The following is a 283,058-nucleotide window of genomic DNA, read 5'->3' on the forward strand; positions in this document are numbered from 1 at the left end:
TCTGGGCCATTCCCATTGGGACATTACAGAGCTGCTACGGGAGCAAGATGGGCCACTCAAGGGCGCTGCGTGCCGGGAAGGGCGGCGCAGGGACAGCGCACCAGCACCCCGGCCAGAGGCCCCGCTGCCTTCAGGACTGGGGAGGCAGGCGCCGCACAGCTCCACTCAAGATGACGCTGCTTAAACGCTGAAAAAAGACAGACACGAAACGGTTTATCCAGCATAAACCTATCTGTGTTTAATAAAAGAAGGGAAGAGAAAGGCCACACATACACTTTCATAAGCACAGAAAACTTCTGGAAGGCTTTGCGAAAAAGAGCCGACTGGCAGCTTGCGGGAGGCCTTTACCCTTCAACGGACTCCAGACTCCTGTACTCTTTTTTAACCATAAGCATGGGTTGCTTTTATGTATTTTTTGAAATTAATGTTGTTTTAAACAACTTTGATTTAAAGATGGTGGGAAAAAGACCTTTGGTCGTTGTCCCTCAAACACTCACAAAACTATAAGGCGAAAAACAGGAACTCAAACCTTGGATACTATGAGGGATCCATGGCCTCCAGCCCCAGCAGGTGAGGCTGGCAAGCAGCGAGGCAGGGCCTCCAGCCTGGGCGCAGGATGTCCCCCGGGCACGGCAGTGGCAGACTGGAGGGGGCTGGCACAGCCTGCAGAAAGGGCCGGGAAACCCCTGGACCCCAGCCCTCTCCCCGCATGAGGAGCCTCGTCAGGAGAGGTTTAGCCACTCCAGGAAAGGCATTTGGGGGCCAAGAAGAAAGCCATGGCCCCAGGCCCCGTGAGCCCCGCAGTCAGAGCCCGCCGAGGCCAGCAGCAGATGTGAGGCCCGGAGCAGCCGCGGGCCCAGGAGAGCTGCTTGGTGATCTGCAGGACCGAGGGGACGGGGGCGGGGGCGCGGGGGTGGGGGCGGAGAGGCTGGAGGGCGGCACACCCGCCAGCATCTGTGGAGGCGCCTAAGTGGTGGACAGCGTGGGCGGGCGGGCGGGGGCGGCGCGGGTCACCTGCAGGGAGAGAAGGGGCTGGGCCACCGCGGCAGGCAGGACGATGGGCGCCGCCCCTAAGGGACACGGGCGAGGGCCTCGAGCCCTCCATCCACGCAGACGGCGGCGGTGGGGCTGGCTGGGGCTGCTCCCTGTTGCACGCTCATGAGGGGAGGGACATCTGGTCCCGGGGTCACCTGCGACCCGCGATCAGTCCAGCCTAATCCTCCTCCCCGACCCTGTGTGCCCTCGCAGCCAGACGTGCTCTTCCGTCCCGTCCTTGCTCGTCCTCTCCTCACCTCCTCACCACCTTTTTTCCTTTCTTCTGGGAAGCATCTGCAGAGACACCAGGTGTCGGGTTGCAGAGGAGCAGAGGGCGCACCACACACCACACTCAAGACATAAACCACACTCATGACACATACCACACATACACATCACACACATGCATATCTTACATGCACACACCACACACATACACATCACACATACACATTACACACATGCACATCATACAGACATGCACAAATCACACACAGCACACAATACACATCACACACATGCACATCATAGACACATGCACACACACCACATACATACACATCACAGAGCACACATACACATCACACACCTCACACACATGCACCCATATCACACACATATACACATCCCATAGCACACACACATCACACACACGCACATCATACACACATGCACACACACATCACACACATGTACACACCACACACATACACATTACACAGAGCACACACTATACACACATTCACACACAGCACACACCAATCACACACATACACATCATACAAACATGCACACACGACACATACCACACACATATACACATCACATACACAGAGCACACACACACCACACATATACACATCACACAGCACACATATCACACACACTCCACATACCACACACATATACACATCACACACACCCCACACACGCACATCACACACAGCATACACACCACACACACACACCACATATACACACACAGCACACACACAACATACAGCACACACAGCACACAAACATGCAACACATCACAGACAGCACATGCACACCATACACGCTGCACACACACACCACACACACATATATACATACCACGCACAGCACACACTCCACACACACCGCACTCACCACACACACATAGATACTCACCACACAGCACACACCACACACCACACAGATACAGGATGCCAGGCAAGGGAGCTCCTTACAGGCACTGAACTCAGGGTGCGGCCATGAAAGAGGCGAGGCCCATGGCCACCCCTGGCTTGGGTTCAAGGAGAGCAAAGTGTGGCTTCAGTGACTCAGGCAAAATCAGCACGAAGTTCTTAAGGATCCCCGAACCCACACACACGGGGGACAGATGGGGACGAGCAGCCCAGAGCAGCGCAGCACAGCCTCTGGTGGGAGGCGCGTCCTCCCCGGGGATCAGGCCCTGGTGGCCGCTGGCCGTCGGGGCAGGGCCACTAGAAGTCCAGCTGCTGATGGCACAAGAAGCCAGGGAATGTTCGTGAAGCTCAAGGAAACGCCAGAAAGGCTTCCACTGCTAAAAGGAAATGGCCGGCTGCAGCCGTGTGGCCATGTACTGGCTTGGGGCAAGTGAAGAGGTAGGCACAGGACCTCGCTCACAGCAGCAGGTGCAGATGCACCCAAAGGACAGCGCCCTGTCAGGACAGGCCTGGCTACTCGCGCCAACTCTGCACAGTCACCGGGGTCACCTCAGCAACCCAGCCCGAGGGTGGCTTGCTGGAGAGGCCGAGCTGCCACCATGCGACCCAGAGGGCCGCAGCTCAAGCTTCCTCGGAATCTAAATCCTGCCACGAAGCAAGGAATGAAATAGAAAGAGGATGAACCCAGTGATTCTGTGTCACCGTGGAAAACTAAGGAGCTCCGGGCTGGAGAGCCACCAGCAGCTGCGTACTTCTGGCGTCCCCTCACCATGTGCACCATGCACACGGGTCACAAGAGGCTGCAAGTACCCCCCCCAGGTGAGTGAATACTGTACTCACCACCATTTATGACAAGCACAGGCACAGGCCTCCTTAGCTCACAGCACTTTCAGAGTGTTCAATTATCCACTCGATAGCAGCCCACCCCTGCAACACAGAAAGATTTCAGCACTGAGTGGGTCGTCCCGCCTCCCGCTGCAGACAGCAAGCGACAAGTCCACAGGCTAAACTGCAGAAGGCAAGCGCTGCAGTTACAAGGAGACACAGCAGTGACCTTTCCGAGTGATCTTCACACAGGCAGGCAGTTCCTCCAGCTCAGAAGGGGGAAGGAAAACAGTGCCTAAGAGTCACTGCTGTGTTAGCAAACCAGCGCCCGGCTTAGCTCAATACAGCAAGTCCTGTCCCTCACCTCCCAAATCCCAGCGCTGAGGCTGCCCCAGGAGGCCAGGAAAGCCCAGGGTGACACCTCCACGCACCCCCAACCCCATCCCCTGCACCTGCCCTCAGGCCGCTCCCCTGTTTCCAGGCACAACACCTCTCCCCACCTTAGTGATTCTCTCCTAAGCCTTCAACACAACCTCTAATAAAGTGAAATAAAGGAAAGCCAATTTGCCCTCACTGAGTTTACCCCAAATTTTTCACATAAAAGGTCTAAGGTAGCTGTGGCCTCACTGAATATTCCCTTCCTCTTATAATATTTTGTTTGGCAAACATTTAGGGCTTCTGCCCTAAGCCAAGCATCGGAAACAACGATGGGTGAGATTCGGTCTCCTTCCTCCAGCATGGACAAAGCTCTCCCCCTTTGGCCTTCGCTGCCCTACCTCCTCTGAACTGAGCTAAGCTGCTCAAATCTCTATTTCTCAAATCAGGATTCTACAAAATTAGATAGACAGGCTCTTCTATTGGTGATGAGACTAAATGCAAGCCATAAATGGTTTTCCACTAGTTGGAGAGTTAAGCATGGAAGGACATTGGAAAGGGAAGTACAGCCTTAGGAATCACCCACTGATCTCAAAAATGAAGACTCATTTCTGACCCCCAAAAAGGAGGGAAGAGAAAGAGGGAGGAAAGGGAAGAGTGAGGGGTATGAGGGACAGACAAAGAGAAGACATGAGCCTGTGAGGCGGGCCCAGGTGAAAAGCCAAGGCCCTCCTCTGGCAAGTGGCATCTTTTAAATGTGAGGAACATCTTCCTACCAAACATTCAAGCTCTTTCCATCAACTCTGCTGGAGGGGAGGGCAACCCGGACTCCTAGAACAATCTCTTCCTCTGTTCCAGTGCCCTGGACACAAAGGGAGTGCCATGGATGGCCTCCTGGGATCTATCCTTTCTCCTCTCACCTCCACAAAGCTTACTGCCAAATCCTGCCAGAGAGGAGCTGTGAAGACGGCAGCAGGCTCCATGGAAGCGTCACTGCTGGAGAGGTTCAGCCAAAGCCACTTAATGCCCATTAAATAGGAAACTACTATAAGTCCTGAATAGCCTACCTGACACTGTTAACACCTTGTATTTCTGATGTTGTGGGTTAGTTTGCTTTGGTAACTGAGCTTATGACATTTGGGCTCTTTGAAGTGGTAGTTGCCTTGGCTGGGTTTATGCTCCAGGTTTACCCCATACTTTCTCTACTGAGAAGAGTAACTTTGGCTCCCTTGGCTTTCACGCACACACTTCCCTCAGACCTGGGTCAGCCTTTCCCTACCCTAGTTTTGAAATACTGTGGCATTATGAGCTCAGCATAAATGGAGAGCCCCAGCACTCAGGATTTTATTTATTTATTTTTTATTTTTATTTTTATTTTTATTTTTTAAGACAGAGTCTCATTCTCTTACCCAGGCTGGAGTGCAGTGGTGGTTCAGCTCACTGCAACCTCCGCCTCATGGGTCCAAGCAATTCTCATGTCTCAGACTCTCGAGTAGCTGGGACTACAGAGGTGTGCCACTATGCCCAGCTAATTTTTGTATTTTTAGTAGATGGGGTTTCAGCATGTTGGCCAGGCTGGTCTTGAATTCCTGGCCTCAAGCGGTCCACCTGCGTTGGCCTCCCAAAGTGCTAGGATTACAGACATGAGCCACCATGCCCAGCCAGGAAGACTGATGAGACTAAAAATGTCATATTCTTAATCTGGCACTTAACAACTAGAGCACACACAGGACTCCTAGGATTGAGATACATACCTTCTTTGCATTGGATGATATCGTATTGGCCATTAAACTTTCCAAATAACTACCGAGGCTAATCCCCTTCACAGTGATGATGGCTTCTTGTGTGAGCACGGTCCTGTAAAAGAGCAAGAAGAAAAGGGGCTGACCAGCCCTGAGAGAGAGGAGGGTCTGCCCTGCCCTCATCCGTGGCATTCAATGTGTCAATCCCACAGGAGATGACTCACATTTCTGGGTTCTCTGGATGAGGTGTGTACACCAACCTCTCATTAACTGACACCAAATTTGTGAGTGTGATCTTAAAAAGAAAAAAAAGGTTTAGATTGTATTTCTCTTGCATTTCTTCTGAAGTCAACTGCCCATACTCTTCCATCCCAAAATTAGCACTTAGTGGGGCCAGAACAGAAGAAACTTTTAGGCATAGGAGATACGACCACATTAAGTCCTAGGAAACCATGGTTTTGCTGTTCCTTCTGGCAACTGTCATCTGTCTTCTTCCCATGTCCCACTCCACATGTGAGCAGGGCTCTGGCCTTCAAGGTACAGTCAAGCTGCCAAAACTATCAGCAGTTGTACCACAGAAAAGGACAAATAGGCCTGTGTGTCCATATAAGTGAGAGAAAGCTTTTCACCTACCCATGGCAGCCCACAGAGCACTGTCTCCTAGGACTGGATGGGACAGACTCTGAATCTACATGGAGACTGCAGGGTTCTTGTCTCCTCCAGTACCACTTCCTATAAACAGACTAACTCCTTATGTACATTTATACTTTCTTTTTTTTTTTTTTTTTTTTTTGAGATGGAGTCTTACTGTGTAGCCCAGGCTGGAGTGCAGTGGCGCGATCTCGGCTCACTGAAAGCTCTGCCTCCTGGGTTCACACCATTGTCCTGCCTCAGCCTCCCGAGTAGCTGGGACTACAGGCACCTGCCACCATGCCCGGCTAATTTTTTGTATTTTTAGTAGAGACGGAGTTTCACCATGTTAGCTAGGATGGTCTTGATCTCCTGACCTCGTGATCCGCCTGCCTCGGCCTCCCAAAGTGCTGGGATTACAGGCGTGAGCCACTCCACCCGGCCTATATTTTCTTTTTCTTTTTTTCTCTTATTTTTTTGAGACGGAGTCTCGCTCTGTTACCAGGCTGGACTGCAGGGGCATGATCTTGGCTCACTGCAACCTCTGCCTCCCGGATTGAAGTGATTCCCCTGCCTCAGCCTCCCGAGTAGCTGGGATTACAGGCATGTGCCACCATGACTGGCTAAGTTTTTTTTTGTACTTTAGTAGAGACAGGGTTTCAGCATGTTGGCCAGGATGGTCTCAATCTCCTGACCTCGTGATCTGTCTGCATTACCCTCCCAAAGTGTTGGGATTACAGGCATGAGCCACCACACCTGGCCTCTTTTTTATTTTTTGAGACAGAGTCTTGTTCTGTTGCCCAGGCTGGAGTGCAGTGGTGTGATCAAGGCTCACTGCATCCTCAACTTCCAAGTCTCAAGTGATCCTCCCACTTCAGCCTCCTGAGTAGCTGGGACTACAGGTGCACACCACCACATCCGGCTAATTTTTAAATTTTTTGTAGAGATGGGATTTTGCAATGCTGCCCGGGCTGGTCTCAAACTCCTGAGCTCAAGCGATCCTCCCACCTTGGCCTCCCAAAGTGCTGGGATTACAGGTGTCAGCCACTGGGCCCGGCCTATATTTTCTACTTTTTTTTTTTTGAGATGGAGTCTCGCGCTGTCGCCCAGGCTGGAGTGCAGTGGCATGATCTTGGCTCACTGCAAGCTCCGCCTTCTGGGTTCACACCATTCTCCTGCCTCAGCCTCCCCAGTAGCTGGGACTACAGGCGCCCGCCACCATGCCTGGCTAATTTTTTTTTTTTTTTTGTATTTTTAGTAGAGACGGGGTTTCACCATGTTAGCCAGGATGGTCTTGATCTCCTGACCTCATGATCCACCCGCCTTGGCCTCCCAAAGTGCTGGGATTACAGGCATGAGCCACTGCGCCCAGCCTATATTTTCTGTCAAAACCAATTTAAACACTCGAGCTCTAGAGCCACACTAACAGAATTTTCTGTGCTAACAGTAATGTCCTATGCATGCTGTCTGATATGGTAGCCACACACACATGCAGCTAATGCACACCTGAAATGTGGCTCATGTGACTGAGGAATGGAATTTTTAATTTTATTTTATCCTAATTAGTTTAATTTTTTTTTTTTTTTCAGATGGAGTTTCACTCTTGAGTGCAATGGCGCGATCTCGGCTCACTGAAACCTCCACCTCCCAGATTCAAGCGATTCTCCTGCCTCAGCCTCCCCAGTAGCTGGGACTACAGGCACCCGCAACCATGCCCGGCTAATTTTTGTATTTTTAGTAGAGATGGGGTTTTGCCATGTTGGCCAAGCCGGTCTGGAAATCCTGTCCTCAGAGAAGTCAGGTGACCTGCCTGCCTCAGCCTCCCAAAGTGCTGGGATTACAGGCGTGGGCTACCGCGCTGGCCATAAATAGCTTAAAATTAAATAGCCACATGTTGCTGGTGGCTGCCACACTGGACAACAGAGCTCTAGAATTGCTTCATTGTTTAACTCAGTTCACCCTCTTCTCAAAGTGCCAATTCTGATAAAAGACCATGTTTTAAAAAGTTTAAACAGTGAAAAGCAAATTAACCTTTCTGTAGTGATAAATACTCATTTTTTCAGTAATCTCTCACTGAATCCCTCCCCCAGCGTCACTGTCCCAATGCAAATGGTTAGTAGGAAATCTCTCTCCTCCTACAGAGTGCCAGGTTATCAAGAGTCTCACGTGTATGGGCGTTACATTCAACAGAACTATCTAACAGTATCAATTACAAATTAAACTCTGATTAGCTGTTGTCATTTTATGTGCAATATTTTATGCAAGTCACTGTGTTTCATAAACCTTACTCCTCTGAGGTTTGTTCTTTTCTTTTTTATACAAGAAATGTGAGACTCAGAAAATGTAAATAGCATCCCCAAGTCATCGGGCCATCCAGCGATGGCTTCAGGATGCAAGCACATTTCTGTCTTGCTCCAAACCCCGTTTCCTTCCCATCAGACTTCACTGGAGCATAAACTGCTCCTTTTTACATACAACTGAGTTTTCTGGAAGGATAAAGTGGAATTTCATAAGTAAATATTGGTTTTGGGGGCAGAAAGAACATAATACGTAAGCTGTCAGGAATAGCCAGTGGGGACCTGACAGGCTCCTGTGACTTTGTGCAGCCTGGGACAAGGAGCCAATAGGACCAGGGGACATTGGCAGAAGTCCGGGTAGTACACTAAGGAGCTAGGCTCTATCCTGCAGGTGGCTCACAGCCTCATCTCAGCACACAGGGATGCACCCACTGCCTTCTACGGAAGGTGCTCCCAGCTGGGCAGAGTGTGGCTGGCCGACAGCACTGAGCATCCTGGGGGACTGTTCCCATGGCCACCTGAGAAGCTCATAGGAGCTCCCGAGGCCCTCTGGTTGGGGCAGGGGAGCCGCAGGACCCAGAGCAGCTCCACTTTCTTTCAAACACTGGGCCTCCCACAAGATGCTGAGAAGATGGGGAGCTGCCCAGGTACCGGTTCCGGTACTTGCGCATGGCCGCCTGGATGACCTGCTCCTCAGCCCTGTCCCCACCCACTGCACCCACCAGCCCTGCCTGCCCCTGGGCCCAGGTCGCCCTTCCCTCACTGCAGCACTGCTGGCCGCACCTTCAACTTCAGGCTGGACACTCCACAGCCTGCTGTGCAGGGGCTGCATACTCAAGATGTGCAAAGCAAGCTTACCTCTCTCTTCTCACACCTGCCCCTCATGGGCCACCATTCAACCTGGCGCCCTAACCAGAGAGCAGAGCTGCGTCGTGAGCCTCCTGTTCCTTACTCCCCATGTCTCACCCCAGGTGGCCTCTGCTACCTCTCACCTGGACAATTACCTGCCCGGACTACTGGTCTCCCTGGCTCAGGTCCCAACATCCCCCCGGCCCTCTCTCCACAGGGCTGCCAAGGTATTCTTCCCAACACACAACCCGGCTACCTCACCTTCCTGCAACAAACTCTCAGTGGCTCCCTCTTACCACGAAAACGACCTCCGGCTCCTCTGCCTCTTCTGTGGTCTTGTGCCTGCCCCTCTCCAGCCTCCTCCCTCCCACACCACCTTCCCCTCTTAGTCTCTAACGCCATCTGTTTGTGGCTCTCTAAGGCTCAAGGGCGCCCACTGCCAGTGTGTATGGAGAAGTCCTGCCAGGCTCCCTGTCACCTACCTTCACATGGCCACTTAGGGGAGCTCCTGCTCGCTGCCACCTACGTGGGTTGTCTAGATGCCCACCGTGCGATGACAGAGCCAGTCAGGAGGAAATATCTTAATCCTTGCATTCCCCATCCCTAGCACTGTGCTGGGTACCTAGCAGGCACTTGATACTGTTGGCAGAACCAGTAAATAGCGGTGGCTAGAGCCAACCGTGGCACTGGGGACAGAAAAGGGAGGCCAGATGAGGGCACCGCTGACTTCACCCACCATAGCCCATTTCTATATTTGCTGAAAATTAGGATTATTTTTTGAAATAAATAATTTTCCTAGCCCATGCATATTTCCCAACATGTTCTTGCATTTGCATTAGGCCAATATACATTTTTTAATTGAGAGAAGTGAGAGAGGAGTGAACGGGGGAAGTAGCTTTAAAAATACCTGTTGGGGCCAGGTGCGGTGGCTCACACCCGTAATCCCAGTACTTTGGGAGGCCGAGGCGGGCGGATCATGAGGTCAGGAGTTTGAGACCAGCCTGATCAACATGGTGAAACCTCCTCTCTACTAAAAATACAAAAATTAGCCAGGTGTGGTGGCACGCGGCTGTAATCCTAGCTACTCAGGAGGCTGAGGCAGGAGAATGGCTTGAAACCAGGGGGCGGAGGTTGCAGTGAGCCGAGATCACGCCACTGCACTCCAGCCTGGGCGACAGGGCGAGACTCCATCTCAAAAAAAAAAAAAAAAAAATGCCTGTTGGTGGTACACACCTGTAGTCCCAGCTACTTGGGAGGGTGAGACAGGAGAATCGCTTGAACCCATGAAGTGGAGGTTGCAGGGTGCTGAGATCCACTGCACTCCAGCCTAGGTGAGAGAGAGAGACTGTCTCAAAAATTAAAAAAAAAAAAAAAAAAGCACGTTGAGAGGCATCACTTGAGACCAGGAGTTTGAGATCAGCCTTGGTAACAGCGAGATCCTATCTCTATGAAAAATAAAAATAAAAAAACAGCCAGGGATGGTGGCACGTGCCTGTGGTCCCAGCTATTTGGGAAGCTGAGGCAGGAGGATCACTTGAGCCCAGGAGTGCGAGGCTGCACTGAGCTATGACCACACTGCACTCCAGCCTGGGTGACAGGGCAAGACCCCATCTTTAAAAAAACAAAAACGTCTGCTGGTTGTCAGGACAGTGGTTATCCTGTGGGGGGTGCCCAAGGGGTCTCAGGGGCTGGTCAAATTCTGTTGCTTGAACTGCCTGCTAGTTAAGAGGTGCGTTCTTTGTGACAATTCATCATTATGTGCATTTTTCTATATACTTATTATACTTGAATAAAAAGATAAACTGCTAAATGAATTCAGCCTTTCTGTTAAAAATAAGCAACACCTAGACCAAAGGTGGGCTGGAAATAGAATTAAACGAAGGCCTTACGCACCACCACCCAGACACACTGAGCCCGTTTCTCATCTGAGGCCATTGCTTACATTGGTAGAACAAAGTTCCATTTTCTTTTCCACTGGATCCACCACAGAATGTTCTCGGATGTATGTCAATGTCCTACTGGTTCCCAAAATCTAGAAAACAAAGCAAAACTAGCATAGTGGAACGTTAAAAATTCTACTTCATATCACCACCGAATACCATTGCATTTACTAATTAGTTCACTATTCAAGAAATGATATCATGGGATGCAGCAAGGGACAGAGACAAAACCCCTGTGTCCAGGGCGCTTCCGCTCCAGCAGGTGAGCCACTGAGCAAAGAAATGAATTCCAACAGAGTGGAGCGTGCAGCAGCACTATGCTCCCGGCAAAATAAAACAGGCTGCGGGCAGTGGAGCTAGGAGGCCCCTCTGCCGGGCGGAGTCTGGGCAGAGCCCCAAAGAGGAAGGTACCACCATAGTGCTGGGGTGGGGGTGTCGGGCTGGGGGCAGCAGGTGCAGGCCCCTGCAGCAGGAGCTGGGCTGACTGAGAGGCCTGCGCCAGGCCAGGGCGTGGACTGCAGGTGGAGGCGAGATCCAGGGGCCGGGTTGGGGTGAGCCGTGCTCAGATTTGCATTTCCAGCGACCTCCCTGGCTCTGAGGAAGAGGCCACTGGGGGCTGAACCATGGTGAAGCCTAATCCCGGTGCCCTAGGATGCGGCTGGCTGCGGACGCTGGGCTTTAGAGGCGGTTAAACCAGGAGGAGGGGCGCCTGGCAGTGCTAATCCAGCAGGCCCGGGCCCTTTGGGAGGACAGATGGGGATGCCAGACGCCACGCGCCAGGCAGAGCCTCCCGCGACCCCCGATCTCGAGGAAGACCCCCCCCACCGTCCCCCCACCCCGTGACCCCCGATCTCGAGGAAGATCTCCCCCACCGACCCCCCACCCCACGCCCCCCGATCTCGAGGAAAACCCTCCCACCAGCCCCCCAGCCCGTGCCCCCTGATCTCGGGGAAGTTCCCCCCACCGCCACCCCCACCCCGCGCCCCCTGATCTCAGGAAAGGCCCCCCGCCGCCCTCCAACCCCGATGGCAGCCAAAGCAGCAGAGGGACTGACGAGGGGAGGAGGGACGCGGGAGAGGGCGGGGGCGGGAGTGGGGGGGTCGGGCGCGTTCGGAGCCGCAGCCCCCGCCCCGCTCACCGCTCTCACGAGGCTGGGCAGCCCCCACTCGGTGCTGAGCAGGCGCAAGCTGTGCAGGCGGCCGCGGCCGTCCACGCGGCGCTGTAGCACATCCACGCCCAGCACGCTCGGGTTCATCGGGTTCGGGTACTTGCGCATGGCCGCCTGGATGACCGTGTCCCACGGGTGGCTGCGGGGAGAGCATAGGCGGCGGTGAGCAAGCGCCGGGGCCGGGGCCGCAAGGGTGAAGGGGAGGAAAAGCCGCCGCCAGGCCTGGGCAACGCGCTAGTCTCTTCACTTTAATGAAAGGCTGGTCCGACAAATCTGAGGAGTCCCGCGAGCCCTCCCCGGCCGCCGGCTCAGCACCTGCACGCCTCGGCACCTGGCAGCCCCTTGGTTTTTGTTTGTCTGAGACAGGGTCTCACTCTGTCGCCCAGCAGGCAGGAATGCAGTGGTGCCATCAGGGTCACTGCAGACTCAAACCTCCCAGGCTCAAGTGAACATCCTGCCTCAGCCTCCTCTTGCCCCACCTCCAGTAGCTGGGACTACAGGCGTGTGCCACCAAACCTGAATAACTTTTTTGTTTGAGACGGAGTCTTGCTCTGTCACCCAGGCTGGAGTGCAGTGGCGCGATCTCAGCTCACTGCAAGCTCCGCCTCCCGGGTTCACGCCATTCTCCTGCCCCAGCCTCCGGAGCAGCTGGGGCTACAGGCGCCCCCCACCATGCCTGGCTAATTTTTTTCTATTTTTTAGTAGAGAGGGGGTTTCACCGTGCTCTTGATCTCCTGACCTCGTGATCTGCCCGCCTCGGCCTCCCAAAGTGCTGAGATTACAGGCGTGAGCCACCATGCCCGGCCTAACTTTTTTAATTAATTAATTTTTTTTTGAGATGGGGTCTCACTCTATCACCCAGGCTGGAGTGCCGTGGCACGATCTCAGCTCACTGCAACCTCCGCCTCCTGGGTTCAAGTGATTCTTCTGCCTCAGCCTCTCTAGTAGCTGGGATTACAGGCACCCACCACCACACCTGGCTAATTTTTATATTTTTAGTAGAGACAGGATTTCCCCATGTTGGCCAGGCTGGTCTGGAACTCCTGACCTCAAGTGATCCGCCTGCCTCAGCCTCCCAAAGTGCTGGGATTACAGGCATAAGCCACCATGCCTGGCCAATTTTTTTTTTTTTTTTATGGAGTCTCGCTCTGTCACCCAGGCTGGAGTGCAATGGCTCTGTCTCGGCTCACTGCAACCTCCACCACCCGGGTACAAGCGATTCTCCTGCCTCAGCCTCCCTAGTAGCTGGGACTACAGGTGCCCACCACCACACCCAGCTAAATTTTTTGTATCTTTAGTAGAGACGGGATTTCACCATGTTGGCCAGGCTTGTCTCAAACTGCTGACCTCGTGATCCGCCTGCCTCAGCCTCCCAAAGTGCTAGGATTACAGGCGTGAGCCACCGTGCCCAGCCCAACTTTTTATTTTAACAATTTTTTTAGGTCTCATTATGTTGCCAGGTTGATGTCGAACTCATGGCCTCAAGCAATCCTCCTGCCTTGGCCTCCCAAAGTGCTGGAATTACGGGCATGAGCCACCGCACTCAGCCTCCCCTTGTTTTATTTCCTCCCATCAGAGTGGTTGTAAGTCACCCATTGCTTTCCAGAGCTCTGCACTTGTTTAGGCCTGAAACCTGCAGGGGTCAGACACACGTCTGAAGGGAGCCAAGTGAGGGGCCACCACACCTGTCCAGCATGGACCTTCCCCCGGACTGCTGAGGGGTTGCTAGCAAGTCACTTTATTGCCCTAATTGTCCTAATCCACCCTTCCTTCAAGGTGTGCTCTCTCCCAGGAAGCCTCTGAGCCTCCTGCAAGGACAAACATTCTCTGACAAGATCATCATTTCTTCAGAAGTGCCCAGAGAGTTTTGTCCAGCATATGTATAGACACAGCCCAGAGGCAAGCCCGGATGTGTGCACACACCTATGCACCATCACATTCACATGTGTGCACATATGCATGCAGACACACATATATGCACATGCACACACATCTTGAAAAATTAAACTGGGATTACACTCAATATATGGGTTTACCATCCATTTTTTATAACTGCTGATAAACATTTTCCTATATCATGAAGCCATTTTCAGGAATATGATTATAAACAGCTGTACACTAGGTCATCTTGTGGCTGTGTATATTTCACCAGTCCTCTATGGTGGGTTATGTTATGTAGATTGCTTCCACTTTTACACGATAAATTATAACAGTAGTGAACATTTGTGTACATTAGTCTTTCAACATATCTAATTCTTCCTTAGGATAAAGTTGTAGAAATGAAATTTCCAAATAAAATATGAAAGATTATGAGGATACTGAAGTTTTTTCTTCCATATTTGAGGTCAATTTTCAATATAACAGAGTGATCAGTAATTTACTTTACCCTCATCAAACACTTGTCCTAGGTGAAAGTTAGCAGCAGGGCCCAGATGAGAACCAGGTCTCGCAGCTCCCTAACCTGTTCTATTACATTCGGTGGCCTCTAAATTGTCAGGGCCTGGCCTGGAATCCTCTCTTAACAATAGAACACTTATGTTCAGTTTTTCGAACCATGCAATTGTGTCACTAAGCTGACGCATTCCACTGGCTAACATAAAGAGAAGAGAGGGATGAAGAAGCCAAGACTGGGTGGTCCTGATCACTCTAGGAATTCAGTCAGAGTGGAGCCCTTTCGTCTCTCTGAGGTTTAGGAAAGAACTGTCAGGGACATGGCAGACCCCAGATCTAGGTAAGGAAGGTGAATCTAGAGATACATGTGAAGCAGAAAGGGTGCCAGTCACCCAGGAGAGCCTCCTCAATGAATAGTCTGATGGCTTTTCAGTTAAGTTCCTTAGACTTATTCCCACAGAAATCATTACTTTAAGCAGAACAGGGTATGCCTTCTAACATTAAGCTTAAAATAATCTAAACATTGAGAGATTTTTGCATTAAGCTTATCTCAAATAATGTTTCTTTCATATAAAATTATTGCATCTTAGGGCTGGATGCAGTGGCTCATGCCTGTAATCCCAGCACTGTGGGAGGCTGAGGCGGGCAGATCACTTGAGGTCAGGAGTTCAACACCAGCCTGGCCAACATAGTGAAACCCCATCTCTAAGAAAAATACAAAAATTAGCCGGGCATGGTGGCAGGCACCTGTAATCCCAGCTACTCGGGAGACTGAGGCAGAAGAATTGCTCAAACCCGGGAGATGGAGGTTGCAGTGAGCCGAGATCGCGCCACTGCACTCCAGTCTGAGCAACGAAGCAAGGCTCCATCTCAAAAATAAAAATAAAAATAAAAAAATTTGCATCTTTCTGGCTGATGATTTAAACTAAATACAATCTGCTTAAAATATGCACATAATAAATAATTTTACTAATTACAGCAGGATGACCACACATATAGCAACAGAACAATGGAGGAAAATGATAAACATAATAATAATATCTCAACATCTCTAAAATGATAAAGTCTAAGCACAGCAAGTCAATAGCACACACTTGGTTAAAGAAAATAGTCTTGTCTGGCTGGGTACCGTAGTTTGTGCCTGTAATCCCAGTACTTTGGGAGGCCGAGGCTGGTGGATTGCGAGGTCAGGAGATCGAGACCATCCTGGCTAACACGGTGAAACCCCATCTCTACTAAAAATACAAAAAATTAGCCGGGCACGGTGGCAGGCGTCTGTAGTCCCAGCTACTCGGGAGGCTGAGGCAGGAGAATGGCATGAACCCAGGAGGCGGAGCTTGCAGTGAGCCCAGATCATGCCACTGCACTCCACCCTGGGCAACAGAGTGAGACTCCGTCTAAAAAAAAAAAAAAAAGAAAGAAAAGAAAAGAAAATAGCCTTGTCTGGGCACAGTGGCTCATGCCTGTAAATCCCAGCACTTGGGGAGGCTGAGGCAGGAAGACTGCTTGATGCTAGGAGCTCAAGCCCAGCCTGGGCAATATAGCAAGACCCCTCATCTCTACAAAAACATAAAACATTAACCAGGCATGGTGGCACACCCCTGTGGTACTAGCTATTTGGGAGGCTGAGGTTGAGGCAGGAGGATCACCTAAGACCGGAGGTCGAGGCTGCAGCAAGCCATGATTGTACCACTGCACTCCAGCCTGCGTGACAGAGCAAATGCCTGTCTAAAAAAACAAACAACAACAACAACAACAAAAAAACCCAGAAAGAACAAAAATAGCCTGACACGCTTTCAATGGGCAAAAATAGACAAGTCTGGCAATATTGAGTACTGGAAAGGGTATAGGAAATAGGACAACAGGAAGTGCTGCTGGTGGACACAAACTGGCACAGGCACTAATGGGAGCAGTTTACCCAGAGAAGCTGAAAATGGACACCCCGCCCCTGCCGAAATCAGTCAGGGTTCTCAGCTGCCTGGTTGAGGCAGAAGAGGAATGTGCTGAAGTTTATTTTCAAGAGGAGCAGAGAACTGCCTACTCAGAGATCCCCAACCAGGCGGCAGGAGCCTCCTCTGCTGCTGTTCGTGGAGACCTCTGGGGAATCCTATCCCCCAAGGGCAAGAGGCCTCTGCTGCCACCCAGCATGGATGGCTCCCCACATACACGTGTCCTAAGTGCTCTGACACCATGTGTGTGGTGGGTCTGCCTGGCGGGCTAAAGGAAGCTGGTTTCTGTGCTGGGGAATGAAAAGGAATAACAAAGGACTCTCTAAGCACCAACAGTGTCGGGAAGATGAAGAAGGAGGAAATTACATGATGTCTGGGATTTGCCTAAAATAACCCAGGGGAAGGAGCAGTGGGTGGGGACACAGAGGACCCTGGACTGGCTGCCAGAGGGTAACTGTTAAGCTGGGGGTGGCACCGGCTCTCAGTATTCTAGTCTCTCCATGTTTGCATAGTTGTGAAATTTCCATAGCAAAAATCTGTCTTAAAAAGATTTAAGGCCAGGCACAGTGGCTCATGCCTGTAATCCCAGCACTTTGGGAGGCCGAGGCGGGCGGATCACTTGACAGGAGTTCTAGAACAGCCTGCCCAACATGGTGAAACCCAGTCTCTACTAAAAATACAAAAATTAGCTGGGCACGGTGGCGCACACCTGTAGTCCCAGCTACTTAGGAGCCTGAGGCAGGAGAATTGCTTGAACCTGGGAGGCAGAGGTTGCTGTGAGCCAAGATCGCACCACTGCACTTCTGCCTGGGTGACAGAGTGAGACCCTGTCTCAAAACAAAACAAAAAAATAAAAATTAAAAAAAAAAAAGATGTAGGCAGACCAGGTGTGTTGGCTTATGCCTGTAACCCCAGCATTTTGGGAGGCCAAGGCAGGAAGCTCACTTGAGACCAGGAGTTCAAGACCAGCCTGCGCAATAGAGCAAGATCCCTATGTCAACAAAAAATACGAAAATTAGCCAGGTGTGGTAGCTCACAACCATAGTCCCAGCTACTGCAGAGCCTGAGATGGGAGGATCACTTAAGCCAAACAGTTTGAGGCTGCAGTAAGTCGTGATTGCACTACTGCACTCCAGCCCGGGCAACAGAGCAAGACCGTCTCTAAAAAAAAGAAAGAAAAAAAGATGTAGGCAGCCAAAAACAAGATAGTAGGCCTGCTACACCCCACCACCGAGTGACCCAAGGCCTCCATCAGCTGCTCCTTAGCATTTGGGCCACACACCCTGGTGGCTCCAAGACCTTTTCCAGACATAACTGTTGTCACAGTGCTACTGAGACAGGACTGACCTTTTCTTTTGGCGGGGGTGGAGGGGTGGGGGGAGGACCAAGTCTCACTCTGTTGCAGAGTGAGACTGGAATGCAGTGGGTGTGATCTCAACTCACTGCAACCTCCACCCCCCAGGTTCAAGCAATTCTCGTGCCTCAGCTTCCCGAGTAGCTAGGACTACAGGCATGAGCCACCACACCCAGCTAATTTTTGTATTTTTAGTAGAGATGGGGGTTCACCATGTTGACTAGGCTGGTCTCAAACTCCTGACCTCAGGTGATCCACCCACCTTGGCCTCCCAAAGTGCTGGGATTACAGGCATGAGCCATGGCGCCCGGCCAATGACTGGCCTTTTTTGCTGTATTGACATTTGCGCTGATTCTGCAAAAGCAATAAAAGGACAGAGCCAGTATCTTCCCAGCATCAAGGCAGGGCTCCAAATTGCATGTGGTCACCGCAGTCCTCACTGCTGTGCACTTGGGAAATAATGCCAGTTTCTCTTAGGGACATCTATGAGTAAATGGCCAAGTGATTAGTTTTATGACTGCTTGACCCCTGAGTACTCTTCTCTTTGATATTCTGTGTGAGGGAACAGAAGTGCACCAGAAGCCCCTCTGCTGCTGCGGCCCAAGTCCCTCGACTCTGGGGTGTCTGGGGGGCGCCGGCACTTGTTCACTCTGAGTGGGAGCCCCTGTCTCTCTGCTGCTTTCCACTGCCTGCCTCTTGTACTTGAAAGAGCAATAAACAGAAAGAACAATAAACAGATAAACTTTGCTTATTCAGACTTGGGGATCTGGCAGATGATTTCTTGAAAATTAACAAAGTAAGCCTGTGCTTCAAGGAAAACAACTGATAGCATTTGCTGCCAAAGATAAAATTTGAGCTTTAAAGTGATAATTTGGCCAGGCACGGTGACTCACGCCTGTAATCCCAGCACTTTGGGAGGCCAAGGCAGGCGGATCACCTGAGGTTAGGAGTTCAAGACCAGCCTGGCCAACATGGCGAAACCCCGTCTCTACTAAGAATACAAAAATTAGTAGGCCGTGGTGAGACTCACCTGCAATCCCAGCTATTTGGGAGGCTGAGGCAGGAGAATTGCTTGAATCTGGGAGGCAGAGGTTGCAGTTAACTGAGATCACGCCACTGCACTCCAGCCTGGGCGACAGAGTGAGACTCTGTCTTGGAAAAAAAATAAATAAATAAAGTGATAATTGAAATTTCAGAAAACTTGTATCTGCTACCAGGAGCTGGATGACTGCCTCATGCTGCACGCTCAGTGGAGGCCTATATTCCAAATGCTTCCAAGTCATACTTGGGTTAAAGACTCATTCATACACAGGACAGGCCAATGGGTTTGTTGTTGTGGTGGCTGTTTTAAGAGATGGTGTGGCTCTGTCACTGTAGCCTCAAGCTCCTGGGGTCAAGCAATCCTCCTGCCTCAGCCTCCTGAACAGCTAGGACTACAGGCACAAGCCACCACACCTGGCTAATTTTTGTATTTATTTTTTGTAGAGACATATTCTACTATGTTGCCCAGGCTGGTCTCAAACTCCTGAGCTCAAGCGATTACCCCCGCTAGGCCTCAGAGCTCAATACTCTATTCATTATAGTTTCAGGTTTTGTATTCCAACTAAGTGTTAAGAAGCTACCGTTTCTTTTGTCATAGCAGGAAAGAATAGCCATAATTACTTAAAAAGACTACTAAGATGCTCCCACCTTTTCCAGCTGCATGTCTGTGTGAGGCTGGGGTTTATCCATACACTTCAACCAAAACTATATATTGCCAAACACAGACTGCAGAAGCAGATATGAGAATCAAGTTATCTCCTATTAAGCCAGATATTGTAGATATTAGTAAAAACAGAAACAGCACCACTCCTTTCACTAATTTTTGGAAAATACAGTTTTTTATTCAGAAACATTATAACAGGTTTATTATTGTTAAATTTAATGAATTAACTTTTTCAATTTATCATTTTTAATTTCTAATATGGTAAATATTGACAGACATAACCCACATAAGCAAAACTGTTCAGGGTTTTGCTAAATCAAGAGGTCCTGAGGCTGAAGAGCTTGAAATCCATTGGCCTAAGTGGGCCCTTGATTGAGTGGGAAATAGACACAGGGCTGGTCACAGCAGTTCGATTTGTAATAAGAGGAAAACTTAATGCCCTTCAATAAGAAAAAGAATAAATGGTGGCACATTCATACAGCTATTAATATCTATCTATATCTACATATATTTATGTAGACATCTATAGACATCTCATATAGATGGATTTTCGAAAAACAATAGGGCTAGGCGCAGTGGCTCACGCCTGTAAACCCAGCACTTTGGGAGGCCCAGGTGGGCTGATCACTTGAGGTCAGGAGTTGGAGACCAGCCTGGCCAACATGGCGAAACCCCGTCTCTACTAAAAATACAAAAATTAGCTGGGCGTGGTAGCAGGTGCTTGTAATCCCAGCTACTCAGGAGGCTGAGGCAGGAGAACTGCTTGAACCTGGGAGGCAGAGGTTGCTGTGAACTGAGATCCTGCCACTGCCCTCCAGCCTGGGTAACAGAGTGAGACTCCACCTGGAAAAAAAAAAAAAAAGGCCGGGTGCCGTGGCTCATGCCTGTAATCCCAGCACTTTGGGAGGCCACGGCGGGCGGATCACGAGGTCAGGAGATGGAGACCATCCTGGCTAAACTAAAAATACAAAAAAGTAGTCGGGCGTGGCGGCGGGCGCCTGTGGTTCCAGCTACTCTGGAGGCTGAGGCAGGAGAATGGCGTGAACCCGGGAGGCGGAGCTTGCAGTGAGCCGAGACTGCGCCCCTGCACTCCAGCCTGGGCGACAGAGTGAGACTCCGTCTCAAAAAAAAAAAAAAAAAAAGAAAGAAAAGAAGACAATATGACACATGCGTATACACAGATGCGGTAAAGTGAACCTCTGGAATATAGACCCCCTCAGAAGGATGCCCACCAAACTCATCCTCACGGCTGCCTGCAGGGAGGGAGACACAGTGGAACACCAGTGGGGAGGGGAAGAGCAGGCTTCAACTCATCTGTAATGTTCAATTTCTCTTCCCTGCTACTAGCTGTAAGGCAAGCCTGCTTTAGGCATGACTCCCCATGCCCCAAAGCCCGTCCTGCCCTGAGACGGGCATGGCCAGACATTCCTGGCAGCTGTCAGAATCAAAGGTGTGTGCAGCCTTGAACCCTGCAGGAAATCTATTTGTGATGGGCTTTGTTATTGATGATTTTGTCATAGGTCTGCCTGAAACCTCAATGCTGGGAAGAAGACATTTTAAACCCTGTCCTTTTTTTTTTTTTTTTTTTTTGAGACGGAGTCTCGCTCTGTCGCCCAGGCTGCAGTGCAGTGGCGCGATCTCGGCTCACTGCAAGTTCTGCCTCCCAGGTTCATGCCATTCTCCTGCCTCAGCCTCCCGAGTAGCTGTGACTACAGGCACCCGCCACCACGCCCAGCTAATTTTTTTTTTTTTTTTTTTGTATTTTTTAGTAGAGACAGGGTTTCATTGTGTTAGCCAGGATGGTCTCAATCTCCTGACCTTGTGAAACGCCTGCCTTGGCCTCCCAAAGTGCTGGGATTACAGGCGTAAGCCACCGCACCCAGCCACCCTGTCCATTTTTAAATGCCCCTTTCTATATTTTGGCCATATACTTTTAATTTTATTTAAACTACTTTCACCCCTGTCTAGGTAACACACACGTTAATTCAGTGGCCTTTCCCTGGGCTCTCTGTTTTTGTCTGAGTGTTTACACTGCTGTCTGCTATGATGATCTCAGGGGTGGAGTTTCTTCTCAATGTGGACACAGGAAGAAAACTTGATAAGATCAAACTGTTTGTGCCTAATTATTTCTTCATTTCAAAAGTACTGTAATCCCAGCACTTCAGGAGGCCGAGGTGGGTGGATCACTTGAGGTCAGGAGTTTGAGACCAGCCTGGCCAACGTGGTGAAATCCTGTCTCTACTAAAAATACAAAAAAATTCACCAGGCGTGGTGGCACACGCCTGTGGTCCCAGCTATTCGGGAGGCTGAAGCACAAGAATTGCTTGAACCGGAGAGGCAGAGGTTGTGGTGAGCCAAGATCGTGCCACTGCACTCCAGCCTGGGTGATAGAGCAAGATTCTGCGTCAAAAAAAAGGAAAAAAAAAAAAAGTAAATTTATTATTTCCAATCAAATGTTCACCTAACAGTACAACAAACTTTTTTTAAGTATAGAAAGAAAAAGAAAGGTCTATAATCCTCAAAGGAAAAAAATCAGGGGTTTCAATGGACGAAACAAGGGGAAAACTACACAGTAAGTCCAGCCAGGAAGCCAGACTTCCAATTTGTACTGTCATTTGGATGCTATGACACCTCATGGTACCACCTCATGGTACCACATCATTCATAACCCGTCCAGCCACAGGCCAATCATTGGCCAGCCACATTCCACATTTGTCAGGCTTCATTACGGCCCTTTGCTTTCAAGTTCAAAAGTCTATGGCAGAGAATCAGCACCTAGTCCACAGCAGCTCCAGGGATGACTGGGATTCCTTTGGTGGATAGCTGCCCCTGTCCTGGAAGGACATCTGATCTCCATGTAAGATTCCTCACCCCTTCTGAGCACCTGCTAGGCGCCGGGCCCTGGCGGGGTGCCAGGAATACAAAATGAATGACGGGAGAAATGAAATACTGACACTCTACCACATGGTGAGCCTCAAGAAAATCATGCTAAGTGAAAGCAGACAGACACAAAACACCCCATATTGCAGGATGACATTTACATGCAATGTCCCAACAAGGCAAATTCATAGAAACAGAAAAGATTCCTGGTTGCCTGGGGCAGGGGTGAAAATGGGGTAAAATGTGAAGCTAATGAGCATGGGGCACCTCTGCAGGAGGATAGAAGTGTTCTAAGACTGGACTGTGTGTGTGATGGTCATACTTAGCAAAACTTAATGAATTATACACTTAAAATGTGTATAATTTTATGGTATGTAAAGTATACTTCGGTAAAGCTTAAAAAAAATAAATGGGAGTTAGCAGCTGCAACAATTTTCAAAAGCATCAACTGTGATTTTTCACAGCTAGCTATTCATTTGTGCTTGTCCACAGACATTTCACAAACCTCTAGGGCAGACCTCGGCCATTCCATGAGAAAACTGAGCCCCAACCGCCTGGCACTCCTGGTATGCAATGACTTAACTGTCCACAGCATCCAGACGGCTCAGTGATGCCCCCATCCTTGTTGCTGATGGAAACCCACTTGAGAAACACTGCAAGCCATACAAAAAATTAGATCCCATCAAGTCTAAAGACTTCATGAAAAATAATTTCAGAGGTTTTGAAACCACTTGATATACTTTTATTATAATTTTACATGTTTAAAGTCAGGCCAGTCACGGTGGCTCACACCTATAATCCCAGCACTTTGGGAGGCCGAGGCGGGTGGATCACCTGAGGTCAGGAGCTTGAGACCAGCCTGGCCAACATGGCGAAACCCTGTCTCTACTAAAAATACAAAAATTAGCCGGGCGTGATGGCCCACACCTGTAGTCCCAGCTACTCAGGAGGCTGAGGCACGAGAATCACTTGAACCCAGGAGGGGGAGGTTACAGTGAGCCAAGATTGCGCCATTGCACTCCAACCTGGGTGACCCAGCGAGCCTATGTCTCAAAAAAAAAAACAAAAAACAAAAAACAAAAAAAACCCAGCCTGGGTGACAGAATGAGACTCTGTCTCGAAAAAAATAAATAAAAAGAGTCAAAGGATGACAATTTCCTTCCACGCAGTACTTTTTTTCCCCCAAAAATAAAACATTTAATGCTTAAGTGAGGTCAGATAATTAAAAAATCTTTGTTGCTGTAAATAAACATTAAAGAATAATTTCAGTGTGTCATAGATCACTGACTTAAGGAAAAGATACCACTTAGGTTAGGAGGGCACTTTTTTCTTCTTTTTATTTGCACAATTTTATGGAGTATATGTGCAATTTCGTTACATGCATAAATTTCGTAGTGGTCAAGTCAGGACTTCTAGGGTATGCATTACCCGGGAAGGTGTCTTGCATCCATTAACCAATTCTCATTATCCTCCCTGCACCCACCCCCTCACCCTTCAGAGTCTCCATCATCTGACGTTCCACTCTCTACATCCATGTGAACACATTTTAAGCACCCACTTAGGAGTGGGAACATGCGATACTTGTCTTTCTGGGCCTGGCTTCACTTAAGATAATGACCTCCACTTCCATCCGTGTGCCGGGGGAGCATTTTTAAACAGTTCGAGGTTTTCCACGCTAGCTTGGGGGCCTTCCATGCCTACAAGTGAGTTCAGGGCCAGGGCCCCCGAAATGCCTTCTGCCCCTTTAGCTTCCTCCAGAGCTCACAGCCTGCCGTGGGCCCTCCGTGAAACGCGCGGAAGGTTTATGACAATCTCAGCAAAGGCGCCAGCTTGCAGGCCTCTCCCCTGCCCGGCTCCCGACCCCAAGGAGAGCAGCGAGCGCCAGGCCCCCGGCCGCCCCCCCGGCTCCGGCCGCCCCCGCCCCGGCCGCCCCCACTCCGGCTGCCCCCGCCCTGGCTGTCGACCACCAGCGGGGCCTCTGTGCCTGCAGCCAGGCCCCTGCGCACGCCGGGGGAGAGGCCGTACCCGGCGCAGAGCCTCGCCCAGACCGCGGTCCCGGGGAAGCGCGCGTGCCCTCTCCGGGACGCCGAAGTTGCGGTCTGGGAACGGCCGGCGCGGGGCGGGGATCTCCGCGAGGCCCGCTGTGAGGTCCGGCCTTTCCTGGACCGCTCCAGCCGGGCTCGGGAGCAGGAGCCGGCGTCTGGACGGCCCCACCGCGGCCCTCAGCCCGGCCTCACCCAAACACGTGCTCCGAGCTCCAGATCTTCATTGCCGCCGGCGCAGGGCACGGGCTCTGCGATCCGGGCCGGGTGCTTCGGGGCCGCGCGGCTCCGGGCGCGGCGTGGGCGGGGCCTCGATGGGCGGGGCGCCCTTGGATGCCGCCCACCCCGTCTGGTGGCTAGGCTGGCTGCAGCGGCTAAAAATAGCTCTGCGGGCGCGGCTGTGGCGCAGCCCCAGACCTGCGCTGCTACCCTGGGGTGCGCGATGCGCGCTTGCTGCAGATGCCGCGGGCGTAGGAGGCGACGCTCGTCCTTACTCCCACTGTCCAAATTCTCCCAAGGCCCTGTCCAGCTACGCCGGTTTATACTGTCGGGGACGTGTGATGAAAAACAAACCTGCCAACCCTCAAAACTCCACTGCAGTTTGGGTCTTGAACAAACATTAAACCAGCATGTGAGGCCGGGCGCGGCTCCCGCCTGTAATCCCAGCACTTTGGGAGGCCGAGGCGGGCGGATCACGAGGTCAGGAGATCAAGACCATCCTGGCTAACACGGTGAAACCCCGTCTCTACTAAAAATACAAAAAATTAGCCGGGCCTGGTGGCGGGCGCCTGTAGTACCAGCTGCTCGGGAGGCTGAGGCAGGAGAATGGCGTGAACCCCGGAGGCGGAGCTTGCAGTGAGCCGAGATCGCGCCACTGCACTCCAGCCTGGGCAACAGAGCGAGACTCCGTCTCAAAAAAAACAAAACAAAATAAAACAAAACCAGCATGTGATGTGCATCACAAGCAATCCGCCAAATAGGCTGCAAAGACAGAAATCTCAGCCTGTATCAAACAGCCGGGAGGATGCAACCTACCCCACGCATGCTCCCGAGGTAAACGAGACAGCCCTTCGGGGAGGGGACTCCACTACACCATTTGTCGCAGAGTTCATCCTAAATTCGCCTGATGATGGAGTGGCCATTGGTAAATGCAGTGGCCGTTTGCGTTTGCTAATTGCCTTTATCCAAAGGAAAAATGAATTTTCATACCTTTATGACAGGAGGTAGGTTTACAATTTGAAGCCAGGTGCTCTCTGGTAGCTGGGCTCCTACCCTCCCACAAAACTGGGAGACGGGGATGACATTTCAAAGAGATGACTCCCAAGTCCTTGAGAAAATACATTCTTGAGTTATAAAACTGGGGGGAAATCTTATTTAGCTTTAAAAAAATGTACGTGTATCTCAAAAAGAATTTGTAATTACAACTTGGCAAATCCTCTAAGGAAAAAGAGTCTCCCTTTCGCATAAACTACTTTTTAGCTTTGCAAAGTACCCTGCACTGCCACAAACGAAGTTGAAGTGCACGGAAGTGAGATGCTTGTTCTAAGAAGAGGGTACTCTTCTCCAGGATGAGATAGGGCGAGAGGGCAGGGCCCTTGTCTGAGTCGGCTGAGTCTCAGCCTAGAGCAGCGCCTGGCGCCCCTGGGGCGTCCGTGGGCGTGGGGAGCGCATTTGTGCAGTGAGGCAGGGAAGTGGAAGAGCACACAGCATGACCCGAAAGACCTGGGCTACAGTCCTGGCTCCACCGTCCACTCACATTGACCTCTACCTCCTACAGCGTTAAGCTCAGGATGATCTTCCAAAGTTGGTGCTATTCTTCCCGTTTTACAAATGAGTAAACTGAAGTTCAAGCAGGTTTCAAAGCTCTCTACCCCATGATCACACGCTGAGGTGAGAACCCAGGTTACAAGATTCCCCCTCCCCACTGTGCTGCAGTGATTCTAGATTATCACTGGGCCAGCTGTTGAACACTTCTTGTATGCCAAGCACTATTGAAAAAACATGAGGCAACACGCTTGTTCCAGGTAACATATCTAGGAGTTAGCCTACCCAGAATTCAAAGCCACATCCTGATTTCAAAGTCCAGTCTTGCCATTTGTTATCCTCTAGGAGTAGGAACAGATCTAGCTGTGGAACATTCATTCATCAAGTGCGTCTTGTTACCTGTCAAATGAGGATCATACTGCCCACCCCACTGGTGTGTGGTAAGGATTAGATGCATCCATGTGTGGACATTACGGTTTACTAGTATCTTTAGAACATCCGTTCCTTCTATCACTAGCTAAGGCTAGCCAGATAACTATCCCTTAGCATCTTTTTTTCTTTTTTCTTTTCTCTTTCTTTCTTTCTTTCTTTCTTTCTTTCTTTCTTTCTTTCTTTCTTCTTTCTTTCTTTTTCTTTTTCTTTCTCTCTTTTTCTTTCTTTCCTTCCTTCCTTCTCTCTCTTTCTTTCTCCCTCCCTCCCTCTCTTCCTTTTCTTTCCTTTCTTTCTTTCTTTTTCTTGTTCTTACTCTGTCACCCGAGCTGGAGTGCTCACTACAACCTCTGCCTTCCAGGCTCAAGCAATCTTCCCATATCAGCCTCCCAGGTAGCTGGAACTACAGTCACGCACCACCATCCTGGGTTAATTTTTGTATTTTTAGTAGAGACAAGGTTTCACCACGTTGGCCAGGCTGGTCTCAAATTCCTGGGCTCAAGTGATCCACACTCCTCAGCCTCCCAAAGTGCGGAGATTGCAGGCATGAGCCACCCCGTCCAGCCTCTTAGCCTTTTCTTTTCTAAAATATTCTAGAGAGGAGACACTGCAACCACCCTCATCAACGGATTCCAGGATCTCTGAAAACTTTGTCAGGAATCATTTCCTAGATAGATCCTAACCCCAAACCTGGATGCTTAACACCAGCATGATCACAATTATAATATTGAGCACTGATGGAGCATTTGCCTTGGGCTGTGGAGTGACTCATTTAGTCATGGACAGATACTATTACCATCATCTTCATTTTACTGTCAAGGGGACTGAGGCACAGGAGGATCAAGTAACTTCTCCAAGAACACACAGCTAGGAAGTAACAGCTGCAATCAGAAACCAGGCATTCTGGCTGGAAGACCACAGCTCTTACAATATGCCGAATTTGGTTCTGCCTACTAGATTGCTTAAACTGGGGGAGCTTTCGTGATTAATATTCATCGCTTTGCCTAAAGGCAGAGGCTATCCATTGACTTGCTACAATGTATCACAGAGCCACTATTTTAGCAGATCCCAAATTTAAGGCAGATCTGATTTCTTCTTACCAGTTCTGTCTTTCACTGTTGTTTGTTTGTTTGTTTTTTTGTTTTGAGACAGAGTCTTGCTTTGCCACCCAGGCTGCAGTGCAGTGGTGTGATCTCGGCTCACTGCAACCTCTGCCTCCCAGGTTCAAGCAATTCTTGTGCCTCAGCCTCCCTTGTAGCTGGGACTACAGGCACACGCCACCACGCCTGGCTAATTTTTTGTATATTTAGTAGAGACGGGGTTTCACCATGTTGGCCAAGCTGGTCTCAAACTCCTGACCTCAAGTGATCTACCTCCTTCAGCCTCCCAAAGTGCTGGGATTACAGGTGTGAGCCACCATGCCCAGCCTTTCACTGGTTTTAAATTACATTATTCCTATAATTGTATATTTCATCACAGATTTTAAATGCAATGACTAAGTAAAATAGAGTACATAAGTGATTCCCATTATTTTATTATGAATCTTAGTACCATATTGTCTACTTCAACCTGTAACTTTTGTGGGTTTTTTGTTTTGTTCTGTTTTTTTCCAGACAAGGTCTTGTTCTGTTGCCCAGGCTGGAGTGCAGTGGCATGATCATGGCTCACTGCAGCCTTGACCTCCTCAGCTCAAGTGATCCTCCTGCCCCAGTCTCCCAAGTAGCTGGAACTACAGTTACGTGCCACCGTTCCAGCTAATTAAAAAAAATGTTTTTAGAGACGGGCTCTTGCTATGTTGTTCAGGCTGGTCTCAAACTCCTGAACTCAACCATCCATCCCACTGAAGCCTTCTGAGTCACTGTGATTACAGACATGAGTCATCACACCCAGCCAACCCTGAGACACTTACATTGCATTTTTTCCTAAATAGCAAACTCCAAATAAACTGGAGACTTATTTTTTCAACCTATCTTTTCATATCTCTGTAGAAGATTGTCTGAGCTACCTAACTCTCAATAATAGGAGAATGTACTGCATTTGATACTCTCAAAATCCGTAACATTTCCAAAACCAAAGGCATGGATGCGTTTAAAGTTTTGTCCTTTCCTTTCTGGGATATGTGTGCAAGAGGCTATGTGTGGATTTTATATGATCATTCTCAGCTGTTTCTATTTATGTCTCCCACAGATTATGAGGTCCTCAGGGGTAGGAATGGATCTTTGTAAACCAGGAACTTAAATGAAGCATGTGCCCAATAAATATGTATTGAATTTAATTGAATTTTGGTTTTAAAAAAGTGTCATCATTTACAATAAGCATTTCCAATGAAAGCACATTGAGCAGGAGGCTGAGGAGACTGTGCGGTGTGGTGAGAGCTCGGTTTACTTGCTCCATGTCTGGACCACGTGGAGCATCCAGGTCTTCTCTTTTTGCCTTGTAGGAAGACTGAGTCCCAAATCAAGTAGCTCCTCGGAATAAAGACACTATTTAGTGGTGGAGCTGGACAGATGGAAAACTGTAATGAAATGAGAACAGACTTCAATCCCTGGACTATTACAACACAGTCTCAATGTTCTCTGCCTCATCCCCTGCCACCCTCACCTTCAAATCTTTTTTTTTTTTTTGAGATAGAGTCTCGCTCTTGTTGCCCAGGCTGGAGTGTAGTGATGCGATCTCAACTCACTGCAACCTCCGCCTCCCAGGTTCAAGAAATTCTCCTGCCTCAGCCTCCCAAGTAGATGGGATTACAGGCACCCACCACCAGCCACCATGCCCGGCTAATTTTTGTATTTTTAGTATTTCATGTTGGCCAGGCTGGTCTTGAACTCCTGACCTCAGGTGATCCACCAGCGTTGGCCTCCCAAAGTGCTGGGATTACAGGCGTGAGCCACAGCATCCAGCCTCACCCTCAAATCTACTTCACACCCTGCTATCGGAATTCCACTGGGCATCCAAGCCCTGGGGCAGATGTGGTCACTCCTCTGCAGCTTCCCCTCTGCAGTTACACATCCACCCGGATGCACCTCCCTCAGACTCACCACAGTGTGTTAAAATCATCTGCGTATTTCTCTGCTTCTCCCACTGGGCTAAAAAAATTTCTCTTTTTTTAAAAAATTATGTCTCTCTCTGTGGTCCAGGCAGGCCAGAAGTGAAGTGGTGTGATCATAGCTCACCGCAGCCTTGAACTCCTGGGCTCAAAGGATCCTCCCCGCTTCAGCCTCTTGTCCTGAGTAGCTGGGACTACAGGGGTGTGCCACCACGCCTGACTCTTTTTTCTTTCTTCTTTCTTTTTCTTCTTCTTTCTTCTTTTTCTCCTCCTCCTCTTCCTCCTCCTGCTCCTCCTCTTCCTCCTCCTCCTTCTTTTTTTGTAGAGACAGGGTCTTGCTTAGTTGCTCAGGCTGGTCTCAAATTCCTGGCTTCAAACAATCCTCCTACCTCAGCCTCCAAAAGTGCTGTCATTATATGGAATTACAGTTATGAGCCACGGCACCAGACCTAAAATTATTCTGAGATCAAGAACTATGTTATTTTTCTTCTTGCTGTTTCCAGAGTCAGAAGCATAGTAGGTACACGACAAATAAATAAAGTTCATCTTAAAGTCCTATGCTGACAGATACATCTTTTTTTAAGTCCACATTCTATTCTTGTCTCTCCCTGTTCCTCACTCCGTGTCACCTCCCATGGTCCAGAGCCAGCTGCATCACGCAGGAGTGTGTTGGAAAGGTAAACTCTCAGGCCCTGCCTCACACCCAGGATGCAGCATCTCTGGGGTGGGGCCCGGGAACTCGTGGTTTGACCAGCTCTCCGGGAGACGCTGACACTAAAGGAGACCCCTCCCCGTCCTAGGGGCACTGGCCTCAGCCTACCTGAGCTATGGTGATTCCTGCACATGCCCTCACCTTCTTCATGCCAGGAACTGGTTCAGTTTCCTCCACCCAGAGAGCCCTGCTCTGTGCTGGTCCTGGAGGCATCCTCCTGGGAGGAGAGCAGAATACACAAGGCCCAGAAGCCGGAGGCTGGACTGTAGGGTCCCATGGCAAATGGCAAGAATTGAGTCCAGTAAGGGAGACGGGAGGCACAGCTCATGGCACAAGTTGTCACATGAATTACAAAAGGCTTTATAATTCATGGTGAGCTCAGATAGGTTTTAGAATTTGAGATTTGTGAGGCAAAACCGTTTAACTCAAGCTAGGTCCAGGAGGTAGGCTTGGCCGTCTCTGGGAGGCCAAAGTCAAGTGGAGATGAAGACGGCGAAGCCGGAAAGGGCCTCCTTTCTGGGAAGGCTTCTAGCCCCCTCCCCACCTTGGGTTTAGAGGTGACTACTGGATGCCGTGGAGCTGTCCTCTGCCATAGCACCTATCACAGTGCTGTGTATACTTATGTCCCCTGAGGAAGTGTCTTTGTTTGACTTTGTTGTGGGGGACCCTCATGTATTTATTATCTTTGTATTCCCAGTACCTGGAAAATATTAGGGACTTGACAACTTTTTTTTTCTTTTTTCTTTCTTTCTTTTTTTTTTTTTTTAAGATGGAGTCTCACTCTGTTGCCCAGGCTGGAGTGCAATGGCGTGATCTCGTGTCACTGCAACCTCCGCCTCCAGGGTTCAAGCGATTCTCTTGCCTCAGCCTCCCGAGTAGCTGGGATTACAGGCACACACCACCACACCAGGCTCATTTTTGTATTTTTAGTAGAGATGGGTTTCACCATATTGGCTAGGCTGGTCTTGAACTCCTGACCTCGTGATCCGCCCTCCTCGGCCTGGCATTACAGGCGTGAGCCACCGTGCCTGGCCTTTTTTCTCTCTTTAAGAGGCAGGGTCAGCCGGGTGTGGTGGCTCATGCCTATAATCCCAGCACTTTGGGAGGCCTAGGAGGGGGGAATCACTTGAGGTCAGGAGTTCGAGACCAGCCTGGCCAACATGGTGAAACCCCGTCTCCTACTAAAAATACAAAAATTAGTTGGGTGTGGTGGTGCGTGCCTGTAATCTCAGCTACTTGGGAGACTGAGGCACGAGAATTGCTTGAACCCAGGAGGCGGAGGTTGCAGTGAGCCGAGATTATGCCACTGCACTCCAGCCTGGGCGACAGAGCAAGACTCTGTCTCAAAAAAAAAAAAAAAAAAAAGAGACAGGGTCTCACTCACTCTGTCACCCAGGCTGGAGTGCAGTGGTGTGATCATAGCTCACTGCAGCCTCAACCTCCAGGCCTCAAGTGATCCTCCCTTCTCAGCCTCCCAAGTAGCTGGGACCACAGGCACTATGCCCAGCTAATAAAAACAAAATATAGTGTAGAGACAGGGTCTCGCTATGTTGCCCAGGCTGGTCTTGAACTCCTGGGCTCAAGCAGTTCTCCTGCCTTGGCCTCCCAAAGTGCTGGGACTACAGGTGAGAGCCACGGTGCTAGCCAGACAACTGTTTTTTGAATGAATGGGAATGACCTGCTCCTACTGCCTTTTTATTGTTTTTTCCTTTGGAGGATTTTCCAGTAAAAACAAGAAGACCTGCTAGACAAATTCTAAAAGAACTGTACCACTTCCACCTGGCTTTTGAGAAGAGAATGGGCAGTGTGGGGACAGGCAGCGGTGTCGTTCCAACCTGGGCTGCATGATAATGGATAACTCGAGGAGTTCTGGCAAGCGCTGAAGCTTGGAAGCAGCCGTAGGGACTTTCCTTCAACTGGACTACAGTGTGGCCTGGGCATTAGGTTTTGAGAAGCTCCCTGAGGATTCCGGAATGCAGTGAAGTTTGGAAACCAGGGAGTGGAGGGAGCATGGGTAGGCAGGGAGGCCAGGCAAGAAGCTGTTGCTCTAGATAGGAAAGACATGGGCACCTGCCCAGAGCAGTAGGACGAAGCAGTAGGTGCTTATAGTCAACGGGGTTCAGGGAGAAGGAAAAGAAGCACACCCCACCCCCCTTTCCTCTTTGTCTGTCACCTGCTCCTCTCCAGCACCCCTCCACTTATGGGGTCTGGCAGGTTGGCTTGCTGTGTCCCTCTCCATGCCCCAGCCACCTTGTGCCATAATTCTGGGTGATGTCAATATCCCCATGGATGACCCACCCAGAGGCCTGTGGTCCCTGGGCCTTCCTGTCTTTTTTTTTTTTTTTTTTTTTTTGAGGTGGAGCCTCATTCTGTCACCCAGGCTGGAGTGCAGTGGCAAGATCTTGGCTCACTGCAACCTCCACCTCCCAGGTTCAAGTGATTCTCTGCCTCAGCCTCCCGAGTAGCCGGGATTATAGGTGCCCACCACCACGCACAGCTAATTTTTATATTTTTAGTAGAGATGGAGTTTCACCATGTTGGCCAGGATGGTCTTGAACTCCTGACCTCAGGTGATCTGCTCGCCTTGGCCTCCCAAAGTGCTGGAATTACAGGCGTGAGCCACTGTGCCTGGCCTCTTGCTCACATTTTGAACTCTTTCACCTCAAAAATCTCAAACGCCAGTATCCCACTATAAGGACCTTCTTCCTCCCTAACAGAACCTTGACTTTGTGGTGTACCTACCTCAAACTCAGTGCCTCAGGGAAGCCGCCCCGCTTGCTGCAAGGCTGCCTAGTGGTCTGAGGGTCTGAGGTTCACTTAGGTGCCTTCATGTGACCCAGCACAGGCCTGGGAGACATGAGGGTGACTGCTGAGAGGCTGCCAGGAAAAAGACCCTTGGTCCAAAGAGCAAGTCTTCTCCATTGTTTAGCTTCTGGAACTGGTGTGGCCATCTCAATGCCAGCAGGAGGGTAAAAATCACCAGCAAGAAAGAAAACGTAAAGCCAGGCATGATGGCTTATGCCTGTAATCCCAGCACTTTGGGAGGCTGAGGTGGGCGGATTACCTGGGGCCGGGAGTTTGAGACCAACCTGGGCAACATGGTGAAACCCCATCTCTACTAAAAATACAAAAATTTAGCCAGGAGTGGTGGCAGGCACCTGTAATCCCAGCTACTTGGGAGGCTGAGGCAGGAGAATCACTTGAACCCAAGAGTCAGAGGTTGCAGTGAGCCAAGATCGCCCTAGTGCACTCCAATCTGGGTGACAGAGTGAGAGTCCATCAAAAACAAAAAAAAAGAAAGAAAGAAAGAAAGAAGAAAGAAGGAGAGAAAGAAATTTTAAAAAAGCAAGAAAGAAAGAAAAAAAGAAAGAAGAAAGAGAAAAGAGAAGAAAGAAAGGAAGGAAGGAAGAAAGAAAGAGAGAGTAAAGAAACAGTTCTCAAGGACATAGCCACTCCCTCATAGGCTGCCCTGGCTGCCACAACAAAATCCCGCAAACTGGGCAGCTTAAACCCATTTATGCCTAGTGTTCCATTATCGGAACGCTAAGCATGTGGGAGCTATTTATATCCTACTGCTCAAAGTTATTGCCAAGGTCTGATAGCAAAAATTCAAAAAATTGCAACTTCAGGCATAAATGTGTTTAAACATCAATCATTTCTCAGAGTGCTGGAGGTGGGGGAGATCAAGTCCCTGGTGGATTTGGTGTTTGGTGAGGGCCGGCTTCCTGGTTCTTAGATGGTGTTTTCTTGCTGCGTTCTCACGTGGCAGAAGGGGTTAGGGAGCTCCCTGGGGTCCCTTTTATAAGGGCAGTCATCCTGTTCATAAGGCTCCACCCTCACGACCTGATCCCCTCCTAAATGCCCCACCTCCCAATACCACCACACTGGGAATTAGGCTTCGACATATGAAATTGGGGAACACAAACATTCAGTCTAGAGCAACTCAGCCCACCAGCGACCCTCCTTAGCCTCGGTCGTGGTTTTTTATTATAAATGGCTGCATTGTTGAATCCCATCTGAATGTATATGTATCTTTAAGCCCTCACTGGTCCCCCATCCTCTGAGCACAGTCTCCAGTCCTTCCCTCTTTGCCACCTCACTCAGGTGGCACCTGCTCTTCAACCTCATAGCCACCCCCAGCCCCCAAACACTCCATTAGCTCCTACTCCCGGCCCTCCTGTCCTGCCCGTCCTACCTGTCCTGCACCTCATCAGGGCTAATCTGAGCTGCTCCCGCCTCCGGTCCCTCCATTCTGTCCCTCCGTGCTGCAGTCGGCCCTCTCTGGTAGGAGCCCAAATGACTCTGTGCTACTGGAGAAAGGGCAGGATCTTACCGATTGTCAAAGAAGACATTCCAGGTATCTTGTTTTATCCAGGTCCCTAAGGGTAATACATTCATCCTTGGTCATCACCCTCCCCCAACCCGGACCATGCTCCCCGCACCTCCTTGTCAGTTCGCGTTCCCTCTCTCTCTGGGTTGATGACTTTGCTGCTTGCCACGTAGAGAAAATTAATCCAAGAAGTGTGATCTCTATTGTCTTTGGGCCCTTTGGTTAGATACGGTGGAGCTGTATGTTGGTTTGTGCTGGTTAAGGGCACAGGCTCTGGAGTGCGGCTGCTGGGGCCCACACTGGATCACCCCTCATTGATGGCCTTGGACGGCCCACAGGTGGTAGTGAGTACTGACACAGTGTCAGACACAGGGCAAATATCCCATCTGCAGGAGATGCTGTCACGATCTGGACCCAGACCAAGCTCCCCACACTGCCCTCTGTCCTCAGATGACGCCTACCTCCCCAACTCTCCGCGGGGCCCGGGGTGGCGGGGGAATCTGCTCTGCAAGTCTTCTCTACTCAAATTTCGGTTTCTTCCACCCTGCATCCCACCCTTGATTATAAATATGGCCAAGTCTTTTTGACTTAAAAAAAATAAAATAAATAATAAAGAGGCTGGGCGCGGTGGCTCACGCCTGTAATCCCAGCACTTTGGGAGGCCGAGGCAGGTGGATCACGAGGTCAGGAGATCGAGACCATCCTGGCTAACATGGAGAAACCCCATCTCTACTAAAAATACAAAAAATTAGCCGGGCGTGGTGGTGGGCGCCTGTAGTCCCAGCTACTCGGGAGGCTGAGGCAGGAGAATGGCGTGAACCCGGGAGGCGGAGCTTGCAGTGAGCAGAGATCACGCCACTGCACTGCAGCCTGGGCAGCAGAGCGAGACTCCGTCTCAAAAAAAAAAAAAAAAAGAAAAAAGAAAGAGAACTCCCCCTCTCGGCCCTTGCTTCTGTTTGTGGGAAACAAAGGAGCAATCCCCAATCGCCCACCACTCCAACAGAAAAAGATGCATTGTTTTTAAGTAAATAGTAAGTGGAGCCATGCCCTTTTTTAGAAGAGCGCTCCAGCAGAGACGCACCTGGCCCACCCTGCAGCCCTTGCGGAGAGGTCGCAGCAGGGCGGCACATGCGCTCTGGACAGCAGCCCAGAAAGGCCCTCGCAGGCAGGCATGGGGGTGCGGGCGGCCAGGTGACACACGGGTCTGACTCAGCGACGCCCAGCAGTCCCTTTGTTGTTGTTGCAGTTTTATAGTTTCTGTAGAACTGGAAAGATGCCACCCAGAAGGGCAGGTGGCCACCTGTTGGCTGGCGGAAGGACACCAGGATGCAGCTGTTCCTGAGGTCCTCGGCTGAGCCTCTCAGGCAGGGACATCAGGACTGTGTCTTGTCACCAGCAGGTGTGGGAATTAGGAATGAAGACTTCCAGGAAATGGAGAATTCTGAAGAAAAATTCGTCCCTTGCTGCGATGCCTCTTCTCCATTTCTTTGGCTTGAGAACCACAGTCATCTGCCTGGTTGCAAAAGCCCATTTTCACAAGGCAAAGGATGGATTACTCTCGCCATCCTAGCAGTTTATGGTGGCAAATGCCAACCCGTGCAGAGAAGCACTGGGAGTCTGTCTTCCAGGCTGCTCCACTCCCTGTCATGTCCTGCAATTTTTGCCCTCACTTCTCATTCAAGCCATTCAAAAGAATGGTCCATGCTTGCTCTCTCCAGCTTGCTGTTGTTCCTACTTAGTTCTTCTGCGACGTGCTGTAATGGGCTCCTGAAACTTGTCTCCTTAAGGTCGTCAACCATCAAATGTGCCAATCCAGTGGATACTGTTCAGCCCTCATCTTTCTGGACCTCTCTACGTCAGTTGAACTCAGGTGACTCTTGCTGAAACTCCACTCCCTTGGCTTCCATGACACTCCCTTTCGCTGCCTCCTTTGCACACTCTACTTCTCCTCCATTCTTCTGTTCTTCTCACTCAAGGCCTCTCTCTGTGAGTGAACTCATTGAGTTTCACAGTTTCCACTGATTCCCAAACCAACATCTCTATATCAGATTTCTACCCAACCTTCATTCCCACACATCCAGCTACCTGCAGGCCATTCCCTAGGCAGCTACCAGAGCCTTCCTTCCTCAGCACGCTCCTCTTCCAGGAGGCACTGTTCAGGTCAGTGGCATCACTCAGGCACCCCAGGCTGGAGAATAGGGAATGACTGCTCACTCCTTACAGCCAACCAATCATCAAGTCCTCTGGAATTTACCTCTTACAGATTGTTTTGGTCCATTCCCTTGTCTACATCCTTTAAGAGGCAATAGGGGCTGGGCTCAGTGGCTCATGCCTGTAATCCCAGCACTTTTGGAGGCCAAGGAGGGTGGATTGCCTGAGGTCAGGAATTCAAGACCAGCCTGGCCAATATGGCAAAACCCTGTCTCTACTAAAAATACAAAAATTAGCTGGGCATGGTGGGGCATGTCTGCAGTCCCAGCCACTTGGGAGGCTGAGGCAGGAGAATTGCTTGAACCTGGGAGGCTGAGACTGCAGTGAGCTGAGATCATGCCATTGCACTCCAGCCTGGGTGACAGAGCAAGACTCAGTCTCAAAAAAAAAAAAAAAAAAAAAAAAAAGTCTGGCACTGTGGCTCACGCCTATAATCCCAGCACTTTGGGAAGCCGAGGCAGGCAGATCACGAGGTCAGGAGTTCAAGACCAGCCTGACCAACATGGTGAAACCCCATCTCTACTAAAAATACAAAAAAATTAGCCGGGTGTGGTGGCACGTGCCTGTAATCCCAGCTACTTGGGAGGCTGAGGCAGGAGAATCGCTTGAACCCAGGAGGCAGAGGTTGCAGTGAGCTGAGACCACGGCACTGCACTCCAGCCTGGCAACAGAGCGAGACTCCGTCTCAAAAAAAAAAAAAAAAAAAAAAAAAAGATGAAATAGGATTTAATAGTTGAAGACATGGGTTTGGAAAGGAACAAACCTGGGTTCCAGTCCTCGTTCCCCTTCTGCAAGTCACTTAATCTCGCTAAATGTCAACATCATTCATGAAGTGGGAATATTAGTAGCACTATGTGGTGGGACTTGTGAGAATGAAATGAGAATAAGTGTGAAGTCCTTAGCACAGTGATGCGAGGCAGTGCACGATATGAGCGAGCTCCTCTCAGGTTGCTGTTGTATGACCAGCCCTACTGTGCGGCCCCTTCAGCCCTGGCTGTGGCTCACTCCTCTGGAAGACTTTAACAGCTAGGCAGTTGGGACTTGCCCCTTGGGACTCCCTCTGCTGGCATGCCCTCCAGGCCTCCTAATGCCCGCCTGGGTGCCTCTCACGCCCCTCCGTCATCCTGCAATCCTCCCGCTGCCTCCGTTCACACCCAGCACATTGGTTCTTCATTACTGCACTTGTTTATGTTTGTGTTTCTCCCACTAGGTTAATGCATATTAAAGATGCAACTTTCTAGGCTCCACCCCTTACCTTTTGAATGGGCATTTCTGGGGTGAAAACCAGAAATAATACATATTAATGAGCAGCCCAGGCAATTACAATGCTCCCTAAAGTTTAGAAAGTAGTTCTGCATGGACTCTGAGCTCCTCAAGGATGAGACCTGAGCCTCCTTCATCTCTGTGTACCCAGGGTCTAACCCAGGTGGTGGCAAACAGTAGTCACTTGAACATTGCTTGTTCAGTGAGTCAAGGGTGACTCCTAGGGGGTTGTAAACTGGGAGTGGCTTGGCCATGGGGCAGCGGGGGCTCTGTCTAGTGTAATTACTGACAGAGCCGTCTAGTCTAGTGTGTTTCAAGCCGTGTCCGGGAAGCCCTATGACCTTATTGACCAGCTCGGGGGTAAACCGAGGAGTTTTTCAAGCAGTGGTCCTACTTTTTGTTTGTATATATTCAGATTCTATACATTGAAAGTCCATGTCAAATTTTCATTTTTACAAAAGACTGCTGCTAAAAATAAATAAGTTTGAAAATTACTGTATCAGAAAGTTTGTTTTAACTTAGAGAGAAAACCATTCTCCCAATAGGTAAGAAGATTCTGAGGGGATGTTTCTTTCCCATTTGTCATGGATATTTGCCTCATCTATTACCCCAGGACTATAACAAAACTAAGGCTGTAATGTTTCGCTGATCCTCAAATACAATGGTAGTAAAGATCTTATTTACAGAGACTTCCACCTGCCACGTTGTCAGAGCAAGTTGCAGAAGTAGCTACCTACTAGTGCCTAGCTACCTGCCAGCACCTAGCTATTCTAAGAACTTATAGAATATTGCTGGAATCCAAGGACATGTTCTCTTACTAAATTCACAACCATCTTGAGACTCAAATGGACAAGATGTACCAGTATATTATTAAAACAGAGCAGGACAGGCATGGCGGCTCATCCCTATAATCATAGTGCTTCAGGAAGCTGAGGGAAGAGAATAGCTTGAGGCCAGGAGTTTGAGACCAGCTTGGACAGCATAGCCAGACCTCATTTCTAAAAAAAAAAAAAAAAAAAAATATTATTATTTTTTTTTTGAGACGAAGTCTCACTCTGTCACCAGGCTGGAGTGCAGAGGTGTGATCTCAGCTCACTGCAACCTCTGCCTCCTGGGTTCAAGCAATTCTCCTGCCTCAGCCTCCTGAGTAGATGGGACTATAGGTGCCTGTTACCACGCCCAGCTAATTCTTGTATTTTTTAAGTAGAGACAGGGTTTCACCATGTTGGCCAGGATGGTCTCAATCTCTTGACCTCAGGCGATCCTCCCACCTCGGCCTCCCGAAGTGCTGGGGTTACAGGTGTGAGCCACTGTGCCTGGCCAAAAAAAAAAAAAAATTGTTTTAAATAGAACAATTAGCTCGGTGTGGTGCTGTGAGCATGTTGTCCCAGATGCTCAGGAGTCTGAGGTGGGAGGATCACTTGAGCCCAGGAGTTCCAGGTTATGGTGAGCTATGATCACACCACTGCACTGCAGCCTGGCCAACAAGTGAGACTCTGTCTCTGAAAAAACGGGAGCACATCCCTTTTACTTTCTGTGGTATGTTTCCTCTTTTCAACACCTACATAGAATTGCTGAAGTAAGGCCAGATGTGGTGGCTCACGCCTGTAATCCCAGCACTTTGGGAGGCTGAGGCGTGTGGATCACCTGAGGTCAGGAGTTCGAGAGCAGCCTGGCCAACATGGTGAAACCCCGTCTCTAATAAAAATACAAAAAATTAGCCGAGCGTGGTGGTGGGTGCCTGTAATCCCAGCTACTTGGGAGGCTGAGGCAGGAGAATCATTTGAACCCAGGAGGCGGAGGTTGCAGTGAGCCGAGACCGAAACTCTGTCTCAAAAAACTCCGTCTCAAAAAAAAAAAAAAAAAAAAATTGCTGAAGTAAGTCTTTTCAATACACATCTTATGTTCTCCTCCTTACTTCTATTTCTGGGTACTTTAATTCTATCCAATCTAGCTTACAGAGCTTCTCACTAGGTTCCTAACAAACCATTTCCTTCTCAGCTTTCAAATGCCTTCTCACATAATGCCTTCTGGGATTGTGGTACTGTACTCAAAAGATGGCTTATGACAAGGAGTTTGGTGTACCAAAGCAATCATCACATTTTTTTACAAGAAGATACAATTGGGAAAAATCTAGAAACTTTATGATTTGAGTATACTATTGTGGTCAACTCTTTTAGAAAAATATTTGATCACTACCTAGTAAAAGGGTGATAAAGAATCTTCTAAATGTTCTGCAGTTGTCATTCATGAAACGTGCATTGGTAGCACCCTGGCATCAGTGACATCATTCATGGTTTTACTCATTATCATCTGGAAAATAGCAACTGGGCATTGTGTCTTTTCTATTCCTTTACCTGAGGCCCATTGCCAGGAACAGTAGCACAAACCAAGACCACCACTGGAAAAGATTATGTCAGCTTCACTTTATAGAAAACACAGCATTAGGTTGTTCGTGGAGATGAACTATGAACAATAGAAAAATTATTTTTTGAAAAATCCAGACCAGCCTTGTGAACACATTTGAAGGTTTTCTGGAAATGCACGGCGTTGTCTAGAGATTTATAGGGCTCTCCTGACGCCTAGTGGGGAACCGTATGCAGCACAACTCTGGGTGAGTGAGCCCAAGCCCTAGCCACAAAACACAAATTATTTTCTAAAAAATAATGTTTACCAGGCAATCTCTCTACTAGGAAACCATCCTCTGAATGGACGCTGGCACATGTGTATATATGCATGTACCAATAAGAATAATTGGCTGGGTGCGTGGGCTCATGTCTGTAATCCCAGCACTTTAGGAGGCCAAGATGGGAGGATCACTTGAAGCCAGGAGTTCAAGACCAGCCTCAGCAGTATAGTGAAACTCCAACGTTACAAAAAATTTAAAAATTAGCCAGCTGTGGTGGCGCAGGCCTGTAGTCACAGCTATTTGGAAAGTTGAGGCTTGAGCCTGGGCGTTCAAGGCTATAGTGAGCTATGATCATGCCACTGCACTCCAGTCTGGGTGACAGAGCAAGACCCTGTCTCAAAAAAAAAAAGCTCACGGTGGCTTCTGAAATAAAAAGAAATGAGAAGTAGTCTAAATGACGCTTGGTGAGAAAACTATTAAAGCTTTACTAGAGAATACAATAGAGTTTATTAATGCCTTGGGGGAACTATATGTTATTAACATACAAAAATATATGTTAAACAAAAGAAAAAATCAAGATGCATAAAGTACACGTTCATTCATGTAAAAATAAGTTTTTTTGTTTGTTTGTTTGTTTTGAGACAGAGTCTTACTCTGTCACCCAGGCTGGAGTGCAGTGGCACCATCTCGGCTAACTGCAACCTCTGCTTCCCGGGTTGAAGCGGTTCTCAGGCCTCAGCTTCCCTTGTAGCTGGGACTACAAGCGCATGCTACCACGCCCGGCTAATTTTTTGTATTTTTAGTAGAGGCTGGGTTTTACCATGTTGGCCAGGCTGGTCTCAAACTCCTGGCCTCAAGCAATTCACCAGCCTTGGATTTCCAAAGTGCTGGGATTGCAGGCATCAGCCACCACACCTGGCCTAAAAATTAGTTCTATATGCTTGCAAATACATATAAAATGTATGGACACACACACACAGAAAAAACTACCTAGAAATTTACCTTTAAAGGCCAGGCACCGTGGCTCATGCCTATAATCACAGCACTTTGGGAGGCCAAGGCAGGTGGATCACCTGAGGTCAGGAGTTAGAGACCAGCCTGGTCAACATAGTGAAACACTAAAAATACAAAAATTAGCCGAGCATGGTGGCAGGTGCCTGTAATCCCAGCTACTCGGGAGGCCAAGGCAGGAGAATAGCTTGAAATCTGGGAGGCAAAGCTTGCAGTAAGCCGAGATCAGCCACTGCACTCCAGCCTGGGCGACAGAGTGAGACTGTGTCAAAAAAAAAAAAAAAAGTCCGGGCGCGGTGGCTCGCGCCTGTAATCCCAGCACTTTGGGAGGCTGAGGTGGGTGGATCACGAGGTCAGGAGATCGAAACCATCCTGGCTAACAGTGAAACCCCGTCTCTACTAAAAATACAAAAAAATTAGCCAGGCATGGTGGTGAGCACCTGTAATTCCAGCTACTTGGGAGGCCGAGGCAGGAGAATAGCTTGAAATCTGTGAGGCAAAGCTTGCAGTAAGCCGAGATCAGGCCACTGCACTCCAGCCTGGGCAACAGAGTGAGACTCCGTCTCAAAAAAAAAGAAAGAAAGAAAGAAAGAAAGTTACCTTTAAGATGTGAACATGAGAAATGAAGATACTTTTACTTTTCATTTTGTAACTTTGTTTCTGTCCACACTGATGAAAAAAAAAATTATACTGAACTTTTTTTTATTTTGAAAGACAGAGTCTTGTTCTGTCACCTCGGCTGGAGTGCAGTGGTGTGATCATAGGTCACTGCAGCCTTGAATTCTGGGCTCAGGCAATCCTCCTGCCTCAGCCTCCTGAGTAGCTTGAACTACAGGCCTGTACCAGCACACCGAGCTAATTTTTAATGTTTAATTTTTTTTTTTTTTTGAGATGGAGTCTCGCTCTGTCACCCAGGCTGGAGTGCAGTGGCGTGATCTCGGCTCACTGCAAGCTCCGCCTCCCGAGTTCATGCCATTCTCCTGCCTCAGCCTCCAGAGTGGCTGGGACTACAGGCACCCGCCACCACGCCCGGCTAATTTTTTGTATTTTTAGTAGAGACAGGGTTTCACTGTGTCAGCCAGGATGGTCTCGATCTCCTGACCTCGTGATCCACCCGCCTTGGCCTCTCAAAGTGCTGGGATTACAGGCGTGAGCCACCGCGCCTGGCCATGCGTGGCTAATTTTTGTATTTTTAGTAGAGGCCGGATTTCATCATCTTGGCCAGGCTGGTCTTGAACTCCTGACCTTGTGATCCACCCGCCTCAGCCTCCCAAAGTGTTGGGATTACAGGCATGGGCCACCGTGCCTGGCGGTTTTTTTTTTTTTCTTTTTTTTAGACAGAGTCTCACTGTGTCTCCCAGGCTGGAGTGCAGTAGCTTGATCTTGGCTTACTGCAAACCACCCCCTCCCGGGTTCAAGCGATTCTCCTGCCTCAGCCTCCAGAGTAGCTGGGATTACAGGTGCGTGCCACCATGCCTGGCTAATTTTTGTATTTTTAGTAGGGATGGGGTTTCCTCATGTTGGCCAGGCTGGTCTTGAACTCCTGACCTCAAGTGATCCGCCCACCTCAGCTTCCCAAAGTGCTGGGATTACAGGCATGAGCCACTGCACCTGGCCTAATTTTTAAATTTTTTTGTACAGACGGGGATCTCACTGTGTTGCCCAGGCTGGTCTCAAACTCCTGGCCTCAGGCCATCCTCCCCACTTGGCTTCTCAAAGTGCTAGGATTCTATAATCCACTGCACCTGGCCCCATCCTTATACTGAACCTTTTATATTTCAACGTTTTACATTTTCTTGCTCGTAAAACTATTATACATTTATTATAGGATATTTGGAAAATATACATAGTCATAAAATTATTTTTTCAAAAGTACTTGTAATCTCACTCAGCACTGAAAAAAATAACATCCTTTAATAGTCTTAGATTGTATTATATTTTATTTGAATAGGTAATATTTTCACATGGTTCAATAAGGTAAACACTGTGAAAAAGCACACACCGAGAAGCTCAGACAGTCCACACCATCCTGCCTGCTGTAGGCAGCCACCTTCATTAGTCTTGCACACTCTATCAACCATCCCCCCAGCCCCTGGCAATCCCTAATCACCGTCTTCCGTCTCCATGGATTTGCCTGTTCAGCATATTTCATATGTATAAATGCAATCTTATAATATGTGGTCTTTCATGTCTGATTTCTTTGTTTCCAAGGTTTATCCATGCTATAGCATGTATCAGGTCTTCATTTTATGGCTGAATAATAATCCATTGTAATAATACACCACATTTCATTTTATCCATTCAGTTGATACATATTTAGGCCCTTTCTGGTTTTTGGCTATCATGAATAATGCTGCTATGAACACAGCATATGTACCTTTGTTATGAACACATGTACAGGTTTCTGTGTGGATATATCCTTTCAATTATCTTGGGAAGATGCCCAGGAGTGGACATGCTGAGTCATATGACTATGTTTAACCTATGAAAATTGACAGTTTTCCATAGACCTACTAGCGTGAGGGTTCCAATTTCTCCACACTCTTGATAATACTTGTTATCTTTATTATGTATACATCTATATTATTTTGTACTATCTATAGTATTTTTTATTGCAGCCCTCCTAGAGTGTGAAGTGGAATCTCATGGTTTTGATTTGTCTTTCATTGACAGCTAATGATGTTGAGCCTCTCTCTATGTGCTGGTTGGCCATTTGTATATCTTCTTCGAGGACATGTCTATTCAAGTCCTTTGCCCATTAAAAAAATAGCTTCAATGAGATATCATTTATATACCTATAGTTCATCTATTTAAAATGTTGAAATTAATGGTTTTAGGTCATTCAAAGAGCGGTACAACCATCACCACAATTGATCTTAGGACATTTTGATCACCTTGGAAAGAAACCTGAAACCCTTAGCTAGCACCCTTCCCAATCCCTCCCCTCCCTCCATCAACCCTATATAGCCACTATCTGCTTCCGTCTCTATAGATCTGCCTATTTGGACATTTTATGTAAATTGATTCACACACTATGTGGCCTTTTTGTGTAGCATACTATTTTCAAGATTCATTCATCTTTTCTTTTCTTTTCTTTTTTTTTTTTTTTTGAGACGGAGTCTTGCTCTGTCGCTGGAGTGCAGTGGCACGATCTCGGCTCACTGCAAGCTCCGTCTTCCGAGTTCATGCCATTCTCCTGCCTCAGCCTCCCGAGTAGCTGGGACTACAGGCGCCTGCCACTGTGCCTGGCTAATTTTTTGTATTTTTAGTAGAGACGGGGTTTCACCGTGGTCTCCATCTCCTGACCTCGTGATCCGCCCACCTCGGCCTCCCAAAGTGCTGGGATTACAGGCGTTTTTTTTGAGACAGAGTCTCACTCCGTGGCCGAGGCTAGAGTGTAGTGGCGTGATCTTGGCTCACTTCAACCTCTGTCTCCCAGGTTCAAGTGATTCTTGTGCCTCAGCCTCCCAAGTAGCTGGGACTACAGATGTGCGCCACCATGCCTGGCTAATTTTTGTATTTTTAGTAGAGATGGAGTTTTGCCATGTTGACCAGGTTGGTCTTGAACTCCTGGCCTCAAGCAATCCACTCGCCTTGGTCTCCTAAAATGCTGGGACTATAGGCATGAGCCACCGCACCTGACCTCTTTTCCTTTTTTTTAATTGAAGCATTTTTTTCTTTTTTATTGTGCTAAAAATTTACAATATAAATTTGTCATTTAAACCATCTAAATATACAATTTGGCTGGGTGTAGGGGCTCATACCTATAATCCCAGCTCTTTGAGAGAATGAGGTAGGAGGGTTGCTTGAGGCCAGGAGTTTGAGACCAGTGTAAGCAACATAGTGACACCCTATTTCTGCAAAAAATTTAAAAAACTAGCCAGGTATAGTGGTGTGCACCTGTAGTCCCAGCTACTTTGGAGGATGAGGTGGGAGGATCACTTCAGCCCAAAGGTTGAGGCTGCAGTGAGCTATGATCACACTACTACATTCCAGTCTGGGTGACAGAGTAAGACTTTGTCTCTAAATAAATAAGCAAATAAATCAATCTAATTTCGTATATGGTGTGAGGGGTAGGGCTCCAACTCATTCTTTTGCATCCAGTTCTCCCAGAACCATTTGTTGAAAAGACTATTCTTTCTCTATTAGATGAACTTTGCATCGTTGTCAAAAATTAGTTGACATGTATGAGTTTACTTCTGGATTCTTAATTACATTCTGTACGTCTATATGTCTGTCCTTATGCCAATACCTACAGTTTTGATTGTATGAAGTTTTGTAAATGAGAAGTATGAATCCTACAACTGTATTCTTTTTCAAGGTTGTATTTGGGGCCCTTTGCAATTCCATATGAATTTGAAGATTGCATTTTCATGTCTGCAAAAAGAAAAAGAAAGGAAGGAAGGAAGGAAGGATGGATGGAAGGAAGGAAGGAAGGAAGGAAGAAAGAAAGAAAAGAAAGAAAGAAAGAAAGATAAAGAAAACAAGCAAGCAGGCAGGCACTTAGAGTTGTGACTGCACTGAATCTGTAGATGGCTTTGGGCAGTTTTGCTATCTTAACAATATTGTTTTCCAATCCACTAACATGGAATACCCTTTCACTTATTTAAGTCTTCCTAAATTTCTTTTTTTAAGATGAAGTCTCACTCTGTTGCCCAGGCTAGAGTGTGCAGTGGCATGATCTCTGTTCACGGCAACCTCCACCTCCCAGGTTCAAGAGATTCTCCTGTTTCAGCCTCCCAAGTAGCTGGGACTACAGGTGTGCACCACCATGCCCAACTAATTTTTATATTTTTTTAGTAGAGACGGGGTTTCACCATATTGGCCAGGCCGGTCTCGAACTCCTGACCTCGTGATCAGCCCGCCTCGGATTCCCAAAGTGCTGGGATTACAGGCTGAGTCAGGAGAATGGCTTGAACCCAGGAGGCAGAGGTTGCAGTGAGCTGAGATTGTGCCACTGCACTCCAGCCTGGGTGACAGAGCAGCAAGACTCCATCTCAAAAAAAAAAGATAAATAAAATTGACAAAACTTATTTATTTATTTATTTATTTATTTATTTATTGAGATGGAGTCTCGTTCTGTCGTCCAGGCTGGAGTGAGGTGGCGCGATCTCAGCTCACTGTGAGCTCCGCCTCCCGGGTTCACACCATTCTCCTGCCTCAGCCTCCCAAATAGCTGGGACTACAGGTGCCCGCCACCACGCCTGGCTAATTTTTTTGTATTTTTAGTAGATACAGGGTTTCACTGTGTTAGCCAGGGTGGTCTCAATTTCCTGACCTCGTGATCCACCTGCCTCGGCCTCCCAAAATGCTGGGATTACAGGCATGAGCCACCGCACTCGGCCAAAGTTGACAAATCTTTAACTAGACTGACAAAGAAAACAGGGAGAAGTTGCAAATATCTAAAATCAGAAATAAAAGCGGGGTAACTACTATTGACCTTTTACAGGAAAAGGATTAGAGCTGGGCATGGTGGCAAATGCCTATAGTCCCAGCTACTTGGGAGGCTGAGGCAGGAGGATCACTGGAACCTGGGAGTTTAAGGCTTGTGTAAGCTATGGTCATATCACTGCACTCTGGCCTGGGCAATATAGCTAGACATGATCTCTTTTTTTTTTTTAGATGGAGTCTTGCTCTGTCACCCAGGCTGGAGTGCAATAGCGAGATCTCGGCTCATTGCAACCTCCACCTACCGGGTTCAAGAGATTCTCCTGCCTCAGCCTCCTGAGTAGCTCGGATTACAGGTGCGTGTCACCATGCCTGGCTAATTTTTGTATTTTTAGTAGAGACAGGGTTTCATCACATTGGTCAGGCTGGTCTCGAACTCCTGACCTCATGATCTGCCTGCCTCGGCTTCCCAAAGTGCTGGCATTACAGATGTGAGCCACCGGGCCCGGCCTATTTATCTTTTTAAGAACCAACTCCTGTTTTTGTTAATTTTCTCGATTGCTTTTCCTCTTTTCTATTTTATTCATCTCTGCTCTAATCTTTATTATTTTTTTCCTTTATCTAGCTTTGAGTTTAGTTCGTTCTTTTTCTATTCCCTCAAGGTGTCAAGTTATTGATTTGAGATCTTTCTTCTTTTTAAAATGTAGCTATTTACAGCTATAAATTTCTGTTTGAGAACTGCCTTCACTGCATCCATAAGTTTCAGCATATTGTGTTTTTATTCTCCTTTGTCTCGCAGTATTCTCTAATTTTCCTTGTGATTTCTTCTTTCAGTCATTGGCTATTTGAGGGTGTGTTGTTTCACAGCCACATATTTGTGAGTTTTCCAGTTTTCCTCTTGTTATTGATTTTTAACTTCATTCCAGTGTGGTCAGAGAAGATAGTTTGCACGATTTCAGTCTTTTTAAATCTATTGAGACTTGTTTTGTGGCCTATCACATGGTCTATCCCGGAGAATGTTTCCTGTGCACTTGAGAAGAATGTGTATTCTGTTGTTGGGAGGAGCTCTGCATGTACGTCTTGTAGGTCTAGTTGGTTTATGGTTTATTTTATTTTATTTTATTTGAGACAGGGTTTCACTCCCTTTGCTCAGGCTGGAGTGCAGTTGCATGCTCTCTGCTCACTACAAGCTCTTCCTCCTGGGCTCAAGCAATCCTTCTGCCTCAGCCTCTCAAGTAACTGGGACTACAGGCATGCGCCACCATGCCTGGCTAATTTTTTTATTTTTAGTAGAGACAAAGTTTCACCATGTTGGCCAGGCTGGTTTTGAACTCCTGAACTCAAGTGATCTGCCTGCCTCAGCCTCTGAAAGTGCTGGGGTTACAGGTGTGAGCTATAGTATTGTTTAGCTGGGTGTGGTGGCTCACATCTATAATCTCAGCACTTTGGGAGGCTGAGGCAGGAGGATTACTTGAGCCCAGGAGGTCAAGGTTGCAGTGAGCTGTGATTGTGCCACTGCATTCCAGTCTGGAGGACAGAGCAAGATCCTGACTTAAAAACACAACATGGCCGGTTGCAGTGGCTCACGCCTGTAATCCCAGCACTTTGGGAGGCTGAGGCAGGTGGATCGCCTGAGGTCGGGAGTTCAAGACCAGCCTGACTAACATGGAGAAACCCCGTCTCTACTAAAAATACAAAATTAGCTGGGCCTGGTGGTACATGCCTGTAATCCCAGCTACTCGGGAGGCTGAGGCAGGAGAATCACTTGAACCCGGGAGGCGGAGGTTGCGGTGAGCCGAGATCACGCCATTGCCCTCCAGCCTGGGCAACAAGAGCAAAACTCCATCTCAAAAAAACAAAAACAAAAACAAAAAAACCACAATACACACACACACACACACACACACAGAGTATTGTTCGAGTCCTCCATTTCCCAATGATCTTCTGTGTAAATGTTATATCCATTATTAAAAGTAGTGTATTGAAGTTTCCAGCTATTATTGTAGAACCATCTATTTCTACCTTCAATTCTATCAATATTTGCTTCATATATTTGGGGGGCTCTGTTGAATGGTGTGCATATGTTTATAATTGTTATATCTACTTGATGAATTGATCCTTTTGTCAGTATATTATGTCCTTCCTTGTCTCTTATAAGAGTTTTTATCTTTTTTTTTTTTTTTTTTGAGACCGAGTCTCTCTCTGTCACCCAGGCTGGAGTGCAGTGGCGCGATCCGGGCTCACTGCAACCTCTGCCTCCTGGGTTCAAGCAATTCTCCTGCCTCAGCCTCATGAGTAGCTGGGATTACAGGTGTGCGCCATCATGCCCAATTAATTTTTGTATTTTTAGTAGAGACGAGGTTTCACCATGTTGGTCAAGCTGGTCTCGAACTCCTGACCTCAGGTGATCCGCCTGCCTTGGCCTCCCAAAGTGCTGAGATTACAGGCGTGAGCCACTGCACCCAGCCAAGAGTTTTTATCTTGATGTGTTTTTATTTGATATTAGTATAGCCATCTTATCTCTCTCTTTTTTTTTGAGAAGGAGTCTCACTCTGTCACCCAGGCTGGAGGGCAGTGGTGTGATCTCTGCTCACTGCAAGCTCCGCCTCCCGGGTTCACACCATTCTCCTGCCTCAGCCTCCCAAGTAGCTGGGGCTACAGGCGCCCGCCACCACACCCAGCTAGTTTTTTGTATTTTTTAGTAGAGACAGGGTTTCACCGTGTTAGCCAAGATGGTTTTGATCTCCTGACCTTGTGATCCGCCGGCCTTGGCCTCCCAGGGATTACAGCCGTGAGCCACTGCACCCCGCCTCTTATCTCTCTTTTAATTACTATTTGCATAGAATATCTTTTTCCATCCTTTATTTTTAACCCATTTGTGTCTTTGGATATAAACTGGGTCTCCTGTAGACAGCATACAGCTGAATCATGTTTTTTTTTTTTAATCATTTTGCCAGTCTCTACCTTTTGAATGGAGAGTTTAATCCACTTACACTTAAAGTAATTACTTATTTATTTATTTATTTATTCTTTTGAGACAGGGCTTCACTCTGTTGCCCAGGCTGGAGTGCAGTGGTGTGATCTCAGTTCACTGCAACCTCCTCATCCTGGGCTCAAATGATCCTTCTGCCTTAGTCTCCCAAGTAGCTGGGACTATAGGCATGTGCCACCATGCCTGCCTTATTTTTGTATTTTTTGTAAAGATAGGGTTTTGCCATGTTGCCCAGCCTGGTCTTTAACTCCTGGACCCAAGTGATCCACCTTCCTCAGCCTCCCAAAGTGCTGGGATTATAGGCATGAGCCATTGGGCCCAGCCCTAAAGTAATTGAAGATAAGAAGGAAGGACTTCTAACATTTGCTACTTGTTTTTTGTATGTCTTTGTATTAGTCATGGTTTTCTGGAGAACAGAAGTAATGTGATGCATATATATGATATATATTTATAAACATGAATATATGTTAAATATATAAATATACAGAATATGTACAAAAATATGTTTATACTTATAAACATATATGTACAATTTATGTTTATATTTATAAACTATACATGTAAAATATATAAAATGTATATGCTTATATAATTTTATATATCCATATAAACATAATATATGTAAACTATATTTATATTTATTTACATATAAAATTATATATAAACCTATATTTTCAATAAATACATAAAAAGAAATATATAAATATATTTACATCTCTATATATAGTATATATCTTTATATATAGGCTGGGTGCTGTGGTTCATACCTGTAATTCCAGTGCTTTGGAAGGCTGAAGCAGTAGGCTGCTTGAGACCAGGAGTTTGAGACCAGCCTAGGCAACATAGTGAGACCCTGACTCTACAAAAAATTTAAAAATTAGCTGAGTGTGGTGGCATGGACCTATAGTCTTAGCTACTTGGGAGGCTCAGGGAGGAGGACTGCTTGAGCCCAGGAGTTTAAGGCTGCAGTGAGCTGTGATTGTGCCGCTGTACTACAGCCTGGGTAACAGAGGGAGACCCTGTCTCTAAAAAAAAGTATATATATGAATGCGTGTGTGTGTGTGTATATATATATATATATATGTATATATAATTTTTTTTTTTTTTTTTTTTTTTAGAGATGGAGTTTCACTCTTATTGCTTCGGCTGGAGTGCAATGGTGCAATCTCAGCTCACTGCAACCTTCGGCTCCCAGGTTCAAGTGATTCTGCTGCCTCAGCCTCCCGAGTAGCTGGGATTATAGGCATGCGCCACCATGCCCAGCTAATTTTGTATTTTTAGTAGAGATGGGGTTTCTCCATGTTGGTCAGGCTGGTCTTGAACTCCTGACCTCAGGTGATCTGCCAGCTCGGCCCCCTGAAGTGCTGGGATTACAGGCGTTCTTCTACTTTCTTATCCCTAAGTACGATCTTACCTGTGGGTTTTTTGGTAAAAATTATTTATCCAGTTGAGTAAGTTCCCCCCTATTCGTTAGTTTACAGAGAGTTTTAATCATGCATGGGTGTTGGAGTTTGTTAAATGCTTTTTTTTGTTGCATCTATTGATCATGCGATTTTTCTTCTTTAGCCTATTGATTTGATGGATTACATTCATTGATTTTCTGATGTGGAACAAGCCTTTCATATCTGGGATAAATCCCACTGGTTGTGGTATATAGCTCTTTTTATACATTGTTTGATTTGATTTGCTAATATTTTGTTGAGAATTGTTGCAACTATATTCATGGAAGATATAGGCTTATAGTGTTTTGTTTTGTAGTTTGTTTTTCAGTAATGTCTTTGTCTGGTTTTAATATTAGGGTAATGGCCTCATAGAAAGAATTGAGAAGTCCTTCCCCATGTTAATTTTCTGGAAGAACTTCTTTAGAATTGGTATTATTTCTTCCTTAAATGTTTGGTAGAATTTCTTAGTTAAGCCATCCAGGCCTGGGGTCTCCTTCATGGAAAGGTTTTGTTTCGTTTTTGTTTTTTTGAGATGGAGTTTTGCTCTTGTTGCCCAGGCTGAGTGCAATGGTGCTAACTCCGCTCACCGCAACCTCTGCCTCCTGGGTTCAAACGATTCTCCTGCCTCAGCTTCCCAAGTAGCTGGGATTACAGACGTGTGCCACCACGGCCGGCTAATTTTGTATTTTTAGTAGAGACGGGTTTTCTCCATGTTGGTCAGGCTGGTCTTGAACTCCTGACCTCTGGTGATCAGCCTGCCTTGGCCTCCCAAAGCACTGGGATTACAGGCGTGAGCCACCACGCCCAACCCATGGAAACGTTTTTAACTACAAATTCAATTTATTTAATAGATGTAGGACTTTTTGTGTTATCTTAAAAGTGAGCTTTGGTAACTTGTATTTCACAAGGAATTTGTATAGCTCATTGTTCAAATTCATTGGCGTATATTCTATTTTCATTTTAATATATGTAGAATGTGAAGTTATGTCAACTTTCTCATTCTTGGTATTGGTAATTTGTGTCTTTTTTTTTTTTTTTTTTTTTGAGATGGAGTCTCGCATTCCAGGCTAGAGTGCAGTGGCGCGATCTCGGCTCACTGCAATCTCTGACTCCCAGGTTCAAGTTATTCTCCTATCTCAGCCTCCCGAATAGCTGGGACTACAGGTGCTTGCCACCATGCCCGGCTAATTTTTGTATTTTTTTATTTTTTAGTAGAGATGGGGTTTCTTTGTTCCTTTTTTTTTTTTTTTTTTTTGAGATGGAATCTCGCTCTGTCACCCAGGCTGGAGTGCAGTGACACAATCTTGGCTCACTGCAACCTCCACCTCCTGGGTTCAAGCGATTCTTCTGCTTCTGCCTCAGCCTCCTGAGTACCTGGGACTACAGGCGCACGCCACCACACCCAGCTAATTTTTGTATTTTTAGTAGAGACGGGGTTTCACCATATTGGCCAGGCTGGTATCGAACTCCTGAACTTGTGATCCGCCCACCTCAGCCTCCGAAAGTGCTGGGATTACAGGCGTGAGCCACCTTGCCCGGCCTCTCTCTCTCTCTTACTTTCTTTCTCTTTCTTTCTTTCTCTCTCTCTCTCTCCTTTCTTTCTCTCACTCTCTCTTTCCTTCCTTCCTTCCTTGTTTCTTTTTCTTTCTTTTTTTGGCCTGCTTGCTTGTCTGTCTGTTCTTTCTTTCTCTTTCTTTCTTTCTTTCTCTTTCTTTTTCTTTCTCTCTCTTTTTTTTTTTTGTGGAGTTTCACTCTTTTTGCCCAGTCTGGAGTGCAATGGTGCGACCTCGGATCACTGCAACCTCTGCCTCCCAGGTTCAAGGGAATCTCCTGCCTCAGCTTCCCAAGTAGCTGGGATTACAGGTGTGCACCACCATGTCCAGCTAATTTTGTATTTTTAGTAGAGATGGGGTTTCACCATGTTGGCCAGGCTGGTCTCAAACTCCTGACCTCAGGTGATCTGCCTGCCTTGGCCTCCCAAAGTGTTGGGATTACAGGCATGAGCCACCATGCTGGGCCAATTTGTGTCATTTTCTTTTTTCCTGATTGATCTGACTATTGATCTTCTCAAAGAACACCCTTTGATTTCATTCATTTCTCTATGTCTTTTAGTTTTTAATTTTATTGATTTTTACTTTTATCTTCTTTCTCTTCTTTGGTTTTACTTCATTTTCTGTCTAGTTTTTTTCTTTTTTGAAGCCGAGGTCTTTGTTTTGCCCAGGCTTGTCTGGAACTCTTGGGCTCAAGTGATCCTCTCACCTCAGCCTATTTCTGATACTGATTTCTAATTTAATTTCATTGTGGATAGAAAACATGTTTTATATGACTTGACTCCTCTTAATATTTTTATGGCCTACAATATGGTTTATTTTGATAAGTGCTCTGTGAAAACTTGAAAATAATGTGTATTCTGTTGTTATCAGTAGTTTTCTATAAATGTCTATTTGATTTAGTTGGTTGTGTTTAAGTCTTCTATATACTTACTATTTTCCTGTCTAATTGTTCTGTCAATTATCAAAAGAAGGATTTGAAATCTCCAAATATAATTGGAAGTTGTGGTTCTGTCAGTCTTTGCTCCATGTATTTTAAGCTTCTGTTAATGGGAACAAAGATGTTTAGGGTTGTTATGTCCTACTGATGAACTGACCCCTTTATTATAATAATAATAATAATAATAATAATAATAATTCTCTTGGCCAGATGTGGGTGGCTCACATCTGTAATCCCAGCACTTTGGGAGGCTGAGTCAGGAGGATTGCTTAAAGCCAGGAGTTTGAGACTAGCCTGGGCAACAAAGTGAGACTTCAACTCTACACAAAATAAAAAAAGTCGAGTGTGGTCGAGCGTGTGTGGTCCCAGCTACTTGGGGGGCTGAGGCAGGAGGATCCCTTGAGCCCAGGAGTTGGAGGCTGCAGTGAGCTACGATTGCACCATGGCATTCCAGCCTAAGTGACAGACTGAGACCCTGTCTCTGGAAAAGAAACCCGATCCTCTTCATCCTTAGTGATATTCTTTTCCCTGCAATTAATTTTGTTTGGAATTTCCTTGTCCTAAAATCTATTTGTCTACTCAGTTTTCTTTTGTTTGAGCATGGTATGATGGTGTATCTGGTATATCTTTTTGTTATTGTTTTACTGCCACTGGGGTAATCACAGGACTCACCTGGTTTGTCTCCTGTCTCTCAAGGATTACTGTCCTTTGCCTGAGGTCCAGCGTCGCCAGCCTGAGCGACAGAGCGAGAGCCCGTCTCAGAAAAACCCCCAAGTCCCCCACCTCAGTTCAAAGACCTCTCCTTTTTTCCTCCGCTGTCACGGTACAGGAAACAATGTGTAGTTTCCACTACCTGGAAGACTCGACTTGCTCTCCGAGAACCAGTTCCCCGACAGGGTTCCTAGAGCGCAGGCTGCACGGCACAGCCCCAACACTCCCTGCTGCTTGTGAATCTTCGCATCGCCCTCCCAGGGGTCAGGAATGTGTGCTTCGGCGTCTCCAGAGCCTAGCACCACCCCATGACTCAGCTGGCGCTCGGAGGGTCCTTCCATCTGCCGCCGCTGGGGCCTTCGCTACTTCCCCCTCGCTCCTACTGGCTGGCCCACCCGGCTGCCCAGGCCCGGAAGCCCAGGATCCCAGTCACGCGTCTCCCCTTAGTCCCCGCCTCCAGCCACGCCCCCCACACTCCTCCGTCAGCCCCGCCTCCAGCTCCTGCTCGCCCTCCTAGTCCTTCCTCGGCCCCACCTCCAGTCACGCCCCCCACGTGCACCATCAGCCCCGCCCCCAGCCCTCGCTCGCCCTCCCGAGTCCTCCCTCGGCCCGGTCCCCGCCTCTAGCTCCCCCTTGCCCTCCAAGGTCCTTCTTGGCCCCGCCTTCTGCCGCGCCCCCAGCGCTGCTCCGTCGGCCCCCGCCTCCGGTCCCGCCCTCATGCTCCTCCCATTTGGTCCTGTCTTCTGCACTGGCAGAGGTCGCGGCCGGCCTGGGAGAGGAGAAGCCGACGTCAGCGCGCCGGGGCGGGGCTGGCGGCAGGAGACGCCGCGTTGAGAGCTTGGGCTCCTCCGTGAGCCGCGGGCGCGCTGCGCTGCCTGGCGGCCTTTTCCCGAGCCGAGCCCGCTTCCCGAGGCCACCAGTCGTCGCCTGCCCGCGCCTGCGCAGCGTCCCGGGCCGAGAGGGCCACGGCGGCGGCCATGGCGCACCGCTGTTTGCGGCTGTGGGGCCGGGGCGGCTGCTGGCCCCGCGGCCTACAGCAGCTCCTCGTGCCTGGCGGCGTGGGCCCGGGCGAGCAGCCTTGCCTCCGGACGGTGAGTCCTACCTGGGCGCCCGGCGCCCTCCACCCTGCCTCGGGCCCACTTCCGGCTAGGGAGAGCGGACGTCAAGGTCACTGGCCCCCGCCCTCCGGCCGCACGCGGGCCGTCCCTGCCGAGGGCCTGGGCGCCCCGCGCTGTCTCTCAGCCGGCCCTGGGAGCGCCGATTCGCGCTCAGCCCTGCCTGTGGGATTCAAGTTTTGAAAACGCGCAGCTTCAGTAGAGCCGGGTTTTCGCGCTTCACCGGGGCGGTTGAAGCCTCGAAGGTCATGTTGGCTTGGTAGCCGTCCTTGTCCCCGCTTTCGTGTCCCGGGAGCACGGAACGAAGGCGTCTGTAATTTTGAGTCAGCAGCACGAGCACGATGTAGTCGCAAAGACGGGTTTTGGAGTCGGGCTGCCTAACCTCTCCGAGTCTCCGTGTTCCCGTCTGTTGAATGGGGCCATTGCGGGCATTCCAGGACTGGCAGTATTAGCTATTATTATTAAGAATGTCACCTTTTCAGAGCAGGGACTCTGTGTTCGTTGCATATCAGGGCCTGCTCTCAGCTGGAGGCTCTTTCTCTGTTGGTAGCCATCCCTCTAGATACACACACGGGACCTGATAAGTGTTTCTGACATAATGATAGCGTGTTGACAGAACCATGGCCGTGATCAGTCTCAATGAAAGGTTCACGTGTCGAATAGTCGCTCTCACTGTTTAAGTGACACGGTTCCTCAGCCTTGCACTGGTGTACGGGTGATGGTTGAGGTCCCCGGGTCGGCCACGGGAACCTGGCTTGGCCTCCTGCTATCCCAGCGCCCCTGTAGTCAGCTCAACGTCTTCACTGTAAGGGGAGATAGGCTAGTGCCGGGGCTAACGCCTGCGATCCCAGCACTTAGGGAGGCCGAGGCGGGAGAATCGCTTGAGTCCAGGAGTTGGAAACCAGCTTGGGTAGGGTAGCAGACCCTCCGATCTACGATTTTTATTTTTATTTTTATTTTTTAAGAGACGGGGTTTTGCTTCTTCGCCCAGGCCGGAGTGCAGCGGCGCAAACACAGCTCACTGCAGCCCCAAACTCAAGCGATCCTCCCGCCTCAGCCTCCGGAGTATCTGGGACTACAGCACCGTGGTTGATTTTTAAAAAGTTTCTGGAGAGGCCAGGCGCGGTAGCTCACGGCTGTAATCCCAGCAGGCGGGCGGATCACGAGGTCAGAAAATCGAGATCATCCTGGCTAACACGGTGAAACCCCGTCTCTACTAAAAATACAAAAAATTAGCCGGGCGTGGTGGTGGGCGCCTGTAGTCCCAGCTGCTCGGGAGACTGAGGTAGGGGAATGGCGTGAACCTGGGCGGTGGAGCTGGCAGTGAGCCGAGAGCGGGCCACTGCACTCTAGCCTGGGCGACAGAGTGAGACTCCGTCCCAAAAGATAGGGTTCACCACCTTGCCCAGTTGCCCAGGCTGGCCTGGAACTCCAGGACCCAGGCGATCCTCCCGCCTCCTCCTCTCAAAGTGTTGGAATTACAGACCTGAGCCACAGCTCCTGGCCTCTACAAATTGTTTTTTTTTTTTTTCTTACCTGGGCTCAGTGACTTATGACTATAGTCCCAGCAACTCGGGGGGCCAAGGCGGGTTGCTTGGCGCGGGAGGTTGAGGCTCCAGTGAGTTTTGATTGCACTGCTGTACTCCAGCGTGGGTGACGGACCCTGTCTCCTAAAAAAAAAAAAAGGGCGGGGGTGGGGAGGGGGAATAATAGTGCCTGCATTCATGATTTTTACTCCTTGAGGCTCCCTTGCCAGTCTTAAATCAATTTCTTCGCTATGGTCACGCCACGCTGCCGTGTGGTAGGTCCTTTTTCGGTTTCCTGTATCCATTTCCCTGTTTTACCAAGCTCTGATCTCTTTTCTTTTCTTTTCTTTTTTTTTTTTTTTTTGAGACAGGGTCTCGCTCTGTCGCCCAGACTGGAGTGCAGTGGTGTGATTTTGGGTCACTGCAACCTTCGCCTCCAGGGTTCAAGCAATTCTCCTGCCTCAGCCTCCCGAGTAGCTGGGATTACAGGCGCCCGCCACTACGCCTGGCTAAATTTTGTATTTTTAGTAGAGATGGTGTTTCACCTTGTTGGCCAGGCTGGTCTCAAACTCCTGGCCTCAAGCAATCCATTTGGCCTCCCAAAGTGCTAGGATTACAGACGTGAGCCACCTTGCCCGGCCTGACTGCTTTTCTTTTGCTGCTTATGAATATTGCATTCAGACGTACAGTTCCAGGTGGGGATCTGCGTTGTGAGTTTGCAGTTTTATGTCAGAAGTGTTACCCAAAGGCTTTCCTTTTGAGTGACACTATTGTCCCTGTGAGTATCACTCAGATGCTGATATATAAGGAAGTCCTCTGTGCTGACAGCTGTAGCTGATTGATTTGCGGAGGGTGTGGGGGTTCGCGGTCCTGATACATACTCTTTGGTACTCTCTGAAGATTTGCCTAGTGACACCTGGGCATTACTGTGCTGTGAGGGAGTCTGATAGGACAGGTTTTCCTTTATGTTCCTGCTACCCTTAAAGATCAGAGACAGAAGTACTGCTTTCACGGTGAGGAAGAGATTCTGATGTGTTGAGAGATGAGTTCTCAGTGTTATGCCCAGAGGAATAAGACCGATGATAAAGCAACTGAAAAGTGCTCGTGTTGTCAAACATAAAGGCTAATTCTCCAAAATGCGGTGCTCTCAACTTAAATTTTGTGAATTAGTATCTCTTACATTATTCTTTGAATGCTAGACATGCAGATCTTGGATTACATATGCAGAGGAGAAGAAGTTTCATTGATGATTTCTTCATAGAACACAACCTCAGTGTTAAATTCAGTCACGGATTATTGCTAGGGATATTCCATGTCAACACAATTTGAAAATAGAGCCTAAAAAGGGCTTTTCTGTCAATATTTATGGAGCGCATACAGTGCCCTGTTCTGTACTAAACTTTATGGTGATATAAAGACTTGCTTTATATGATACTATGGTTTGAGTTTGGCCTCACCAAAACTCATGTTGAAATTTGTTCCCCATCGTGGTGGTATTGGGAGGTGGGGCCCAGTGGGAGGTGTTTGGGCCATGGGGGTGGAGCTCTCATGAGTGTCTTGGTGCCATTCTAGAGGTAGTGAGTTCTGTGAGCTGTGGTGGGACTGGCTTAATTTCAGAGACCTTAGGTTGTTATAAAGTAGAAGTTCCTCCCTCATGGTATGTGGCCGCTTTGCCATTGACCTTCTCCCACCGTGTTTTGATGTAGCACCTTCTCCTGCCGTAAATTGACCTAGCATGTGACCCTCACCATAAGCCCAGCACCCTGTTTCTCATACTTCCCCTCTTGCAGAACTGTGAGCTAAATAAACCTTTCTTTGTAAATTACCCAGCTTCAGGCACTCTGTTAATAGCGGAACAGAAAGGACTAAGACTAAGGTGTGGCAATATAAAGACCCCTTCATATTACCTCTGCACCACTCCTGTTCCCTGTACTCAGAGCTTTTGTTTGGTTACATTGTTACGCCATAGTGTAACTGATTTGTCCCATGATTTTCTTCCCTATGTTTCTGTGCTTCTTAGGGGTGGGAACTGGTTCTGATTCCCCTTCGGACACCCCACTGCTTGACAGCACCTGGCCTGGAGTTGTTGACTTGTCTAGCTTGCATAACATTTCATTTTAATCTACACCCTTAATGGATTTGGCACTGGAAAAAAACTCTTATGTTGCATTCTTATCTGTTATCAGTGGTTATTTCATAGGCCAAGTGTTCCTGTGGTTGGGCAGGGTGTAACACAACATAAGCTCCAAAGTCTCCCAGGCCAGTATTGCACTCAGACAAAAACAGTGTTGGTGGTCCTGTCCTGTTTTGCCGTGTAGAATTGTGTATTTATTTGAAGTTAAATCATCTCATTCTGTTTTGTTTGTTTTTTATTGACATTTTAATTTACAAACCATTGTTCATCTTAAATGTACAGTTCATTGGTTTTTAACATATTCATAAAGTTATGCAACCATCATCACTGTCTCCAATTCCAGAACATTTTCAGCACTCCAAAAAGAAGCCCTGTGACCATTAGTAATCATTTCGCATTTCTCTGTAATCGTTCCCCCAACTCTAGGCAACTACTAATGTATCTATCTCTCTATGGATTTGCCTATTCTAGACATTTCGTATAAATGGAATCATAATATGTGACCTTTTGTGTCTGCCTTCTTTCACTTAGTATGATGTTTTCAGGGTTCATCCACGTGTCAGTACTTCATTCCTTTGTTTGAGTGACTGGTATTCTCTTGTATGGGTATACCACATTTTATTTATCTGTTCATCATCAGGTGGTGAACGTTTGGCTTGTTCCTACTTTTTGACTGTTATGAATAAGGCTTCTGTGAACATTTGTGTGCATATTTTTCGTGGACATGTGTTTTCAGCTTCCTTGGGTAGGGATGGCATTGCTGGGTCATATGGTGACCCACAGGGTCATGTGGTACCATTTTGGAGATCTGTCAAACTGTTTTCCAAAGTGGCTACACCATTTTACATTCTCACCAGCACAGTGTACAGGGCTCCAGTTTCTCACATCCTCACCCACACTTGTCTGTCTTTTTGATTATAGTGGATGTGAGGTGGTTTTATTTGGTTTTGTAATTTTTATAACTATTATTTTATTTTTATTTTTTTGAGACGGAGTCTCACTCCATTGCCCAGGCTGGAGTGCAGTGGCGTGATCTCGGCTCACTGCAACCTCTGCTGCCTGGGTTCAAGCAGTGCTCCTGCCTCAGCCTCCCGAGTAGCTAGGATTACAGGCACCTGCCACTGTGCCTGGCTAATTTTTGTATTTTTAGTAGAGACGGGGTTTCACCATCTTGGCCAGGCTGGTCTTGAACTCCTGACCTCGTGATGCACCCACCTCGGCCTCCCAATGTACTGGGATTACAGGTGTGAGCCACTGCGCCTGGCCAGGGTTTGTCTTTTGAATGCTACAAATTAAACAAACATCATCAAAGTGAATGTGTTGTCACATAATTATAATTGGACTGCAATTCTACATTATGTCTGATTTTGAAATATTCTTGTTTTCTGGATAATAATGTGTGTCTCCTGGTTCTTTTGCTGGAATCAGTAGCCTAGTGCTAGGTAATCCTAGTCCTCACTAAGGGAGTCATTCTGTGTTACTTCATAACCACCTGTGGAAGAGAGAGACCTTTCATCTACTTTATGACCAGGAAATGAAGCTCTTTTAAATTTTTTATCTTGATATAACTATGGTTTTATTTTTATGTCATGTTGCAGCTTTACCGATTTGTTACAACTCAAGCAAGGGCCAGCAGAAATTCTCTTTTGACAGATGTAATTGCTGCTTATCAAAGATTCTGTTCTCGACCCCCAAAAGGTAAATGCTTAGGTGTGGCTGTAGTGTTCTACATTCTTAGGTTGGGCCTTTTGTCTCCTTCTGTAACCCATTCCCCTGCCTCCAACTTATGTCTGATTACAGCGATGAAGATATGTCATCTTCAAATGTAACACATTTGTAGATAATGAAATTGATATGCAAAAAGGAGGCTTTTTCCTTTAACACTTCTGGGTTGTGAACTATATTATTTAGACTTTGATGTACTTGTACACAAGAAATGTTATGCTTTTAGCTTGTGCTTTTTTTTTTTTTTTGGAGACTGAGTTTGGCTCTTGTCACCCAGGTTGGAGTGCACTGGTGCGATCTTGGCTTACTGCAACCTCCGCCTTCTGGGTTCAAGCGATTCTCCTGCCTCAGCCTCCCGAGTAGCTGGGATTACAGGCACCCGCCACCACACCCAGCCAATTTTTTGTACTTTTAGTAGAGTCGGAGTTTCGCCATGTTGGGCAGGCTGGTCTTGAACTCCTGACCTCAGGTGATCTGCCCACCTCAGCCTCCCAAAGTGCTGGGATTACAGGCATGAGCCATTGCGCCTGGCCAGCTTGTGCTTTTCAATGATGCATCAGCTGCTTTGAAAACAAAATGAACACAAACCTGATGAATTTTAGTTTGAAGATAAGTATTTTTTTTCTTTTTCTAACAGGATTTGAAAAATACTTTCCTAATGGAAAAAATGGAAAAAAAGCTAGTGAACCTAAAGAAGTTATGGGAGAGAAAAAAGGTACCTTTTGACAATATTATATTTGAATTTTGTGTTTTCCCCTCATGTATAATGGTGGTAGTTTCCACTGAACAAAGAAAAGAGTTATCAGGCCGGGCACAGTGTCTCACGCCTGTAATCCCAGCCTTTTGGGAGTCCTAGGCGGGTGGATCACTTGAGCCCAGGAGGTTGAGACCAGCCTGAGCAATGTGGTGAAACTCTGTCCCTACTAAAAATACAAAAAATTAGTTAGACATGGTGGTGCACACCTGTAGTCCCAGCTACCTGGGAGGCTGAGGTGGGAGAATCACCTGAGCCCAGCAGTGAGCTGTGATTGTGCCACTGCACTCCAGCCTGGGCAACAGAGAGACCCTGTCTCCAAAAAAAAAATAAAAAAAAACAAAGAAAGAAAGTTATAGTAAGTCACTTGTGAAGCTGTAGGTTGCAAGTACATATAAAATTCTAGAGACCTTATGTTACATTTCACCTTAATTTTCTGTTGATATTTTTCTGTCATTTTGCAAATTGAAGTAATTTAAGGCTACCTTAGAGGTATTGTCTGGTCAAACTAAGCATATTTGGTAGATATCTGGCACATAATTTAAAACATTGAGAAAAATCTTAGAAATCTAATACATGCAATTTATTTGATACATATTGTGTTTAGGGCAGTGTTTTAAAAATTGCTCCTCAGAGCATTACCTCACCTTAGGGATTCGGAGAGACTTTCTTAGAGCACGGTGGCTGGGGGACTGAGTGGGCCTCCTGTGCCCATTTTGACTGACTTCCTTGCTTTTTTTTTTTTTTTTTTTTGAGACAGAGTCTAGCTCTGTTGTCCAGGCTGGAGTGCAGTGGCATGATCTTGGCTCACTGCAAGCTCCGCCTCTTGGGTTCGCACCATTTTCCTGCCTCAGCCTCCTGAGTAGCTGGGACTAAAGGCGCCCGCCACCGCGCCCGGCTAATTTTTTTTTTCGTATTTTTAGTAGAGACGGGGTTTCGCTGTGTTAGCCAGGATGGTCTCCATCTCCTGGCCTTGTGATCCGCCTGCCTCGGCCTCCCAAAGTGCTGGGATTACTACAGGCGTGAGCCACCATGCCCGGCCCATCCTTGCTTTTTTAGGGAAATGTAAAGAAAACTGTAATTCAGTTTCTTTTTTTTTTTTTTTTTTTTTGAGGAAGGGTCTCTGTCGCCCAGGCTGGAGTGCAGTGGCACGATCTCACTTCAACCTCTGCCTCTTGGGTTCAAGTGATTCTCCTGCCTCAGCCTCCACAGTAGCTGGGATTATAGGCATGCGCCACCATGCCTAGCTAAGTTTTAAGAGATGAGGTTTCACCATGTTGGCCAAGCTGGTGTTGAACTCCTGACCTCATGTGATCCACCCGCCTCTGCCTCCCAAAGTGCTAGGATTACAGGCTTGACCACTGCACCTGGCCTTGAGGAGTCCATGTTTTTAAATGTACTTGTCATCTAGTTGGACAGACAAATATATGCCCAAAGAATGCAAAGGAGTAAGAGCCAGGGGACATGGGGAGGGAGAAGTGCTGGTGTGGGCTGGTGACAGCCCCGGGGCTCTAGATTGGAGCAGTACCTACAGTTCTCCCAGTGCATGCTAGGTGGTCTTTGAGTCTTGGTGTAGGGGCCGAGTAATGATAACCCATACAAGCTTTTGGGTTGCTTTTGTGTGGACATTCCTTTCTCCCTGAGTGGTTTGGAGTGTTGCACAGCTTTAGTGGTGTGCTTACTGCGTGTTTTTCAGTCCTGGGCCTCATTGTGGGGGCTGAGGCTTGTGCATATCATACCTGTCTCAGACTCCACTCGAGACAGAGGTGCAGAAGCCCCTCGTATGCAGCATAGCGGGGTGAATGTGTCATGAAGCCACATGTTGCATAGCCACTGAGGATGACCGGGTGCCTGTAGCCTCCCATCCTGCTACACTAGAGGGGTTGCTTCATGGTCACTGAAGACATTAGAAATGTATTCGGGCCGGGTGCAGTGGCTCAACGCCTGTAATCCCAGCACTTTGGGAGGCCGAAGCGGGTGCATCAGCTGAGGTCAGGAGTTGAAGACCAGCCTGGCCAACATGGTGAAACCCCATCTCTACTAAAAATACAAAAATTAGCTGGGCATGGTGGCGTGCTCCTGTAATCCCAGCTACTCGGGAGGCTGAGGCATGAGAATCGCTTGAACCTGGAAGGCAGAGGTTGCAGTGAGCTGAGATCACGCCATTGTACTCCAGCCTGGGAGGCAGAGGTTGCAGTGAGCTGAGATCATGCCATTGTACTCCAGTCTGGGAGACAGAGTGAGACTCCGTCTAAAACAACAACAACAAGGACTGATTTACAGTTTTCCTCACATACATTTCCCTACAAAGCAAAGATGCCAGCTGAATACCAACTGTGGGTGTGTTTTTTTAGCCATTTGTCAAAACCATGGGCTTTCCTGCACAAGAAAGTGTTAACAATGTATACTTTGTGGGAGTGGGAAAGGGAGTACTTACTTTTGTTTTGTTTTGTTGTTGCTGTTGTTTTTGAGATAGGGTCTTCCTGTTGCCCAGGCTGGAGTGCAGTGGTACAATCACAGCTCACTACAGGTTCAAACTCTAGGACTCAAGCGATTCTCCTGCCTCAGCCTCCTGTGTAGCTGGGACCACAGGTGCACACTACGATGCCTGGCTAATTTTTATTTTATTTTTTATTTTTTTTTGAGACGGAGTTTCACGCTTGTTGCCCAGGCTGGAGTGCAATGGCATGATCTTGGCTCACCACAACTTCTGCCTCCCAGGTTCAAGCGATTCTCCTGCCTCAGCCTCCCTAGTAGCTGGGATTACAGGCATGCACCACCATGCCCAGCTAATTTTGTATTTTTAGTAGAGACAGGGTTTCTCCATGTTGATCAGGCTGGTCTCAAACTCCCGACCTCAGGTGATCCGCCCACCTTGGCCTCCCAAAGTGCTGGGATTACAGGCGTGAACCACCGCGCCCGGCCAGAGGCAGGGTCTTGCTTTGTTGCCCAGTCTGGTCTTGAACTCCTGGGCTCAAGGGATTCTCCTGCTTTGGCCCCCCAAAATTCCGGTATTACAGGCATGAGCCACCGTGCGTGGCCAGAACACACTTTAAACTTTGAGTGGGGACTGAGGAATTTGCATCCCAACTCTGTGACTTATTCACTGTCCCCTAACACTGCCACCCATCCAACAAGTTACTTAAGCTATACTTTCTCCCTCTGTGAAGGGTATAACAGTCCTATAATTTCTTGGGTTATTGGGTTATTGTGCATATTTCATGAGATGATGCAAGTATAGCCCTTGGGAGCCTCCCTGATTGGTAAGCTTTGTATTTGTATTCTTTCTCATAGTGCTTCACTTAGTAACTGATCAGTTGCCACAGTGTATTCTGCAATGAGTCTTTTATTAAACCGTATACATGAAGACATTGCTGAGAGAGCTAAAACCTTGCCGTGCTTCTATGTGTGCTCTTTGTTTATGAACAGAATCAAAGCCAGCTGCTACCACACGCTCTTCTGGAGGAGGAGGTGGTGGCGGTGGAAAACGAGGTGGCAAGAAAGATGATTCTCACTGGTGGTCCAGGTTTCAGAAGGTTTGATGCTATACATTGTGTGAATTTTGAGGTTATGATGGTGGCCCAGAGAAGGTTGGGAGGCATTAGTGTAGTGTTGGAGGGATTTGTGTCTCACAGAGCATAGATCGTATTGTGGAATTTCATTCTTCACAAAGCTGTCCCCCTCTCTGCCCAGGGTGACATTCCATGGGACGACAAGGATTTCAGGATGTTCTTCCTCTGGACTGCTCTGTTCTGGGGTGGAGTCATGTTTTACTTGCTGCTCAAGAGATCCGGGAGAGAAATCACTTGGAAGGACTTTGTCAATAACTATCTTTCAAAAGGAGTAGTAAGTATTTTATGGGATTGGTGGCTGTTGTGGTTCAAAGGTGAAATTCATCAGATTAGACCAAAGAAGTGACAGTCAGCAGGTTAACCTGGCTCGTCCATTGTAAAATTGTTATTTTCACTCAGATTTTTCTAATGCTGAGAAGTACTGCAACTAGAGAACCCGTGTTTTGACCTGGTGTCCTCACATTTACCCCCAAATTCTTTTATTTCACTACCTCCCAGAACTGGGTTTTGGAACCACTGCTTCTGACCATGGTCTTGGCAGTCCTCTGCTTGCGCCCTTTTCTCACGTGCCCTCAGCTGCCCCTGCTCTGTGCTGTCGTGTGCCAGCCTCTGCCCCTGCTCTGTGCTGTCATGTGCCAGCGTCTGCCCCTGCTTTGTGCTGTTGTGTGCCAGCCTCTTTGGGCCCTCTGTGGGTCTTTACTACGTTTAGTCACCTGTGGGCGTGGCAGCTAATCAGCGTGTGTTGTCAGAGCAGGTGGGGCTCTAAGGGAGGGCCAGGTGGGTGCGTGGTCCCTGCCATTTCTCTGTCTGTGGAGCAGCCTTTGTTACTGTCTGCCGGGCTTGCCCATGTGTGACTATATTCACCACAACCAATGGGAAATAAGTAAAACCATATTTCAGCATATTTAAGATGCTATTGATTGTAAGACACATGGTGTTTTGTAAGTTGCTAAGACAAATCTAATAAGATGCTGATGAAATTATAACATGCCATCAGTTGTAAAATGGATCTCCATTTCTGATGTTAAAATATGAAAAATGTGTGTCTTAGAATTGATGCAGTGGCCGGGCGTAGTGGGTCACGCCTGTAATCCCAGCACTTTGGGAGGCCGAGGCGGGTGAATCACGAGGTCAGGAGATCGAGACCATCCTGGCTAACATGGTGAAACCCCCGAATCTACTGAAAAATACAAAAAATTAGCCGGGTGTGGTGGCACGTGCCTGTAGTCCCAGCTACTCGGGAGGCTGAGGCAGGAGAATGGCGTGAACCCGGGAGGCGGAGCTTGCAGTGAGCCGAGATTGCACCACTGCACTCCAGCCTGGGCGACAGAGTGAGACTCCATCTCAAAAAAAAAAAAAAAAAAAAAAAAAAGCACTGATGCAGTATAGTGATAGACACCAGAATTAGGCCTGCTGTGTAGCCTTGGGGAAACCCCTTAACCTCTTAATACTTGGGTTTTCATCCATGAAATGGATAAAGTAAGACGACATGAATACTTACTGAGGTAGTGTAAAGAATTTGAATTCGTTCTAAAGGTTGTACAGGAAGGTAAGGATGTAAGAAATGGTTATCTACTCAAATGAGCAGCTGCTACTGTGCTAAGAGCTGAAGTGACTGAGATTAACTTCAGTTTATGTTTCCCCTGGAAGTTGCAAACCTTCAGTGGACTCCAGAATTCCAAAATGTTTACATTGGACAGATCCTGCCTGTACCATTGTCCTGTGCGTAGAGAGATGGGTTCCTGGTGCTTCCTTATGCCACCATCTTCCAGAGTCCTTTTATCTAGTTGGATTTTTGAAACATGTTTATCTTATGAAAGTGAAGATCTTATATGTGTAATTCTCAGATGTAGTGGGGACTCCCACTCAGAAGCTGCTCAGAAGCAGTGGTCATTGCGTGTGGACTGGGCTGCAGCCATCCTTCTGATTGGGATGGCAGGTCCTCGAGGTGGCTTCTCCATAGCTGCAGCTCCTCCTGACCCTCTGGCTCTTTGGCATTAGTCTGCTCTCTCCCCAGCAGGTGTCTGTGGGGTGGAGCAGTGCCAGTCATTCCTCTCTGACAGAGACTGCCTTTAAGAACAGTTGCTCCCCGATTCCAGCCCCTCTGGGATTGCTCTGGGGCTCCTTTGCTTTTTGTTTGTCATTCTTGCCTTCCAGACTTGCTGACAAAGCAAGCAGTTAGAAATAAGCACATCCCAGAGTGCTCATGCTCCTAAACCAGTTACAGTCCTTGGGATGTGGTGTTTAACAGTGTTACTAAGAATCCTATGTAGGCTGGCCGTGGTGGCTTACACCTGTAATCTGTGCACTTTGGGAGGCTGAGGTGGGAGGATCACTTGAATCTAGGAGTTCGAGACCAGCCTGGGGAATGTAGGGAGACCCCATCTCTACAAAGAAATGTAAAAAAATTGGCCATTTGTGGTGGCTTGGACTCTTAGTCCCAGCTACTCAGGAAGCTGAGGTGGGAGGATCTCTTGTGCCCAGAGAAGTTGAGGCTGCAGTGAGCTATGATTGCACCACTGCACTCCAGCCTGAGTGAAATCCTGTCTAAAAACAAATAAAAAAAGGATCCTATATGATTAGGTGATTCAATTTAAAAAAAAGCTTAAACTGTTTTATATTTATAGAGTGACAAAAATTAAAAAGTCTTATACTACCAAATGTTGGTATGTCCTATAGAGCGATAGGCTATGTCCTATAGAGCAATAATAATGTTTTGCTCATGGCAGTGTGAATTGGGGAGCCATTTTGGAGAGCAATTTGGCAATATCTAGTAAAGTCGAAGGTACGTATACCCTGCAACACAGCCTTAGTGTGTCTATCTACAGGTGTGTTTCCTGGAGAAGTTTTTTGAGATGTGCCCACAAAGGTAGATATGGGAATGTTCGTAACAGCATTGCTTGTGAGAAATGTGTAACAGCCTAGCTGTCTGTTAACAGGAGGATGGATCAGTATCTTGGGTGTGGTCATAGCATGGCATACCCTGTAGCACGGAAGTGTCAGCTTGCGTAAACCTCACAAATGCAATGTTGGAGGGAAAAAGAAAGTTGTAGAAGAATACTTATATATAAAACAAGACCATTTTTAAAGTTAAAAACAGGCAGAAGGGAATGTGCATATCGTGTAGGGTTACCTTCATGTGTAGTGCAAGTGTAAGGATGTGGTTTGGGCAATGCAGCCCCTAAATGAGAGCATAGCCCCCTTTGGGAGGGGATGTGCCTGGGAGCTTCCGCAGAATTATAGGGGGGAACATGGGGGCATCTTTATCTGATTCTTTATTCTTTCCTTGTATGGCTGAAACATCATATGCATTTTAAATGAGCTTAAAAGAGTATCTCAAGTATTTTCTGTGAATTTATGTGTGAATTTATTTTTAAAATTCTAGGTAGACAGACTGGAAGTCGTCAACAAGCGTTTTGTTCGAGTGACCTTTACACCAGGAAAAACTCCTGTTGATGGGGTAAATCATTTTATTAATTGATGTGAATTAGTTGTAAATTAACTTTTTCAGATTTAAAGCTGAAAGGAAAACCGGCCTCATACTCTAGGAGTTATACGCACCAGATATATCAGAACTGGGCAGTGTGGCAGGGGTGATCTTACTAACATCAGTGGAAATGGGAATGTTGTGTATGGATTATTGATATAGGGATTGGGTCATGGTTTTGTTTTGTTTCTGATAATCATTTTGACTACATTTAGAAGACAGTGAGTGAAATCCCAGTTTTCAGTATTCCAGAATAGTCTGTGACTTTTCAAGACTGAGAAGTAGTTATTTGATTAGGAAAAAAAATTAAAATCTCAATTGCCTATGTTTTGAGACAGCTTTTATCAAATTAGTTTAAAAGCATCCCCACCATCTCCCAACCATTTTGTGATATTATATTGTTTTAATTTCCATTTGATTTCCTATTTTAAAAATAATTTGTATTTCCTCTCCAACCAGTCTGGAGTATACTTCCAGAGACCTCAGAGCAAGCTGAATGCATTGAGGGAATTCTGGAGGGGAGGGGAGAGAGGTGAAGCTAAGGCTCCCAGGACTTGCCAGGCTCCCTTAGGATAATTGTGTTTAACCATTTTCTAGCCATCCCGCCTGGACAGGGCAACATTTAAGGACAACTAGAAGTGATGGTGACCATATCTCTCTGTTTAATAGCATGTCAGCAAATAGCAGAATGTCTGTAAAGTCATAGGGCTCTGGTGTTGCCCTGTGTTTGGGAAGGTATTTTAATGGTCTTGATTTCCCATTCCCTCTACCTAATGATGCAATGCCTATTAATAACCGTGCTTTATCCTCAGACTTTAGTGCTGGGAATTAAGTTGGCACTTTCTCATGAGGCCGGTAGGCAACGTATGTTCCAGCACTGTGGGAAGCACACACACACCCATCCCTCTGCTTCTAGGAGGGAAGCCCAGGGAGAAAGTAGGGATGTGTGTGGGATGTCTCTGCAAGGACGCCCTCTCACACATTGTCTATACGTAGCAAAAAATGAGAAATAGCCCAGCGGCCCATGCCAGGCACAGGGTTAACAGGGAATCCTTGTTCCCTGTTCTGTTTCCGGCTGAGCAGTTGTCCTTGGGGGCAGTTCCGTCCCTAGGGGTGATTTTGACATTGGCGGGAACTTGTTTTCCAGTGTTGGCATGCACAAGCATTTATGTGTTGAAATTCATACCATTGTATATAAAGTGCTTTCTTTGTATTTCTCTTTTATAGTACAGTTAAGGTTTATATTGATTTCTTTTCAAAATTGTATTTCAAGATCGTAAAGGTGGCATTATACAGTCTTGAGGGACAGGCCTGAAATGCTGATGTTGTTTGTGTCTGAATGTTGGGGTTATGGATGTCTTTGTTTTCTGTATGTGCATATCCCAAGTTTTTACAGCAAATGTATATTACCTGCTTACTAAAGACTTCTTGTTTTGAGCTTTCAGAAACAGATTTTCAGTGTCTTGCTGTGAATGGAGCAGCAGTATTAATCACTGTGCAGTGCTGCACACACACAGCCTTTAGCCTTACATCAGTTCTACTCTTGACTAGTAGATGGCTTACCTTCTCTGTGACAGTAGAGAAGGGCTTAATGCTTAAATGAGATAGGGTGAGTCAGTCGTGGTTTTCAAATTTTAGTGTGCATAAAAATTGTCTAGAAAGCTATTAAAACTTGAGTCCTGGGACCCCATCCCCGCAGAGGTTCTTATCTAGGTTGTGTTCTGAGAATCTGCATTTCTAACATGCTGCTGGGTGGCACTATGCTGCTGGTCCTGGGTTCACACTGCTTCTGTGATAGGAGCCAGGCGTTTGGCCCATTGCCCAGTTGATAGCAGGGGCTGAGTTGGGGAATGTTCCATCCTCTGTGGTTAATCTATTCTGAGCAGGTTTTGGGGCTTTGTAACCATGTGAATTTTGTATCTTTGTTGGTGAATAATTTACCAAATACTGTTATGTTGTTATATAATATAAAACTTACTCTTCATCTTTTATTTTTAGATACTTGGAGAGAAATACCAAAGTAATGTTCCTCACTCAGTAACACTGGTTGGAAGGATATGCGATGACTTGTTGCTCTCTATGAGGTTTTGTTTTTTTGTTTGTTTTTTGAGACGGAGTCTGACTTTGTCACCCAGGCTGGAGTGCAGTGGCGTGATCTTGGCTCACTGCAACTTCCGCCTCCCAGGTTCAAGAAGTTCTCTGCCTCAGCCTCCCAAGAAGCTGGGATTGCTGGTGCCTGCCACCATGCCTGGCTAATTTTTTGTATTTTTAGTAGAGACGGGGTTTCACCATCTTGACCAGGCTTGTCTTGAACTCCTGACCTTGTGATCCACCCACCTTGGCCTCCCAAAGTGTTGGAATTACAGGCGTGAGCCACTGCACCTGGCCTTGTTTTTTGTTTTGAAATGGAGTCTCGCTCTGTTGCCTAGACTGGAATGCAGTGGCACAATCTTGGCTCACTGCAACCTGTGCCTCCCAGGTTCATGCCTCCCAAGTAGCTGGGCCTATAGGTGGGTGCCACCATGCCTAGCTAATTTTTGTAGTTTTAGTAGAGACAGTTTGAGACCATGGTGGCCAGGCTGGTCTCAAACTCCTCACTTCAGGTGATCTGCCACCTGGGCTTCCCAAAGTGCTGGGATTACTGGCCACTGTGCCCAGCCTCTCTAATGAGTTTTATATCATAGACTTACTGTTTTGATTTAAAAAATACTTTTTTAAAAAAAGATGATTGCAGGTTAGAGGAGAAACAAAGTTTTTTTGTACTATAAAATGGAGCTAATACATGCCCAGTGCTTGAAATGGGGTCTTCTAGCTAGTAAACTCCATAAATGTGAGCTATTAAAATCAGTGTCCTCATGGTTGTGTAAAGGCAGTGTGACATTGTGGTTAGGACACTGGTTCAGGAGCCAGACTGGGTTCAGATCCCAGCCTCTTATTTCATGTGTGACCATGAGCAAGTTTTGTTATCTGTAGAATGGGAACAGGAGTCAGGGCTCATATTCAGTCAGTAGGCACGAGTACAATAAGAAATAATTATGTGCTGGTTGGTAGAATAGCCTTGACCTGGCCCCTGAGGTGTCCCTGTGCTGGGCCCTCTGGGTCTCTGCAGCTCTAGAGAATAAAGAGGGAGTGCCTGGCACAGCAAGGCACATCTGTTCCAGTTGCACAGTGGGGGTGCGGTGTTCGGATTTTGAACATCACCCCCAGTGATGGCACCTGCTTCTTAGGATGGTCCTCAGGATTGAATGAACTAATGCATCTAAAGGGCCCAGAACAATGCCTGGTACTTAGTACATGCCCAGTAAACTTTAGCTCTTATCCCTGTTTCACAGTAGTTTTAAATTTGGGAATAGGGAGCTAAAATACCTAGGAAATAGATGAAGAGGGAAATAATGCATATTTATTTTAAAAAGGATTACGTTTTCAAATAGGTTTTTCATTCTGTTTTTTGAGTTTATAATTTTAGAGCCACTGAGATATTGCTGCTAAAGAAATGCTTATTTGCCAAGAATTGCCAAGTGTTCTCAAGGAGTGACATTTAATCACCACATTATTAAAGCCAGTCTTTTATTATTGTTTTTTCTTTAATTTATAAATTTTCAGTATTTCTGGAAAATTCTTAAAAAGTTGAACCGTTTAGTGAATTGAACCTTTTAGTTTCACTACATTCTTAGGATATTTGTTTTTTTGTTTTTATAGCAATACGTTTGGTTTAATATTGGCAGTGTGGACACCTTTGAACGGAATCTGGAAACTTTACAGCAGGAATTGGGCATAGAAGGAGAAAATCGGGTGCCTGTTGTCTACATTGCTGAAAGTGATGGGTAATCTCAAATATAATATTTTGTAGACTGTTGACTGTGCTGCCTGTGGTTCACTGTGTTCTGTCCCTGGGTGCAGGGCTACACATTATATTCTCAAACAGGCCTTTCTCAGTTTGGCCAGATTTTTAAAAAACTATTAGTAACTCACTAGTTTTTGCATGACTCATTCATTTTCTTTTTTTTTTTGAGATGGGGTTTCGCTTTGTCGCCCAGGCTGGAGTGCAGTCGTATGATCTTGACTCACTGCAACCTTTGTCCCCACCCCAGTTCACGCGATTCTCCTGCCTCAGTCTCCAGAGTAGCTGGGATTATAGGCTTCCACCACCATGCCCAGCTAATTTTTGTATTTCTAGTAGAGGCAGGGATTCACCATGTTGGTCAGGCTGGTCTCGAACTCCTGACTTCAGGTAATCCACCTGCCTCCGCCTCCCAAAGTGCTGGGATTACAGTTGTGAGCCACCACACCTGGCTTTTTATCTTTATCTTTATTTTTATTTTTATTTTTGATTCATTCCTTTTGTACACATTTATACTTATCTTGATTAAGCAGTGGTTTAGGGTATTAACATTCAATGCATTGACCTTTGGTAGGATTTTAGCATAAAGAACCCCTTTGTATCAAAGAGTGCCATTCCCATCTTTGAACTATCATTTATGGTTACATTTCACAGTTTTCCAGGATTTTTAGGTGATTCTTCTCTCATCAGAACTTCTTCTTTGGGGGTTGTCTTTAATAAGACCATGTTAGTAACCCCACTTAAAGTCTGGGCAGATGCTCCATTTATTTCAAAGAGTTGGTTGCCATGGAGCTTATTTGGGAATTCTGTTGCCTTTGAAGAACACTTGCAAGTTACCCTCCTTTGTATTAAGTGCAGAAGGTATACCTTGGTGTAGCTATATATATTTATATTGATATCTTGCACCACATGCGAAAGCTGGAGGTGAGCAGCCAGTCCTAACCCGTGTTGCGCTGTGTGTCCCTAGCTCTTTTCTGCTGAGCATGCTGCCTACGGTGCTCATCATCGCCTTCTTGCTCTACACCATCAGAAGAGGGCCTGCTGGCATTGGCCGGACAGGCCGAGGGATGGGCGGACTCTTCAGTGTCGGAGAAACCACTGCCAAGGTCTTAAAGGATGAAATTGATGTGAAGTTCAAAGATGTGGCTGGCTGTGAGGAGGCCAAGCTAGAGATCATGGAATTTGTGAATTTCTTGAAAAACCCAAAGCAGTATCAAGACCTAGGAGCAAAAATCCCAAAGGTAAAATGAACTTTTAGATTAACTTTTCGAAGTGTTTCTTGATCTCTGAAGTTATAATTCTATGAAGTTTGATTACTTATTATAGATAGCTGTTTTTCTGTCCTTCCTCTTTCTCAGCTTACTAGGCTAGCCTCTGCCCAACTCGAGGATCGTTTTGGGTCAGTTCTGTGTGCATGTGTCTTGTATAGTGTATGTATTCCTGAAAATATCTATGTTACCTCCTCTTGGAAGATTTTCTTGATTCGTCTTCCCTCTCCCTCCAATCTGATTTAGATGCCCTATCTCTCAGCAACTGTAGGCCCGCTGTAGCTCACTGACAGTGTCACACTCTGCTGTCACCCAGTGTCCCTTCGAGGGATGTATGTGGACAGGACACCTGTGCTGGCACTGAGGTTCATGGCACAGGATCCAGTGGAGAGGACACAGCACTCACCATCACCTTCCCCTTTCCAGCAAATATGCTCTTGCCCACTGTGCTAGTGGTGGGCTGTACTCTACAGGGCTTGGTGCCCCTAGGGCTAGGCGTGGAACATTAACTTCATATTTGTTAAATGGATCAGCTATTAAGTAAATGAATAAAAAGGTATAATTCTTTTAAAAGTCCATGAATAAATTTTACTTTAAAGGAATCCTTTGAAAGATAATCATTATTTCCTTGATTTTTATGTCTTTCTTCTATAGATAAAAAGTCATATTTTATGAATTTATAACTTACTGTTACTTAGTACCCATTTGCATTACACCTAGTTGTCTCTACAACTTAATATAATAGTTGTGTAGGGCCAGGCGCAGTGGCTCACTCCTGTAATCCCAGCACTTTGGGAGGCTGAGGTGGGTGGATCACCTGAGGTCAGGAGTTCGAGACCAGCCTGGCCAACATGGTGAATCCCTGTCTCTACTAAAAATACAAAAAATTAGCTGGGCATGGTGTTGTGCGCCTGTAATCCCAGCTGCTCAAGAGGCTGAGGCAGGAGAATCGCTTCAACCTGGGAGGTGGAGGTTGCAGTGAGCCGAGATCGTGCCATTGCACTCCAGCCTGGACAAGAGTGAAACTCTATCTCAAAAAAAAAAAAGTGTATTGTTTGAGCAAACACGTCTTTCTTTGTAGTTAAGTTCATCATTGGTCATTAGATTTCTACTTCATTTGTGAAACTTTTAAAGAAGAAAATAAGCAAAATTTAAAAAATACCTTAAGGTTTTATTACAATGCCTAGAAAAAATATCATTTGACCATATTATCTACCTCCTCACAGTATTTGGATATGGTAGTGTGGTAGTATGTCTATAAATAAGAGAGGATACTGTTCGTGGGTAGTCAGTGGAAATAAAAACAAATTCACAGTTAGGTTTTAAGTTGCATGTCCAACCATGCTAAAAATGTACTGATTTGTACATGAAAGTAGAAGTCAGAAGTTGGGTTTATTAATTATTTGAGCTCAGAAACCAATTTTACTTGTAAAGAGTAAAAGAATTACATAAATCAGGAGTGTGGTGTTGGTGTCTTCTTAAATTATTTAAGTAAACCTTAGCAGATTTATTAGTATATTCCTAGCCTAAGTCACCCTTTACATACTGTTAGACTAAAGGTCTAAAAATCAGCCCTAGGAAAAAAAGGAAATATTTTAAATTTCACATTCTTACCAAATTTTTTGAAACAAAATTATTTTTGATAATCTTTTTATTCTTACTAATATAAAAATGTTCTACCATAGCTCAGATGTTTAAGTAATATTTAATATATATCAATAAGATTTAGAGACAGAGTTATATCTTGTAATTATTTGCGGATACACAATTTACTTTTCTGGAATTCTCATTAAATGTAATTTCTTTTTTCATATCTGAAGGGTGCCATTCTCACTGGTCCTCCAGGCACTGGGAAGACGCTGCTAGCTAAGGCCACAGCCGGAGAAGCCAATGTCCCCTTCATCACCGTTAGTGGATCTGAGTTTTTGGAGATGTTCGTTGGTGTGGGCCCTGCTAGAGTGAGTCTCATTCTGTTCGGATGGTACAGCTTCCTTACACCCACCACTTCACCACAGATGGGGGCACTTGCTAGAGATGGCCCTTCCCCCTAGAGTGCTAGAGTGACCTCTCACCAGTCCCTGGCCTGAGCTCTCCTCCAGGCCTAAGACTTCAGCAAGGCCTGTGACTTCCACCCCACCTTCCCTCGCACCAGCTAGGACTGCAGTCTGCTACCTATAGTAGACCAATTTAAAGAATTGACGGCTGTGCGCGGTGGCTCATGCCTGTAATTCCAGCACTTTGGAAGGCTGAAGTGGGTGGAACGCTTGAAGTCAGGAGTTCGAGACCAGCCTGGCCAACATGGCGAAACCCTGTCTCTACTAAAAATAGAAAAATTAGCCAGGCGTGGTCGTGCATGCCTATAATCCCAGCTATTTCGGAGGCTGAGGCAGGAGAATCTCTTGAACCCAGGCGGCAGAAGTTGCAGTGAACCAAGATCACACCACTGCGTTCCAGCCTGGGCAACAGAGTGAGACGCTGTCTCAAAAAAAAAAAAAAAAAATTTGCTTTATTTGTGGATTTTTTTTTTTTTTTTTGGTGACAACATTTATTGAGATATAATTGACATACCAAACAATTGATCCCTGTAAAGTATACAATTCAGTAGCTTTTAGTAATTCACAGATTTGTGCAGCCATCACCACAATCAGTTTTACAACATTTCCATTACATCAAGAAGAAATCGTGGCCGGGCGTGGTGGCTCACACTTGTAATCCCAGCACTTTGGGAGGCCGAGGCAGGCGGATCAGGAGGTCTGGAGATCGAGACCATCCTGGCTAACATGGTAAAACACCATCTCTACTAAAAATACAAAACCAAAATTAGCCGTGCGTGGTGGTGGGCGCCTGTAGTCCCAGCTACTTGGGAGGCTGAGGCAGGAGAATGGCGTGAACCTGGGAGGCGGAGCTTGCAGTGAGCTGAGATCACACCACTGCACTCCAGCCTGGGTGACAGAGTGAGACTCGTCTCAAAAAAAAAAAAAAAAAAATGTAAATCGGGAGTCCTAAGCAAACTACCCAAAGGAATTTCCTAGTACAGACATTCTATGTAAATGAAATTATACAATATGTGTTTTTTTTATGCCTGATTTCTTTCACTTAACATAATGTTTTCGAATGGTAACTCCATGTTTAACATTTTAAGGAAACACCAGACTGTTTTCCAAACTACTTGCCCATTTTCCATCCCTACCAGCAATGTGTAAGGGGTTCTGATGTTTCCCCGCCCTTATCAACACTTTGATGATAGCCACCTTAGTGGGTGTGATGTAGTATCTCGTGGTTTTGATTTGCATTTCCATGATGAGGAGTGATGTTGAACATCTTGTATGTGCTTATTGGCCATTTGTATATTTGTATATCTTCCTTGGAGAGTTGTCTATTCAGAGCCTTTGCTCATTTTTTAATTGGGTTTTTTTGGTTGTTGAATTGTAAGAGTTCTTTTTTTTTTTTTTTTTTTTTTTTTTTTTTTTTTTGAGATGGAGTCTTGCTCTGTCGCCCAGGCTGGAGTGCAGTGGCATAACCTCTGCCTCCCGGGTTCAAGTGATTCTGCCTCAGCCTCCCTAGTAGCTGGGATTGCAGGCGCCCACCACCATGCCCAGCTAATTTTTGTATTTTTAGTAGAGATGGGGTTTCACTATGTTGGCCAGGCTGGTATTGAACTCCTCACTTCAGGTGATGCACCCCCTGCCTTGCCCTCCTAAAGTGCTGGGATTACAGGCATGAGCCACCTTGTCCGGCCTCACCTTCACATCTATTTCACACTTTGCTGTTGTTGTGCGGATAAGTCATAGAAAAATAGGGAATGAGGGGGAGTTGGGTGTTAATGATGATGGGCCATGAGATATAAAGTGGATGGGGGGAAATTGAAGACAGGAGAGGAGCTGTGGGGGGTGGTGGGGAAGGGTGGGCCTGGTGGGTTGCAGAGCTGAGAAGTGGTAAAGAGTTGGCGTGAGATACCTGAGTGTGTCTGTGGGTCCAGATGATAGGAGGGGGTGCTCAGAGAGTAGATGACTTGAAGATGGTGGTTTAAAAGGCAACCTTGGCAGTGCTGGTCTTGTCAGAGTGAAGTAAAAGGTGAATGAAGGGGTGGTCAGGGAACTGAGAGACCGAGAGCCACATGGATGGAAATCACTGAGGACATCGTGCCTAGTGGCAGTCAGGCTGGGGGAGACCCATGGCACAGTGGGGTGGAGTGCCTGCCACGAGGCCTGAGCCTCAGCAAGCAGGGGCTTTTCCAGCAGTTATTTTGGCAGCAGCAGTGGGGTGTGAGATGGACCCCAGCTCCAGTTAGCCTGTAGGGGAAGATGCAGACTCCTGCTTAAGGCTTGCTGGAATGGCTGAGTTCCTGTTCATGCCGGGATGGGATGGATGTACTTTGAAGGTGTGGGTCTGTAGGTCACAGATCTGGAATTCAGAGGGGAGGCTGGAGAAGGATACCAGTTATTTTAGGGGATGTGTTCAGAGCAGTGTAGGAATGAACATCCAGAAATCCAGGCAGGAAGACCTGGACGTCTGTCCAGTGAAGTGGGGGTGGGGGGTGGGAGTGGGCAGGTGGAGAGTTGTCTCTGATGCTCCTTGAAGGGGCAGGTGACTGATGGTGAGGCGCTGAGTGGCTCTTCCTCCTCCTCCTGACTGCAGGTTTGTCTGAGGGTATGCGCTATCAGGATGGTCTGTGGTGGGGTGGGTGGCAGATGAAGGCTGTCACCCCCTCTTTGGGGATGAGCTGATGGGCTTGGATGGTCTTTGGCTTCACTGTGTATGTGTGATTGCATAGACTCCTTAGTAGCCTCAGCCTGTTAATAACTGTGTTAGGCATGAAATGTGAACTCTAGAGAAGTCTGAACTTTTCAACTGAATGTAAAGTTTACAGCTCTACTGTGTTGTCTTTGTGTAGGTATATATGTAATGTTAATTTGTTGATGTTACAAAAATAGCAGATATTATCAGTGTTTATTACATATACAGTAATTTATGGGATCTGAGAAAGATTTGCTCACCTTAAGTCGGTTACCCAGGTTACTCCTCATTTGCTGCTTCTTTGCTACTTGTAACTCTTTAAAAAAATGTACCTTACAGTGTGTATCACAAAAAGATTGTCTGCACATGGGACGGGAAGCTGAAGATTTCTTTCTTTCTTTTTTTTTTTTTTTGAGACAGAATTTCGCTCTTGTTGCCCAGGCAGGAGTGCAATGGCTCAGTCTCAGCTCACTGCAACCTCTGCCTCCCAGGTTCAAGCGATTCTCCTGCCTCAGCCTCCTGAGTAGCTGGGATCACAGGCACACGCCACCACGCCTGCCTAATTTTGTATTTTTAGTAGAGATGGGGTTTCTCCATGTTGGTCAGGCTGGTATCGAACTCCTGACCTCAGGTGATCCACCAGCCTCGGCCTCCCAAAGTGCTGGGATTACAGGCATGAGCCACTGTGCCCGGCCGATTTATTTCATTTCTTATTCAGAGAATACATAATATTCTTTGGTCAGATGACTCTCTTTCTGTTTTTGCCAAGGTCCGAGACTTATTTGCCCTTGCTCGGAAGAATGCCCCTTGCATCCTCTTCATCGATGAAATCGATGCAGTGGGAAGGAAGAGAGGAAGAGGCAACTTTGGAGGGCAGAGTGAGCAGGAGAACACACTCAACCAGCTGCTGGTGGAGATGGATGGTGAGTGATCAAGGCTTTTGTATCTTTAACTGTACTTTTGTATTTTTTTTTGAGATGGAGTCTGACTCTGTTGTCCAGGCTGGAGTGAGTGGTGTGATTTCGGCTCACTGCATCCTTTGACCCCTGGGTTCAAGCGATCCTCCTGCCTCAGCCTCCTGAGTTTAAGCTGCACTTTCTTATGCCTTTCATGTCCCCAAAATGAGAGTCCTTATTCCAATATTGAGTATCACAAACAAAAAAAAAGCATTCCCTGAAACAAACAGCTCTTTTAAAAGGTGCTTTTATACTAATACAAATAATAGCAAAATATTTTTTCCTGGCAGCCTGCATAACTTAATATCGGTGTTAACATGCTGTTTGTGTCCGGTGTTTGAATAAGAGAAGAATTGGTGAAATGAGTCACAAAAGAATTACCATCTCATTCTCTAAATCATCACCATCTCTGAAGCATAAGGAAAATCTAAGCCTAACCAAGTGTGAATTTAGCAAATTTTGAATACTTTTTTACTAAGAGAGTAGCAGTCTTTCCATGCTAGCCAGCTTTTATTTCATTTAGGAAAGCCACTTCTCAGGATGTCATGTGTTCTTCCTGCTGGAAGATAAAAATGTGGGTGCTTGGTTGTTTGTGCAGAAAGGGGAAGCACAGTGCCAGTACTGAACTGGCTTCAATGATGAAGCCAGGCATAGGGGCAGAATAAGGAGGTAGAAATCCTCCTCTGTCCCGCGATGGTCAGCCCTGTTGCGTTCACATTGGAGCACCACATCTGAGGGAAATTCACCCAGGAGCTGCTGCCATGCCAGGGTCCTGAGGGTGAAGGGCCTGGGACCATGGCATTTACGTTGAGAAATGGGCAGTAACACTGAGCCACTTGAGTGTGGAGAAGAGGTGGGAGGTAGAGGTTGATCTCTGCCTTCAGATAGGCAGTTGGTTGTCCTGTGGCCCAGGGTGTCAGACACATCCTTTGCCAATTTAATCTGATTTTAAGACATTTTTAAAATTGACATTATCTGTTAAATTTCTAGTTAAATAAATTTAAATATTTGGTCATTTGTCTTTAGGAGATTTACTCGTAAAACTTTTAAGTCTAATATATGATTATTTTCAAGGACAAGCTGAATAGTAAAAAAATAATGCAAGTTTGTAACTTAAAAAACACTGGATAGGCCAGGGGCGGTGGTTCACGCCTGTAATCCCAGCACTTTGGGAGGCCCAGGCGGGTGGATCACCTGAGGTCAGGTGTTCGAGACCAGCCTGACCAACATGGAGAAACCCTATCTCTACTAAAAATACAAAAATTAGCCAGGTGTGGTGGGGCATGCCTGTAATCCCAGCTACTCGGGAGGCTGAGGCAGGAGAATTGCTTGAACCTGGGAAGCGGAGGTTGCGGTGAGCTGAGATCACGCCATTGCACTCCTGCCTGGACAACAGGAGTGAAACTCCGTCTCAAAAAAAAAAAAACAAAAAACACTGGATAATGAATAGAAAATGTGTTTACCGTAGCTATGAATTTGCAGTGCTCATATGTTCCTGATGGTGCACTGTTGCTTTCTGCCTCTTGTCATTTAATAGTGTTTGCATTTTTGTTATCTTTCAGGTTTTAATACAACAACAAATGTCGTCATTTTGGCCGGCACCAATCGACCAGATATCCTGGACCCCGCGCTGCTTAGGCCGGGGCGTTTCGACAGGCAGATCTTTATTGGTGAGATGATGTTTGCTGGGGCAGGTCCAGTGCTCATGAGTATAGGTGTGACTGTTTCAATATGATTTTCTTTTCCTTAAAAATGATTTCTAAAGGACCACCAGACATAAAAGGAAGAGCTTCTATTTTCAAAGTTCATCTCCGACCGCTAAAACTGGACAGTACCCTGGAGAAGGATAAATTGGCAAGAAAACTGGCATCTTTAACTCCAGGGTTTTCAGGTGAGTGGAAAATAACGAGGACACTATTTAGAAGCATATTAAAATCAGTAACAGTTACCAGGTACCGGTTTACTTTCTTACCTTTTCACTTCTTTACTGTGGGCTTCCTAAGTTTATATTCTCATTTTTATTTTTTTTGAGACAGAGTCTCGCTTAATTGCACAGGATGGACTGAGTGGTGTAATCATAGCTCACTGTAGCCTCAACCTTCTGGGCTCGAGTGATCCTCCTGCCTCAGCCTTGTTGCTGGGACTACAGGCATGTACCACCATGCCCAGCTAATTTTTTGATTTTGTGGAGACAGGGTCTTACTTATTATGTTGCACAGGCTGGCCCGAAACTCCTGGCTGTAAGTGATCCTCCTGCCTTGGCCTCCCAAAGTGCTGGGATTGTAGGCATGAGCCACTGTGCCCGACTATTTTTACTTTGTTATTATGGGAAATTTCAAACATACACAGATTTTGAGGAAATGGTGTAATGAACCCATCTGTACCTATCACCTAGTTTCAGGAACAATTACTAATTCACATCTAACCTTTTATCTATACCCTCTTCTCTTTCTGCTTCCTCTGGAGTATTTTGTGACAAATTCTTGACAATGTATCATTTTTTTCTATAAATATTGTAGGAATTATTCCTAAGCGTTTTTTTAAAAGCTCTATTGAAATAAAGTTAACTAAAAATCACCTGTATAAAGTGTACAATTAATGGTTTCTAGTATATTTACAGGGTTGTACAACCATCACTATAATTTTAAAACATTTTGGGCTGGGCACGATGGCTCACACCTGTAATACCAGCACTTTGGGAGTCAGAGGCAGGTGGATCACCTGAGGTCAGGAGTTCGAGACCAGCCTGGCTAACATGGCAAAACGCTGTCTCTACTAAAAATACAGAAATTAGCCAGGCATGGTGGTGCATGCCTGTAATCCCAGCTGTTCGGGAGGCTGAGGCAGGAGAATGGCTTGAACCCAGGAGGTGAGGTTGCAGTGAGCCTAAATCACCCCACTGCACTCCAGCCCAGATGAGAGAGCGAGATTCCGTCTCAAGACAATCAAACTTTATGTCTCTCTAGGTTTTTTTATTCTGTACATATGATACAAAAACATGTGGTTTTGGCCAGGTACGGTGGCTCACACCTGTAATCCTAGCACTTTGGGATACCGAGGCAGGTGGATCACCTGACGTCAGGAGTTCAAGACCAGCCTGGCCAATGAGGCGAAACCCTGTCTCTACTAAAAATACAAAAATTGCCGGGCGTGGTGGTGGGGGTGCTGTAATCCCAGCTACTCGGGAGGCTGAAGCAGGAGAATCGCTTGAACCTGGGAGGCGGAGGTTGCAGTGAGCTGAGATCACGCCATTGCACTCCAGCCTGGGTGACAAGAGCGAAACTCCATCTCAAAAAAATAAAAATAAAATAAAAACCTGTGGTCTTTTGTGCCTGGTTTATGTTCACTTAACATAATGAACAGGATTGATTCAAATTGTGGCAGGCATCAGAACTTCATTCCTTTTTGTGGCCAAGTAAATGTGCCATTGTTTGGCTATTCCACATCTTGGTATCCACCCATCAGTTGATGGCCATTTGGGCTGTTTCCACTTTTTGGCTATTATGAATAATGCTGCCATGAACATCGTTGTACAGATTTTTTGTGGTCATAGTGTTTCTCTTGGTATATACCTAGGAGTGGAATTGCTGGGTGATATGGTAACTCTAACTTTTTCAGGAACTGCCAGGTTTTTTAAATTACCTGTGCCATTTTACATTCCCACCAGTAACGTGTGAGGATCCCAGTTTCTCCACATCCTTGCCAGCACTCGTCACTGTCTTTTTTTATTATAGCCATCCTAGCTGGTGTGATTTGGCATCTCACTGTTGTTTTGATTTGCACTTCTCTAATGACTAGTGATGTTGAGCATCTTTTCGTGTGCTTATTCCAATAATTTTTTAATGTAAAATATGATCCTTTCCCATTCCCTATTTCTCTCCTTCTGAACGCAAAATGAAATAAAAAAAGAACAGTTTGAGAAGTATGAAAAGATTATATACAATAGTGTGGTCAGAAGATCATCATCTTGTTCCAGGGGTCCTAACTTTTTACTTGTCTTTGGACTTTGAAATTTATAATGTTTTAATATTTGTTTATTTAACACAGATGGTATGCTGTAGCTTATTTATGCTACCATATACTTAACTGAAAAGTTAATTTAAAGAGATGGATCTAAAAAGCATTTGACAAGCTTTTAGCTATATTTCAATTTAGTTGTTTCACTGAATGTACTAGGTGATTATAAAAATTAGATTTCTCATCATATATCAGTACTTCACCTAATATCTATGCAAGCCATTTTTCCAACACAGGTGATAGAACTAAGTTATTTAAATGAGCATTTTTAGATGCTGTCTTAGTTTGCTATTATGTGAGCTATATTGTCTATTAAGGTAAATAGTTGCCTGTAATTATCTATTGACTACTAATACTTTGATCTTAGTTCAGAGGGCCAGAATTATACCAGGCTTACATTAAACGCTAGAATAGCTTAGGGTTATCATGAGTCAAAACAGAATTATATTTACACAAAACCTTTATTCATTGTACTGCTGATTTAAAAATTAACTATGGATTTGGCTGTCCATATCGTGTGACTGATCAGTTTGGGCGTATTTCGGTGGGTAAGCTGTTCTGTGTTCATTTTTTAGGTGCTGATGTTGCTAATGTCTGTAATGAAGCTGCGTTGATTGCTGCAAGGCATCTGTCAGATTCCATAAATCAGAAACACTTTGAACAGGCAATTGAGCGAGTGATTGGTGGTAAGGAAACTGAACATAACTCAAGTGGAAAGGCTGATAAAATGAATTTGAGGCCAGGGATTTCTCTGGGCAAGAACTAGAAGCAAAGAAAGTGTATCCACTCAGCCCTGGGGCCCACCACACTTGTGCTCTCTTGGCGTCATGGCCCCTCCCATGCCTCTCCTCCCTCTCCTCCTTCTTCCTGCCACCGTCCCCTGCCACCTGCCCTCTGCATAGAGGTCTATGGTGCTGGGTGAGTTTGAGATGGCAGCTGACGAATGCTTTGCTTGCACAGGCAGCCAGCAGCGAGGTGTCTACCCATGAACTATACCAATCAAGTTTGTTAAAAAGCTCACAACCTTCCTGTTTACAAAAGTTTCATCACATGAGTTAGAGGTGCTCTGTGCTAGATACAGGTGATGGGTGTAAAATATCTGTAACAGCCGGGTGCGGTGGCTCACGCCTGTAATCCCAGCACTTTGGGAGGCCGAGGCGGGCAGATCACAAGGTCAGGAGTTTGAGACCAGCCTGGCTAACATAGTGAAACCCCATCTCTACTAAAAATACAAAGATTAGCCAGGCATGGTGGCTCATACTTGAAGTCTCAGCTACTTGGGAGGCTGAGGCAGGAGAATCGCTTGAACCCGGGAGGCAGAGGTTATGGTGAGCCGAGATCGTGCCACTGCATTCCAGCCTGGGCAGCAGAGTGAGTCTCTGTCTCAAAATAATAATAATAATAATAATAAATAAAATAAAATAAAATAAAATAAAATAACTGTAACAGGAGTAGAGCTGGAAGTGCTTCCTCAGTCAGCATAGGGGGAGCGCACACAGTGCGTTTTCTTAGCATTCCATAGGGCTTCTGATTTAATCCCCAAAGGCAAGTAGCAATTCAAGTACTTGGGCATTCAAAGGAGGGGAAAGCCCTGCACCAGGCAGATTTCCACGGAAGAGGAGGGGTGTGCCCCAGGCTCAGGATAAAACTGGGGTGTGACGTGGAAGTGGCCTGGCAGATGGACTTGAGGCAGTCTACCCTGTGTTGAGGGAGAGTAAACTGGTCAGTTTTGGAAAGTCTTGAATGTTAAGCTCAAAGGCTTTAAAAATTTTGTCCTATGGCCAGTGTTGAATTAAGGTGGGTTTTTTTTTGTTGTTGTTGTTTTGTTTTGTTTTTTTGTTTTCTGAGACAGAGTCTCATTCTGTCACCCAGGCTGGGGTGCAGTGGCACAATCTCGGCTCACTGCAACCTCCACCTCCAGGGTTCAAATAAACAGCCTTCCGAGTAGCTGCTATTACAGGCACCTGCCACCATGCCCGGCTAATTTTTGTACTTTTAGTAGAGATGGGGTTTCACCATGTTGGCCAGGCTGGTCTCTAACTCCTTTTTTTTTTGAGATGGAGTCTTGCCCTGTCCCCCAGGCTGAAGTGCAGTGGCTTGATCTTGGCTCACTGCAACCTCCACCTTCCGAGTTAAAGCAATTCTCCTGCCTCAGCCTCCCAAACAGCTGGGATTACAGGTGCGTGCCACCATGCCTGGCTAATTTTTGTATTTTTAGTAGAGATGGGGTTTCACCATGTTGGCCAGGCTGATCTCGAACTGCTGACCTCAGGTGATCTACCTGCCTCAGCCTCCCAAAGTGCTGGGATTACAGGCATAAGCCACTGAATAACATAATGATCGATGGTATTTTAGGAGAATGAATCTGGCTTTGAAGAGGAGGGAAGCATCTGGAGGCAGAGAACCTTGCAGTCATCACTGTGAGCACCGTGAGCCCACAGCTTAGCAGGGGGGAGCACCAGTGACAGCTGTAAAAAAAATGAGGACAGACTGAGAGACCGCAGGATGTGGGGCGCTTGCAAAGGCAGCTGGCTCGTAGAGAATGAGCTGTCCTGCATGTGAGCCGGGGCAGGGTATGCATGTGTGACTTGGGAACAGGCAGTGGTGGTCCCAGGGTGTGCCAGGTGGAGTGAGGTGGGCGGTTGGGGACACTTGGAGCCACCCTCCTGGGAGAGAGGGAGTTGCAGAGGAAATGTTACCCAGTGCTCACATTTGGTAAGAGGAGAGAAAGGTGAGTCAGCAAGGTCACCGGTGCTCATGGTGTACCACAAGCACTGAAGGTGCATCAGCAGACAAGCGAGGAAGATGTGCCAGTAACAGGGACCTGTAGGCTGGAGGGGACAGGAAATGAGGCGCTGGCAGTAGGGCAAGGCACAGGGGTGTGGAGGAGGAAGAGGAACTTTGGATTTGGCAGTGAGCGTGTTAGGGTGACTTTTGACAGTTCATCTGAGTAGAGGGTACAAAACCAGACGAGTGGGGCTTCCAATGAGGACATAGAGGCTGGTAGAGCAATGTGGTTTGCCGGGGATAGGTGCCCAGTAAACAATGAATTGTTGAATGAATGAATCACCAGACCTCTTATTCTATAAATTTGTTATTGAAAAGATAAACCTCAGATGGTAAGAGTTGTGAATGGAATGAAGCAAAATATAATAATTCACTGTAGAGACAGGTGAAAACTGTGTATTTATGCCTTTTTTTTAGGTTAAGGAGAAGTGATCAGAGAGGGTGGGGCAGAGTGGGCAGCCACACAGCCGCAGGTTTTGCTCTGAGGCAGCTGCTGGCCCCACAGGCAGTGTTGTGTAGTGAGATAGGCACTGAGAAAATGAATGACTCCTAAGGTGAACTGTGGGGAAAGGCTTCTTTGGTTTTACAGATAAGCCAGAAGTGTTCATCGGCAGACAGACTTAACTCCTGTTTTGTAACTTCCCGCTCTGTGGCATATGCTTGTCTTGGGTTGTGTCATTGGGAACACAGCTTTTGTTTTTGTCTTCCAGTCTCCTTAACATCAGCTGAGAAATTCTCAGGTGGATTACCATGAACATGGCAAAACTACTTTTGCCACTGTGTGATGATTTGTTTTAGTACAAATGGCGCAGTTAGTTTTTACAGCACAGAGGTACGGAGTGAGGGGCAGAGCCCACCTTGATCCAGGCCAGAGAAGAATCACGCTCAGACGGGAGTCTGGTCAGCACTGTGGTGGACACGGGCTGCAGCACGGGTCTTGTGGGCCCTGTGTCGCTGGGGTTTGCCCTCTGGGTCTGCTCTGCCACTTCTGTGGCTCGCTCTGAGCCATAGGGCCGGCTGGTTAGGTGAGGGTGCGCCAGCATCAGCCTGGCTCGCTCCACCTAGGTAGCTCCAGGTGTTGAACTGGCTCCCTGCTTTCTCAGACTCTCTTCTGCCTTCCAGCAGAACAGACAACAGGTAGTGTCTTATGGCAGGCATCTTCTCGTGCCCAGTATTTGATAATTCTGAATACCTAGACTATGCGATGAGGACCTTTCCAGAGTTTTGGTTTCTGTAATTTTGCGTGTTTTAAAATGACCTTAATGCTGAATTTTATTTTACATTTCTATTTGTTTCCCAAAACACAGGGTGTATGGCTTAAAAGTGAGAGAGTTAGGGTGAAAGCAGGCCTGGGGATGGGGGAGTGAGTGCATTTTTGCTGTAGTTGTATTTTGAACTTGACCTTTTGCTTTTATTCTGACCTTGATTGGGAATTCTATTTAATTTTTTAAAAAAATTTTTAACTTAATTTAATTTTTTTTTTTTTGAGACGGATTCTTACTCTGTAGCCCAGGCTGGAGTGCAGCGGCATGATCTCAGTTCACTGCAACCTCCGCCTCCTGGGTTCAAGTGATTCTCCTGCCCCAGCCTCCCTAGTAGCTGGGAGTACAGGCGCTCACCACGACGCCTGGCTAATTTTGTATTTTTAGTAGAGACGGGGTTTCACCATGTTGGCCAGGCTGGTCTCGAACTCCTCACCTCAAGTGATTGGACCACCTCAGCCTCCCAAAGTGCTGGGATTACAGGCATGAGCCACTGCGCCTGGCCTTGATTAGGAATTTTTGGATTGTGATAGGCAGCTCAGTCTCCAAACCCCATTTTAGGTAAGGCAATGTATAGCACTGTATAACAGTCTTTTAATGTCAGTGTCACTAAAACAATGGCTTGGGTTTTTTTGTTGTTATTTTGTTAGGCTTAGAGAAGAAAACGCAGGTTCTGCAGCCTGAGGAGAAGAAGACTGTGGCATACCACGAAGCAGGCCATGCGGTTGCCGGCTGGTATCTGGAGCACGCAGACCCGCTTTTAAAGGTGAAGCAGGGTAGCTGCACTAGGCAGCCAGTGCATGCGTGAGCAGATGCTTGCTGCAGTCACTCAAGAAGCAAGCTACACTCCTGCAAAGGAGAAAGAAACAAGGCTTTAGCCAAAACTTCTGGTAACTTCTGGTAACCATAGTTGCACAAACCGTCCCATAGATAAATATAAAATTTGGACAGAAAATTATTTAAAGGGACCACAGAGTGTCCAAAAGCAGGCGAGAGCTGGAGAGTTTGCTCCTATAAAGCAGCAGCTGCAGTGGGTTTGAACTGGGAGCCTGTGGCTTTCTTGCCAAAGGGTTTTTCATAATCTCCACACTACAGTGGTATGAGACATAGTCTTTATTATCCTGAGGTGGTAGAGGAGATAGTCCAGGACTTGAAGAATACTGGAAATTTAACAGGAAAATCCCAGAAGCAAGAAAACTACCAAGGGGTGAGGCCCGAATCTGAGCAGGAACTGCCCAAATCCCAGGCCGACCACTAAACTACACATGCACAGTGGCGATCCCAGAGAACCTGGCAAAAGGGTAAGCAGAGACCAAAGAGAAATCTACCCCTGAAAGACGGGGGAACCACGTGAGATTTTTAAGTTTTTTGCTTTTCAACTGAGGCATTTCCCGAACTGCTGCAGCACAGATGACAGAAAGCAGCTGCCTCCCTGCCTTGCGATGAGTATCAGGGCTGCTGGGAATTGAGGTGGGCCAGGGATGTGGGGGTCCCCTGAAGCAAGGGAACCATAGAGAAGACAACATTAGAGTGTCCATAAAACATCCTAAGGAACCCACAGAGAACCCACTACAACTAATAAGTAAAGTTAGCAAGGTTGAAGAATTCAAGGTCAGTATACAAAGACCAATTGTATTTCTGTGTATTAGCAATAAACAATTGGAAAATGAAATTTTAAAAATTCAATTTCATTAGCAATTTCAGTAGCATCTAAAAACTCGAAATATGGAGGAATAAATTTAAGAAAATATTTATAGGACATGCACATTGATACACAAGACCTAAATAAAAATAGAGGTGGACTTTGCTCATGGAGTGTTACATCAATTCTCCCAAAACAAATTGATAATTTCAGTGCAATCTCTGGTAATTATAGCAGATTTTTTTGTGTGTGGAAATTGAGAAGCTGAATCTAAAACCGATATGGAAATACAAATGAGTAAGAGTAGCCAAAACAGTGTAAGTTACTCACCCCAGTATTAAGACTGTGCAGCTACAGTGATGAGAGTGTAGTGCTAGTAAGAGGACTGGCACGCAGGCCAGTGGGGTGGAATGGAGCCCGGAAAGTGAACCACAAACTTTTGGTTCACAGAGGTACCAGGATAATTCAAGGGGGAGGAATTGTCTTATCTACAGGTGGTTCTGGCAACACAGTATTCACAGGAAAAATGGTGAACGTTAACCCTTGCATCATATGCAAAAAATAATTTGAAATAGGTCATAAAAACTAAAACCATCAAACTTCTAGGAGAAAATACAGGTAAAAGTCTTTGTGGCCTTGATTATGCAAAAATTTCTTGGGACACAAAAAGCATGAGCCACAAAAGAAAAAGTTGATAAGTGGGATCTCATCAAAATTTCAAACTCTCTTTCTTTGAAAGACAGTTAAGAAAATAAAAAGGCAAGCCACGCCCTCCAAAAATACATGCAGTACATATATAGGACAAAGGACTTATTTCTAGAACCTGTAAAGAACCCTTAGAACTCAATAATAAGAAAACAACCCAGTAAAACAATGGGCGAAAGATTTAAACATGCATTTCCCAGAAGGTGTATGAGTGGGCATTAAGCACACACAGGGTATCATTATTTATCAGGGACATGCAAATTCACCCATGAGCTACCTGAACATACTTGCTAGAATGGTTAAAATGAAAAAGAGACAGTCTTCATTGTTGATAAGGATATGGAGCAGTTGAAACGCTCACACGTTATTGATAGGAATGTAAAATGGGGCCGGGTGCAGTGGCTCACGCCTGTAATCCCAGCACTTTGGGAGGCCGAGGCAGGCGGATCACTTGAGGTTAGGAGTTTGAGACCAGCCTGGCTAATGTGGCGAAACCTGTCTCTACTAAAAATAGAAAAATTAGCCAGACATGATGGTGAACGCCTATAGTCCCAGCTACTCGGGAGACTGAGGCAGGAGAATCACTGGAGACGGGGAGGATCACTTGAACCCAAGAGGCGGAGGCTGCAGTAAGCAGCAATCGTGCCACTGCACTCCAGCCTGGGGGACAGAATGAAGCTCTGCCAAAAACAAAAAAAGGGAATGTAAAATGGTACCATTGTTTTGGAAAACAGTTTGGCAGTTTCTTACAAAGGTAGACGAATGCTTCCATGTGACCAAACAATTCAACTCTTATTTCCCCAAGAGAAATAAAAACCTATGTCCATGCAAAGACTGTTACTACTTTATGTATAATATCAATAAACTGAAAATAACCCTGACTTCCATCAAGAATGAAATGGATATTTGGTATGTTTGTAGCAGTGGAGTGCCACACAGCAGTAAAAATGAATGATTATTAATACACACAGCAGTATCTATGGATCTCAAAAACAGGGAAAGAGGCCAAACAATGAAGTATGTGCCATACAATTTCATTTATTTGCAATTCTAGAAGCTAAACTAATCCGTAGGGACAGAAGGCATGTCTGTGGTTGCCTGGGGTTGGGTGTGGAGGGAAAGACTCTCTACCAATGGGTACAAGGGAACTTTCTGGGCATGATGAGAATATTCTGTATCTTCATTGTGGCTTGATGTTATGTTTGTCAAAACTCATTGAACTCTACACTTCAGATGGGTGCATTTTACCATATATGTCATCTCTCAACTGAATTTTTTAAAAATTAAAGGAATTTAATTGCAAAAGAGGACTGGAAAGGAAAGGCTGCCTAGCATCTTGGCCTGCTGTACCCCTCTTCCTTCAAAGGAGGGTGTGGCCACGTCCGACAGCAGAGTTGAATGAAGCCTGCATGCTTGCACAGCATCAGAACTGTCAGAATGTCAAGATGGAATACTTTCAATTGAGTTTTACAAAAAGACAAGAAATTTGCTGGGTGTGGTGGCGCATGCCTGTAAACCTAGCACTTTGGGAGGCCAAGGTGGGGGAATTGCTTGTAGTCAGGAGTTTAAGACCATCCCGAGCAGCAAATTGAGACCCTGTTTTTACTTAAAAAAAAAAAAAAAAAAGCCATTTAGAATTCTAAGGTGAAGCTGGACGTGGTAGCTCACGCCTGTAATCCCAGCAGTTTGGGAGGCTGAGGCAGGAGGATCACAAGCTCAGGCGTTCGAGACCAGCCTGACCAACATGGTGAAACCCCTTCTTTACTAAAAATAAAAAATTAGCCAGGCCTGGTGGTGGGCGCCTATAATCCGAGCTACTCAGGAGGCTGAGGCAGGAGAATCACTTGAACCTGGGAGGTGGAGGTTGCAGTGAGTTGAGATCGCGCCACTGCACTCCAGCCTGGGTGACAGAGCAGGACTCAATCTCAATCTCAAGAAAAAAACACTCTAAGGTGAACTTGTCCTGAGAGAAAATACTCCTCCTGAGCAGTCACTGCTAGATCACATCCCACTAAGGCTGATGAACTGTGCGGCTGTTGTGCTTATTTTTAGTCAATGAGTTTATCTGTTTATACACAGATGTTTTGATCAAGTCTTCATCTGTAGTAGGATCTTCAACACTGTTTTCTACTTACCAGGTATCCATCATCCCACGTGGCAAAGGACTAGGTTATGCTCAGTATTTACCAAAAGAACAATACCTCTATACCAAAGAGCAGCTCTTGGATAGGATGTGTATGACTTTAGGTGGTCGAGTCTCTGAAGAAATCTTCTTTGGAAGAATTACAACTGGTGCTCAAGATGACTTGAGAAAAGTAACTCAGAGCGCATATGCCCAAGTGAGTATATGAAAGAGTGCGTTTCCTCCTCATGTATTCATATTTGCACGAGAAATTGACATTCCATGAATGGCTCTGAAACAATATAGTTGTTGCTTCACTGTTTTAGGCTTTTTAGGCAAGGATTATCTCTTAAAAGAAGTAAAGCAATTAAAACTTATGAAGAGAAACTTTATTTTTTTGAGACACAGTCTCCCTCTGTTGCCCAGGCTGGAGTGCAGTGGCTCTATCTTGGCTCACTGCAACCTCTGCCTCCTGGGTTCAAGTGATTGTCCTGCCTCAGCCTCCTGAGTAGCTGGGATTACAGGCAGGTGCCACCACACGTGGCTAATTTTTTTTTTTTTTTTTTTTTTTTTTTGAGACTGAGCCTCGCACTCTTGCCCAGGCTGGAGTGCAGTGGTGCAATCTTGGCTCACTGCAAGCTCTGCCTCCCAGGTTCACACCATTCTTCTGCCTCAGCCTCCTGAGGAGCTGGGGTTACAGGCGCCCGCCACCACGCCCGGCTGATTTTTTTGTATTTTTAGTAGAGACAGGGTTTCACTGTGTTAGCCAGGATGGTCTTGATCTCCTGACCTCGTGATCCTCCAGCCTCCCAAAGTGCTGGGATTACAGGCATGAGCCACTGTGCCCAGCTTTTTTGTTTTGTTTTTTTTTTTTTTGATCTGGAGTTTTGCTCTTGTTGCCCAGGCTGGAGTGCAATGGTGTGATCTTGGCTCACCGCAACCTCCGCCTCCTGGGTTGAAGCAATTCTCCTGCCTCAGCCTCTTGAGTAGCTGGGATTACATTCATGTGCCACCACGCCTGGCTAGTTTTGTATTTTTAGTAGAGACGGGGTTTCTCCATGTTGGTCAGGCTGGTCTTGAACTCCTGACCTCAGGTGATCCGCCCGCCTCGACCTCTCAAAGCGCTGGGATTACAGGCATGAGCCACTGTGCTTGGCTGAGAAACCTTTTTTTTTTTTTTTTAAGACAGAGTCTCGGTCGCCCAGGCTGGAGTGCAGTGGCGCCATCTGGGCACACTGCAAGCTCCGCCTGCCAGGTTCACGCCATTCTCCTGCCTCAGCCTCCCAAGTAGTGCCCGCCACCATGCCTGGCTAATTTTTTGTATCTTTAGTAGAGGCGGGCATTTCACTGTGTTAGCCAGGATGGTCTTGTCTCCTGACCTGGTGATCCGCCTGCCTTGGCCTGCCAAAGTGCTGGGATTACAGGCGTGAGCCACCGTGCCCGGCCCCGAGAAGCCTTTTTTTAGTACAGTATTTAAAAGTTTATTTCAGGCTGGGCGTGGTGGCTTTGATATGTATTTTTTCTCTAGCACCTCATTGAAGCTTTTCTAGTTCTGATTTAAGTAGATCTTTCATATCATATGTCATTTCCCTGATTTCTTTTAGCCTGTTTTGAAATAAGAAGATATGGATTTCCTCTGTAATATTGACACGTCTTTTCTTCCCACTTTTCTTATCTCTGGAGACGCTATTCAGCTTATTTTTTTCTTATAATAACTTTATAAGGGATTTTTCTATTGCCTATTTTTACATGAAATTTGTTCTGCTGCTCTCTTGGGTGGGAGGAGGTCTAGGAGCTTTTCTGACTGTGTTCATGAAATGTTAGGAATGTGGTTTCCTACCTTCCAAGCATCCCTGGCTGTTTGATCCCCACTCTTATCTGGGCCTTCTCTTTTTTCCAGTGAGTTTGGGTCTTACTTGCAGAAGCCTCCTCCTTTGTGGTGCTGGTTAGTTTTGGGGGCTCATGGGTCCAGACTGGATCAGCTTCTTCAGACTGTCCCCTGGGCCCCATAGACTCAGTGAACGGGGAAATGCAGTTGCCCTTCTGGTCTCACATGTTCGCAGCGTGAGTGGCATGCCATCCTTCCTGGGAAGAACCTGTTGGCAGCTGGGGGTTCTTGTTTCTTCAGGTCTATCAGATGCTTCTTGCTTCTTCTCTACTTTCTCTTGTACAGATAGTAATATCAGGCCAGGCACGGTGGCTCATACCTATAATCCCAGCACTTTGGGAAGCTGAAGTGGGAGGATAATTTGAGCCCAGAAGGTCAAAGCTGCAGTGAGCTATGATCATGCACTGCATTCCAGCCTGGGCGACAGAACAAGACCCTGTCTCAAAACAAAAACAAAAAGAAACCAGGTAGTGGCTGGGCTCACGCCTGTAATCCCAGCACTTTGGGAGGCCGAAGCGGGCAGATCACCTGAGGTCAGGAGTTCAAGACCAGCCTGGCCAACATGACAAAAACCCGTCTCTATTAAAAATACAAAAATTAGCCGGGAGTGGTGGCAGGTGCCTATAATCCCAGCTGCTTGGGAGGCTGAGGCACGAGAATCGCTTGAACTCGGGATGTGGAGGTTGCAGTGAGCCAAGATGGTGCCACTGCACTATAGCCTGGGCAACAGACCAAGACTCTGTCTAAAAAAAAAAAAAAAAAAGAGAAATCAGGTAGTAATATCATACAGTTGGGATTTGCATCCTAACTTTGTTGTAGGTGTTATGCCTGGGCTTCTGGCTCTGTGTTTCTAGTCGTGGGTTTAAAGCACTGTGCTGCTGCTGCTGCTGCTGGCTACACAGAGCACCCTTGTGCACTTTAGCCGGCTCCGGGCTGCTGTGTAGATTTTGTCTGGTTAAAGAACAATCATATGTAATCACCACTAATTATGTATTTTTCAGATTGTTCAGTTTGGCATGAATGAAAAGGTTGGGCAAATCTCCTTTGATCTCCCACGTCAGGGGGACATGGTATTGGAGAAACCTTACAGTGAAGCCACTGCAAGATTGATAGATGATGAAGTACGAATACTTATTAATGATGCTTATAAAAGAACAGTAGCTCTTCTCACAGAAAAGAAAGCTGATGTGGAGAAGGTAGGTGCCAGTTGTGGGAATAATTCTTTACAGTTTTGCAAAAAAAAGATTGAAGTGATAGATAGACTGTTCTGGTTGGTGTGTAGACTGCAGAATTCCCTCTCTCTGGCTCACCCATGGGTCCGTTCGTTCTGATGTTTCGTTGTCTGCTCTGTCTTCATGGGGGGGTTGCAATGTGGTGAGCAGAAGTTGACACTGTCCCGGCTCCTGTGGCTCTTAGGAATGTGACTGAATGATTAATGAAGTCTGTCAGTAACCACGAAGTAAACAAATCAGGACTCTCCCTCACCAGATAGTTCGCAGTACTCCTAATGAGAAGCATGATTGCCTGGTTTACCATTGTGTTTCACCTCTAAAATAAATAGGTAGTGAAAGATGAAAGGGCAAGTAAAAGAAGCAGCCAAACTGATAAGTGGGAAATTGGTACGTGAAAGTTACCTTGCTTGTGGCTTGCTCATGAACTTCCACAAGAAAGCATTGTGTTTGTCGTTGTTGTACCTCATTTGATAGCACCTACAAAAGGAAGGGACCCTTTCTGAACTCAGTGGATTTCTTGCATATGGTAACTTCTTAATTTTCCAGAGTCCATGTGAAAACAATTAGAATTAAAAAAAACTTTGAATATTCTATACTGTAATGAGAAAAACACAAATGTAAAAGCCTTTTATAAGGGATTGACACAACTGCCTAATAGATTTATTTTGCCTGCTGCCCAGGTACAGCCAGTTTCTCAAGACAGGGGAATTGCAGTAGAGAAAGAGCTTAATTCATGCAGAGCTGGCTGAATGGCAGCCTGGAGTTTTATTATTACTCAAATCGGTCTCCTTGGAGACCAGGGTTTTTCAAGGATAGTTTGGCAGATAAGGGCCAGGGAGTGGGGAATGCTGGCTGGTTGGTTGGGGCAGAGGTGAAATCATAGGGCATGGAAGCTATCCTCCTGTGCTGAGTCAGTTTCTGAGTGGGGCCACAGGACCAGTTGGTAAGTCCAGGTGGAGCCATTGGTTGTCAGAAATGCAAAAAGCTGAAAAGCTATCGCAAAAGGCCAAGCCTAAGTTTTACAGTAGAGATGTTATCTGTAGGAGTAATTGGGGAAGTTGCAAATCTGACCTCCCTAATAATGGCTGGTAATTATTTAACCATGCCTACATCTTAGTAGAATGCAGTCTCCTCTTATCCTCCTAACTTGGTGGCCTTTCATTAGTTTTACAAGGGCAGTTTAGTTTTGGGGAGGTGCTATTATCATTTAAACTATAAATTCCTCCCGAAGTTAGCTTGGCCCACACCCAGGAACAAGCGAGGACAGTGTGTGAGGCTAGAAGCAAGATGGAGTCAGCCATGCCAAATTTCTCTTGCCGTTATAATTTTGTAAAGGCAGCTTCACTAAGATTATGCTGTTCAATCAGCAAGTCTTCAAGAAGTCGACTATAACCCGTATGTTAGACGATTCAGAAGAATCCATGCTGTCGGTGCACAGAAGTGTGCAGTGAAATGAGTGAGCGCCAGCATCCCCAAAACACTGGAAAGCATGCAGCAGGGCTCTGCGGAAGGAAAGGCCAGCATGGGCAGAGTGGTCCAGGACGGCTCTGCAGGAGATAGGGCCGAGGTACCCAGAAGGATGAGCAGGTCATAGAGCTGAAGGAAGGGGAAGGAAGAGTGTGCGGCGTGGAGCCCGGGGGCAGCCCTGAGCCTGCTGCAGTTGCAGGCGGTGGACCTTGTAGACCCAAGAGTGGCTGAGACAGATCTCTGTCAGCTTAGAGGTTTGTTTCGTCAAGGTTGAGGATGTACCCAGGGAAAAAGAAACACCAGTTACAGGGGATCTGTGGTCCCTGCTTTTTCCAGAGAGAGCTTCGAGGGCTTGAATATTTAAAGGGGAAAGAGTGGCAGGAAGGGAAGGAGGAAGGGAAAAAAGAGGAGGGTAGGTGGTGAGGTGAGTGGTGGCATTCTTGATTTTTGCCCACTGAATCCACATGTGAAAGGAGGGGTAGAGGGATGTCAGTTACGCATGCATCTCTTGTTCAGTAAATCCTCATTTTACATGCAATAAAGTAAACATAGAGTAGAAGAAGGAGTCAAATACACATTTGTCTCAGGTTGGCAGAGGGATGATTTCTGGTCTGGTCTTTGTCCATTCCTGTGAGATAAGCTGTTAACTTACATTGTCAGGGTGAGATCCAGCAGAACTTTGTTTCAGGGTAAAGGTTTTAGGGCCCACAAGGAATCTCCTTGTGAGCAATGAGTGAGGGAGGCCACCTGGGGAGGTAAATGGTTTCTGTCTTTGCAGCCATCTCTTTAGGAACAATAGGAAGGCAGCTCTTGTGCAACTCAGTTTCCAAGCTTAACTTTTCCCCTTGGCATAATGCATTTAGGGTCCCGAGATTTTATTTTCCTTTCATAAGTCCCAGGCCCTCCAGAGCTAGGTAGAAAGTTGAGGCACACAGCTTTAGAAGTAGAAGTGATCTTAAAAATGATCTAACCCAGCCTCCTTATTTTGTAGTAGTTCTTAAAGGAGTCCTTAAAGAATCTTGAGCAGAAATGATGAAAAGATCATTTCAGGAGAGTGTGGTGGCAGCATGCCAGCTGGATTGGAACAGGAACACAGACCAGACCAGCTTGGAAGCAGTGGGGGCATCTCAACACTCCTCAGGTGGTGCCTGCAGGGGTGGCCATGAAAATAAAAAGGCAAAGGCAGAGCTGGAAAACCAAGACTTCATAGAGAACAAAAGAGAAGAAAGCCCAAGAATGACTCCAAGGCATCCCTGGGCAGGGGGAGGAAAGGGAGTGATAAAGGGTTTGGTCTCAACACCCAAGAGGATTTGAGCAAGGCGCATTTGCAATCAGAATATGAACAGAGGTCAGGGCTGCCAGATAGCCAGGTGTTGAGCTGTGAAAGACAGGAACGCAGAAGAGCCCAGTCCAGATGAGCCCTCTGTGAGGCACTGAGGAGGTCTGCAGTGATGTGAGAATCTCCCCAGTTCTCCCACCCATCCACAGTCTCAGTGTCTGTACTCACACGACTCACACTGCACAACCAAGGTCTGTTTATTGAAAGGAGAATTGGGTTAGCATGGTGAGGCTCTTGAAACACTGGACAGTTTTGAAGTACTTTCTGGTCCATCAGAGAGAATGAGCCACGTGCAGAATACTGCAGAGCCAGCCAGGAGATAGGGAGGCTATGGAGAAGAGAGGGGCTAAGGCCTGTGCTCCTGAAACCATTGCCTTCCAGACTCTGCGAGGGCAGGGAGTATGTACCTGAGGGCTTGCCAGCATTCACCCAACACCTGTGTACCAGGCACTGCCTGAGGGTTCCTTTCTGAAAACCCTGTGACCTCATGAGGTGGCTAACATTAGTGACCTCTTACATCAGTTTCAGGTGAAGAAGCTGTTAACAGAGAGAGGTCAGGTAGCTTTGCTTAGGGTCATACAGTAGGTAAGCGGCACAGCCAGGGTCTGACCCAGGTGTCCTGCCTGCAGAGCCCTGGTCGTTCCCCTCTCCCTGAGCCTCTGTGGCCCTGTAAGGCAGCTGCGGAGGGCTGCCAAGCACTTGGTGGCCACTGTGAATCGAGAACTGTTAAATGTCAAGTGCATGCTGGTTACTGAAGATTCAGCATGAAGAAAGGAATGTAAAAAAACCTCGATCATGTTTTGTGTCGTCACATGTTGAAATAATATTTTGGCCAAGCACTGTGGCACATGTCTATAATCCCAGCACTTTGGGAGGCTGAGGTGGGTGGATCACTTGAGCCCAGGAATTCGAGACTAGCCTGGGCAACATGGTGAAACCCCGTTTCTACTAAAAATATAAAAAATTAGCCCGGCATGGTGGTGTGCATCTGTAGTCCCAGCTACTTGGAAGCTGAGGTGGGAGGATCACCTGAGCCCAGGAAGTTGAGGCTAGAGGCTACAGTGAGCTGTGATCACGTCACTGCATTCCAGCCTGGGTGACAAGTGAGACCCTGTTTCAGGGGGAAAAAAATATATATATAATTATATATTTTATGTATAATTATATATTTATATATAAAATATATAAAAATATGTATATATAATCTATAATATATATTTATATAATATATAATCTATATTTATAATATATAATCTATATATATTATATATTTATATAATTATATATCATATATTTATATAATAGATTATATATTTTATATATAATTTATATTATATGTAATATATATTTATATAGTGTATGTTATATATAATATTTATTTTTTATATATTGGATTAAATTATTGAAATGTAAATGATCACCCACAACTATGGTGTGTGTGTGTGTGTGTGTATAAGCAAATTGAGAATTAAAAATGGCCTAAGAATGAATCCTAAAGCTTTTTTCCCTTACGTATATGCAGACAATATATTTTTAAAATCAGAGCATTATAGTTTTCTGGTTTTCTAAACAATCCTAATCTTTTAGAGATATAGACAAAATATATATATATATATGGATAAAATGATATGACATCTGGGATTTTCTTAAAAATAATCTAGAGAGCTGAAACAAGAATGTTTCTAAATTGATCACTGTTGATAGTGGTTACATGGGGATTATCCATTCTTTCCACTTTTGTACCTATTTGAAACATTTTATAATAAAATTTTTAAAAACTGAAAAGACAAAACTTTCATAATTTTATATGTTTAAAAACATAACATTTATTGCAAACTACAAATAGATTAAATTTCAGAGTAAGGAGTTATCTCAAGAAATAAGTCTGGCCAGGTGCAGTGGCTTATGCCTGTAATCCCAGTACTTTGAGGGGCTGAGTTTGAGACTAGCCTGGCCAACATGGTGAAACCCCATCTCTACTTAAAATACAAAAAGTTAGCTGGGCGTGGTGGTGGACGCCTGTAATCCCAGCTACTGGGGAGGCTGAGGCAGGAGAATCACTTGAACCTGGGAGGCGGAGGTTGCAGTGAGCCAACATCGCGCCATTATACTCCAGCCTGGGTGACAGAGCAAGACTCTGTCTCAAAAAAAAAAAAAAAAAGTCATTTTATGAGATCAACTTATAATTTAAACTGCTTAATTTTCTTTACACTAGGTGTATGATCTAACATAAACACTGTTCCCTCTTCTCATGATACCGTCACACTTCCATGTGTGTAATCCAGTAGGGGTCCCTTTTTTTGTAGGCTGTTAAAACGTGCAGTGTCAAATTTATGGTCCAGCCGTAACAAATGAATAGAACTCCAAAGTAAACTACTGTCACATTAACCTTCCTGCCTTCATTTTGTATCTCTGCCCTTGTTTTATATATTTATTTATTTATTTATTTATTTTTAGACAGACTTTCCCTCTGTTGCCCAGGCTGGAGTGCAGTGCCTCCATCTTGGCTCACTGCAACCTCCGCCTCCTGGGTTCAAGTAATTCTCCTGCCTCAGCCTCCTGAGTAGCTGGGATTACAGGCAGGTGCCACAACGCCAGGCTAATTTTTGTATTTTTAGTAGAGACAGGGTTTCACCATGTTGGGCAGGCTGGTCTCGAACTCCTGACCTCAGGTGATCCGCCGCCCCAAAGTGCTGGGATTACAGGTGTGAGCCATTGCGCGTGGCCATATATTTTTTATGTACCGTTTAAAAGAAACTTTAGACAAAATAAATTTAACAAATAAGTTTATTTGAGCAAAGAACAGTTTGGGAATCGGGCAGCCCTCAGAATTAGAAGTTCAGAGCTCTGCTCCGGCAGCATGAGCAGCAAGCTTTTGTAGGCTGAGCCTAGAAGCAAAGAAAGAAACTGCAGTCATGTGTTGCTTAATGATGGGGATACGGTCTGAGGAGTTCGCTGTTAGTTGATTTTGTCGTCGTGCAGGCATCAGAGTGCGCTACACCTGCCGCACACCTAGGCTATGTCGTGTGGCCTATTGCTCCTAGACTGCATACCTGCTCGCATGTGACTGTACTGAGTGCTTCAGGCCATTGTAACACTATGGTATCTAAACACATCTAAACATAGAAAAGGTACAGTTAAAATAAGGTATTATAATCTTACGGGACCACCATCTACATGTGGCCCATCATTGACTGAAAGGTCGTTAGCGGTGCATGACTGCTTGATTGGCTACTGCTGGGCATTTGCCTTATTTGTGTGGTCCAATGCATGGTCCCAAGTTCTGCCACAGTTGGCTGGTTGGCTGTTTATGATTGGTAGAAGCTTAATTTGAAGTTAGTTACAAAGAATGCCTCTAGGTTAAGTTCCAGTTTGTGTATGGATGGGTTCTGGGTACAGAAAAAGCCCTAAGCTAATGGCTCCTGCCTAGTCTGTTTTTTTTTTTGAGACCGAGTTTTGCTCTGTTGCCCAGGCTGCTGGAGTGCAATGGCGTGATCTCGGCTCACTGCAGCCTCCGCCTCCTGGGTTCAAGCCATTCTCCTGCCTCGGCCTCCTGAGTAGCTGGGCTTACAGGCACCCACCACTGCGCCTGGCTAATTTTTGTATTTTTAGTAGAGACGGGGTTTCGCCATTTTGGCCAGGCTGGTGTCGAACTTCGGACCTCAGGTGATCCGCCCACCTCGGCCTCCCAAAGTGCTGGGATTACAGGTGTGAGCCACCGCACTTGGCTGCCTATTCTGCTTTAATGCACGTAAAAAGATACATTCCTATCACCTCAGAAAAGCAAACGTAAGATGCTGTGCACACTGAACATCTTGTTTTTTTAATTGAAGTGTGTATCTCTGAGATGTATATAGAACATACACAGCCTCCTCCTATTTTTTTTTTTGTTTGTTTGTTTTGAGAAGGAGTCTCGCTCTGTCGCCCAGGCTGGAGTGCAGTGGCACAATCTTGGCTTACTGCAACCTCCGCCTCCCGGGTTCAAGCGATCCTCCTGCCTCAGCCTCCCAAGTAGCTGGGACTACAGGCGCACACCACCATGCCCAGCTATTTTTTTGCATTTTTAGTAGAGACAGCGTTTCACCATGTTGGCCAGGATGGTCTTGACCTTGTGATCCACCCGCCTCGGCCTCCCAAAGTGCTAGGATTACAGGCGCGAGCTACTGTGCCCGGCCAGCTTCCTCCTTACTATAGATGGTCAGCATTCATTGTGCAGATGTGTGGAAATATGTCTAGTATGGAAATGTATCCCTTACAGATGGACATTGGTTGCTTTGATATTTTGCACATCTTACTCTAAATCTATGCAACCTTATGTATGAGACATCTTCTTCATTGGTCTTAAATCCTTTTTTGGAATGGGGTCACCTGTAAATAAAAAATTAATATTTCTGAGTAGACTTTGCTGAGTAACTGTATTTAATGAAAATTGTTCATATTTCAGGTTGCTCTTCTGTTGTTAGAAAAAGAAGTATTAGATAAGAATGATATGGTTGAACTTTTGGGCCCCAGACCATTTGCGGAAAAATCTACCTATGAAGAATTTGTGGAAGGCACTGGCAGCTTGGATGAGGACACCTCACTTCCAGAAGGCCTTAAGGACTGGAACAAGGAGCGGGAAAAGGAGAAAGAGGAGCCCCCGGGTGAGAAAGTTGCCAACTAGAGGCCCAGAGGGAGGCCATCTCAGTCTGTCCACTGTGGTTTCAGCTGGTGCATTATTTGAGCTGTGGCTTTCAGAAGAATGGGAACGCTGCGCTGATTTTAGCCAGCCACTGGCCCAGCTGAAATGATGGGGAAAGGAGTCCTTAGTCCTTTCAGCCTCAGAGGTCACAGTGGGTGGCAGGTGACTTTCCGGAGGCCTTGAGGGAAATGCACACTGTCCCATAGCCTCATTGGGCTCCCAGACATGCTGGAAAGGTTGAGCCCGGAGTGGCCGAGGCTGGACCCTGTGGCACCAAGTGGGGTCGGCTGACCGTGTGGCAGGGATCGTTGCACTGGACTCTTGGCGTGTGGGAAGGGATGCTTTCTCTTTGTCGCCCACTCTTCATTCCTGTTTCTCCTCAGTTCCCCTGTGCAGATGGGCTGTGAAATTAAATTGGAGTCCTGATAAGAACATTTTAATTTGACTTAATATTTTAAAGATTGAATCCAGATCACTTGTTGCTGTCTTAATGGAATGGTTTTCTACAGGAGCTGTAACATACTTAAAAATATGAATGTATTATGTAAATATGGCTTCTTTACATAAAAAATAAAATGTCAACACTGTACTTTTCTGAACACACAAAGGGTCCCTATTTATGCTCTGGATATTTTTAGAAAACATAATGGCAAGAAATTAAATTTTCTTGCTTTTTAGAGGAGAATCCTTCAAAATCTCAGCCTCAGCTCCCACAGGAGGTTGGAACCTTCTAGAGTTATGTGTCCTGTAAAGATGCACTGAGCTCTGGATATAAAGTACATGGGTCCTGAGGGGTTAGTCATGGCCTGAATCCATGATAACCACCCCAGTGCAGGTCCTCAAGAGGCCAGTCATGGCCAGATGTTGGCCACACCTTCTGGGTCTAGAAGTTAACGTATAACTGTAGCGGGCCTGGCAGGCTGACCTGAGCCATCACCTGGATTTTAGAGAAGGAACAGTGGAACTAAGCTGGAGTCCCCTGGGCCCTGGCTCTCTGGGGACATCTCAGGAGTGGTCTGACTGGTAAGCTGCTCCTATTGTCTATTGAAAGGGAGTTATTGGTTATGTGCTTCCAGAAAAGTGAGTCTGTAGTGTTGCAAACCTATATCAAAATTCCTTAAAAAAGATGGCATGAGGAAGATTTGCTAAGTCTTCTATCAATTGCTGTTATTTGGACATGGAGGAGACACTGGCATTTTTAACTATTTACATTTTTAGCGGTCTGTTTTAGCATTATTCTAGCTTGCCTTGTGTGGTGTTGATGTTGTCGGAACAGTGGCTTTAGAATTAACACAATCTAGTGGCATCCCTGCCATGGCCCCAGGCCATGCATGCTCCACCCATGGCTACTTCCCAGCAGCCTGAGATACCCACCTGTTCCCTGGCAGGCCATGGAAGCAGCTGTTTGGACTCCACAGCTCAGCATGCCAGGAGAACAGGCGCCCCCTGCTGGACCTTTGCACCTGCAGGCATTGCCACACTGGCCACTTCCTTTCCTCATAGGGTGTTTTTGGGAGGTGCCCAATGAAGCATTGTTTCCAGGCTGAGGCTCACACAGTTGTGAGGGTGCTGGGTGTGCTTTTTACCGTACAGGCAGTAGATGATTAGGAGACGCTGTCTACTCCTTATCCAACCACTGCAAGGCGTGGAGCCAGCGTGGGCTGCCCTCTCACAGGCCTTGGCTGTGAGGCCTCCCGGGGGACGAGAGTGGGGCCCACTGTCAGTCAGGCTTGATACAGTAAGAGTGACAAAGCCAGATAGCACCGACAACACCCATGTTTCTGGTGAGGTGAGCAACCTTAAGCTCTGGGCCCTGGATGGCTGCTCAACCTGTGCAAGTGGCCCTCTGTGCTAGGAGCAACCGTGGCTACCTGTGCCACCGTCTTGTGGGGCCTGCTCATGCGTGGATCTTTCCACGGTCACACGGAACATGTTTTCAGGACAGATGTGCGTGGTGAGCTGGTAAGATTTATTTTTACTGTGGTCTCAGAATAGTTCAGATTTCTGCAAAAAGATCTGTGATCACCTCAAGCCATGCTGCTGTGTTTAGTGATGAACTTTCCATCTGCCCAAGGCTGGGGCTTAACACAAAATAAATACAGCTAGTCAATGTAAGGCCTGGGATCACAGACCAAGGGTGGTGTTGTGGTTGTACTGTGGGGAACCCTAACCCTAAGTGGTCCCGAATGACAAAGCTTTGTCTGTCTCTTATTCCCTGTCCAACACAGGTCAGAGTGGGCTCTGCCCAGGATGGTCACTCAGGAACCTGGACGGGTGGACAGGAGGGATCGGGGGGGCTGCCCACGTGGGAGGCAGAGCAGGAGGGCTGGCACTGGCACATGACGCTTCCACTCGGGGGTGACACACTGTGCTCATTCTTATGGCTAGAGCAAGTCCCACGTTCACAGCTTCAAGAGGGCAGGAAGAAGTAAAGCAAAAATATTGTCAACAGTGAGGTCTGTACCAGGCACTAGCAGGGCTACTGTGCGTGCCCCGTGGAGTTTATCTTTGGAAACTCCAAAGGTGTGGCCGGTGGTAGAAGCCATCAGGTGTGATGGGTCACAGCAGAAAAGGGCCCATCCCTTCCATGCAGGGCTGGCTGTTGGCACCCCAGCTCCCACCCAGCACCCCTGGCTTTGTCCGGAGGCCTTTTGGGGCTGTTTGTTCCCCTACAAGGTTGGGGAACCCTAGCCCAGGACCTGACTTGGGAAAATGCAAGATCCTGTGGGAGTCTAAAAGGTGGCTGCGGATGGAGGAGGGGCTTTTGTTTGTACTGCATTGCCTTCCAGCTAGCAACAGTTTTGGCTGCCCCCCTTAAAGCCTCCATTTAAAGAAGAGCCCTTTCCTCTCTTGTTTTCGTGAACTGAAGTGGGGAGGAGTTCACCCCAGGGAGAGACCAGTGACCCAAGTAGCCATTGTAACCATACAAAGTAACTTACGTCATTTATGCACATGGCTAGAGAGATGAAGACACACGTTTAGTATTTTATTATGAATCATTATTTCAAAGTCCCATACTGCATATTCATATAAGGCAACACGGCACAATTTCAGGCTTCATCACAAAGGATGAAAAAGACTGTTTCTAACTCCCTCCTAATTTGCAGACATGCTTGAACACTTAATGGAAGGTGAAGTTTATTTTGTGGCCCCTCAGTTCTCTTTCAAGTCCTCTAGTAGAAAGTCTCCATGGTGTGATCTTCTGACTGGGTAGAACCCGCAATTCTCTGCTCTTTTAGTCTTTGTTCCAGATGACTAATTACATGACTTGGCTGCATTTGTGAGGGGCCGACACCAACACAATTAAACCAGTGCACCATTCAGGGCCATGGGGTAGGAGGCACCAGGGTTCAAGAAGGAACTTGCGTGTTGTAGGATCTGAGCTGGGGCAGCTCTATTCCGACTATCCATCGATCTCCTCTTCCTCATCCTCAAAAGCTTCCTCCCCGTCATTGGCGGTGGCATCCTGGTACTGCTGGTACTCGGATACCAGGTCGTTCATGTTGCTCTCGGCCTCGGTGAACTCCATCTCATCCATGCCCTCACCCGTGAACCAGTGCAGGAAGGCCTTGCGCCGGAACATGGCTGAGAACTGCTCGGAGATGCGCTTGAACAGCTCCTGGATGGCCGTGCTGTTGCCGATGAAGGTGGAAGCCATCTTCAGGCCGCGGGGCGGGATGTCGCACACGGCCACCTTCACGTTGTTGGGAATCCACTCCACGAAGTAGCTGCTGTTCTTACTCTGGATGGCCAGCATCTGCTCGTCCACCTCCTTCATGGACATGGGCCCGCGGAACACGGTGGCCACGGTCAGGTAGCGGCCATGGCGCGGGTCGCAGGCGGCCATCATGTTCCTGGCGTCGAACATCTGCTGGGTGAGCTCGGGCACGGTCAGGGCCCGGTACTGCTGGCTGCCGCGGCTGGTGAGCGGCGCGAAGCCAGGCATGAAGAAGTGCAGGCGCGGGAAGGGCACCATGTTCACCGCCAGCTTGCGCAGGTCAGCATTGAGCTGGCCCGGGAAGCGCAGCGAGGTGGTGACCCCACTCATGGTGGCGGACACCAGGTGGTTGAGGTCCCCGTAGGTGGGCGTTGTCAGCTTCAGAGTGCGGAAGCAGATATCATAGAGCGCCTCGTTGTCGATGCAGTAGGTCTCGTCCGTATTCTCCACCAGCTGGTGCACCGACAGTGTGGCATTGTAGGGCTCCACCACCGTGTCCGACACCTTGGGCGAGGGCATGACGCTGAAGGTGTTCATGATGCGGTCCGGGAACTCCTCACGGATCTTGCTGATGAGCAGCGTGCCCATGCCTGAGCCCGTGCCGCCGCCCAGCGAGTGCGTGAGCTGGAAGCCCTGCAGGCAGTCGCAGTGCTCGCACTCCTTCCGCACCACGTCCAGCACTGCGTCCACCAGCTCCGCGCCCTCCGTGTAGTGCCCTTTCGCCCAGTTGTTCCCTGCACCCGTCTGGCCTGCAACAAAGAGAGTCCCGTGCCGTTTAAACAGGAAAGGGCTGCGCCATCACCATGCTTGGTCACCGACAAGGAGGGTGTGAAGTGATTCCATGATGTGCTGTTAGCCAAAGGGAGGGGCCGGGGAAACAGGCACCCACCAACGGTGCAGCTGAGCAGATGCACTGGTATGTTTTTAGGCAAGTCAAAGTAGCTACTGGTCAATTTTAAAGATGTATATACATTTTGACCTGGTTGTTCCATGTTAAAGAGGTAATTCTTGCACATGGTAGAATTCAAAGGGAACAAAAGGTATACATTAAAAAAATAAGTTACTGGCCGGGCGCCGTGGCTCATGCCTGTAATCCCAGCACTTTGGGAGGCCGAGGCGGGTGGATCACTGGAAGTCAGGAGTTAGAGACCAGCCTGGGCAACATGCGGAAACCCCATCTCTACTGAAAATAAAAAAATCAGCCGGGCGTGGTGGTGGGGAGCCTGTAGTCCCAGCTACTTGGGAGGCTGAGGCAGGAGAATTGCTTGAACCTGGGACCTGGGAGGTGGAGGTTCTAGTGCGCTGAGATGGTGCCACTGCACTCCAGCTTGGGCGTCAGAATGGGACTACAGCTCAAAAAAAAAAAAAAAAAATTCTCTCCTTTGGGCTTTCTGAATCTTATACTGTACTATGTATAAGTATTTTCTTTTCTTTCTTTCTTTCTTTCTTTTTTTTTTTTTGGAGACGCAGTCTCACTCTGTCGCCCAGGCTGGAGTGCAGTGGCGCAATCTCGGCTCATTGCAAGCTCCGCCTCCTGGGTTCACGCCATTCTCCTGCCTCAGCCTCCTGTGTAGCCGGGACTACAGGCGCCTGCCACCACTCCCGGCTAATATTTTTGTATTTTTAGTGGAGACGGGGTTTCACCGTGTTAACCAGGATAGTCTCGAACTCCTGACCTTGTGATCCGCCCGCCTCGGCCCCCCAAAGTGCTGGGATTACAGGCGTAAGCCACCGCGCCCGGCCCAAGTATTTTATTTTTAAAACTTGACACTTTTTCATGTTAATGGAGCCCCTCATTCATCATCCAGAATTACTGTTGCAAAATGTTTGCAGAACCAATTATTTATTCTGCCCCTATAATTAAATACTAAGCACAGGAAGTAATTCCTGCCCTCAAATTGTTTCCAGGCCAGTTGAGAAAAGGAGCTTAATATGTCTGAAAGACTTCTGTATTTTATGCAGAGTTCAAGTAACAAGAAAGAGACCTAGTCTGTTTTCTGCATAATGGTGCTTTTTTTTTTGAGACGGAGTCTTGCTTTGCCACCCAGGCTGGAGGTGCAGTGGTGCGATCTCGGCTCACTGCAAGCTCCGCCTCCCGGGTTCACACCATTCTCCTGCCTCAGCCTCCCCAGTAGCTGTGACTACAGGCACCCACCACCACGCCTGGCTAATTTTTTGTATTTTTTAGTAGAGATGGGGTTTCACCATGTTAGCCAGGATGGTCTCCATCTCCTGACTTCATGATCCACCCACCTCGGCCTCCCAAAGTGCTGGGATTACAGGTGTGAGCCACCGGGCCAGCCCCATAATGGTGCATTTTTGCCAGACAGGCTTATGTATATCTTACTTTACCTAAAAAAATTTGAATCTGAAAGATTGGCTCTTAAATTTAAAATCCTATTTTTCATTTTATCTCATTTTAAAATGGATTATTTCACTAGCAGAAGCATTTTTTTCCCAGCTGTAAAAATTACACAGGTTTGTATGTCCATATGAACAGATGCACGTAGGAGTGGGAGGAACTAATTTTTGTTTTTGGTTTTCTGGGCACTACGAGTTTAATATAATGCAATGGCTTTCATACATTGCTGTGAACATTTGTATTTATTTATTTAGAGACAAGGTCTCGCTCTGTCACCCAGGGTGGCGTACACTGGCACCACCCTAGCTGACTGCAGCCTTGAACTCCTGGGCTTAAGTGATTCTCCCAATTCAACCTCTTGAGTAGCAGGGACTACAGGCACATGCCACTACACTTGGCTAATGAACATTTGAAAAAACTAGATACTAGATACCTCTCATTTATTTTAAAGTTAACATCTATTATTTTTCATAAATTAAATAGTTGCATATGATATAATTTTAATTTCTGGAAACAATATAATCACTTTAAAAAACTCTTCTTCTGTTAAATGTATTGATAGAATATATTTAAAAATCAGAAATAATTCCAATCAGTTGAAGTTGATTCTTTTTAATTTCCTGTGATTACAAAGTATTAAATAATGTTATCTATCTATCTATCTATCTATCTACCTATCTATCTTTTTTTTCCTATTAATTCATTTATCCAAGGGTGAATATTAAATACTGCCAGAAAGGGCCAAGGCTTGGGATCAATTGTATTCCTCTTAATTTTTACATATATGAGAAATCTTGTCCACAGATATATGTAAATGGGAATGAATTATGTTCTACAATGTCATTCAGTTCTTTGATTGTCTTCAGAGTTACATCCCAAAAATCAAATAGTGAGCTATTATCAAAAAGTATTTTCAAGCCTGGGCAACATGGCAAAACCCCATCTCTACTAAAAATACAAAAATTAGCTGGGTCTGGTAGTGCATGCCTGTAGTCCCAGCTACTCGGGAGGCTGAGGTGGGAGGATCACTTAAGCATAGAAGATGGAGGTTGCAGTGAGCCAAGATTGTGCTACAGCACTCCAGCCTGGGTGACAGAGCAAGACCCTGTCTCAAAAAAAAAAAAAAAAAAAAAAGTATTTTCAATCATCTGTCACTTAACAACTCAATTTTGTTTATTTATTTATTTATTTATTTTGAGATGGAGTCTCACTCTGTTGCCCAGGCTAAAGTGCAGTGGCACGGTATTGTCTCACTGCAACCTCCACCTCCTGGGTTCAAGCAATTCTGCTTCAGCCCCCCGAGAAGCTGGGATTACAGGTGCTGCCACCACACCCGGCTAATTTTTGTATTTTTTAGTAGAGAGAGGGTTTCACCACGTTGGCCAGGCTGGTCTTGAACTCCTGGCCTCAAGTGATCCGCCCACCTCGGCCTCCCAAAGTGCTGGGATTACAGGCGTGAGCCACCGCACCTGGCCAACAACTCAATGTTGAAGAAAGCAGAATTGGAAACGACCTAACTTGCAGGTCATGACATTTTACATCAGTCATTCTTTTCTTGTTTCTGAATGTAAACCAAAAAGGCTTAACCAAGACTTACTAAATACACTCTCACTCTTTCACTTTAAGGCAATTTATTCCAGTATACTTAGAGTTGGGAAAATTGAAATACTAATTTCTAATATGACTTTGTCAATTTAATTTTTAATAAAATGTTTTAAATATTTATTTTCATGAAATTTTGGGCTGCAGATTTAACTAATTCAAGTCATAAAAACTTGCATTGCATTATACAGACCTCTCCCCATTTACTCCAACTTGACTTTTGTCTACACACGGCTGGTGGCAACAATTCACAGCCACTGCCAAAGACCAGCCTCTCTGGTTTCACGTGGGCAGGTCCATCCCTGATGCTGCACTCACCCTGGGGGCACTGAACTATGAAGCAGTGAAACCACCAAGGCTGCCTCTGAGAGCTGCCAAGTGCTACATCGGGTAAGCAAGCTGCCTTTCACTTGTCGATCTTTAATTAGTGGACAAGGGGCTCCCATGCAATTTGGGACACGGGCCTGCTCACAATGAGGTCTACTGATGGCACCCCTGGCTTCTGCAGTACATAACAAGTGCAGCCTTACACAGTGGCTCTACTCTTGGGGGGGATGAAGCATTTATCAGTGCTACACACTGTAGGTGTTCAGTGCAAGAAAAAACAAATTCTGTGATTCTTCATTAAGTGTACTGAACTTAATGTTAAAATGTATGTACTGGACTGTTAATAACTCATATCACATATAAAGGATACCCTCCTTAAATATCTAAAGAAGTCCTTAAATCAGTAAGAAAAACAACAGCCATTAGGAAAACAGGCAAAGGCTATAAACATACAGCTCACAGGAAAGGAAATTCCAATAGCTTAGGTACTGGAAATAATGCTAAACCCTTCTCATAAGGGAAACGCAAATTAAAACAAGGAGATTCTATTTTTCTGCTGTGAAACTGACAGAGATCCAAACACCTGAGTTGCACTGCTGAGGGTTTGGGGAAGGCCACTTCCCACGGGAGCTGCTGGAGATAGCAAGGGCAGTGGGCTGTAGAACAGCTGAGCTACAGCTATCAAAATTATCCCCCTAGACACAGCAATTACACTTCTGTAAGTTTTTCTAGATAGACCCATACATGTGCAAAATGACATATATACAAATGTTTACTGAGGAACAGTTTATAATAATAAAAAGGGGAACAACCCAAATACCTATTAACTGAAGACTGGTTAAATCCATGGCGGTATCTCTGCAGAGGATACTATCAGCCATCAACAGGAATGAGGCAGCCATACTTGTGAAATGGGAAAGATCTTCAAAATACGTTGCTGGGGAGCCAGGGAGGGACACTAGGGTACGGAACAGTGTATACAGCTGGCTCCATTGTATGTGTGTGAATATATGTGTCTGCCTGAACATACCTGAAAGGACATTCAAGAATCTTAACACTAGTTTGGGGTAGGAAGGAGATCAACTTTTCACTATATACCCTTTTGTTCCTTTTAAGTCCTAAACCATGAAAATGTTTTACCTAGCTAGCTAGCAAAATGAAAAAAAAAATTACTTTATTAAAACATTTACAATGCAATTAAGAAAGCACAGGTTGTCTTTGAAGGATGGGGTCCTAAGAGAGTTCATTTCTAGCTTTATGACATTTTAACTAAAACATGTATTTTATGATAATCAAGTGAATATTAAAGTATAAAAAAGGAATTTATTATTATTATTATTTTAGAAATGGGGTCTTCCACTGCTACCCAGGCTGGAGTGCAGTGGTGCAATCATAGCCACTGCAGCCTCCAACTCCTGGGCTCAAGGGATCCTCCTGCCTCAGCCTCCTGAGTAGCTGGGACAATTAAAAAAACATTTTTTTGGCTGGGCACGGTGGCTCACGCTTGTAATCTTAGCACTTTGGGAGGCCGAGGTGGGTGGATCACGAGGTCAGGAGATTGAGACCATCCTCGCTAACATGGTGAAACCCCGTCTCTACTAAAAATACAAAAAAAATTAGCATGGCCTGGTGGCGGGCGCCTGTAGTCCCAGCTACTCGGGAGGCTGAGGCAGGAGAATGGCGTGAACCTGGGAGGCGGAGCTTGCAGTGAGCCAAGATCGCACCACTGCACTCCACCCTGGGCGACAGAGCGAGACTCCGTCAAAAAAAAGAAAAATTTTGTAGAGAGGGTCTCCTTATGTTGTCCATGTTGGTCTTAAACTTTTGAACTCAAGTGATCATCCTGTCTTGGCCTCCCAAAGCGCTGGGATTGCAGGTGTGAACCCCTGAGCCCAGCTCTTCTTTAATGAAAAATTTTAAAATGTCATCAGTAAGTGGGAAGTTACTAAATGATGACATATACAATGGTAGGCACTGTGACTGTCATGGAGGATGTCTGAGATACATTAATGAATTTTTCAAAAGGCTGCAAAATGGTGTGTGTAGCAGGATCCCATTTTCCCCAAACAAAATCAGCTCTGTGTGCTCGCCTAGGTGCACATGGACACAGAAAAATGTCAGCAGGGCCGGGCGCGGTGGCTCACACCTGTAATCCCAGTACTTTTGGGAGGCCGAGACAGGTGGATCACCTGAGGTCAGGAGTTCGAGACCAGCCTGGCCAATATGGGGAAACCCCGTCTCTACTAAAAATACAAAAAATTAGCTGGGTGTGGTGGCGGGTGCCTGTAATCCCAGCTACTCCAGAGGCTGAGGCAGGAGAATTGCTTGAACCCAGGAGGTGGAGGTTGCAGTGAGCCGAGATTGCGCCACTGCACTCCAGCCTGGGCAACAAGAGCGAAACTCCGTCTCAAAAAAAAAAGAAAAAAAAAAAGGAAAAATGTCAGCAGGACACAGCCCAGCTGTCTACACACTCGGTTATCCCCCTAGGGAATAAAACCTCAGGGGCCACCAGTAGAAGGGATGAGAGCTTTCCCTTTCTGCACTGTATACACAATCTATGTGTACTGTTTGAAAAAACCATGTACAAGCACTTGTTTTAACTTTGACATGAAAACATTAAACACTTTTTTTTTTATAAGACCAGCTATGGTAGCTCACACCTGCAATCCTAGCACAGGAGGGTGAAGTGGGAGGACTGCTTGAGCCCAGGAGTTTGAGGCTACAGTGAGCTATGATCACACCACTGCACTCCAGCCTGGGTGACAAGGCAAGACCCCATCTCAAACAAACAAACAAACAAAACCACACATTTAAATATTGAACACTGAAGTTTCCAGAGAGCAGAACTGGCCAGCTGAAACTGACCACAGAGGGCCCTTGCACTTGTCTGTAGCATCAGCCTCCCTAGATCTCCGTCTCAGTCCCACTGAGAAATCAGCTCAGCCTTTCTCTCCTATTGTCTTTGCCCCATTTGGCAGTCCAAAGCCCAGTGTCACTGGCATGGCAGGCCCTATGGCTCTGCAGAGGGCCGGGCTAGGCAGATGCCTGCTGTGTGCTTGCAGCACACCCCGTGGGCCTGGCCACTTTAGTACTCTCAGGTGGCCATTTCCTTGTGTTTTTCACAAGCCGTAGACAGCATCTAGTATGTGACTGTTCTCTTACAAACAGGGGATTCTCTTCTTCCTGCCCAGCTGTGTTGCACAGTGAATCCTAGCTGACTGCCTTCTCTTAGTAGGCGAGAAAACGGTCACCGTCCTTCCTAAGCCCCCACCAACTTCTCTCCACCCCTTCCCCACCCAACCTAGCAGGCAGCACCTGGCAAAACTACAACATAGGTATTGGGAGGAACAAGCTCGGGGCTGGTCCACACTCGGTGCTAGAACTGTCACATTTTACAAAGGAAAGACCCAGGGCAGCTGTCAAAATAGCCTGGGACCTATTTCATTAAAATAGCAGAAACCAACAACTGAAAATAGTAGGTGGCTTTTGGCAAACATAGAACCCCAATCAATCAGACCTGAGCTAGCTGTAAGTGGACGGAGATGCTGAACTTGACTCCCTCTGCAGCTCACACCATTTACCCAGCTTCCTCAATATTTATAGCATGAATAGCCATGAAGTTTTCTGTGCTCTTGATGAAAGGAGGAAGCTGGTGACTTCTGAAAAATATTTTGCCACTGTCTCATAGCAACAGATGTTCCAGTTAAATATTTGGGAGTCGTGAACTGAACATCTTCTGTACTGATACGGTGTGATGTTAGTCAGTGACTCCAGACAGTTAGCAGGAGGCTGCCAACTCTAAGCTTTGGCAGTGGGGCTGCAACAGGTCCCCAGGGTTTTCTCTGAGTGCCCCCTCTGGTTTCGAGCTCACAATGGGTGATGGAGTAAGTGTCAAGGGTCTGTGTACTCATGCCCCCTCTTCTAGCCCTGAATCTGGAAGAAAAAGTTAGAAATACAGAAAGAGGCTGGAAGAACGTTTACCTTTCTGGTGCTTCATTCTTTTCCCACAAAACTTTCCAACAATAGAGTAGGTATGACTGCTATGCAACCAGCAATTCATTACAGAAGTTTTTCTTTTCTTTTTTTTGAGACAGGGTCTTGCTTTGTCGCCCAGGCTGGAGTGCAGTGGCGCAAACACCGCTCACTGCAGCCTCAGCCTCAACCTCCCTAGCTCAAGTGATCCTCCCACCTCAGCCTCCTGAATAGCTGGGACCCCAGGTGCACACCACCACGCCTAGCTAATTTAAAAAAACTTTTTGTACAGAGGGTCTTACTATATTGCCCAGGCTGACCTTCAACTCCTGGGCTCAAGTGATCTACCTGCCTCAGCCTCCCAAAGTGTTGGGATTACAGGCATTAGCCACTGCCCAACTTGAAAGTTTTCTTTTTTTTTTTTTTTTTGACAGGGTCTCACTCCATCACCCAGGCTGCAGTGCAATGGCTCAATCTCGGCTCACTGCAACCTCCGCCTCTCAGGTTCCAGTGATTTTCCTGCCTCAGCTTCCCGAGTAGCTGGGATTACAGGTGCTCATCACGCCTGGCTAATTTTTGTATTTTCAGTAGAGACAGGGTTTCACCATGTTGGCCAGGCTGGTCTCGAACTCCTGACCTCAGATGATCTGCCTGTCTGCGCCTCCCAAAGTGCTGGAATTATAGGTAACTTTCACTTTTAAAAGTATACACTACTAATGTAAGTGAGTGTTTCCTAAATCATTTCAAACTCTATTTGGAAATGGAATGACACTGGTTTATTGTAATTTACCAACTCTAACTGAAACAATATGGTATAAAGCCAGCGAGGATGGATCATCTCCAGTTCACAGACAATTCTGCCTCTTTTACTGGAGAACGACTTAAAAACTATTTAGCTAAACAATATAGAATGTTTATACATTCTGGATACTTCTCCATTCTCCATAATATGTTATTTTAACAAATAAGCATATTCATTTAAACAAGTCACAATTCTTAACTCAAAATGGTGTCAACTTGCTAAAATTCCTATTAAAGACATATCATGTCAGTACAACCTGTTGAAAACTTAAAACATTCTGAATCAAAAATAGGGTTGCAAGTCAGATGAAGCAAAGATGCAAGAAGCAATTTCGGGGACAGTTTTTATGTGCCAAAGGTCATTTCTAACATTTTTGAAGGCTTACAGGGACAATTAGATAACTAAATGGGCACCATAGGTCTGTCTTAATTTGTCTTAATCTTCGTGATCCCATTTGTCAACAGCTAGAAAGACCTTACACTCTCCCAATGTTCAATTCAAATAAACCAAAGAAAACTCACAATTGCTAAAGTGGCAGCTATGAGAAACTAGCTTCTCACCACTTCAATAGTTTGTGATGCACTCATGTCATAAAGATCAGTTCATGGCTTTGACTCTCTCTTGAGACCTGGCCAGGTCCTGGCTGCACTGCGTTGACTGCTGGTGGGTGAGGCCTCCTCGGGGCACCCATCCAGACTGGGTTGGGTCCCTCAGTTGCTGCCAGGCCTGGGGCAGACTGGGCCGGGGCCAAACAGCCATGACCTGCTGAAAACCTTCTCCATGAAAGCTGCCTTTTCCGTGACCACACCTTTGAGACAACTGACATCTTTCTTTTGACAGAGTTAAGGCATGCAAAAGCATATGAAAAATAATATGAATCTCTACACACCTACTACCCATTTAAGAAATAAAACCGGCCACTGGTACATGAAGCCCTGTGTAACAAGTGTGAGTGTGAACTTACTCAACTATGTAGAATTATATACTTTTTTCCTATTTTATCTCAAAAAGCAGTAATGGGTGTGGCATGAGTTTTGGCTAACCACCCTTCCCCTGGGGAACAGTGCAGCGTGCGCTGAGTTGTATTTTAACGTCCTGCCTTCTGGCTCCTCTATGCGTGAGTCCTGGTGTGATATGTGTGCAGGTTTCTCTGTTTTACACTGACAATTTACGTCAGTGTAGAATAGAAGGGCCAAATTCAGAGCTGTTCTTACATTTCCTATAAAGTAGTTCTTAAAGCCCTGAGTCTCTCATAAAATAAGCATTCAGTTGCTACGTTTCTTTGAAAAGTTTAATTTCAGGCAAAAGTGCAGCAAAAACTATGCTCTCAGACACTGCTGGTGGCATTAATCCAATTGGAAGTGTGTAAAAAGGGCTTAAATCTCTTCACTCTTTGACCCAGTAATTTTGCTTTTTGAGAATCTATTCTGAAATCAAAGTCAGAAACAGACAAATTTAAGTGAATCAAGATGTTCAATATTCCTTTTAAGAGCAAAAAGCTGAAAAGAAACAGCTTCCTGATTATTGGCCATTATAAAGTTGCATAAAGAATTAATTACACATTATGGAGCTATTAAAAATTATGGATTTTAGAAACTAAATGTGAAATATGGTTTATAATATAATGTTCAATGGAAAAAGATATAAATGATACCATGATTACAATAATGAAAGTCAGCAAAAAGAAAGAAACAAAGGTGAAAAAAATACCTCAGTGCTGACAATAATTACACTAAGATGATGAGCATACAGAATTTTTTTTTAACTCTAGTTTTAAACTTTTAAGAGTGTGGTTATATTAGTTTTTGCTAAAAAAAAGCAAAGTTTAAAAAGCAAAGCAAAGTACAAATTAAAAATAAATACAAATCACTCAGGATGGTGGGGAGAGCTCCCTTTTAAATATATTAAAAGCATATATTCCCCTTTATGAGACAATGTCAGCTGTGTCACCTGCTGTGCTTCCTTTTTTGGATTTAGTTGCCAGAAACCCAGAGCTAAAATTAATTCTCAGCCACAGCTGAGCTCACAGTTGACTCTGTGTTGTAAACTGCTACATTTATGCCTGTCTTTTACTGTTGTTTCATATCCTTCTTTGAAGAAGGTACATATTTTACATACGTAAAACTTTAAGATCTTCTTTATCTATAAAAATTCACAGATATGCTTGTAACTGTTTCCCAATCTCAGGAAGGACTCCTGCGAGGGAGGCAGGCAGGGAGGGAGGTGGGTTTTCACTGTATGGCCTTTCCAGCTGCGCACCATGTGCACACACTGCCTATCAAAGAAGAGGTGTGATTTCTAAAAGGTGTATTAGTTGGAAATACATGAATTGTGTCTGGTAAAGCTTACTGAGACCACGGTTGACTCAGCCAACTATAATTCAGACTCAAGAAATCTTAGCTGTCCGCTCGCTCAGATTCTCACCAAAAATCCACTGAACCTCAAGGAGAAGACTGGGCAGAATTCTACAAGAAGTGGGGGAGATAGGGCCATTTCTTCTCACAGATTCTTACAGGGGTCTGTGACCCCAAGATGCTTGGGGGGGTCCTTCATTTCAGATAGTAAAGTGAAGACACCCAGAGACGGGAACTGATGCTGCCAGTGGGCACAGAGCTAGGGTCAGCTGCTCAGTTTCCCTCTCCCGGTGCAGTGCTCTTTCTTCCTGGCTACGTTAACTCTGTGACCTGGGAATGTGGTCCAGAAAGAAGCTGTGGCTGCTGAGTCTATACCTACTTAGTAAGTGAGTTACTCAGTGCTGATCTGTATAAAGTAGGGTCGTACTTTTTCCTTTCTCACAATACAGAATATTAATGTTATCCAAGTCAGGTCTTTATTACGGTACTCAGAGAGCAGTCCCTCTGAATTGACAAGGATGACACCGGGCAAGAGGAGCTCTCAGACACCCCCCGTGGGCATGCAAATGGATTCAGCTCTCCTGGAGGCCAATCTGCAATCTCTATGTGTGAGCATTTCTGCAGAACAGATTCCTTGAACTGGAACTCTTGGATGGAAATTATTGATTTGCTCAATCTACTAAGTAGTTCTCTGAACAGCTGTTATTTTCCCAAACACCTTCACCAACACTAGGTCTTAGCAGCTTCTGAAATACTGGCCAATCTGGTGGGAGAATATTTTGTTTTAATTCCCTCTTGCCTCTAGTTAGTAGTAAATTTTGTCCCCAGGTATTTATAGCTTTTATTACAGTTGTGAATAGGATGTGTTCCCCAGTGATTATTGCTTTTAATGTGATTCATCTGTTCCAGTTTGCCTGGCACCCTGGCAGTTTTAGCACTCAAAGTCTAGTGTCCTGGGGAACACCTCCCAGTTCCAGGCAAATCAGAAAGATTGGTAACCTGATCGCAAAACTATTAATTTCTGAATATTTTATCTTGTGTCTGGCTCCCTTACTGAAGTCTTGTAAGTGCTAGTCATTTTTCAGCTGATAGCCTATCTGGAAACTCCAAGAGAATCATTTCATCAACAAATAACACTTTTGTCTTTTCCTTTACATGATTTGCATTTTTTCTTTCTCTGGTTTTTGTGCACTGGCTAAAGCCTTCAGAACATGGAATAATTGTAGAGACAATGGACATCTGTTTCTTATACCTAATTCTGCTGGGAATGCTTCTAATGTTTCACCAGGGAGTGTAATGTTGCTATGGGTTTCTGGTAGATAATCTGTAAATAAAGGAAGTTTCTTTCTACTTCCAGCTTACATAGAAGTTTTTTTGTCCTCTACAAATCAGGAACACATCCAAAACTTTATCTTTTTTTTTTTTTTTTTTTTTTTTTTTTGAGATAGAGTTTCACTCTTGTTGCCCAGGCTGGAGTGCAATGGCGCGATCTTGGTTCACCGCAACCTCCGCCTGCCGGGTTCAAGTGATTCTCCTGCCTCAGCCTCCCGAGTAGCTGGGATTACTGGCATGTGCCACCACACTGGGCTAATTTTGTATTTTTAGTAGAGATGGGGTTTCTCCATGTTGGTCAGGCTGGTCTCAAACTCCCGACCTCAGGTGATCCACCCACCTTGGCCTCCCAAAGTGCTGGGATTACAGGCATTAGCTACTGCTCCTGGCTTCCAAAACTTTAATCTTTTTTAAAAAATTGTTTCCTGCTGGGAGTCAGAAAAAAACCCCACTTTTTTGGGTCATCTATTAAGATGTTGTCTTTAATCTATTAGTAGACTTCTTAATGTTGAACCATCCTTGCATTCCTGGGATGTTGCTAGTATTTCTCAAACACTTATTTTGTACTAGACATTCTAAGTGTTTATTTAATCCTTACATCTCACTAAGAGGTAGACAGTCCCACTTGTGATGAGGAAATTAAGTCACAAGTAAGTTAAATAAGTCTAAGGCCACATAGTGAGTGGAAGGGCCAAAATTTAAACCCAGGGAGTATGGCAGCACAGCCAGACTCCTAACCATTACACTGTCTGCGTCTCAGTCTTACTTGGTCACAATGTGCTATTAATATATTTTTAAAAAAACACAACTGCATTTGATATTCTAAGTATTTTATTTTGGATTTTTGCATCTATATTTTTAAGTAAGTTTGATATACAGCTTTCACTTGTATGTTCTAGTAGAAGCTACCTAGCCTCATAGGAAATGTTGGGAAGTTTTCCATCATTTTCTCTCTGGAATGGTTTGGATAATGGGATTGTCTGTTACCCTCAATTAAACTATCTCTTCCTGGTGCCTTTTGAGAAAGGGGTTGGAATGTAGATTTTTCATGATGTATTTGATTCCTACACCATAGTGCTTTTAAGCCAGAATCAGTCTTCAAATTCTTCACATTTTCTTGGAAGACACTGCCTTTCACAGGTATTGGAAATATGTTTGATTGAGTGAGGAATTTTTTTTTTTTTTTTTAGCAATAATGTCAATAGATATGTGGTCTCTAACATTAAAATAGGTGGGAAACTTCCAAATCTGCCACCTATCCTGTAGGTTCTACTTGATAACATTAATGGTACCACTTCATTTAATTTTATATAATTTTCTTTAGAAGTCTGCAGAAAGATATGTTTTACTATCATTTTTTAGGTGGAAGAAGCAAGAAAAAAAGGATTTACCTAATTCTGATAAAACCAATATACGAACCAAAAACAAATGGCAAAATAACTTTATAATGATGGGGAGAAAGAAGCTAATGTCTAAAATTGTTTCTTGGTTTTTGTTTTTTTGTTTTTTGCTATTTTTGAGATGGAGTCTCGCTCTGTCACCCAGGTTGGAGTGCAGTAGTGCAATCTCAGCTCACTGCAACCTCTACCTCACGGGTTCCAGTGATTCTCCTGCCTCAGCCTCCCGAGTAGCTGGGACTACAGGCACGTGCCACCATGCCCGGCTAATTTTTTGTATTTTTAGTAGAGACAGGGTTTCACCGTGTCAGCCAGGATGGTCTCGATCTCCTGACCTCGTGATCCGCTCGTCTCGGCCTCCCAAAGTGGTGGGATTACAGGCATGAGCCACCGCGCCTGGCCTGGTTTTTGTTTTTTAATCAAGAACTACCAGTAGAAGAATTTCATTTAGAGAGATAGAGGTTCCTTCCCACCAAAAAAGTCAAGATTTAAAAAAAACTGTTCCTTGTGATGAACCCAGCTAGGGATGGGAGGGGTGGGGCTGGGAACCATTGATTTCCATTCACACTTTTTCTATGACACGTGATGCTTTAAATCTGGCATATAAAATATTTGATTTAAAAAAAATAAAAGAAGAAGAAGAAAGTGAGAAAGATGGAACCTACCAAAGATGAAGTTGTCAGGCCGGAAAAGCTGTCCAAAAGGCCCGGACCGCACGCTGTCCATGGTGCCTGGCTCTAAGTCCACCAGGGCGGCCCTGGGCACATATTTCTGAGCTGGAGGAGAAAAGAACCACCCACAAGAGTTACCTTTCAGGTTTCTAAAGTAATTGACTTCCCCCTTTCAAGTCCCACCAGTTCTAGCTGCCTGGAATGGATCAACCAGGATCTTTTCAGAAAGGGTACAGGAACTTTCTTAGAATCACAGAATTGGCTGGGCGCACTGGCTCATCCCTGTAATCTCAGCACATTGGGAGGCTGAGGTGGGCAGATCGCTTGAGCCCAGGAGTTCAATCAAGACCAGCCTGGGCAACAGAGCAAAACCCTGTTTCTAAAAACAAACAAACAAAAAACCAAAAAAATTAGCTAAGTGTGGTGGTGTGCACCTCTAGTCCTAGCTACTCTGGAAGCTGAGGTGGCAGGATCATCTGAACCCAGGAGGTCAAGACTGCAGTGAGCCATGGTTATGCCACTGTACTCCAGAGTGAGACCGTTTTTTTTTTTTTGAGATGGAGTCTCGCTCTGTCGCCCAGGCTGGAATGCAGTGGTGTGATCTCGGCTCACTGCAAGCTCCGCCTCCTGGGTTCACGCCATTCTCCTGCCTCAGCCTCCCAAGTAGCTGGGACCACAGGTGCCCACCACCACGCCCGGCTAATTTTTTTTGTATTTTCAGTAGAGACAGGGTTTCACTGTGTTAGCCAGGATGGTCTCGATCTCCTGACCTTGTGATCTGCCCACCTCGGCCTCCCAAAGTGCTGGGATTACAGGGGTGAGCCACCGTGCCTGGCCGAAACCCTGTCTCTTAAAAAAAAAGAAAGAAAAAAAATCCTAGAACCTTAACACTGGAATGAGGAACGAGTCCAGGCATGACCTGGCAGAGGAGGTTCCAGGAAGAGGCAGGATGAGAAATCAAGTCCCCTGACTTCCTGCCTACTGTATTTTCCAGCTCACCCTGACACCTCTTTCCTGTTAGGAAGTTTTACAACTTTAGCTCCATGGAAATAAACTATGTATTACAGCAAATTGCCAGGTTTGGATGAAATTCTCTGCTTTGTGACACCTCCCCCATGCATACACATACATGTGCCCATGTGCAGTCTGAGAACCTTGTTACCCGGAGCACTCCACTGGCTCTGTTTCCCCAGAGTCACTCTCATTTTGAGTCAGAGTGTTCTTGTGTGGAAATTTCATGCCAGTTGGGCTAGAACTTGTTCCCAGTGAGGACACGGTTAATATGATTCCAGATAGGACCTGCTCTTCAACTCCTGTCCTGCAGTGCACTCGCCCAGATCGAAAATGGATGTACCCAAGCTGGGTGAGGGATTAACATGAAGTGCAGTGTATACTGGAACTATCCTTAGTGTCCTCTAGAAATTTCATCTTCCATGCCCTGATGTTCCCAGCCTTTTGTCATTGCTGCGTAAATGAATAAAACTCCACTAGTTGCTGAGAACTGCCTGGAGTTTCAACTTCCAGGGAGGTTAAAGTCTTTTTAGAGGTCTGCAAGGGACCAGAAAAGTCACTTAAGAGAACGTTTCTCAAATTTTTAGCCAAGAATCCCCAATAAGAGATACGTTTTAAACTGGGGTGGGGGGGGGAAGCTTTGTTTTTCCCAAGGATCCTTGAGAAACGCTCTAATTTATTCTAACAGGGTCTCGCTCTGTCACCCAGGCTGGAGTGCAGTGGCGCGATCACAGCTCACTGCAGCCTCGACCTCCTGAGCTCAAGCCCTCAGTTAACTGGTACTACAGGGGTGGGCCACCAAGCCCGGCTAATTTTAAAATTGTTGTAGAGATCGGGGCAGGAGGGGGGCGGGGGGGTGGTCTCCTATGCTGCCCAGGCTGGTCCTGAACTCCTGGGCCCAAATGATCCTCCAGTCTCGGCCTCCCAAAGTGCTGGGATTAGAGGCTTGAGCCACCGCGCCCGGCTAGACAGAGAAGGCTGGACAGGAACCGCTACGTTGATTTCACAACGCTAACGGGTGGTCCCGTTCAAGCGCTCAGACCCTCAGGATAGGCTGAATCGAGCTGTTTGAATAAACTGACGGCGGATTTCCCGCCCCGGAGGAGCGAAGGGAGTGGCCGGGCATCCTGCTACACCCCGAGAGAACTTTTCCCGAAGCAAACTCGCCGCGCTAAGAGGCGGCGCCCGAGCGTCCACGCGGGTCCCGGCCGGGCAGGGCGCGGCGGCCTTGCTACTCACACGATGACTCATTGTAGTAGACATTGATTCTCTCCAGCTGCAGCGCCGAGTCTCCCACGTAGCCTCCGGCCGGGTCGATGCCGTGCTCATCGCTGATCACTTCCCAAAACTTGGGCAGGGCAAGGCGGGGGGACAGACGCTCAGAACCCAGAGCCCGGGACGCCGCCACCCGCGCCCACCCCAGGCGCCCCGGCGGCCGAATTCCAGGCGCGCCTGAGCCGCCGGCAGCCGCTCCCAGTTGGGATGGGGGTGGGGAGCGAGGAGTAGAGGGTCCCCGGCCGGCCACGCCCTGGGCGCTCCCTCCCTGCGGCCCTCGCGGGTCCGCACCGGGCTCCGAGGACCCAGGGGCACACAGCGGGTGCGCGCCCCGGCGGGGGTCGCGCCGGGAGACCCGGGGCCCGCCAGCAGCCCACCCGCGGAGAAGCCCTCCACCGCGCCAGGCCCACCTTGGTGCCGATCTGGTTCCCGCACTGGCCCGCCTGGATGTGCACGATCTCCCTCATGGCGGGCGCGGCTCTGCGCTAGGCACTGGCTCTGCGGACGACGGCGGCAACTGCGGGCCGGCTGCGCGCGTCCCGGGGCCGACCCTCCGCGCCCCCGCCCCCGCCCCGCCGCTCGCCAATGGCTGCGGGCCCCGCCCCGCCGCCCCCGCTCGACGCCGCGGCCCGGCCTGCAGCAGCCGAGGGAGGACGCGCGGGCTCCAGTCGGGGGACCCTTGCCGGGAGCCGGGCGGAAAAGGACGGGCCCGGAGCTGGCGGGGAGGAGACGGGAAGGAGCGCGGCGCCCGCCCCCACCACCGTTTCGCTGCCCCTTGTGGTGCCCCGCCCGAGGGAGACGCGAGTCGGGCCCTGGCGTCGGGGCAGCGGAGCCGACGTGGCCCGCGGGGTCCCAACGCCGCGCCCGGGCGCATTGCAGCCGCCCGCGCCGAGTCCAGTCCTGCCGGGAGGCTGCCCTGGGGCTCGGCGGTGGAGCTTTTCAGGGTCTCTGCCCCCTGCCCCCCACCCCCCGGTCGCACCCCGGGCACAAGTTCTTAGGGCCTCTTCGTCCTGGTGTTTCCGTCTCCGGAGATACAGAGGCCATTCCTCTCCGACGACTCCCACCCCTTTGGAACCGGGTTTAGCTAAAGTGACTACAGGGCTGGATCCAAAAATGAACACCCCCTGCGCCGGGTCTATGCAGCCTACCCCTCGCGCGTTAGCGAAGAAATGCGCTTCGGCCTGGGAGGGCGCGCCAGAGTCCGTCTTCCTGGCCAGTTTTGTGTGGTGGAAAGGAATGACTGCTGATGCCGGGCCGGGTGACTTGGATTTTAATTCTAGCTGTTTTCAGTTAGCTCTGCGATCCAGCGGACTCCTCTGTTAACGGAAAAGGTTATGCTAGGGGACCATGGAGAGCCTTTCAGCCTCCAAAATGCGGGATGCTCTGGCCTCTGCAGTCAGAATGTGCATGCATCAGGGCTTTTGCGGAAGTTTCCTCACGTGAACGCTGCAGGCTGGGACCACCGGGGTAGCCTCTGCGTCCCCTCCCAGGCCCGTGGAAACGCCGCACATGAGGAAGCGACGATGTTCTGTAATTTGCACTGGCACTTTCTTTTTAGACAGATGAAAACTTTGGGAAATTCCTAATTGTGTGTGTGCATGTTTGTACGTTTGGAAGGGAGTGGAGAACTTTTAAAAGTTTTTCTTCTGGAGTTTTGCAAATGTTTCCAAATTGAGGAATTTTTTTTTAACCCTTGGGTCCCCGCCTCCCCACTGCTCTCTCCACCCCAGTGCTGCTCCTCGGCCTTCTTGTGGGTCCCGACACCTCTTTACACAGCCACACGCCCAGGGAGCAGATGAGGAGGCCACAGCCCAACCCCTGCGCTCCCATTTCAAACTATGGGCCTGAGATTAATCAGCCACCTTCTCCTGAGTCGTCAACACCCTTATTTAGGCTGTTTGTTTCCATTGCTTAATTATTGACTCCAACGAGTGCTACCTTAACCCATCCGGCCGGCCCGAAGTCTAGTGTGGGGAGCCCGAGAGCGGAGGGCCTGTGCCATCCCTGGAAGAACCCTTCCTCCAGCTTTAGTCTCCCTCTCTAAGAAATCCAGCCATCAAGTGGTTTAAAAGAAAGTGTCTACTTCAGAAGCTTTGGTCGTTTGCTGAAATAGCCACCCTTTCAGTGCTATCCCTTGGGCTGGAATTTAAGTCCAGGGGTCTGATCGAGCCAGAAAGTAGGTGTCAGCGTGGCTTCCGGAAGTCCGTTGTCACTTGGATTTGACAAGGGACAAGCCGACCTGCTGGTTTCTGGGCTCCTGCTCGCTGTGCGCTCTGCGCTGTCTGCAGGGATTGGTGCCCGCGGAGTGCGCTTTGTCTGGAGAAACTCAGTGCTCGAAGAGTGAGGAGACCGGGAGGAAACCTTCCCCCTGCAAAGCTTATCTCCCTTCCCTCTCATCAGAGGCGGGGCCCCGCAAGACACAAGGGATTTCCCCGCAGAATGAAGCAAGGCCTCCCCAGGACATGGGGACAGTTCTGCTGTGCAAAGCCTGAATTCACGTTTCTTTCCTAAAGTGGCTCCCAGTCTCTCTGCAGCCTTGGCCTCTCTTTGAATCCCAGCCCTGACTTCCCTGGTGTCTGTTGGCCACTCCTTTCTGGGAGCCGGCAGGTGAAGCCCTGACCTGTGAGCCCGGCCTGGGGGCTCTCCAGGCTCTGGGCCCCCTACCCTCCCGGTCTGTGGCCCTCACTCCTCCTGGGCGAGGCTGTTTGTGACGCGGTGTGTCCAAATGCACACAAGCCGCAAACCAAACTTACAAAAGCGTAGAGGACACATTCTCTTCTCCTACCTTAAAAAATACACCATGGTATCTGGAAAGCCAGGTTCCAGTTTAGAATTCTCAGGCTAGGCCGGGCACAGTGGTTCACGCCTGTAATCCCAAAACTTCCAAAGCTGACTTGGCAGGATTGCTTGAGCCCAGGACCTCGAGACCAGCCTGGGCATTATAGTGAGACCCTTGTCTCTACAAAAAGTTAAAAAATTAGCCAGACATGGTGGTACATGCCTGTACCCAGCTACTCCAGAGTCTGAGGTGGGAGGATTGATTGCTTGAACCTGGGAGGTGGAGGTTGCTGTGAGCTGTGATCATGTCACTGCACTCCAGCCAGGGTGACAGAGTGAGACCGCGTCTCAATAAAAATAAAATAAAATAAAATAAAAAAGAAATCAGTGGACTTCTTGGGCTCCTCGTTGATTTGCCTCAGGGCGTGGAAGTGCGGGGGCTGGTCTCAGCCTGCAGTCCTCACTTTCAACACCCGCCTTTCTCCCCACCTCCAATTCTGTCCCACGCCGAGATGGGTCTCCAGTACATGCCTGTGGACACTTCAGTCCTCACCCACTCACAGCCATCGCAGGCCGCCCTGCAGGAAGAAGGGGCCCTAGGAGTAGGTTTGGGGAGGTCTGGGCAGGGACTCCTGAGGTCTGGGGGCTGAGGTGCCATCTAGGAGCTGTGGGCTCATCCCAGTGGCCCTGTAGGGAGGGGGCAGGCAAGGACAAGGCCCCTCACCTGGGTGGAAGGCAGTGATGGCGTTCATGACTTGGTGCTCTGGGCGAGCCACATTACCCGTGCACTCCTGTCTGCTCACTTTCCTCCTCCTCTTGCCTGTCTCTTCTGTGCCTTTGATCACAGTCTTGCTTCTCTGAACGCCTCCTTCTGTTTCATGCATGTGTAGAGAGGATTCCGGGCTCACTGCCCAGATTTGAATGCTGGTGTTTACACGCACCTGGACCGTGGGAGATGGCTGATGAGTGGTTTCTTCCTCTCTCGCCCTTTTCTGGGCTGCACCAAGGAAGAAGACAGGAGGGTCTCGTCCTCTCCAAATGCTGAGAAGTCCCTGGGGAAGGGGACCCGGAGGGGCCGATCGGGATCTTGAACTAGGCTGGTAATGGCCGTGAGTGGTGTTATTTTCAACTAAACCCCCAAATCTGGAAAAATGAATGACATCAGACCCTGGTGTTTTTATGTGACGTTCCTCTTGGTGAATAAAATATGGAGTTTCTCCAGAAAGAAGTGGATATTTCACCTGCCAACTGTGCAGGGAGAGGCAGAGGCCGGGACAAGAAGTGGAGAGTGGGAGGGTGCCATGGGGAGGCTGGGAAGGCTGGGGTGCCCCAGTGTTGACTCTCTCTAGGCCCTGGGAGTTGCCACGTGGACTTCAAGGACTGGAACACACTTCCTGCTCCCCACTGCCTCGCTGGGGAAGGGAACCTGCGGCTCCCAGCAGCAAGCCAGGCAAGCAGGCATCAGTTCTGAGTTAGGCTGAGAATAAGCTCTCCTGCTATCTGGCGCCTTCAGTGAAGCGTTGTCAGAATTTACTCTCTGCAGGTTCTTCTGGAAAGGGCAGCCATGGTCCTCCTGATCTGGCGAGTGGGCACAGGGGCCAGTATCGATGGGTGAATGAATGTAACCATGATCCGTGGTGTTCTTAGGTTAGTCGGCCTGAGCAGTCTTGGTTACAAATGGGGGAGTCAAAGTTTATAAAGGCGGCCTGGGGACCTGCTAAACACTAGACTGTGTTTGCGCAGTCAAGTTAAATGTATTCTCTTGGGTTCTAATTCTTTTGGAAAATAATATTTCGTGCTTGCTTTGGCAGCAGTATACTAGAATTGGAATGATACAGAGAAGATTAACGTGGCCCTGCACAAAGATGACATGCAAATTCATGAAGCGTTTCATATTTATTTATTTATTTATTTTGAGACACAGTTTCACTCTGTCGCTCAGGCTGGAGTGCAGTGGTGCAATCTTGGCTCATTGAAACCTCCGCCTCCCGGGTTCAAGTGATTCTCTTGCGTCAGCCTCCCGAATAGCTGGAATTACAGGCGCACATCACCACACCCAGCTAATTTTTGTATTATTAGTAGAGGCAGGGTTTCACCATGTTGGCCAGGCTGGTCTTGAACTCCTGACCTCAGGTAATCCTCCTGCCTCAGCCTCCCAAAGTGCTGGGATTACAGGTGTGAGCCACGGTGCCTGGCCTAAAAATAATTTTTTTTTTTGAGACGCATTTCATGATCTTGGAAAAAGGACAGAAGTGGATGCCAGTAAGCAAAAACACTGTCACCCAAACAGCTACTGGGTAGACTTTTTACCTACAAAAGTACACGCCCTACTTGGCTGTTGACTTGTCCATTTTCTTTCTTTCTTTTTTTTTTTTAGACGGAGTCTTGCTCTGTCACCCAGGCTGGAGTGCAGTGGCGTGATCTCAGCTCACTGCAAGCTCCACCTCCTGGGTTCACGCCATTCTCCTGCCTCAGCCTCCGGAGTAGCTGGGACTACAGGCGCCCGCCACCACGTCTGGCTAATTTTTTGTATTTTTAGTGGAGATGGGGTTTCACCGTGTTAGCCAGGATGGTCTCGATCTCCTGACCTCGTGATCTGCCCACCTAAGCCTCCCAAAGTGCTGGGATTACAGGCATGAGCCACTGCACCCGGCCAAAATTTTTTTTTAAAGAAAAATAATATTTCACATAGAGTATTAAAATAATAATATTTGATCAACCAGAGAACCATGCTCACAGGCCAAATGGCTATGAGAGGAGCCTGTTCCAGAGAGTCCCAGGGAGTGCCTGGGACAGGGACAACCCAGCATAGTACAAGGGGCTCTGGGAAGCTGCAAAGTGCGGGGCTGTCAGGTCAGACAGCTGGGGTGGGCCTGACTCTAGAGTCATGTGCTTTATGACGGGCCAATAGTTCATATGACTGTCCTCGGTGCACCTTGAGACCCTCAGCTGTAACGTGGGATCCCAGAGCACCCAACGCAGAGGGTGGTGTGCGAAACAGACAAGACAACCCTTGCTGGAGTCTGGGTGTGGACCACAGGCCCTCCCTACATCTGCAGGGCCCAGGGTAAGTATGCAGATAGGGGCCCACAGGGCACATGACTGTGTTTAAAGTTATGGAATATTACTAATAGTATGTTTTATTTTCATGCTTTGACAAACATGTACTTTCATGTCACTCTAGTAGGCCAGGTTTGAATTGAGAACTTCCTGATGGGTCGTTCAGAATTCTCTGCTGATTTGGACCACATTGGAGAGCTGGCCCCAGCCCTCAACCTGATCCTCTTATCTTTAGCAACTCCTGTTTGCACCATGGGGCCCTGTTTGAACACAGTGAACGTCTGGCTCTATACGTCCAAGCGGTTACCCTTCCTGAGCTGGCGGGGGCACACATGCTGGTGGTGAGGCCTGCTGCAGGGAGGCCGGTGGGGCCCACATCCCTGGGTGCAGGCCCAGGGCTCAGAGAGTTCCAGGGTGGGTGCCCAGAGGGAGGCCTACAACACAGAGGCAAATCTCCTTGGCCTTGCACGCGGCTCACTCTGTGGGGGACTCATGCTGGGGGAGCCCGACCCAGGGACCCCCTGGCTTGAATCAAAGGCTGACAGTGCTTCCAAGTGAGGTGGGGTGGGGATGATGTGGTGGGGGGTTCACTCCCCGGAAATCTTGCCGTGCACCTCTGTTTAAGAATCACTAATTTATCAGTTCTCTTTCATGCAGTACACATATATTAAGTGTCAATTGCATACCATGCATTGTTCTTGGCTCTAGGGATACAAAGAGCTAGACCCTGCCCCAAATACCTGTCCCAGAGTGCCACAGATAGGGTGACAGCAGTGGGCACAGGCCTGGTGGGCATAGAGTTCCAGCTAACTTCCAAGGAGGGACAGGGCCTTTCCAGGAGAGAGGAGATGCAACCTATTCCACTTTTGGCAAAGCCCAGCAGGGGCAAGCTGGCTCCTAAAGTGGGAAGGAGAGTGTATCAAATGCTAACAGGCTCCATGAGCAAGGTGTGTGTGCTCGTCCCACCATTCAGAGGGCCTGGAAGCCCCAGACACGGGAACCCAACACTTAGCAGCTCTTTTCCCAGGGCCTCCACTGGGCTTTGGTGAGAGGGGCAGGCGTGCAGATGCGGCTGCTGTGCTCCCCCAGCTGAGCTCCTTTGCAGGGCCAGGCCACTCCCCATAGTGCCAGGCAGAGTGTGATGGCCTGGAGGGTGCCCTAGGGCACTGAGAAAGCCTCAGGCCCAGGCTCAGGGGGCCTGACCAGGAGCAAGACTGGACCAGGAGAACCTGGCATCTCCCCAGCCTCCACCAGGAGTTAAACACTGAATGCCAAGCCAGAGCATGGAGGGAGGCCTCCTCTGGGGCCAGCCAAGCAGGGACAGGAGAGCTGAGGATAGAGCAGGAGCGGGGAGAACCCCTCGCCCCACAGACACCCACACAATGCAGTACTGTGCTGCGATAAGGGGGAACAAAGCACTGACGCGTGCAAGACAGGATGAGCCTGGGCAGCAGAGTGCTGAGTGAAGGATGCCAGGCGCAGGGGGCTGCATGCTATGTGAGTCCACTTCTATGAAAGGAGCAGGACAGAAAGCAGAGAGAAAGTAGAGGAGGGGCTGTCAGGACCTGGGTAGGGTCGGGAGAGTGGCAGGTGCAGGCGAGGGTAGTGAGGTTTCTTTTTGGGTGATGAAAATGTTCTAAAATTGATTGTGGTGATGGGTGCACAAATCTGTGACTACATTAAAAACCATTGAATGCTTTAAATGGGTCAATTGTATGGTAGGTGATCTCAGTAAAGCTCTTAAAGAAAAACAACCATCTGACAGCCCAGAGTCAACATAAATAAAGCCCAGGGTCACAGCGGCCACTGCTGGAGGGGATTTTGCCTCTGAGGGTAACTACCACCACCATAAGACCCAAGCCCAGCTCACCACTGGCCAGATGAACTCCAACTCTCACACCGACGTGATGTCCATACAAGACAAGAGGCACACCCATTTCCAGGCATCAATATCATTCATCCCAATCTCTTCCGTTTTTCTCTACAAAAGTTATAGGAAAAGGCAAGAGAAAACCCAACCTATTGTTAGGAGACAGAGCAATCGGTGGAACCAACCCCAGGCCTGGCCCAGATGTTGGAACTATCCAATAGGACTTTAAAACAACTATGACAAACATGTTGACGATCTAGTGGAAAAGTGGACACCATACGTGAACAGATGGGGAATTGCAGCCAAGATGGAAGGTATAAAATGCATGGAAGAGATTTTAGGAAGTGGATGATGGCGCCACCTGGAAGATGGGAGGACACAGAGGTGTTAGGACAGTACAGTTGGCTCTTGGTATTCTTGTGGCAGTTGTTTCAGGATCTCCTTCGGATGCCAAGATCCAAGGATGCTCAAGTCCCTTATATAAAAGGGCTTAGCATTTGCATCTAACCTGCTGTATACTTTAAATCATCTCTAGATTACTTATACCCAACACAATGTAAATACCATGTAAATAGTTATGCTGTATAGTTTAGGGAATAATGATGAAAAACAAAGGCCATATGTGTTCAGTAGAGATATAATTTTTTTTCTGGGTATTTCCGATCCACGGTCAGTTGAATCCATCGGTGTAGAACCCGCAGATACAGAGGGCCAGCTGTGCTGCAAGAGTGGATGATGACAGGGAAGGCATGGCAGAGCTTTCTCATTCAAGGAGGGTCTTGGTAAGGACTTAGAGTTGCAGTCATGATGATTATAACTGTTAGTAGAGAAGAAGTTGAGAAGTGAGGCACAAGTGACAGAAATATATTTTAACGTCTATTAAAATCCTTCTAATGAAAGCTCTCTCAGTCTAGCATCTCTCCAGTCTGTCTGGATGGGACATACCTAAGGCACACAGAACATCCCAGCACAGGGCTGAGCATGGGGCTCTGGGCAGGCCAGCCTCATCTGTGGGCACAGGGATGCTTGCCAGCCCCTGGATACCTCTGGGTGGGTTCCTGGCTCTGAATGATCTTCCTGTCCTTGAGAACCATGGCATCTTGACCTCTGTCATTAATGACAGATTTCTCTGGGCTAAGGGCACTGTTGGAGAAGGGTATCCTTCTCTCTGATAACATATGCCAGGTGACACTCAGCTTGCTCTGACAATGAGGGAAAAGGTTTCTTCAACTCAATGGGGCTGGGGTTGGAAGACCCAGGAAAGCTGGCCTGTATGGGGGGACTTGGAAGATTTGGGGAAAAGAGGAGAAGAGAGAATCTAAAGCAAAAGGCAGGCTCTTCTAAGAAAATCAGCCTAAATTGGTGGCTTTCACTTTTTTTTTACTTGACCTATAATTTCAAATATATTAGTGATTCAGTACACATGTACACATCACACACACATGAATACAAGCCTCACAAAATAAATTTAGTATGTGCTATGTACTCTGATATTTTCTTTTCCAGCATATCCCAGTTTTTAAATGCTGTTACAATTTCCCAAACTGATTTCCAACAGCTTTACTCAAGGGTCATTTACATACCAAAAACCTCATCCATTTCTCGTATATAAGAGGAATTCAAAAAGTTCATGGAAAAATGGAATTAAAGGATAAAAAGAAAATATAAGCTTTATTTCTCAATATAAATGGCATCAAGTTCAAGACATTTTTGTCAATGATGATGTGCCACTTAGTCCATCTGTAAAGAGCTCAGGCTCCTGAGAATTTAACGATGCCAATGCAGTGTTTTTTACATTGTTAACTGAAGAAAAATGGATGCCCTTTACAGATTTTCTAAGATTAGGAAACAAAAAGGAGTCAGAAGGAGCCCAATCAGGACTATAATGTGGATGCCTCATGATTTCCTATTGAAACCCTCACAAAATTGCCCTTCTTTGATGAGAAGAATGAGCAGAGATATTGTAGTAATGCAGGACTCTCTAGTGAAGCTTCCTGGGCATTTTTATGCTAACAGTGTGGCTAATTTTTCTTTCTTCCTTTCTCTTTCCTTCCTATCCTTCCCTTTCTTTCCTTCTTTCCTTCCTTCCTTCCTTCCTTCCTCCCTTCCTTCTTCCCTCCCTCCCTCCCTCCCTCCCTCTCTCTTTCTCTCTCTCTTTCTTCTTTTTTGAGGGGGAGTTTTGCTCTTGTTGCCCAGGCTGGAGTGCAATGGCGCAATCTTGGTCCACTGCAACCTGTGCCTCCTGGGTTCAAGCAATTCTCCTGCCTCAGCCTCCTGAGTAGCTGGAATTACAAGTGCCTGCCACCATGCCCAACTAATTTTTTTTTTTTTTTTTGCATTTTTAGTAGAGATGGGGTTTCAGCATGTTGGCCAGGCTGGTCTCAAACTCCTGACCTCAAGTGATCCAGCTGCCTTGGCCTCCCAAAGTGCTGGGATTATAGGTGTGAGACACCGTGCCCAGCCCAGTGTGGCTAATTTTTCAAAGCACTCCCATAATAAGCAGATGTTATCCTTTGGTCCTCCAGAAAGTCAACAAACAAGTTGCCTTGAGCATCCCAAAGACCTGTTGCCCTGACCTTTACTCTTGACTGGTCCACTCGTGTTTGGCTGGACCATTCCCATCTTTTGGTAGCCATTGCTTTGGTTGTGCTTTTTCTTCAGGATTGTACTGGTAAAGCCACATTTCCTTTGTTACAGTTCCTTAAAGAAATGTTTCAGGATCTTGATTTCATTTGTTTAAAATTTCCATCAGAAGCTTTGCTTTTGTCTGCAGCTGATCTGGACACAGTGGTTTCCACTGAGTGGAAAGTTTGCTCCATTCTAATTTTTCAGTCAGAATTGTGTAAGCTGGACCAATTGAGATGTCCATGGCATAGGCTATTGTTTCTGCTATTAGTCATTGGGCCTCTTCAATTATGGCATGAGAAAGATGAATTTGTTCCTCAAAAATGGATGTGGATGGCCAGGCACAGTGGCTCACACCTGTAGACCCAGCACTTTGGGAAGCTGAGGCGGGCAGATCACGAGGTCAGGAGTTTGAGACCAGCCTGGCCAACATGGTGAAATCCCATCTCTACTAAAAATACAAAAATTATCAGGGTGTGGTGGCATGCACGTGTAATTCCAGCTACTCGGGAGGCTGAGGCAGGAGAATTGCTTGAACCCGGGAGGTGGAGGTTGCAGTGAGCGGAGATTGCACCACTGCACTCCAGTCTGGGTGACAGAGTGAAACTCCATCTCAAAAAAAAAAAAAAAAAAGAATGTGGATGATCTGCCACTACAGGCTTCCTTTTCAGCATCATCTTATCCCTTTTTAAAACAAGTTATTCATTTGGTTTTCTATTTTTTTTTTAGATAGGGTCTTGCTCTGTCATTCAGGCTGGTATGCAGTGGTGTGATCACAGCTCACTGCAGCCTCAAACTCCTGGGCCCAGAGATCCTCCTATCATCTTCTGAGCAGCTGAGACTATAGGTGCACGTGACCACGGCTGGATAATTTTTAAATTTTTTGTAGAGATGGAGTCTCACTATGTTGCCCAGGCTGGTCTCAAACTCCTGTCCTCAAGTGATCCGCCCACCTTGGCCTCCCAAAATGCTGGGATTACAGGCGTGAGCCACTGCACCCAGCTAAGTTATCCATTTATAAATTGCTGATTTCTTTGGGGCATTGTCCCCATAACTTATTTATTTATTTATTTATTTATTGAAGTAGAGTCCTGCTCTGTCACCCAGGCTGGAGTGCAGTGGTGCGATCTCGACTCACTGCAACTTCCGCCTCCTGGGTTCAAGTGATTCTCATGCCTCAGCCTCCTGAGTAGCTGTGATTACAGGTGTGTGCCACCACACCGGGCTAATTTTTGTATTTTTAGGAGAGACAGGTTTCACAATGTTGGCCAGCTGATCTTGAACTCCTGGCCTCGAGTGATCTGCCCACCTTGGCCTTTCGAAGTGCTGGGATTACAGGTGTGACTACCGCTCCCAGCCCCCATAACCTTTTCATAAAGCATCAGTGATTTCACCATTCTTTCACTCAAGCTTCGCTGTAAATTTGTTATTTGTTCTTGTTTCACTTTTAGCAAAATTCATGTTGATCTCATAGAAGCTCTTGTCAAACTGATGTCTTATCTTTCTTAGTGCCTCAAACTCAATCTTATTCAGACACAAGTTCATGTGAGTTTATTTTGGCACAAAAACATTTTGAAATCCATGCATAGTTTTTTCATAATATACATTTTCCATGAGCCTTTTGAAGGCAGTTTGCCTCTGATATTGATTTAAGACCAACTGACAGGTGACCAACAGTTTGAAGAATTTGGAAAAGGGTGACTGGACTCTGAGTGTGGATTTTGAGAGAGAGGAATGGAGGGTGCGCTCCAGCTGGAGGGCCCACCCTGTGCTAGCCCTGGTCATTTCCCAGCCTTCCAGGTCCCCAGGAACCAGTCTCCCCGGCTACCCTGGGCACTCCCAGCCAGGGCAGGAAGCATCTGTCTGGGAAGTCCGGCCACTGCCTTCTGGGTTATGATCTGGGGCAATAGTGCCTTGTGTGGCAGGGACCACCCAGGACGATGTCCTTAGAGGCCTGCAGGCTCATTGGATTTTCAGTTATTCCCATTTTAAAAATGAGTTAAGTCCTTCCAGGCTCAGAATTTCAAAGGACAGCAATCACCTCTGGTTTTACTTTAAGAAGCAGGAGCTTCAATTTCACAAAGACCTGAGGTGGCCTCTCTGGGAGGCCCTGCCCAGTGTGAGCTGCAGGGTGGCTTCAGAGGAGTTGCCTCCAAGGGCCTCTTTCCTGTGATGATGAGTCAGGAGGTGGATGGGGCCCATAGAGCGGGTTTGGGGCATGAATCCTGCCATATCAGCAGTCACACGCAGGCAGCTCTCAACCAGAGCTTCAAGATCAGTGGCCTGGCCCCAGCATGAACACTATGGCCTCTGGGCCACTTTTTTGCGCTAGGAAATGTTGATTGATCCCTTTTGTTGTTTTCGTTTTTCTAAATCTCCAACAGGCATTTTGAGGATAATCGTGGATAACTGATGTTACTAATAGTGTTAGTAATAATTGATGTTATTATTATTATTTTTTGAGATGGAGTTTCACTCTTGTTGCCCAGGCTGGAGTGCAATGGCATGATCTTGGCTCACCACAACCTCTGCCTCCTGGTTTCAAGCAGTTCTCCTGCCTCAGCCTCCCGAGTGGCTGGGATTAACAGGCATGTGCCACCACGCCTGGCTAATTAAGTATTGTTAGTAGAGACAGAGTTTCTTCATGTTGCTCAGGCTGGTCTCAAACTCCCGACCTCAGGTGATCTGCCTCAGCCTCCCAGAGTGCTGGGATTACAGGCGTGAGCCACCGTGCCCGGCCATTTGATGTTATTTTTTAAATTTGACGATGACATCGAGATTATGTAGGAGCTCCGCACTGTAGTGCTATGATCATGCAACTCACTGTTAAATGCTTCACAACAGGGTGTGTGTGCATGTGCACACTGACAGAAAGAAAGCGCATGTGGAGAAAAATTCATTATAGGTGAATCTAGGAGAACGGTACAGGTGTTTGTTTTGTTATTGTATTCTTTTTTCAACTTTCCTATATGTTTGAGAACTTTCAAAATAAAATATTGGGGGCGGGGAATGAAGAGTGAATGATTCAGCCCTATGAGTGGGGGACAGAGACATCCTGGTACCAAGTCTCCAAGTACTGCAGATAAGAAGCTGCCACCAAGAGGGCAGTACTTGCTGGGCGCGGTGGCTCACACCTGTAATCCCAGCACTTTAGGAGGCCGAGGCGGGCGGATCACAAGGTCAGGAGATCGAGACCATCCTGGCTAACACGTGAAACCCCGTCTCTACTAAAAAATACAAAAAATTAGCCGGGCGTGGTGACGGGCGCCTGTAGTCCCAGCTAATCGGGAGGCTGAGGCAGGAGAATGGCCTGAACCCGGGAGGCGGAGCTTGCAGTGAGCCGAGATCGCCCCACTGCACTCTAGCCTGGGCGACAGAGCGAGACTCCGTCTCAAAAAAAAAAAGAAAAAAGAGGGCAATGCTGGGCTTTCTCTCTTCTCCGTGGACAGAGAAGGGACAGACAAGCACACGGTGCCAGGTAGCAGAGGGACACGGTGGCTGGAAGGGAGGACAGTGTCCGGGAAGGGCTTCCATGGGTGGGACATTCTCAATCACGGGCTGTCTCTTTGCTCTGTCACCACCGAAATGTGAAGGGGAGGGGAGACCTGAATCTCTACACTTCTAGGGCTCTGCTGGTCAGTTAGGGGCACAACCCCTTTGGGCTAATTCCACCCCACCAGCATGACCAAGCCTCTCTCGTGCTGGGTAGAGAGGCAGTGGACCGCTGACTACTGTGGGGGTGACATCGAGTCCATCGAGGTCTCTGGGAGGATGTGCGCTGAAATGCACCCGGGGTTCCATGTTTGGGTACATTTGGACGGTGGCATTGGTCTGGGGATGGGGCATACCTCTGCACCTCCCCCTCGGGTTGGTTTCGTGTAGGGTTGGAAGCAAAATAAAAAACCTGTTTATGTTCTTTTCCTAGACAAGAGAGCAAGAGTCTAGACAGGTTTGGGATGTCTGATTAGAAAATATTTCTGTTTTTGTAGAACTGCTAAATCCCAAGAGCGATAGAGGAAGTCCTGTGTGAAGGGTTTTGATCCACCTAGAAGATGAATTGTAAAGCTCACAGCGCCTCTTTCCCTGCATCCTGGAAATTCTCGGTTTAGACAAAATCAGTTTCCTCCTTGGCCGGTGAGTAAGACCGGACGATCTTTAAATTCCCTCCAGCTCTCACATCCTATGACTAATCAATACCAGTGCTTCTTAAATTAAACAAAACCAGTTGCCTGTAATCCCAGCACTTTGGGAGGCCGAGGCGAGTGATCACTTGAAGTCAGGAGTTTGAGACCAGCCTGGCCAACATGGTGAAACCCCGTCTCTACTAAAAAAAAAAAAAAAAAAAAAAAAAAAAAAAAATTAGCCAGATGTGATGGTGGGCGCCTGTAATCTCAGTTACTCAGGAGGCTGGGTCAGCAGAATTACTTAAACCCGGGAGGCGGAGGTTTCAGTGAGCCAAGATTGTGCCATTGCACTCCAGCCTGGGCGACAGCTAGACTCCGTCTCAAAAAAAACCCAAAAAACAAAAACCAGCTGATACAATTCCCTCTACAAGGCTACAGCCTGCTTGCCGCATTTTGTCTATTTTATCTATTTCTCTATTAATTATAGTTGATTTGCCAATTCTATTTTAAAAGATCTTGATATCAAGGAATTTATTTGACTTCCTCTTTTACAAAACATTTATTTATTTATTTTTAATGGACAAAAATTGTGTATGTTTATTGTGTACAACATGTCTGGAAAGAGGTATACATTGTGGAAGGGCTCCAACGAGCTATCTTTTTTTTTTTTTTTGAGACGGAGTCTCACTCTATTGCCCAGGCTGGAGTGTAGTGGTGCGATCTCAGCTTACTGCAAGCTCCGCCTCCCGGGTTGACGCCATTCTCCTGCCTCAGCCTCCTGAGTAGCTGGGACTACAGGTGCCCGTCACCACGCCCGGCTAATTTTTTGTATTTTTAGTAGAGACGGGGTTTCACCGTGTTAGCCAGGATGGTCTTGATCTCCTGACCTTGTGATCCGCCTGTTTTGGCCTCCCAAAGTGCTGGGATTACAGGCGTGAGCCATCGCACCCGGCCTTGCATTGAGCTATTAATGTATGCATTACCTCACATACTTATTTTTTTGTGACGAGAACACTCAAACTCTATTCTCTTAGCAATTTTCAGGAACACGATACACTGTTACTAAGCACAGTCACCATGTTGTAATAGCTCTCACCGCCTTATTCCTCCTGTTACTGAAATTGTGTTTCCTTTGACCAACATCTCACCACCCCTTTTCATCTCTTCTAAGATGGTAGTGAGCATCTATCTATGAAGTACACGATGAAGAATAAATATTTGTGTCGACAGTTGAGCGCAGCAAGTCCGGTTTGTAACACATGTGACCTGACAGCTGTCTCATGCTAACAGGCTGGTTGTCTTGTTGTACAGCAGTTCAGCATACGGGGGGCATATACCACGCCCAGCTGTGATGGAGTGCTTTTCCCTGCGGAGCGTGACCCTTCTGCCTTCAGCGCGTTTTAGTAGGACGGGCTCTGAGTGAGGTGATGGAACCCTTGGGTTAGTCCCTGATGAACCTCTAACCAGCTGTGTGATCTCTGAGCCTCAGCGTCTTCCTCTGCAACACTGGGGGTTTGAATCAAGCCACATGTGAGGATCCCAAACTCCTGGGCTGCCCCAGAGCCCCCTTGTCACATGCCCCAACATGATCGTGGACCTTCAACCTCCACCCACCCCAGCCTGGCCCCTGGTCTTGAACACACGCTTGCAGGGGCTGGGGGCTGAAGCAGGAGCCGAGAGGAGGGGAGAGAAGCTCCAGGATGGGCAGGGGGAGCCAGGTTGAGAAACAACTCTGGAATCTCCCAACCTGAGCCTTAGGGTAGGGGCAGGGGAAGTAAGGAAAGGCACCCTCACCCTGGGATTTTTGAAAGCAGCAGAAGCAGGACAACTCTCTTACTTGGGGCTCACATGTTTGAAAATATTCTTTTATTACCTTTGGGGCTCACATGTTTGAAAATGCTCTTGGGGCTTACATGTTTGAAAACACTCTTTTATTACCTTTCCATTAAAAAGTAATTCATGAGATTGGGCACGGTGGCTCACGCTTGTAGTTCCAGCACTTTGGGAGGCTGAGGTAGGCAGATCACCTGAGGTCAGGAGTTTGAGACCAGCCTGGTCAACATGGTGAAACTCCGTCTCTACTAAAAATACAAAAATTAGCCAGGCGTGGTGGTGGGTGCCGGTCATCCCATCTTCTTGGGCAGCTGGGGCATGAGAATTGTTTGAACCTGGGAGGAGGAGGTTTCAGTGAGCTGAGATTGCACCACTGCACTCCAGCCTGGGCATCAGAGTAAGACTCTGTCTCAGGAAAAAAAAAAAAGAAGGAAAAAAGTAATAGATGATAATAGATGAGTCTTGTAAGACGAAAAAATTTTGGAGATCGGTTGCACAACTATGTGAATATGTTTAATGCTACTAACCTGTACATGTAAAAATGGGTAAGATGGTCAATTTTATGAGAGATATATATAGAGATATATGAGATATATATAATATAATAATATATTATATTATATTTTATATATAATTTTATATATAATTATTATTATTTTTGAGATGGAGTTTTGCTCTTGTTGCCCAGGCTGGAGTGCAATGGCGTGATCTTGGCTCACCACAACCTCTGCCTCCTGGGTTCAAGCGATTCTCCTGCCTCAGCCTCCCAAGTAGCTGGGATTACAGGCATGCACCACCATGCCAGGCTAATTTTTTTTTGTATTTTTAGTAGAGACAGGGTTTCTCCATGTTGGTCAGGCTGGTCTCAAACTCCCGACCTCAGGTGATCTGTCCGCCTCGGCCTCCCAAAGTGCTGGGATTACAGGTGTGAGCCACTGCGCCCGGCATGTGATTTTTTTTTTTTTTTTGAGGTGGAGTCTCGCTCTGTCGCCCGGGCTGGAGTACAATGGCACCATCTCAGCTCACTGCAACCTCCACCGCCTGAGTTTAAGTAATTCTCCTGCCTCAGCCTCCTGAGTAGCTGGGATTACAGGCACACACCGCCATACCCAACTAATTTTTGTATTTTTAGTAGAGACAGGGTTTCACCATGTTGGTCAGGCTGGTCTCAAACTCCTGACCTTGTGATCCACCCGCCTCAGCCTCCCAAAGTGCTGGGATTACAGGTGTGAGCCACCGCGCCCGGCCTGATATTTTTTTTAACCAGAATTTTTTTTTTTTTTTTTTGAGTCAGAGTCTCACTCTGTTGCCCAGGCTGGAGTGCAGCAGCGCGATCTCAGCTCACTACAACCTCCACCTCCCGGGTTCAAGCCTTTCTCTTGCCTCAGCCTCCTGAGTAGCTGGGATTATAGGTGCATGCCACCATGCATGGTCTCAAACTCCTGACCTCGTGATCCGCCCGCCTCAGTGTCCCAAAGTGCTGGGATTACAGACGTGAGCCACCATGCCCGGCCCTTAACCACAATTTTTTTTTTTTTTTTTTTTTTTTTTAGAGACAGAGTCTCGCTTTGTCACCCAGGATGGAGTACAGTGGTGCGATTTTGTGAAGGGTGAAGGGGAGTAATAGACAAGCTTCACAAACATTGGAGAACACTGAAGAGTAACCAAAGATAACACAGATACAGCTCTATGCTCTGCAGGCCGTATTGCTCACACCCTTCCTCCAGGGACTGTCTTGACGGTTTCATTTGCAGTATTCTCCGTCCCCTTCAATGTGACTCTGTAGTGTCTAGCCCTTGCGGTTGTCAGAGCACAGAACCCTCCTGCTAATAGAGGGGTGGCTGGGATGAGCGCGTCTCACAGCTCTGTGGCTTAACTTGGGCTCTGCCACACGGGAACCTGGGGGATGTAACTGTAACCGTATGGGGCTGTCGGGTAGCTGTGTGCTGTGTGTAAGTCTCGTCCTGTTGCTGTCCTGCACGCGGCAGGCATGTCACATGTTTGGCGACGTGCACACCACATACCTGCACCAATAGTCCTGAAGCTGTAGGAGACAGTTCTGAAACTGTTTTGTTGAGGGCCACTGGGCTATTAAAAGTAAAGGTCACATTAAGTAAAATATTGATCTAAGTGATTATTTGATTTGGAAGGTTGTTGTTTTGTGTGGGATTTTTGGGATAGAGAAAGATATACTCATTCACCTTTTATTTACAATCAAACAAGTATTTACCAAGTTTATGTAACAAACAAAATAAATGTTCCATTCTGTGTTAATGAGAAGAAAATAGAGGGCAGGACGCAGAGAAAAGGGAAGAGGCCCAGAGAAGACAGGCCACTGTGTTCGCAGGGGGCAGAGGCTGTGGGGGGATCGGGAGGGCACCTTCCTGTGGGTAGCACCCTGCTCATCTTTCCCTGTGGCTCCGCCCTGTGCCCTGTGCCCTCTGCACTGCCCAACCTGCTTACAGGGAGGGCCTGGGAGTTCAAGGGCCTTCTCGACCAGAAGCTTCAGGTCAGGGTCACAAGGGCGTGGCGCTGTTTGGTTCTGTTAAACACAATTTTGGTGTTTAATGACGATTTCTTGATTTATTCACTCTTTTCTTCCATAAATATTGAGCACTTGCCATGTCCCAGACACTGTGCTAGGTGCTGATTATAATCCTTATGAATATTTAGTAACATCTGAAACAGACAAAAATAATCATAATTATTGTAACTTATATAATCATATGATACTATATCTATCTATCTATCTATATTTTTTTCTTTCTTTTTTTTTTTTTTTGAGACAGAGTCTCACTCTTGTCACCCAGGCTGGAGTGCAGTGGTACAATCTTGGTTCACTGCAACCTCTGCCTCCCAGGTTCAGGTGATTCTCCTGCCTCAGCCTCCCGAGTAGCTGGGATTACAGGCACCAGCCACCACACCCGGCTAATTTTTATATTTTTAGTAGAGACAGGGTTTTGTCATGTTGGTCAGGCTGGTCTTGAACTCCTGACCTCAGATGATCCACCTGCCTCGGCCTCCCAAAGTGCTGGGATTAGAGGTGTGAGCCACAGCGCCTGGCCTATTTTTCTTTTGTATATTTAATTTTTAAATATAATAAAAGGCAGGGTCTCACTATGTTGCCCAGGCTGGTCTCAAACTCCTGGGCTCAAGTGATCCTTTCACCTTGGCCAGAGTGCTGGGATTACAGCTGGGAGTCACGGCATCCAGCCAATATTATTATAATAATTTATAAAATTGTTCCAGGAACAAATAGTGACTGCCATCATTCTTACTATTACATGGATTGGCACATTTTCTTCCTGTCCATACTGAGGATGGAAGTGCTGAGAATGAATGCGGGAAGCTGCTGGTGAGGGCAAGAGGGCAGGGTGTGGAAGGTGCCTAGGAAGGAATGGCAGCCTGCCTTCCGCCAGGGCTGGGAGGCTCAACAGCCAACAGTGAGGGCACCCGTGCTCCAGTCTGCAGGGCAGAGGGGCCCTGATGCAACCCTGCAGGGGGCAGGGGCAGACTTTGTGCAACACAGCTGAACTGGCACAGGTTCTGGGAAACAGGATTTCCCAGGGGCACCCTGGTGACTTCTGCCTTCTCTTGCCTTGCAGGCCAGTGGTTTCCAGGACCATGCCCGTGGTGAGTCCAGAAAGTGTGTGCATGCAGGCCAGGATACAGCTTTGTGTGACACAGATTTTATAAGTCAGAACTTGCATCTGTTGATTAGTTATCTTCCTCTTTGCTTTGTGATGGCATTCATGGAAAAGCCATAATTTCAGTGGACCCCACTCAGAACCTTGACCTTTGGCTCTAGTCACAGAACTTTGTTCCCCTAGGCTTCAGACCCTGCCTAGGTCCTCCAGACAAGCCCTCCCAGGACCTGGAGTCTCTCCCTGCAGCCCCCACTTCTTGTTTCCTGCTCTCCCCACAGCTGCTACCTCCATCCTTGGTCCCAGACTTCCACCTCTGTCCTCTGCTTGGACCCTGCTCTCGTGCCCATCCACCTCTGGGACTTCTGCCCTTCACCTCTGAAAAAACCCTTGCCTGGCTGGGTGCGGTGGCTCACGCCTGTAATCCCAGCACTTTGGAAGGCCGAGACGGATGGATCACGAAGTCAGGAGATCGAGACCATCTGGCTAACATGGTGAAACCCCGTCTCTACTAAAAATGCAAAAAATTAGCCAGGCATGGTGGCAGGTGCCTGTAGTCCCAGCTACTTGGGAGGCTGAGGCAGGAGAATGGCGTGAACCCAGGAGGCGGAGCTTGCAGTGAGCCAAGATCACACCACTGCACTCCAGCCTGGGCGACAGAGCAAAACTCTTGTCTCAAAAACAACAACAACAACAACAACAAAAACAAAAACAAAAACAAAACCCTCGCCCACTTCCCTCCCCTCCTTCCAGCCCCTTCCCCATCTCTGGATCTTTTGGATATGCTCATCTTTCTTCCTGCCTTTCCTGCCACCAGCTGAACTGTTGCATAATGAACAGCTGCCAGCAAAGATATCTAAAGCTGTGCTGCACTTTCTCAGTTAAAAGCACAAGTGGAAGGTTCATTCTTTTTTTGAGGTATTTTTACCCCTGTGGATTGGATTAAATCAACTTAATCTGCACTGTCTGCACCTCCAGGCTAGGATGAGCCAATGTGCTCTTTTTCAGGTCCCAGATTCCAGGTGGGCAGGATATCACCAGGCCAGCTCTGTGAGAGCTGAGCGACCGCCTCCTGTCTGTACCCACCGCAGCCTCTGCACTCACCAAGCCCTGTCCCAGCAGAGGATCCCGCCTTTCACATTCAGAAGTCCCACCTCCGGCACTAGAATATACATTCCTGAAGGTTAAAGAGGACACCTCCTGCGTGTTGTGCATAAGACTCAGTGTGTTACTTTCTATGCCAATGCCCTTAGCGAATGATTGTGAATGGAGAGACTAGGACGGCAGAAAGCTTGCCTTGCAGGAGGCACCCAGAATATTATGAGAGGAGGACCCAGAATATTATGACTGGAATAAGGAAAAATTGAATAATGCACGCCTTAGCAAAGTGGCTTTCTCTAGGCCTTTCTCAGAGTTTAACATATTATAAATTAGGATGGCATTAAAAAATAGAATCAGAATGGTTTGCACCTGATTATGATCGGCCAGGCGTTTGCCTGGATTCCATTCCTAGTCAGTCCCCGCCGGTCTAGTTAGGAACCGAGCTTTGTAGCGAGTCCTAGGCTTGGTCTTGCGTGCTCCTTGGAAGGAAAGGTGGTGGGGGGCAGGGAGGTGGGTGGATGGGTCCCCCGGGCCTTTCTCTTGGACAAGGCTGCAGCTTGTCCTCTCTCAGGCTCCAGGGCGGGGCGGGCACCTTCTTTAGCTAACAGCCTTGCTGCGAAAGTTACTGTGATCATGTAGGTAAAAACGCATTGTCAACCGCAAACTTCTAGACAAAAGTCCCGTGAAATTCTTATCGTCTGTTCTGGACAGTGGCGCGAGGGCTATTTGGAGAGTTGAACTCAGTGTGAGCCCAGCACGCCCCGCCCCAGCTGTCTCAGCTGCACCCAGGAATCCTGCGGTGGCCACCCCCCGCTCCAGCTGGCCCCGTGATGCAGAAAACATTTTTCCCCACCCATCCCAGCAACGCTCACCCTTCCTTACTAAGTCACATTTGTGCCTGACTCCCAAGAATACGCTTCACGCCCACGCATGGAATCAAGGGAGAAACCAGCAGATCCGCTCTGTGTCCCTTGCCTGGCCCGGGCACCTCTCGCGACCGCAGTCCTGTCCAGGGCGGACATCGTTCACGTTCTTACAGATGAGGGAGCGGAGTCTGGGAGAGGCCAAGAGACGTGCCCGGGCGCACATTTGGCCCCCAGCTGCGTACAGTAGAAACGGGGCCCCGGAGCTCCGCTGGGTATCTGCTCGGCAGGGCGCCCCGGCCTGCAGCTGCAGCGGACTCGGTCAGAACCTGATTCAACGGGAGGAACCACGTTGTCCAAAGCTCATTCCTGGGAGGGGAGTTCTGCCCAGGGAGACAGGGGGTCACCAAGCTTTCCTTGTCGGATGAGATTTTTCTCCCTGGGCGACCCCCACCATCCTCGCCTCCTCACGTGGCTTCTGCTGGGAGGAGCGGCTGGGTCGGCAGCTTGGGCTGGCCACTGCCTTTACCTGAGCGCCTGCGCCTGGGTCAGCCTGGCAGGCAGCAGCCCGCCAAGGAATGCCCCTGCAGGGAGGTGCGGCCGGACAGCTGACGCCCGCCCTGCCTGTGCCGGCTGTTCCGAGGACGCCGGAATGTGGAGTGGGGACACCGAGAGGGAGTACGCCTCTGCACCATCACTTGGGGGAGCGTGGGGAGCCCGCGTCCTTCACCTCCAGGGCAGGCGGAGGTCTGGGCGCAGGGCGGGCGGGAGCACAGTGCATAGCCTGACACCGCTCATTCGGGCTGAGCTGGTGCAGCTCACCTGGCTGCCAGCACCGACGCCGCATGAGCGCTCTGCGGCCACCTGCATCCAAAGAAAGCCTCGACGGCTTGCCATAGGGAAGCCCTGCGGGTCTTGAGCTCACCTTGAGGAAGCCCTGAGCAGTCAGGAGGCCGTTCCCTCCGGAAACCCTGGCAGCCCTGGTCGCCCAAGTGACAGTCTCCAGAGCTGTGGTTAAAGGAAGGGCTTGGCCGGGATCATGCCTGTCATCTAGCACTTTGGGAGGCCGAGGTAGGAGGATTACTTGAGGCCAGGAGTTCAAGACCAGCTGAGGCCAGGAGTTCAAGACCAGCCTGGGCATCATAGTGAGATCCCCATCTCTGAAATATATATGTTTAAAAGAAGAGCTTCATTCACAGTTCCCTGGGAGGGAGGAAGCATTTTAAAAAAATCAATCAATTGGCCGGACGCGGTTGCTCCTGCCTGTAATCCCAGCACTTCAGGAGGCCGAGGTGGGTGGATCACCTGAAGTCAGGAGTTTGAGATCAGCCTGGCCAACATGGTGAAACCCCATCTCTACTAAAAATACAAAAATTAACCAGGCCTGGTGGCAGGTGCCTGTAATCCCAGCTACTTGGGAGGCTGAGGCATGAGAATCGCTTGAACCCGGGAGGCAGAGGTTGCAGTGAGCCGAGATCACGCCCCTGTTCTCCACACCACTGCACTCCAGCCTGGGGGATAGAGCGAGACTCTGTCTCAAAAAAAAAAAAAAAAAAAACAAAAAAAAAAAAAAACAAAGAAATCAATCCATAAAAACCCTTTTCATTATAGAACATTAAAAACATACCCAAATCAGAGACTAATGAAAGCCCATGTATCCATCACCCAACTTCATCTGAAACAGATCTTAACAACTGTGCCTGTTTCTTAAAGAAAAGAAACAAAAGGGTGTATTAGTATCTGAGTTATAGTAAATGTTTTCATTCACTCTTTTCAGGAAAAAATGGGCAAATAAATGGTCAAATATTTTGAAGATACTGTATTGAACTACTCTTAGCCCTTTCTTTCTCCTTAGTGTGAAAATTAAAGGGTGTACTTCCCAAGCATCTGTGCTTGCTATATGCCCAGCCCCATCCAGGCTCCAAGCTCTTTATTTTTATTTTTATTTAGAGATGGGGGTTTTGCTATGTTGCCTAGGCTGGCCTCCATCTCCTGGGCTCAAGTGATCCTCCCACTTCAGCTTCCCTAGTAGCTGAGACTACAAGGGCATGCCACCACGTCCGGCCCCATTTAAAAATTAGAGTGAATATGCAAAGCTTGAAATAGACAATTTGGCAGGCGCAGTGATTCACACCTGTAATCCCAGCACTTTGGGAGGCTGAGGCAGATGGATCACCTGAGGTCAGAAGTTCGAGACCAGCCTGGCCAACATAGTGAAACCCCATCTCTACTAAAAATACAAAAAAATTAGCCAGGTGTGGTGGCGCATGCCTGTAGTCCCAGCTACTTGGGAGGCTGAGGCAGGAGAATTGCTTGAACCTGGGAGGTGGAGGTTGCAGTGAGCCAAGATTGTGCCTCTGCACTCTAGCCTGAGTGACAGAGCGAGACCCTGTCAAAAAAAAAAAAAAAAAAAAAAAAAAAAAAAAAAAGAAAAGGAAAAAGAAAAGAAAAGAAAATAACCAATTTGCCTTTTCAGCTTTGGCTCTGCAGCCTGCCTGTTGAGGCCCGGCTAGTCTTACTCTAGCTCCCATCTTGCCAGACACATCAGTTGATTCTTCATGCCACTTAAGAGATATCTGGGAGCAAATAAAAAGTTTATGGAGTAAAAAATCTGATGCGATTCCAGGTTTACATATTTGGTTGCATTATACAACACTTTGTATATATATTTTTTGAGAGTCAAGGGTCTCTCTATGTTGCCCAGGCTGGTCTTGAACTCCTGGCCTCAAGTGATCCTCCCATCTCAGCCTCCTGAGTAGACTTCAGGCTCTCCAGTGGTAATTGAATAAGATGATAACCCCCATAACCCAGGCACTCCAGAGGCCTGGTTGACCCAGCACGCCCGAGGAGGCACCTGTGGATATGGTCTCTCCCAGTCCCGGAGGGGAGGAGGACCAGGTGGGTTTGTCTTCTTCTCTACACCCCCAGGATCTTAGAGGTGGCTTTCAGAGAGATCCCAAGGCTGGTCACAAAGGGACCATCAGGGTTGCCCCAAGGCCAGCCCTGCCTCCCTGGGGGACCCCCCAGGTGGAACCCATTCTAACATCCCCTGTTCAACAGCTGCACTCGGGCTGCCTCCCTGAGCTCCCTGGAGTGGTCACTCTGAAGGGGGCTCCTTCCATTTGTCGTGGTCTTGTTGAAAGATTGTATTGTCATTTAACATTTCTGCTTCACACTGACAGAGACTGCAGGGAAATAAAAGAAGCTAATGAAAGAAATACACCCTGCAGGATTGGGGCAGGTTCAGGGCAGAGCATTGGAGAGCCCAGTTTGTGGACTTGAGAGGTCTCTACATGTTGGTTGTGGAGGAAGTGGGGTGGGGTCCTTTTGGGGAAATGCTGGATCAAGCACAAAAGGCACTGCCCTGCGGTAGGGAAGCTGGACAGGGGGGATTAAAAAAAAATAACTCAAGAGGATAGAACTATAACCTGTGGGTAGAAGTTTTAGGGACCCAGATATTTGTCTGAAACCTCCCCAAAGTTAGCTGGGCATGGTGGACCTGTAGTCCCAGCTACTTGGGAGGCTGAGGTGGGAGAATCTGTTGAGCCTGGGAGGTCAAGACTGCAGTGAGCTCTGATCATGCCACTGCACTCCAACCTGGGCAACAAAGCAAGACTTTACCTTAAAAATATAAAACACACCCTAAGACAGACAAAACTGCACAAGTTGAATGAGCTCCTGTTGCAAGGGCTGCCATATCTCAGTGTTCAAGCCAAGGATGGTGAACAGCACGGGGATCTTGGGGAGAAGGCTTTCTGTGCACATTCGTAACATCTGAGACTCAGCTCCCAACCCTGGCACATTTTATCCTTTGAGGAGAGAGATGATTTTTTCCTAAAGTAAACTATCATTTGGAGTAAATCCTGGTGAATTAGGTAAAGGAATAAGTCAAAGCATTACTGTTAATTCTTCTGTTTGTTAGGTATAGGAGTGAGTCAAACCTTTTAGGTTTTTATTTTGTTTGTGGGGCGGGTAGCGGAGACTCACTGGGCCGGTGGCGCGGGGGTAAAAGAATTTACCAAGACAGTTGTAGGTAAAGAAAGGCAGATTTATTAGAGAAAGTAGGAAAATGTGTTGCAAGGTTGCAGGGGGCAGAATCAGCAGAAGAGGAGCTGCCTGCCAGGAGACCAAGGCTGGCTGGGGAGTTTATAGAATGGAAATTGAGCTGATTGATAACTAACTTCCATTTTTCTATCAGCCTAGGTGTTTGATAAATTAAGGTGTTTGTTGATAAGCAGGAAGCTTGTGAGCTCTGTACGTTATCTGCTCAGGAGGGCCACATGTCCTGGACCATAAAGAAAAACAGACCCACAGCATGTCTGTTTCCTCTCTTTGTTTATCTGTCCTGGACCATGGAGGAAGCCAGACCCATTGCTCATCTGCTTTATCTCTTTGTTTTCACCTGGTGCCACCAACCTGACTCCTTTTTCCTCATTAGGACTCTGCAGATTGCATGGTTTTCTTTTCTTTTTTTTTTTTTTTTTTTTAAAGAGATAGAGTCTTACTCTGTCACCCAGGCTGGAGTACAGTGGTGCAGTCATAACTTACTGCAGCCTCAACCTCCTGGGCTCAAGTGATCCTCCTGCCTCAGCCTCCCAAAGTACTGGGATTACAGGTGTGAGTCACTGTGCCCAGCCTTTGTAAGTTTGAGGTCTAACCACATACCAATGAGGCAGGTGTTGGTATATGGCTTGAAAGTGATCCTGCCTTAGTTGTCTTCCCACATGTCATTCCCATGAGCTGTGTGTACAGATGTGTGACTGTGCGGGCTGGGAAGTCTGAAATCTGCAGGGAGGCTGCAGGCTGGAGCCCCGGAAGAGCTGATGTCGCAGCGCCACCCGCAGGGCTGTCTGCGGGCAGAATTCTTTCTCTAAGGGGATGTCAGTTTTTTCTCTTAAGGCCTTCAATGGACTGGATGAGGCCACTCCCTAATGGGCAACCTGGAGGGCATGTGCTTTACGTAAAGTCCACGGCTTTAAATGTTAGTCTCATCTTCAAAAATATCTTTCACAGCAACATCAGGATTGGTGTTTCACCAGAAACTGGGTGCCGTGGCCTGGCCAAGTGGACACGTAAAGTCACCACCACGAGCAGTAACATCACAATGGCTGGGTGCGTGGGGGGCTGTGGAAAAAACACTGCTTTTTCTCTCTGCTCTCACTCTCAATACAGAGTATTTCACCTTAGGGCACCGAAATGTGTGGGGATTTCTCTCCACAGACAACCCATTCTCCAGCAGACACCAGCTGAGTGTCCTCTCATTCAATTCAACTCTGACACAGTCCTCTTGGAGACAGCATCAAACACCATGGGCTGAGAGCTCAGTCCTCAAGGCTGCCCTCACTTTTCACGCCCATTGCAAGCCCCAAGCTGTGACAAATCTCAGTTCCCCTGATCCCCGGCTTGGGGGTGGTTAATTTGCTAGGGTAGCTCACAGAACTCAGGGAAATCCTTTCTGTATGTTTAGCCTTTTATTATGAAGGATATTACAAAGGACACAGATGAGGACACTCATGGGGAAGGCATGTGGGGCAGGGCCTGGAGCTTCCGTGGCCTCCCTGGACACCACGATCTCAGAGCCTCTACGTGTTCACTCTCTGGAAGCTCTTTGAGCCCCATAGCTTGGGGATTTTTCTGGAGCCTTCATTACATAGGCACAATTGATTACCTCATTGGCCACTGGTGATTGATTCAAACTTCAGCTCCTCTCCCTTCCCCAGAGGTTGGGGGATGTGGCTGAAAGTCCTGACCCTTTAATCACAGGGCTGGTTCCCTGGCAACCAGCCCTTATCCTGAGGCCATGCAGGAGCCCACCAAGAGTCTCCTAAAATGATGCTCCTGGCCAGGCGCGGGGGCTCATGCCTGTCATCCCAGCCCTTCGGGAGGCCAAAGCAAGTGGATCGCTTGAGCCCAAGAATTTGAGATCAGCCTGGACAACATAAGGAGACCTCATCTCTACAAAAAATTAAAATGATTAGCCAGGCATGGTGGTGTGCAGCTGTAGTCCCAGCTACCCAGGAGACTGAGGTGGGAGGATCACTTGAGCCCAGGAAGCTGCAGTGAGCTGTGATCACACCACTACACTCCAGCCTGGGTGACAGAGCAAGATGCTGTCTTGAAAAAAAAAAGAAAAGATGCCCCCATAACCCAGGAAATTCCAAAGGATTTAAGAACTCTGTCAGCCATTCCAATCACTCAGGAGATTACAGATTTTAGGAGATCTATGTCAGGAATGGGGGCAGAGGCCAAAAACGTATTTTTTATTATATCACAATATCACAGGGGTCCTGGTACCCTGGCCTGGCCTTGGAGTGGCAGGGAGAACCTGGCTCCCAGCAGTGGTGGCCTGAAGCCTTCTCGCAGGTGGGCTGGGGGAGTTGCCGCAGTGACCTTCACAGACTGGCCTCCGACAGTCACAGCCAGTGGGCACCTCAGGGGAGGCCTGGGTGGGACACAACTCCCCATAGTCGGAGTGTCTCCCCCAGTGCCTTGGCACATGAGCCCCTGGGGCATGAAGTGGGGGAGACCACTCAGTGGAGTGGAGGCTCAGAATAAAAGGCACTGCACTGATCATCAGATTTTAAAAGCAATAGCTCATGCCCATAATCCCAGTCCTCTGGGAGGCTGAGGTGAGAGGATCACTTGCACCCAGGAGTTGGAGAGCAGCCTGGGCAACATAGTAAGATCCTGTTGCTAACAAAAAAAAAAAATCTAAAAAAAAAAAAAAAAGATGATGAGCTGGGTGTGGTGGTGTGCACCTATAGTGTCAACTACTTGGGAGGCTGAGGTGGAAGATACATTTTAAAAAATGCTATGTTGGCCAGGCATGGTGGCTCACACCTGTAATCCCAGCACTTTGGGAGGCCAAGGCGGGTGCATCACCTGAGGTCAGGAGTTCAAGACTAGCCTGGCCAATGTGGTGAAACCCCCAAAATACAAAAATTACCTGGGTGTGGTGGCACGCACCTGTAATCCCAGCTATTCAGGAGGCTGAGGCAGGAGAATCGCTTGAACCCAGGAGGCGGAGTTTGCAGTGAGTCGAGACCACACCATTGTACTCCAGCCTAGGCAACAAGAGCGAAACTCCATCTCAAAAGAAAAAAAAAAGTTATGTTGATTTTGCCACAATACAATAAAATCTTGGGGAAGACAGAGCTCTTCTCCTGGCCCACTGGGACTTGAGAGCTGGCTGTCAGAGCTGGAGGGCAGGCAGGTAGCCCCATGGCCTCTGCTGCTGGAGGGGGCCTGGTAATTCTAGCAAGGAATAGCCGTCCCCGTGGAGGTGATGGTAGAGAAAGGTGCTGGCCACAGTTTTCTTTCCCTACAATTTATAACACAGGAGGGAGTGGGAGCCAGGAGACCCTGTGCGGGGACAGTGCCATCCTGGGTGGAGGCCCACCCCCACATGTGGCTTGATGAGCTGCCCCCACCTCATCACATGAGGAGAAAGGAGAACTTCCCTTTGGGGAAATGGACCCCCGTTTTAGAATCCTAGTCCTGAAGAGGCCTGCGCCATGGCTTTGAGCTGGGCTCCTGACCTGGCGGTTGGTGACACTTTCCTTGGGGTGCAGGAGAAGGGCAAGCTGTGGCTGGCCAGCTGAAAAGTGCTGGCTGGAAGAGGGACCGTGTTTACATTTTTAAAATCTGGGCCAAGAAAATCTGTCTGGGAATGGAGTTCCTGGACCAAGTCGATGGATCCTGATTTTATGGATGAAGACAGTGGTTTGGGCTGTGAAGTCTGGTCACTACAGGTGATTTTAGCCAGAGTCTGTCTCTGGCCATGAGATCATGGCTCTTAGAGCATTTCATTCTGATGTCCTCAGTTCATCCCAGGCCTGCACTCTGTTCCCTGCTGCTGGCAGAAAGTGCTCCTTGAATCTAGCCTAGGGATCATGTGGCAGAAACACACCAGGACGCATGCGCGTGGGATGCTCATGGCAGCTACCTGTGTTTGTGCGCCTGAAAAAGAGGTCATAGGAGTGACGTCCAGGTCCATGCAGTGACTGCAGGAGCATGAAACCTGGGCTCATGGGAACCATTTCTTTTTTTCTGAATTGTGATTCTAGAAGTGAATAATTTCCAATTCGAGCTCTTCTGCTTGGCCCCATCAAAGACACACAGACGAACACTCAGCCCCTGAAGGGACACACACGCCACCCTGGGGGTTCAGCTGAAGGCTTAGGTGGAGGCGGCATCCAGGCCTCACAGGGTCCAGGCCCTGAGCCCGCTAGAGCGCCTTGGCTCTCCCCACCCACCCTCACCTGCATGGGGCACATCCTGGTCTGAGCCAGCGGGCTAAATGCAGATGATAGAGAAACTAAGATGAGAACGAGAAAGTGTCACATTTGGAGTGCCTGTCACCTAATCCGAACCAGAGACAAGACAGCCACGCCTGCTGGGACCCTTCCCCTAAGGGAGTGGGTTTCAATTCCACCAGTCTCCTGGCCAAGGGCCCACTGAGGACTTTGACAATAGCAAAACCAACCTTTGCTGCCTCCTCCCCGAGGCCTGGAGCCTCCCTGAGGGTTCTGCGAAGAGGCTGCTCTGTCCCGGGCCACTCCGTGAATCATGGGCACAGGAGACAGGGCGGAGGTGGCCGCAGCTCCTTCAGAAGCTCCCAAATGCCAAGAGGTCCTTCTGAATGTCCTCCCCTTTCCCATGGGGAGAAGGCCAGCCCGTCCCTTCCTCAATTCCTCCCTTCGAACAGGTTGGGCCCCCACAGTTTCCCCACCATCTGGACGTAGGCCTAGGGCCTCCCAGCAAGTGAGGGCAGGGGCTGAGTCAACAGGATCAGGCACTGGAGTGAAAATTCCTTTTTTGGAAGCCAGGCAGTCACTGCCCAGGCCGGTGGAATCCTTGGGAAGTGACGCAAGCCCAGAGTCAGTGAGAGGCAGGAGTGAGCGCCCCTTGGCCAGGCCGGCCACACGCCTGGCTACAGCCCTCCTCCTCGCCTCCTCTCCTGCTGGCCCGAGGTGGGCAGGGCGGTCGGGAGCTCCTTATATAGGAAATGTTTTGAAGTCACAGCAGACGGCCTGTGCCTGAACACTCTTTGTAACCCTCGCTCTACCAGCAGTGCAGCTCATTCTGGAGGGCAAGAAGGGATAATACTGAAAGTGCCTGTTTTTTTCGCAGTGTGAAAGAAGAGCCTGTGCTTTGAGGAACGCCACCTCCTTTCCTTTTGTCTGTCTTGCTGTGGGGCCTGGCCCAGCTTCTCCAATAGCTGGCTCAGACACAGTGAGAGCCCAGGACTCAGCGCCGGTCACGGGGCCTCTCAAAGGGGACTGCAAACTGTCTGTGAAGGGAGGACCGTCCCTGCTGGGAACGGCTGAGCAGCAGCTGGGAGCCCCGGGAAGGGTGTAGGGGAGGGGAGAGTTTTTCTTCCTCTAGGGTTCCGGGACACACTGTGGTGTCTTTCTGTGGCCAGAGTTGGTGGCTAGGGAAGGAAAAGGCCTCCAAAGCATCATTTCTTAATCAGGAAATATTTTTCTTCTAGCATCTGTTTCCCCTGATTCTAGGAACAGCACCCTATTTCTCTTTGGGGTGGCTCCAGGACTCAGTGTGTGGCCCAGCCTGGCAGAGCCACCAGCTGCTGTGTCTGCAGCATGAGGTGTAACCCAGGACATCCAATGAGGGGACAAGGTGTAGCCCAGAGCTTCCTGCTGCAGGGCCTGAGGTCTGCACTTGCTTCCACTTGAGGGGGTCCCCCCTCCCTGCAGGGAATCAGATCTAAGAGAGTGGGAGACAGATTCTTACAAAGTTGTCTGATTGCCTTCGTCCAGCTGTGCCTGCAGCTAGAGATCCCAGCCACGGACAGGAGGTTCTTCGCAGCTGAGCCAGCATGAGGCACAGCTCCACCTTGGCAACGCGGTGCCCCACCTGGCTGCAGGCAGCATCTGCAGCTGAGGGTGCAGCAGTTGTTTTTTGGTTTTTAAGAAAAAGGCTGGGCCGGGTGTGGTGGCTCACGTTTGTAATCTCAGAACTTTGGGAGGCCCAGGTAGGAGGATTGCTTGAGTCTAGGATTTTGAGACCAGTCTGAGCAACATAGCAAGACCCCATCTCTACAAAAATAAAAAAAACTAGGCGTGGTGGTGTGCACTTGTAATCTCAGCTACTCAGGAGGCTGAGGTGGGAGGATGGCTTGAGCCCAGGGAGGTCGAGGCGGCAGTGAGCCGAGATCAGGCCGCTGTACTCCAGCCTGGGTGACAGAGCTAGACCCTGTCTCAAAAGAAAAAAGAAAAAAAAAAAGAGGCTGAAAAAGTAAAGTCCTTTCACTTTCACAAGTGAAAAAGTAAAAAAGTCCTTGAAGACCTCCACAATTTGAGTCCCTCAGTGTGAGGGCCCCTTTGAGCCTGTTAAAAATCCATGTTTGAAAAAAACATACAATAACATTTTGCAGCTTGTTATTTTTGTGGCACTAATAAAGACTTATGAGAGATTATATCTGTTAGCAGAATATTCCTGGATGAGTTTTGCTTCTACATAAAGTTTTTTTTTTTTTTTTTTTTTTGCTGTTCTGATAGTTTTGTTTGTTTTGTTTTGTTTGCTTTTTGCTCTTCTGAGAGATAAAGGAGACTCAGGAAGTGTCACACATCTTGAAGGTCATTCTTGCGATGGGTTTATTGCAGATGATGGACCAAATGGCTCTGACACACGCACACGCTCCTGGGCACGCCTGCTGCGTGGTCGCTTCCCATGATCCCCGGGGCCCTCTATGCCTCCCCCCAGGGCACACTGCCCACTGCCCCCACTTCATGTACAACCAAGCCCTTTCCTTTTCTGGGCACCGCTCCTAAGCAGCGTGACCAGCGGCCTACAAGTGCATGTGGCTCAGAACATAAAAGCATCTTCAACATTCGTCATTGAGCCAAACGAAACTCAGTGTTTGGCTCAAGAGCCGGCGACAGCCTGCATCCCTATCCACACGTGAACCGGCCCTTGGCTTGTGACCGGAGGGATGGCCGCTCTTCCTTGTCATCCAGCACCCGGAGCATGTACGTGCCCAGATAGATGAGAAACTGTCCCGTCACCTGGGCGGAGTAGGACAGGAACCGCAGCAGACTCCTGTGGCAGAGGGAGATGGGGAGGCTTTAGCTTGGGATTTTGGGCCAGTGAGAAACAGACGGGATGGGAATACTTCACTCCCCCCACCAAAAGGCACTCGGAGGAGGCCAGGCTGACATTTAGAGCATGGCTGTCTGAGCACTCTCAGGGTGCACGTGTCCCAGGGCTGGCACAGATGCAGCTGCCGTGGCAGTGGGTCTGGCCAGGAGCAGGTCTCTGTGAGCTCCCTGAGGACCCCCTTGCTGCTGGCCCAAGACCACCCCAAGAAGCACGGCTCCCATGAGCCACCTGAAGTGTGGCCTGCTTGTTGAGTGGCTGGCAAGCTCTGTGTGGAGCAGATGGCCGCACCCGCACAGGTGTGCTGTGTCCTGGGCTTCGGCTGCTGGGCTGTTCTAGGGGCCCTGCTACTGAAATCCCTTCCCTTCCTAAGGTAGTAGCAGGACATTCAGCAGTGACTGAGCCCATGGGGATGCGATAGCCAAGCCTGGGCAGCTGTCTCATCAGGAGGGCCCACTGCCCCCAGCACCCACAACAGGGTCCCTAGCAGGCGGTGCCTCCAGTGTGGGGGCTGTCGTGAGTTCCATGGCTGCTTGTGGTGTCATCGGATTTATCAGAGAATACAAATTAGTAACAAGAAGGCTGAACTTGTCTTTCAAGAAAGACTTTGTGGCCAGGTGTGGTGGCTCATGCCTATAATCCCAGCACTTTCAGAGGCTGAGGTGGGAGGATCGCTTGAGTCCAAGAGTTGGAAGCTGCAGTGAACTATGATTGTGCTACTGCACTCCAGCCTGGGGGACAGTGTGAGACCCTCTTTCTTAAAAAAAAAAGAAAAAGGGCCTGGAATGTGGTTCATGCCTGTAATCCCAGCACTTTTGGAGACCGAGGTGGGTGGATCACCTGAGGCCAGGAGATTGAGACCAGCCTGGCCAACATGGTGAAACCCCGTCTCTACTAAAAATACAAAAGTTAGCTGGGTGTGGTGGTGCATGCCTGTAATCTCAGCTACTCGGGAGGCTGAGCCACGGGAATGGCTTGAACTTGAAAGGAGGAGGTTGCAGTGAGCTGAGATCGTGCCCCTGCCCTCCAGCCTGGGCAACAGAGTGAGATTCCGTCTCAAAAAAAAAAAAAAAAAGAAAAGAAAAAGAAAAAAGATTTCGCTGAGGTGGAATTTTGGGTGAGGTTAGCTTTCTTCATCTTACCTTTTTCAGTTGTTGTAACTCTCCTGACTAACTTTTAAAATCCAAGTGTAAAGCTATTCTCTCCTATCCCGGCAAAAAGGAAAAGATAAAAAAAAAAGGAAGCTCTCCTGGGAGTCAAGACTCCAACACTATGACAGTGACTGTAGTTTAGAGTCAGTCACTGATGGCTCTGAATGGGAAACTGAGGCCACAGAGAAGCCACACACCCTGGCCCACCTCAGGTGAGGCCGGGAGACCTCTGAGAGGAGGGTATTTCCCCTTTGCTGTGCTCAGCACAGATCAGAGCAGTTGTCAAGGCCACGGGGGACGGAAACAACACCCTCAAAGAGAAATGGGCGGCCCTGCCCACAGGGACGTGCAGGGGGCACTGGAATGGCAGCAGCTGCAAAACTTTTCGACTTGAAGACCTTTCTACTGCAATCAGCCACTCTCCCATCCACTCCCTCCACAGAGGTTAGTTCTTTAAGGATCAACGGTAAATTTACTGGGGTAGAAGTAGGTGTAGTTAGAGCCCTGGCAATCGTAAAGAGCTTGGAAGCAACCTTCTCATTTTATTTATTTTTTGTTTGTTTGTTTATTTATTTATTTTTGAGACACAGTCTTGCTCTGTCACCCAGTCTGGAGTGCAGTGGTGTGGTTATGGCTCACAGTGGCGGATCTCAGCTCACTGCAACCTCCGCCTCCTGGGGTTAAGCAATTCTCCTGCCTCAGCCTCCTGAGTGGCTGGGATTACAGGCATCCACCACCACGCCCGGCTAATTTTTGTATATTTAGTAGAGATGGAGTTTCGCCATGTTGGCCAGGCTGGTCTCGAACTCTTGGCCTCAAGTGATCTGCTGACCTCGGCCTCCCAAAGTGCTGGGATTATAGGTGTGAGCCACCACGCCTGACCAACCTTCTCATTTAAAGATGATAAAAGCAAGGCTCAGAGAAGTTAAGGAGTCTGTGAAAGGTCACACAGCTGATTCCTTAGAGCAGGGACTGCTGGTGTCTCTCTCAGTCCCAGGCTCAATGGCAGGGGTGGCACCCAGTTATGGGGCAGGAACACCTAGGAAAGCTCCTTTTGATCACATGGAATTTGTTTGAATGGGTCTGGGGTATGGTTGGATCAGGAGTCTGTCTTCTAAAAGTTCTGTTTCCTGGGATGCTGTGCAACCAGCCTGGCCTTCGTCTTTGGGATGACGGTGCCCTGGCATTATGTGGAGAGGACACATGCCCATGCCACATTACTGGTGAGGCTGAAGTTATCAGGAGTACAGGGGATACATGTAAAAGCGTGTGATTCACCAGGGTCTAGGTGACCGCTCTGTACAAACCCGGCCACAACCTCCATGGCTCCGGTTTTAGTCATCATCACCTAGAATTAAGTGCTCTAGTTCTTAAAATGAATGTGGTTCCTCTTTATATTTATTATTTAGCTTTTGTTTCTAATGAATAGTTAGTGGTCTTTGGAAGAAATAAATCTGTTTTGGCTTGAGATTTTCTGTTGTGTGAGATGAGCCTGTGGGATAAGAGTTGACCTCCAGACAACATTACTCCAACTGCCCCTAACAGTGCTAGCCGGCCTGGGAGCCCAGAGGAACAGGGTGGGGACTGCTGCCTGTGCCACACCCTGTGCAGTCTGCAGACCCCCGGAGGTGACCCCTGGAGTGTGTTACCTCAGCAGGCCCTTGAGTCCCGTGCACCGGATGTCGTAGGACACGGAGTACATCTCATACATGGTGGCCTTCACGTTAAGGCAGCCGATGAAGTCCTTGGGGTTCAGCCTGTACAAGTCGAAGGTGACTCTCGCTATTCCCGACCTCTTCGGTGGCGAGCAAGTGGGGACGTGCTGGCTGCCCTGTGACAATGAGGGGAGGGGCAGGCTTCAGGAGCCTTCCTAACCCTCCCACGTCATCACTCTGCTCTTATGCCAGCTTCAGATTCTCCTATGTGTCTGTTTAAGGTCTGTGAGCAGCTCCGTGGCTAATCGATAGAGAGATGCTTTCAGCAGGACCCATTTGCACACACTACGACTGTGTCCAATTAGCCACGAGGTGTCTGTCCCTGATCTACCTTCAGTTCCGGACTCAGGGTGAGTCTGGTGTGGCGTCAGGGCCTGGATTTTAGGACCCCGTTGCTCAGTGGATAGTTGTGCCCTGATGAGTGGTGGGGACCCACTCGCCCTGGAGGCCACCATGGTTACCTGGTGACAAAAGAATCTCATCTCATCACCATAACACAGTTATGGTAATGGAGAAGCAGGCAGCATTGGTTCAATTTTATGGGGGCTACTGGGTGGAAAGTACCAGAATCATATGGCTGAAGTGAGGGCGGAGTGGGCACCTTCCCAGAGCACCTCTGTGTTTTAATAACCCTCCGGGGTTGAGAGTGGACTCCATGGGGAAGCCCAAAGCCATGCAGCAGAACCCCTGGGTGGGAGGAGACCCCCTTGGGTGGGAAGAGGAAGTCAGTGACCTCTACACATCCCAGGTTTATAAACAGCACCGGAACAGAATTTCCCCCACAAAATGGTTTAAAAATATGAGAGCAAAGCCGCCCCCAGTACAAATGACAGGCCAGGAGCTGTTCGGTCTGAGTGGCTTGTGCCACATACAGATCTTGCAGCACTCAGGATTCGGGTCTACACAGGGTTACTAGGTCTTGTGAGCCTTCGAGGTTGGGAGCCGCTGAAGCTGTGAATGGTAAATTCACTAATGACAGTGACCTCATGAATGGGAACTTAAAATGTAAATACCCCTAAAATTACCCAAACCCTCCTCGCTGTGGCCAGCCTTCTTTATTCCCCTGTCCCACCATACAGACAAACCCACCTGTGGTTCCAGTTGTAGCCTCTAATTCGGATCATACAGAATTTGTTTGAATAGATCTGGGGTATGTATGGATTAGGAATCTGTCATCTAAAAGCTCTCCCTCCTGTGACACTTTAAAAATATAAGAGAGCAAAGCTGCCCCAAGGTACAAATATCAGGCATTTGTCTTTGACTTGAATTTGTCTTTCAGGAAAGATTTTGTGGCCAGGCACAGTGGCTCATGCCTGTAGTCTCAGCACTTTTGGAGGCTGGGGCAGGAGCACCCCTTGAACAGGGCAGGAGGTTGAGGCTGCAGTGAGCTATGATTGTGCTACTGCCCTCCAGACTGGATGACAGAGAAAGACCTTATCAAAAAAAAAAAAAAAAAGAAGGAAAATGAAAATAAAATTTTGTGAGGTGGAATCTCTGGTGAGGTTGACTTCATCATCCTTTTCTAAGCGGTTGTAGCTCCCTCTTATTACTTTAAAAATCAAAGCTGAGGCCGGGCACAGTGGCTCACACCTGTAATCCCAGCACTTTGGGAGGCCAAGAGGAGCAGGTGACCTGAGGTCAGGAGTTTGAGACTAGCCTGGTCAACATGGCGAAACCCGGTCTCTACTAAAAATACAAAAATTAGCCGGGCATGGTGGTGCACACCTGTAATCCCAGCACTTTGGGAGGCCGAGACGAGCGGATGACCTGAGGTCAGGAGTTTGAGATCAGCCTGGCCAACATGGCGAAACCCCGTCTCTACTAAAAATACAAAAATTAGCCGGGCATGGTGGTGCACGTCTGTAATCCCAGCTACTCAGAAGGCTGAGGCAGGAGAAGCACTTGAACCTGGGAGGTAGAGGTTGCAGTGAGCCGAGATCGCGCCACTGCACTCCAGCCTGGGCGACAGAGTGAGGCTCCATCTCAAAACAAACGAACAAAAAAACCCAACCAAACAACAACAACAACAACCCCCCCAACCCCCCACACACACTCAAAGCACACACACACACTCAAAGCGCGCACACACACACACTCAAAGCACGCGCGCACACACACACACACACACACACACACACTCTCTCAAAGCTGAGGCTGAGGCCGTTTTCTCTCAGCGGCCTCTTGGGGGCGCCAGCGAGCCCTCAGCCGGGAAACGTGTTTGGAAAGCTCAGATCCTGGCATCTGAGAGGGCTTCTCCTCCCATCCCGCGCCTCTTTTTCCGAGCCTCACATCCCTTTCTGACTTTTGAAAGTTTTAATTTTACTCTCCCTAAATGTCTTCAGTCTTGGTTAAAATTATGACGCCCTCCCGCCGCGGATCCGCTGGGGCCTCGCCGGGCGGGGGCTGCGGGGCCGCGCTCTTCCTGAGGGCGCTGGGACCGGGGAGCGAGACACCTGCTGGCGGCTTCCTGCTCCAGCGTTCTGGTCTCAGTCTAAACTGGTTTTGCCCAGAAAGGCCTACAGGTGGCTGGGATCCAGGGAGGTGGTTGGGCAGCCGAAACGGGGGCCGCGAGCCCCCTGGAGCGCGTGGCCGACGGTGGCATCTACACCCGTGGCATCGACCGCCCCCACCACCCTGCCCCGCAACCAGGTTCCCAGCGCCCACCACCAACTCCTCCCTGTTAGCTGAGTGTCTCCTTTAGAAAAACAAACCCGCCTTTCCCATCTCCTACTGCTGCTGTAACAAATGACCTCAGTGGCATGAGACCCACACACCAATGCTGTCCCACTGCCGAGGTCAGAGTCAAAGCCAGGGCGCAGGGCCGCCGTGGGGGCCGCGGGGCAGGCCCGGCCCCTCGCTTTTCCCGGCTTCTTGGGCGCCTGCCTTGGTGGGTATCCCACATCCCTCCTCCTCCTCTGCCTCTGGCCTTCATGCTCACCTGCCTCCCTCTCATAAGGACCCTTGTGAAGACTTCGGCCTCTACCCAGATGATCCAGGACAAACCCCACCCCAACCCCGCCCCAGTAGCCTTCACTTAATCCCATCTGCCACGGCTGAGGATTAAGACAGGGGCGTCTGTCTGGCCGCCTGGGCTCACACCTGTAATCCTAGCACTGTGGGAGGCCGAGGTGGGTGGATCACCTGAGGTCAGGAGTTTGAGACCAGCCTGGCCAACATGGCGAAACCCCGTCTCTACTAATAATACAAAAATTAGCCGGGCGTGGTGGTGGGCGCCTGTAATCCCAGCTACTCGGGAGGCTGAGGCAGGAGAATTACTTGAACCCTGGAGGTGGAGGTTGCAGTGAGCCCAGATCGCGCCATTGCACTCCATCCTGGGCGACAAAAGCAAAACTCTGTCTCAAAAAAAAAAAAAAGAAAAAGAAAAAGAAAAGAAAACAAACAGAGGTGTCTGTGGTCTGCGGGGGCATTATTTTTGCTGTTACACTTTTCTCAAGCAAAAAGCCATGCAGACCAATATTTGCTTTAAATGATTTGTCTAATTCACCCCACAATTAATAGTCTCATCTACAGACATCTCCCCACCTGCTTTTTTTTTTTTTTTTTTTTTGTGAGACGGAGTCTTGCTCTGTCGCCCAGGCTGGAGTGCATTGGTGCTATCTCAGCTCACTGCACCTCCAACTCCCGGGTTCGAACAATTATCTGCCTCAACCTCCCAAGTAGCTGGGATTACAGGTGCCCACCAGCATGCTCGTCTAATTTTTGTATTTTTAGTAAAGATGGGGTTTCACCCCGTGGGCCAGGCTGGTCTTGAACTCCTGACCTTGTGATCCACCCACCTCGGCCTCCCAAAATTCTGGGATTACAGGTGTGAGCCACTGCACCCAGCCCTCATCTGCATTAAAGATTACATTTTATTCTAAATATTATGCTTTTATAATTGGTCTGTGGTTTCTTTCCCAGTCAGGAAAATTGTGAGGTTATATATATAATATATATGTATATGTATAATATATGTAGAAGTAAGGAACAGAAAGACGTAAAATGAAACCTACACACTGCCATCAGAGACCCCATCCACCTCCCACATCTCCCCTCCTCTCAAGAGGTTTTTATGCCATGCGTTTTCCCCTTACTTTTCTCTATTTTTAGCGCATGTGTATCTCAAACATTATATTGTTAATTTTGCATATTTTTGAATTATCTGTAAATGATTTGATGTGGAGTTTATCAAAGTGTAATCTGGAGACATCCAGGAATCCTGAGGCCCTATTAAGGGACTGAGAGGTCAAAACTAGGCCAAGCACGGTGGCTTATGCCCGTAATCCCAACATTTTGGGAGGCTGAGGCAGGTGGATCACTTGAGCCCAGGAGTTCAAGATTAGCCTGGGCAACATGGCGAAATCCCATCTCTAAAAAAATACAAGCATTTAGCTGGGTGTGGTAGCATGCACCGGTAGTCCCAATTACTTGGGAGGAGGAGGTGGCAGGATCCCTTGAGCCCAGGAGGTGAAGGCTGCAGTGAACCAAGATAACGCCACTGCACTCCAGCCTGGGTGACAGAGCAAGACCCTGCCTCGAAAAAAAAGAAAAAAAGAAAGAAAGGCCATAATAAACAGTAAGATGCAGTTTGCCTTCTTTGTTCTCACAAGAAGTGCTGTTTCCACAGCACATTTGGAAAACCTGCATAACTCAGTGAATCAGTTTTTCTCAATGACCAACGCCTGCTGTTACAAAATCATCCCCAGGAAAAACGTCCATTCAAAATGGAAGACAGACCGATGGATTCACTGTAACAGAGGAGGCCAACTTCACTGGTATACCTTCAGATTACACGCTGCATCTGACCTTTCTGAAAACACCTCAACTCACTATTCTGAAACCATGACTTGGTGAGTTCTGGCATAATATAAAAAAAAGAATATCCTCAGTTATCTGAATAGGCTATTAAAATCCTCCTCCTTTCCCAGCTGCATATCTGTGTCAGGATGGATTTTCTTCATACTTCCATCAAAACAATATGTTACAACAGACTGAATATAAAGAAGCAGATATAAGAATCTTCTATTAAGCTAGACATTAAAGAAATTTACAAAAATGTAAAAAATGCCGTTCCTCCATCTTTTTGTTTTGGAAAATAGTCACTTTTCATAAAAATATGAGTTAAATTAACCTGGTGGCTGGTCGTGGTGGCTCGTGCCTACAACTCCAGCACTTTGGGAAGCTGAGGCAGGCAGATCACAAGGTCAGAAGTTTAAGACCAGCCTGGCCAACATAGTGAAACCCCACTAAAAATACAAAAATTAGCTGGGCGTGGTGGCAGGCACCTGTAATCCCAGCTACTTGGGCCACAAGCTGCCCTCATGAGGGTTTAGGCATTGCTGAGTCCCAAACCCCTAAGCTGAGAGTTCGGTTTTCAGAGATCTGGGGGAGTAGCATCAATGGAGGGGTTTGCTCTTTGGATTCTCTTTACTCCAGCCCCGTTTCCAGGATCCGCTGGGCACCTGTAATCCCAGGCTGAGGCAGGAGAATCGCTTGAACCCAGGAGGTGGAGGTTGCAGTGAGCCGAGATCACGCCACTGCACTCCAGCCTGGGCGACAGAGAGAGACTCCATCTAAAAAAAAAAGTGAGTTAAGTTAATCTGTATTGGGTTATTACTTTTAATGAATTAATACATATTTTAAAATTTCTGAATTTTAATTTCTTTCAAAAATATGCTAATCAGTAACTTCCAAACAATTTAAATTTTGAATATTGGCTGGGCGCGGTGGCTCACGCCTGTAATCCCGCACTGTGGGAGGCAGAGGTGGTGGATCGCTGGAGCTCAGGAGCTTGAAACCAGGAGTTTGAAGCCAGCCTGGCCAGCATGGCAAAACCCTGTCTCTACAAGAAGATACAAAAATCAGCCAGGCATGGTGGCACATGCCTGTAGTCCCAGCTACTTGGGAGGCTGAGGTGGGGGAGCCCAGGAGGTCGAGGTAGCAGTGAGCTGAGATCGTGCCACTGCACTCCAGAGTGGGCGACAGAGCAAGACTGTCTCCAAACAAAAAGCAAACAAATTAAAAAAAAAAAAAAAAAAACCACTGGGGGCGGTGGCTCATGCCTGTAATCCTAGCACTTTGGGAGGCCAAGGCAGGTGGATCACCTGAGGTCAGGAGTTCGAGACCAGCCTGGCCAATATGACAAAACCCCGTCTCTACTAAAAATGAAAAAAAAAAAAAAAAAAAGGCCGGGCATGGTGGCAGGGACTTGTAATCCCAGCTACTCAGGAGGCTGAGGCAGGAGGATCCCTTGAAGCCAGGAGGCATAGGTTGCAGTGAGCCGAGATCGCGCCACTGCACTCCAGCCTGGGCGACAGAGCGAGACTCCATCTCAAAAAACAAGCAAACAAACAAAAAACAATTTTGACTATTGGGAATATCTATATCTATCTATAGCTCATAGTTTCTCGACCTTGACACTACCGACATTGGAGGCTGGATAAGTCTTTGCTGTCGGGGTTGTCCTGTGAATTGCAGGATGTTTGGCAGCATCTCTGGTCTCTACACACTAGATGCAACAGCCTAACATGTCTTCAGACATTAACAAATGTCCCCCAAGGGACAAAGTCTCTGCAGCTCAGAACCTCTGATTGGCACATGTCTATAGAATTTATTGATACAAGCCGGGTGTGGTGGCTCATGCCTGTAATCCCAGCACTTTGGGAGGCCGAGGCAGGTGGATCACTTGAGGTCAGAAGTTCAAGACCAGCCTGGAAAACATGGTGAAACCCTGTCTCTACTTAAAATATAAAAATTAGCCGGGCGTGGTAGTGGCTTGCCTGTGATCCCAGCTACTTGGGAGGCTGAGGCACAAGAAACACTTGAGCCAGGGAGGCAGAGGTTGCAGTGAGCCGAGATCATGCCAAAGGCTGTTTGGGGTCCTCATTAATTTTTAGGAGAGTAAAGAGGTCCTGAGATAAAGTTTGAGGATGCGTTGTTTACTGTATTATCCTGTGATCTTTTGCTCAGCATAGCTGATGTGTATCCACATGGATGCCTGTAGCTGAACTTCACACATTTTCACAGCTGAAGAGCATTCTGTTCAGGGACCACATTACAGTTTCTTCGTGTGTATTTACTTAGAAGTACTTCTATGTGCTGGGCACACGTGTGTGCTGCAAGGGTACATGATTTGTTTCCAGTGTTTGTTCTCACCACTTAGGGCATTGCTGCCATGGACGCTGTAACACACACCTGCTGACGTGGTGGTGTTGGAGTCTCAGGTTCATGCCCAGGAAAGCAGCTGCTGGGTCATAGTCTGTGCCTCACTCTCTGAGATGAAGCAAATTGCTGCATTAAGTAGCTGTTGGCGGTAGTAGAGGAGTGTGTTGCCCTATATCTTAAAAATAAAAAAGTCGGCCGGGTGCGCTGGCTCACACCTGTAATCCCAGCACTCTGGGAGGCGGAGGCAGGTGGATCACAAGGTCAGGAGTTCGAGACCAGCCTGTCCAATATGGTGAAACCCCATCTCTACTGAAAATACAAAAATTAGCCAGGCGTGGTGGCACATGCCTATAGTCCCAGCTACTCGGGAGGCTGAGGCAGAAGAATCACCTGAACTCGGGAGGCAGAAGTTGCAGTGAGCCGAGATCACACCACTGCACTCAAGCCTGGGCAACAGAGTGAGACTCTGTCTCAAAAAAAAAAAAAAAAAAAAAAAAAAAGACTTGTGCATTGTATCTTGTTTTAAAAAAATCCTTCCCTACGTGAGGATGCCAAAGAGAGAGAGATTAGATTTCAGTCTGGTCTCTAACATCCTTCGTGTTCCCCACCTCTACTGCTTTGTGTTACATCACAGGCAACATCTTTCAGATCTTTTATCATTACCTTCAGCTCTGTCTAACCTGAGTCTCCATTTACTTGATTTTAGTTGTTATATTTTTCATTTCCAAAAATTCTATTTGATTATTTCAAATCTGTATAGTCAGTTGTTATTAGCTCTTGTTCCTTTTTAACGTATTTTTATTTTTTGAGACAGGGTCTCCCTCTGTCCCTGGGGCTGGAGTGCAATGGTGCAATCATGACTCTCTGCAGCCTTGACCTCCCAGGCGCAAGTGGTTCTCCCGCCTCAGCCTCCCAAGTAGCTGGGACTAGAGGTATGCACCACTACACCAGGCTAATTTTTGTATTTTTTGGTAGAGATGGGGTTTTGCCATGTTGCTCAGGCTGGCCTTTTCTTATTTTTTGTTTTTTTTGATATAGGGTCTTGCTCTGTCACTCAGGCTGGAGTGCGGAGGTGTGATCATAGTTCATTGCAGCATCCAAGTGCTGGGCTCAAGTGATCCTCCTGCCTCAGCCTCCTGAGTAGCTAGGACTTCAGGTGTGTAGCATCTTGCCCAGCTAAGCCTTAAAAAATTTTTTTTGGTGGAGATTGGGGTTTTGCTGTTGCCTAGGCTGGTCTTCAATTCCTAGCTATTCTTACTTTAGATTATTTTTAATGTTTCTTTGAGCATTTAATTAATTAATTTATTTAGTCAGTCAAATTTAGCCATGGGTGAGCATTTTTAGTACACTAATTTTATACTGTGTGTCTGATGATTCCAACATCTGCGGTCCTGGCAGGCCTGACTTGATTGCTTCTGCTTACTCTCATGAATGTGGTGCCTGAGTCCTTACGTTCTGTGTTTTGATTGTGAACTTGCATTGTGAGAACGTTACGAATGAAAACTCTTTGAGGCCAGGATGGATGTTCATCCCAAGCGGAACTGCCTGAGCTCCTGCTAGTTACCTGGGGCACTATCAATCCTGGAAACGGGGCTGGAGTAAAGAGAATCCAAAGAGCAAACCCCTCCATTGATGCTACTCCCCCAGATCTCTGAAAACCGAACTCTCAGCTTAGGGGTTTGGGACTCAGCAATGCCTAAACCCTCATGAGGGCAGCTTGTGGCCCAAATTCCCAGGAGAGAGCTCTAAGATTCCCTGCTTTACGCAGACCCTCACATCTCACCCCCTGACTTTGTGTCAGCCGGAGGCTGTCTCCTGTCCTCCCAGCATCTGTCCCTGAGGTCCGTGGGTGCTCACAGGTGGGGAAACCCCAGAGGAGATGCCTGGGGAACTGCCAGCTTCAGTGTTCATGCTCCTCTCTGGATGCTGGCCTCAACATTTTAACCACTGAGGATTTCTCTTTCTTGGAGATCAGTTTATTATGTGAAAAGATATTTTGATATTGTGCTTTACATTTTTAGGCATTTTATACTGAGAAGGTTTTTTGAGCTATATCATCTATAGTTTTCCCAGAGACCGAAGGCTTCATTCTGTCTCTTTACTTTTCTAAATCTCCATATTCACACATGCACACACATGCACACACACCCCTCTCCCTAACTTCCTTGATGGTGTTTACTTCTCCAGCCTTCTAAGAACAGAGATGGTGAAGAGTTGCCAAGTCAATTCTGTGCATTTACAGGATCTGTAGCTACTCACTGGCCAAAGCCTGTTCCTTGGAATTATTTGCTTTATATCAAATAGCCTCAGTTCACAGAGAGACTAAGTTTCCTAGAAACACTTGTAAGAATCCCTTTGAGGGCAGTGGATCCAGTTGTTAGGTGAATACAAAGTGCATATTTAGAAAGTGGAGAAGTTGGCCGGGCGCGGTGGCTCACGCCTGTAATCCCAGCACTTTGGGAGGCAGAGGCGGGCGGATCACGAGGTCAGGAGATCGAGACCATCCTGGCTAACACGGTGAAACTCCGTCTCTACTAAAAATACAAAAAGTTAGCCAGGCGTGGTGGCACGTGCCTGTAGTCCCAGCTACTCGGGAGGCTGAGGCAGGAGAATGGCGTGAACTCGGGAGGCGGAGCTTGCAGTGAGCCGAGATCGCGCCACTGCACTCCAGCCTGGGTGACAGAGCGAGACTCCGTCTCAAAAAAAGAAAAAAAAAAAAAAAAAAAAAGAAAGTGAACAAGTCAACACCCAAGTAGGGCACACACTTTTGTAGGTAAAAAGTCTACCCAGTAGCTGCTTGGGTGACAGTGTTTTTGCTTACCGGCATCCACTTCTGTCCTTTTTCCAAGATCATGAAATGCGTGTTGTCTCCCAAGGTCTGAAAGAACTCTTCTGTGTCCACCACGGTGCCATCTTCCTCCAGCACCAGAGTGACCAGTCCGGTGGCGATGACGAGGGCATCCAGAGTCTAGGTGTGCAACACATCAGAGAAATGGAGGGAAGCCAGGTATTTCCATGTGACCAGCCAATGACATTTATTAAGTTACAGTTTTCAAAAGTGTTGGGCTGATTCTGATAAAATTTTAATGGTAAAGGTAACCTTGACTTGTGTCTATGACTCAGTCTTTGCTTGGAAACAGGGAAGTGAAGAATGTTCTTTTTAAGATGGGGACCCACTATGCTGCCCAGGCTGGAGTGCAGTGGCTATTCACAGACACAATCATAGTGCATCACAGCCTCAAACTCCTGGCTCAAGCAATCTTCCTGCCACAGCCTCCGGAGTAGCTGGGGCTACAAGTACATGCCATTGCATGCGGCCGGGAAGTTAAGATTTTTGATGGATCTGTCTTCTTAAGATACATGAGGTAATGATTACATTAAATAATATTTGTAATTTCTAAGATTACCTATTTATTTAGATGAATAAAAAGAAAGCTCTTGCATGTTTGCTGCTGTAAGAGCCGCAGCCTCGTGTGCGTAGCTGAGTGTCTCTCTTGCTTCAGAGACTGCATGTTGGATGCTTGTTTCTTGTTTCCATGGGTGCCTGAGTCTGAGTTATGCTTCTCTGAGAGGCTGGGATTCTTCCTTATTTGGTGGTCTAGGACACTGTTCTAGATCCTGGCCTTTACAACCAAACCCAGACTTCCAAAGTTGGCTCCATCCCTGCATCCTCCCTTGTCAAAGAAACAAAGCAACATTCTCCATTAGTGACTGTTTTAAGGTTTTTGTCTCTGTACCTCAATGTTTTATGGTACAGAGATGTAATGTTCCCCTTGATCATTTATACCTAACCTTTACTCTCAGAGTCTCTGAGGCCAAGAGAGGGTCTGATGAGTTTAACTTGCTGTTTCTCCTTCTTTCTTTTCCTCCTCTTTTAAAAACAGCTTTACTGATGTATAATTCACATATCATATATCATATGATCCACTCATTTAAAGTATACGGTGCAGTGGTTTTTGGTATGCTCACAGAGTTGGACCACCATCACCACAATCAATTTTACAGCACTTTCATCACCCAAGAAAGAAACTGGCATGCACTTGGGAGGTTGAGGTGGGAGGATCACTTAAGCCCAGGAGTTTGAGGCCAGCCTGGGCAACATGGCAAGACCCTGTCTCAAAAACAGAAAAAGAAAAAGAAACTCCATAACCACCAGCAGTGATCCCCAATTTCTCTCCCCGTCTCCCCCAAGTGAGATGCTGCTTTTCTTGACCTTTCTGTGCTGGCCCTGGCTTAGAGCCCAAGACCATGGCCCTGTGAGAGTGCAGGGCACCCCTGTGGACTGGGGGAGAGGTGCGGGATGTGGGGCACCTTGCTGATGAGCTCCTGCAGGCTGCTTGCCATCACCCCACGCCGGCTGCTCCTGTCATGGTTGGAGACCCGGAAAGGGCGAGCTGGATGTATGAGCGGGGTGAGCAGGACTCGCTTAGTCTGTGATCCCATAAATGTCAGGGGCCTGAAAATGGAGGTGAAAAGTAAAACTTTTTAAAAAGAGTCTGTCAGAAGAAGTGTGAAAGTACATAAAAATAATGCATTTTTAATATTTGCATCTAAAAGAAAGAAATTCAGTTGTTGGGATTACTAAAAATTATGTATACAAGTGTACACATAATTCCAAAGAAGAAACAAGTAACACATCAAGCCAAAAAACACATCCATCTTTATTCCTATTTTACTAGAACATCCAAAGTCCTTGCTGAAACTCTTTGAGAAGGAATGGTTAGGGAATTCAACTCAAACAAGAAATAAGAATTATATTCTGCAAATATGGGTGGGAGATTTAAAAAATCCAAAAGAATGATTTCTAGTGGCCATGAAGTAGTTATGCAGAGTTAGAGACTCAGTGCACTCAGACACGTGCACATAGCTACATGTTTACACAATAAGGGTAAGCCAGAAATCAATTCAAAAGTGCAATATTGGTCACTATAGCAATCAATGAAGTTTCTGAAATCAACTTAGGAGGAACCAAGAACAGCAGAACCACCCTTAGAACTGTGGCTGGAATCACAAGAAAGAAAAGACCTTCAGGGCTTACATCACAGGACACTTTGGATTAAGTCCACATTTATCAAAGAATTAATTCAAAAATTTACTTTTTTTTCCTCCTTTTAGATACAGGGTCTTGCTTTGTTGCCCAGGCTGGATTGCAGTGGTGTGATCTCAACTTACTGCAGCCTTGACCTCCTGGGCTCAAGCGATCCTCCTGCCTCAGCCTCCTGAGTAGCTGGGACTATAGGTGCAAGCCACCATGTTTGTCTGAGTTTTGTATTTTTGTAGAGACAGGGCCTGACTTTGTTGCCCAGGCTGGTCTTGAACTCCTGGGTTCAAGCAGTCCTCCCTCCTGCCTCAGCCTCCCAGATGAAGCTTTTGATAGCAATTTAAGAAATGGAAAACCTGCTGGGCATGGTGGCTCTCATGCCTGTAATTCCAGTATTTTGGGAGGCTGAGGCAAGAAGATAGCTTGAACCCAGGAGTTCGAGACCAGCCTGGGCAACATAGTGAGACACTGTCTTTACAAAAAAATAAAAATAAAAAAAAATTAGCTGGGTGTGGTGGTGCAGCTATACTCTCATCTACTCAGGAAGTGGAGATGAGAGGATTGCTTGAGCCCGGATGAACCTAGAAGGTCAAGGCTGCAGTAAGCCAAGGTTGCACCACTGTACTCCAGCCTGGATGACATAGTGAGACTCCAACTGAAAGAAAAAGAAAAAAGAAAAGAAAATGGAAACTGCCTTCAACACATGATTGCATGCTTTTAAACCAAAAAGCATGAAGGCATGAAATTTTGTAAAAATAACTCCAAGAGGGGAGACACAGGTGCCCTGCTGCTGTCACTAGAAGGGGGGCCAGTAGAGCCACATGTAGAGTTTTCACCCAGGACCGCAGACTTTTGTTTGTTTGTTTGTTTTGAGATGGAGTCTCGCTCTGTTGCCCAGACTGGAGTGGTTCAAGCGATTCTTCTGCCTCCTGGGTTCAAGCAATTCTCCTGCCTCAGCCTCCTGAGTAGCTGGGATTGCAGGCGTGCACCACCATGGCCAGCTAATTTTTTGTATATTTAGTAGAGACTGAGTTTCACCATGATGGCCAAGCTGGTTTCAAACTCCTGACCTCAAGTGATCCACCCACCTCAGCGTCCCAAAGTGCTAGGATTTCAGGTGTGAGCCAGCACTCCTGGCCGACTTTTTTACATTCAGAAATAGATTCATAACAAAATGATTGCAAATAACACAATCAGAAATCAGCAAGGGTTCAGGTCTTACCTAGAGCCAGGCACCGTGATAGTGGCATCTGTGTGACCTCATTGAATCCCCATGCCCCCACAGAGCAGGACTGGACACTCCCCTCACCCCGGAGAGCACCCATCTACCACAGGTGCTCAAATTAGTGGCTATTTGGACAAATGCTTGTACACGGACATTCAAGAGAATGAAACAAAGGGTGTAGTTTCAGGACAACCTTGAAAAAGACACAAAGTGAGCACATCACTGCTTTTTGACTCTTAGAGCAGTTTTTCTGGATTAACTCACTGAATGCTAAAATACTAGGGAACACCTGCACGGATTGCCAATGCCTGTCACCTGCAATTTGGCACTTTATGACACACAGCCATCTATCCATGCTTTATTTTCTGTATGGATAAAGACTTCGTTGTTATATTTCCTGTAATACCTAGCTTAGTTGTAGGCACATACATTTTAGATAGTATATTATCTAACTTAAAGCCTGCAAATGGATCCAAGTGAAAATTCAATGACTTACCAAATTGTTTGTAATATAAAAAACCGATAGTTGGCTGGGTGCAATGGCTCATGCCTGTAATCCCAGCACTTTGGAAGGCTGAGGCAGGAGGGTCACTTGAGCCCAGGAGTTAGAGACCAATCTGGGCAACATAGTGAGACCCTCATCTTTACAAAAAATAAATTGAAAAAAAAAATTAGGCGTGGTGGTGCATGCCTGTAGTCCTAGCTACTTGGGAGGCTGAGGCAAGGGGATTGCTTGAGCCTTAGATTGGGGCCACAGTGCACTCCAGCCTGGGCAAAAGAGTGACACTGTCTCTAAAACAAACAAACAAACAAACAAAAAACTGACCAAAAACCTGAGAGTAGAGTAACAAGCTGGCTCTCAAAAATCGCCTTGTTGAGTTCACGCTACCAGCTTGATCCCAGTTTCAGGCTTTCCATAATAGTGAGTGTTTGTGCCTTCTCCAGGTGCCTCACCAACAAAGTGTCATTCTAGAACCAGACCAAGGTCATTGGCAAGAATTTGGTCTGGAGTATCCTTGGCCAGGATGACATCAGGGCCTCATAACTGCTGGCATCTGAGCACCATGGCCAGCAGTGTATTAGCAATTTCAGCTCTTGTTAATGTTAGTTCAATTTTTGTTTGTTTTTGGAGACAGAGTCTCGCTCTGTTGCCCAGGCTGGAGTGCAGTGATGCCATCTGGGCTCACTACAGCCTCTGCTTCTTGGGTTCAAGCAATTCTCCTGCCTCAGCCTCCTGAGTAGCTGGGGTTACAGGTGCCCGCTACCATGCCTGGCTAATTTTTGTATTTTTAGTAAAGAAAAGGTTTTCACCATGTTGTTCAGGCTTGTCTCCAACTCCTGACCTCGTGATCTGCCCACCTTGGCCTCCCTAAGTGCTGGGATTACAGGTGTGCGCCACCATGCCCATTAATTCAATATTAATTAATATTAACAAATTATCCTCACAACCTTGCAAGGAAACTATTGCCCCACTTCACGGATGAGAAAACTGAGGCTCAGAGTGGCTTCTCCAAGTGGGCCAGTCAATAAGGGAAAAAGATAAAACCTGATTCCAGGTCTGTCCAAAGCCAAGACTTTTTTTTGGTTGTGGGAGCAGGTTGTTTTGTTATCCATCCTCTGAACCTCAAATCTCAAGCAATAAACATCTATCCAGAGGGCTGTGCGGAAAAGCTGCTCTATGGCTGAAAGCACAGCAGCGCTTCGAGTTCATGCCCTCAACGCCTTTCCCTTCTGGGTAGACAAAGTTGCTACACAGTTTGTTTTCAATGAGGCAAGCCCGAGGGAAATGTGCTGGGTTGGGTTCCGGACCTGTCAGAATGACCCGCACACGTTTGCCAGGGACCCACCAAGCCAGTCAGAGCCTCGCCCGGCCGGGCTGTGCACCAACGCGGCCCCAGGACTGGCACACAGCTTCTGAACTGTCACCTCGATTAAGAGAGTGACGCAGGGTTCTCAGTTACACAATGCCATAAACAACACTGCTGTGCTGACACCACGGGAAATTCGGGCACACTCTCACTCCTGGTGACCCGGGGGGAGAGGGCGGTGAGGACGGGCTGTGTTACATTTCACGTTCAGAACCCTGGCGTCGCCTCCACCTCATCATAGCAGCTGAAATTTAAACTAGCTGAAGTCCCCTCAAGGAGGGTGACAGAAAGGCCCAAGTGCCACTGGATGCCAAACCCTCGTGTGTGAGAGCTAGCGCCTTGCCTTACCACTCCTTGGGATCCACCTTACAGTGAAACCTAGGCCTGGGGAAAGCAGGAGGCGAATCGTCAGGGCAGCAAAGGCTAGACCAGGGTCTGAATCCAGCTCCGGCTTCCACCCAGCGGTGCGGCACCTGGCCAGAAGACGCGGCTCCCACAAGAGAGAAGGGCCCGGCCTCAGCAGCGAGAAAGAGCCTCTCTTCTCCCCCAAGGCAGGAAGTCACCACAGTCTTGCACAAGGCCTCTAGCATCTGTCTCACGGAGTCTGGCGGTGCATCTCCTACTTTCCCACAGCGCCTGTCAGCACGCCATCTATTTACTGAGTGAAAGATGCTAGGCCAAAATCAGAGAAATGAGAGAACATGGTCCATGTCTTCCAATGCTAGGTCCAGCCCCAGTGGTCAAAGGCGCAGCCCTGGCCCTGCATCTCCTCATTGGACGAACATGCTCACGCCTTCGTAAGCACCTGTGCTCCAGTGACCTGGCCCAGATGATTAATTCCAGGTTCCTGCGGTCTTTACCTGTCTGACAAGATAAGAGCTGGCAACCATTTCTGGTTCTCCCTGCCTTCACCTGCCCTCAAGATTGCCATCGTCAGTGAAAAAACACCTATTGTTCTCACCTGTAGCATTTCCAAACCAAGAGCTGCGTCACTGCTGGAGGAAAGGCTGGTGGGGGCACAGAGGACAGGAAATTTACACCCCACCTTCTTGTCAAGGAGGAGGTGAGTGATTTCTGGGTCAAATTATGTAAAATCAAGGCTGTCTCATATGTAACACAGAAAGGGGTTAAATGAGATGTTCTGCACGCCAGGCCTATGTACACCAGGACCCTACAGGTACCGAATCTGCTGCTACATGAACAAGCCACCGTTTCCACCCAAGTCACCTCCAGCCCGCTGAGTAGAGTCATCTCTATCACGGGCCATCAGCACCGTGCCTAAAAGCAGGGCCACTGAGCGGCCCTAGGATCCTGCGTTTAGACACACCACACATGAGAACTGCCGCTCCTAATTCCTGTGAAAGTGGGGGCACACAACCACAGGAAACAGAAAGGGAAATAACCCTCTAACAGGGAAGATATAAGGAAACAGTTTGTTTAAGGAAATAGGCTGTTTCACAGAAATCCAGAGAGGAAAAGTCAGACTTCATAGAATGCTGTGAAACGGCATGTCTCTCAGGAACAGGTGGGAAGGGAAGGTTTTGTATTCTGCCCCGAGGGAGGCAGGGCGCCGCCAACTTCCAAAAGTGTGTGAAATACACCAACAAGCCACAGACTGACAGTAGACCTGAACTCTTCTCCGGTAAAACAAACCTGAGCCATACAGAGAACTAAAAAGCTTTCTTTACATGCCACCTATGGAGGAAAAGGGCCCAGTATTAAGGTCTTCCTCAAAGTGAAATATTTTGGTGTCATGGGTGAGGGGGCAGCAGTACAGGCTGTGTAAAGTAGTGCCCGGGAATATTCAGGGGGCAGTGATGGCTGAGGGAACTATGCATCTCATCATTAGGAAGAAAAGGAGGCAGCCACCGTGGGAGGAAGAAGCAGTACACAGGAATTGGACAGAAGCCAACCGAGCACTGTCACCAAGAGCAGCAGGGAATGCCAAGGAGGGAAGTGTGAGGTCAAGCACAGCCACGCAGAGAAGGAAGGGAGGGCTGGGAAAGTGCTCCACAGGCCTGGAGAAGAGTCCCTGAGCTGTAGAGACAGCGTCAGAGGATGGTGGGGTCAGTGGCAGGAAGCAGAGAAGCAAGTGCTGCCTTGACGAGACTTCCTGCTGCCCGGCTCCCTTAGGGCTCTTGGACGTGACATATGCAGGTGGGAGCACACCTACCCCCCAGATGAACTCGCCCCGACAAGGACTGCCTGGTTCATGGCTCAGTTCTTCGCAAGCTACCTAAAGGCTTGACATTATCAAGTGTTCAATACATGACCATGAAGTCTTTGAACACTTTGCAGTTTTGTTAAAATAAGAATTTAAATTCAAGAAGCAGAAAGCTGAGAGATTGACTTGTAGCATACTTAATTCCTTACCAATGTCACTAAGAAGACTGGTGAAATTTGTACTGAAATAGCAGCACAAAACCTAGAGTTCCTTGTTCAAGGAAAGGAAAAATGTGCTAGATAGCTATGAAAGCAGCCATTTCACACGAAGCTTATAACATGTTCCAGCTTCATAACAACTTCAGCGTTTGGCAGGAATGTTATCACTGGCAGAACACAGGAACAGAGCAGACTTTGTCTGTGACAGTCAACCTGCATGTGGACCTCCTTGATGTCTGGAGCTTTGTTGTGAGACCTCAGGCTGCTTTCCTCAGGACCAAGGCCCCTAATGATTCCAGCTGACTAACAAATGCCTGGGTTAAGGTTTCACCACTGACTACAAGTACCTGATTTTTAAAAATTGTGCACATTGATTAAGTTCTTTCCTTGGTAAAAATGTAGTTACTAATAAAGACAGAATTATGACATCCTGGACCTGGTTTAAATTAAGGAACCCTGAGAGGAAGCAGAAGTCCAGCAAGAGCACAATTAGCAAATGTGTTAGGACCTGGCCTCTGGCTCTTTTGCCCGGACAGGGTTTTAGAGAGGGGCAGGGAAGAAAAGGTGTTTTCCCTTCAACAAGAATTACAGATTGTTTTCTTCCAGTTTAGTTTGGTAACAGGTAGATTTCACAGAATGACAGTAGTTCAGCCTGGGAGCAAGTAGATTTCAAAGAACTGCAGCAACAGCTTGTCCATAACAGGTAGAGTCATTCACTCCTGGGATGAGCCAAGCTGGAAGGAATGTGTCCTAGGAAACCTTGAGGTTTCCCAATGTTTCATTTGTCAACAGCTCATAAGCAAGTCACTTCCACTTCACACGACCTCACAGAGACCCCACACAGATGCATTTTGGATTTTGGTGAGCTGTTATAATAGTCAGAGGCAGGGACAGGCTCAGCCTGAATCCTGCTCAGAGGCCAACCAGGATTGGTTAGTGCTAGTCAGCCCACACCTCCTTCCCCCATGCTCTGGAGGAACAGTGGGTGTGTTGTGAATTCACTGGAAAAGTGGTTGGAAGGACGCATTCCAAACTGCCAAGACCTCCCCTCCTGGAAGTGGGACTGTGGTGTGGATGGTTCTGGAAGAACGCAAAAGAAACAGGGCCCTGACCTTTAGGCCTAAGCGTGTTAATGACCATACACCAAGCAGGTGTTTCTCAGCGTCCCCCTGCCACCGCCCCGACTTGTACTGTGGGCTTATTTTTAAAGAGAAAGATGCTTCTAACCTGCAGTGTCTACAACAGCTCCCATTTAAGAACCCGGGATCGGAAGCTCATAGATTGCGTTTTGTAGCCGGACCGCTCCCTTTCACACATGTAGTCTCTGCCCGCCACACGTAGCACACACAGTGGGACCCGGCGCCGCTGAACGCCTGCACCTTCAAGCCCGCAAGTGGTTCTCTATCCTTTTCCAGGTACTTGATCTTCAGAGAAACACGATCTCCCTCTTAGACCTTACTTTACAGTTGCTGCCACGCAATGACTTAGGATTTTACCAAGAATTGGCTTGGGTCTGTTGGGATATGAATATTAACCCAAGCAGGAAAATAGCCAATGCTGCCTGTTCGACCACGAGCGGGTGCGAAGCGCAGGGAAGACTCCTCAGGGTCCACCCGCCCCTTGTCCCCCCTGCTCCCCAGGCAGCGTCTCCGCCCTTGGACCCGGAGGCAGGAGGAGCGCTTCTCCCAGCACCACCAACCTGGCGGGCTCCGCCGGACGGTCGGGGCCTCCCCTCGGAGACCAGAGCCCGCGCTTCCAGGAGGGGCCAAGCCTGGGCCCCTCCCGCGCCCAGCTCCCGTTGCGATTTCCAGGACCCCCAGAAGCCCGGTCCCCTCGCACCGCGGAAGCCTTGCTCGGGGTTCCTGGGACCGGACCCTCTTCTGCGCCCGCGACTGCAGCAGCGGCCAGAGATGCATGCAGCCACTCGCCAGCTGTCACCTGGTTTGCAGACGCCCGCGCACCCCGCAAGAGCCACACCTGGTACCTGCGCCCAGCTGCAAAAGGGTGAGGAGGTGCGGGACGGGATTGGGCTCTGCCCGCGGGCGCGGCTGGACGGCTTGGGCACCAGTGGGGCGGATGGGTGTGTGCGCGGGGTCGCGGAGCGCAAGAGAATGCGGGGAGCAGGGGGATGAAGGGAGCGGGGTACGGTACGAGAGGCGCACAGGGGAATATGAGGCCACCGAACGCAAGGCGATTGGAAGCGCACGGCAATCAGGGGGACGCGGGGCACTCGCCTGATGAGGGCTCCTGCATAGTCCCGGGCGGCCTCCATGGCGCGGATCCCCTAGCGGGCCTGGAGGCCTGTCTGCCTGCACAGCCTCTTAAAGTGCGGCGGCCCCGCCCCCGCCCGCCTGCCAGCCCCGCGAAGGCCTGACTGGCGCAGGGGAGGACGTTTTGGCACGAGCTCTCCACCGCCGAGGATCGCGACTTCGCGCTCTGGGAGCCCCCGGTCGTCCCTGGCTCCCGCAGCCTGGAGCCGCGCGTCCTTCGCTGCCTTGGGCGGTACCGAGGACCTTGGAAGCCCAGATGCTCCGCGGGTCTCTTTTGGTCACTTGCCAGCCTGTTCGTTTCGCACTTCTGGGGGTCGGGGCAGTTGGGGTCATCACCAATCCTGGCAGCATCACTTTGGCCGCGGAAAGACGGGTGTGTGGATTTTAAACCCAGGCCACGGGTGGGGCAGGTGAGGAGACGGATGTGAGCGCCACTTGCCTCCAGCTCTGGAGTCCCCCAGAGCCCAGCCCCAGGCTCAGCGAGCCGCTGGTTCCCTGCAGGGATGCGGAAGCTGCCGCAGACACCGGGACCTGCAGCCCTTCAGGTTCTCCGAGGCGCCTGGGCTTCCTGCCCGCTGCGCTGCTCTCAAGGCCATGTCATGAGCATTTGGGGACAGTGAGAAGGGCATGCAGAACCGGAGGGGAAAGGAACCTTTGGACTGCATGAATTGCCTTTTAGCTGTAGTAAGGGACCCTCGCAGAGTGAGGAGGCAAAGAGTGAACCCCGCTGGGGCTGGGGGACTTCCGTCCACACCCTGCTCTCATGGTTGTTCCCATCGGAAGACGCAATTAGGGCCTCTGAGACCTCCGAGGAAGGCGGGCAGTTACAAGGGGTTCCCAGAACCCCTCACTACAGGACTGAAGAGGTGGGCTCAGTGTTGAGGGGTGGACCTCCGGCAGTAAGAGGTGTAACTTTCTGGGATGGAGGCTTGCTAGGACATCCTCTCGTGCCCAACTGCTGACTGCCGCCTGGAAACAGCGTTTCGGGAGCTGCAGCGGGACCCTCGCCGGCTCCTCCTGAGCCCACCTGGTTTGAGCAGACTGACCTGATCTCTTAAGACCTGACCCTATGCCCGCCCTCTTCCTCCGCTGGCTCTCAGAAAGGGTCACCGTGGTCAACAAGCCTTGTGACTTGCAGGACTGTTGAAGCCAAAGGCAATTGCCTTCCAGAGTCAAGGACTCTGCCTGCTGGGAACACCCAGCTCCAGGCTCACAGGGGGCAGCTTCCCCAAGAGGCACTGGGCGGACACAGCTTTAGGAGGTCATTCACTGCCCCTCCCACTCACAGCCCCAATGTGATGGATGAGAAAATGGGTCCAATCAATTCAGGTCAACTTACCTCTAACCTTTTTATTGTGAAAAAGTTCAAATATAGAGATACATAGAAAGAACAGGGCTGAGGGTGCTGGCTTACATCTGTAATCCCAGTACTTTGGGAGGCCAAAGCAGGAGGATGGCTTGAAGCCAGGAATTTGAGACCAGCCTGGGTAACACTGTGAGACTACCATCTCTACACAAAAATAACGATAATTAGCCAAGCATGACGGCGAGCACCTGTAGTGCCAGCTACTCAGGAGGCTGAGGAGGGAGGATCACCTGAGCCCAGGAGTTTGAGGTTGCAGTGAGCTGTGATCATGTCACTGCACTCCAATATGGGCAACAGAGTGAGACTTTCTCTCTAAAGAAAGAAAAAAAATCTGTTTGTGTGTATATATCTATCTATCTATATATAAGATAGATAGATAGATAAGAGAGAACAGTACAATGAGCACACTTACCCCCAGCCCCTGGATTCAACGACTGTTAACATTTTGACATATTTCTTTGTTCTTTATATTTGTATTTGAACCCTTCCAAATTAAATCCTTCAGCTTGCATCTCTGGAGAAACAAGGACATGATCTCATACATAACCATAGTGACATTATCACTTCTAACAAAATAAAAATAAAGACCTGGGCACTGAGTGTGGACGTGGGGGTGGGGTGGGGACTAGCGAACATTTCCAGGCCATGGTGATGGCAGAAGGGACCCAGCAGGAGATCACCCTGGGGTTCTGAGCTTGGGAGACTGGAGAGATGAGGAATCCTGTACGGGAGCAAGTCTGTGGTGGAAGCGGAGATGGTGGTGAGACCAGGCCCTGGGGACCACTTGGTCACGGAGGCAGCATAGCCCTGGTGTGCATTGGTTCTCATGCAGATCTTCAGGCTGGGAGTAAAAGTCGGTCACTGCCCTGCTGCTGAGTGGGAATCCTGGAGTGCTGCGCTAGGAGGGTGGTGGGGAGAGGTGGGAGAGGGCAGAGGGCAGACTGAACTCCAGGGGACTTGGCTGCAAACCCAACAGATGATGGAGAAGACAACAGTGAGAGTCATGCCCAGCCTTCCAGCACATTCCCGTCTCCAGCACACAAATTCATTCCACTCTCACTCGACAGGTTTCATTCATCCATGTTCAACAACTACTCTGTTGCCCGGGCAACCAGGATTGGGAACCCAGCTTTTTAGTTCAATTCACCAAATGTTTGTTGTCACAGAGCCTGTGCAGCTGTGAACAGTGGGCTCCACCTGACACCTGCACCCTCAGGGAGGGACCTCAGCATTGCCTTCCCTCGGCTCCCAGCAGTATCTGTGGGGTGATGCCACAGTGGGCTCTGCTCTTTCTCCAAAGTATGGATGCCTCCCCACTCCCCGAGTCTCAGCATGTGCTGGGCACAGCCCATGCTCTGGAGCGCAGAGACCTAGGTTCCTAGCCTGGCTTTGCCTCCTCTAGTTGGGTGACCTTGGGCGAGTCACATAACTACCCCAAGTCTCAGATCTTCATCTGTCACAGGGCAGCGGCCTGTCTGTCTCACAGGGTGTGTGAGACTCAAATGCCATGAGGGAAGGGCCGGCCTGGTCAGCTCCAGCAGCGTGAGTGGGACTGACCATGACAGCAATGAACGGCTCCACTCCCTACTCCTAGCCAAGAGCGAGTGCCTGAAACAGAAATTGATTCCCACTTACCGAAATACATTATAAACATCGGTGCTTAGGGTTCAAAGAAACTCCAGTTTCTAATCCAATTTCTGTTTTTGTTTTTTTTGGTGGAGGAAACAATCATCCCTGAACTTTGGCCTTGCTACTTTCAAATTCTGTCACTGTGGGAACTTTCCTTTTTGAGCTTCAGTTTCTTTATTCCTACTGATCCCTGATGACATGCACTTTTTACCAAGTTTCAGTGGGGTGCAGTGAGAGTCGAGTGAGGTAATGCTTTTGAAATACACTGTGAACCATCAAGCACTGGAAAAGGACTAATCCAAGCACTGGAAAAGGACTAATCCAAACACCATTAAACACATAGCCAGGGCATCTTCAGCAGAATGGTCAGTAAGGCAAATAATTTATTTCAATTTGCTCTGCTATTTGCCAAAGCCAAGTGTCCTTCTATTTCCATATAGCTTCCAGCCTCCCTGTTTGAAAAAACTTTCTATAGTTATTTATACTAAGGTGTAAATGATTGCTGTCCCACTCAGCAAGCATTTTCTGAGCATCTCACTGGTTAGCTCTCCACCAGGTCCATTCCCCCGCCCTCTCTGTCCAGCCCTGTGCTCAGGAGGCTGCTCCACGGGCTGCTCCTTGCCCTTGGGCTACCAGTTGGTTCATGCTGGGCTTTAAAAAATTAAGAACAATTGTATTGCAGAATAATGTGCATCTGCGAAAATGCACAGATCTTTGTGTGAATGTTTATGTTCATAAACTGCTTGGATCAAGACAGAATATTTGCAGCGCCCGTTAGGCTCCCTTTGCCCCTTCAAGGCCGTACCACCCACCCCACACTGGAGATCACACTGTTTATTTTATTTTATTGTATTATTATTATACTTTAAGTTTTAGGGTACCTGTGCACAATGTGCAGGTTAGTTACATATGTATACATGTGCCATGCTGGTGTGCTGCACCCATTAACTCGTCATTTAGCATTAGGTATATCTCCTAATGCTATCCCTCCCCCCTCCCCCCACCCCACAACAGTCCCCAGAGTGTGATGTTCCCCTTCCTGTGTCCATGTGTTCTCATTGTTCAATTCCCACCTATGAGTGAGAACATGCGGTGTTTGGTTTTTTGTCCTTGCGATAGTTTACTGAGAATGATGATTTCCAATTTCATCCATGTCCCTACAAAGGACATGAGCTCATCATTTTTTATGGCTGCATAGTATTCCATGGTGTATATGTGCCACATTTTCTTAATCCAGTCTATCATTGTTTGACATTTGGGTTGGTTCCAAGTCTTTGCTATTGTGAATAGTGCTGCAGTAAACATACGTGTGCATGTGTCTTTATAGCAGCATGATTTATAGTCCTTTGGGTATATACCCAGTAATGGGATGGCTGGGTCAAATGGTATTTCTAGTTCTAGATCCCTGAGGAATCGCCACACTGACTTCCACAATGGTTGAACTAGTTTACAGTCCCACCAACAGTGTAAAAGTGTTCCTATTTCTCCACATCCTCTCCACCACCTGTTGTTTTCTGACTTTTTAATGATTGCCATTCTAACTGGTGTGAGATGGTATCTCATTGGGAGATCACACTGTTTTGCCTTCCATTACAACAGGTTCATTTTGCGTATTCTTGAACTTTGTATAAATTGAATCACGCAGGGTGTTCTCATTTGTGCCTGGTTTTGTTCGCTCCTCATTGTGCCTGTGAAGTTATTCATTTTATTATGTATGTTATTTGTTTGCTCATTTTTGCTGCCAAGGAGAACTGCATTGTGTGATATTTATGTTCCATTCCACAGCCCATGGCTATCTGGCCGGTAAGGATCCACAAGGCTGCAAGGCACTTTTGTATGTTTCCTAGTTGCACACTTGTGTTGCTTTCTCTTGGATGGAGGGGCCATGGAGACGTGGACACATCTGAATGGAGTGGCCGAGGGACAGATGACCATGGGTACAAACTTCATCTCCCAGGAACAGGTGTGGAAGGTGGGATTTGAAGCCTGACCAGGAGGTCTGCCTGGGCATCTGCACTTCCGGCGGTTCAGGTTTGAGTTCTAGTGTCTCAAATCTATGCAACGATGCCTTGGTCATGAGCTGGGTTACAGCAAAAAACTAAGGTGAATTTTCACAAAATTGAGGAGCATTGCTTGCAGTCGACTAAGATGTCTTTCTTCACATTGTTAACTAATGAAGTCAGGTGTGCCCGTTAGGAAAGTGAGTGGGTTTGTAGGCAGAAGGGCCAGGGCAGCAGATGGGGCTTTAGTGGGTTCACACTTGATGGCCCAGGGCTGGTGAGCCCTGTGGTGTGGGAAAGATTACGCAGGAAGTCAGGGCGCCATCTCTCCTCAGTGTTCCAATTCCAAGCCTCAGTTCCACACACAGAATAACCATAAACAGGGAAATCCAGCTCTCTGCATCTGTCGTGTATGCTGTCATGTATGCAGAGAGCTGAATTTGAGAGGGCCGCTGCAGCACATTCCGAACAGGAGGAGATGAAATTCACCTGCCCTCAGCATTGCCCGATTTGAAGTGCAGGTCCTGGGTTTCAGCGTTGGTACCCAAGGTTGCAAAGGGTGAGGGCAGTCAGGAAACTTGTGTGAGGAAACTTGTGTGAGGAAACTCAGTGTAGACAATTGCTTGTCCAACTAGGTGAAAAGCAAAAGATTCTTTTAATTCTGGAGTAGACATTAAGAATTTCTTGATTTCTTGGGCAGCTTACAATAAAAACTCAATGTGGCAGGCTGGGCGTGGTGACTCACACCTGTAATCCTAGCACTTTGGGAGGCCAAGGCAGGAGGATCTCTTAAGGCCAGGAGTTTGAGACCAGCCTGGGCAGCATAGTAAAACCCTGTTTCTACAAAAATGAACTAATTAGCTGGGTGCGGTGGGGGATACCTGTGGTCCCAGCTACTCTGGATGCTGAGGTGGGAGGATCACTTGGGCCCAGGAGTTCAACGCTGCACTGAGCTATGATTGCATTGCTGCACTCCAGCCTGGGCAACAGATTGAGATTCTGTATCTAAAAAACAAAATAAAATAAAAATTAACAAAACTCAATCTTGTATTATTTCATGCCTATGATATTTAATGGGGCCCCCATACATTGATTCTTAACCTTTTGGGGCTCAAAATCCCTGAAACGTCTGATGAGAGTGATAGCCCTTCTCTCCGAAAAGACTCATATAACCCAGCGACATTGTGCTCACACTCTGGGGGTCCCCTGTGCCACAGGCTGGGAAGCCTGCTCTGAGGGGAGGCATGGTCTCTGCAGGCTGCAGCCGACCCTTCAGTGCTTTGTGCTATTAACAAGCTGGGCACTCCGGACACTTGTTTTGGTTGTGGCTGTTGCTGGGCTTGGATGTTTATTTTCCTTCCAAATATAGGAACAAAGGTGATGTTCCTTTCACTGACTTCTATCTGTGTTTTTCTGTCCAAAAAAAGTGGCCAAAGAAGCCTGTGTTCAGAGCTAATTCCAGGACTTTCCCAACTGGGCAGGAGGGCAGAGCAGACTCTGCTTCGTGCAATGGGTGTGTCAGCATCAACAGCAGCACGTCCAAGACACCAGCCCCAGGCTCTCCATACAAAACGTCCTGATCTTCCAGAAAGGTTTTAATAACATCTTAACTCTATAAGTAGTAGATAAATACTGTGTCATTATTAATGATTTTTATGTAAACGTTGTGGAGAAGGCAAAATCTTCTGGGATCACGGCCCCCAATCCTGCCCCTCTCCTGCCCCGTCCTCAGCTCGCTCTGAATCCTCCAGTGCCTTGTCCTGTGGGTGATAGCCACACATCACAAGTGGGATTCTGCACTGTGGGTGGTTTGCACAGCGGTATCATATTCCACGGAATGTTCACAGCTTGCTTTCTCACCCAACAGTGTGTAGCTCTTCCTGTCCCCGGGCACGGGGACTGCCCCGCTGTTGTAACTGCCTGGAGTTCCCGGCAGGTGTACAGCGCATCACAGAGAACATCTCCCTCTTGCTGCCCTCTGCGCTGTTTCCAGTTGGTCCTTGGCATCCACAGTGCTCTCCTGAGCATGCTCGCGTGCATCCTGTCTCCGTGGGTGCCTCGCTGGGGGTAATACCAAGAAGTGGAATTGGTGGATTTTAGGGTATATATATTTCATTTATTTATTTATTTTGTTATTTCGTTTTTATTTCATAACCATAAACTCTGCAGTCCAGCTAAATGTGGAGGGAAGTAAGGAAACTGTGGAAGCCAAAGAACTGCAGCGGGAGCACAAAGATGATAGGACGCTGCGAGCAATGGGGTGGAGGGGGCGCTCCTGAGCTACGGAAGGAGTGCGCCGGTGGTTAAGAGAAAACACAAGTCAAATCGTTAGCGCTGTCCACAGTCGGCAGTGGTGATCCGCTGCTGGTCGTGCCATTCCTGGGCCCAGGCGCTCCGTGGCTTCCACCGTGTCCATGCACCTTGCCGAAGACCACGTGCTTGCCACCCACTCAGTCCTGGCTGCGCGGGTGAGATACTGGGACCTGTTTGTGTTAGGTCCAGCATTTGCCATGGACAAGACACCAGGACCCAGATGAATCAGGATGAAGTCCTCGTCATCAATTTTCTCCCTGCAGACTTGCCGCCAGTGTCATTATGGCCTGTGAAGTCGCCAGCCTGGCAACAAGCCCTGGAATAATTCTGTGGAAGCAGGAACCCTCATAGGCAAATTCTTTCTCTCCAGGGTTCAGAGCATGAAAGTTTTCTGCTATTTTTGGAACTTTGTCCAAAAATATTCGGAAGGAGACGAGCCCAAGGGCTCACCACCAATGGCAATGTCAAAGAACGCGGTGGGGTTGACCATGGCTGATGGCAGGGGACTCTGGGAGGCAGCGGCGTCTGCAAAACTGTGTATTTTAAAATTTCAATAGATCCCGCCTTGCTTCTCTTTCCTCCATGTATGCAGCCCCTTTCCCTGTGCTGACCATGAAGCTGGGCTGGACGGTGTCTCTACAGTGCTCTCCTTCCCCTTTCTATGACATCAACATCATACTAACGATAATGTAATAACTGCGGTTTATGCCTTCCTTCAAACCTTATTCAGAAACTTACCTTTTCAAACAATAGAAAAACAGAAAAACGGATGGAAATGGCTGGTGAGAACTGCCCTTGAGGAAATGTCCAGGATGACGGATAATCAAAGGGAAATAAAACAGTCCCTGGATGCCGCCTTTTGCCTGTCCGTTTGGTAAAGCTTGTTAAAAAGAACCCAGCCATGTTGGGGAGGGTGCAACGAAACAGGAATTTGTACTCTTACTGCTGATGGGAGGATCACCTGCTCCACTCTTTGGAAAGTAATTGGGTAAATATGTATCAGAACTTGAACAAATGAGCCTCACCTTTCCTCCACCAATTCCACTTCCGAGAACCGTTTCTGGCAGCCGCGGCACCCCTGGTGTGTATTTGGTCCACTCAGTCGGCAGGTCTCGTGCAGAAAGGGCAGGAAGGAGGTTGGTGGCGGCTGTGGGGTCGCTGCGGCTCTGCATCCGGCTGGCTTTGCGTCGTTGTTCCTCATGCCCGGGTTTTGCCATCTTCACCTCCAGCCTGGAGCTCCAGCCTCTGCCCTCCCTGCTGCCTCCCTTCAGCTCATGGAAATGGTCCTCTTTTGACCCTGCAGGGTGGGGTGGCCCTGACCAGAAACAGCCAGTGGCTGCTCAACGCTGCCTCCTCCCTGGCATGGCCGTGGTTTGAGAGGCCCCAGCAGAGCACAGTGACCTGGTGCCAGGGCCCCCTTCAGCACACCACGGGATGGGGAGTGGGTCTGAGGGCCGACCCTGCCTTCCTTTTTTTTTTTTTGACAGAATCTCACTCTGTCACCCAGGCGGGAGTGCAGCGGTGCGATCTCGGCTCACTGCAACCTCTGCGGCCTGGGTTCAAGTGATTCTCCTGCTTCAGCCTCCTGAGTAGCTGGGATTACAGGTGCCTGCCACTGCGCCTGGATAATTTTTGTAGTTTTAGTAGAGACGGCGATTCACCATCTTGGTCAGGCCAATCTTGAACTCCTGACTTCGTGATCCACCTGCCTTGGCCTCCCAAAGGGCCTGGATTACAGGCGTGAGCTACTGCGGCCGCCAACCCTGTCTTCTTAGGTAGGGCAGGCCGAGCTCTGACTGCAGCCCTGGGGCCAGAAGAAAAATGACTTGTTTGGAAAAGGCGAAGTTTCGGCATTTCGAGAGATTTATGTTAGAGCCCTAAGTGGAGCACGTGTTTCAGGCGATTACACTTTCTGAACTAGCAGCATAGTCATGAAGTGACATACCTGGATTCAATAGCCAAAATTCAGAGAAAGGGAAGCTCTCATAAAAATCGTGTTAATGCAACCAGAATCTTCTCTCCCTTATTATTATATGACACCCAGGATTGGCTAAGAGAAAGGCATTCCCCTCCTTTCCACTTCATAATTAAAGACAACCTGAAATGACAGAACCCCAAGGATCATGTGACTAGATGAAAACTGCTTAAAGGACAGAAAAAATTCAAAAACCCACTAACTGTGTTCACCATGGATGCTCTAGTGCAGTAATTTTTACCGAGTAAAAAATGTATCCTCATTATTGTCTTCCTGAGCTCCTCCACTTTTTCCTCTTAAATTTGCAATTTCTGATGCTCCTACAGGGCATGGAATCTGATGGGTTGGTCTACAAATATTGACAAAATAGAAAGAAGAAAAACAAAAGAAACAAGCTTACCACCTCACCTTATGTGTGAACTTCAAACTCAGTCGTACAATGTTTCTCTTTACCTACATAAGATGGAAAGAGAGAATTAAATAAGGCCTTGTAAGAATTCTGAGGCACTGCTTATAATGTCTCAGGTGAGTCCCTGAGAATGAGCTGGAGTTGTTTGCAATACCCACCTCGTATTTGCACCTTTAACACACACGGACACACAAAACTCCCAGACTCTCAGGCCTCAACCAGAACCTCAATATTTGGTTTTGTGGAGTCCAGCTTTTTAAGTTTCTCAGAAAACTGCCCACAGCATTTGCCTTAGTGGATGGCACTGGGGATATGAAACAGAAATGGAAAGGAAATGGAGATTTTTCCTGTGATCTTTTGTACTTTTTGAATTTTGTACCTTTTAATTTCAATTAAAGCCACATGCATGTATTACCAATATAAGGTATTAATTGATTAGTTATCTTTCAATATCAGCTCAGAATGCTCTTCAGTTACTTCTGTGTAATTATATAGACATAATTATGAAGAATTCTTTTTTTTTTTTTAGTATTTATTGATCATTCTTGGGTGTTTCTCGCAGAGGGGGATGTGGCAGGGTCATAGGATAACAGTGGAGAGAAGGTCAGCAGATAAACACGTGAACAAAGGTCTCTGGTTTTCCTAGGCAGAGGGCCCTGCGGCCTTCCGCAGTGTTTGTGTCCCTGGATACTTGAGATTAGGGAGTGGTGATGACTCTTAACGAGCATGCTGCCTTCAAGCATCTGTTTAACAAAGCACAACTTGCACCGCCCTTAATCCATTTAACCCTGAGTGGACACAGCACATGTTTCAGAGAGCACGGGGTTGGGGGTAAGGTTACAGATTAACAGCATCCCAAGGCAGAAGTATTTTTCTTAGTACAGAACAAAATGGAGTTTCCTATGTCTACTTCTTTCTACACAGACACAGTAACAATCTGTTTTCTCTTTCTTTTCCCCACATTTCCCCCTTTTCTTTTCTACAAAACCACCATCGTCATCATGGCCCGTTCTCGATGGTCGCTGTCTCTTCAGAGCTGTTGGGTACACCTCCCAGACGGGGCGGCCGGGCAGAGGTGCTCACTTCCTAGATGGGGCGGCCGGGCAGAGGTGCTCCTCACCTCCCAGACGGGGCAGCCGGGCAGAGGCGCTCACTTCCTAGATGGGGCAGCCTGGCAGAGGCGCTCCTCACCTCCCAGACAGGGTGGCCGGGCAGCAGCGCTCCTCACCTCCCAGATGGGGTGGCAGCCTGGCAGAGGCGCTCCCCCCCTCCCAGACGGGGCGGCCAGGCAGTGGCGCTCCCCACCTCCCAGACAGGGTGGCTGGGCAGAGGCGCTCCTCACTTCCTAGACGGGGCGGCCGGGCAGAGGCTGTAATCTTAGCACTTTGGGAGGCCAAGGCAGGCGGCTGGGAGGTGGAGGTTGTAGCGAGCAGAGATCACGCCACTGCACTCCAGCCTGGGCAACATTGAGCATTGAGTGAGCGAAACTCCGTCTGCAATCCCAGCACCTTGGGAGGCCGAGGCGGGCAGATCACTCGAGGTCAGGAGCTGGAGATCAGCCCGGTCAACACGGCGAAATCCCGTCTTCACCAAAAACGCAAAAAACCAGTCAGGCATGGCAGCACGTGCCTGCAATCCCAGGCACTCGGTAGGCCGAGGCAGGAGAATCACGGGAGCCAGAGGCAGGGAGGTTGCAGCGAGTTGAGATCACGGCAGTACAGTCCAGCCTCGGCGACAGAGGGAGTCTGAAGAAAGAAAGGGGAGAGGGAGAGGGGGAGGGGGAGGGGGGGGAGAGGGAAGAGTTCTTTTAAAAAAAAGGAATACTGACTAAGAGTCTAAGTTAACCCAATGGGGAAAGGAGAGGTTTTTTTTTTTTTTTTTTAACACTTGTGGCTGGAACTACTAGATATTCACATAGAAAGACATGGGCCTCAGACCTCTCTCACACCACCTGCAAAAGGAATTCAGGATGCGTCATAGGCCCCCACAGAAGAGCCAGAACCGTAAGGCTTCTAGAAGAAAAGAAGGAACTGTCTTTATAACTTAGGGCAGACACAGATTTCTTGGAGATGGTGCAAAAATCACTGGCTGGATGTGGTGGCTCATGCCTGTAACCCCAGCACTTTGGGAGGTGGAGCCGGGAAGATTGCTTTAAGCCCAGAAGTTTGAGACTAGCCTGGGCAACAGAGAGAGACCTCGTCTCTACAAAAAATAAAAAGGTAGCTGGATGCAGTGATGCATGCGACAATAGTCCTAGCTACTTGGGAGCCCGAGGCAGGAGGATCACTTGAGCCAGGGAGGTCAAGGCTGCAGTGAGCAGTGATTGTGCCACTGCACTCAATCAAGCCTAGGGGACAGAGTGAGATCTGTCAAAAACAAAGCCCCCCAAGAAACAAAAAAACCACTATCGGTAAAACAAGAAATTGATAAATTGGACTTCATTAAATTTTGAAATGTTCTGCTTACCAAATAACAATCCAACAAAATGGAAGAGGTAAGCTACACACTGGGGGAAATTTTTGCAGAAAACATATCTGAAGAGGCATCTTTAGAGAACTCCTGAAAATCAACAATAAAAAGATGAACAACCCAAATCAAAAGTGGACATGAGATTGAATGGCCACTTGACAAAAGAAGATACACAAATGGCCACTCAACACATGAAAGGTGCTCACGTTAGTGGTCACTGCTGGTCAAGGCAGGTTCAACAGGTGAAACCCCAACAAGATAATTCACCACATCAACAGACTAAAGAAGAAAAACCATATGATCATCTTGTCATTTATGTATGTATTGAAAAAACACAATGGAAAATAGCAAGTGTTGATGGGATGTGGAGAAATGGCCTTCACACACTCCTGGTGCTGGCGGGAATGTAAAATGGTGCAGCTGCTGTGAAAACAGTTTGGCAGCTCCTCAAAAATTAAACATAGAGTTGCCTTATGACCCAGCAATTCCACTCCTAGATACCTACTCTAAAGGACTGAAAATCTGTGTTCACACAAAAATCTCTACAGTAATACTCCCAGCAGCATCATTCATGATAGCCAAGAGTGAAAATAATCCAAATGTCCATCAACTGATGAGTGGATAAACAGAATGTAACACATCCATACAATGGCATAGTATTCAGCCAGAAAAAGGAGTGAAGTGCTGATATGCACTGTAAGAGGAATCAAGCTTGAAAACATCATGCGTGGTGGAAGGAGCCAGACATGTCCAGAATAGGCAAATGCACAGAGATAGAAATAGGGTCATGGTTGCCAGGGTCTGGGAGGAGGGGGAGATGGGGAGTGGCTGCTGGTGGCGCTATGGGATTTCTTTTTGGAGTGATGAAAATGTTTTGGATTAGAGGCGGGGCACAGTGGCTCACACCCGTAATCTCAGCACTTTGGAAGGGCGAGGAGGGTGAATCACTTGAGGTCGGGAGCTCGAAACCAGCATGGCCAACATGGTAAAACCCCGTCTCTACTAAAAATACAAAAATTAGCCAGGCTTGGTGGCACACGCCTGTAATCCCAGCTACTCAGGAGGCAGAGGCAAGACAATCGCTTGAACCTGGAAGGCGGAGGCTGTAGTGAGCCTGGGTGACTGGAGTGCCGTGGGGAGATCTGCACTCTAAAATACTCTGTCTCAAGAAAAAAAAAAAGAAAATGTTTTGGATTAGGTAGTGATGACGATTGGATAACCTTGGGAATGAACTGAGCAACAATAATTTTAAACTTTAAAATTGTGACTTTTATCATATGTGAATTATATCTCAATTTTTAAATAACCTTATGACTAACATTATAGTGAAAGATTGAATGCTTTCCCCCTAAGATTGAGAACAAGGCAAGGATGCCCTCCCTCCCCACCCCTGTTTAACATCATACTGGAGTTTCTAACCAGTGCAATAGGCAAGAAAAAGAAAGAAAGCACACAGATTGCAAGGGAAGAAATAAAACATTATCTTCTTGCAATGACATAATTTTTTAATGTAGAAAATGCAAAGAGCTACTAGAGCTAACAAGTGAATTCAGAAGAGTCACTAAGTATAAGGTCAATATACAAATATCAGTGATTTTTCTATATACTAGCAATGAATAATTAGAAATGGAAAATTTTAAATACCATTTACAATTGCATAAAAAGCTCATTAAATTCTTACTATAAAGAAAGTGAAAAGATAACTCACAGAATGGGAGAAATATTTGCAAATCATATATCTAATAAGGGCTTAATATCCAGAATATATAAAGAACTCCTACAACTCAACAACCCAGTTCGAAAGTGGGCAAAGGACTTGAACAGATAATTTTCCAAAGAAGATATGCAAATGTCCAATAAGCACATGAAAAGATGCTCAACATCACTAATTAATAGGGAAATGCAAATCAAGTCCACAATGACGTACCGCTTCATACCCATTAGGATGGCAATTTTCAACAAAATGGGAAGTAACAAATGCTGGTGAATACGCGGAGGAATTGGAGCCCATGGTGCATTGCTGATGGGAATGTAAAATGGTGCAGCCACTGCAAGAAAAAAAGATAACACTTTAGTTTTTCTTTAAAAAGTTAAACAGAATTGACATATGATTCAGCAATGTCACTTTCAGGTATATATCCAAAAGAATTGAAAGCGGACACTCAAATGAACACTCGTTCATTGCAGCATTATTCACAATAGTCAAAAGGTGAAAACGACACAAATGGCCATCCACAGATGAATGGACAAACAAAATGTGGCATTGCCAGACAATGGAATGCTATTCAGCCTTAAAAGGGAGTGAAATTTTGATACATGCTAAAACATGATTAAACCTCAGGGACATTATGCTAAATAAAATAAGCCTATCACAAAAGGACAAATATTGTATGATTCCACTTACATGAGGTATCTAGAGTAGTCAAATTCATAGAGACAGAATTGAATAGAGGTTCCCAGAGGCTGGGGTGGGGGCAGAAGTAGGGCACCATTGTTGAATGGGTACAGAGTTTCTGTTTGGAATGATGAAAAAGTCCTGGAAGTGGGTGGTGGTGATGATTGCACAGCGATGGGAATGGAATTCAGTGTGAATGCCACTGAACTGCATGGATGTACGTGCCCCAGCCAGGGATGAACAAGCTGCTGTGTTCGTAAATGGACACTACCCAGCGGTAAACAGGAATGAGCTACTGACACCTCCAACAACACGCATGAACCCCAAATGCATTATGCGAAGAGAGAAGCCAGATTCAAATGACCATGCACTGTATCATTCCATGTATGTGGCATTCTGGAAAAGGCAAAAATATAGGAGCAGATCAGGGTGACCAGGAGGCAGAGTTGTGGGGAGGGAGCCTATGATGGGGACACATGGGAATTTTGGAGGCGATGGGCTTGTCATATATCCCGAGGGTGGCAGTAGTTACATAACTGTATGCATTTGTCAAAATGTGCAGAAATATACATTAAAAAGAATGAACTTTACTGTGTGTAAGTCATGTGAAAAAGACTGGTAGGAGTGCAAAATGGTTGAGTCATTGTGGAAAACTCTGGCAGTTTTTGAAAAGTAAAGTGCACATTTATCCTATTACCTAGCAGCTCCACTTCTCCCAGTGTTTCACCCAAGAAAAACAAAACATCTGTTGACAAAAAGACTTGCACAGGAATATTCATAGCAGCCTTATTCACAGCAACCAAAACCTGAAACAGCCCTAACTAATGTTCACTAACAGAATAGATAAGCAGTTGCTGGTGTATTTATGCAACAGAACACTACTCGACAAGAAAAAGGAACAAGCTGCTGATCTACACAGCAGCACGGGTGAGTCCAAAAACATGCTGAGTGGGAGGGCCAGGCATAAAAGAGCTCAGATTGCACGACTCCATTTCTGTGAAGTTCAAGAACACGTAGAATGACCTATCGGGGGAGACTGCTCTTTCTGTGTCCCCAGAACTTTGCTGTGTTTTTAGGACATTGATCACTGATGACCTTGGTAGAGGATGTCACAGGCAGGAAGGGACAGAAAGGACTTTCTGGAGCTATAGGGAATGTCTGCATCTAGATTACAGTGTTGGTTACGTGGGTACAGACATTTGTCAAACTCACAAATTGTATGCCTGGAACTGTGCATTTCACTGAATATAATTTTTAACCTCAAAGAGAAAAATAGTATCTAGTGACAGAGTCAGAAAGCAATTATCTGGTTGGGGAAGGGGGCTGATGGGGTGGAGACACGAGGGAACTTTCTGAGTGATGGAAATGTTCTTCATATCTTGTTTGGTGTAGTCAAAGCTCATCAAACTGAACACAGAAGAACTGTGTAACTTATTGTATATAAACTACACCTCAGCACAAAAGAATGTAAAATATAAAATAAATAATGCTGCAAAAAGAGAATAGTCAATAGTTATATTTAAAAAATAATTTTTAAAATGTTTAATTGTGGTAAAAAACCACATAAACTTCACCATCTTAGCCATTTTTAAGTGTGCAGGTCAGTAGCGTTAAGTGTATTCATACTGCTATGTAACAGATATCTAGAACTTTTTCATTATCCCAAACTGAAACTCTGCACCCATTAAACAGCAACTTCCACCACCCCTTCCCAGGCCCTGGCCACCATGCTTGTATTTTGTCTCTTTGAATTGGACCACTCTGGGTACCTCATGTAAGTAGAATCACACAGTATTTGTTCTTCTGTGTCTGGCTCATTTCACTTAGCACGATGTCTTTAAGTTTCATCTATGATGCAGCTTGTCTCAGGATTTCCTTCCTTTTGACGGTTGAATAACATTCCATTGCATGCATGCAGCACGTGGTGATCATGCATCCACCCATCGATGGGTATCTAGGCTGCTTCCACCTCTTGACTACTGTGAATAGTGCTGCTATGAACGTGGGTGTGCAAATATGGCATCATAATTTTTAAAAATGAAAAACCAGGGCAGCAAAGATTGACTGTCTGGTCACTTTTTCCTTCCTTTTCTGCATTGTTCAGAGGCCAGCACAGGAACAGAGGACGACACCCATGACCAGCACTGAATCCGACAGTGACCCTGGGTAAGCAAACGCTCCTGCTTTTCCAGAGGCTGAAATGTGTGTCTTTGGAGCCAATGTAGAAATACAGCCGGAGGTTACTTCAAGCCAAAAGACAGCAAAGGTCGTCTCCTGTGCGTTTCCAGGGACAAGACCCTCTGCACTGTCCAGGGAGGAGGCTCTCGTGCCCAGTGGTTTCTGCAGGCAACACTGGCTCCCGGCACGGTTTGCTCCCCAGATGGCCCCATCTCTATCAGGAGGCGGTGCAGGAAGGCCTGGGGAGAGCGGTGTGCACCTGCGGCCACCAGGGGGCCGGCGACACGACAGTTACCGGGCACTGACAAACTCCTCACAGTTCCCGCTGAGACAAAGCACCCCTGGACTGGCTCCCCTGCTGTCCTCACCCCCACTCCACCCACCGGGCCATCTTCCCACATTCTGGCTTGCGTGGAGGTTCTCCAGCCACAGCTGTCAATAGAGGATTGGTGAGACCCTGGGGAAGCCCTGAGGTTTATCAGCGCGCCTGTGGGTTTGCAAGCGTGTGCGTTCTATGAAGCTCTAGAGGAGGTGAGCTGTGGCCAGTGCAGCCCAAGCGTAGGGCTTTCAGAGCCCATGGTAACAGTTATGTCATTTTTGCCTGCCCTGCGTACGCCCCAGCGCAGGTGCGGCTTCCTGTGTCCCTGAACAATGCCCTACAAGCCCAGGGGAGAGCGTGAAGCTCAGCTCAGCTGAACTCGCAGCTACTTAGCTAAGGAGGCTATGAACATGGCTTCCAGGTTCCCCACTCCTGCGATAGGATGGGCCTGCACATCCCCCCAGCCTCAGAAGGACCCTTTTTTGTCATAGGCCAGGGTGAATCTTCACCTCACTCCCTCAGGAATAAGAAACGACACTTAGGTGCTTCACACATGTCATTCACGAGCTCTGTGAGTCAGTGGCCCGTGGTAGAAACTGCTGCTCTACTGTGCCTTATATTTTTCACTCATTCTAAAATGAGCTGTGGGATCTTGGGCCCACTCATTACTTCCACTTATCAACTGCATTTGGCCTATTTCATTGCTAGGACTTCTATTTTATAACCCCTTACATGGGACTTGCCACCAGATAGACTCTTTATACCATGATCCAGTTCAATTTAATTCACCGCGCATTTACCAAGAGCCTGCGTGTGCCTGTCCTTTCCCAAATAGCAATCTGCTCAGATGTGTCCGACAGCCCCTCATTGGCTACGAGATGAACCACAGAGTTTTTAGCACGGCTCGTGCAGCTCCAAGACCTTCCAGCCCGGTGTGCCAGCCCAGGGTGAGCCTCTGCCAGGTGCCAGCTGCTGTGACTGTGGCCATTCCCCTGGACCCACTTGCCTGCCGCCCACGCGACCCCCTCCCGCCGGCCACACGGGCCCCTCGCTGATCCTGAATTCGCTGCACATGTTCATGAGGACTCTGTATCCTTGTTCCTGTGGTTTCTACTGCTTAGAGTGCTTCTCTTCCTCCACCTAAAACCCACTCATCTTCCAAGACCCAGCTCAAGAGGGGCCCTCCTGCAGAACCTCCTGGAGACCCCACCCCAACATCACACACTGCTCCTTCTGCGCACCCGGCCCTCGGCTGTGTTTCCACAGCACTCACCACTGATGACCTTGTGTACCTGTCTGTGTTCATGCGTCTCTCCCTTTGCTTCAAACTGTTAACTTCTTGAGGACAGGAATGATGTTACACCCAGCTCAGAACCTAACTATGGTAAATATAAAAGTAATAAGAAATGTTTAATATGAGCACTCAATATGGCCAGGAGTGGTGCTAAGTGCTTTACATATTGAAAGGGTCCTGAATATGCACTCCCAAATGTGCCACTTTGGCATAAGGATTATTTTGAGCTGAGGAAACTGAGAATGGGCACATGCAGGACAAGCTGTCTGCCCTCCCCTTTCCCATGTGAAAGCAGGGCATAAATTCCCCTGTGAAGGTTCCCCCTCTCCACGCCAGGAGGGGAGAGTGACTCTTCTCACTGGAGAGGGAGTGAGCATGAACAAACCTTGCTAAACTCACCCTCACCTTCTGTTAGCGTCCCCCATATGTTCCCAGCCACCTCTCCATGATTTGCCGTCCATGAAGCCCAAACCCCCTTTTCTCTGTTAAAATGGCAGGTAAGCCCCTGAGTCTAACCATTCCTTTGAGTTTCACTTCTTTTCTGTAAATTTTCATCCACATAAAACATTTATTTAAACAATTTAAATTATTTAATTCATTAAGTTTTGTAAAGATGGGGTCTTTCTATGTTGCCCAGGCTGGTCTTGAACTCTTTACCTCAAGCAATCCACCTGCCTCAGCCTCCCAAAGTGCTGGGATTAAGGGTGTGAGCCACTGCACCACTCAGCCACATTAATTTTTTTAAAATTGTTTGCCTTTTTCCTGTTTATCTGTCTTTTTAAAGTTTAATTTGCAGGGCCCCAGGCACTGAACGTAAGAGGATAGATGAAAAGTTCTTCCACTTAGAAAGTTGTGACAGCCACAAGGGGCTCACTCTGGAGGCTGCAGCCGAGGTCTCAGGACACTGATCATGCTGACGAAAGGAGGAATTCTTACCACACCGGTCCCCCACAATTCTGCTCAGAATCTGGTCAAGCGAGAGCGGTAAGACTGACTCCAGTCTTGGCCTTGCACCTCCCCTGAGCGGCTAGAGCTTCTTCCTCCCATCACTCCTCCCTGCACGGCCTCTTACCACTGCATTTATTAAAAAGCAGAGAATCTGGAGGGTGCTGATCCTGGAGCACAACCCCAAATCCACCCAGCTGCCCGGAGGCTCATGAGAGGCAGAAGAACTGTGAGCCACGCTGAGCCGAGCCCACTCTTGAAAATGTCCTCAGTAAAGCCTGATTGGTGTCCACACTGCAGGACACTGCGTTGCTTGCATTTGCAGGTGGTGCCAGTGGGGACAATTGCCCCCCACCCCTGAATATGGGTTTTTGGGAGTGTGGACCAGCTGAGCTGATCTGGGGCGGGCAGACTCCCTCTTGTGCTGGTGGACAGCTTGCCCGGTTGGGGTTGTCACTGACCATGTGAAGATGGGATTGTGTTGAGTATCACAGAAGCCCTTGACGCGGAAGTGTGCAGGGAACTTTGCGGAAAGCAGAGTCCATCTCCTTGACCCTCCTGGCTGTTTGGATGTTCGAGTCCCCCGCAGGGCATTTTCCTCATGGCTGGAGCAGCCTGGCCCTTCTCACTGGAGGCCTGTTTTCAGGAAATATTCTGCTCAGGGGATCATTGTGGGGAGACTGGGCTCATGCCCCATCACAGAAGAGACTCCTCTGGGGCCCAAATGCAAACTGGAGTAGCCCAAGGAGGCTGAGGGAGCTTTCCTCCACCTCAGCCATCTGCCCTCGACTAAGGAAGGTAGGAGGGGTTACAGGGGTGGCTTCTAATGAATGAAGGTCCTGAATTTGTTCCTCAGCCTGAGCCTATCGAGAGGAATGGGATAGACTTCGGGGTCTTTATGTTTCTTGCCCCAGAGACAAAACAGCAGAAAAGTGGACCAAATTTTTACCCAGATCTAAAATAGACCTTTATAATAATGTCCAGAATCTTCAATTATGGGTGGTAGAACACTTCCCCTGCTGAGAATTATAACATAAATGAATTATTAAAAATTATAATTTCATAGTCTTTTTTTTTTCAAGATGAATTGTTGCTCTGTTGCCCAGGCTGGAGTGCAATGGTGTGATCTCAGCTCACTGCAACTTCTGCCTCCTGGGTTCAAGTGATTCTCCTGCCTCAGCCTCCCAAGTAGCTGAGGTTACAGGCCACGTCTGGCTAACTTTTTGTATTTTTAGTAGAGACAGGGTTTCACCATGTTGGCCAGGCTGGTCTTGAACTCCTGACATCGTGATCCGCCCGCCTCCGCCTCCCAAAGTGCTAGAATTACAGGCATGAGCCATCGTGCCTGGCCTACATGGTCATCTTTTACAGACATCAGATAGCTGAAGATATACCAAGCATGGAATGGGGCCGGGGTCTCGAGGGGAGGGTTTTAGGTTATTGTGACAAGGTCTGCTGTTGCTGACTCACTTTGGGAATTTCCTGAATACAAAGTTTGCACCATCAGACAGCCACTGTCAGGTCAGAGAAAATAGCAGGCGTGTGGTGGATTCCACTGATAAGAAAGTTCAAGTAAGTAACTAGGCTTGACCTTAAGAATGTTATTAAAATTGTGTAGGATGTCTGAGTTTTAACCTGCCAGCATAGAGAAACCCTGTTGAACACATGAATGAAACTAGTAATTGAGCTAAACTAGCCACAGAGTAACTCGTTCATGGCTGGTGGGGATGCAGATGGTGTCAGCCCCTTTGGAAGACAGATGGCAGGTCCCCGCCCAGCTATACATGTGCTTTACACCCATCCCACAGTCACATCAGGTGCTCACCCACACGGGTTGAAAACGTGTGTCCACACAAAGCCTGTGCGCAGACGCTTATAGCAGCTTCGTTCATGATTGCTAAGACCTGAGAGCAACCAAAAAGCAGTTCAGTGGATGATAAACCAAATGTGGTACATCCATGCAATGAGGTATCGCTAGTGATTCAAATAAATGAGCTGTCAGACCACAAAACAGAATGGAGACAACTTAAATGCATATTTCTGTTTTTTTTTTTTTTTTTTTGGTGCTGTGACTCAGATTAAATTATATTTAATTATATTAAATTAAATTAAATTATATGCATTTAATCTGAGTATATATATTTAATCCAAGTTCAAGCAATTCTCCTCCTCAGCCTCCCAAGTAGCTGGGATTACAGGTGCGTGCCATCACGCCGAGCTAATTTTTGCATTTTTAGTACAGATGGGGTTTCACCATGTTGAAAAGGCTGGTCTGGAACTTCTGACCTCGTGATGTGCCCATCTCGGCCTCCCAAAGTGCTGGGATTACAGGCATGAGCCTAGCCTAAATGCACATTTCTAAGTGAAAAAAGTCAATAGGAAAAGGCTGTATAATTCCAGCAATATGGCATTCTAGAAAAGCTAGAATTATAACAACAGTAAAAAGATCGGTGGTTACCAAAGTCCAGGCGTGGGAAGGAGGCCAAGCAGGAGTTTTAGGGCAGTGAATCTACTCAGTGCATAATGGTGGGTCCCTGACATTGGATTAATAACGTATCAATATTTATCAATATTGGTTTCTACAGTTTTATCAAATGTACAACATGAATGTGAAATGTTAAAATAGTGGAGACTGTACAAGAATATGGAAATAAAAACTATACGGAGTGAGGGTGAGTCCAGCTGGTGCAGGGGCTGGGGCATCGGGCATAGGAAACTGCAGGTTTGGAGGCCGGGAGGCTGGAGCAGCTGGGGCGGGTGAGGCCAGCAAGTGCTTGAGCGCTTGGCCCAAAATCCAAGCTGCAGCACCAAAGTAGCCTCCTAATGGGCAATACTCCTGCCTAGTTATATGTACACGGGCGATGTGGTGAGCCCTCAGGAAAGTGACCTCGAACCACAGGGTCTTCCAGAGAGCTGTGAGGAAGGGCGGGGGTGCCGCCTCCTGCCCCTGGACTCTGCAGTCCTCCCGAGGGGCTGCATGGGCCTCTAAGGAGCTGCTGGTAGCGTGCACTTTGGGTTTAACTCCCTCCTGCTTCAAATTGTGGCCTCTTCCCGAAGAGGAAGGCACTGGCCTGTGTCCTCATCAATTCTTCCCACTCTGTTCACTGTGGGCATTATTATGTTTGTGTAAAGAGATAGCATTGTGATGCAATGTTCCATTTTGGATTCATAATGCTCCATACATTTTATATGCCTTTTGGGCATTCATACAGATTCTTTGGCCACGTGGCCATATAAAGCCTTCCCCCTTTTCACGGAGCAGCCCCTCCTGGTTCCACCTGCGTGGTGCTGCTCTTCTTCCTGCATCCTCCACGCTGACCCACGTGCTGACCAGCGCCACCACTCACAAGGAACAGGAAAGACCCTCAGGACTGGGGGCAGCACCCTGTGCCTCTGGGACTCCAGTGGGTACCGTGGGCTGGGCTCTGCAGAACAAGATCAGCTGGGGAAGGCTCCTCCAGTCCCGGGTCCCAGGAGCCTGCGGTGGCTGATGTGCCACAACTCCATCCATGACCCTGTGCCTGAGACCCCTGAAGGAAACTCCTCTGTCTGAAAGCCCCGCCCTGGATGGCCCCGGGGTGACCCTGAGAGGTGAGGGCGGCCCTGTGGGAGGGCCCTCACCCAGTTCAGGACTCTGAGGGGCCCTCCCAGCTCCAGAGCTCAGCATAGAAGGGGCTGAGTTTGCTACAACTGCATCACACCGAGGCTGATTCTGGAAGTTCCACAGCCACGGGAGTGCCTTCAAAGCAGGAGTCAGCAGAGGGGGCAGAAGCACTAAGTTGCTGCAACAACACCTGAGAGTGCAGACAGGAGGGGCCCAGTCCCCACCCCCACCTGAGAGTGCAGACAGGAGGGGCCCACCCCCAACCCCCACCTGAGAGTGCAGACAGGAGGGGCCCAGTCCCCACCCCCACCTGACTCCCAGTGTCAAGTGCCCTGGGGAGAGCTGCGCCCACAGACATCCTGCAGCACCAAAACCCAGTCTCTTATTGCATTTTACTCTAAGCAGTCAGGAGAAACCAAGCCAATTCTCAAGAGACGATAACCAATAGAACCCAAGTCTTTGGGATTTGGTGTGGAAGAGGCAGAAAAGAGCAGGTCCTGAGGGAAAGATAATGTTTGAGAAGCAAAGCAAGAAAAGGTGATGACAAACACAACACTCAAAGGCCCTAGACATCATCACTTTTTTTACCATCATGAACATTTAAACATAACACATTTTCTTTTTTTTCTAATTTCATCTCCCTCTTCCTTCCCTGGTCTCCAAAGCTGCAGGCCTGAGTGGACTGCTCCCGGGAAGCCACTTTCATGGCGTCCCCTCTCCAGGGTGCCCATCTACCTGGAGCGTCATCATCGTCACTGCTGGAGTCATGTCTCCTGTTGCCAATCCAAGCTCTGGAGACACAAGTACCACAAGAAAGGTGTTACCCAGAGGCACTCGCCCATCCTCCCTGCTGCACGGGAGGCCACACCAGCTGCCACAGCAACTCTCTGCTCCGTCCTCTGCTTTCTCAGAACTAACCTGGGCTCTCTGGAATCAGAGACCTTCAACAAGTCACTGCTCACATTTGCAAATGTTCACATCAAGAGAGGACCCCCTTTCCACGTGCCACTCCCCTCTCTTCCGGATCATCGCAGCTCTCCCCACCAGCCTTATCAATGTGGGGCTCCAACCCTACAGGTCAGTGATTCACAAACAGGCACTGTCCCAGGTTGGAGCCACTGCCACGAGCCTGTTCTGCACAGACGGGAATGTTCCCTCTGCCTTGTGAGCGCAGGGCTATCGGGCACTGGAAATATGCCTGGTGTGATGAGGTACTGGAGATTACATTTGAAAATTAATTTAAAATACAGATGCACCTGGTTAATGACTGTGGCACCAGGGAGCCCAGAACTGGGATTCAGAGATGAGGGAGACGTCACCTCCCCGCCCCTGGGTTTTCTTTCCAGCGTAGCCATCAATGGCCTAGTGTTATCTTTCATCCAGTACGTACTTCCTGGGCACAGGCATAAGTATCCGGTGCTCTGTGAGGCCCTAGGGGTGCTGAACACTGAGTCACATCCAGGTCCTAGAGGGGTTCACAGCTGGGGGTGAGGTGTAAACAGAGTGAAGGGCATGGCCAGCAAATCCTGTGCTGGAAAATCAGGGCAGCTGGAGTGAGGGGAGGGGACACCCCACTGTCCCCAGGAGCCCACACACCCAGCCGAATTTGGCTTTTAATTCACCTTTCTTGTGATGTCTTTTGCTGAATTTGCTGTCATGATTGTCCCGATTAAAAGAGAGAGCATTGTGTGTTCCCTCTATATCCAGAAGTGTGCATGCAAGATTGGAGTTACTTCTATTTAAAATATGTGATGGACTCAGAGGGGATAGTAAGGATGGAAGTTTGTGTATGGAAAAATAGTTTGTATTACTTTGTTTTTATTTGATGGTTGCTTTACTTGTGGTACAGTGCACAGTATATTACATGTACAGATTGTTGCCTTCTGACAAATACTGTGTTACCACCACTCAGATATAAACACCCTGGCAGCCCCTCTTTGGCTAATTCCCAGGCAGTAACTTCCAAGAGACACTCACTATTCTGGTCATGATCAACATATTTTAAATTTATTTTTAAACATTGTATAAATGGAAACCTACAGTATGTACTCTTTTGTGTCTGAATGAAAATTACACGTGAATATCATGTGAATTTCACCTATGTTCCATTGTGATGACACATTCAGCATTTTGTACTGCTCGGTCCTGTCCATATATAACATCTACATTGTAGGAAGTTGGCACAATGAGTTTTCACCCTCTATGTTTTACATTCACTTTGTTTATCATGATGGTTATAAGGGAGGAGACCACCCCTCATATTGTCTTATGCCCAGTTTCTGCCTCCAAAGAAAGAAGAAGTAAAAACTAAAAGGCAGAAATGAAGTCCACCAGCAGACAGCCCGGTGCCACACCCTGGGCCTGGTAGTTAAAGGTCGACCCCTGACCTAATCGGTTATGTTATCTATAGATTACAGAGATTGTGTAGAAAAGCACTGTGAAAATCCCTGTCCTGTTCTGTTCCATTCTAATTACCGGTGCATGCAGCCCCCAGTCACGTACCCCCTGCTTGCTCAATCGATCATGACCTTCTTACACAGACCCTTTTAGAGTTGTGAGCCCTTAAAAGGGACAGGAATTGCTCACTCGGGGAGCTCAGTTGTTGGAGACGTGAGTCTTGCCGAAGCTCCCAGCTGAATAAAGCCGTTCCTGCTTTAATTCGGTGTCTGAGGGGTTTTGTCTGCGGCTTGTCCTGCTACAGTTACATGAAGCGATGCTGCTATAAAGCCCCCCAGGGGGATGCCAACATCCTTGCCTCATACATGTATTTTGGACATAGGTAGCAGGAGTGGGACTGTAGGGTCACAGGTACCGATTACTCTAGTACACCCTAGAAAGTCATTTATCAAAGTGGTTGAAATTAAGTATGTTCCCAGAGTCACATGTGATAGCTCCAGTTCCTCCACAACCTCACCAACCCTCTGCATTTTTCTCTCTGATAATGTGTCTATTTTGGTGGGTGTAGAAGTGAGAAACTCTAGTTTGAATATGCATTCTTCTAATCATGTGTGATTGAGTGCACTTTCATATGCTTTACTATGCCAAACTTGCTGAGGTTTCTGTGAATTTCACAGACGAAAGTGAGTACATGGTGTGTTATTCTGTCTGAGAAACCACATAACCTTGTGAGCTCCTGCACGACTATTTAAGGTGTTTTGTTCAAAGAAGGATTTAATAGGTAAAATTGCACAGGGTATCAAACAATGGAAAGATATTTGCAAGGACTACCGAGAATTCTGAAAAAAAATAGAAAAGACAAATAAAATGGAAACCTAATTAAAAATGGACAAATATTAAAACAAAGCAATTACAGAAGGCAAATGTGGATGAATAAAAGTCATATGAACACAGGTTCAGATCCACCTGAGGCAAAAGCAGTGGCTGTGGAGAAGCCCAGCACGTCTCTGTGGGAGGCTCCCTCCACGAAGGGCAAAGGGAAAGCAAAGGGGCTTGGGGCGGAGCGCGATGGGGCTTGGGGCGGAGCGCGATGGGGCTTGGGGCGGAGCGCGATGGGGCTTGGGGCGGAGCGCGATGGGGCTTGGGGCGGAGCGCGATGGGGCTTGGGGCGGAGCGCGATGGGAGGGGCGGAGCGCGATGGGAGGGGCGGAGCGCGATGGGAGGGGCGGAGCGCGATGGGGCTTGGGGCGGAGCGCGATGGGGCTTGGGGCGGAGCGCGATGGGGCTTGGGGCGGAGCGCGATGGGGCTTGGGGCGGAGCGCGATGGGGCTTGGGGCGGAGCGCGATGGGGCTTGGGGCGGAGCGCGATGGGAGTGGCGGGAGCAGCCAGAGCCCCTTGGGCTGGAAGCAGGGAGAGGGATGGAGGTCCGCCCGCCAGCACGGCCCGGGCAAGCGAAACCCGTGGGTTCTCGTGCACACTCCAGAACTGCACACTTATTTCTCAGTCAGGCATGAAACCAGCGAGTGCTGAGCAGACAACTAATGTTGCAATTTAAAAAAATCAAAATAAATTGCTAGTTAGGTTATGGGGAGTCAAACTCTCACTCACAACTGGGAGTATTTAGGAGGTCAACCATCCTGAGGGATTTCCTCAGCACACAGCAACATTAAGTGTGCACCCTCCAAGCACCAAGCCCTCTCTCGTTCAGAGGCAGGAAAGATGCAGGAGGCGTCCTCACTGTAGGAGGTAGCTGGTATCAGCAGCAACCTGGCTGCTCGGCACAAGGGGGTTTATAAGGAAAGTGTAGTTGACGCAATGCTGACCAGTTGGAAGTCACGGAAGAGGCTTACAGGCACACATGGATAAAATTAAATGTATGAGTTTAAATCTCAGAAAAAATAAAAAACCGATGAGGCCTAAAGGGGGAAAATAATTTAATGCAAAAATGCAAACACACTCTATGAATTCTTTAAGTATCTGTAGAGATTATTTGGAAGAGTGGTCCACATTATTTGCACTTGGGTTGGTGACTCAGGGATGGACGGAAACATGATCTGAAATAGTTATAAAGGAAAAAAATAGATAAAAGAGAGGCTGATGAGAGTGTGGTGTGAGTAAACTCTGTGCCTAACACAAAGGTTTTAATATACTTAATATATAATAAGTCTCTAAAAACAAGGAAGAAAAGACTACCAACAAGCCCATGTAAGCATGTCAGAGACAAACAGTTCAAAGAGAAACAAAAAGAACAAATGGCTTTTAATCTCATTCAAAATGTGAAAAAGTTCACATTAAAACTATACTGAGAAACCACTTCAAGACAAAATTTCAGAAGTTTCACATGTAACTACGTTAGCGTGGTTGTGCCCACATTGTTGTGAAGAAAGCTGACTCAGCACCTGTGGAGAGGAGTTTGGCAACATCTAGCAAAGCTGCATAAGCACTAACACTTTGACCCATCTTCCAACATCTCAAAATCTATCCCAAAGTAGACTTGCAAAATATGAAGACTCATGCATAGGAGCATTGGCTGCAATATGAGAAAATGTAGAGCATAGTTCTAAACTCAAATCTTTGTAAGAATCACAGTGAAATTAGATAACACTTACTAATAAATAATAAAAATTGCACAAATTGAAAATTGGGAGATGCAGCAAAGAGCATTATGTGAGAGCAATCTATGAGATTCGTTATTGAAATTAGGAACTTGACACTTTTGGAGGCCAAGGTGGGAGGATCACTTGAGGTCAGGAGTTTGAGACCAGCCTGGCCCACATAGTGAAACCCTGTCTCTATGTTTTTACTAAAAGTACGAAAATTAGCCAGATGTGGCAGTGCATGCCTGTAGTCCCAGCTACTGGGGAGGCTGAAGCAGAAGAGTCGCTTGAACCCAGGAGGCAGAGTTCCCAGGAAACACCGACGGAGAGGAAATAGCACACATGCCCTGCTGGTACAGCTGGAAAGCAGGTGGCTGCAGCTCCTTTCAGGGAGAGGGACCTCCCTCCACTGACAGCACCCTTGTTTACAGTTCCCAGATGCCCTGGCCCCTCTCTGACACCATGAACAGCTTTAGAAAACTGCGGGCCTCACACTGAGATGCCCAGGTGTGTCAGGGAGGCAGGAAGGCTTTGGGGTCTGAGGGCAGTGGGAGACAGTGGGGACACTCCTGAGATGGCCCCTCCCAGCTGGGAAACCCCCCAGGGCCTCCAGGGGAGTTCAGCCATCAGGGTGCCCACTGGATAGGTTTGGCTTGCAACGCTGACAGCAAGGACCCCCCTCCACCCACTGGGTCAGCTGTGAGAACCCAGGAGAGGGAGGCCCAGGGACAGACACGTAACAGCTCTTATTTGCATGCAGTGGCTGTGCCCCCATGAAGGTTTTAGGAGCTGTAAGGTGGCTTTGAAGGAGCCCAGGCTCCAAAGCAGTGTCAGGAAGTGGGAGTTGTGTCTGCACCACACCCTGGGCTCCTGTCCTCACCCTGCTCACCCCCTGCATAGGGGAGGGGGAACCTCACCCCACTCTGCTTCACACCCCTCTCTCCTCAGGAGGCTGTGATTCTGACCTACAGTCCTTCATCTCTGTTTAGGGTAGCTGTGGCCCAGGCAGGGCCTGCTCAGCCATAAACACACACACACACACACACACACACACGCACACACACACACACACACTGAATAGGCAACTCACTGAAATAGAACTAGTTGATTAATTAAAGCACCTATGGGATTTTTCACAAACCAAATTAGTATTTTTATTAAAAAAACTTTTAGTGCTATTGAGCCTACATAGGAAGAGGCCTACTTATGTAATTGGTAAGAGTGTGATCTGATTAACTTTGTGAAGAATAATGTCAGTATTTTTAAAATTATAATTAAATTTGTCATAACTCAATTATACAATTTTGAGAATCGTATACTACATAAAAACAAAAAAAACAAAAACATTGGGGGGATCTATGTATATTGATGATTACTGGAAAGTCATTAGTGGTGGGAATTTTAAAAAATAAGCTTAATATCCATCTAACAGAGAAGAAAGAAATCAGAACGTATCTATGAATTACTACACAACTGAAAAGAATACATTTAATCTACATTAATTGGAACTAGTAATGTCTACCACGTGTTATAAAGGGAACAAGTAAATCACTATATAATGTAGGATTTGAGCATGTTCTTTAAAACAAATCAATAAAGCCCTAAAAGGACCAACTATTGAAAGCCTGTCACAAATCCAGAAATGATAAGGAAAATATTGAAAATTTGACTGTGTAAAAAGAAAAGCTTCTTCAAAACAGAAACAATATAAACAAAGTAAAAGTTATAACACAGACCTGAAGAAAAAAAACTCAGTAATTATATGGAAATAATAAATGTGCAGAACATATAAAGAATATCACTAAGTGAATTAGAAAACTAGGAAAACGTATCATTATGAAAATCACAGGGAGAAATACAAACGGCCAACACACATACACAAATATGCACAATCTCCCTAATAAGTGGAGAAATCCAAATTAAAAGTAAAAATATTTTAAAATCATAAAATTGGCAAACATTGATAATTTCCTGTGTAATTAAGGGTGTGGGGAAATAGGAATTCTCATACACTGATGGTAGAAGTATAAACCATTGATTTCTTTTTGGAACACAGATTTTTAATTTTATGAAAATATTAAACATTAACATTTGCTGCAGTATTTTATTTTTAGAAATCAATCATAAAAGGAAAAAACCACTTAACTAATGCAACAAAAAGGTGGATATACAGGGATGCCCAGTACAGCATTGGTAACAATAACAAATAACTGAAATTGACATAAAAATTCCTCAGTGAAAAAGTGACCAAATTATGGTAAAATACCCTATGGAATAATGATGTAATTATAAATAATAATGAGAGAGACCTGTAGGTACTGATAAGCAATAATCACCAAATTAAATCTTATATGGAAAAGCCAATCAGTGAACAATATGCAAAGCAAGATCGTGTCACGGAAACATATGTGCATGTTTAACTGTGTGTAGGTGAATGCAGACGAGGGGGTGGGCTGGGAGGTGGCGGGGATACATTTATTCTGTAGACCTAAGCACTACGTGAATTTTTATAACAATAACACATGTGTTTCTTATGTGAGTAATTAAAAACAATTTACTTACTTTTTTTTTTTTTTTTTCTTGAGATGGAGTTTTGCTCTTGTTGCCCAGGCTGGAGTGCAATGGTGCGATCCCGGCTCACTGCAACGTCTGCCTCCTGGGTTCTAGTGATTCTCCTGCCTCAGCCTCCCAAGTAGCTGGGATTACAGGCATGAGCCACCACACCCGGCTAATTTTTTGTATTTTTAGTACAGACAGGGTTTCTCCATGTTGGTCAGGCTGGTCTCGAACCCCCAACCTCAGGTGATCCGCCCCCCTCGGCCTCCCAAAGTGCTGGGATTACAGGCGTGAGCTACCACGCCTGGCCAATTTAATTTATTGAATTGTAAAAAGGTATGTTTTAACCCTATATAAATGTATGACTATATGGAGATAATTATTATTCACCTGAATAAAAAACAGCAATATAAAGACACAACTAGGTAACAGTACAATATTAAATACTATAACATCTAATCCAATATTAAAATTATATACATACACATAGATACAGGTAGGGCTGCCAACAAGTGGTCTCCATGTCTAAAATTGTGGTAATTGTTGCAGAGACCTCTGTGACTATATTGGAAACCTTGGAATTGTACACTGTGTGGGGGTGAAATTTATGGCATTTTAATTATATCTCGAAAGTTCTGTTAAAAAATGAGTGGCTTAATATTCTGTTAAGTAAGGAATGGTTTTATTTAAAACATAAATTAATAATTTCCAGTGGATTCCCTTAAAAAGATTACAGCAGGGATTTCCAGATCGAACCCACCCCCACCTCTAGAGTTTTTGGCTGTTTTCTCAAGTCTTGAATTCAATGAGGTGAAGCAGGAAGAAAGTGTTTAGGAAGTCAGTGGGTTCCAGAAGAGCTGGTGCTGGGTGGGGCAGAGTGGGGAGAGATGCTCCTTTCAAATGGAAGGCTCTGGAACCCGCCAAAAGGGAGTGCAAGCTGGGGCAATCTTCCTGGACAGCCACCAGAGAAAGGCGTCAGACTCCACGCTCCCGCTGACATCCACAGACAGGGACATCTCACTGGCTTTTAAAATCATCAACTCTTTTTATATCGACACAAAGAAATAATGAAAAGGGGAATTCTGGTTTACAGTCATTTCATTAAATTATCCAAAACAACTTTTGAAACAAAAGTTATAAAAGTGAAACTCAAAATTATTCTCTGCTTAATAAATACTCTCAGTGGCTCAGATATAGTTCAGGCAAACTAGCCATGGATGCAGCCAAAGCCAGGGGGTGGAGGGGGTCCTGGCATGCTCCAGGAGGCCTCTCCGGTGGGTCCGGCAGCTGTTCCCTCGGCGCTGCAGCCCTGTCTTTGCTCAGCTGGGGGCCTCTATTTTGCAAACCTCAGAATAAGTCATAAGCCCCGTGAAGACATCCAAGATATTCCTTAGGGTTATCTGAAATAAAGAAAGATCAATTCTTCTAAAACATGAGACAGAGAATTCCGATTTCAGCTGACGCTGGCTGTTCCCTGTCAAAGCAGCACACGTTACTGAAGAAAGTGAACACCCCCTTGAAAGCGGTGAAGAAACCCTGAGAATATCATTAAATTATAATTAAATTTTATTATATCAAAATAGAAAAATTTTGTATGACCTAAAGTTCAATAAAGTGCAAAAGATACATGGTATACAGGAAAAACAAAACAAAAAAACAAAACAGGCCTGGCATAACACAAAGGTGTTAATACCCTTAATATATAACAAGTCTCTACAAATAGGGAAGAAAAGACTACCAACAAGCCCATGTAAGCATGTCAGAGACATGAACAAACAGTTCAAAGGAAAACAAAAGAACAAATGGCTTTTAATCTCATTCAAAATGTGAAAAAGTTCACATTAAAACTATACTGAGAAACCACTTCAAGACAAAATTTTAGAAGTTTCACATGTAACTACGTTAGTGTGGCTGTGCCCACATTGTTGTGAAGAAAGCTAACTCAGCACCTGTGGAGAGGAGTTTGGCAACATCTAGCAAAGCTGCATAAGCACTAACACTTTGACCCATCGTCCAACATCTCAAAATCTATCCCAAAGTAGACTTGCAAAATATGAAGACTCATGCACAGGAGCATTGGCTGCAATATGAGAAAATGTAGAGCATAGTTCTAAACTCAAATCTCTGTAAGAATCACAATGAAATTAGATAACACTTACTAATAAATAATAAAAATTGCACAAATTGAAAATTGGGAGATGCAGCAAAGAGCATTATGTGAGAGCAATCTATGAGATTCGTTATTGAAATTAGGAACTTGACACTTTTGGAGGCCAAGGTGGGAGGATCACTTGAGGTCAGGAGTTTGAGACCAGCCTGCCCCACATAGTGAAACCCCGTCTCTATGTCTTTACTAAAAGTACAAAAATTAGCCAGATGTAGTGGTGCATGCCTGTAGTCCCAGCTACTCGGGAGGCTGAGGCAGGAGAATCACTTGAACCTGGGAGGCAAAGGGTGCAGTGACTCGAGATCTTGCCACTGCACTCCAGCCTGGACAACAAAGCCTGACTCTGTCTCAAAAATAAATAGGAAAGAAAGGTAAAAATTAAGTATACAACTTAAGTTAGAAAAAAATAACATCAGGAGAAATCCAAATAATGTAATGGAAGGATAACAGATGAGAAGAGAAATTAATGAAAGAGAAAATAAGGACAATAGTGGGAAGGGGTAACAGAGCCAACAGTTGTTTTTGAGGAAAGTGTATTATCAAGAAAAAAAGAGAAATCACAAAAATTCATATCAGAACTTAATAAAAAGACATAATTATAGAGGTAGCAGAGATTACAAAACAGACAGTTGATATTATGAGGAAATTTATGCTGAGACATTTAAAATGTGTACAAAATAGATAAAATCTTAGAAGGTATAATTTTCTAAAATGAATTCATGAAGAAATAAAAATCCTAAATACTTCAGTAGCCATTATATAAATTTAATTAGTAGTTAAGAAGTATCTTTCCCCATCTCCGTCTTTCTCTCCCTTTCTTTACCCCACCTCCACCTCCTGCCCCCCACCCCCCACACACCCCTAATAGTATTAGTGGCTAAATACCAAAATTACAATGGAGTTGGCATTCAAATCTGATTGAAATATTTCCATGAAATTGATGAAAGGGGCTAGTTACAATTAACTTGATGAAAACACTGTAATTTTAATACCAAACCAAAAAATTAAGTATAAAAAGAAAAACTGTGCACCAATCTTATTCAGGAGCACTGACATCAACTCTCCAAAGGAGTGGGAGGCAATGACCATGCCTCAAATGTGAAGAATCAATACAAACAATACAGTTAGTGTACAGCTCAAAACAGCATATCCTGAAACGCTCAACCTTATACCTAATATTTAAAAATATTTGGAACACACAGAGCCATGGGAGTGGCTTTTGGAGAAATGTTCATGAAGGAAGAAAGATTACAGCTAAGTTTAAAAATACTGTTACAGTTTTGTTTGCTTGTTTTGTCTTGAAGAGGAGGTAAAAGTTGGAGTAAAAACAGGGAGTTTGGGCCGGGCGCGGTGGCTCACGCCTGTAATCCCAGCACTTTGGGAGGCCGAGGTGGGTAGATCACGAGGTCAGAAGATTGAGACCATCCTGGCCAAGGCGGTGAAACCCCATCTCTACTAAAAATACAAAACAAAATTAGCCGGGCGTGGTGGCAGGCGCCTGTAGTCCCAGCTACTGGGGAGGCTGAGGCAGGAGAATGGTGTCAACCCAGGAGGTGGAGCTTGCAGTGAGCCGAGATCGCGCCACTGCACTCCAGCCTGGGTGACAGAGCGAGACTCTGTCTCAACAACAACAACAACAACAACAACAACAAACCAGAGAGTTTGGTGTAAAGTGGGAAAAGCAAAGAAACCTGCATGGATGGGCTGAAGGGTGTGCTGGGAGAAGAGTGAGAAATACGTCTGGGGAAGAAATTGGAGATGGAGGTTTAATCCCAAGTGATCCAAAGGGATGTACTGAAGAATTAATGTGTGACTAGGAACAGGGAGGTTATGGAATTGATCGTCAACCCAACAGTGGGCACTCAGTTCCACTAATGAATGAGGACTGTGAGGACAGACAGACTGAGGGGCAGGCAGATGAAGGCGTGGGTTGTACATAAAACAGGTCCACTCGATTGTTGACAAGAAACTGTTTTCAAGTTCCGTTTTGCCATGCATGGAATAGCTTTTCATTAGCTGAATTTAGTGACATATAAAATCATTAAACTAAGGCAGACACCCAGAGTTCCCACATGAAAACCAAATGTAAACCAGCTGTGACCCACTTCAACACCATCATTGGAGATCAGAAGCTGAGCCCTTTTCTGATGTTTAAAACCTGCATAATATTCAGTGTATTATTATTTGTGTATCTATTTCCTTTGTGATGGAAATTTGGTTTGTCCCAATTTTCTATTTTATTAAAACACTGCTACATAGAAAGTCCCCTTGCATATATTTCTCCTAATGGTAGAAATATTTTACATAAAAGACTCTAGAAATGGGATGAGATCCATGGGTTAGGAGAATTTTAAAACAGATAGGTCCTCCCAAATTGCCCTCTTACAAATCATACAAATTCATATGCTTCTAGCAGTTACAGAGAGTGGGTGTTACCCCCCATCCTCACCAACACTGAATGTTACACATGAGAGCTGAGTATCCCTTATCTGAAATGATTGGGACCAGAAGTGATTCCGATTTGGGTTTTTGCAGATTTCAGAATGTTTACATTATATATGCTTACTGATTGAGAATTCCAAATCCAAAAATTTGAAATCTGAAATGCTCCAGCGAGCACTTCCTTTGGGTATCATTTAGAAGTTGAAAATGTTTTGGGTTTTGGAGCATTTTGGATTTCAGATTTTTGGATTTCGGATGCTAACCTGTATTAAACATTTGTGACAACCTGAAAGACAAAAGCACACCTCAGTGTTTTATTTTGCTTCTTTCTGCTCACAGTTTCCATAAACTTTTTTTTTTATCTCTGTGCTGGTACATGCTGTGTGTGAAATGCTACTCACCCACAAACAGGTCCAGCCCAGATGACAGCTCCGCTGTGAAGTCTTTCCCATTCTCATGGGGAACACTATTTACTTCCTGATATCCAAAAAGAACAGTGCAAATATTCCTCTCAATTGCATTGTGAGGTTTTCCTTTAAAAAAATTTTATGTGGAGCCCATTTTCTAATCCTTTATTCCTTATGTCACTGGTTCCTTGTACAGATTAGGTGCAAATATTATTTGATTGGATGACTGAATGATACCACAAGTTCCTTCTAGCTCTGGGAATCTGTGTTGCCATGATTCCACTGGCCTGGGACCTGTACATGAGCAGCAGTTTTAAAAAGCAAAGCTCCTATCTTTAAATAAAACCATAAATTCCTTACTCATTACTCACACCTGTATCAGGAACAGGTTTGGATACAGGGGAAATTCCAAGGATGACAGGTATGGATCCGAAAAGACAGTGATGTCCAAGTACAGGCGGTGCACTCCACAGGTCATCTCCGACAGTCACTGGAAGCCAGGCAAAGTCTGTGGTCTCATGGCCACAAGCCCAGTGATTTGACCTCAGAGGGTATCCTGCATTAGAAGCAAGAACGAATCAGAGATTTGAGGAAATAGGAGAGGTCATAATTGTCACCATGCCTGCTTTCTCAACCTAAGGACTGACAAGCATCTAGCCTTGAGCCAAAAAGGCTGCAAATACATGTGTATTTAGTAGTGGGCTGTTGCACTCCAGAGCTGGAACACGGCTTTGTACTTTGATTCTCCAGCCTCCAGGAGACTCATAAATCCTGCACTCCATGATCCAAAATGGTGGGTTTCCTTGAAAAATGTAATTAATATAATTAATTATACATAGATTCAAAAATATTCACTTTGTAGAATAAACAGAACTGACTTATACAATTCAGAAAGTTGATATTAGGTGGTTTTGATAGTTCCATTAAAATTTTTGATAATTAAGAGCTTTTATTTACTTTCAAAATTTGGTGGTAATCCCCAGTCTTCCTGTGCAAGGAATTACATTTAAGAAAAACAGTATTGCATAAAGGCAAGCAGATGATTTTGAGAGATCAAGATAAAGACAAAGAGATATTAATGTCTCTGAACCTGACCAACACCTGAAAATAATAATAATAATGATAAGGGTACATCTAGTGCTCCAGGGCTTCATTAAAAAAAAAACTTTAATCGTCTCAGGAACCTCAAAAATAAGGTAGAATTATAATACTTTTACATAGATTCAAGGGATTTGCTCAAGATCACAATTCTATTCAGTATCAGAGTAAGGACTGGATCCAAGCATCCTGACTCCCAAATCTGTGCTGCTGAGCACTGTGCTATGTATAAATGTCACAGATCATAAGAAATAGAAACACCTGACTACAGGAACGCCCTCTGTATTTACACACTTTGGTAAGCATTAGGAAATGGGGCTACTGCAGTGAAATTGAGATGAGCTTGGGAGGTCAAAAGGAAGCATTCTGCTACTCCAGTGAAATGAACACTGTGGTTTGCTCATTCTAACATGGAAAAAAAATTTCTAATCTACCCTTTAATTAACTCTTCCAAAAGAAGAAGCTGGAAGACAGATGCAATTAAAGGCTCAAATGGAATTATTTCTACCTAATGGAAGAGTTGCCCATTTTGTGAAACTGTGCTAGAAGGACCCAAACAATGCTGATGACAATTATCAGGATGATAAGCAACCTGGAAAGACAACGAGTGATGTAAATCATAGACAAGTCATGATAGGCGCCTCCATCGTGCTTCAGTGCTTGCATTCATTCTTGTTCTATTTTATTACTTTTACCAAACAAAACATAGCTCCTTGAAATCACATGAACCTATGCCTAACGAGAATCAGTTAGTAAAATGCCCGTGACTAGTAATCTTCACCTATGCAATTAAACATTCATTCATAAAATAGTTCAAATGTAAGCGAATGTGTTGAATGAAGAGTACATTAATACATTAATTAGAAAAAACATTCTATTAAAAAGCCATTATTTGTATGATAAAAGAGATCACCATTTTTGTACTTTTTCACAAACTTACAGAAAACTAAGTCAGCTTACACAGGTGAATCTTAAAAACCTCTAACCCAGAATGTAAAGTACATCGGCCAAAAATGCTAACCTAACGCATTTCAATACTACAGGATTCATGTAGGTAGAACTAACGGAATAAAATACTGGTAGTCAGTATAATCCTATCTGTGGTTCCTGGGGTCCAGGGAGAATGAGTTTGTCACCTTCCCACCTCCCATGAGCCAGTGTTTTTTCCGTGAATAATAAAAACAGCAGGATTTACTTGCCTGTCCAGAAAAGGTCATCACTTCTGTGTGTTCTCCTGAAACAGGTGGTGGCTGGGTGAAAAGGCGGACAGCATTAGGGCTGGAGATGGGGGCTCCAGAATCTTGGATGAGCTTCTGAAACCTCTGCAACTTCCAGCCACTAAATGGAATGAGCCACGGAAAGCTTTAGCCCAATGCCCAGAACAAGATCAGGGTTTAGTGCATGGCACTGCTCTCCTTGTAGTTCTGTCATCAGCCGCCACACATCCATCAGGAACACACATCCTGAGTTATTCTATTTATAATAAGCACAAACTAAAAGAGAGCGAACTCTAGCACACAAAGTTGTAGTGGCTAGCTTTGGAAAGGAGGAGATACAAGGACAGTTTTGGGGTGCAGGTAACTTCTAGTTTTTGACCTGACTTGTAGTTCCATGGGTGCTCACTTTGTGATAAGTTACAGAGCTGTGTATTTAGGTTTCATGTGTTTTCTGTATGTAGGTTGTACTTTAGATTTTTAAATGTTTCACAAAATACTATGACAGTATATGGTCTATTGAAAATGTAGAAGGAGAAAGAGAAGACTCTGTGGTCCATTCTGTCACTTGCCAGCCCCTGGCTTCAGGCCCAGATGGCTCTAGGTGTCCTGGGTTGACTGAACTCTTGCAGCAGCCTCTTGGAATGAGCATCTTCCCCCACTCTGTCCCTTGGTAACATGGGCCCATCCTTAACGGCTGCGTTTGATAAACTCATCTGTGTTAGTGTGTGGATGACTCATCTGTTACCTCCTTCATGTGATGTATATAGGGACATCTGGATGGTGCATTCACCTGTCGGAGCAGGTGAGAAATGCATCCCTCATGAAAAACATGAATGAAGTTTTGTGAATATATGGTTGAACGTCGGGAGTGTCAGCAAAAGTCAGGTACAATTAGAGACACTTAAAAGGAAGAAAAACAATTTCATTTAAAAATAGGGCCTTAGTTTTTGTATGTGGAAAGAGATAATATTAACCTAATGTCTTCTCCTGTCTCTAGCACTCTAGCACTCTGATTAGTTTCACTGGAACCAACCACTGGAGCCTCTAATCCGCTTCTCCATCTGCACTTCTCCAAGAGCATTCTAGGCAGAGCCCAGGGGGCCCTCGGCAACCCCCTGTGAGGAGGAGCTCGGTCTCTCTCTCTCTCTCTGACACCTGCTTCTGGACCTTGGTGTGGAAGTCCATGGAGAAGGGGTGCTGCCACTACTGAGGCTGGAGGTCAGAGGCTCATCAGAGAGGCTACCCTGACCTCCTAGTCCTGGGGCCAGCAAAGGGTGCAAGCACTGGCTAGTGGCTGGGTGCTATGACCCATGAGGCATACATAGAAACCAAGTCAGCATTTTGTTGATCTCCCAAGAAAGCTTCAATTTTCTTCACTATTCATAATAATGGCAGAAAGTTCATTTTAGGAATATTTTCAATAATTATTGTCACCTGATGAGTAAATTAAACTACTACAAACAATCTGATTACAGAGCAGTGAAAGTCAGTTCAGTTCTCCAGCTGTCTCAGGGGGACCAAGAAGTGGCAGTGCATATTTGAATACCTACTCAGGCAGAAATGTCACCAAATGCAGCCAGTGCATCTTATCCAATTCCCATTTACCTCATTCTACCTCAGCCTCCAGTACCCTCTCCATACTCTATGGACTTCCTCCAGTCCAAGCCACTCACCAAAATGGGACACCCAGACCCAAATGACTTCAAAAATCCAGCAGGGAGGTTGAAGAGCGAGGTGAGCAGAGCAGCAAACACACCAAATATCTCTGCCTCTGACCACTGCACAAGCTCTTCTGTCCCTCTGGTCTTCTGTTTTTACCTCCAGACATAATGGATTTCTAGTTTTTCATGTTTCTCTACACCTTAGAAACATTCCTCAGAATTCATACCCTGAAAGGGATGTCCTCAGTTCATGGCTTGCCTGTGTACAGAATGGGGCTGATCTTCCCTGGCCTCCCTGTGAGAAACATGGGCAGCAGCTTCAGGAACTCCCCCAGGATGCAGGCGGCCTTCATGTGAGACTCCTCCATGCCTCATAGGCAGTGCTGTACAATACCTTGCCAGGAACACACAACATACTCATGAAACCACCAACCACAGGAGATTTTAAAGGTGAGTGTCTCTACCAAGTGTTTACCAATACAGTAAGAAATGATGTCATGGCTGCTGGAAAACAATGGGCTTTGGTATAAAACAGGGACTTAACTCCCTGGTCCTCTTAGGTGAGTGTTTCACCTCTAGAGTGTCAGATTTCTCATCACTAAAGCAGACCTAGAGGAAAACCAGAGGCTAATCTTCCTCAGGAGCACAGATGCAATAAACAGAGTAGAAAGTACCAATCCTTAAGTCAATTTGAAGAACCAAAACCAAACCAAATGAAACAAGGCAATCAATGTATTGTGCCAGATGACATGGCATATAGTGAAACCTTTTCAGTGGTTTTAAAATATTAGGGGAAAAACAAGCTCTGGGAGTGGCTACTGGAGAAATTTTCATGAAAGATGTCATGCTAAAACAAAATATTAAAGAATAGACAACTTTTTTTCCCTCTTGTGTAGGTGGTGGAAATATTCTAGTAAGCTTGTTATGAAGTGCAGGAGCCCGCCTGCCTGATTGAGCTGGAGGGGGTGTTGGGGGATAGCAATCCACAGTGCTGGAGAAAGTGGGCTTGATGCTTATCACAATCAAGGTCAACTTACGAACACTTTAATATGTGACTAGAAAGAACAGGAGAGTCTGTAATGCATTACCACCTCAGGAGTTGGCACCGAGTTCCATGGTTGGATGATGGGTGGATGGACAGACAGATGGACAGGTGGATAAATAGGTAGACTTGACATGAGTCAAGTGTTCTTGGCTTCTGGGAAGAAAATTTTTTAAAGTTTCCATTTTCTACAAATCTAAACAGCTTCCTCTGAAGCTGAATTTAGTAGCATTTAAAAATCATTAAACCAAGACAGAGTTCCTACATATAAACCAAATGCAGGCCAGATATTACCTACATTGCATGACAGCAGAAGCAGGATTGGACCCTGGCTGTCTGACACAAACACCTGTGTTCTTCTGCACTGTGCCATGGGAGACAAAAACATTTCATAAGAAATAGAGACTAGAATATGTATGTTCTATGTATTTACACACATAGATGACAATCAGGAATTAAGGCTAACCACATCTGGGCTTTGAGTCATATAAATAGGTTGGGAAAGATACATTTTACTACCCTATTGAAAGAAACCATTTATTTCTCACTCCAGCAGGAAAAATGTTTTTCAGTATTCACTTATCTGTTCATTGGCTCTTTTACATATAGACCAGGAGATGGATAGCAGGAAAATAGCCCCAATTGGAGGCCCAAGGTCATGAGCAATTGACTCAATGTAATGGAAGAGTGGAGCACTCGGAGATACCTGTACTAATGGGACCCACATGATGTGGGTGAGAACTATTAGGATGAGAAATAACCTGGGAATGCAATTAAATATTCAAATATTGAACAGAACACAATTGAAATCTCCATTGTGCTTTATTTTTTGTAGTGATTCTTGCAGTCATCATTGCCTTTCCCAAACAAAGCAAGCTACTTGATATCACATGAACCTGTGCCATGAGGAATGATGATCAGTTTGTAAAATGCCAAAAAAGCTATTGTTTGCCTACATTAGTCACAATATTTTATCTACGTATTTCAATTTTTATCTAGGTATTTCAATTCAACATATGTAAATACAGTTCAAATGTCAGAAATTATTATCTAGTACATATTTGTAATATATCAATGAGCAATAACCACCACACTACTTCTCTTAAGAATCATTTGATGAAAAAAGCAGACTCCCATTCTTGGATTTTTCTCAGTTTGCACACATCACTTACTATGACAGCCCCATGTCCACCAGACATGTGCCCAGGACAAGAACAGGAACTGTAAGCTTTTCTTATTAACCTAGATTTCTAAATGCATTACATATTTATGGTTAGAAATTATTCTAAATATCTGAAAGGGTTTGAAAGGAAGTTTCCCTTCCACTCTGAACTCCCAAACACCAAGTCAGCATTTTTGTTTGCACATCATCCCTGCACTGTATCTGCAAATACAAACAAGCACCAGGAACGCATGCTTCTGCATGATTATATTTATACAAAGTCTTCTGTAGCTCTGCATATATCACTGGTCAATGCATCTTAGCTACCATTCTGCATTTCAAATGTAAATCCATTTCATTATTTAAGAGCTATAAAGTAATCTTGCTATTGAAACCATGCTGCAGTGAACAGCTTTTTCTGCGTCGCTCCTGGCACTCATGCATGATTGTATCTGGTGAAGCATTCCTGGAAGTAGGATGGCTAGAAAGTTACACTATCTTTAACCTTGGCAGAACCAAACTGCCTCCTGAAGAGGTCATGTGAGTCAACAACCCCCTGGCCAAAATTTTGGCTTTGTGTTTCACTCTAAGTTTAATCCATGTGACATGAGTCCTAAAGGCACTGACAAATGAGTATTGCAGGATAAGGGGCACAGCTGAAATCTTAATTTTACTACTTCACAAAATTTCAATAGTTTAGTTTCCTCTGTTTGTAAATGTTAAAAGGAAGCATTACAGAAAGATTACAATTCAAAATGATTGATATATTAATTTTTTTTAAGAGACAGAATCTTGCTCTGTCACCCAGACTGGAGTGCAGTGGCATGATCTCGGCTCACTGCAACCTCTGCCTCCTGGGTTCAAGAATTCTCATGCCTCAGCCCCCTGGTAGCTGGAACCACAGGCATGTGCCCCCACATCCAGCTAATTTTTATATTTTTCTTTTTTTTTCAGAAAATTATTTTAATAGTTACAAAACTTTTTTTTTTTTTTTAACAGAATCAGTATAAAATAGCAGTTGATTTCTCCATAATTATCAGAATTTATACTTGAGGTCTTGGCTAAGTGGGGCTGAAATCAACAAAAGGTCTTGGACTGTTGGCTGAGAAATCATCCTAGGAAGCCCGCCCTGTTGATATCTGTCATGCTTAGCTCTTATGAGATGACCCAGTCCTTAAAAAAAAAAAAAAAAAGAATCTCTCTTTATTCATTCTTTGGAGGCTTGAAATGAATTCAGCAGCATTCATTAAACACCTTCCAGCTCCTGTCATTTACCACTTCTTCAACATTCAGTTCTGACTGCATCCATTTCAACTTTGTCTGCTCTTTTCTAAGTTGCTTTAATAACGTTAAATCGTCCAGATTCTTTTCTCTCTCTTCTCGGAGGTTTTTTACTACTGCTGAAGTCTGGGCTATACAATTTTTTTGGACTCTGTCTCTACTGGCATGAGCTGCCATCAAAGACTCATAAAGTTGTTTACAGGTTTGGCTGGCATCAATTTTCCCTGCAAAGGAAGCTGTTGGAACCATAGTGTTTAATTCATGTACTATTCTGTCATCGATAGGCCTCATCACCTTGAGTAATTCCTGGAACTCGGCGAAGTCCTCACAGTTCACACCGCCACTGGGTGCCGCCATACTGGACCTAGTTTTTATATTTTTCATACAGATGGGGTTTTGCCATGTTGACCAGGCTGGTCTCAAACTCCTGGCCTCAAGTGATCTGCCTGCGTCAGCCTCCCACAGTGCTGGGATTACAGGCATGAGCCACTGTGCCCGGTCATATTAATGTTTGTAAATGGAAAATGTGTGCATTGCTCAGGAAAAAGTAAGCTACCACCACTTATCTGTTCGAGATGCCTGATGGTGTGCTGAATTTGATTATGAAAATTAACATGATTAGAATAAGATGAAGTTTCTTTTCTTTGTTACATTTTAAAAATAAAAGGCTATTCAAATGAAAGACTAACCCGAGTAATTCAACTCTTAATGAGAGATAAAACTAAAACTTGACAAGGATTTGGAGAAATGGCTACTCTTGTAGGCTGTTAAAGGAGCATAATTTAATGTAACCATTTAGGAAAAAGTTTGGTGTTATTAATGAAAATAAAAGATATGCACCCTTCTCACAATCTTCTCAACAGAAATGGGTGCCTGCATTATTCAAAAACATTGACAAAAATGCTCAAAGCAGCATTATTTGTGAGAGCCAAAATTATAAAAAAATCCTCATATCCATCAATAGTAGTGGATAAATTACAATATGTGACCGCAATGGAATACTATACGGTGAGGAAACGAAAGGGCTATGGTTATGCTTAACTACATGACTGAATCTCTAAAACAACGTGAGCAAAGAAGCCAGACACCAAGCAATACATATTGACTTCTTCTATGCATAATTATCCAAACCTGGAGAAGTCTAAACAGGGCATTAGAAGTCAGAGCAGTCACCTTCAGAAGGGACCCAAAGGTGGCTAGTGGGTCTGGAACACTGACCTGACTAGGGGTGCATGGGTGCTCATTTTGTGAGGAATCACTGAGCTGTACATTCGTGTTTTCCCTGCTTTCTATACGTGTGTTAAAATTTAATTTTGAGATGTTTTACAAATTCCTGTGACAACATAGGTCTATTTGAAAATTGTGAACGGAAAATGAGAAAATGTCAAACATCCTTTTTGGCTGCTGCCTTTCACCCCACTGCCCTCAGGGACCCTTGGCCTGACCTGACAAAGTACCCTCTTGAAATTAGTCCCTTCTGAGTCTGTCCTTGTCCATCATGTCCAAACTCTTACTGAATGCCATTGGTAAACACTGTAGTAATGTGTTAATGGCTGGATACTGCTTTCATAGAATATGCATGAACTGTGTAGAGGCAATGCATTATCCCACAGAGAAGGTACAAATTCCATTCTCTATGAAGACACTGATGGACGGTCCTGAGGACCCCATTTAGGGCAGAGAGCATAAGGAGAGGAAGAAATAAGAGACAGTAAGGGGCCAGGTGCAGTGGCTCACACCTGTAATCCCAGCACTTTGGGTGGCTGAGGTGGGCGGATCTCGAGGTCAGGAGATCAAGACCATCCTGGCCAACATGTTGAAACCCCATTTCTACTAAAATATAAAAAATTAGCCGGGCATGGTGGCATGTGCCTGTAGTCCCAGCTACTCGGCAGGCTGAGGCAGGGGAATCGCTTGAACCTGGGAGGTGGAAGTTGCAGTGAGCCGAGATCCCGCCACTGCACTCCAGCCTGGGTGACAGAGCGAGACTCCGTCAAAAACAAAAGACAAAAAACAAACAAACAAACAAAAAACAAAGAAACAGGGATATCTGTAATGATGAAGAAACTACTATTTTTTAATTGGGGTTAAAGGTATAACCCCAATTATTGTATCTGGGAAGAGAAAAGGTTGAATTAAATGTTCTCTGCTATCCTTCCCCACTCTAAAACTCTGTAGATAATTCCAATGGAACCCCATTGAGGGGTTCCAATTCACTTTTATCTGCACTTTTTGCAGAAAAATCTCAGGGAGAAAGCAGGGCTGTCTTACCTTCCACCTCTAAGGAGCTCTCTTGTGCTCTTTTACTCCAGTGTTGGCTCCAGGACCTTGGGTAGAGGGTGCTGGTGATATGAAGTGTTCCAGGAGCTCATGAGGAAAAGCAAATGATAGGCAGCATCAGAACTCAGAGTTCTGGGTCCAGTGGAGACCTTGGGCTGCCTCAAGGGAGGCCACTTAGTTTTCTATTTCCCTATGTAAAATAAGACTCCTCCAAAAATAAAACTGTCACCTGTAGCACTAAGTTACGTGCTATCACACATGAGATCATGTGGAACTTCCTGCATATTTCTTGGTGATCCAAGAAGTCTAGATTTTAAGTTCTAAATATCAACTTAGAGGACAACTACCGAAGCCTAATTTTGGAGGAGAGGAAAGAGTGCAGGGCCATTTTTCTTTAGGGAGAAACTCTGGGCTTCCTGAGTAGTTAGAGAACTGGGGAAAATGAAACCACAGCCCAGAGCCTGCGATAGGGGTGGGGAGTGGAGGCTGGAGCTGTGCTCAAGGTCAGGCTTCTCCTCTCCCCTCCCAGGGCACTGGAGCTCCAGCAGTGAACCCAGAGTGAATATTCCCTCTGTCATCCACCCTGGGCAATCCCTGGGTGAACCAGGATCTCCTGGGCGAACCAGGAGTCAACAGCAAGGACAGAAACATGAATGTGCTTTTAAAAGTCCTAAAAATTCAGAGGATGATCATCAAGGTTTCCTACAGCCCTGGGCAAACCCTAGGAGTACTTTGTCTCCAGGTTCAAGCATGTGCCTGTGAGAGGCGTGGCCCTCACCTTCCCTCCACCGCAGGTTGAGGGAACCCTAAACCTCTTTTGGACAATATCAAGGAGTGCTGACTAATCCAACGCAGAAGCTGTGACGTTTGGCAGATGCAGAGGCAGAAAAGGTGTTTTGGGAAAGATCATCTTTAAACAACACGGCACCCTCATAGCCCATAGAGACAGTTCTCACCACTACGCCAATAAACTTGGAAAAGACCAAACCAAACTTTACACATATTTCCTTTTTCTTTTTGATTCTATGCCCCCTCCCTCAGCCTCCCAAGCAGCAGGAATACCCTGAAGGCCCCTGGGAACCCTTGCCCACTGAGTCCCACCTGGAAAGCAGTTCCCTACCTGGAGAGTCCTCCTCATCAGTTATGCTCTCCAGCACCCACACTGGAGAAACACAAACAACAGGAGAAGTCATTTGAGAGAGGCTACCCACTCCTACTCCCGCTGAAGCCCCACTGCCTCACACAGGATTCCCTGGTCTTTCCTCTGGGTTCCCAGATATTCCTGCAGCCTCTCTGGCCATAGCTTTCTACTTGAAAGTCATTTGCTCTCACCAGGCCCATAATGCTCCTTCCGAAAGGAACCCAGAATCAGGTTTCCGTACACTAGATCCAGCAAGTTTGTTCCTCAGGAAGTGAGCCATTTCAAGGTAAATACTCCCCTCTGAGGTTGATGGCATCTGCAATTATAGAACACATTAGGAGGATTAGATGATGCCACGCATGTCACACATATCTGTTATTCTCTTGGCAACTTTAGAAAATTGTAAGTATAGTGTTAGAGTCAAAGGTCAAAGTCCCCCAAAACTAGCACAAAGTACACCTACAGAAAAGACAAGAACTTTTCCAAAAGAATTTACCTTTAAGATTTATTTAGATGGGCAGTTTCACAACTCTTTTTTATTTTTCTTTTTTTTTTTTTGAAGGAGTCTCGCTGTCCAGGCTGGAGTGCAGTGGCTTGATCTCGGCTCACCGAAACCTCCGCCTCCCGGATTCAAGCGATTCTCCTTCTTCAGCCTCCCAAGTATCTGGATTACAGGCACATGCCACCAAGCCCAGCTAACTTTTGTATTTTTAGTAGAGATGGGGCTTCATCATGTTTGTCAGGCTAGTTTTGAACTCCTGACCTCAGGTGATCCGCCTGTCTTGGCCTCCCAAAGTGCTGGGAATACAGGTGTGAGCCACCAGACCCAGCCACTTTCACAACTCTTAATCCATGGGGAAAACTGCAGCTAAGGGAAAGGCCTCCGCATTGCAGTGGATAGGGAATGCTGCCATCTACAAGGCCCCAGTATGCCAGGTGTGGGTTGGTGAGAGGCTGCCAACCAGTACCACCCAGCAAGGGAACTGTGGACATCATAGATAATGCACACTGTCAGATTCCCATGTGTATATTTGACTGGAAAGGAAAGCAGCCAGGAAAGTAACATTTCTGTTTAACACCAAGAAAAGTGTCTTACATTGCCAGCATCTTCTTTTTTGCAGATGTCTCCTACAGCACCCTCAGGAGGAGCTAGGAGAACACAGAGTAAAGGTCAGTGCCCTGGTGGTGGCAACTGTGTCACCCAGAGAGCTTTGCTTGGTGTGGTGCATGGAGGTAGCTGATCACAGCATGCGCCAACCTGATGCTGGGCCATGCTCCAGGTGGAAGGAGGAGGGCAACAGAGAGAGCAGGAGGGAACTGAGACAAGGAGGCCTAGGCCTTGTCCTTGTCCTAAGGCATCATGAAGCAGCACAAAGGAGTAAACCCAAAATGGACCTAAAATGCACACCAAGGTTCAACAGAAGGGTCCCTTCATCACTCACATGATTTGAAACTCTTCTACACAAACAAGACTTTCTTAACGTATTCAAGATTATCTCAGTGTACTAGAATCAAACTATGTTGGTACTGCATCTATTATCTATTTTACAGGATTTATCACTTGATTAAAAGCCAATTTTATTGGTGAAATAGATTCAATTTTAGGCAAATTATTCTATTTATTGCAAATTCTTTTTCATACAGATAACCGAAACATTAAAAATACTGAAATACTACAGATTAGAAATAGTCATACTTTCCCCTTTTTAAGTCTTCTTCTTGAGCCATGGTGCACGCACGGCACTCTCGGGCTGCTGTGATCAGGAGATCCAGGATCCTTTGTGCCACCCTCCCTGGAGACATTACCTAGAGGTCTCGCTTCAGGCAAAGAGGCCAAGCTCAGAGCCTGCTGGATCTGCTCTGCTGAAGCTAAGGGACATGACTCAGACACGCTCTACAGTGGGAAGCGGTTTCCAGGTTCAGATATGCATCATCTACTGAAATGAGGAAGTAGAAAAAATAGAAATTGACAAGTTCATGAGAAACTGCCCATGAGTGCAGGTGTAATTATTTTTGTCAACTGCCTTACATTCAGTATGTATTCAGACATATATAAGGTATTTTTATAAAAGTTGCAATTTTTAATTTTTGTCAGTTATGTTAAATCTAACTTATCAGCTGTCAATATAAAGACTCTACCTCATTTTCTTTGTGGTTTCCAGAAAATCTAGCACATGGTAAGTAGAACACCAAAATATTTATTAAATGAAAACACAGAGCAGGGATTGGGGACAGGCAGGCACGCAGGCAGGCAGTTATATTTGCTTACCTGGATGATAGTAAACTACACAAAACCTTAGTTAGATTAATACTGAAATTGCCTTCTGCTTTGGCTGTTTGCTGTTTTGGAAGAAGGACAACAATGAAGATGAACAGGAAAGAAATAATAGAGACCTTTGCTTACTAGCTAAAGGCTACCTACTGTAACACGAAATTGTCTACAAATGGTTTTCAACTCTGCGTGCTGTAATTCAGTGACAGAGTTCCCTAATTCCTCCTGTCTGGCTTCAAGTCCAGCTACATCGCCGCTGTGTTCTTTACAACTTGCAAGATGCTGCTGCTACTGCACTTATCTGCTGTATGAGATTTACACTTGTTTTAAAGCAAAACTTTATTTCATGTAGGCTAATGGCCAGGCAGGCTACACTAGTCAGTTAACAGTGAGACGGTTCCTCATGGAGGAAAGGTTAGGTTGAGGCTGAGGGTCCTTAATCCAGATGTATAACAGAGTTGCCATGAGGCAACGGAAACCACACTGAGTGGTGCAGTGTTCTTATCTGTCTCTCTTCACCATTTTTAGCTGGCAGGATTTGAGCATTTTAGGGATTGTGAACATTACTAAATCTACTGAAATATATCACTGATCCTTATAAGCTTTGGCCAGCTGCTGAGCAAAATAACTTCAGAACTGTTCTATGTGGTCCCCCACGTCTTAGAACCTGTGAGCTGACCCAAAACATCTAGGGATCTTTGTGCTTTTGACACTGAGGACTATGCTGGTCTGTAGGAAGATGTGCCTATAACTGCTCTGGGTTATGTGACCATGGAGGTCACTTTATGGTGATGGGCAGAGTCTGGGATCTCTCAGGCTCAGTGCTTTAGGGCTTGTACATGAATGCTGGACTCCCTGCATGGTGATGAACACCCTGTGACTGACGCACAAGTGCATGTCAGCAGGTGACTGTCAGCATTAGGCCACACACCTGAGCTCATGTTTTGACTTTTTCATTCAGGAGCTCAAAAGCTGGGGCCACTCCCATTGGCCCTTCAGATTCTCCACCTGAGCAGTGAGGGTAATAAAAGGTGGCTCTGGCACGGGTGAATGAGTCATGTATGGAGAGAGTAGAACAGGGGTGGATTTTACTTTTTAGAAGTGGAGACTGGCAATTGTGCTGTGTAAATGGAAAATCTCTCCTGAGAAAACACACAGCCTCCCCTATACTAAAACACACACAATCATATCACACGATTCAGACTCATAAGACACCAGGCAAGCGCACAGCCCAGTGCCCCCATAGGAGTGCAGCTGGTTCATCAGATGGAGACATTTGGTCATAATTTTTGCTTGGAGAACTTAAAAAAAAAAAGTCCACTACCCTTATTCCTATCAGAATCCCAGAATCAGGGTGGCTCTTCACATTGAAGCCAGCAAGGATGTCACACCTTTCTTGACATCCAGACTTTTCTTTCTCAGCAAGTAATTCCAGAGTACTTATTGGAGTCACACCTCAGAGGGGCCACCTGCACGACCTGCAATACAGAAACAAAGCTATATGAGGGGCACATTGAGCTGTGGATTGTTTGCACCTGGCTCTGTTTCTCTCAAAGAGCATTAAAAACTGGATCAGAAACTGTAGTCAACTCCAAGGCCCCCAAAACAAGGGTAGGATGCACACTGGAAAAGACATGAGCTTTTCCTAGAAGGTGTATCTCTTAGGTCCATTTAGGTCGGCAAGTGCAAAATGCTTAATCCAAGAAGACATTGCTTCCAAGAACAAGGACCCCAGGGATACAGTCTATAACCTGAGGCCATCATATGTAAATGTCATTTTGGATTACATATCAGTTGCTAAGAATATCTTCTTCCACCACCCCAGAAAACAGTATTTAATGTCTATAATGCACATTGTTATTTTTTTCACATGTAAAGTTAATTGAAAAAGCAACCAAGAAAGGAACATGTCTATTTTAGGGAAAGCAAGGCAACCTCACCCTCACGTCGATCGGCCTCTCTTCATCTCCTCTGCCCTCATGAGCTGGAAACTACTGAGAGGCTAGAAGGACACAGAGCAACAGTCGGTCATAGATGCTTCTGTTCATGATTTATCCAGGGAGCTCTGCTGAATGTAGACAATAGGACAGTGTGTGTGGATGTGTTTGGTTAAAAGCACAGCTTGGACTGCGCTAGAAAATTTTTCCTCATGAAAAGACAGGCAAGAAAGAGGAGCATGAAAGGAGTGAGAAACTGAGTCCCTGGCATTTTGCTAATGGCAACCTAACGCAACAAGAATAAGTCAGTCTACAAACAGTACTGAAGTACATGCTGTAATCTGATGAGAATCCCATTACTCACACTGCTGGTTTTGAAACCCAGCTAAATGGTTTTCTAAACCCCGTAAAACAATATTAGCTTGTAAGATTTATGTCCCAAGACCATTTTTATGTCAATGGATCCACATTGGCTGTCACTGCAGTTATTATGTGTTTTAGGATTTTGCACTTGAATAAAAGCAAAGTTTAATAGACAGATTGGATTAAATTCCAGGCAAAACAGTCTATTGTATTTATTCACTAATCCTTTGTTATAACCAATGACAGAATTAGAAACACTGAAATTATATCCTTTAAAATAACCATTATTAATAACCCACTATTTTTTCATCCAGACCGCCTTTTCTTTGTCATGTATGCATATTAGTTGAGTTTGAAGAATATCTGTGCTTGTTCTGGCCAGCTGATGTTGGACAGTTTATTTCAGGAGAGGAGATGTGGGTTGAATACTGGTATGTTTTAACTCTGCAGTACAAACAGTTGCAACAAGTTTGGTGAACTAATCACCAAATGGCCCTTTGCTGCCTTATTTGTCATTGTGCCTTATGTGTAGCTTGCAGGATTTGATCACTCCTATGTCTTTTGGTGATAATACACTCTACTGTTACAAAAATATTTCTTCAGTCTTACCTGTTTGGGGCCAACTGCTGAGGAGTGTCCTCAGCACTGAAAGAAGTTCATGAAAGTCTCTCAGTGCTGCTTCCCAGTGACCAGAACTTGTGACCTGGCCATGGCATGAGAAGTATCTGGGCCCTCTCTGTACTGCCCACACCAATGGCTATGCCCAGTGATACAGTTACATTCACTGATGTCTGCCCTAAGCTATGTGATTACTGTGGCCACCCTGTAATCACAGCCAGTGCCTGGGATGTCTGCAGACTCACAGAAATCTAGGACACACATGAGTGAGGGAGCCACCTATGCTTATAACTCATGGCAGGGTTGAAAGCCACCCTTCTCGGCATGATAACTGCAGTTCAGCGACTCACTGCTTCAGCCTTGGGGCCACATGTCTAGGTTCACATCTTGTCTCCTTCACTTAGGATCCTGCAAGTTTGCGCACATTCATTTAGCACCTCAGTTTCTCCATCTAAGGAGTCTGGACAGTAAACTACCACAACTCAGGTGAGGTTTGTAGTGAGGGTTGAATGGGGTACTAAAAGTAAAGTGTGTGTTGTGTATGGTCAGCAAGGTCAATTAGAGGTGAACTGACTTGCCTGAGGTCTCACAACTTAGCAAGATTCAGAGCTGCTTTCAAACCCAGGAGATAAGCTTCCAAGTCAGGGCTGATTCCATAACACAGGCCTGTTTTGTCCAAAAATAACCACTTCAGCTTAGCCCAAACTTGGTTTTGAAGGAATCAGATAGCTCTAGGTGTCAAAAATGCTTTTGGTGACATCCTGATTCCATGCAGTGGCTACTTCCAAAAAAAATTTTTTTAAAGTGAGTGCTGTCTACAAAATGAACCAGTAACCTGACAAAAAATCCACAGATACCTGGTCTAATGGGATGAACACCAGTTTACCTGGAGAGGAGAGTGACCTGCTATATCATCTTGGTGTTCTAAACTCATGATACACAATTATCTCTTATGACTTATTCCTCCCAAATGTAAGTGGCTCTGCCTGAGCCCACTGCCCAGCTACAGAGATGAGCAACAGCCCAGCCTTTGAACAGTGCTCAGGATGAAGCGACAGGAGAACCATTTTGGGCATCTCTTACCTCTGAGGAGGGCAATGGGTTGGGTGAAAGTATATTATTGATATGTCTGTAAGTAGAGAATTCTGGGTAATACACAAAAATATGTTTAGGAATCATGTTGTGGTAGATAAATGGACCTAGACACAGACATTATCATTAGATATTTGGGAAAACTCATGATATGAGGAGAAGCAAAAGCAACAGGCTCTCACACGTCATGAGCTCAGTACACATTTCCGTCTCAGGAAAAGAAGGAAGCCATGTTACAAGGAAGGTCAGGCTTCCGTCTCAGGAAAAGAAGGAAGCCATGTTACAAGGAAGGTCAGGCTTCCGTCTCAGGAAAAGAAGGAAGCCATGTTAAAAGGAAGGTCAGGCTTCCGTCTCAGGAAAAGAAGGAAGCCATGTTACAAGGAAGGTCAGGCTTCCGTCTCAGGAAAAGAAGGAAGCCATGTTACAAGGAAGGTCAGGCTTCCTTCATTTGTGAAATGCTTCCCTGCACATTTCCTCCACTCCAGATTCACTGTAAATTTCTGATATTAGTAATTTAAAAGGCAATTAATGATGTTAAAGCAAAAACAAAATAGACATTGCCATATTCTTCCAGTTACTAGCTAACAGGGAGCCTTGGTGTGCAGAACAGAATAAGAAATACTATGTATTACTAAAAGGAAAAAAACAAAGACATCATCTTGAAGAAAGAACTAAAACTATAAATTGTGGAATAAGAAGACAAATTATTTTTTGAACAATCTAACTAGGCCATTTGGAAGGACATCATTCAGTAGGGAGTATGAATTTAACTGTACAGTAGCAATATACATTTCATATCTTGAGAAAATAGATATGAAGCCAATAACTTCTCTACCTTTTTATATATAGAAAATATGAAGTAATCTATAAGAATGCTATTAATGTTAACAAGTTCAAAGTTGCAGAGTATAAGGTTGACACTCAAATGGCAGCTGTGTTAATATACACCAACAATGAACAGTCCAATAAGAAAATTGCATATGTAATTCCATTTATAATAAGATGTAAAATGATTACATACTTAGTAAGATAGCTAACCAAGGAAGCAAAATACTTATACCTCAATAAGAACAAAACATTGCTGAAATAAAGTAAAGAGGATATAAATAAGTAGAAAGGCATCCTGTATTCATGGACAGGAAGACTAAACATTATTCAAGTGCAATACTATACAAAGTGATGTTCAGATGCACCACAACCCCTGTCAAACTGCTGACAACCATGTTTGCAAAAATGGATAAGAAAACCCTCAATTTCGAATGAATTTTCCAGGGGTCTCAAATATTCAATAATAACATTGTAAAAGAATTGTGTTGGAGGACACACATTTATGAGATTGAAATGTACAATACAGTTACATATACTCAAAAAGTATGGTCCTAGAATTAGGGCACCCATAAGGACCACTGGGACTGATAGAGAGCCCAGAATTAAATGCATACATATATAGCCAAGTGATCTTCAACAAAGTGCCATAAATATACAATGGAAAATGGGAAGCCTCTTCAGCAAATGATGTTGGTAAAACTGCACATTCCCATTCAGATAAACAAACTGAATGCTTACTTTACACCATATAAAAATTAACTCAAAATGTGTCAGAGACCTAAATATAAGAGCTAAAATTATAAAACTCTCAGAAGAAAATATTGGGATAAGGTTTCATAGCAGTGAATTTAGCAACCTTTTAATGAATATGACACTAAAAATAAGGCAATGCTTAAAAAAATCAATTTTTATCCCAGAACTTAAAGTATAATAAATAGAAAAAAATCAATTTTATACAAATTAAGGAAGTTTGTACATCTAAAGTTCTAAACGAAGGGAGAAATATTTGCAAATTATACATCTTGTAAGAAATTAAAAATTAGAATATATTCTAAAACTCCTAAAAATCTACAACAACAACAAACAAAAGACAAAAGACAATTCTAAAAATGGGCAAAGTACCTGAATATATAAGTCTCTAAAGGAGGTATACTCAGCAGAGGAAAAGCTGCTTGGCATCATTAGTCATTAGGGAAATGCAAGTGAAAAGCACAAACAGGTTCCAATATACACCTACTAGGATAATTTTCTTTTTTTTTAGACGAAGTCTTGCTGTGTTGCCCAGGCTGGAGTGCAGTGGCTTGATCTTGGCTCACTGCAACCTCTGGCACCCAGGTTTAAGCGATTCTCCTGCCTCAGCCTCTGAAGTAGCTGGGATTACAGGCGCGTGCCACCACGCCCAGCTAATTTTTGTACATTTAGTAGAGACGGGGTTTCAGCAACTTGGCCAGGCTGGTCTTGAACTCCTGACGTCGTGATCCACCCACCTCAGCCTCCCAAAGTGTTGGGATTACAAGTGTGAGCCACTGTGCCTGGCCTTAGGATAATTTTTTTTGTTTTGTTTTGAGACAGAGTCTTGCTTTATCACCCAGGCTGGAGTGCAGTGGCACGATCTCGGCTTACTGCAAGCTCTGCCTCCTGGGTTCACGCCATTCTCCTGCCTCAGCCTCCCAAGTAGCTGGGACTACAGGCGCCTGCCACCAGGCCTGGCTAATTTTTTTTCTATTTTTTAGTAGAGACAGGGTTTCACTGCGTTTGCCAGGATGGTCTCGATCTCCTGACCTTGTGATCCACCTGCCTCGGCCTCCCAAAGTGCTGGGATCACAGGCGTGAACCACCACGCCCGGCCGGATAATTTTTTTAAAGGAAAATAGTTTAAAATAAGTGTTTAAAGGAAAACAAGAAATTGTAACTGTGATACATTGCTGGTAGAAATGTATAAAGTTGCAATCACTGTGAAAAACAGTTTGCAGTTGCTCCAAAGGTTAAACATAGAGCTACCACTGGACCCAGGAATTCTAGTAGTAGGTATATACCAAAAAGAATGGCAAACAGAACTCAAACAGATATTTGTACACTAATGTTGATAGCATCACTATTCACAAGGGCCAAAAGATGGAAAAATCCAACTATCAGTGAACAAATGAATGTATAAAAACAAAGTGGTATATACATGCAATGGTACATCATCCATCTATAAAAAACAATTTTGATATATGATACAATGCGGATGGATACTGAAAACATTATGCCAAATGAAATAAGCCAGACACAAAAGGAATATTGTAGGATTCTACTAAAATCAAGTGCCTAGAATAATCAAATGCATAGACACAGAAGATGGGATAGAAATTACCATGGGCTGGTGCCAACCAGTCTTGTAAGGTGCGGTTGGAAACCGGGGACATGGCAGCACCCGGCCCAGTGCTCTGCCTTTTGGATGTTGATGGGACCCTGACCACCCTGCAGCAGAAAATTACCAAAGAAATGGATGACTTCCTACAAAAATTGAGGCAGCAGATCAAAATCGGAGTGGTAGGCAGGTTGGACTTTGAGGAAGCGCAGGAGCAACTGGGAAATGCTGTGGTTGAAAAATATGATTACGCGTTTCCAGAAAATGGCTTGGTAGCATACAAAGATGGGAAATGCTCGTGTAAATGGAATATTCAAAGTCACCTGGGTGAGGTCCAAATCCAAGATTTAATCAACTATTGTCTGAGCTGCAATGCAAAAATTAAACTCCTGAAGAAGAGGGGTACTTTCATTGAATTCTGAAATGGGATGTTAAACATGTCCCCTATTTGGAAGAAGCTGCAGACAAGAAGAATGCATTGAGTTCTACGAATTCAATAAAAGAGAAAATATAAGAGAAAAAGCTGTAGCAGATCAAGGAAAGAGTTTGCAGGAAAAGCCCTCACGTTTTTCGTAGGAGGCCAGATCGGCTTTGATGTCTTTCCTGACAGATGGGGCAAGAGGTATTGCCTGTGACATGTGAAAAATGACGGTTATAAGGCCATTTATTTCTTTGGAGACAAAATCATACCAGGTGGCAACGACCACGAGACCTTCACAGACTCCAGAACCGTGGGCTACTCCATGACGGTGCCTGAGGACACACGCAGGATCTGTGAAGAGTTTGCCTAATATGTGAGTGGGAGGGGCAGGGGTGGTCCCGGGGGACTAGCCAGCAAGGGGCATTCGGTGGCCAAAGCCAAGGGCCCTCCCGCATATGCTCACCCACCCACAACCCAGCCAAGCTCTGTGTACTGTGCCAAGCATGTGTGGTCTTGACCTGCACCCCTGACATGCCATGCCTCCACCTCCAGTGCCAGAAGCTTCCTGAAGGGAGGAGAAAAGAGTTGTCAAGAATTGCTTAGAGGAATACCTCACATGAAAGATTTTCCCCACCCATCCGCGGCCCCCTAGTCTAATATACCCACCCCAATATGTACAATCACAGTACACGTGGTTTTTGGGGAAATTTCCCCATCACTCCAGGGTGATACAGAAAGAAAAAATGTGCCTGGACTCTCCCTCTTTGTGGGTCTTGTGAAAACGTCAGCGATTTTAACGTCTGGATGCGTCAGCACCAAAACGGGGATTTGGTGATGACAAAGCAAGGACAGGCCATCTGCAGTGGCCCACCCCAGGACAGAAGTTTACAGACACCTCCTGGAACCAAGCTCCCACCTGCAGGTTGCCTCGATGCAGGTGGTGGCTGTGAGCAGGGGCAGTGTGACGCCCAGTGAGTAGATGCACTCCTTCTGTTTTCCTGTTTGTGAAGCTGAGGCCTGCTGGACAGACGGCTGGCGGAGTGACAGCAAACCCCATGGAGTTTGCACCTCAGCTGGCCCCGCCTCAGCCAGCTCTGTATTTACTACACTAGGAATAGCCTGGCTGATTTTCTGTATCCATGACGGGAGGCAATGGGAACCAACAGCCCAGCTGGAGAGTTGGTGCTGGCAAAACAGTCCTTCCCCTGGGGGCCGGTTCTCACCCAGGTCCAGAGAAACTAATGTAGGATGTCAGACTTCACCAAAAGGCCCTTCTGGTTGGCCCTGGCTGGGCTTCCCAGAGGCGTTCCTCTCTAGTTCCTCAGGGACATGTGAGAACCTGGCTAGGGAAGAGGAACAGGGGCTGTTCTCCTGTCAGCGCCTACTCAGCCCCTCACCCGGACTTTATGACTGAGGGGCCTGAGTGCAGCTGCAGCTGGGCCTGCGTCCCTCACTCTTTCCACCTTCTGCACATTCTTTGTGAAACTGGAAGGAGCTCACAGACCTCATCCAGAACACGGTGGAAGAGAACTTGCCTAGGAAACAGTTCACGTCTCACTTTTCAGGATGTGGAAATGCTGGGACCCACAGACCCTACATTGGTTGGTGCTGGGGCCATGTGGCCTCCACTGGGCTCTTGCCGATCTGAGTATGGGGCCAGGGGGGCCCAGGCTGCCCTGCACTCCCACCTCCCAGCCCACAGCAAGGTGCTTTCATCACAGCTAAACCTGGTTCCCTGCAAACCTCCCAGCCACTCGGGCCTGCAGCTGTCTGAGCCCCAGATCAGGTTGGGCGAAAGCAGTAGCACCTCATCTCAGTGACTCCCAGAACACGGCCATCCACAGGCATCTTTCCTTGTTGAGTTTTGCAAATGATACTGTAATGACTTCAAAATGAAAAGTAGCACATTAAAGTGATTTTATTGTTTCCTAAAAAAAAAAAAGAAAAGAAAAAGAAATTACCATGGGCTGGAAATAGGGGGAAAGGAAGTATATTGCTTACTGTCTTCAAGGTTTAGTTAGAAATAATCAAAATTTCAGGTGTAGATAGTAGTGTTGGTTATGCAACACTGTGAATATATTGAATGCCACTGAGTGCACACATTGGTTAAAAGGTTAAAATAAATATTGTGTTATGTATATTTTCCCAGAATAGAAAACATGCACAGCCGAGCCCAGATGCCAATCTTGCTAGGTGCTTTCCTTTACCTTCAAGAGTTGGCCAAGGCTCATCCAATCCCTCAAGGCAGCTGGGAAGTCTAAGACTGAAGTCTGCACCGGAAGAGAAATTAATAGAGGGAGGAGAAAACTTAAGAGTCCATACTACTCGCTCCCCAGGGCCAACAACTCTCTCTCCTGCACTTTATTGATCCAGCTCAGTATCTCCTGTGACCACCTCCTTTTTTCAACTGAAGACTTTGCACCTGAAGAGACTCCCAGGTCTTTCACCTTGGCCCTTGTCAGGGCTGATCCTCTCAGCTACTGTCCATTTGACCTCCATTCATGTCCATGCCACATCAGGCTGTGTTGTCTAGGTGGAATGAATCCACTGTGAGACAGGAGCCATTGGTGCTCCCCCAAATGTCCCTTTCTGGAGGAAGCCACCATTATGCTGTTCCTCCAACATGTCCACACACACACAGGCATCTCATTCACGCAAGGTGTGTGTCCTCCGACGAAGTTTCACACTCTAAACCCAGATAACTTTTGAAACCCAAGTTTTGTTGATTCCCCTTACTTAAGTTGTTCATTTGTCTACAAAACACTGCCCCAATTAAACTGCCAAAAATGTTTTGCAGAATTTGTATGTTAATTCTGACATTGTTATTACAAGTGTTTTTCTCCCGGAAAATTTATGTCTTTGTTACTGATAAAAGTATATAACTACTAATGCTGTTTTCAGCTATGTTGCCAAGCACATTTATATAAAAATATATTCTTAATTATTTTGAGAATCTGACAAAGACAATAACAACAATAATAATCTCATTTGCTTTATATTCATCTTTATATGTGTTACTTTATTCATTTCTTACATGCTGGGGCTTACCATACAGTGTACAATGAAATTGGTACTATGCAGCATGGTAGGAATGTACATTGGCACAGCTAATTTAGAAGATAGCTTTCTTGTTTCTTAAAAAAAATTAAATTTGAACTTACCATTTGGTCCAGCAAATCCACACCCAGGAATGCTCCAAGTGAACTGAAAGCATATTCTCCAAAGTCATTTGTACAGACATGTGTCTCTTAACGACAGTGATGTGTTCTGAGAAATGCATCGTTAAGTGATGTAGTAATTACGCAGACATCATAGAGTGCACTTACATAAACCTGGATGGCATAGCCCCCTATACACCTAGGCTGTATGATACAGCCAATTGCTCTGGGCTTCAAACTGTACAACATGTAACTGTCCTGAATACTGCAGGCAAAGGTAACAAAACGGTAAGCATTTATATATCTAAAATCTAAATATAGAAAAGCTACAATAAAATATGGTGTAAAATATAAAAATTAGTACATCCGTATAGGGCACTTTACCATGAACAGAGCTTACAGGACTGGACGTTGCTCTGGGTGATTCGGTGAGTGAATGTGAAGGCCTAGGACCTTACTGTACACTACTATAGACTTAATGAACATTGTATCTTTAGACTACCCTAAATTTATAGAAATATATTTTTATTTATTCAACAATTAACAGCCTACCGTAACATTTAAAATTTATAAACTTTAACAATTTTAAAAACAACCATTTTGTAATACCACTTACCTTAAAACATAAACATATTGTACAGCTGTGCAAATTTTTAAAATGTTATTCTATCTTTTTTCTATTTTAAAACTTAAGTTTTAAATTTTAAACTTTTTTTGTTAACAGCTGAGGCTCAGACACACACATCAGCCTAGACCTACACAGGATTAGGCTCATCAGTGTCACTGCCTTCTGAATCCACATCTTGTCCCACTGGAAGGGGCAGAAACACACGTGGTGCTGTCATCGCTTACGATAGCAACACCTTCTAGCACACATCCTCAAAGGCCTACTTGAGGCTGTTTTACAGGTAAGTGCTTTGTTTTAATATGCAGATAGAATATATTCTCAAATAATTATAGAAAGTATAGCACAGTAAATACATAAACCAGGAACACAGTCATTTATTTTCACTACCAAGTATTATATACTGCACATAGTTGTACGTTCTATACAGTACTTTAACATAACTGGAAAACCAGTAGATTCCTTTCCATCGCCATCATCACTGATGCCTGTGTAATGTGTCACGCTACACACTTGTGACAGCTACAAGACACTAGGTGATAGGAATTTTTAAACTCTATCATAATCTTATGGGACTGCCATCATACATGCTATCCATCATTGACCAAAATGTTATTATACATTACATGACTGTATTATGAATGCTCAAAGAAGCATTATTCATAATACAAAAAACAGGAATAATTAAATGTCCATCAACTGATGAATGAATAAACACTGTTTATATATCCACACAATGGACTATGAAGCAATGAAAAGGAAAACACATGACCGGCACAAGCTAAAGCATCAATTAACTTCAAAAATAGTAACTAAATGATTAAAGTCAGACCCCAATATAATATATTGTATGATTCCATTTCTATTACACAGATGAGAAATTTATACAGACAGAATATCAGAGCAGTATTGCTTAGGGCTGGAGATGGGAGTAGGGATTGAAATGGGCAAGAGATAACTTCAGTGAGAGTAACTTTTTTTTTTATTATTATACTTTAAGTTTTAGGGTACATGTGCACAATGTGCAGGTTAGTTACATATGTATACATGTGCCATGCTGGTGTGCTGCACCCATTAACTCGTCATTTAGCATTAGGTATATCTCCTAATGCTATCCCTCCCCCCTCCCCCCACCCCACAACAGTCCCCAGAGTGTGATGTTCCCCTTCCTGTGTCCATGTGTTCTCATTGTTCAATTCCCATCTATGAGTAAGAACATGCGGTGTTTGGTTTTTTTGTCCTTGCGATAGTTTACTGAGAATGATGATTTCCAATTTCATCCATGTCCCTACAAAGGACATGAACTCAACGTTTTTTATGGCTGCATAGTATTCCATGGTGTATATTTGCCACATTTTCTTAATCCAGTCTATCCTTGTTGGACATTTGGGTTGGTTCCAAGTCTTTGCTATTGTGAACAGTGCCGCAATAAACATACGTGTGCATGTGTCTTTATAGCAGCATGATTTATAGTCCTTTGGGTATACACCCAGTAATGGGATGGCTGGGTCAAATGGTATTTCTAGTTCTAGATCCTTGAGGAATCGCCACACTGACTTCCACAATGGTTGAACTAGTTTACAGTCCCACCAACAGTGTAAAAGTGTTCCTATTTCTCCACATCCTCTCCAGCACCTGTTGTTTCCTGACTTTTTAATGATGTCCATTCTAACTGTTGTGAGATGGTATCTCATTGTGGTTTTGATTTGCATTTCTCTGATGGCCAGTGATGATGAGCATTTTTTCATGTGTCTTTTGGCTGCATAAATGTCTTCTTTTGAGAAGTGTCTGTTCATATCCTTTGCTCACTTTTGATGTGGTTGTTACAAGAAAAACTTGTAAATTTGTTTGAGTTCATTGTAGATTCTGGATATTAGCCCTTTGTCAGGTGAGTAGGTTGCGAAAATTTTCTCCCATTCTGTAGGTGGCCTGTTCACTCTGATGGTAGTTTCTTTTGCTGTGGAGAAGCTCTTTAGTTTAATTAGATCCCATTTGTCAATTTTGGCTTTTGTTGCCATTGCTTTTGTTGTTTTAGACATGAAGTCCTTGCCCATGCCTATGTCCTGAATAGTAATGCCTAGGTTTTCTTCTAGGGTTTTTATGGTTTTAGGTCTAACGTTTAAGTCTTTAATCCATCTTGAATTAATTTTTGTATAAGGCGTAAGGAAGGGATCCAGTTTCAGCTTTCTACATATGGCTAGCCAGTTTTCCCAGCACCATTTATTAAATAGGGAATCCTTTCCCCATTGCTTGTTTTTCTCAGGTTTGTCAAAGATCAGATAGTTGCAGATATGGGGTGTTATTTCTGAGGGCTCTGTTCTGTTCCATTGATCTATATCTCTGTTTTGGTACCAGTACCATGCTGTTTTGGTTACTGTAGCCTTGTAGTATAGTTTGAAGTCAGGTAGCATGATGCCTCCAGCTTTGTTCTTTTGGCTTAAGATTGACTTGGCGATGTGGGTTCTTTTTTGGTTCCATATGAACTTTAAAGTAGTTTTTTCCAATTCTGTGAAGAAAGTCACTGGTAGCTTGATGGGGATGGCATTGAATCTATAAATTACTTTGGACAGTATGGCCATTTTCACGATATTGATTCTTCCTACCCATGAGCATGGAATGTTCTTCCATTTGTTTGTATCCTCTTTAATTCATTGGGCAGTGGTTTGTAGTTCTCCTTGAAGAGGCCCTTCATGTCCCTTGTAAGTTGGATTCCTAAGTATTTTATTCTCTTTGAAGCAATTGTGAATGGGAGTTCACTCATGATTTGGCTCTCTGTTTGTTATTGGTGTATAAGAAAGTTTGTGATTTTTGTACATTGATTTTGTATCCTGAGACTTTGCTGAAGTTGCTTATCAGCTTAAGGAGATTTTGGGCTGAGACGATGGGGTTTTCTAGATATACAATCATGTCATCTGCAAACAGGGACAATTTGACTTCCTCTTTTCCTAATTGAATACCCTTTATTTCCTTCTCCTGCCTAATTGCCCTGGCCAGAACTTCCAACACTATGTTGAATAGGAGTGGTAAGAGAGGGCATCCCTGTCTTGTGCCAGTTTTCAAAGGGAATGCTTCCAGTTTTTGCCCATTCAGTATGATATTGGCTGTGGGTTTGTCATACATAGCTCTTATTATTTTGAGATACGTCCCATCAATACCTAATTTATTGAGAGTTTTTAGCATGAAAGGTTGTTGAATTTTGTCAAAGGCCTTTTCTGCATCTATTGAGATAATCATGTGGTTTTTGTCTTTGGTTCTGTTTATATGCTGGATTACATTTATTGATTTGCGTATATTGAACCAGCTTTGCATCCCAGGGATGAAGCCCACTTGATCATGGTGGATAAGCTTTTTGATGTGCTGCTGGATTTGGTTTGCCAGTATTTTATTGAGGATTTTTGCATCGATGTTCATCAACGATATTGGTCTAAAATTCTCTTTTTTTGTTGTGTTTCTGCCAGGCTTTGGTATCAGGATGATGCTGGCCTCATAAAATGAGTTAGGGAGGATTCCCTCTTTTTCTATTGATTGGAATAGTTTCAGAAGGAATGGTACCAGTTCCTCCTTGTACCTCTGGTAGAATTCGGCTGTGAATCCATCTGGTCCTGGACTCTTTTTGTTTGGTAAGCTACTGATTATTGCCACAATTTCAGATCCTGTTATTGGTCTCTTCAGAGATTCAGCTTCTTCCTGGTTTAGTCTTGGGAGAGTGTACGTGTTGAGGAATTTATCCATTTCTTCTAGATTTTCTAGTTTATTTGTGTAGAGGTGTTTGTAGTATTCTCTGACGGTAGTTTGTATTTCTGTGGGATCGGTGGTGATATCCCCTTTATCATTTTTTATTGCGTCTATTTGATTCTTCTCTCTTTTCTTCTTTATTAGTCTTGCTAGTGGTCTATCAATTTTGTTGATCCTTTCAAAAAAGCAGCTCCTGGATTCATTGATTTTTTAAAGGGTTTTTTTGTCTCTATTTCCTTCAGTTCTTCTCTGATTTTATTTCTTGCCTTCTGCTAGCTTTTGAATGTGTTTGCTCTTGCTTTTCTAGTTCTTTTAATTGTGATGTTAGGGTGTCAATTTTAGATCTTTCCTGCTTTCTCTTGTGGGAATTTAGTGCTATAAATTTCCCTCTACACACTGCTTTGAATGTGTCCCAGAGATTCTGGTATGTTGTGTCTTTGTTCTCGTTGGTTTCAAAGAACATCTTTATTTCTGTTTTCATTTCATTATGTACCCAGTAGTCACTCAGGAGCGGGTTGTTCAGTTTCCATGTAGTTGAGCGGTTTTGAGTGAGTTTTTTAAACCTGAGTTCTAGTTTGTTTGCACTGTGGTCTGAGAGACAGTTTGTTATAATTTCTGTTCTTTTACATTTGCTGAGGAGAGCTTTACTTCCAACTATGTGGTCAATTTTGGAATAGGTGTGGTGTGGTGCTGAAAAGAATGTATATTCTGTTGATTTGGGGTGGAGAGTTCTGTAGATGTCTATTAGGTCTGCTTGGTGCAGAGCTGGGTTCAATTCCTGCATTTCCTTGTTAACTTTCTGTCTCGTTGATCTGTCTAATGTTGACAGTGGGCTGTTAAAGTCTCCCATTATTATTGTGTGGAAGTCTAAGTCTCTTTGTAGGTCACTCAGGACTTGCTTTATGAATCTGGGTGCTCCTGTATTGGGTGCATGTATATTTAGGATAGTTAGCTCTTCTTGTTGAATTGATCCCTTTACCATTATGTAATGGCCTTCTTTGTCTCTTTTGATCTTTGCTGGTTTAAAGTCTGTTTTATCAGAGAGTAGGATTGCAACCCCTGCCTTTTTTTGTTTTCCGTTTGCTTGGTAGATCTTCCTCCATCCTTTTATTTTGAGCCTATGTGTGTCTCTGCACGTGAGATGGGTTTCCTGAATACAGCACACTGATGGGTCTTGACTCTTTATCCAATTTGCCAGTCTGTGTCTTTTAATTGGAGCATTTAGTCCATTTACATTTAAAGTTAATATTGTTATGTGTGAATTTGATCCTGTCATTATGATGTTAGCTGGTTATTTTGCTCGTTAGTTGATGCAGTTTCTTCCTAGTCTTGATGGTCTTTACATTTTGGCATGATTTTGCAGCGGCTGGTACCGGTTGTTCGTTTCCATGTTTAGTGCTTCCTTCAGGAGCTCTTTTAGGGCAGGCCTGGTGGTGACAAAATCTATCAGCATTTGCTTGTCTGTAAAGTATTTTATTTCTCCTTCACTTATGAAACTTAGTTTGGCTGGATATGAAATTCTGGATTGAAAAATCTTTTCTTTAAGAAGCTTGAATATTGGCCCCCAATCTCTTCTGGCTTGTAGAGTTTCTGCTGAGAGATCAGCTGTTAGTCTGATGGGCTTCCCTTTGTGGGTAACCCGACCTTTCTCTCTGGCTGACCTTAACATTTTTTCCTTCATTTCAACTTTGGTGAATCTGACAATTATGCATCTTGGTGTTGCTCTTCTCGAGGAGTATCTTTGTGGCATTCTCTGTATTTCCTGAATCTGAATGTTGGCCTGCCTTGCTAGGTTGGGGAAGTTCTCCTGGATAATATCCTGCAGAGTGTTTTCCAACTTGGTTCCATTCTCCCTGTCACTTTCAGGTACACCAATCAGACGTAGATTTGGTCTTTTCACATAGTCCCTATATTTCTTGAAGGCTTTGTTGGTTTCTTTTTATTCTTTTTTCTCTAAACTTCCCTTCTCGCTTCATTTCATTCATTTCATCTTCCATCACTGAAACCCTTTCTTCCAGTTGATCGCATCGGCTCCTGAGGCTTCTGCATTCTTCACGTAGTTCTCGAGCCTTGGCTTTCAGCTCCATCAGCTCCTTTAAGCACTTCTCTGTATTGGTTATTCTAGTTATACATTCGTCTAAATTTTTTTCAAAGTTTTCAACTTCTTTGCCTTTGGTTTGAATTTCCTCCTGTAGCTCGGAGTAGTTTGATCATCTGAAGCCTTCTTCTCTCACCTCGTCAAAGTCATCCTCCATCCAGCTTTGTTCCGTTGCTGGTGAGGAACTGCGTTCCTTTGGAGGAGGAGAGGCGCTCTGCTTTTTAGAGTTTCTAGTTTTTCTGCTCTGTTTTTTCCCCATCTTTGTGGTTTTGTCTACTTTTGGTCTTTGATGATGGTGACGTACAGATGGGTTTTTGGTGTGGATGTCCTTTCTGTTTGTTAGTTTTCCTTCTAACAGACAGGACCCTCAGCTGCAGGTCTGTTGGAGTTTGCTAGGTCCACTCCAGACCCTGTTTGCCTGGGTATCAGCAGCGGTGTCTGCAGAACAGCGGATTTTCGTGAACCGCGAATGCTGCTGTCTGATCGTTCCTCTGGAAGTTTTGTCTCAGAGGAGTACCCGGCCATGTGAGATGTCAGCCTGCCCCTACTGGGGGGTGCCTCCCAGTTAGGCTGCTTGGGGGTCAGGGGTCAGGGACCCACTTGAGGAGGCAGTCTGCCTGTTCTCAGATCTCCAGCTGTGTGCTGGGAGAACCACTGCTCTCTTCAAAGCTGTCAGACAGGGACATTTAAGTCTGCAGAAGTTACTGCTGTCTTTTTGTTTGTCTGTGCCCTGCCCCCAGAGGTGGAGCCTACAGAGGCAGGCAGGCATCCTTGAGTTGTGGTGGGCTGCACCCAGTTTGAGCTTCCTGGCTGCTTTGTTTACCTAAGCAAGCCTGGGCAATGGCGGGCGCCCCTCCCCCAGCCTTGCTGCCACCTTGCAGTTTGATCTCAGGCTGCTGTGCTAGCAATCAGCAAAACTCCGTGGGCGTAGGACCCTCCGAGCCATGTGCGGGATATAATCTCCTGGTGTGCCGTTTCCTAAGCCCGTCAGAAAAGCACAGTATTCGGGTGGGACTGACCCGATTTTCCAAGTACCGTCTGTCATTCCTTTCCTTGACCAGGAAAGGGAACTCCCTGACCCCTTGTGCTTCCCGAGTGAGGCAATGCCTCACCCTGCTTTGGCTCGTGCACGGTGTGCTGCACCCACTGTCCTGCGCCCACTGTCTGGCACTCCCTAGTGAGATGAACCCGGTACCTCAGATGGAAATGCAGAAATCACCCATCTTCTGAGTCGCTCATGCTGGGAGCTATAGACCAGAGCTGTTCCTATTCGGCCATCTTGGCTTCTTCCCCAGAGAAACAAACATTTTTAAGTTAGATCATGGTGATGGCTACACACAGTGTCAATTTAATAAATCATCAATTGTGTACCTTTATAGTTGGGTGAACTTTATGATAGGTTCACACCCAATATGGTGTTATAAATAAATTAATGTTATGGAAATTCTTATCTGGTTTTTAAGCAGCCAAGATACATGCTGTTTAAGCAACATTAATTCAGATGGTTGCAATAAGTCATTTAAAGTTTATAAGGTAGTTGTCCTGTAAATATATGGTGAATGTTATTCCATGAATTTCCTGTATCTATTGCAATAATCATATTTTTCCTTTATTAACCTCTTATGGTGGCTAATTTATTTATTGCATTTTCAATGTTAATCTACCATATCATATTTTGAAATCATATTGGTCAGAATTTATGGTATTTTTATTCATCACATACTTCAATTTACCTTATCTGATTTTAGTTTCAAAGCTATGCTGCCATTTTATTTAATTGCACAGTATAGAATTTTCTAATTTATAGAAAATTATTATGTCCTCCTTGAATTTTTTTTTAGAACTTAATTCTAGGAATTTATATGAGGTACAGTCCATAAAGAATTGTTTTACACCACATGTTCTCACTCATAGGTGGGAATTGAACAATAAGAACACATGGACACAGGAAGGGGAACATCACACACTGGGGCCTGTTGTGAGGTGGGGGGAGGGGGGAGGGATAGCATTAGGAGATATATCTAATGTTAAATGACGAGTTAATGGGTGCAGCACACCAACATGGCACATGTATATATATGTAACAAACCTGCACGTTGTGCACATGTACACTAAAACTTAAAGTATAAAAAAAAAGAATTGTTTTAATTTCTCATACATGTCTTCAATGGGTATAGAATTGGTCATATTTTTCTGTTCAGATTTCAACAAGAAACTTACCTCTTACCCCATTGGCAGGTAGGCAGATATGACTTTTCCCATTTTCTAAATGGAGACTATGTGGGCAAATGCAGGTAAGTTCTTGGGGTATGTGAAGGGACCTCTCTTGCTCTCAAAAAACAACCTAAGAAGAAGGGCAGTGCCACAGCAGAACTGCTATCGATGCCACCTCAGTTAGATTCCAGAACAGACATACACCTGTAGACAACTGAAGTGTAGGAAAACAGTGGAGCACCCAGCACCCAGCAGAGAAAGCAATGCCTGGGGACAGGGAGGCACTGATTGTGGCAAGGGGAAAAAACAGCTGCCAGAAGGCTGTTCACACAAGGGTCTCAGGCTGCACAGACATCCACACCTGCTGAAGGGTTCTGGTTTTCATAAAGGATGTGGCTCAGCCAGGCCACCAACAAGCAGTTAATAAACAGTAACATGACACTTTCCAAAGACCTTACATGAGTAACGCGGTGATCCTCACAAATTTCCTAACAGGATGGTAGTACAATTCCTCCTGAACAGGGTGAGGAAACTGACCCACAAGGTCATGGAGCCTGCTTGTGGTCACATGGGGTGGGTGCAAAGCTGGACATTGAACCTTCCGCCGGGACTGAGTGCTGTCCTCTGAGCTCTGTCTACTGAGTGCCTCTGTCCTGTCTGCTGACCACAGGTCAGAGGTGCAGACTGCAACGGGGAGTAGAAATGTCACCTTCTCAATGTTGGGAAAACTCCCTGCCAGAACTGCCCATGGCCCTTTCTAAGCAGTGGGCAAGCTCAGACCAAAGAAGGAGGCAGACCATGTCAGGCTGGCAGACTGCCAAACATTCATTCAAGGAGAACCCACATCCTGGGCCATCCTGGGTGGTGGCAAGATAAGCTAGATCACTGCTTTTGCAATGCATCCCTGTCCAGCCTTTCCTATCATGAAAAGAAAAGGGAACAGGGAAAGAAAGAAACAAAAGTCACTGTTGGGCTCGCTAACTCATCTGGCTACTTTCTTAATCTGTTTGCTTTCTGCTTGAAAAGGTTGTTTGGGTATCCTACAATCTGGTCGACATTTCTAAAGTAAGGACAGTGTTCCAGGCAGCAGCAGTTAGCTTGGTCAGGTCACTGTTTTAGGCGAAGATTTGCAGGTGTATCTGCCACTGTAGTGAAGGACTGCTTTGGGCAGTGTCTGTGGAGAAATGTTTTAAAGGACATAGTTAAACCAACACTTGAACACCAATTGTTTTGTCCTACCCCTCTGTCACAGGGGAGGGGGCTGTGCTCTTGGCAAAGGTCATCTCTCTGTCATGATTCTGGAGCTCCTTCTGTTCTCCTGAGTATCTGTCACTCAGTTATCCCCACTCTCTCCCACAATTTTAACCTCGGCTTCTCTATTCTAGGAGACTCTTCTCTCAGGCTCAAGGCTCTCCTGCCCTCCCCCGTTCCTCCCTCCACCCCATACACCCTTCCAGCATGTGTCCCAGCTGATCTATCCTTTAGCCAAACTTCCTCAGAAAGAGGCCTCACCCTGCTGTCCCTGCCCATCTCCTCTCTCATTCACTCCTCAACTCCATGTCTGATTGCCAGTTTCTTTTCCTTGCCTGTTGTGACTTCCTGTGGATGTGGCCAAAAACCACATAGTCCTCCTGTTGTGCAGCGTCCCCTCAATCTTGAGATGTCCTCTCCCTGGGTTCCTATGTCACCACACATGCCTGGCTTGGCTCCTCCCTCTAGTTCTTCCTTTCCTGTCTCCTGTGGACTCCTTGTTGTCTGCCCTCGCCATTTCAGTGTCCTCACAGGGGCTTCCTTCCCTTCTCAGCTGACACCATCACCTGGGGATCACACTCACCTGGCAGCCTGGGGCCTCTCTATCTCTATGCTCGTCATGCCCACGTCTGAGCTGCAGACCCAAAGGCATTTCCACTTGTGCATCCCATGCCCAGCACACACTTCTCCAGTCTCAAACGCAGCTGTTCAGCCCCACCTCACCCCTTAGACAAGTTCCTTCCTGTGGATCTTCTTTTTCATTGATTAGTACTGAGTTGTCCAAATCAGCAACCTGGAAGTGATCTAGACTCCTCACACATCCAGTCCATCACTCACCAAGTCTATTGATTCTGTCTGCTAAATATACCTCGATTATATTTACTTACATGTATGCATATGTCTCCTTCTTCACTGCATTTCATATTGTGGGCCACATTTACCCTTCAGGTAACAACAACACTGGCCATTCTTGCCCTTCCAGTCAGAAGTGCCAAAACAACTGTTCTAAGATGCAAATCTGATCACATTACTCCTCTGGGTGAAACTTTGCAATGGCTTCCCGTTTATCTTAGAATACTGTCTGGCCTCCCGTGTTCAGAGGTCCCTGTCACCAGCCCTCTGCAGACTTTTCACTCACACTCCATGCTCTGGTGGTGGGGATCACTTCAGTTCCTGCAGTTCCCCTTCTCTTTCCCACTGCTCCCCTCAATATGCTATCTGCCTTTCTTGGAACACCTGTCCCTCTTCCTTCCTCACCTCCCCAGGTAATTGGGTTTGTCTTTCAGGTCTTGCCTTACATGTCACTTTCTCCAGGAAGCTCTCCTGGCCTCTCAAATTTGGGTTAAAAGTGTCCCCTGGATGGACTTTCACGCCCGTTCTAATGCTTCTTATGCTCTTCTTATGCTTCTTCTTATGCTTCTTATGTGGATCTTTCTATTGGCACATCTCTGTCTCACAGTGCAATGAAATTTCTGTGGCAGCAAGGTCAGGCTTTCTTGTCTCTCATGAAATCACATTCCTGCCTATATCCCCAGCACCTACCAGTGTCTGGCTCCCAGGATGATCTCAATACATTTTGGTGGACAGAAGAAATGAAGGGATAGGGGGAAGAGAACAACCCGCCAAAGTCTAAGAGCCTATGGCTGGGCTATAGCAAAGTCTTGGTGTGTCCTACAATGTATGTCGCCACATTTGTGGAAACACACAACTGCCTCTTCTGTTCAAAGATGGCCCTACTTATGGGAAACAGATGGAATTTTCTCCCCATGTGCAGGTAAAGACACAAACACTGATGTCATAGCTGCCACCCTCTCCTCTCACTGTTGCCCATGCCCAGCTGGTGCTGAAGGGACATCTTAAGCTCTTGTGACTCCATGGCCCCCAAAGCTGCGGAGCTCAGAGCTGCCCCTTGAGGAATGTCCTCCCCATTTCCTTCTCCCTGGCTCCTCTCCTTGCTGGTGTCCACTGGTGTCTCCTCCTGTGGCTTCTCGAACATCATCCTGTGTTCCTCACTGTTTCAAACTTTACTCTCCCCACAGAAGGTTCTTTTCCACATCTCTGTCACTGGATGCTCATGAGAAGGCTGATAGGGTGATTTTTTGTCAGGACAAATAAACTGTATGAAACCTACCTGAAGCACACTAGCACTCCTGAAATGAAGGTTAAATATTTTGTAGCCCTGTGGAGTCAGATTCATGGTAGGAATATGTACATGCATGTCCCATTTTTTGAGCTTTTTTCAGAAATTTAATGTTCCATATAAGCCAATGTTCCAGGTACCTGAGTTAAGCTCATAATGGCTGGACTCATTTTAACTATTTTAGTTAACATCCTTCACAAATCTTTACATCGTTTTCCTACCTTCTTAGACCATATGAAAACCTAATTATATTTTTTCATGACAATGAAGAGTCATCATAATAGCTATTATTAGATCATGATATAAAGACGTCATGCTTTCAAAGTTTACAAAGGCAGGATAGACTAAATTATACAAGATCATTGTGCTTTTACAACCACAGGAAGATCATTCCTCACAGTACTATTTCTGCCCACTCTTCTCTAGATGGTCAAGTTTGTTTAAAATGTTGGTAAACACAAGAGTTATTGATTCACATGAATAAGTTGCAGTAGGCAAGGCCTTTTGCTCTCCTGACTCTGAAGTCAGAGGCTGTGTTAGCCACACCCTTCTGGGGGCTACTTCTCAACTACGCTCTTTGCAAGCTCTGGCTCGGAAAGTTGAACTTTACTGAATTTTCAAAAATGTAGCCACTATTTCTGCTATATTTTAAAGCTATAATAACAACGGAGTGTGCTCTGTTTTGTTTTTCAAAATTTCTGTGGGATAAAGTTGCATAGAGATTTTCAGGGTTCTATGTTTAATTTTAATTTTCAAACAGATTTTAACTACTTTTTTACAATTATGATTAGAAGGCACTCTCAAACATGTTACAGAAAGTTTAGTCCATTGAGAGATCTCTTGGCGGTTTACTCAATTTGGGTGCATGCTCTGGAGGACACCTTGTCCTGCCATTTAGGTTTAATTTAAAATCCTGTTTAATTTTTTTTCGTTTTTGAGAAGGAGTCTCACTCTGTCACCCAGGCTAGAGTGCAGTAGCACAGTCTCAGCTCACTGCAACCTCTGCCTCCCAGGTTCAAGTGATTCTTCTGCTTCAGTCTTCCGAGTAGCTGGGATTACAGGCATGCGCCACCATACCCGGCCAATTTTTCTATTTTTAGTACAGACAGGGTTTCACCATGTTGGCCTGGCTGGTCTTGAACTCCTGACCTCAAGTGATTCATCCACCTTGGCCTCTCAAAGTGCAGGGATTACAGGTGTGAGCCACCGTGCCTGGCCTAAAATCCTGTTGAATTTTTAATTAAAGAGCATCCTGAGATTGAAAAGTGAACTATTGGGGGAGAATACAATTTGAAACTCCCTCACTATGTGTGCCTAAGTTTCCTCCATGCAAGGCAAAAACAAATTCTATTTAGATGCTAATGAACTTCACTTGCTGCCCATTCCACTAATTTTAAGTCATCATTTCAGGAAAATAAATTATTCTCACCATTTGACTTTACAATCTGAAAGTCCTGGGGCCCCAGCCTGGTCATGCCTGCTTGCAGGGCAGCCTTGGGTCATAGCTTCTGTGCTGGTGGACCCTGCCTGACTGGAAGAGGGCTCCAGCACAGGGAGGCCCCCACGGCAAAGCACCAGCCCGCATACTCCCTCCTCAAACTATAGCTTCCCTTGGGCCCACAGCAACTCCCCACATCGCTTGGCTGGAGCATGTCTGTGGGGACGGGTTTTGCTTTACTTGTCCAACCCACATGCATGTGTGCATACACCCCACCCTGTCACTGCTGCAGCAAGACTGCAGTCAGCCTCCCTCCCGCTGCTGACCACCATTTAGAAAAAGCCTTGGTGGGCACACAGCCAGTGAGCTCCACTCCCACCACCAGTGCCCTACCCTGCCCTTGTGCCAACACTGCCGTGGGAGTGAAACTAGGTACAGAGAACAGCAGATCCTCTCCTGCCTTGAGTGACAACTCCTGCTCATGCAATACAGAGAAGGCACAGACCTGAGCCCACCAGTGCTCCCAAGGCAACACCATCACCAGTGCAACCACATACACAGTCACCAGCAGCAGTCCCCTACCCTCCCCTGAGCTGTGTTGCCTCTGCCACTGTGGTGAATGCCCACAGGGGGGCAGGCACACTGGCACCCAACAGCACCCTGCTGCAGTTGATGAGTGTGCACCCCACTATGCTGCTGCTACTGCTGCTGCTGGCACATGCAAATGAGAATCCTGCTGTCACTGCACTATAAAACTCTTTGGCTGGCACCACCCATTGGAGTGTAGTGACCAACGTTCTGCGAGCACCTTACACCCCCCAGAGCAGTGAATTCTTAACCTCAAGGAGCCAGAGAACAAAGTCTGGGCCCAATACAAATTCCCCAGAGTTAGCATAGGTAGTTCAGGAGTTGGGAGCTGAACACTGGGCCCATAAAATCTTCCAGAAATGAAGCCAGTGGGCTGAAGCCACCTTATACCACACTCAAACCCTTAAGGTCATCAACTAGGATAAAAGAAGAAAATTCAAAGGTTAGCAACCTCAAAGATTGAAGGAAAGTAAGCCCACAAAGATGAGAAAACACCAGTGAAAGAACCACGGCAACTCAAAAAGTCAGAGTGCCTTCTTTCCTCCAAATGACCTCATTACCTCTCCAACAAGGGTTCTGAACTAGGCTGAAATAGCTGAAATGACAGAAGCAGAACTCAGACTATGGATAGAAATGAAAATCATTGAGCTACAGGAGTATGTTGAAACCTAATCCAAGGACTCTAGGGATCACAATAAAACAATGCACGAGCTGACAGACAAAATAGTCAGTATAGAAAAGAATGTAACTGACCTGATAGAGCTGAAAGGCACATTAAAAGAATTTCATAATGCAATCCCAAGTATTAATAGCAGAACAGACCAAGTGGAGGAAAGTATCTCATAGCTTGAAGACTGGCTTTCTGAAATAAAACAGTCAGACAAGAACAGAAAAAAATCAAGAATAAAAAGGAATGAACAAAACCTCTGAGAAATATGGGATTACATAAAGAGACCAAATCTATGCCTCATTCGTGTCCCTGAAAGAGATGAAGAGAATGGAAGCAACTTGGAATACATATTTCAGGATATTATCCATGAGAACTTCCCCAACCTAGCTAGAGAAGCCAACATTCAAATATAGGAAATGTACAGAATGCCAGTAAGATACCCCATAGGAAGACCACCCCAAAGACACATAATTATCAGATACTCTCCAAGGTTGAAATGAAATGAAAAATGTTAAAGGCAGCTAGAGAGAAAGGTCAGCTCACCTACAAAGGGAAATCCATCAGACTAATGACAGGCCTTTCAGCCAGAACCCCTACAAGCCAAAGAGATGTGAAGGCCAATATTCAACATTTTTAAAGAAAAGAATTTCCAACCCAGAATTTCATAACCAGCCAAACTAAGCTTCATAAACAAAGGAGAAATAAGATCCTTTTCAGATAAGCAAATGCTATGAGAATTTGTCACCACCAGACCTGCCTTGCAAGAGCTCCTGATAAGAGCACTTAATATGAAAAGATTGTTACCAGCCACTACAAAAACACACTGACATACACAGGCCAGTGGCATTATAAAGCAACCACATAAACAAGTCTGCAAAATAACCAGCTAACATCAAGACGACAGGATTAAATTCACACATATTAATACTAACCTTCAATATAAATGGGCTAAATGCCCTACCTAAAAGGCACAGAGTGGCAAGCTGGATAAAAAAGCAAGACCCATTGGCATGCTGCCTTCAAGAGACAGATTTCACATGCAATGACACACATAGGCTCAAAATAAAGGGATGGAGAAAAATCGACCAAGCAAATGGAAAACAGAAAAAAGCAGGGGTTGCAATCTGAGTTTCAGACAAAACAGACTTTAAACCAACATAGATCAAAAAGGACAAAAAGACATTGTTGGCGGGAGGTTCCAAGATGGCTGAATAGGAACAGCTCCAGTCTACAGCTCCCAGCGTGAGCAATGCAGAAGACAGGTGATTTCTGCATTTCCAACTGAGGTACTGGGTTCATCTCACTGGGGCTTGTCGGACAGTGGGTGCAGCCCATGGAGCATGAACCAAAGCAGGGTGGGGCATTGCGTCACCCAGGAAGCACAAGCAGTCAGAGAATTCTGTTTCCTAGCCAAGGGAAGCTGTGACAGATGGTACTTGGAAAACTGGGATACTCCCACCCTAATACTGCGCTTTTCCTATGGTCTTAGCAAATGGCACACCAGTAGATTATATCCCATGCATGGCTCAGAGGGTCCCACGCCCATGGAGCCTCACTCACTGCTAGCACAGCAGTCTGAGATCAAACTGCAAGGTGGCAGTGAGGTTGGGGGAGGGGAGTCTGCCATTGCTGAGGCTTGAGTGGGTAAATAAAGCTGCTGGGAAGTTTGACCTGGGTGGAGCCCACTGCAGCTCAAGGAGGCCTGCCTGCCTCTGTAGACTCCACCTCTGGGGACAGGGCATAGCTGAACAAAAGGCAGCAGAAACTTAAACATCCCTGTCTAACAGCTTTGAAGAGAGTAGTGGTTCTCCCAGCACGGATCTGAGAACGGACAGACTGCCTCCTCAAGTGGGTCCCTGACCCCCGAGTAGCCTAACTGAGAGGCACCTCCCAGTAGGGGCCGACTGACACCTCATACGGCAGGGTGGCCCTCTGAGATGAAGCTTCCAGAGGAAGGATCAGGAAGCAACATTGCTGTTCTGCAAGCCTCCACTAGTGATACCCAGGCAAACAGGGTCTGGAATGGACCTCCAGCAAACTCCAACAGACCTGCAGCTGAGGGACCTGACTGTTAGAAGGAAAACCAACAAAGAGAAAGGACATCCACACCAAAACCCCATCTGTACATCACCATCATCGAACACCAAAGGTAGATAAAACCACAAAGATGGGGAGAAACCAGAGCAGAAAAGCTGAAAATTCTAAAAATCAGAGTGCCTCTTCTCCTCCAAAGGAACACAACTCCTCGCCAGCAAGGGAACAAAGTTGGACGGAGAATGACTTTGACGAGTTGAGAGAAGAAGGCTTCAGATGATCAGTAATAACAAACTTCTCCGAGCTAAAGGAGGATGTTCAAACCCATCCCAGAGAAGCTAAAAACCTTGAAAAAAGATTAGATGAATGGCTAACTAGAATAAACATCACAGAGAAGACCGTAAATGACCTGATGGAGCTGAAAACCATGGCATGAGAACCACGTGATACATGCACAAGCTTCAGTGGCCAATTCGATCAAGTGGAAGAAAGGGTGTCAGTGATTGAAGATCAAATTAATGAAATGAAGCGAGAAGTTTAGAGAAAAAAGGGTAAAAAGAAATGAACAAAGCCTCCAAGAAATAAGGGACTATGTGAAAAGACCAAATCTACGTCTGAGTGGTGTACCTGAAAGTGACAGGGAGAATGGAACCAAGCTGGAAAACACTCTGCAGGATATTACCCAGGAGAACTTCCCCAACCTAGCAAGATAGGCCAACATTCAAATTCAGGAAATACAGAAAACATCACAAAGATACTCCTCGAGAAGAGCAACCCCAAGACACATAATTGTCAGATTCACCAAGGTTAAAATGAAGGAAAAAAGGCTGAGAGCAGCCAGAGAGAAAGGTTGGGTTGACCCACAAAGGGAAGCCCATCACACTAACAGCGGATCTCTCGGCAGAAACCCTACAAGCCAGAAGAGAGTGGGGGCCAATATTCAACGTTCTTGAAGAAAAGAATGTTCAACCCAGAATTTCATATCCAGCCAAACTAAGTTTCATAAGTGAAGGAGAAATAAAATCCTTTACAGACAAGCAAATGCTGAGAGATTTTGTCACTACCAGGCCTGCCTTACAAGAGCTCCTGAAGGAAGCACTAAACATGGAAAGGAACAACCGGTACCAGCCACTGCAAAAACATGCCAAAGTAAAAAGACCATCGATGCTAGGAAGAAACTGCATCAACTAACGGGCAAAATAACCAGCTAACATCATAATGACAGGATCAAATTAACATATAACAATATTAACCTTAAATGTAAATGGGCTAAATGCTCCAATTAAAAGACACAGACTGGCAAATTGCATAAAGAATGAAGACCCATCAGTGTGCTGTATTCAGAAGACTCATCTCACGTGCAGAGACACACATAGGCTCAAAATAAAGGGATGGAGGAAGATCTACCAAGGAAATAGAAAGCAAAAAAAAAAAAAAAAAAAAAAAGCAGGGGTTGCAATCCTAGTCTCTGATAAAACAGACTTTAAACCAACAAAGATCAAAAGAGACAAAGAAGGCCATTACATAATGGTAAAGGGATCAATTCAACAAGAAGAGCTAACTATTCTAAATATATGTGCACCCAATACAAGAGCACCCAGATTCATAAGACAAGTCCTTAGAGACCTACAAAGAGACTTAGACTCTCACACAATAATAATGGGAGACTTTAACACACCACTGTCAACTTTAGACAGATCAACGAGACAGAAGGTTAACAAGGATATCCAGGACTTGAACTCAGCTCTGCAACAAGGAGACCTAATAGACATCTACAGAACTCTCCACCCCAAATCAACAGAATATACATTCTTCTCAGCACCACATTGCACTTACTCCAAAATTGACCACATAGTTGGAAGTAAAACACTCCTCAGCAAATGCAAAAGCACAGAAATTACAACAAACTGTCTCTCAGACCACAGTGCAATAAAATTAGAACTCAGGATTAAGAAACTCACTCAAAACCACACAACTACATGGAAACTGAACAACCTGCTTCTGAATGACTACTGGGTACATAACGAAATGAAGGCAGAAATAAAGACATTCTTTGAAACCAATGAGAACAAAGACACAACATACCAGAACCTCTGGGACACATTCAAAGCAGTGTGTAGAGGGAAATTTATAGCACTAAATGCCCACGAGAGAAAGCAGGAAAGATCTAAAATTGACACCCTAACATCACAATTAAAAGAACTAGAGAAGCAAGAATAAACACATTCAAAAGCTAGCAGAAGGCAAGAAATAACTAAGATCAGAGCAGAGCTGAAGGAGATAGAGACACAAAAAACCCTTAAAAAAATCAATGAATCCAGGAGCTAGTTTTTTGAAAAGATCAACAAAATTGATAGTCCTCTAGCAAGACTAATAAAGAAGAAAAGACAGAAGAATCAAATAGATGCAATAAAAAATGATAAAGGGGATATCACCACTGATCCCACAGAAATACAAACTACCATCAGAGAATACTATAAACACCTCTATGCAAATAAACTAGAAAATCTAGAAGAAATGGATAAATTCCTGGACACATACACCCTCCCAAGACTAAACCAGGAAGAAGTTGAATTGCTGAATGGACCAATAACAGGCTCTGAAACCGAGGCAATAATAGCCTACCAACCAAAAAAAGTCCAGGACCAGACGGATTCACAGCCGAATTCTACCAGAGGTACAAAAAGGATCTGGTACCATTCCTTCTGAAACTACCCCTATCAATAGAAAAAGAGGGAATCCTCCCTAACTCATTTTATGAGACCAGCATCATCCTGATACCAAAGCCTGGCAGAGACACAACAAAAAAAGAGAATTTTAGACCAATATCTCTGTTGAACATCGATGCAAAAATCCTCAAGAAAATACTGGCAAACAGAAACCAGCAGCACATCAAAAAGTTTATCCACCAAGATCAAGTTGGCTTCATCCCTGGGATGCAAGGGTGGTTCAACATATGCAAATCAATAAATGTAATCCATCACATAAACAGAACCAAAGACAAAAACCACACAATTATCTCAATAGATGCAGAAAAGGCCTTCAACAAAATTCAACAACCCTTCATGCTAAAAACTCTCAATAAACTAGGTATTGATGGCACGTATCTCAAAATAATAAGAGCTATCTATGACAAACCCACAGCCAATATCATACCGAAAGGGCAAAAACTGGAAACATTCCCTTTGAAAACGCACAAGACAGGGATGCCCTCTCTCACCATTCCTATTCAACATAGTGTTGGAAGTCCTGGCCAGGGCAATCAGGCAAGAGAAAGAAATAAGGGATATTCAATTAGGAAAAGAGGAAGTCAAATTGTCCCTGTTTGCAGATGACATGATCGTATACTTAGAAAACCTCGTCGTCTCAGCCCAAAATCTCCTTAAGCTGATAAGCAACTTCAGCAAAGTCTCAGGATACAAAATCAATGTATAAAAATCCCAGGCATTCTTATACACCAATAACAGACAAACAGAGCCAAATCATGAGTGTACTTCCATTCACAGTTGCTTCAAAGAGAATAAAATACCTAGGAATCCAATTTACAAGGGATGTGAAGGACCTCTTCAAGGAGAACTACAAACAACTGCTCAACGAAATAAAAGAGGACACAAACAAATGGAAGAACTTCCCATGCTCATGGTTAGGAAGAATCAATATCGTGAAAATGGCCATACTGCCCAAGGTAATTTATAGATTCAATGCCATCCCCATCAAGCTACCAATGACTTTCTTCACAGAATTGGAAAAAACTACTTTAAAGTCCACATGGAATGAAAGAAGAGCCTGCATTGCCAAGAAAATCCTAAGCCAAAAGAACAAAGCTGAAGGCATCATGCTACCTGACTTCAAACTATACTACAAGGCTAGAGTAATCAGAACAGTATGGTAATGGTACCAAAACAGAGATATAGATCAATGGAACAGAACAGAGGTCTCAGAAATAATGCCACATATCTACAACTATCTGATCTTTGACAAACCTGACAAAAACAAGCAATGGGGAAAGGATTCCCTATTTAATAAATGGTGCTGGGAAAACTGGCTAGCCATATGTAGAAAGCTGAAACTGGATCCCTTCCTTACACCTTATACAAAAATTAATTCAAGATGGATTAAAGACTTAAATGTTAGGCCTAAAACCATAAAAACCCTAGAAGAAAACCTAGGCAATACCATTCAGGACATAGGAATGGGCAAGGACTTCATGACTAAAACACCAAAAGCAATGGCAACAAAAGCCAAAATTGACAAATGGGATCTAATTAAACTAAAGAGCTTCTCCACAGCAAAAGAAACTACCATCAGAGTGAACAGGCAACCTACAGAATGGGAGAAAATTTTTGCAATCTACCCATTGGACAAAGGGCTAATATCCAGAACCTACAAAGAACTCAAACAAATTTACAAGAAAAAAAAATCAAACAACCCCATCAAAAAGTGGGCAAACCATATGAATAGATAGTTCTCAAAAGAAGACATTTATGCAGCCAAAAGACACGTGAAAAAATGCTCATCATGACTGGCCATCAGAGAAATGCAAATCAAAACCACAATGAGATACCATCTCACACCAGTTAGAATGGCAATCCTTAAAGTCAGGAAACAACAGATGCTGGAGAGGATATGGAGAAATAGGAATGCTTTTACACTTTTGGGAGTGTAAACTAGTTCAAAAATTGTGGAAGACGGTGTGGCGATTCCTCAAGGATCTAGAACTAGAAATACCATTTGACCTAGTGATCCTATTACTGGGTATATACGCAAAGGATTATAAATCATGCTCCTATAAAGACACATGCACACATGTGTTTACTGTGGCACTATTCACAATAGTAAAGACTTGGAACCAACCCAAATGTCCATCAATGATAGACTGGATTAAGAAAATGTGGCACATACACACCATGGAATACTATGCAGCCATAAAAAAGGATGAGTTCATGTCCTTTGTAGCGACATGGATGAAGCCGGAAATCATCATTCTGAGCAAACTATCACAAGGACAGAAAACCAAACACCACATGTTCTCACTCATAGGTGGGAACTGAACAATGAGAACACTTGGACACAGGGCAGGGAACATCACACACCAGGGCTTGTCACGGGGTGGGGGAATGGGGGAGGGATAGCATTAGGAGAAATACTTAATGTAAATGATGAGCTCATGGGTGCAGCAAACCAACACGGTACATGTATACATACGTAACAAACCTGCATATTGTGCACATGTACCCTAGAACTTAAAGTATAATAAAGAAAAAATAAAATTTAAAAAACTTAGTATAACCTAAAAAAATAATGTGGCACATGTACACCGTGGAATGCTATGCAGCCATACAAAAAGATGAGTTCATGTCCTTTGTGGTGGCATGGATGAAGCTGGAAACCATCATTCTGAGCAAACTATTGCAAGGACAGAAAACCAAACAACACCTGTTCTCACTCATAGGTGGGAACTGAACAATGAGAACACCTGGACACAGGGCAGGGAACATCACACACTGGGGCCTGTCATGGGGTGGGGGTTTGGGGAGGGATAGCATTAGCAGAAATACCTAATGTAAATGATGAGTTAATGGATGCAGCAAACCAACACAGCACAGGTATACGTATGTAACAAACCTGCACGTTGGGCACATGTACCCTAGAACTTAAAGTATAACAAATAAATAAATACTTAACTCTTCAATGCCCAAACAATGATAAACAGCTACAAGTATCAAGACCATTTAGGAAAAAAATGACCTCACCAAATGAACTAAATAAGGCACCAAGGACCAATCCTGGAAAAACAGAGATATGTGACTTTTCAGACTGAGAATTCAAAGTGGGTGTTTCGAGGAAACTAAAAAAAAATTCAAGGTAACACAGAGAAGCAATTCAGAATTTTATTAGATAAATTTAACAATGATATTAAAATTATTAAAAAGAAGCAGAAATTCTGGAGCTGAAAAATTGACATACTGAAGAATGTATAAGAGTCTCTTAATAGCAGAACTGATAAAGCAGAAGAAAGGATCAGTGGGCTTCATGATAGGATGTTTGAAAATACAACCAGTTAAGCCAAAAAATTAAAAAGAATAAAGCACACATACAAGATACAGAAAATAGCCTCAAAAGGGCAAATCTAAGAGTTATTGGTCTTCAGTAGGAGGCAGAGAAACAGATAGGGTAGAAAGTTTATTCAAAAGAATAATATCTGAGAACTTCCCAAACCTGGGAAAAGATATCAACATCCAAGTACAGAAAGGTTATAGAACACCAAGCAGATTTAACCCAAAACAGACTACCTCCAGGCATTTAATAACCAAACTCTTGAAGGTCAAGAATAAAGAAAGGATCTTAAAAGCAACACGAGAAAAGAAGCAAATAACATACAATGGAGCTACAATATATCTGACAGCAGATGGAAAGCTTTCAGTGCAAACCTTACAGGCCAGGAGAGAATGGTATGACATATTTAGAGTACTGAAGAAAAACAACTTTTACTCTAGAATAGTATATCTGGCAAAAATATCCTTCAAGCAAGAAGGAGAAACAAAAACTGAGGAATTTCATTAGCACCAGACCTGCCCTACAAAAAAAAGCTAAAGGGAGTTCTTCAATCTGAAAGGAAAGGACATTAATCAGCAATAAGAAATCATCAGAAGGACCAAAACTCACTGCTAATAGTAAACACACAAAACCCCCAGAATAGTGTAACACTGTTAATTGTGGTGTGAAACTACTCTTATCTTAAGTAGAAAGACTAAATGAACCAAACAAAATCAATAACCACAACTTTTCAAGACATACACAGTACAATAAGACATAAAGAGAGGCAATAAAAAGTTAAAAACTTGGGAGATAATGTTACAGTGTAGAGTTTTTATTAGTTTTTTGTGTGTTTGTTTATGCAATTATGTTTTCATCAGTTTAAAATAATGGGTTTTAAGATAGTATCTGAAAACCTCATAATAACCTCATATTGAAAAACACAATGGATACACACACAAAAAAAGCAAGAAATTATACCGCCAGAGAAAATCACTTTTACTAAAAGGAAGATACGGAGGAAGAAAAGAAGACTTGAAAACAACTAGAAAACAAATAACAAAATGCTAGGTGTGTTTACGTATCAATAATAACATTGAATGGAAATGGACTAAATTCTCCAATAAAAAGACACAGAGTTGCCTAATGGATGAACAAGCAAGACCCAGTGATCTGTTGCCTACAAGAAGCACACTTTATCTATAAAGATACATATAGGCCAAAAATAAATGAATGGAAAAAAATATTCCATGGGAAAGGAAACCAAAAAAGCACAGGAATAGCTATACTTACTTACATCAGACAAAATAGATTTCAAAACAAAAATTGTAAGAGAAAAAAGTCATTATATAATGATAAAGGGGTCAATTCAGCAAGAGGATACAATGGTTCTAAGTACATATGCACCCTCCACTGGAGCACCCAGATATATAAAGCAAATATTATTACAGCTAAAAAGATAGACCTAAATACAATAATAGCTGGGAACTTCAACATCCCACTTTCAGCATTGAACATATGTCCCAGAAAGAAAATTGACAAAGAAAAATCAGACCTAGTCTGGACTACAAAATAAATGGACCTAATAGATATTTACAAATGGAAATTAAACAATATGTTCCTGAAGAACCAGTGGGTCAATGAAGAAATTAAGAAGGAAACTGAAAAACTTCTAGAAACTTGTGATAATAAAAACATAACATATTAAAACCTATGGGATACAGCAAAAGCAGTACTAGAGAGAAGTTTATAGCTATAATTGCCTACATCAAGAAAGAAGAAAAACTTCAAATAAACAACACAATAATGCATCTTAAAGAACTGGAAAATCCAGAGCAAACCAAATTTGAAATTAGTGGAAGATATAAAAATGATCAGAACACACATTAATGAATTTGAAATAAGAATACAAAAGATTAAACAAAAAGTTGTTTTTCTGAAAGGATAAACAAAATTGACAACCTTTAGCTAGACTAACAAAGAAAAAAAGGGAGAAGACCCAGGGAAATAAAATCAGAGACGAAAAAAAAGACATTACAACTAATACTACAGAAACGTAAAGATTGTTAGTGGCTACCATGAGCAACTATACACTGCTAACTTGGAAAATGTAGGGGAAGTGGATAAATTCCTAAGCACATACAATCTACAAAGATTGAATCATGAAAAAATATCTACAACCTACCAATAACAAGTAATGGGATCAAAGCTATAATAAAAAGTCTCCCAATAAAGAAAAGCCCAGGCCCAATGGCTTCACTGCTGAATTCTACTAAACATTTAAAGAATTAATACCAATCCTACTCAAACCACTTCAAATAATAGAGGAGGGAATACTTCCAAACTCATTCTAGAAGGCCAGTATTAAACTGATACAAAAAGCAAAGAGGTGTCAAAGAAACAAAACTATAGGACAATACCTGTGATATACATAGATATAAAAAATTTAACAAACTATTAGATACCAGAATTCGACAATATATTAAAAAAATCATTCATCATGACCAAGTGAAATTTATCCCAGGGATGCAAGGATGGTTCAACATATGCAAATCAATCAGTGTGATACATCATATCAACAGGATGAAGGACAAAAACCATATGATCATTTCAATTGATGCTGAGAAAGCATCTGGTGAAGTTCCCTTCAGCATCCCTTCATGATAAAAGCCCTCAAAAAACTGGGTATAAAAGGAACATACATCAACATAATAAAAACCATGTATAACAGACCCACAGCTAGTATCATACTAAATGAAGAAAAAGTGAAAACCTTTCCTCTAAGATGTGGAACATGGCAGAGATGCCCACTTTCACAACAGTTATTCAAGATACTACTGGAAGTTCTGGCTAGAACAATCAGACAAAAGAAAGAAATAAAGTGCATCCAAATTGGAAAGGAAGAAGTCAAATTATCCTTATTTGTAGATGATATGATCTTGTCTTTGGAAAAACCTAAAGACTTCACACACAAATAAAAACCTATTAGAACTGACAAACAAATTGATTTAAGTTGCAGGGTGCAAAATCAATATACAAAACTCCGTAGCATTTCTATATGCTGACAGCAAACAATCTGAAAAAGAAACCAAAAAGGTAATCTCATTTTCAATAGCCACAAATAAAATTACATACCTAGGAGTTAAACACAGAAGTGAAAGATCTCTATAATGAAAACTATGAAACACTGATAATAAGAGGACACAAAAAATGGAAACATATTTAATGTTCTTGAATTGGAAGAGTCAATGTTGTTAAAATGTCCACACTACCCAAAGCAATCTACAGATTCAATGCAATCCCTCTCAAAATACCAATGACATTCTTCACAGTAAAAGAAAAAACAATTCTAAAATTTACATGGAGCCACAAAAGACCCAGAACAGCCAAAGCTATCCTAAGTAAACAGAACAAAACTGGAAGAATCACATTTCCTGACCTCAAACTATGCAACAGAGCTATAATAACCAAGAGAGAATTGTAGTGGCATAAAAACAGACACATAGACCAATGCAACAGAGTAAAGACCCAGAAACAAATCTACACACCTACAGTAAACTTATTTTCAACAAAGGTGCTAAGAACATACACCGAGGAAAAAGACAGTCTCTTCAATGAATGGCTTTGGGAAAACTAGATGTCGATATGCAGAAGCATGAAACTAGACCCCTGTCTCTTGCCATATACAAAAATCAAATCAAAATGGATCAGACATAAATCTAAGACCTCAAATTATGAAACTACTACAAGAACACAGGGAAACTCTCTAGGACATTGGATTTGGCAAAGATTTTTTTTGAGCAATGCCCCAAAAGCACAGGGAACCAAAGCAAACATGAACAAATGGGCTGGCATCAAGTCAAAAAGCTTCTGCACAACAAAGGAAACAACAAAGTGAACAGATAACTGACAGAATGGGAGAAAATATCTGCAAGCTACCCATCTGACAAGATATTAATAACCAGAGTATATATGGAGCTCAAAAAACACTATAGGAAAAAAAATCTAATAATTCAACTTAAAAATAGGCAGAAGATTTGAACAGACATTTCCTCAAAAGAAGACATATAAATGCCAAACAGGCATACAAAGAAGTTCAACATCACTGATCATCAGAGAAATGCAATTCAAAACTACAGTGAGATATCATCTCACCCCAGTTAAAATGGCTTTTATCCAAAGAACAGGCAATAACAAATGCTATTGAGTATATGGAGAAAAGGGAACCCTCTACACTGTTGGTGGAAACATAAATTAATAAAACTACCATGGAGCACAGTTTGGAGGTTCCTCAAAAAAACTAGATCTACCATATGATCCAGCAATCCCATTGCTAGGTATATACCCCAAAGAAAGGACATTAGATTCTCAGAGATGTCTGCATTCCCATGTTTGTTGCAGCACTGTTCACAATAGCCAAGATGTGGAAGCAACCTAAGTGTCCATCAACAGATGAATGGATAAAAACATGTGGTACATATACACAATGGAGTTGTGTATATTCAGCCACAGAAGAGAGTGAGATCCTGTCATTTGCAACAACATGGATGGAACTGGAGGTCATTATGTTAATTGGAATAGGCCAGGCAAAGAAAAACATTGATGTTCTCACTTATTTGTGGGATCTAAAATTCAAAATGATTACACTTGTGGAGATAGAGAGTAGAAGGATGGTTGCCAGAGGTTGGGAAGGGTAGTGGCAAGGAGGTGGAGATGGGAGTTGGTTAATGGGCACAAAAAATAGAAAGCATGAATAAGACCTAGTGTTTGGTAGCACAACAGGGTGACTATAGTCCATAATAACTGTACATTTTAAAAGGACTGTAAGACTATAATTGGATGGTTTGTAACACAAAAGATGAATGCTTGAGAAGATGGATACCCCATTCTCCATGCTGACTATTATGCATTGCACGCCTGTACCAAAATATGTCATGTACTCAATAAATATATATACCTACTATGTACTCACAAAATAAAAATTTAGAAAAAGAACTGTTAAGGAAAATGGCGTATTATATGAGAGAATGAGATAGGCTGGAATTTTTTCCCTTGAATAAAAAAGGATGTTTAAAAATTTAAATAAAAATTTCCAAGAAAATTTGTAAGGTATTAACAATTTGCAAAAGTAATCCTATTTGCATTATCTTTTCAGGTGTGTAAAATTGTATAAATAAAAAAATACGTCAAATGTTTTAAGACTCAGATGGTAACATGAGTGCATCAACAATTTTACACATTTCCACTGATTTCAGTTTGAGGACTGCCTGAGGAATCACTGTTTAATAGGTAGACACATTTTAAGATAGTACCTTTTTTACATGTTAGGGTAAATCTGGGTATTTTCTACCAAATAGAATCACTTAAGTAAAAACTTGTTAGTGTGTCATGAGCACTTTTCAGCATCAGCCACAGACATATCATAATTATAATTATCATGAGCCTGACATTCTTCCAGGATCTTCTGGTCTAACACGCTTCTTGAGCACATCTTCCTATGGCACTGAGGCGATGTCTATTCATGAATTTCCTTCCACCGCCATTTTTTGTTCTTAATTTTACCACTAATTTTCTTCCCTGTAGCACCTCCACAAACAACTTACATATAATGCCTCCCTCTGGTTGCAAAACATCAATTTCATGATTAAAGAAATAAAGAAGGTGAATTACAGCAAGTAAATGGGGAATACCCTTCAGAAAGCAGCCTTATAAGAGCTGCTGATAGATAACATAAAAACAAAAAATGGATTATGATAATGTAGCCCTCTCATACATGAAATACAAGCCCCAGCTGAAAGGAGTTACAGAACCTCTAAAGGGCAGTCAGTAACCTGTCTAAAAACTTACCAAATTCTCTCTCTGGCTGAAAGGGTCAAACTACTTGCCACCTGTTGATTTACTTCCTCAGCAGGACTCCATTGAAACTTCTCTCATATAAAAGGAGGCATTATCAAAGACATTACATGGTAAACCTGACCTACCATACTATGAAATGCTTATCAGCTATTGGAACATGTCACCTAGATTTTGAATTATGGTTTAAAAGGTAAGAAATTAACACCCACCTACACATGTACATGCACACACACACATTGTTTAAGAAAAATATGAATATGAGCTTATGGTAAAGGCTCTAGTCCTTACGCTGTTGACGACATTGATCAAGGGAATATACAAACAAGGAAATGTGTGACATTGAGCAGCCCTATGATTTGTACCCCAGAACACCAAACGGCACTATTAATTACAGCCAAAAGGAACACAGGCAGATTTGGGACTCAAGTATCTAAGACATGATTATAGCCTGAAAAATATCAAAACTAAGTTTATAAGAAAACAGAATATTTGAAACACAAGAAAGATCACGTTCCATTCCTTTGTTAAAGGTAGTAATAAATATTGTACCTATAGTAAGTGTGCAAGGTGATTAAAAATAATTAAAACCTAAAGAGTGGGTGAAAGCATAAAATAATTCTATTTCTTAAAAAAGACCTACACAAAACTAAAAATGTAGTGTTTTATTCAGCTATATATTTTCCATAAAAACATTATAGTCTCACAGATACACTTATGGTAAAAAATAATAAGCTAAATAAACTCTGAGAAACTAGTAACTAATAATAATAATTATAAGAACCACCACTACCACTGGCATAATGATCTATGCTTAGCTCATGTGCTATCTAATGTCCTCAGGGCAGACATTACTCATCACGTTTCTCTGCAGAGTCCAGAAAAGATCCAACATTCTTCTCAACACAGATATCCAGGCAACTGCTACCAAACATCCTGAACCACAGGACAAATCTCTTTGTAACCTATAGACTCTACTTATTGGACAATTTGCAGACTAGTTATTTCCTAACTTTCTGTACATAAAAGCAGTGTCAACAGACCAAAATCTAACTATTGGTCTCCACTATGGAATTAGAAAGCTATCCTTGGGGAGAGGGAGAAACTGTCTAATGCATGTCAATTTGTTAAGTACTAAATTTTGTACATTAAATTCATTTAAATATGATTTTTCAGGATAGACAGAATGAAGGCAGGGGAGAAAATTACCCCCATATCAGCATCTTTTATACCAGTATGTGTTAAAGAAAATGAACTAAATATCATGAACAATGCCAACTACTGTGTCCCTGACTATTCTCCTCACCTCTTCCAAGCAACTCAAATCACTTTTCTTCCCTAGATACCTCAAAGCAGGGTCTAACTACAAAATATATGCACTCTTCTTTAAATACACGTTTTCCTGGTCATTTATTATATAATTAAACTAAAACTCAATAGGTCGTTATACTTCTGCTGTGTTCAGTGTCTTGCATGAGGAGAAAGATGTCCAGCTTTAAACTTTTTCCATCACAGGTTAATAGCATAGGAAGAATTTTGTGGAAGGTCTGAACTAGGCCCCATATTTTAAAAGAAATACACTTATTACCTTTAAAATCATATATATTCACTTCCAACTCAAATGGCAAATGAAGCACCTCCCACTCGAAGCCCAGCTGAAATATTTTTAAATGTGTGTTAAATAAAAAATTTCTGGCCAGGCGCGGTGGCTCACGCCTGTAATCCCAGCACTTTGGGAGGCCAAGGCCGGTGGATCACGAGGTCAGGAGATCGAGACCACGCTGGCTAACACGGTGAAACCCCATCTCTACTAAAAATACAAAAAAAAAAAAAATTAGCCGGGCATGATGGCGGGCGCCTGTGATCCCAGCTACGGGAGGCTGAGGCAGGAGAATGGCGTGAACCTGGGAGGCAGAGCTTGCGGTGAGCCGAGATGGCACCACTGCACTCCAGCCAGGGCGACACAGCGAGACTCCGTCTCAAAAAAAAATAAATAAAAATAAAAAATAAAAAATTTCTAAAGCAATTTTGTAGGGTATTAACAATTTGCAAAAGTAATCCTATTTGCAATATCTTTTCAGGTTGCACATACAGAGGAAGAGAAATTGTTTAAAATAATAAAAGCATTGATGGTAGAGACAAAAGGAAGATACCTTAGCTGATAGTTAACAGACAGAAACACAATGATGAAAGAACACAACAGCCAAAAATACCAGACAGAAGGGGACTCTGGAAATGTCACCAAAGCCACAATGACCAGGCTATTCAAAGAGGTGTGATCAGCATCAGCTGGCTACTCAGGTCCCTTGCCTTCTCATTTACTACCTCTAAACAAAGCACGTTCCTCTGGCAGGAGAGGTATTTATACCCTAGCATAGACCTAGGCCTGTCTCTGAATAGAGTGAGCCACCTGCCTATGTGGGGACACACCTTGTCTTGTGGCCTGAGATGAGGAAGGCAGGCCTGGAGGTGACTTGTGGATCTGCAAACCTGACGCTGGAAGGGGGAGCCAACACTACCCAAGGGTAAGATGTTCTAAAGCGCATGACCCCAGAATACAGCCTCCCTGCTTTTGTTTGTTTGTTCCAAGAACATAAGGGGTTGACCCTAGCCACTCCCACCTACGCACCACAGGGAAGCTGGTCTGTTGACATCCCTGGCCACTGGCAGCACTTGTAGAAGCCCATAGTTGCCCATCCCAGCCAAGACCTTTAAGACCTGCTCAGGAATCAGACCTTTCCAGCTGCAGTGGAAACCCATTTGGCCACCTATACTATTCAGCCTCCTCCTTGTCCATAAAAATGAACAGACAGTCAATGACCACCCAGTCATTTAAGGAAATCCAACAGCAAGAAAGGAAAGGACAAAGATGTAAATAGAAAGCGAGGCAGAATCTGAGCACAAGCAAACACACTAGCCCTAGGAGAAACAGATAATTCATGGATGAGAAACCTTCAAACAGATAATTCATAAACAAAAAACATTCAAAGGATATTACATCATATTATGTTAAATATTACAACACAGTCTAGTTCACCAAAGAACAAAATTGGCAAGGCAAAAAATGGAAATCAAAAATAATCAAAGACCTACTGAAGAAGTAAAAATAAAATCTGTTGAAATTAGTAATTTACATGGGCCAGGGGCGAGGATGGGGCCTGGTTCATCACAAAGGGGTCACTCTGAGTGATGAAATGTTCTACATTTTGATCATGGTCATGGTTACTTGACTACAGGTGTTTATCAAAACTCATAGAACCATATTCTAGAAAGAATAAATTTTACTCTATAAAAAGTCTGAAAAGTGATTTTAAAAAATGCTTGTTGAAATAAGTGCCCAGCAGAACAAGCAAAATATCTTTATCAGACATATCCTAGACAGATTTCAGCATCCAAAAGTAGAACTTCAGAAAGCTTCTGGAGAGGGAGAAAAAAGTTTGCCTATAAAGTTATCTTGAGCTGGGCACAGTGGCTCTTGCCTTTAATCTCAGCACTTTGTGGGGCCGAGGCGAGCAGATTGCTTGCCTGGGCAACATAGTGAGATGCCGTCTCTTAAAAAAATGAGAGACAGCGAGCGAGAGAGAGCGAGAGAGTGAGAGAGGAAGTTATCATATATCTTATCAGCAAAACTATGCCTTTAAAATTTAGAGGGAAAATACTTTTCTACCCTATGAAGACAAAAATGTGACATTTTCAATCAAGCAATGACTCAAAGTTACAACCCACGTACACCATGTTTTTAAAAATTAATATAGGATATTTTTTATGAAAACAAAAATATTCAAGATAGAACTAAATGGTATAGCAAATTCAGTGACAGCTAAAAATACCCTAAAATGGTGTTTTTAAAACTTTGATTGGAGCCAACAGTAAGAGATGCATCTCCTCACAGCTTAGAACACACACAGATGTGTATAAAATGCAAGCTTCAAAGTAATATCTAGACTTATATTATGTGATGCTCTATAAGTTTTCCTATTCTATTCTAGTATGTTCCTTCTTAAAAATACTGTTCTTTACCCACTAAATCAACGTCCTGACTCAGTAGTGGATCCAATCCATAGATTAAAAAACAGATTTCACAGAAGCAAGCAAGCAGAAACAAAACCATGAAGAATATGAGGATCTACTAGTCCATGACATGTGGGATACTCCTTTTGACTGGGAGAGGTCTAATGGATTATGGAGTTGGAGAATATTTTTGAAATACCTATTGTGTTAGTTCTTCTCATGTTGCTACAGAAAAATACCTGAGATTGGGTAATTTATAAAGAAAAGAAATGTATTTGGTTTATGGTTCTGCAAACTGCACCGGAGGCGTGGCACCAACATCTGCTTCTAGTCAGGCCTCAGGAAGCTTCCAATTATGGTGGAAGGCAAAGGGGGAGCAGGCGGGTGTGTCACATGGTGAGAGAGGAGGGAAGGAGAGAAAGGGAGGGAGAGGGAGGGGGGAAGGAGAGAGAGAGAGAGAAAGAGAGAGAGAGAGAGAGAAGGTAGTATCAGGCTCCTTTAAACAATCAGCTCTGGCCTGAACTAATGGAGTAAGAACTCACTCATTACCACAGAAGGGCAAATCTCCAACACTGGCAATCACATTTCAACACGAAATTTAAAAGGGACAAATATCTAAGCCATATCACCAATTGACTTTTTCTTCCTCCCACTATTTCCCCCTTTCTATCTCCCCAGTGTCTCACTGAAGGAAGTACTGTTTCCAGGGTTCAGTCTTAGGAGGGATGACAGTGTAGAAAATGGAAGTGGCCAGCTAGGTTCTGCTTTGGTATTTCCTAACACCTAAAGACATTAGGTAGAATATACTAGGAGCTCCTTGTGGGGAAATCATTATAAAGAAAATGGCTCTAAGAGATTATCATTGAGATTAAGAGAGGAAAGGAATAAAGAGAAGAAAGAAAGGGGAACTTTGTACACCTAGGCCTGGCTCAGATCCCCCAAGCCCAGGCAGATAGGTCATTGACAGCCTCAACAGTAGTGGCCCATGGGGACCAGGAAGCCCATGCCCACAGGAACTTCATGTGTGCTCCATGGCAGTCTAGAACCACAGGAGTCAGAAAACGAAAAAGGCAATGGAAACAGGAAGAAGGAATCTTTCACAATAAACTATGTAGGCATGGGATTGAGAACCAGGCAATAAAGCCAAGATGTGGCCTCCTGCAAGGTCCTGGCAAGTCCCCAGTGATTTAGCCACTATTTAAAGGAAAAGGATGTGGAGACTCACATTTACTCATATTAAATTTTCATAAAACAAATTTATATTAAGTTTTCAAGCCAGAATAAGCACTAGAATAAAAACTGTTATGGGAAAATAAAGTTACATTTCTGGTACATCTTAGTCCAGGACTGAGAGTTACACTTCAGACAGTTACATTTTCTTTTGTTGTTGTTAACATCTATTTTAGGTTCCAGGGTACATGTGAAGGTTTGTTACACAGGTAAACTTGTGTCACGGGGGTTTCTTGTACATATTTCATTACCCAGGCCTAGTACCTGATAGTTATCTTTCCTACTCCTCTCCCTCCTCCCACCTTCCACTCTCAAGCAGACCTTAGTGTCTGCTGTTCCCTTCTCTGCGTTCATGAGTTCTCATTAGGCTCCCACTTATAAGTGAGAACATGTGGTATTCAGTTTTCTGTTCCTGCATTAGTTTGTTAAGGATAATGGCCTCCAGCTTCATCCATGTTCCCACAAAAGACATGACCTTATTTTTTTTTATGGTTGCATAGTATTCTGTGGTGTATATGTACCACATTTTCTTTGGCCAATCGGTCACTGCTGGGCATTTAGGTTGATTCCATGTCTTTGCTATTGCGAATAGTGATGCAATGAACATTCACATGCATGTGGCTTTATGGTAGAATGCTTTATATTTCTCTGAGTACGTACACAGTAATGGGATTGCTGGGTGGAATGCTAGTTCTGCTTTTAGGGTGGAATGGTAGTTCTGCTTTTAGCTTTCTGAGGACTCACCATACGGCTTTCCACAATGGTGGAACTAATTAACACTCCCACCAACAATGTATGTGTTCCCTTTTCTCCACAACCTTGCCAGCATCTGTTGTTTCCTGACTTTCTTATAACAGCCGTTCTGACTGGTGGGAGATGGTATCTCATTGTGGATTTGATTTGCATTTCTCTGACCATCAGTGATACTGGGTTTTTCTTTTTTTTTTTTTTCTTTTTTTTTTTTGAGACGGAGTCTCGCTGTGTCTCCCAGGTTGGAGTGCAGTGGCGCGATCTCGGCTCACTGCAAGCTCCGCCTCCCGGGTTCACGCCATTCTCCTGCCTCAGCCTCCCAAGTAGCTGGGACTACAGGCGCCCGCCAACACGCCCGGCTAATTTTTTGTATTTTTAGTAGAAACGGGGTTTCACCGTGTTAGCCAAGATGGTCTCGATCTCCTGACCTCGTGATCCGCCCGTCTCGGCCTCCCAAAGTGCTAGGATTACAGGCGTGAGCCACCGCTCCCGGCCGGGTTTTTCTTATATGCCTGTTGGTTGCATGTAGGTCTTCTTTTGGAAAGTGTCTGTTCATGTCCTTTGCCAACTTTTTAATGGGGTTGTTCTCTCTTGTAAATTTGTTTAAGCTCCTTATAGATGCTGGATATTAGAGCTTTGTCAGATTCATAGTTTGCAAATATTTTCTCCCATTTTGTAGGCTGTTTGTTCTGTTGATAGTTTCTCTTGCCATGCAGAAGCTCTTAATTTTAATTAGACCCCATTTGTCAATGTTTGATTTCACTGTGATTGCTTTTTGTCTTTCTCATAAAATCTTTGGCCATTCCAATGTCTGGGATGGTATTGCCTAGGTTGTCTTCCGGGATTTTTATAGTTTTTGGTTTTACTTCTAAGAGTTTAATCCATCTTGAGTTGACTTTTATGTATGCTGTAAAAAAGGGTCCAGCTTCAGTCTTTTGCATATGGCTAGCCAGTTATTCAACAGACATTTACTGAATAGGGAATCTTTCCCCCAGCGCTTGTTTCTGTTAGCTTTGTCAAAGAACAAATAGTTGAAGGTGTGTAACCTTATTTTTGGGTTCTCTCTTCAGTTCCCTTAGTATGTATGTCTGTTTTGATTACTGTAGCCCTGTAGTATAGTTTGAAGTCGGGTAACCTAATGCCTCCAGCTTTGTTCTTTTTGCTTAGGATTGCCTTGGTTATTCCAGCTTTTCTGATTCCATATGAACTTTAAAATCGTTTTTTTCTTTCTTTCTTTTTTTTTTTTTTTTCCCAGGCAGAGTCTCGCTCTGTCACCCAGGCTGGAGTGCAGTGATGTGATCCTGGCTCACTGTAACCTCAGCCTCACAGGTTCAAGTGATTCTCTTGCTTCAGCCTCCTGAGTAGCTGGGGTTACAGGTGTGCACCACCACACCTGGCTAATTTTTGTATTTTTAGTAGAGATGGGATTTCACTGTGTTGGCCAGGCTGGTCTTGAACTCCTGACCTTAAGTGATTCACCCCGCTTGGCCTCCCAAAGTGCTGGGATTACAGGCATGAGCCACTGTGCCTGGCCCATTTTTTCTAGTTCTGCAAAGAATATCATTAGTAGTTAAATATAAATAGCATTGAGTGTACAAATTGCTTTGGGCAGTATGGCCATTTTAATGATATTGCTTCTTCCTATCCATGAGCATGAAAGTTTTTTAGCTTTTACATTTGTCTGTGTCATCTCTCATTTCTTTAAGCAGCAGTTTGTAGTTCTCCTTGTAGAGCTCTTTCGCCTCCTTTGTTAGCTATATTCCTAAATATTTATTTGTGTGGGCATTGTGAATGGGATTGAATTCCTGATTTCGTTCTCATCTTGACTGTTGTTGGTGTATAAGAGTGCTAGTTATTTTTGTACACTGATTTTGTGTACTCAAGACTGCTAAAGTTGTTTATCAGCTTAAGGAGATTTTTGGCTGAGACTATGGGGTTTTCTTTTCTTTGGAAATGGAGTCTTGCTCTGTCACCCAGCTTGAAGGGCAATGGCACGATCTCGGCTTCAACTATGGGGTTTTCTAAAGATAGAATAATGCTGTCTTGCAAACAGGGATAGTTTGGCTTCCTCTCTTCCTGTTTGGATGCCCTTTATTTATTTGTTTGATTGCTCTGGTGAGGGCTTCCAATACTGTGTTGAATATGAGTGGTGAGAGAGGGCATCCTTGTCTTGTGCTGGTTTTTGAGGGGAATGCCCCCAGCTTTTGCCCATTCAGTATGATCTTGGCTGCAGATTTGTCATGAATAGCTCTTATTATTTCAAGACATGTTCCTTCAACATCAGTTCATTGAGAGTTTTTAACATGAAGGGTGTGGAATTTTGTGGAAAGACTTTTCTGCAAATATTGAGATAATTGTGGTTTTTGTCTTTGGTTCTGTTTATGTGATTAATCACATTTATTGATTTGCATAGGTTAAACCAACTTTGCATCCCAGGGATGAAGCCTACTTGGTTGTGGTGGATTAGCTTTTTGATGTGCTAATGGATTCAGTTTTCAAGGATTTTGTTGAGGATTTATGCATTGAAGTTCATCAAGGATAACAGCCTGAAGCTTTATTTTCTGGTTGTGTTTCTGCAGGTTTCGGTATCAGGAGAATGCTGGCCTCATAGAATGTGTTTGGGAGGAGTCCCTCCTCCTCAGTTTTTTTTTTTTTTTTTTGGAAGCATTTCAGCAGAAATGGTATCAGCTCTTTTTTGTGCATCTGGTCGAATCTGGCTGTGAATCCATCAGGTCCTGGGCCTTTTTTTTTTTTTTGGTAGCTTATTTATTCCTATTCAACTTTGGAGCTCATCATTGGTCTGTTAAAACATTCAATTACTTCTTGATTCAGTCTTGGGAGGGTGTATGTGTAGAAAAATTTACCTATCTCTTCTAAGAAGGTTTTCTAGTTTGTGTGCATAGAAGCATTTTTAGTAGTTACTCATGTTACTTGTATTTCTGTGGGATCAGTGGTCACGTTGCCTTCATTATTTCTAATGGTGTTTATTTGGATTGTCTCTCTTCTCTATTAGTCTAGCTAGTGGTCTATGTATCTTATTAAATTTTTCAAAAAATCAACCCCTGGATTTGTTGAACTTTTGGATAATTTTCTGAGTCTCAATTTCCTTCTTCAGTTAAGCTCTGACGTTGGTTATTTCTTGTCTTCTGCGAGCTGTGAGGTTGATTTATTCTTGCTTCTCTAATTCTTTCAATTGTGATGTTAGGTCGTTAATTTGATATCTTTCTAACACTAATTTTTATTGTGTTGTGGTTCAAGAGTATGTTTGGTATGATTTCAGTTCTTTTCATTAGCTAAGGATTGTTTTATATCCAATTATGGGGTTGATTTCAGAGCATGTGGCATGTGGTGATGAGAGAATGCATATTCTGTTGTTTTCAGGGACAGAATTATGTAGAGGTCTATCAGACCCACTTGGTCCAGTGTTGACTTCAGGTCCCATATATCTTTGTTAATTTTCTCCCTCAGTGATCTAACGTCAATGGAGCATTAAAGTCTCCCACTATTATTTTGAGGGAGTCTATGTCTCTTTGTAGATCTCTAAGAACTCGCTTTATGAACCTAGGTGCTCATGTGCTGGATGCATACATATTCAGAATAGTTAGGTCTTCTTGTTGAATTCAACACTTTACCATTATTTAATGCCCCTCTTTGTCTTTTTTGATCTTTGTTGGTTTGAAATCTGTTTTGTCTGAAATTAGGATCGCAAGCCCTGCTTTTTTCTGTTTTCCATTTGCTTGGTAGATTTTCCTCCATCCCTTTATTTTGAGCCTATGGGTGTCATTATGTGTTAGACACATTTCTTGAAGACAGCATATGATTGGTTCTTGTTTTATATCCACCTTGCCACACTGTGCCTTTTTAGTGAAGGGTATTTCACCCATTTACATATAAAGTTAGTGTTGATATTTGTGGATTTGATTCTGATGTTGTGTTGTTAGCCAACTGTTATGCTGGCTTGCTTTATAGTGTCAGTGGTCTGTGTATTTAAGTGCATTTTTGTACTAGCTGGTGGTGGTCTTTCTATATTTAGTGCTCCTTTCAAGATCTCTTGTAAGGCAGGTATGGTGATAACAAACTCCCTCAACTTTTGCTTGTCTGAATAGGATCTTATTTCTCCTTCACTGAGGAAGTTTACTTTGGCTGGATATGAAATTCTTGGTTAAAGGATTTTTTTTCTTTAAGAATGTCAAATATAGGCCCCCAATCTCTTCTGGCTTGCAGGGTTTCAGCTAAGAGGTCTACTGTTAGCCTGATGGGGTTCCCTTTGTAGGTGACCTGCCCTTTCCCTCTTGCTGCCTTTAACATTCTTTCTTTCATTTGGACCTTGGAAAATCTGATGATTATATGTCTTAGGGATGGTATTCTTGTGTAAAATCTTGCAGGAGTTCTCTGTATTTCCTGAATTTGTTTGATTCTCTAGCAAGTTTGGGGAAGTTGTCATAGACAATATACTGAAATAGGTTTTCCAAGTTGTTGGCTTTCTCTCTGTCCCTTTCAGGGATGCCAATGATAAATAGACTTGGCCTCTTTATATAGTCCCATACTTTTCAGAGGTTTTGTTCCTGTCTTTTGGTTGTTTTTATAATTTTTTGTCTGACTGTCTCATTTCAGAGAGCCAGGCTTCAAGCTCTGAAATTCTTTTCTCAGCTAGATTTATTCTCCTGTTAATACTTGCAATTGCATTGTGAAATTCTTGTATTGTGTTACTCAACTCCGTCAGGCCTCTTAGTGGTGGTGGTGTTTTTTTTCCCTATGGTGGCTATTTCATCCTTCAGCTCCTGTATTATTCTATTGTGATTCTCGGTTTCCTTGCATTAGGTATTGCCAGCTTCCTGAATCTCAATGGTCCTCATTCCTGCCCATAGTCTGAATTCTATTTCTATCATGTCAGCCAGCTCTGTCTGGTTAAGAACTCTTCTTGGAGAACTGTTTTGGTCATTTGGAGGACGTATGACACTCTGGCCATTTGAGTTACCAGAGTTCTCGCGTTGGTTCTTTCTCATCTCTGCATGTGGGTGTTTCTTTAACTTCAGTGCAGACTGAGTACAGTCAATAGACTTCTTTTCTGGATGTTTTCACAGAACTGACACTTTATTCGGGTCTTGATTTGAAGCTGACTTCTTGTCTTTGGTTTCAGATGGGAGTATGTTAGCAAGGTACTTTTGGTGTTGAGGTTCTAGGGTGTGATCCAGTAGGTGGCGCTTAGGAATATTGGTCAGTTGGTAAACTCTTGCTCGCTTGTGTGCTCCTCTATGTTGAACCACACTTGCAGCCCTGTTCCTTCCCAGTACTCTGAAAGTATGGGTTCCTCTCCCCCTTGAGTGCTGGCTGTAGATTGTGGCTTGGCACTCCTGGGATGCCCACTGCAGCTCGGGGGCGATCTCAGTGTTTATGTTCCTTCCCCAACTTGGAGGCACAGAGAAAGGGACCTTAGTAGTGGCTGTGGCCAAGGGTCTTTCGCGTGTCTCCTGGGGGCTCCACCCATAGAGATGCAGGTCAGCATTCACTCAGTGCAATCAGCCCAGGTTGGAGTGTCTGTGCTGTGGGCCCAAGCCAGGGGTTCCCTGTCTGGTAGTGAGCAGAGGGGAGCATGTGGGGCCCATGGGAGATGGACTGGCCTCCTCTCCTTGGGTCAACTGCAGCTCGTTGGAGGTGTGGATCAAGGACATAGGGTCTTTGCTCCTTCACTAGTCCAAGGGTAGCAAGGGCAGTTCCACTGCAGAGGCAGTGGCAGAGAGGCTTTCAGTTGCCCCTGGAGGCTGTGTCAGTGGAGTTGCCGAGCTGCCACTGGCTCCATAGGTGTGGCGAGGGGTGGCTAGAGGATCTGCCAGGTGAGGAGTTTCGGGAATGGGCACCCATGTAACAGTGTGGCCACTTTCTGTAGGGCTGCTGCAGTATGCTGAGGGCCTGCTCCAGTCCCTAGTCACCTTGGATTTTTCAGCACCTGGAGGTATGAAGGTTGCAAAACAGCAAAGATGGTGGCCTGCCCCTCCCACTGGAAGCCCTGTCCCAGGGAGGTATGGAGCTGTTGACGGCCTGAATGCATCTGTAGGAGGTAGCTGGAGAGACCTCGGTTGACAGGTCCCGCTAAGTGAGGAGAAGCCTCACTCAGAAAAGTATTGGGGCCACTTTTCTTTTTTCCTTTTTTTTTGAGAGAGTCTCACTCTGCTACCCAGGCTGGAGTGTAGTGGCACAATCTGGGCTCACTGCAACCTCTGCCTGCTAGGTTCAAGCAATTCTCCTGCCTCAGCCTCCCGAGTAGCTGGGACTACAGGTGCACGCCACCACGCCTGGCTAACTTTTTGTACTTTTAGTCAAGAGGCCGTGTCACCATGCTGGCCAGGCTGATCTCCAACTGCTGACCTCATGATCTGCCCACCTCAGCCTCCCAAAGTGCTGGGATTACCGGCGTAAGCGATTGTGCCTGTTTTTAGAAAACAGCACTACGTTTTTTTCAAAAACCAGTCTGTGCATCGTTCTGTTGAGCAGCTGTGTTGTGCTGTGCTGTGCTGTGCTGTGCTGTGCTGTGCTGGGGGTCTGCTTCCATCCCCGATCTCCTTGTTCACTTCTGAGCCCGAAGGCTGGAAGGGCTAAGTTGCCCAAATAGAAGAGATGGTGGCCTACCGCACTCCCTGGGAGCTCCATCTCAAGGAGACTTGGGACGTCTGTCAGCCAGAGAACACTGGCAAGGGTGGCTGGACACCCCAGTTGAAAGCTCCCACCCAGTGAAGAGGAACGGGATCAGGGACCCACTTGAAAAAGCAGTCTGGCCACGTTTTCGTAGAGCAGCCCCCAGTTGGCCCTTTTAAACGGGTCCCTGATCCCGGTGTTTTCCACCTGACAGAGATCTGAAACCTCCCAGGATGAACCTCCAAGAAGGAGAGGCAGGCCGCCATCTTTGCTGTTGGGGCAATTTAGCCATTGCATCCTGCAGGCTTTAGAGGGTTCAAGCCGATCGGGGGTGGCAGTGCCAGCCTAGCCCAGCCACACGCCATCCTCACTGAGCGGGACCTCCCAACTGGAGTCTCCAGGCACTCTTGCCAGTGCTCTCCAGCTGACAGAGGTTTGAGGCCTCCCTGCGACAGAGCTCCTAAGGGGAGGGGCAACCTGCCATCTTTGCAGTTTTGGTGGCTTGGCGGATCCAGCTTTCTGGCTTGGAAGTGAACCCCGTGACCAGGAATGGGAGCGTATCCCCAGCACAGCACAGCTGCTCGATGAAAATATGGCCAGACTGCCTACTTTTTTTTTAAGCATTGAGAGATGGACTGGCCTCCTCTTTTTGGGTCAACTGCAGCCTGCTGGAGGTGTGGATAAGGCAGGTAGGGTCTTTGCTGCTTCATTAGTCCAAAGGTAGCAAGGGTAGTTCCACTGTAGAGGCAGTGGCAGAGAGGCTTTCAGTTGCTCCTGGAGGCTCTGTTCAGGGCATTGCAGGGCTGCTACTGGCTTGGCATCTCTGGTGGGAGATTGCTGGAAGCCCAGGCCCAGAGGACCAGCCCCCTGAAAAGATACGGTAATGGGCATCCACGTGACACTCTGGAGACTTTCCTGTAGGGCTGCTGCAGTATGCTGGGGGCCCAATCCTGTCCCTAGCCAGCTCGGATCTTCCAGTATCTAGAGGTAACACGAGTGAAGGCTGTGCAACAGCAAAGATGGCGGCCTGCCCCTCCCTCCAAGAGGTCTGTCCCTGAGAGGTATGGACCTGTTGGTGGCCCAAACGCACCTGTAGGAGGTGGCTGGAGACCACAGTTGGGAGGCCCTGCCCAGTGAGGAGGAACAAGATCGGGGCCCCCTTTAAAAAGCAGTCTGGCCTCATTTTTGTAGACCAGCTGCACTGTGCTAAGGGTCCGAGCTTCAGCCCCCAGTCACCTAGAACACTCCAAAGCCCACAAGCTGGAATGGCTAAGCCACCCAAATGGCAAAGGTAGCGGCCTGTCCCTGCCTCTGGGAGCTTCATCCCAGGGAGGCTGGAAACCTCTGTTGGCTGGCAGACACTGGCAGGGGTAGTTGAAGATCCCTGCCAGGAGGTCTCACACATTAAGGAGGAACAGGATCGGCAGCCCACTTTGAAAAAGCAGTCTGGGCTGGGCACGGTGGCTCACCCCTGTAATCCCACCACTTTGGGAGGCCGAGGCGGGCGGATCGCTTGAGATCAGGAGTTCGAGGCCAGCTGGGCAACATGGTGAGAACCCGTCTCCACTAAAACTCCAAAAATTAGCTGGGCATGCTGGCCTATGCCTGTAGTCCCAGCTGCTCGGAAGGCTGAGGCTGGAGAATTGCTTGAACCCAGGAGGTGGAGGTTGCGGTGAGCCAAGATTGTGCCACTGCACTCCAGCCTGGGAAACAGAAGGAGATTCTATCTCAAAACACACACACACCCCCCAAAAAAAGTCTGGCCCCATTTTCATAAAGCAAATGTGCTGTGCTGGGGGTCTCTTCCAGCCTCCAGATGCCTCTGACTCTCCAAAGACTGAAGGCCGAAATGGCTAAGTCATCCCAACAGCAAAGATGGCGGCCTGATCCTCCTCCTGGAAAGTCCCACAGAGTGAGGTTTAAGATGTCTGCCGGCCAAGGAATACCAGTGGAAGTGGCTGGAGACCCCGGTTGGGAGGTCCCACAAAGTCAGGAGAAACAGGATCCAGGACACTCTTAAGAAAGAAGCCTGGCCATGTTTTCATAGAACAGCTGTGCTGCGCTGTGCTGTGCTGTGCTGTGCTACCACTTCTACCGCAGGTTGGCCTGCAGTCTCTGAAGGCCGAAGGCTGGAATGGCTAAGTCGCCCAAATGGCAAAGATGTGGCCTGCCCCTCCTTCTGAGAGGTCCCACAGAGCAAGGTTTAAGATGTCTGTCGGCCAAGGAACACTGGTGCGGGTGGCTGGAGACCCCATTTGGGAGGTCCTACAAAGTGAAGAGAAACGGGATCCAGGACACGCTTAAGAAAGCAGCCTGGCCCTGTGATGAGAAACGGGATCCAGGACATGCTTAAGAAAGCAGCCTGGCCAAGTTTTTGTAGAACAGCTCTGCTGTGCTGTACTAGAGGAACACTTCTGCCGCAGGTTGGTCTGCACACTCTGAAGGCCAAAGGCTGGAATGGCTAAGCCACCCAAGTGGCAAAGATGGCCCGCCTCTCCCTCTGGGAGCCCCATCCTAGGGAGGAGTCAAATCTGTGTTAGCTGGAGACCACTGGCAAGAGTAGCTGAAGACCCCAGTTGAGAGCTCCCTCCCAGTGAAGAGACACAGAAACAGGGACCTGCTTACAAAAGCAGTCTGGCCTCATTTCACAGGGCAGCTGTGATGTGCTGGGGGACCCCATCAAC

General features: G+C 46.1%; 5 protein-coding genes, 2 long non-coding RNA genes, 3 other non-coding genes and 1 pseudogene across 24 annotated transcripts; 4 read left to right on the forward strand and 7 right to left on the reverse strand.

The window, feature by feature from the left end:
* Positions 1 to 212: 212 nt before the first annotated feature.
* PRELID3A (PRELI domain containing 3A) lies at positions 213 to 24,658 on the reverse strand. Of its 7 annotated transcripts, none has more exons than XM_063795926.1 (7): positions 24,547 to 24,658; positions 12,001 to 12,169; positions 10,865 to 10,954; positions 5,371 to 5,441; positions 5,159 to 5,261; positions 3,045 to 3,131; positions 213 to 1,329 (listed from the first exon to the last, which is right to left on the reverse strand). In XM_063795926.1, exons 1-6 carry the CDS (start codon positions 24,576 to 24,578, stop codon positions 3,078 to 3,080), a joined length of 519 nt encoding a protein of 172 aa, XP_063651996.1. In that variant the 5' UTR covers positions 24,579 to 24,658; the 3' UTR covers positions 213 to 1,329; positions 3,045 to 3,077. The 7 variants fall into 7 exon arrangements, with proteins under 7 accessions (XP_063651996.1, XP_063651993.1, XP_016788764.1 ...); XM_063795923.1 differs by having other exon boundaries at positions 3,048 to 3,131; positions 24,547 to 24,651; XM_016933275.4 differs by lacking the exon at positions 24,547 to 24,658 and adding an exon at positions 24,335 to 24,504.
* A 4,136-nt stretch (positions 24,659 to 28,794) lies between these two features.
* Positions 28,795 to 54,814, reverse strand: LOC134808649 (uncharacterized). Its single transcript, XR_010152015.1, has 2 exons — positions 54,731 to 54,814; positions 28,795 to 29,059 (listed from the first exon to the last, which is right to left on the reverse strand). It is a non-coding gene; the product is annotated as an uncharacterized LOC134808649 (long non-coding RNA).
* Positions 32,016 to 32,077, reverse strand: LOC112206287 (U7 small nuclear RNA). Its single transcript, XR_002940521.1, has one exon. It is a non-coding gene; the product is annotated as a U7 small nuclear RNA (small nuclear RNA).
* A 541-nt stretch (positions 54,815 to 55,355) lies between the features above and the next one.
* Positions 55,356 to 103,633, forward strand: AFG3L2 (AFG3 like matrix AAA peptidase subunit 2). Of its 2 annotated transcripts, XM_512199.7 has the most exons (17): positions 55,356 to 55,860; positions 61,143 to 61,242; positions 61,907 to 61,984; positions 65,453 to 65,559; positions 65,717 to 65,869; positions 68,981 to 69,055; positions 72,782 to 72,906; positions 73,891 to 74,164; positions 76,012 to 76,149; positions 79,698 to 79,851; positions 81,447 to 81,554; positions 81,650 to 81,775; positions 84,477 to 84,587; positions 88,601 to 88,716; positions 92,436 to 92,636; positions 95,309 to 95,503; positions 102,790 to 103,633. In XM_512199.7, the coding sequence occupies exons 1-17, from the start codon at positions 55,747 to 55,749 to the stop codon at positions 103,006 to 103,008; spliced, it is 2,394 nt and encodes a 797-aa protein (XP_512199.2). In that variant the 5' UTR covers positions 55,356 to 55,746; the 3' UTR covers positions 103,009 to 103,633. The 2 variants fall into 2 exon arrangements, with proteins under 2 accessions (XP_512199.2, XP_063651997.1); XM_063795927.1 differs by lacking the exon at positions 65,453 to 65,559 and having other exon boundaries at positions 55,550 to 55,860.
* TUBB6 (tubulin beta 6 class V) lies at positions 101,115 to 124,418 on the reverse strand. Of its 3 annotated transcripts, none has more exons than XM_016933279.3 (4): positions 124,260 to 124,418; positions 123,814 to 123,922; positions 121,558 to 121,668; positions 101,115 to 103,427 (listed from the first exon to the last, which is right to left on the reverse strand). In XM_016933279.3, the coding sequence occupies exons 1-4, from the start codon at positions 124,314 to 124,316 to the stop codon at positions 103,390 to 103,392; spliced, it is 315 nt and encodes a 104-aa protein (XP_016788768.1). In that variant the 5' UTR covers positions 124,317 to 124,418; the 3' UTR covers positions 101,115 to 103,389. The 3 variants fall into 3 exon arrangements, with proteins under 3 accessions (XP_016788768.1, XP_512200.3, XP_016788769.2); XM_512200.8 differs by lacking the exon at positions 101,115 to 103,427 and adding an exon at positions 105,992 to 107,493 and having other exon boundaries at positions 124,260 to 124,399; XM_016933280.4 differs by lacking the exons at positions 101,115 to 103,427; positions 121,558 to 121,668; positions 123,814 to 123,922; positions 124,260 to 124,418 and adding exons at positions 105,992 to 107,493; positions 111,856 to 112,065; positions 114,553 to 114,879.
* Positions 124,419 to 128,423: 4,005 nt separating this feature from the next.
* On the forward strand, positions 128,424 to 128,527 carry LOC112206352 (U6 spliceosomal RNA). Its single transcript, XR_002940574.2, has one exon. It is a non-coding gene; the product is annotated as a U6 spliceosomal RNA (small nuclear RNA).
* Positions 128,528 to 156,339: 27,812 nt separating this feature from the next.
* Positions 156,340 to 180,216, reverse strand: CIDEA (cell death inducing DFFA like effector a). Of its 3 annotated transcripts, XM_054671741.2 has the most exons (6): positions 179,646 to 180,216; positions 171,207 to 171,351; positions 169,717 to 169,863; positions 165,194 to 165,304; positions 159,666 to 159,847; positions 156,340 to 156,808 (listed from the first exon to the last, which is right to left on the reverse strand). In XM_054671741.2, the coding sequence occupies exons 1-6, from the start codon at positions 179,681 to 179,683 to the stop codon at positions 156,661 to 156,663; spliced, it is 771 nt and encodes a 256-aa protein (XP_054527716.1). In that variant the 5' UTR covers positions 179,684 to 180,216; the 3' UTR covers positions 156,340 to 156,660. The 3 variants fall into 3 exon arrangements, with proteins under 3 accessions (XP_054527716.1, XP_523993.2, XP_063651587.1); XM_523993.8 differs by lacking the exon at positions 165,194 to 165,304 and having other exon boundaries at positions 179,646 to 180,204; XM_063795517.1 differs by lacking the exon at positions 165,194 to 165,304 and having other exon boundaries at positions 179,111 to 179,707.
* A 15,621-nt stretch (positions 180,217 to 195,837) lies between these two features.
* On the forward strand, positions 195,838 to 204,277 carry LOC129137827 (uncharacterized). The gene is made up of 4 exons (XR_008540627.2): positions 195,838 to 196,011; positions 196,342 to 198,118; positions 198,813 to 199,771; positions 203,243 to 204,277. It is a non-coding gene; the product is annotated as an uncharacterized LOC129137827 (transcript).
* Positions 204,278 to 210,788: 6,511 nt separating this feature from the next.
* On the reverse strand, positions 210,789 to 231,669 carry LOC134808651 (uncharacterized). 4 transcript variants are annotated; one of them, XR_010152019.1, is made up of 11 exons: positions 230,239 to 231,669; positions 229,623 to 229,776; positions 227,723 to 227,963; positions 227,123 to 227,175; positions 226,218 to 226,342; positions 226,006 to 226,047; positions 224,877 to 224,972; positions 219,348 to 219,514; positions 217,442 to 217,580; positions 215,518 to 215,700; positions 210,789 to 211,528 (listed from the first exon to the last, which is right to left on the reverse strand). It is a non-coding gene; the product is annotated as an uncharacterized LOC134808651 (long non-coding RNA). The 4 variants fall into 4 exon arrangements; XR_010152017.1 differs by lacking the exons at positions 217,442 to 217,580; positions 219,348 to 219,514; XR_010152016.1 differs by lacking the exons at positions 217,442 to 217,580; positions 219,348 to 219,514 and having other exon boundaries at positions 215,505 to 215,700.
* On the reverse strand, positions 222,462 to 223,216 carry LOC134808650 (protein MIX23-like). Its single transcript, XM_063795930.1, has one exon. It carries the CDS (start codon positions 223,086 to 223,088, stop codon positions 222,558 to 222,560), a length of 531 nt encoding a protein of 176 aa, XP_063652000.1. The 5' UTR covers positions 223,089 to 223,216; the 3' UTR covers positions 222,462 to 222,557.
* Positions 231,670 to 235,542: 3,873 nt separating the features above from the next.
* LOC129137828 (phosphomannomutase 2-like) lies at positions 235,543 to 236,280 on the forward strand (annotated as a pseudogene).
* Positions 236,281 to 283,058: the final 46,778 nt, after the last annotated feature.

This window comes from Pan troglodytes, chromosome 17 (genome assembly GCF_028858775.2).
Source record: "Pan troglodytes isolate AG18354 chromosome 17, NHGRI_mPanTro3-v2.0_pri, whole genome shotgun sequence".
Lineage (NCBI taxonomy): Eukaryota > Metazoa > Chordata > Mammalia > Primates > Hominidae > Pan > Pan troglodytes.

What these genes read in the sequence shown, in the direction of transcription:
- PRELID3A (XM_016933270.3), bottom strand. Translation starts at nt 12,440, where the DNA reads ATGGCACCACTGCATTCCTGCCTGCTGGGCGACAGAGTGAGACCCTGT. An exon ending in TGGAACTTTGTTCTACCAAT is followed by an intron (nt 5,442 to 10,864) that starts GTAAGCAATGGC and finishes TTTCTTTTTAAG; the next exon opens with ATCACACTCACAAATTTGGT. An exon ending in TATCATCCAATGCAAAGAAG is followed by an intron (nt 3,132 to 5,158) that starts GTATGTATCTCA and finishes TCTGTGTTGCAG; the next exon opens with GGGTGGGCTGCTATCGAGTG.
- LOC134808650 (XM_063795930.1), bottom strand. Translation starts at nt 223,088, where the DNA reads ATGCCTGTAATCCCAGCACTGTGGGAGGCTGACGCAGGCAGATCACTT.
- AFG3L2 (XM_512199.7), top strand. Translation starts at nt 55,747, where the DNA reads ATGGCGCACCGCTGTTTGCGGCTGTGGGGCCGGGGCGGCTGCTGGCCC. An exon ending in TTGGTGTGGGCCCTGCTAGA is followed by an intron (nt 76,150 to 79,697) that starts GTGAGTCTCATT and finishes GTTTTTGCCAAG; the next exon opens with GTCCGAGACTTATTTGCCCT. An exon ending in GCTGCTGGTGGAGATGGATG is followed by an intron (nt 79,852 to 81,446) that starts GTGAGTGATCAA and finishes GTTATCTTTCAG; the next exon opens with GTTTTAATACAACAACAAAT.
- CIDEA (XM_054671741.2), bottom strand. Translation starts at nt 179,683, where the DNA reads ATGGAGGCCGCCCGGGACTATGCAGGAGCCCTCATCAG. An exon ending in TGCAGGAGCTCATCAGCAAG is followed by an intron (nt 169,864 to 171,206) that starts GTGCCCCACATC and finishes TTGCACACCTAG; the next exon opens with ACTCTGGATGCCCTCGTCAT. An exon ending in GGACTCAAGGGCCTGCTGAG is followed by an intron (nt 156,809 to 159,665) that starts GTAACACACTCC and finishes CCTCTGCCACAG; the next exon opens with GAGTCTGCTGCGGTTCCTGT.
- TUBB6 (XM_512200.8), bottom strand. Translation starts at nt 124,316, where the DNA reads ATGAGGGAGATCGTGCACATCCAGGCGGGCCAGTGCGGGAACCAGATC. An exon ending in GGAACCAGATCGGCACCAAG is followed by an intron (nt 123,923 to 124,259) that starts GTGGGCCTGGCG and finishes GCCCTGCCCAAG; the next exon opens with TTTTGGGAAGTGATCAGCGA. An exon ending in CTACTACAATGAGTCATCGT is followed by an intron (nt 121,669 to 123,813) that starts GTGAGTAGCAAG and finishes TTTCTCCTCCAG; the next exon opens with CTCAGAAATATGTGCCCAGG.